This window comes from Podarcis cretensis (assembly GCF_951804945.1).
Source record: "Podarcis cretensis genome assembly, chromosome: 17".
In the NCBI taxonomy this organism is placed as follows: domain Eukaryota; kingdom Metazoa; phylum Chordata; class Lepidosauria; order Squamata; family Lacertidae; genus Podarcis; species Podarcis cretensis.
In genome coordinates, this window is record NC_137187.1 from 440,861 (window position 1) to 677,325 (window position 236,465).

Below are 236,465 nucleotides of genomic sequence, written 5' to 3' on the forward strand. Positions count from 1 at the left end.
TTTTTGGCCTACAACTCCCATCATCCCTAGCTAGCAAGACCAGTGGTCAGGGATGATGGGAATTGTAGTTCAAAAACAGCTGGAGGCCCAAGGTTGGGAAACGCTGATCTAGTCCAATCCCCTGTAGTGCAGGAATATTCAGCTGTCCAATATGGGGATCGAACCTGCAACCTTGGCATTATAAGCACTACACACTAACCAGATGAGCTTTCCTTTTTCTCATCCAGTCTTCTTACTGCTCAAGATGGTTAGCATCAGCAAGAGTTCCTCCACCTTTAGAACATCGCAGCCAGGCACAGAACAGCAGGTGGAAAAAGTGTGTAAGGTTTGTGTGGTTTTGTCCCCAAGAACAGCCTTTCAGCTGCCCCTGGGGAAAAGGGGGAGGTAATGCCAAGACCCTTGCCAATCAGAAGGTCGGCGTTCGAATCCCCGCGACGGGGTGAGCTCCCGTTGCTCAGTCCCTGCTCCTGCCCACCTATCAGTTTGAAAGCACATCAAAGTGCAAGTAGATAAATAGGTACCGCTCCGGCAGGAAGGTAAACGGCGTTTCCGTGTGCTGCTCTGGTTCACCAGAAGTGGCTTAGTCATGCTGGTCACATGACCCAGAAGCTGTCTGCGGACAAACGCCGGCTCCCTCAGCCTATAGAGCGGGATGAGCACTGCAACCCTAGAGTCGTCTGCAACTGGACCCTAACAGTCAGGGGTACCTTTACCTTTAATGCCAGGACCAGCCCAAGACATTCTGGCACGTGAGGCAAATTACAAAATGGCACCAGCCCCAGCCAGAGAAGGAAGGGCTGAGTGGAGACTTCCATTGGGAACAAGCAGGAATGGGGGGAAACGAATCAACTTTACCTGATGGTTCAAGTGGGAATCAAAGGTTGTTGTGGGCAGGGTGGGGAACAGCCCTGCTCTGAACCTTATCAGGTGGGGGCAGAGCTCAGGAGACCCCCGAGGGCAGCCCCCGCCATTTCATCCCTAGAGATGGGAGGCAACTAGCGGTGACTTCTGTTTGCCAAGAGGCCGCTGCAGAGGTGGCATGGAAGCAGCAGATCTGGCCTCAGGTATGCCGCAGCAGCTGTTGCCACCACAGCAACAGCCTCTTGGAGGCCGGAACTGCTGCCCCTGCAGATCCTGCCGCCTGAGGCAGTTGCCTCACCTCGCCTCATGGGTGGGCCGGCCCTGGCCAGCGAAGGTAGCAGCACGCTGCTGTCTCTCACCCTTACTACCTCATCAGCAGGAGGTGGGCTTCTCCACTCTACATCACACCGCTTTCCATGTCTCGGCGCACATTGGGCCCCTTGACAGGTGCTCTAGGTGAATTCTTCCTACACAGACCTCCTTTGAGGTAAGGAGGGGTGAGCTCAGGCAGGCCCTGCTATTAGCAAAGTGCTAATTCAAGGTTAAGTGCAAACAAACCCTCCTGTCCTTTTGGACTTTATAGTTGCCCGCTTACAGTAGGCCGATCTCTCCCCCCCCCCCCTTGGAATCTGACCCCTTCTGTTGCCTCCATTAGCTATCTTGAATTACTAAGCAATTTAGGGCTGGATTTCCAAAGCTGCCTTGAGTTCTCTTCCAACTTCCTTTTGCAGATTTAAAAAAGGTTATGTTTTATGCCTGTTTTTATATGAAATCGTGCTTTTAAAATTGTTTATTGCCTTGAATAGCATGAGTCAGAAACCTCTAAATAAATAGTGAGGTGTGTTTTTTCTTTTTCTTTTGCAAGCACCAATACCTTTCAATAGCTGTATTTGCTTGCTAACTGGTTAGAGAGTTATGACTGATCGGGAGGGGGGGAGTGGTGTGGGCGTCATTTTGCCTCCATGTGTATGGCATTTACATACATACAGCATCTACAGATCTATGGGAGAAGCTGTAACTTAGAAGAAACCTAGGGATGACTGTCAAAAGAAAATTTTCAAATAGCATTCCCAATATCTCCCCAAAAGGCTATAAGTTAAGATGTGGGGAAAAGTGAGGAAAAGCTCAAAGGAATCACAGAATCACGAGAAGACACTTTCTGTATACAGTGGTGCCTCTGTTCTCAAACGAAATCCGTTCTGGAAGCCTGTTTGGCTTCCGAAACTTTCGAAAACCGAGGCACGGCTTCCCATTGGTTGCAAGAGCTGCTTGCACCCAGTAGAAGCTGCATTGCACATTGGGGTTCCGAAAAACATTTGAACACGGAAGCATTTACTTCCGGGTCTTTGGCCTTTGAGAACTGAAACGTACGACAACGGAGGCGTTCCGGAACCAAGGTTCCACTGTATCTTCACTGGGAATCGGCCCACGCATCTCTGAGACCCAGAGCATTTTGGAATCCTTCCGTCTTTTTGCCTGGTGCTGAGCCTTGAATAATTGCAGAGCAGGAAGCCAAGGCCAGCTGATCTCTGCTGGGTCAGACTCTCGCCCACGAGCTCATAGGCAGCCCTTTGTTCCTGCTAGGTGGACAAAGGCCTCTGTTCTTTTCCTTACCTCCGTCAAGCTGTTCATTGACATGCCGCAAGAGTACATTTTAGAAGAATAAATCAATTATGGATCAGATGACTTGGCCTCCTGCTCCGCGCCACCTCCTTCCTGCGTGAAGCATGCTCTCCCCCGCCCAGCCCCAGCCTGGCCCTGGCTGTGCACTGAGCTGGCAAGTAACAGATATCAGGACTGACCTCCTCAGAGGAACACAAAGCCAAGGCCTATCTGGGCTTGTTATCATCCAGCAGGCTGCTGCCGCCTGCTCAGAGCTGCAACCGGAGGCAGGTGACAAGCGCGGAGCTGATACCAGATTCAAGGTATCACGGTACCTTCCAGGGGATCGTGTGCCGAACTCCGAGCACATGAAATGTGAATCCGAGCAAAGGAAACTCTGCTTAACTTCGGTATTGAGTTTCTTCCCAATCTCAGCAGACAAAGAGGGAACCGAGTGTACACTGCCAGGGCAATCCACGTCTCTTTGCTTTATATAAGGCGGCTGCAGGCTGACATTAATGTGGAGCTATCCCTGAGTCCCAGTGATTTCAACTCAGCACCAGCGCGAGATTTCAGATTTGTTCGCACCGTAGATTCATGTGAACGCATTATGAGACCCACAGTTTTATTTTCCCTTCCTAAGAGGGAATTCAACTTCTACCGTAGCTGCAAATGTTTTTTGGAAGCCGAAAGTCCAACGCAGCCAATTGGAAGCTGTGCTTTGGTTTTCGAACGGTTCTGGGAGTCAAACAGACTCCCAGAACGGATTAAATTCAAGAACCAAGGTACCACTGTGTGTGTGTGTCCTGATGTGCATCACTTTATACTTGTTTATGCTGAATTGCATTCATTCATTCATTCCTTATATGTTTACAAAGGTGCGTCTATACCGCTAAATCGCAAAACATCGAAGTGATTTACAACATTGAATAAATAACTTCGGTATTGAGTTTCTTCCCAATCTCAGCAGACAAAGAGGGAACCGAGTATACACTGCCAGGGCAATCCACGTCTCTTTGCTTTATATAAGGCGGCTGCAGGCTGACATTAATGTGGAGCTATCCCTGAGTCCCAGTGATTTCAACTCAGCACCAGCGCAAGATTTCAGATTTGTTCGCACCGTAGATTCATGTGAACGCATTATGAGACCCACAGTTTTATTTTCCCTTCCTAAGAGGGAATTCAACTTCTACCGTAGCTGCAAATGTTTTTGGGAAGCCGAAAGTCCAACGCAGCCAATTGGAAGCTGTGCTTTGGTTTTCGAACGGTTCTGGGAGTCAAACAGACTCCCAGAACGGATTAAATTCAAGAACCAAGGTACCACTGTGTGTGTGTGTCCTGATGTGCATCACTTTATACTTGTTTACGCTGAATTGCATTCATTCATTCATTCCTTATATGTTTACAAAGGTGCGTCTATACCGCTAAATCGCAAAACATCGAAGTGATTTACAACATTGAATAAATGAAACCATACAAAGAGAGCATAAAAAAATAAAAACAATTTAAAAACAAGCATCACTAAACCGCTGTGGGAGATATGCTCTTAATTCCCTGCAAAGGCCTGGTAGAATCAAAAAGTTTTCAGCAGGCCTTTAAAAGTTAGCGCAGAAGGCACTAAGTCTGGACCTCTGTTAGCAGAGCATTTCACAGGAATGGGTTGATGACACTAAAGCAGAATTTCCCAAACTTGGGTCTCCTGTTTTTGGACTACAATTCCCATCATCCCTGACCACTGGTCCTGCTAGCTAGGGGTGATGGGAGTTGTAGTCCGAAAACAGCTGGAGACACAAGTTTGGGAAACGCTGCATTAAAGGCTCAGTTTCTCTCTTTTACAGAAGACGGTGAGGGTCCTCAAACCAGATGGCTTTAAAAGAGCATCAGAAAACTTCCTGGAGGAAAGGGCCATTGATGTCTCCCAGCCGTGATGGCTCTGCTTTGCCTTCCCGGTCAGAGGCAGTAATGCTTCTGAACACCAGTTGCTGGAAATCCCAAGAGGGGAGGACGCTCTTGTGCTCTGATCCTGCTTCTGGGATTCCCACAAACATCTGGTTGGCTGCTGTGAAAGCAGGATGCTGGATTAGACGGCCATTGACCTGAGCCAGCAGGCACTTCTTAGGTAATAATAATAATAATAATAATAATAATAATAATAATAATAATATATTATTTATACCCCGCCCATTGGGCTGGGCTTCCCCAGCCATTCTGGGCGGCTTCCAACAAAATATTAAAATACAATAACCTATTAAACATTAAAAGCTTCCCTAAACAAGGCTGCCTTCAGATGTCTTCTAAAAGTCTGGTAGTTGTTGTTCTCTGATGGGAGGGCGTTCCACAGGGCGGGTGCCACCACCAAGAAGGCCCTCTGCCTGGTTCCCTGTAACCTCACTTCTTGCAGCGAGGGAACCGCCAGAAGGCCCTCAGCGCTGGACCTCAGTGTCTGGGCAGAATGATGGGGGTGGAGAGGCTCCTTCAGGTATACTGGACCGAGGTCATTTAGGGCTTTAAAGGTCAGCACCAACACTTTGAATTGGTTCTGATGTGATGATGCCTCTTGCTTAACTGAATGGAAGATACGTGGGGTGTGGGGAGGTGCAGACTCCTCTGACTTTTGCATGCCGAGAATGTAGCCAACTGTACAAAGATATCTTGCTCCCTCCCTCCATCGGTATGACCCCCTGTAAGATTTCCCATGAAGGAATGTGGTCTCTGGAAAAAAAATGTTCCTCACCGTGGTCTAATCACTTACAACATAATTCAAGTGAGCAGATAATTATAAACTCAATCCCAGGATCCTGTCCTTAATTGACTTTAGAAGTGTATTTCTAATCCTTCTGAAATCAGTGGTGGAGATCTCACTGAATTCAGTAGGCTCATGATCCCCACCCCAGCCCAGCAAAAAGGGCTTCCCAAAGCCCGGACACTGAGGTCCAGTGCCAAGGGCCTTCTGACGGTTCCCTCGATGTGAGAAACGAGGTTACAGGGAACCAGGCAGAGGGCCTTCTCGGTGGTGGCACCTGCCCTGTGGAACGCCCTCCTTGTTGTTGTTGTTGTTTAGTCGTTTAGTCGTGTCCGACTCTTCGTGACCCCATGGACCAGAGAACGCCAGGCACTCCTGTCCTCCACTGCCCCCCGCAGCTTGGTCAGACTCATGCTGGTAACCTCGAAAACACTATCCAACCATCTCGTCCTCTGTCGCCCCCTTCTCCTTGTGCCCTCCATCTTTCCCAACATCAGGGTCTTCTCCAGGGAGTCTTCTCTTCTCATGAGGTGGCCAAAGTACTGGAGCCTCAGCTTCACAATCTGTCCTTCCAGTGAGCACTCAGGGCTGATTTCCTTCAGAATGGAGAGGTTTGATCTTCTTGCAGTCCATGGGACTCTCAAGAGTCTCCTCCAGCACCATAATTCAAAAGCATCAATTCTTCGGCGATCAGCCTTCTTTATGGTCCAGCTCTCACTTCCATACATCACTACTGGGAAAACCATAGCTTTAACTATACGGACCTTTGTTGGCAAGGTGGAACGCCTTCCTACCAGATGTCAAAGAGAAAAATATCTACCAAACTTTTAGAAGACATCTAAAGGCAGCCCTGTTTAGGGAGGCTTTTAATGTTTAATACGTTACTGTGTTTTAGTTTTTGCTGGAAGCCGCCCAGAGTGGCTGGGGAAACCCAGCCAGATTGGGGGGGGGGTGTATAAATAATAAATTCTTATTCTTATTCTTATTCTTATTATTCCTGAACACCATAGATGACCTGTACAGATCTTCTCCAGACTGCCCTCTTCTCCTTGCTTCCTTGCAAGGCAGACACTTCCCAACCTGCTGGGCAGAGAAAGTACCCATAACCAAGCAGAGATGAGATGGAAGGGGAGGTGACAGTACAGGTCAGCCTTGGAAATCCAAAGGCTTCCTCATAAACATCCAGTAATATACCTGTTGATAAGTAAATTGCTCTATACCCAGAATCACATCCCCTTGGCTTCCCCAGTCGGTTGCCCTTTATGAGAGTCTAATCTGGTTACTCAGTCAGGCAGAAGGAGTGGCAAAAGTACAAAGAGTCCCAGAGCAAAGAAATGCTGAGCAGAGGTGGAAAAAAGGAAGGTTCTCACGTCCTCCTGGACATATTTTCCCCAGTGCTACCCGATGACCAAATACGAAGGAGATAATGAGTAACTGAGCTTCCCTGTCAATGATTGCAGCTGGAATACTTCCTTCAGAGGGGCTCTGGAGGACCGCAAGCACAAGCCTTTGGTGACGCAGAGCAATCTGGAGAAAAGAGGCACCCTTGCTTTCATTGATGAACTCTGCATGCTTTGCTCCAGTGACTTGGGTGCTCAGTCTGAAACTGGGGGTGGGGTGGGGGGCGCAGGAAACCAAGGTCTGATGACCTTCAGGGTGCAGTGACTGGTGGATATTGGCCTTGGACCAAAGGCGCTCAGGTTCAAATCACTACTGAGCTATGAAGCCTCTTCCTACAAGGGAAGATGGAAATGTTTGGGGCTTTTTGGTTTAGGAAAAAGGAGGGGGGGATATAAAGGTTTAGAAAATAAATAATGATGTAAAGAAAGTGAATGGAGGTACCTTTTATCTCTCTCAAAACACCAGACGTCTGAGTCAGTACAAACAATAGGAAACACTTCTACACAAAGCATATAGTTAAACTTCTAGATGTGATCAACATATTGTTCATAGATTAAGCTACCAGTGGCTACTAGGGCTCATCCGCACTGGAATTTAATGTGGATTTGAAGCGGTTTGTGTCTTTGTTTTCCCCTCAGTGCTGATATAACACCCTTCTCATCCAAGTGGCAGCCCACATTTCCCCCTGCTAAATTATGATTTCCTCAAACCATAGATAATCCGATAAAGGGAAGAATATCCAGTGTAAAACAACATATTACCAACTGTAGCACATTGTGTGAGTCAGCTTTTTTCACATTCATGGTAGCATTTGACTGGGCGCCATCTATTGCCACACCCCCTGCTTCCATTTTGTCTTTGTTAAGGAAAATTCCGGGTTGAGAGACTTCTCAACAGCCCAGCTCCTCAGGGTGCAAGTTCCCAGCAGTCCATACAGTCAGTAAAAGAAGGCGATTCCAGCCAAGCAATTTGGAGCAAAACAGTAGACTGAGAACCTTTCTTGTTGCGCAACAGGTTCAACAGCAGCAAGTGAGCCCAGAGCAGGGAGAGACATTGGCTTTTAAAACTTTCCCACCATATCCCAGAATACAGTTTGCACAGCATCATCAATACATCATTGCTACATCACTAACATGTCACAAGAGGGGAGGGTCACACACTATTAGCATAGACAGATGTGTCAGGGCAACACCCAAGTATAAGATTAGCATAGTACCCACCACCCAAAGTACAACAGAACTTCCTTTGCATGTCTGGAGCAATTGTCACTTCTGGGCATTTCCTGGGGTAGGAGGTTTGAATACATGTCTTCAAGCTTGGGGCGGTGGCAGGGGAAAGAGTCTTTTTTCCAAGGGCAAAATGGCTTTGGAATGGGGGAACTTGGCAAAGAGGTTGATTTTATATGATTCATAAAGCTAGGTATTAGGACGACGGTTCATAAAAAACTTTTTTTTAAAAAAATGCCTGCTCCAAAGGTCTTATTTTACTACACTAGGGATTATATAGCTATATCTGAAATTTCATGCATATCAGTTAATATCTTGAATTGAAATTTCAGCCTTCATGACATAGGAAAACGGCCAAGTAAACAGCTATTTTCGTGGAGGAGGGTCAAAACAAATATCTATGCACATACCCGCAAAATACCTTGGGTTCCCCTAAATTATGGTGGGTGGGGAGGTATTCCTTGAGGGGAGGGGACAACAGGACACAACCTGAATACATCCCCAAGCACCACACACACTGAGATAGATTTCAGTGGTATAAAATCGAAAGCACTCAGGTTTGTCAATGCGCACACAGGAGCACATTGACACAGCCCCAGGAAGGAATAAACCCAGACTCTGTTGAAGTGAGGGACGTGGGTGGCGCTGTGGTCTAAACCACTGAGCCTCTTGGACTTGCCAATCAGAAGGTCGGCGGTTCAAATCCCCGCGACGGGGTGAGCTCCCGTTGCTCTGTCCCAACTCCTGCCAACCTAGCAGTTCAAAAGCATGTCAAAGTGCAAGTAGATAAATAGGTACCACTCTGGCAGGAAGGTAAAGGGCATTTCCGTGCGCTGCTCTGGTTCGCCAGAAGCGGCTTACTCATGCTGGCCACATGAGCCGGAAGCTGTATGCCGGCTCCCTCGGCCAATAAAGCGAGATGAGCACCACAACCCCAGAGTTGTTTGCAACTGGACTTACTGTCCGGGGTCCTTTACCTTTTTACCTGCCAAAGGGCTACTTCTTGTTTTCAGTTGTGCTACTCAGTTCTGGCCATTACGATGAAACTTCGTTTGTTCACCAGGAGCAAAGACAGCTTGCCAAAGAGGACTCTGTGAAGGCATGACAATTTTGTTGCTAAAAAAGCTCCAAATCCTGAAACAGGCCCCTGTCACGCCAGCAACCCAACCTGTGAGTGACCTCTCTGTCAGCCAAAGCCCACTTTCATTCCAGCCGCCCTCCCCCAGCTGGTCACCGTTCCCATTTCTTTTGTTTTCATGTGTGTGATAAAGTCTGCGCAATCTCTGTCGCCCTAGAAGGAATGCATGGCCGCAGCCTCCACCTCCTGGGCGATGACAGGCTATTTCTTCCTCAGCCGCGTCATGGAATTTGGAGGCACTTGCAAATGCTGAAATGTTCCACAGATATCAGGGCAACAGAAGCACCAGGAATTCGGCTCCTCACACATTGAAGCAACTCGACTGCTGCAAACTCTGTCTTTTTTTTTATGTACAGCATAGTTGCTCTTCCATCTTTCATTTTAAAACTGTCTCCCTTGTTTTGGCATTCCTCTTCCCCTCCTCAAAATCACATTCAAACTGCTTTCCTTAAACCTTCAGCCTCATTCCAGTCAGTGTCTCAACATGCCACAATCACAGGGCTCATGAGTTACAGATATTCCAGCACCCAAAGGCAACTTCTTTATCCATTTCCAAATCCACTCTATTTTATTGATTTATTGCTTTTATTGATGACACCAAAGCCTGTGAGAAGCTTTGTCTTTCTGCAGGCTAAGGCCTGGTCAGTGTTCCAAGAGACCAACAGCATCAAAGCAGGCAAAGCAAACCCCTCTGGTTTGGGTTTTCTCAGAATCATTGCATTGTTGAGTTGGAAGGGACCCAAAGGGTCATCTAGTCCAAACCCCTTGCTTCAGTATGCCTCTTCATGCAAACATGCTCAGGCCCTTCAACGCTCCCTGTTTTCCACTATTTCTGATTTGATCCTGGAATGTCCCGCTTTCCCTTAGGCCAGGGCATCCCTATTTTCATCAGAGAAATGTTGGAGAGTATAGAGTTCTCTGACCCCTGAGCCATCTGAAAGCAGCCCTGTCTAGGGAAATTTTAATGTTTTATATATGTTAGAAGTCACCCAGAGTGGTTGAGACAACACAGTCAGATGGGTGGGGTATAAATAGTTTATTATTATTATTATTATTATTATTATTATTATTATTATTACACACACACCCCAATCTGGCTGGGTCTCACCAGCCACTCTGGGCAGCTCCCAGCAGAATATTAAAACATGATAAAACATCAAACATTGAAAACTTCCCTAAACAGGGTTGCCTTCAGATGTCTTCTAAAAGTCAGATAGTTGTTTATTTCCTTGACATCTGGTGGGAGGGCATTCCACAGGGCGGGCATCACTACCGAGAAGACCCTCTGCCTGGCTCCTTGTAACCTCACTTCTCACAGGGAGGGAACCACCAGAAGGCCCTCGGAGCTGGACCTCAATGTCCGCGCAGAATGATGGGGGTGGAGATGCTCCTTCAGGTATACAGGACAGAGGCTAATAAGGCTTTAAAGGTCAGCACAAACACTTTGAATTGTGCTTGGAAACATACTTATTATTATTTAACACAAAGTCCCAATTTTCACTGAAGAAATGTTGGAGGGCATGCATTCTGCATGTTTCACAGCCTGTCGTTTGCAGCTTTTCACTACCAGTCCTTAAAAGGCTTAAACAGAGTTGGTACAGATGCAGTGGCTACACCCTTCCTTGAAATCTTGAAGTCTTGTAGAGTGTTCTCTGCACACAGATTCTTCTGAAGCTAGGAATAGCTGCTAATGTGGAATGCAGCACTTTCTGTTCCTTCACAGTGTACTTTGGCCTTGTGAGCGGCAGGTTTGACTTCTCACCCAAGAAGGAAGGCAGGCGTTACGAGCCAGCTGGTGGGATCCTAGGGCCATGCAGACAATAGTCTACAGGGCTATTTTTACTTTTCCGCGAGAAAGGGGAAAGTTCATTTCAAACAGGGAGGTTACACACCTCTCTGAACTTTTTGTTCTTCGTGTCACATCATCAGGTGGGTAAATGTTTAACTGCTGCAGGAACATTACCTTTCGGAGGCTGAGGCTGCCAGGTTAATCAGTTTCCAGAAGTCATAAAAAAAAGTCACAGGTGCCAGGAAGTGCCATAAAGCTGTGAACCTTTGGAGGCGTCCAGAGCCTCTCTTAGCTTTGGAAAGGGGCAATGGCTCCTCAGCTGATTCGTTAGGAGAAGTTACTTGATTACCATTTACTTGATTACGATTTATCTGTTTCAAGTCATTATTTCCATACTGGAAAGAAGGAGCTCGGCTGGCTGGCTGTTGTACATAACCGTAGTACTGCGCTTAAATCAGGGGTCAGCAACCTTTTTCAGCCTTGGGCCAGTCCACTGTCCCTCAGGCCTTGTAGCGGGCAGGACTATATTTTGAAAAAAAATATCAATGAATTCCTATGCCCCACAAATAACCCAGAGATAAATAAAAGGACACATTCTACTCATGTAAAAACACGCTGATTCCTGGACTGTCTACGGGCTGGATTTAGAAGGCGATTGGGCCGGATCCAGCCCTCGGGCCTTAGTTTGCCTACCCCTGGCTTAAATTCTTCAGTGTTCAGTAGGATCTTTTGAAAGCATCTTCAATTATATCCTGCAGACAAGCCTTTTCATAGAATCATAGAATCCTAGAGTTGGAAGAGACCACAAGGGCCATCGAGTCCAACCCCCTGCCAAACAGGAAACACCATCAGAGCACTCCTGACATATGGTTGTCAAGCCTCTGCTTAAAGACCTCCAAAGAAGGAGACTCCACCACACTCCTTGGCAGCAAATTCCACTGTCAAACAGCTCTTACTGTCAGGAAGTTCTTCCTAATGTTTAGGTGGAATCTTCTTTCTTGTAGTTTGGAACCATTGCTCCGTGTCCGCTTCTCTGGAGCAGCAGAAAACAACCTTTCTCCCTCCTCTATGTGACATCCTTTTATATATTTGAACATGGCTATCATATCACCCCTTAACCTCCTCTTCTCCAGGCTAAACATGCCCAGCTCCCTTAGCCGTTCCTCATAAGGCATCGTTTCCAGGCCTTTGACCATTTTGGTTGCCCTCCTCTGGACACGATCCAGTTTGTCAGTGTCCTTCTTGAACTGTGGTGCCCAGAACTGGACACAGTACTCCAGGTGAGGTCTGACCAGAGCAGAATACAGTGGCACTATTACCTCCCTTGATCTAGATGCTATACTCCTATTGATGCAGCCCAGAATTGCATTGGCTTTTTTAGCTGCCACATCTCACTTTTGCTTGTTTTAAAGTTGCGCTCGCATACCCTCCAACATTTCTCCAGTGAAAATATGGGTGTCCTAAGGGGATCATTCCAGGATCAAATCAGAAACTGGGACTGCTTCTGTATATCTGGGACTGTCCCTGGAAAATAGGGACACTTGGAGGGTCTGCACTTGGAGGCATATTGACGCCTGAGGCGAACCCCAAAATGTAGCTCCCCACACCAGGGAAGAAACGCTGAGTGAAAATCTACATCAGGAATAAGCAGGGAATAAAGGTTGACATCTGCTACCAATGTAGATCCTGCCACCTGAGGTGGTCTCCTCGTCTTGCTTCACGCGTGACCTGCTCAGAGGTGTAACTGAGGATGGAGATTGGCTAGCTGATCAAATAATAAATGAAGAGAGCCTTTCCCTTCAAAAACATGCACAGACAGTGATGTGACAAGTTTGATGCCTTTTGAAAGGGGGGGGGGAGAGCTGAAAAATATTTCACATCTGTCAACCAATGGCCCTTTTTGGTTTCAGACAGCACATGGGTAGACGAGTCTCAAAAGCCCAGGGCACAAATATTCATGTCCCTCTGGCGGCTATGGTGCCTTGTTTACCAGAAGTAATGTATTTAGTGTTAACTCCGGAAGCGGATACTCGATTCGGACCAAATGAAACTATCTGATGTGTCCTAGGAGGCTGAGTTTGGTCAGAACCAAGTGTGCAAGGGCCAATCACTACAGGGCCTTTAGCTTAAGGATGTGAGATAGGTCCTATCCACACCGCACATTTAAAGCACATTTCAAACGCATGGCTCCCGCTGTGAATTATCCTGGGAACTGTAGTTTGTTAACAATGCTGGGAACGGCTGCTCTGGGAGGAGTAAGCTACAGTTCCCAGGATTCTTGGGGAAAGCCATGTGCTTTAAATCTGCGTTAAAAGTGCTTTCAGCATGTGGTGTAGATGTGACGCTAGTATAAAGGCCCAGCACATGTGGTCCACATTCTGTGGTGTGTCTCCATAAAGGAGATGCAGGAAAACAGACGCATCCTGCATGACTGGGCAGGGACATGACAGGGCTGGCAGGAGGAGGGCATTCCACAGAGTGCCTACCTGTGGGATATAGTCTCTCTTGCACAGGTGAATCAGCTCTTAGTGCAGTGTTCCCTTCTGCTTTTTAAAGGCATCAGAACTGCCATGCTTATATTATCACAGTATTTCTAGGGTTTTAAGGAAATCAGCCCTGAGTACTCACTGGAAGGACAGATCCTGAAGCTGAGACTCCAAGACTTTGGCCTCCTCATGAGAAGAGAAGACTCCCTGGAAAAGACCCTGATGTCTGGAAAGATGGAGGGCACAAGGAGAAGGGGACGACAGAGGACGAGATGGTGGGACAGTGTTCTTGAAGCTACCAGCATGAGTTTGACCAAACTGGGGGAGGCAGTGGAAGACAGAAGTGCCTGGCGTGTTCTGGTCCAGGGGGTCACGAAGAGGCGAACACGACTAAACGACTAAACAACAACATTTCTAGGGTTAGGATGTATGGGGTGATTGGGGAGGGGTAGACCTCTGATGGAAGACACGTCACGCTCCATCTGGGGTAGGCTGTCCACCTTTGGTCCCCACCTTGCACTCAGCTCCCCCCTGTGGCTCCTAGAAGCTGCCAGCATGTGACAGAGGCGACACCCTGGGAAACAGCTTTGACTGACCTGCTAAGCCAGATGAGGGAGTCAGGGACTTCCCCTGCATGTGAAAACAGACTCCAGTGGATCGAGCCGACGAGAACAAATGTGGGTCCAATGGTCTAGAAAGTGGCTTCTGCTGGGGCTCATCAACCTGGGAAGGGAGCCTATCTAGGAGAAGGAAGACTCTGATCCTAAGCCTCTGCTGCTTTGAGGGACATCTTTGGGAAAAAGGCTAAGGAGTAAATCCTACACAAATCTGGAGTCCCTTAGACTGTTGGATGGTGCCTTGTAGGCTTCCATCTGGCAACTCCTGCAGCCAAGCTGGTGCCAAATGTATTGCTCTGCTTTCCTTTGGTTCGTATCAGAGGCTGAGGGGGGAGGGTCTTGTCGTTTGGGCAGTCCAGCACCTCCCTACACACCGCCCAGCCTTGCCCCCCAGAGTAGTCACTTCAGTACTGCTAATGCAGCGGTTTGACTTCATCCCTGGAGGTGCACTTCATTTTCTCTTGAGACAGATGGACGCCAGCAACAATATGGGCAGGATTATGGGCAGGGACGCGGGTGGCGCTGTGGGTTAAACCACTGAGCCTAGGACTTGCCGATCAGAAGGTCGGCGGTTCGAATCCCCATGACGGGGTGAGCTCCCGTTGCTCGGTCCCTGCTCCTGCCAACCTAGCAGTTCGAAAGCACGTCAAAGTGCAAGTAGATAGGTATCGCTCCGGCGGGAAGGTAAACGGCGTTTCCATGTGCTGCTCTGGTTCACCAGAAGCGGCTTAGTCCTGCTGGCCACATGACCCAGAAGCTGTACGTGGCTCCCTCGGCCAATAAAGCGAGATGAGCGCCGCAACCCCAGAGTCGGTCACAACTGGACCTATGGTCAGGGGTCCCTTTACCTTTACCTTTATGCATATGAATTTTGGGGAGGGGGGCTGATGCAAGCAGCAGGCTGCCTTGGGACAGAAGAAGGAACTGCTAGGGAAACTTCTGGTGTCTTCTGGCCTTGGTTCAAACCCTATTAGACCTCACCTTGAGCCTTACATCCTCCCTCACCCGTCTAATGCAAGTCTAAGCCGCAGATGATGAACTTCAAGGAGATTGAACCTTGTTGGCAAATACACAATGGCAGCAACAACTAGGGAAGCGGGGGAGAGAGAGGCAGCCACTCTTTTTGTGCAGACTGCGGCTCAGAGCAAAGGGCACGTGACTCCAGCCCGGCTCCGGCTCAGCTGCTAATCTGGGAGGACAGAGGCGGCATTGTTGCTCTTCAAAGACTCCGACGCGATCAGGCTGGTTGATGTCTGACTGCAGCAAAGGAACTGGAGGGCTCCTGCCCAATTTGGGACGGAAACATCACAAAGGCGAGGAGTCCGGCTGCAGGGACCCTGGATATTGAAGTCCTATGGTTCATAGCATCGTCCAGAGGAGTGGCCGTGTATTGCTGAAGAACATCAAAGAGTCCTGGGGCACATTAGAGACTGAACAGATTTATTGTGGCATAACCTCCGTGACCCAGAGCCCACTTCATCAAATGCATGCAGTGTTATCCATAGCTGGCAGATATATATGAACTAGAATGGATCATTAAGATAAATTCCAATCATTTAGGCCTCGAGGCAATTAATAATAATAATAATAATATGTGTGCCCTGCTACCCATCTGACTGGCAGCTTCCAACATATATAAAAACATAATAAAACATAACACACCAAAAGGCTTCCTATACAGGGTGCCTTCAGATGTCTTCTAAAGATTGCATAGTTACTTATCTCCTTGACATCTGACGGGAAGGTGTTCCACAGGGTGGGCGCCACTACCAAGAAGGCCATCTGCCTGGTTCCTTGTAGCTTCACTCCTCCCATTGAGGGAACCACCAGAAGGCCCTCGGAGCTGGACCTCAGCGTCCGGGCAGAACGATGGGGGTGCCATTACATGTGCTAGGTAAAAAGGTAAAGGTAAGGGACCCCTGGATGGTTAAGTCCAGTCAAAGGCGACTATGGGGTGCTGTGCCCATCTCACTTTCAGGCCAAGGGAGCCAGCATTTGTCCACAGACAGTTTTCCAGGTCATGTGGCCAGCATGAGTAAACCGGTGCAACAGAACACTCTGACGGAAACCAGAGCGCACAGAAACACCGTTTACCTTCCCACTGCAGCAGTACCTATTTATCTACTTGCACTGGTGTGCTTTTGAACTGCAAGGTTGGCAGGAGCTGGGACCAAGCAACGGGAGCTCACCCCGTCGTGAGGATTCGAACCGCCAACCTTCTGATCGGCAAGCCCAAGAAGCTCAGTGGTTTAGACCAGAGCACCACCTGCATAAAGACAGACTGTTTCATCATATTGTGCATGGCATCTATACTTACAAGTATACCTTACAGTATCCCTTAACACAGAGTGTTATAGGCTGAGCATCCAATGAAGCCAAATGTTGTTAAGTTTCAGGAAAGAGAAAATAAAGTCCTTCTTCCTGCAGCACATTGTTGAACTATGGAACTCGCTTCCACGAGGGGCAGGGATGGTCACCAACCTAAAGATGGCTTTAAAAGAGGATTAGGCAACTTCATGGAAGAAACTTCATGGCTACTAGCCATGTTGACTATGATCTGCCTTCATGGGTAGAGGCTGCCATGTGTCTGGATACTAGTTGCTGGACCCTGGGGGGTGGGGGTGGGGGGTATTGGGTTCAAATCCTGCTTGCTGGTTTCCCAGAGACATCTGGTTGGCCGCTGGGAGAAAAGGGTGCTGGACTAGATGGACCACTGGCCTGATCCTGCAGGTCCTGCTTCTGTTATTAAGATGGGATGCAGCAAAGTGGACCAAGGAAGCCTCATCTACAAAGAGAGGAAGGTTAATGAGAGGCTATTTATAGAGGCCGACCCTCTCATCCCAGCTCAGACCGGCCTCTTAGGGACAATTATTATTATTAAAAGGAAAAAAGGCAGGCAAGTACGAGGACAAACAATTCGCTGCTGGAGGTAATATGTCTGTGGAGCCAGGACTAACCGGAGTCAGCAGTAACCGCATTATAGAAGAGATTGAAAGGTTAATAAGCAACCAGCTGACACTGAAAGAGAACAATTAGAAAGGTTAAGGGGCTTAATATTAGATTAATGGCTGCCTGGAGCAGAAAAGCAAATTCCGGGAAAAATCAGCACCGCACAGAATCTCTGCCCTCAGGTCTCACAACCCTCTCTCTCTCACACACACACAGAAAGACAACTCTGCCCTGAAGGTTTCCGTGGTTCTGTCAAATGGTTCTGTTCATGACCCGGATTACGGCCACAGTTGTATCTGATCACCCAGTGATCTGCTGAGTTTAGAGCTTTCCTGTGCACATGTTGACTGGGATGTCGCCCAGAGAGGAGAGATCTCCCACTCCTTGGCCACACATACGTACTCTGACCTGGGAATTTGAGGCCTGTGGGACTTCCCCATGCCTGAAACCTTTCCGTGTTAGGTGGGGCACTGAGCAGGATTTTGCGGAGCCCTTGAAGCCAAGTGTCCGGCCAAGGCCAGCCCAAGGCACCCAAGTTCCCCACAGCTCTGCAAAGGAAGCTGAAATACCCTCCTCCCACCCCACTTGTAGTCTGCAAAGAGAAACCCCCTCAGCAATACTTGGGGGGGGGGGGTTAGGAACAACATGTTTGCCCCTCTTAGGTCACATCCGCACACTGCATTTCAAGTGCACAGCTTCCCCCCGAATCATCCTGGGAATGGCGTTTTGTCAAGGGTGCTGGGAATTCTAGCTCTGTGAGTTACTGTTCCCAGGATTCTTTGGAGGAAGCCATGACTTGTTAATGTGGTTGGTATAAATGTGCTTCAAATGCATGGTGTGGGCAGAGGTGCACCATCCTAGGGAGTGGTGGAAAAATCCTCCAGGAACATTCCTCAGTTACTTATCAGATTTCTTCCTGGTAGGGGGAGCCGATACAGCTCCTTGCCATGGGCACAAAGGACCCTAATTATGCCTCTCAGCACAGGCATGGCCATATTCTGTGGCTGCTTGCCTCCATTTTTCCTCTTCAATTGCACCACACTAGAGTGACGGCCTGTTGCCTTTGTTGTCTTTGTCCATGGAGTTTTCTTGGCAGGGATACTGGAGTGGCTTGCCGGTTCCTGCTCCAGGTGGGTCATGTTTGGCCAAAACTCTCCACTATGACCTGTCCATCTTGGGTGCCCTGCATGGCATACTTCATAGCTTTTCTGAGTTATTCAAGCCCCTTCGCCACGCCAAGGCAGTGATCTATAAAGGTTGATCGCCAAAGAATGGATACTTTTGAATTATGGTGCTGGAGGAGACTCTTGAGAGTCCCATGGATTGCAAGAAGATCAAACCTCTCCATTCTGAAGGAAATCAGCCCTGAGTGCTCACTGGAAGGACAAATCCTGAAGCTGAGGCTCCAATACTTTGGCCACCTCATGAGAAGAGAGGACTCCCTGGAAAAGACCCTGATGTTGGGAAAGATGGAGGGCACAAGGAGAAGGGGACGACAGAGGACAAGATGGTGGGACAGTGTTCTTGAAGCTACTAACATGAGTTTGACCAAACTGGGGGAAGCAGTGGAAGACAGGAGGGCCTGGCGTGCTCTGGTCCAGGGGGTCACTGAAATATACTCAGAGTCGCAAAGTGATTTCATGCTCTTTATTCAGCTCATAGTGGTGAGGAGGAATGAATGAAAGTCCCCTCAAGGTATCTGCTTTATATACATTATTTACACAATGGGCTGCACATGATTGGCTAATTCCGGAATTCTACTGTAAGCCAATCAGGTTGTGGATTCACTTCTATCTGGAGCATGATTGGGTAGTTCCTGCCAACCAATCATACTGCTGCATTGTTCTAGGACCAATCAGACTGCTGCATTCTGAATCCTATTGTTCTAGGACCAATCAGGCTGCTGCCTTTTGGATCCTATTGTTCTAGGGCCAATCAGACTGCTGCAGTTTGGATCCTATTCAACCCAGTACATAACACCCCTCCCCTCTAAGTTCCAGTCCTGCCCGGGAGGTCGCATTCATAGTCCTCAAGGTACGCCGGCGGCCTACGTGTGCGTTGCGGCCTGGGGTGTTCCCTGGTCCGGGGTTCAGGTTCTGGCTCGTGTTCCAAGGATGCTGGCTGTGATGGGGCTGTTTGGTCTGGCGCAACCGGCTCACTCAGTCGTGGTTCTGGTTCCGGTGTCCTTTCGGCCTCGCGGGTCCTCTCTGTATTTACTGATTCTGCCTCTCCTGCTGGCCCCTCGTGCTCTATGGGCCTCACTGCCCCTCTGTTCCCTTGGGACTCCTCTGCCCTTTCCTCCTCCTGGTTTTCTCCTGGGAATCATCGCCGTATCTGGTCGCAGTGGCGGCGCCAGCATTGCCCCCCATCCGTTAGCACCTCATACGACACGGGGCCAGTGACCCTGGTGACTGTGGCGGGTACCCATGCTGGGCCTGCCCCAAAATTCTTTGCGTACACTGGGTCCTGAGCCTCGAAGGTCCGGGGGTTCTTGCCTTCCCCCACCACTGCCTCATCCTGAGCTCTATCGGGGTGAAGGCGGTCCAATCTGATTGCAAGGCGCCGACCCATTAGTAGTTCAGCGGGGCTCCGGCCAGTCGTTGAGCTGGGGGTGCTGTGCTGTGCTAGAAGGAATGTGGCAAGGCGGTACTCCCAATCCCCTTGTGTCATACGGCGAAGGGTGTCCTTGGTGGTCCGCACCATGCGTTCTGCTTGGCCATTGGTGGCAGGGTGGAATGGCGCCGAACGGATGTGGCGGATGGCGTTCTGCGTTGTGAAGGTTTGGAATTCTCCTGACGTAAATGCAGTCCCGTTGTCTGAGACGAGAGTGTCAGGGAGCCCGTGGGTTGCAAACAGCCTGCGTAGTACCCGGATGGCTGCGGACGTAGAAGTGGACGGTACCAGTGCGACTTCCAGCCATTTGGTGTAGGAGTCCACCACTATGAAGAATGTTTTCCCCTGAAAGGGGCCAGCGAAGTCCACATGCAGGCGTGACCATGGTGCTCGGGCGGACTCCCAGGACTGGACTGGGGCCCTTGGGGGATCTGGGCGGGATTCTTGGCAGGCCTGGCAGTGTTTGACCCAGGCCTCTATCTCTCCGTCGATCCCTGGCCACCACACATAACTCCTGGCAAGGGCCTTCATTCTTACTACCCCTGGGTGTGTCTCGTGTAGGGCTGTGAGGACCCTTTTGCGGAGGGGCTGGGGAACAACGACCCTGCTTCCCCATAACAGGCACCCCTTGTGGGCCGACAGTTCATGTTTGCGGGTTGTGTAACCGGCGAATTCTGGCCCGGGGCTGCTGCTGGGCCATCCCCTCCACACCCAGTCCAGGACCCGGGAGATGACCCTATCTTTCTTGGAATGGTGTGCAACTTCTTGTGCCTGAATGGGGCGGTCAGGAAGCAGCTCCAGGCTCATAACCTCTTGTGCAGGTGCTGGGTCGGGGCCTGTTTCCGGTAGTGGTAGCCTGCTGAGGGCGTCCGCATGGCCCATCGCCTTCCCTGGACGGTGAATCAGTGCATACTGGTAGCTGGCAAGGAAAATTGACCACCTGAGGACGCGAGGAGACAGCACTTGGGGGGTCTGCTTTTCAGGGGCAAACAAGCCAAGCAACGGCTTGTGGTCAGTCACCACGGTGAAGGGCCGCCCGTACAAGAAATCATGGAATTTTTTTACTCCCTTCACGATTGCCAGACCCTCCTTGTCGATTTGCGAGTAGTTCCGCTCGGTTGCGTTGAGTGTCTGGGAAAAGTATGCCACTGGTACCTCTCTTCCATCCGGGAGTTGGTGTCCCAGGACAGCGCCAATTCCATAGGGCGAGGCGTCGCATGCTAGCACCACCGGCAGCCTCTCGTCGAAGTGTGCCAAGACCGAGTTTGAGACAAGCAAGTCCTTGACTGCCTGGAATGCGGCCTCCTGGCGCTGGCCCCACACCCAAGGGGCCCGCTTGTCCAGGAGTCTGTGTAGGGGCTCCGCTACCGCCGCCTTGTGGGGAAGGAAGGAATGGTAAAAGTTCAATAGTCCCAAGAAGGCCTGAAGTTCAGTCTTGTTCTTGGGCGCTGGGGCATCACAAATGGCCCGTACCTTGTCCCCAGTCGGGTGGACCCCTTCTGCGTCCACCATAAATCCCAGAAAGTCCACCTGAGGCACTCCTAGTAGACATTTTTCCCGCTTCACCTTGAGACCCGCCGTCTGGAAACGGTGCAGAACGGTGCGGAGGCGGTCCTCAAACTCCTCTGGTGTGGGCCCGGCAATCAACACATCATCGAAGAAGGGGGTGACGCCAGGAATCCCTTTAAGTAGAGAGTCCATTAGATTCTGGAATATGCCTGGTGCCACGCTGATACCGAATTGCAGCCGCTTTACCCTGAATGCTCCTCTGTGCGTCACAATCGTCTGTGCCTCTGCTGTGGCCTCATCTACTGGCAGCTGTTGATATGCTTGGGCCAAGTCCAGCTTGCCAAAAATTTTCGACCCAGCCAGGGTGGCAAGAACATGGCTGACCACTGGCACTGGGTATGCATGGGCCGTAAGGGCCTTGTTTATGGTACATTTGTAGTCTGCGCAGATGCGGACCGAACCATTAGGCTTGACGGGTGTGACAATTGGGGTTTCCCAGGGGGCATTAGGCACCGGCTCCAGCACTCCTTGCTCCACAAGCCGGTCCAATTCCTCGTCTATACGGGGTTTCAGGGCGAACGGGACCCGGCGGGCCTTGAGCCTGACCGGTCGTACTGCGGGGTCAAGCTGTAGAGCAATTGGGGGGCCCGTATACTGTCCCAATTTCCCATCAAAAACCCCCGGAAATTCCTTGCATATGGCGTCCACGTCCACTTGTAAGCTAGTGTGGTTCACCCCGGTGACGGCTAGCCCCAGTGGTCCAAACCATGCCAATCCCAGTAAGCTAATGTAGGGGCCCTTGACCACCAGCAATTCCAGTTGCCGCGTCCGCCCTCGGTATTGCACCCTGAAGGTCCCCACCCCCATTGTGGGGACCTTACGTTTCTGGAAGTCCCGGAGGGTGAATGGGGCCGGCCTGAGTTTGGGACCCCCAGTAGGACACAGTTTCCTTAAGGTCCTTGCCGAGATTATGGATAGAGTTGAACCCGTGTCAAGCTCCATGCGGCATGGGGCCCCCTCTATCTGTACGTCAACATAAATTTTCTCTACGTTGGGGTGGGGCAACTGGTATACCTGGAAGTCCGTGAGCTCAGTCGAGTTGCCTTGGTGCGTTGGGCCCCGGGACCTGGGGCTCTTGGATTGGTCATCTGATGCCTGGCGTCGGGTGGGCCGAGCCCGACACACCCGGGCGATGTGTCCCGATTTTCTGCACTGCCTGCACTCTGCGTTGCGGAAACGGCAGGTCCTCCTCTCGTGACTTTCTCCACAGCTTGCGCAGTTCCCTCCTTCTCGTCGAGGCAGCTGTGGTATGTGGGCTGCTTGAGTGCGCTGCTGTACTCGGTGCACCTCCTCCCTGTTGGATCCTGAGTCGTCGGTGAGGTCTTCATGGTGGACCCTCGGTTGGGATGGCTGGCTCGGCCGTGCCTCTTGCGTCGACCTCTCGGCAGCTTCCGTTGCCAGGGCCTCCTCCAGAGCGACCTGGAACGTTAGGTCCTTCTTAGCGTAGAGGCGTCGTTGCAGCTTCTCATCCCTCAGGCCACCGACGAGGCGGTCACGAAGCATGTTCTCCAGCTCTGAGAAGTTGCAGAACCGGGCGGCTTGGCGGAGAGAGGTCACAAACCCAGTTATGGTTTCCCCAGGGGCTTGCCGCTTTGCGTAGAAGGCATTTCGACGAGCCACCACTGAGGGCTGCGGCGAAAAGTGCCCCTTCAGCTGTTCCATTATTGTTTTGTATGGAACAGTAGCTACGTCTTCAGGTGCAAGGAGAGCCCGGGCGATTTCAAACGTCTCCTCTCCGCAGACGCTGAAGAATATTGCCCTCTTCTTGGCGTCTTCTTCATCGGTGACCCCTTTGGCTTCTAGGAGGAAGGTGAAACGGGAGGCGTATGCTTCCCAGTCTCCAGATGCTGGGTTGAACGGCGAAAAGCTGCTGTTGGTTGCCATTCTGAGTTCCTTGTGTCCCGGAGCTGAAGCCTGGATACACGGTGCGAGGCAGCGATGCGGCAGGTGGCGGTGCTGCGGTGCTGTGTGTGGCAGTCAGCTCAGCGGGATCCCACCTTCGTCGCCAGTGAAATATACTCAGAGTCGCAAAGTGATTTCATGCTCTTTATTCAGCTCATAGTGGTGAGGAGGAATGAATGAAAGTCCCCTCAAGGTATCTGCTTTATATACATTATTTACACAATGGGCTGCACATGATTGGCTAATTCCGGAATTCTACTGTAAGCCAATCAGGTTGTGGATTCACTTCTATCTGGAGCATGATTGGGTAGTTCCTGCCAACCAATCATACTGCTGCATTGTTCTAGGACCAATCAGACTGCTGCATTCTGAATCCTATTGTTCTAGGACCAATCAGGCTGCTGCCTTTTGGATCCTATTGTTCTAGGGCCAATCAGACTGCTGCAGTTTGGATCCTATTCAACCCAGTACATAACAGTCACAAAGAGGCGGACACGACTAAACGACTAAACAACAACAAGAGTGACGGCAGGAAGCATTCCCCTTGCTCTCAGCTGGCTCCGCAAGGATGCCACAAGAGCAGAGGGGCCGAATGCAAAAGAGAACAGGGCTGCTCCTGTCCCTTTAAGGTTTGTGTAGCAGAGGAAATTGTGCAGCTTGCTTGCCTGCTCCTACGATTTGGAGTAGTTATTTGTGTCTTGTGCTTCTAACCCCTCCTTCTGTGGCTACCTCCTCCTGCCGTCTGGTTTTAAGAATGCAGGTTCCTTGAAACAGAGGCCTATCGTTGTGTTTGCTTTACGCTGCAAACATTGTGGCATCGTATCAACAGCAAATACTAACATCCTGTGTTGGTATATTTGAGGGCTGGTGCAATGTTAGGCTTGGAGCAGAGGCACCGGCAAGACAATCTTGTATTCGTTGCAAGAAGCACTGTTTCCATTCTGCTACAATTTGACTTCTACTGAAACCTACATTATTCACCTCATTATTCATCTGCTAATATACTTATTCTCTTCTCTTCAAGACCCACACCCCATACATTATGAAAACCCAGATTCCAGTACATACCCCAAAAAACCCTGCTCAGCCATGAACTCCCTCGGGTGATCTTTTCCCCGCAACGTGGGCCTTGAACCCGCACAACCCTGAGTCCAATGCTCAACTGTCTGAGCTCATAACTTATTTTAGACCTAACTAGCCTTCATCAAACAGCACCAGCAAACCAAAGGAGATTTGCCCTTAGCTTACAAGCTGCTTAGAATTGCTCCCCATGAGCAGGAAGCCTTTTTTGGCGGGATTCTGGCTCATGATGATTCCAGGTGTGTTAGACTCTCCAACATACAGTTGCCAGGTATTGGGGTGGGCAGGGCCAGATTTCGATGAAGAGCGGCCCTCGGCTCCTCCACTTGTGAGGTTCCTCCCCATCTCCCACCCTCACAAGCAGAAGGAAGTGGAAAAGTGTTATAAATAAAATTGAGTGAAGCCAAGGATGATGACAGGTAATTAAAATTCTACAATTCACAATTTCTCTTCTAAAGGACATAAGATATTATTGTTAAATACCATGGTGATTTTTAAAAAATGAATAAAACTAACACTGAAAAACTTTTGCAATAACTGAACTTGGTAAACCTTTTGTGGCCGGGGCAGGCCTGGAACTAGTTCCCATGTCTTGTTCCTCTCTAAGGAATCAAGTTCAGCCTTCATGGAATTGAACCATGGCTCAGCATCCTCTGAGGTTAAACTGTGGACCTCTTGGAAGCTTGAAGGTTCCCAAACCTTCTCTGAGTTACGAAGAACAGCTGTGTTATGTCTTGAAGTGCTCACCCTGCCCACCAGGGGTATGGTGTACAATGGTACCTCGGGTTACATACACTTCAGGTTACATACGCTTCAGGTTACAGACTCCGCTAACCCAGAAATAGTACTTCGGGTTAAGAACTTTGCTTCAGGAGGAGAACAGAAATCGTGCTCCGGCGGCGTGGCGGCATCAGGAGGCCCCATTAGCTAAAGTGGTGCTTCAGGTTAAGAACAGTTTCAGGTTAAGAACGGACCTCCGGGATGAATTAAGTTCTTAACCCGAGGTACCACTGTATATGGTTTTCACTCAGGTCCACCTCAATTACTTTAGGTGGGAAACCCTGGGGTGTTGTTGTTACAGTGTTGACAGGCAGCTGCCTATAAAAGCCGGCCGGCTGAGTTGTTCAGTTCAGTTCCAGCTTACTATAAAGAGCCACTTGGAGAAATCTCTGTGTCATCTGCTTTGTCAACCCACTACTTGATAAGCTGTAGGTGCTTTTACTGTTTTAGCAAACTCTTTAGCATACCTTTTGGCTGGTTTACCCTTTGTGGCCCTTTCAGATCTGCGTACAGCCCACGTTTAGCCAAGAGGCTTTTAAGCAGATTCTCAAATAAGGCACTTGTGAGTGTTGCAATTGAGGGGATGGATGGCTGAGGGCAGTTGAGCCCTGGAATGCCAACAATGTCAGTTTACCGATGAAAGATAGAGGGAGATAGAAAGGGAATTAGTGTGCTTGATCCCCCAACAGCTTGGAGGCAAGTATCCTGCAGGTGGGTTCAGGGGGATGCATGCCACAAGATTAAGAATCTCTCCAGCTATGTAGTAATAAAGTGTGAATATTCAGCCCCAAACCCAAGCCCTTTAGCACTGTGGGACAGTGAGAAAGGGGGAGAAATTGTCTTATGCAAGCACCAAACGCTACAAAACTCACAATTCAGGTTGGCCCAAGTCCTGAAATGACCACGTAAATACTGCATTATTTTGTTCTGAGTTCCCAGTTTCTCCTTCTAATAGAACCTCATCAGTTCCAAAGTTCAACAGAACCACCAAAAGCACATTGTGATTTCTACATTCTCAAGGGAATACCTATGTAAATAGAAATATATTCGTAACAAAGAGAAATGTAAGGTTTTTGAAAACTACCTGTGTGGGTTTTTATGATATAGAGAACATTGAGAGCAGCTGAGCAGATAGAATAAATGAAAGTTTATTTATTAAGGAAAAAATAAAATTATTTAAGGCAAACAGCAAGAAGGCTTCTCTCATGATAAGTGCCAGATCTCCATTGCTTCTAAAAAGGACACCTGTTGATTTAATAACTTGGCATACATGAGCTACCTGATAAGGTCTATAAATATGCCTGCAGCACAATAAAAATTGCCACATATATGCCCTTCTACTCCCTTTTGTTAATTTGCGTATTTCTTTCCAATTTTGGTGGAAACTATTGATGTACTTCATTCTGGCTTGGCAAAGAAGGCATGGTACCCTCAGCTTGGTGAAATTTCGTGCAGCGCTTTCAAAGTTCTTCAGGTTTCTCAGCCCCATTGAAGCTGGCAGAGTTCTAGGGTGTGTGCTCACAATGACTCTGATCTGAGAATGGTGCCAGTGCTGCAATTCTTTGCAGAGGGAGCCACCTGGTGAATGCTATGTGCCATGCCTGCTCCCTTGGAGACCTTTCCCTCCATGAGTTCTGGACCTACAGAAGGTTGAGGGCAGTTGAGCATTGTCTAAAAAGTGGGGCGTGGGGCCTTCCACCGGTGGCTGCTCCCAGACTTCAGAACTTATTCCCTAGAGAAGCTAGACTAGCTTCCTCCTTGCTGGGCAGGCAAAGACCTTCTTGTTCCAAAAGGCTTTTGGGAACTGATTACTTTTCATTCTTCTTCTTTGGCAATCCCACTTAGCAGTGTAAGATCATCCTCCATAAACATGGTTTTAAAAGTGACTGTGTGATTGTGGAGGCCAATTCTGGATCCACACGTCCTTCCGCAGTGGAGACGTAGGTTTCTGGGTGGGAGTTGATCATGGTGAGGGTTTGCCTAGCGTACCTTCCTCTTAGCACGTTTCTCCCTTCTGTCCTGAGTTCGAGTGTCTTCAAAGCCCATGACACCTTTGCTAATGGCTGTTCTCGCAGGCCAGTGTTTCCCAGTTGTCGGTGTTTATACTACTTTTTTTTAGATTTGCCTTGAGAGGACATAATAAAAGGGCTATCGCTGTGCTGTTTTTGGTGTGATTGTCTGTATAATATTATTATCAATAATAATAATTTGTTTTTAATATATCATAGATGCAGTTTTAATTCTATGAATGCTTTTAAACGATTCTGTTTATCCTGCTGTTGTTATTTATATGTTGCCCATCTGACTGGCTTGCCCCAGCCACTCTGGGCGACTTCCAACAAATTATGAAACCAGTGTTTTATTTTTACCTGTAAGCTGCTTTGAGTCCCCGTCAGGGAAAGAGGCAGTGGTATAAATAAATATGGAATAATTACTATAATAGTGCCAAAGGACATTTGTTTTTGTGTCAGGCTGACAAATATTTGTCCAGTTCCATTAGACATATCATAGCCTAGTGTCACTATTCTACTGTGTGTCCTTAGTACTGTAATGGAAAAATGAGGGAACAGTGACACCAGTTGACCAAGCTAGGCCTTGTTGGGTTTAAAGTTTTGGGTCTGTTGTGCCACTCCTTGTATCATGCTATATACTAGATGGACTCCTAGTGAGCTGTTAAATAATTATAGACATCATTCAAAATCAAGATTTCACATCTGGTATAACCAAGTGAGGATTTTGCTCAACCTCCTCAGGCGTCTTTCTGGCTCCTGCCTGCCAGCAGTGTAGCGTGGGTTGTCAGCACCCGGGGCAAGGCAAGTAATTTGCGCCCCTAACCCCTAACCTGCCGCCGCTGCCAGCTTCTTCTTGCTGCTGCCTGGGCTGGGGTATTTACAGTAAGTGTCAGGTGATCTGAGGCGAGTTGCCGCTGGCACTGCCGCCCAAACGACGCTGCTTGCCCAGAGGAGGAGGGCAGAGAGGCGAGGAAAATGCAACATGGCCCAGCAGTTGCAGCAGCAGCGGCGGGACTGTGAGGAGGGGCTGCCTGGCGCGCCCTCCGCGGCCAGCGCTGAGAGCCGCTGCCTGCCGGATGCCTTCAGCCCAGATGCGCGCACAGCTCGTCGGTTCCACGAGACATGGGGCTCTGCTACAGCCTGCGCCCGAGGCTCTTCGGCGACTCCGGAGGCGGCGAGCGCCCCCCCCAGATGTTGCGCCCAGTGCGGCCGGCCCCCCCTGCACCCCCCACGCTATGCCACTGCTGCCTGTCATGTAAACGCAAAACGAAACGAGATAACGGTAGTTTTCTTCCCCCACTAAGGGTTGCCTCAGAGTTCCTACACTTTTTAATAAGCAGCAGCCTGCAAGCTCCTGGTCTCCACAGCACTGGGAAACAGTGCAGAGACATCAGACGACATCTATCCTGCATTTCTCTTGCCATGTCCTATGATAGGGCTGCCATACATCCAGAATTTCCCGAACATAGCCAGGATTTGGCCACTGGAAACAGAGGCTGGGTGTAAATCGCTTAACTGTTCATTTGTTTTTGCTGTTTTATGAAATGCTGTATTTTGATGCACACCCCCCCAACAGCTTCACTCTGAATTGAGTAAAGGAACAAGCAGAGCTATTTTTTCTAGAAAAAGAGGTGCTGGAAACAAGTTCCGGCCGGAAAAAAACAAGTCCTGGGAATAACCGAGCTGAGTTTTAAGCCTGTAATTACGATGCCCAAGTCATGGAACACTGAAAGTTTTGCTTTTAAAAGAGGAGACTGAACAGGGGGAGGAAATGACTTCGTGAGCCCTCGATATAATAGCTTATTGTCTCGTGGAGCATTGGGGGGGTGGCATCTTGTGCTGTGGGATTAAAAATCCCGCCATGTCATGCATGTCCTTTTCCCTTTCTCAAAAGAAAAACTTCATTTCCGCCACAGGAGCATTCGCGTTCGGGGCTGCAGATATGCTGCAACATTTGTTTTGGGTCCCTCTTGCGCATATTCCGTTCTTAAATGTTTTTTCTTAAATGAAGAGCACATGCTCCCTCTTGTCAAGCTTTAAGACTCAAGAGCAGTTTAACCCTCTTGTTGGCCTGACACATTCTTAGCGTGATCTCTTGCCCTGCCAGCAGTCCTGGGGTTTCGGAGTCTTGCTCTTTGGTTCCATTTCCCAGAATAAAGCGTTGTTGCCACAAGAACAAGTGTGAGTAAGAGAACTACTTTGAAAATGACTGTAGGAGTTTATTTTAGCGTTTGGTACAAAACAGCTTTGATTAAAATTTAAGAAGATGAAAACAAACACACACCCCCGCAAACTTAGTACAGTAATACCTTGGTTCTCGAACAGCTTAGATGCCAAACAAATTGGCTCCCAAACGCCACAAACCTAGAAGTAAGTGTTCAAGTTTGCAAACGTTTTTTGGAAGCTAAATGTCTGACGGCTTCTGCTGGAGTGCAAGAAGCTCCTGCAGCCACTCGGAAGCTGCGCCTTGATTTTCGAACCAAGGTTTCAGGAGTCAAACGGACTCCCGGAATGGATTAAGTTTGAGAACCAAGGTATTACTGTACAGTCATACCTCGGGTTTGTTACGGCAAAATCTGGGTGCGAGGCTGCTCTGCCACCCAGCTCATCGGACTAAGTCCGTGGGTCCCTGCGGAGGAAAATGAGCTCAGCCGGAGACAGGAGCAAACAGCAGAAGATCCAAGTTTATTGCGCAACAGGTTCAAGGCGAGATTGAACCCCGAGAATGGGGCGACATAAACTTTTAAAAGTTCCCTCCAAGTTCCAGAATACAGTGCAGAAAACGTCACGAATACATCACAAGAGGTGGGATTACACAGATCAGCACTTCAGGAAAGTGGGTGGGGGTTTACACAGATCATCACTTCAGTAAGGTAGGGGTCGCGCAGATCAGCACTTCAGTAAGGTAGGGGTTGCATAGATCATCACTTCAGTAAGGTAGGGGTTGCATAGATCAGCACTTCAGTAAGGTAGGGGTAGCACAGAGTAAAGAGATATGCATAAACGTTTCCTGAGTACAGGTGATGGCAAGACAATGGCACAGATATGCATCGCCCGTTACCTAGCATTGCCCGGAGGAAGGGCTTGACTGGACCATCTGACAGGATTAAGGTTTTCCTGTGTACATGACCTGTCGGTTCGAGGATTATGGCACTGAGGGTAGCATCATGGAGTCCGGAGGGAATCGAGTAGAATGACGTTAAAATGGAGAAGATCGGAGCTTTGGCTGATTTTATATTATTTTCTGAAGTTTTCGGCCTCTTGCCGGTCAAGTGTATATTGTATATTAAAAGCGGAAACAAATGGATACAATGTAACAAGACTTTGACAGTTTTACGAGGTCGCTAGTTTTGGTTCCATTGTTCTCGCAGCGGGGAGCCGTCAACAGCTTGTCAGGAGGTTAAATGAGCCGTGCAAGAACTCTCTGAGCTAGCTCCTGCAAGGGAATGCATGCTCTTGATTGGCTGAGGCGCAACCATTTTAGTTAATGGAGAAAACAGTACGAAACGGTCTACTCATATTAGAAATAGGGCGAGAGTTAGGCTTAAGAAGAAAGGGCTTATTTCGCCCGTGTATAGGAGGGAAGAATATAATTTTATAAAGTTAAGGGGTATAGTGTGGTGCTTGTGCAGCAGTGTGAGGTTTCAGAAGCTGGGCGCCGTTGAGGTCATCACCTCGGGCCCCCTTTCAAAGAGGAGGAGGTGAGGAAAGGTGCCCCCCCCTTTCCTTCCGTATCAGGTTGAATGTGCTTTGGGATGAGTGTGTTCGAGTTGCGCTCCGCGGCAACCCGGAAGTAATGGAGCGCGTTACTTCCGGGTTTCGCCGCTTGCGCATGTGCATATGCTCAAAATGACGTAACGCGCATGCGCAGAAGCGGTGAAAAGCGACGCACGTGTGCGCAGACGTGCCACCGCTAGTTACGTTTGCTTCTAGATGCGAACAGGGCTCCGGAACAGATCCCGTTCACATCTAGAGGTACCACTGTAGATTTTAGTTGCACCTTTTGAGTGTTCAAAGCATTTACATACATTGTGTTGTTACATACCTTAAAAATATAAGGCATTTTATTTTTCAGACTTCTATCTTGCCCTTCATCTCCTGAGCAGGTGACAAGAAGTATAAATACAAATTAAATCAGCTTTTCAAAACTTAAACACATCTCAGGAGTCAGGTGCCTGCAGTGGAGCAGGAATAGGGCTAAAACAGAGAGAAAGGCCTTATTCCAAGCCACCCGGAGAAAGAGATGTTTTGAATAGATCTAAGCCACACCAGCACTCCAGCTTTAGTTAAAAACGTTAAGAACTGGTATATCTAAGAAACATAAACATTTTATCTCTTTGACCAGGAGGCTTACGTAAGAAATTCTGTACATTTCCTGGATACATAGATAGAATCATGAACACCAAGTTGGAAGGGACCCTGAGGATCATCTAGTCCAACCCCTGCAAGGCAGGAACCTCGACTAAAGCATCCATGGATAATAATCCCCAGGAAGTTTGGGAGGGCTGTTGAGTACGTATCTCGGCATTCTGGACACTCTTCAGCCAATATGCATAATCACCTATCTCAGCTCTTGCACGGGGCATTCAGCACATTCTCTGGTTGGTATGCATTGAAAACGTGCCCTTCTTTTCAATTTCTAGTTCAGAACTGGGAGGTCTATGACCTCCTGTCCACTTCTGGCTCACTGCCTAATCTCATGTGGCAAAAGAATATCCCTCCCCCCTCCCCCCCCGCAGTCTGTTCTCCTTTTCCCCACTCAGCTGAGCAGCAGGGAGGTGATCGCAGGCAAAAGACTTTTAAACCTTCCACGATCCTGGTGAAAATTGTCCCCTAAAGTAGATTTTTTTCCACATGAGATAGAAGTGTAGGAAGGCTAAAGCGTACTGGCAAACGGCAATAACGATTGTTGAGGAAATGCTATTTGAAAATCAGAATATATCAAATGCAAATATTGTATATATTAATTACAGCAAATCTTTGAACAGTTAGCTTCTAAGAGAGCAAGAATTAAGAAAGAGAACAGCTGAAAGTTGTAACATTATCTTGGGACGATACACCCATATAAAAAGATTAGGGAGGAAATGAATCAATAGAATCCAGCAGTCTTATATATGGGTTTTTAATAATAATTTTTAAAAACTTAGGTACTGTATAACAGCGTAAATGGCAGAAGACTGCTTGCTGCTATAAAGGAAACAAATTTATACATTTTCATAAGCAAAAGGTCTTATTTGGAATTGAGATCTCAGAGAGAATTCCGATATTTAAGAAAAACAGACTGATATTTAACATAAGTTTTTCAAAAGATGATGACATACAACCGATGAAATGCAACTGTGGTGTGAAAGGTCTGGTGTTAAAGATATTGTAGGAATATCTAATAATACAATGATATTTTTACTAATACTTGTATTATATTTTAGAGTTTGCATGGCACGCGGTAATGCCTGTAAGTCATTAAATAAAGCATATAAATTTAAAAATGTAAATAAATAAAAATATTTGCACCTGCACCAAGAAAACAAATCTTTATCTGGAGCTCCAGCCTTTCTTCCAGTGCTCATCGGCTGTGATCGATGCAGAATTAGGCAGTGAAAAGCAGCCTGAGGGACGGCTGCCTGCACTTCTGAATTAAGAGATTTTTTAAAAAAAACCCAAGCAAGCAGAATGTATGAAAGTCACCTGAGCTATTCCCCAAGACCTGCTGGATATTATGGGTATCGGCTGGGAAATGTGCACATTACCCCTAACATATATATCTCTATCTCTAAATAACATTATGCACATCTGACAAAGCGGTCTACAGTCCACCAAAGGCGACGCCACAATAAATGCCCTTTAAGGTGCTGCAAGACTCTCTTTTGGGTGCAAACAGTTCTATTCCAATGTGCTTTGACAAATCTTGAAGAAATCTCATCACCTAAGACACTGGAGAGGGATGCAACCAAGTCATGCAGGAGAGGATAAAATATACGCCATTAAGAAGGCATATTTTGTACGTATTTATGGAAATTAAGGAAAATCAGGAGCACGCACCGGCGCACGTCTAATTCTCCTTAAACAACAGCCAATTGTAATTGTAAGAATCTCAATAGCTCTAACTTGCTCCATTCCTGCTTACCAATTTCCTGCAACTTCGTTAAAAGTAAATATTGGCAATAAAATAAAATAAAAACCCAGCTCACGGCATCAAATATGAACAGCCACTTGACAAAATGTCTTCTCGCCTTTGAAATTTCAGTGCAAAAGAATGAACACCTTGGAAGAGGTGAAAGTGGATCCCGCTGGATCAAGAATATATAATAAACAAAATCCATACAATGGATTCATGAAATAATTATTCCAGATGTGAGTCAAAAGCAGAGGAGCCAAAGAAATCAGCTGTGCTGTCAAATTCCTTCTTCTACACACTGGTTCTCCCCCTTTGCTCCAATGAGGGTTGTTTTCATCTTTCCGCTGCAAGAGCTGCTGAAACAGAGAGCAACAAGAATTCACTTTTATGAAACTGTGCTTAAGGCCAGGCTGGTATTACAGAACAGATTAATGAAAAGCAATCTCAAGAGACTGCAAATTTGATTGGAGCAGCAGCAGAGGATCCTTTCCCTTTCGGGGCATTTCCCCCACTCAAAATCGCCCACCACCACCACTGCCTGACATATATTTCCTGCTGGGGGGGGGGACATTTGGGAGGGAGGGTTCCAGAAAGAGAGGTGTACAATTGCACAGTTAGGCATGTGCAACTGCCTTTTTTCTGGGCCACTAAGACATGAAGAAGTGGCTCGAAGTGCAATTTTTAAAGCAGAAGCCCAGGCACAGCAGCTGAATCCTCCCTGAGGTTCCACACATCTTCCAGCTTGCCAACGTTCTCAGGAGAGGTCTGTTTGGAGCATTAAAAATACCCCACAGCAAGAACAAAAGGCTCATAAAGAGGTGGGTAAGATGATAGTAAGGATGTTGGAAGAAAGACAGGTTACTAAAACACATATTAAAATCATTTGTAATTAAAGTAGTGTTGAAGACTGAATCCTCTTTTAGGCTTTGCTGTAATAATTATTTTAAAAGGCAGTAGGGCATTTGTATAACTGCATACACTCAACCTCAGTTCCCGAACGCCTCCGCTTTGGAATGTTTTGGCTCCCAAATGCCAAAAACCCAGAAGCAACTGCTCCGGTTTTCGAACGATTTTTGGAAACTGAACATCCTATGCAGCTTCCGTTTTGAGTTTCCCTATTGTAATGAGGTTTCCGCTTTCAGTTTTCGGTTGTCAAACATTTCGGAAGTCAAATGGTCTTCCGGAACGGATTACGTTCGACAACCAAGATTGACTGTATAGTCCTATAGACTATAGATCTATAGTCCGCCTTTCCTCAACAAGCTCATGGCATAAGACCTTTTCAAATAAAAACGATAATGGGGTTTTGGGCTCTCTGGTGCAGCTGGCAAGGTGGTGGTCCGTGTCGTTTTGGCCCCTTGGGCCACATTTTATCTGCAGTTATTGTGCTGTATGTCTCAGTTGCAAAAACTGAAACAGCTTTGGACACGTTTTGATTTAAGGCTGTTTTGCCCTGTTCATATGAACTACTACGTCCCTGTTCAAACCAGCTTTTTATGCCCTTTGCAAACAAATGTGTTGAGATGTGTCTGTCCGTACACAAATGTGTGGGGTGTGTCTGTGCCAAACTGGGACTTTGGGTGAAATAAAGCCTAGTTTCAAGCATTCTTTTATTTTTAACCTTCTGTGAACATTTCAGTCTCCTGCTTTAAAACAGAGGTGAAGAAACTGTGGCACTCCGGATAATGTTTGATTTCAACTCCTTTTATTCCCTGGGCGGATCTACATTCATGGTTTATAATGTTAGGAAAGGGTTAAGAAAATGTTTCAAAATGTAAGGGTCATATTAAATTTAGCTTAGAACATTAATCATGCGTTATTAAAATGTGACACAAGAGGGCACTGCAGAGCAACTAGTTATTATAAACCAGATAGAAGTTGTGGAAAGGAAACTAAGTGAAACCAAATGGGACTGATGTTTGATGATGTTTAAAAGGCGAGTATAGATCCAGCCCCTGACTGCTCTCCATGTTGACTGGGGCTGATGGGAGTTGACATCAACATCTGCAGGATCATGGATTCACAACCCAAGTTTTACAAACAAAAACCAGGCTCAAAGCGGCCAAGCTCAGAAGCGCTGCATGCTGCAACATTAGATTGCAGGGCCCCATCTGGTTTATTTTTGTTCTGAGATAGATAGATAGATAGATAGATAGATAGATAGATAGACAGATAGATAGATAGATAGATAGATAGATGATAGATAGATAGATAGATAGATGATAGATAGATATAATATTATATTCTCTTTTAATTGTCACCCATCCTGAGTCTTCATGCTGTGGAAGGCAATGACTAAATGGATACAGTGGTACCTTGGTTCTCAAAGTTCTCAAATGCCTTGGTACTCAAACAACTTGGAACCCAAACACTGCAAACCCGGAAGTACGTGTTCCGGTTTGCGAACTTTTTCCGTTAGTTGAACATGCTCCATTTTGAGTATTACGCTTCCGATTTGAGTGCCACACTTCCGTTTTGAGTGTTACACTGAAGTCTGTCTGGTTTTGCTATTTATTTTGCATTTTTGTTTTTGGGGCTCTTTTGTTTTTGTGACTGTGTGGAACCCAGTTCAGCTACTGAATGATTGATTGTGTGACTGGAGTACATTGTTTATTGCTTTCGTTTTATGGATCAATGGTCTCGTTAGATAGTAAAATTCATGTTAAATTGCTGTTTGAGGAGTTGTTTTTAAAAGACTATAACGGATTAATCCATTTTGCATTACTTTCTATGGGAAAGCGTGCCTTGGTTTTGGAATGCTTTGGTTTTGGAACAGACTTCTGGAACAGATTAAGTTTGAGAACCAAGGTCAAGGTAAAGGGACCCCTGACCATTAGGTCCAGTCGTGGCCGACTCTGGGGTTGCGGCGCTCATCTCGCTTTACTGGCCGAGGGAGCCGGCGTACAGCTTCCGGGTCATGTGGCCAGCAGGACTAAGCCGCTTCTGGCGAACCAGAGCAGCGCACTGAAATGCCGTTTACCTTCCCGCCGGAGCGGTACCTATTTATCTACTTGCACTTTGACGTGTTTTCGAACTGCTAGGTTGGCAGGAGCAGGGACCGAGCAACGGGAGCTCACCTTGTCGCAGGGATTCGAATTGCGACCTTCTGACTGGCAAGTCCTAGGCTCTGTGGTTTAACCCACAGCGCCACCCGCGTCCCTTTGGTTTTGGAACGGACTTCCGGAACAGATTAAATTTGAGAACCAAGGTACCACGGTATATTAACAGGCAACTACAAACTATTTTGCCTCGCCAGGGAAAGCAGAATCTGTCACCTTTTAAAATCAAGGCAACAGAAAATAAAAACGAAGCAGGGGATAAAATGGCTGCTGACAAAAAGGACTATAAAGAGTACATTCAACTCGCAACTTGCGTGTGTTTAACCTTTGCAATTTCAACTTTCTGCTGTTGATGGCCAGCAGGCTGAACTCACACAAATTAAATGCATGGAAGCCGGACAGCTTAAAAGTGCTTTTTTGTGTGCAGGGTCTTCCCAACGGAAAAAGAGCTTTTAAGCTCTTGGTCTTGCTTGAGGTGGTGGGTAAGGCCAGTTCAGTGCGCTGGCTCCAGAAGGTCAGATTGCTCCCGTAGGGGCATTCCAAGGGGTTGTTTTGACTAGAAGTGATTTGGGCTTTATGCACTATCCCTGGAACGTAACCCCCATGTAAGACGGGGTATCTAGTTGGCCACTGGGAGAACAGGATGCTGGACTAGATGGGCCAATGGCCTGATCCTGCAGGGCTCCTCTTATGTTCCTATATACACCAAAGAAGGGAAATTACGTGCAAATCAAAAGCTCTCTGCCAGGATGCTTCACACTGGCCATGCTAATAAATATATTGCCCCGTATATATTTTGTAGGTGTTTCGTTTAATGGGCTTCAAACAGAACTTTTTAAAAGGAGTGTTATATAGCATGTCGAAGTTAGTCCATAAAGAATAGACGTACATTTTCTATACAGGAGGAACCAGCTTACTACTACCATCATGATGACACATATTATGAACAGCACTCGGGTGATGCGTCTATTTCTTCCGTTAGCAGTAATTCCTTAGGAAGAAAATTTGAAAACAACAGGTTAAAAAAGAGCCATCTCCAATCAATACTTTTGGATTGATTTCATGGATCAGGTCAATGTTTTTGGATGCAGAGGAGAACAAACCCCAAACACTCAACACCTTCAATGCAAAAATGTTCAGCTGAACTTTCTTGCCGAACAATGGTATAAAGGTAGAAGACCAAGAACCCACCTTTAATCCCTACATGCAAAAGGCAATTTAGTTTTAATTTTTTTTACTGCATTTGTACTTCTTTCTCAATGTGTCTCATGCACACTCTGTTTTGCTCCTTTTCCCTCTCTCTTGGGATATATCTTCTTCCCAACGAACCCCTGGGAAGGTTGATGGTTGAGGGATGGGTAGCAGTCTCTAACAGAATTATTAATGCAGATACCAAAATATAATTCCTAGGAATTTGAGGGAGAAACCATGACATTTATGGACTTTCCCCTCAACTTTCTTACTTAAAAATAAAAAAAAATGTTGCCCTACTGGTGTAACCCATCTTGGGTTAGGCTGCAGTCTGGGGGTTCTGACCCACCAGCGCAGACTATTGTTGGATATTTTTTAGTGTTTGATTTTATATTGTTATTTAAGGCCATTCCTATACACACACACACAACCTGAAGCAGTATGTGAAAAAGACATTACAAATATACAATAAACTATTGAAAACTGCAGTAAACACGCAATAAAGTATTGTAAAATACAAAAAGACAGGGTCCATCTTAATGAGCAGGGAAAGCCTAGGTGAAGAGATGTCTGAAGCAGGTAACTGATGGTGCTTCCCTGTGGTGGTGGTGGAGGTATCTTTACATATCTTGCTGAATAACAACCTGTATTCACTAAGTAATGAAGGGAAGTTTACAAGTTCCATAAAGAGTCAGTGTTGTGCAGCAGTGTCAGACTAGGACCTGGGAGACCCAGGTTCAAATTCCCACCCAGCCCTGACCTTGGACCAGTCACGGCCTCTCAGCCCATTCTACCTCGCAGGTTTGTTGTGGGAATTAGATGTGGAGGGCCAGAATCATGGGCACCACCAGGCCAGAGCAGTGGAGGCAGCCAGGGGGGCCAACTGGCATGGGCCTACGATTTTGAGGGTGGCCAACTCCAAGTCCCCATGGCAGTGGCAAAGGGGGACCCTTTGGTAAAGATGAATGACATGGGCCCTACATTGTATATCTAGCCTGGGCCTCTTATACCAGCTTGACACAGCCTGGTGTGCCACCTTATGCACCCTGAAGGAAAATGGTGGGAAACAAGCAAACAATGATAAAGGCCAACGGGATAAACACTTACCTGACAGGTAACACTTTTGCACACTGATGGATGTGCTGGCATTTGAATTGGTGGTGGTTATGGTACATGTGATTTGCTCAGAAGGGTTTAGGCTTCCCTTAATGCTGACCACAGGCTGGTCAGAAAGAAATGTATTTTTTAATTCCCAGTGGTAGGTCACAGGTGGATGCTGGAAGCCTGGCATGCAGAACACCTGGATGCTGTTATTGTCAACACGGCAGATTAAAAGAGGTGACCGTAGCTCTCCTGCAGAGAGGAAGTAAACGGATGAGACTCCGCTCTATTTCTCCTTGACATCTGCAGGCGAGGCAGTGGAAGTGCTGGACCGGTGCCTTGCCTCCGTAATGGACTGGATGAGAGCCAACAGACTGAAGCTCAATCCAGATAAGAGAAGGCCTCTTCTCGTGTTGCCACTCTCTAGACCTCTCGAGGAGGAGGAGGAGGCACACAAAGAAGGGCCTTCGAAGATGCTCTCAGGGTCTGGGTAGGTTCATACGGAAAGAGGCGGTCCTTGAGGTACTGCGGACTGCACTGGGCCCGGAAACTAATTGGTAGCCAGTGCAGTCGGACCAGGACTGGTGTAATATGCTCAAACCGATCCGGGGAGCAACCTGGCCCAGTGCAGTCGGACCAAGATTGGTGTAATATGCTCAAACCGTCTTGCTCTGGTGAGCCACCTGGCCGCTGAATTCTGCACTAGCCGAAGTTTCCCCACTGTCTTCAGAGGCAGCCCTTCCTAGAAGGCATTGCAGTAATCCAACCAGAGCATAAGGTAGGGACCCATGTGGCACTGTAGTCTAAACCACTGACCCTCTTGAGACACAGCTGTCAACCTTCCCTTTTTTTGCAGGAAATTCCCTTATTCCAGCGCTGTTTCCCGCTGCTATCCTGGATTGTTAGATATCCCATAGACTGTCCCCGGGACAGGTGAGGCTGCTGATCCCTTATTTTCAAATCTGAAAGTTGACAGCTATGTCTCGTGCTTGCCAGTCACAAGATTGGCAGTTCGAATCCCTGCAATGGGACAGGGTGAGCTCCCCTTGCTCAGTCCCTGCTCCTGCCAACAGAGCAGTTTGAGAGCATGCCCAAAAGTGCAAGTAGATCAATAGGTACCACTCCAGCGGGAAGGTAAACGGTCTTTCTGTGCGCTGCTCTGGTTCGCCAGAAGCGGCTTAGTCCTGCTGGCCACAGGACCTGGGAAAACTGTCTGCGGACGAAGGCCGGCTCCCCTGGCCAGTAAAGTGAGATGAGCGTGCAACCCCCGAGTCGTCCACAACTGGACTTCCCAGTCAGGCTCCTTTCCCTGTTTTGAGCCAGAGCACAGACCCGAGTAGTTTGCTTCTCCCTGTGGGGATCGGGGCGCAGCTGGGGGCCCCGAGGCAGCCAAGGATCCCGGAGGACCCAGCTGGGAAGAGCTGCTCCTTCCGAGGAAGCCCAGCCCCAGCAGCAGCCCGCCTCCCCGTCCCCGCCCGGCCGGGCCGCCGCCGTCCAGGAGCCGCTGGCTTGCTTACCCGACGGGGCGGCGGCGCCGAGGAGGCCTCTGGCCCGAAGCAGCAGCAGCGCCGCCAGAAGCAGCAGCCGCGCCAGCGGCCTCCGGCCCCGGGGACCCGCCATGGCCGCGCCCAGGGGAGCCGCGGCCGGGGAAGCAGAGCCAGGCCCAACCGCCCTCGCCAGCCGAAGGCTCGGCGCCCGCGGAGGAGGCGGCGGCGGCGGCAGGCCTCGCGCCGCCACGGGGCGGCCTGCGGAACTCGCCGCCTCGGGAGCCAAGGCCCAGCGGGGGGGGGGCGGCTTGGACCCCAAGCGAAACAGGGGCATCGCCACTCAGATGGGGGGGGGGGGGGGAGCCACGCCTGGCCAGCAGTTTTGTGGAGCGGGGCTCACCCGCCCCCGACCTTTTATTCCATTGGGGCCCCCCCGCCTCCTCCCTTCTCCCACCCAGTTGGATTTCAGAGAGAGAGAGAGGGGACCCTCCTTGCCATTGGGATCTTGCAGGTTGAATCATTGGAAATCCCCCCCGCCCCCCCGCCCCCCTTTCTGGCACTCACTTCCTCACATTCGCAAAGAAAATGGTGTTTGACGCAACTTCAGCAGTTCTGCCCCAGAAAGCTGTTTTAAAAGAGATTCCATGCTTTTTGTGAATGCTGCCTCTTTCCCTTGGAGTGAATGGGAGCAGGGGGTGGGTGGGTGGGGGGGTGGGTGTGTGTGGTGCTAGGTGGCACCTGGGAAACATCACCACACGCCTGCAAAGAAACGGAAGCACAATGGGTGGGCCTCTGTCAAGGTGGGATTTTAGATTGGATTTACAGTACTTCCCTTAGCGGATGCTCCCCATACTGGGAAACCCCCTCATTTAATGGCGGTGATGGGAGTGCTGGCAAACTAAGGGAGGAGAAAGATTTCATGGGTATCTGTCAAGGCCAGGACTCGACAGGATGAGGCAAAGAAAACTGAAGCACAGGAAGCATTGCCATGCTCTAATCCACCCCAGGGAAATCTGGCGGGTCCAGGATTCCTCTTTGCAGGGATGAGCCCTAGGCCCATGCGCCAGCATGCTCATGGCGTCCCTCCAAACAGCCACCAGACATGCTGTCGGCAGGGGGCGGTTGTTAAGCATGTGCATGCTGGGCCTAGACTCATAGAAGAGTGGAGCTGGAAGGACCGGTGTCCCCTGGCAGCATGGGGGCTTCACTCTTTCTCCAGTTATCAATGCTTCTTGCAACTCCCTCCCCCTGCTGGGTTTTCCCACCTCCCCTGCCAGCCTGCTCTGAGACCAGCGCACCCGAAGACTGGCATGGAGAGAATGAGAGAGAGCAGAGCAGTACAGGGAGTCAGCAGCTAGCCAAGTTGATTTGTTAGAAACCTTTGGTCATCACAAAAACACTAAAAATGCATCTTGACATAAGGCGGTCCCCGATCCACAGAACCCCTTGTTGTGCAATGAAATTTTGAGCTGCTAAGGCAAACAAAAACTCCTTATACCTAGCAGGGGTGCCAACTGGAATAAATTATTGTGGGGGTCCCCACATAACTGATCACATGGCGCAGTACACACACACACACCATTTGAATGGGAATGCACATCATCTTTGTGGGGGCCCAGCCCCCTCAAATATTTCATTTCAGGGGCCAAAGCCCCCATGGCCCCTCGGAGTTGGCTCCTATGATACCTAGTTTTATTTATCCCCACCCACCAATAAATAACACAGGCAGACACGAGGGGACAGACAAGATAGCTATCAAAGGTTCAAAAAATTAATATTTCCTCAGGTGCAGTCCTTCACACATTCCAGGCAATCCTAACTGCCTGACACAATCCTAGCAGGGCAAATTCTGGTGGTGTACCTTCAGGGCAATCAATCCTTTGCCTAAATTGGGCATTTGTTACATTCACATGTAAGACAGAGCAGCAGCTTGAGAAATTCATTCATTGGGTACAAAGTGCCCTTGGAGATAGACTTTCTCCAGTCTTTGCAGCGTCGTCTTCTGCGCAGCCTCTTGCCATTGATCTGAGGCCGCCAATCAACAGCTTCATTCCATCCCTATCTTTTGAAACAGAGTTAGTAAACAGTGCTTTGACTATTTGCCAGATGGTTGTGTGGCTTTGATTCACCAGTGTTTGTCCAGCGGTCTGAACAGAGGGGTCATTGAAATGCATAGAAAACAGCACTTGGAACTCCTCCTACTGAGCTGACGCCTGGATTCAACTGATTGTTGCAAAGGGGAAAGGAGCGGCTCATGTCCCAAGCCTCAGTGCTTGTTGACCATTGACCAAGACCCCAGACTGATCCACCGGGCTTTAGTTCACACACCCGTTCATCTACTACAACCAGGAAGGACCCAACAGGGAAGATGGTTACTGACCTAAGGAGATGTCCTCTCTTAACGATCATGGTACGACTGCTTTTCATCTTTCTTGGTGCAGGTAAGGAAGATACTGGCAGGAGTTTGAATGGCAGAAGTGGAGAGAGCCAGGGTGCCTCTCACCATGGTGCATTTTGACAGTGAGCTCAACAAACAGTAATGCAAACGAAGGCAGCATGCAGAACCTGCAGGTGGGTTGAGATAAAGGTGCACAGCTGATCATCTCTCAAGCTGAGCTCTCAACCATATGCTCAGTGCACCTCTTTTTTTGCGGGCCCAAGTAGTGCAGCTTAAAGGAGACGGGCTGCAGGAAAGCAAAGGGAGGCAACCTGCCCCCCTCAGGATTTGTTCTGCTGCCTGGCCAGAAACATTTTGTGCAGTGGGGAAATACGTGCACTGGGAACTAAGCTTTGTACAGTTGGGCAAACAGAGTTTGAAAAGGAGATGGATTATTTACTTGAGAAGAAATGGGTGGGGGAAAGGTAAAAATACAGAGAAAATGAAGATTAATATTATTTCTTTTGTCAGATTCTGTTACCTTATACTAACAGTAGATCATCATCATCATCTAAAACCAAACCTGGGTGGCCCTTGCACCTCTCAGTTTGAAAGCAAAAAAATAAGATTGATTAAAAATAAGATTTATTCAAAACACCCCACCAGGGTCTTGCATGCAGTAGCTTTTCGTACCTGTGCGGAGGGAAGCTGAGCCATGGAATGTTGAGGTTGTGATTTTGGGGTGGGGTGGCCTGTTTGATCCCCTGACATATTATTGTATCCTTGAGGAGAGAGTTGCATTGGAGGGGCATAAGTCTGAAGGTTTCACAGCATAAATTTTCTATAGGAGTCCTCCCGCCACCCCAGTGTTGGCCAAATAAGATCAGAATCTAGGCTGAAAGCTTCACTTTCCCAGAAGAGTCCAGACAAAAACGATTTCTCCAAAGTTGTCTCTAAGACTTTCAACAACTTTTCTTGTGCATAGTTAAAGAGATGGGATGTGGGAAGCTTCAGAGAAGCTATGCAAACTGTGGAAACGGATCCTTGGTGTTTGAAGCACCATTTAATAATCCCAAACAAGTTTTATTTAGTGCTTTTGTTACATAACAGCTGGCTGTGCGTACTTTGCTTAAATCTCATTTCAGGGTCTGAAAATATTACAAGAAGCCAAGCATGCACCGATTTCCAGTCCGCAAGCTTATTGCACGGCAGCAGTCTCAAAGTTCAGTTTCTCCTGTTCTCCTCTTCCAACCCCAGCTGTGGACAGCTGCTCTCCACACGTGAGGACTTGCAGAACTCCCGTTTCAATGCCACCTTGGGAACCAAAGTAATAATCCATGGTTTCAGGTACAAACATAAAAAAAAAAAAATGGATGGTCAAGCTAAAATTAGATTAAGTGGCAGCCATTTTCCTTGTTTACAGCTTTTCCATTTGTGTGGGGACTTTCGATGGCCCAAGGTGAAGCACAAGACCAGCCGTCGAAAACCTAGCAGTCGGGGTTTTCAGATGAACCCCCTTGCGTGTCACAAGCATGGGGCTGCCTTCTGGCCAATGTGCTCACTCATTGTATTCTGCTGGCTGCATGTTCAAGAAGCATGTGCAGCAACTAGGGATGCCGGAAGAGTTTGGTTCGGTTCACATTTTAATAGCATGCGAAACTCCCTAATTTGTACTTCCTCAAACAACATGCAAAACGAAACCCAGTTATCTGCTGGAATTCACGCTTCTCCAAATTTAGGGGGTGCAGTGCTCTAGCCCGCCCCCCCCCCCAGTGCAAAAGTCAGCATTGCATGAGCTCCTGCCTTCTTCCCTTGCTTCTGTCTTCTCAGGGTCTTGGGTACGAAGCCCTCCTGGATAGATGGGCTGATCAAGGCCTTGCTGCAGGCAGCCCAAGCCAACGTGATTGCTGTCGACTGGGTCCATGGCAGCACAGCAGCCTATTATGCCGCAGTGGAAAATGTGATGAAGTTGGCACTAGAAATAGCCAGTTTTATTCGCAAGTTGCTGGTAGGTGGAAATGGATTTTTGAGTTTGGGTGTTTCACGGAAATGGGCCAACCAGCTACAAAATGGGGGTGGAGAGGAGCATAATCAACTGGCAATTACGGACATAATTTTGTCTATATATCTAATCCCTCCCTGGAAGTTGCTAAACTCTTTGCCACCTCAGGTTGTTCCACACTTCAGTATTCCCCAAGCTAGGTAAAGACATTGTCTCAGACTCCCTTTATAGAAAGTATCTGCAGGTCCAGAGGCATTAAGTTGTGAAAAGATTTTATTTTATATTTTCCCTCCCCCTCCATGCTTCTCAAAAAACCCCACAAACTTTTTACTCATCTCCTGTCATTTCTTCTCCTCTAATACTAAATTTGTGTCCTATTCCCACCTGCAAACTGCCAGTTTCCATCTCTGCTCCATACTCCTTTCATATTCATTTCTTCCTCCTGTAACAGCTTCCCCACTTAGAATCCTAGAGTTGGAAGAGACCACAAGGGCCATTGAGTCCAACCCCCTGCCAAGCAGGAAACACCATCAGAGCACTCCTGACATATGGTTGTCAAGCCTCTGCTTAAAGACCTCCAAAGAAGGAGACTCCACCACACTCCTTGGCAGCAAATTCCACTGTCAAACAGCTCTTACTGTCAGGAAGTTCTTCCTAATGTTTAGGTGGAATCTTCTTTCTTGTAGTTTGGAGCCATTGCTCCGTGTCCGCTTCTCTGGAGCAGCAGAAAACAACCTTTCTCCCTCCTCTATGTGACATCCTTTTATATATTGGAACATGGCTATCATATCACCCCTTAACCTCCTCTTATCCCCGTCCTATCTGTCACTAGTTAATTGCTATGACTTTTAAAAATATTGGCCCTTTTATTCTCTCTTTCTAACTTTCTTTAAAGCCCAAAACTGATCCTTTTCCCACAGAGGAGGGAGGAGAGACTTCTGGGTTCAGCTGGAGACTTGATAGGAAGGAAAGGGGAGGAGTGTGGTGTGTGTGTGTGTGTGTGTGTGTGTGTGTGTGTGTGTCTGTCTGTCTGTCTGTGTGTGTGTGTGTGTGTGTGCATGAGTGTGAAGCAGAGGGGCTAGAAAGCTCAACAGAAGCCCTAGGGGACTTCTCTTTTTCCTCTCTCTCAGTGTGTCCATTTCTTCTCTTCCTTCCTCTTCCTTTCTTCCTCTTCAGCTTTTCATTCTATAGCCTCCAGTGGCATAGCATGGTGGGGCAAGGGCGGCCGTGGCCCCGGGGACAGAATTCTGACAGGGCACAACCCAGCTCCCCCACGACAGGCTCCCTCGTGTGGTTGCTGCCTTCCAGAGCTGCGGGGAGGCAAGTCACACGCGGGCTGGATCTTTAGGGCTGCAACGGTGCCTCCTTCTCCTCATGGCCAGTGAAGGAACGCCTGCCCCGGGCAGAACTGTTGCTGGCCAGAAAAGCATGTACCCCATGGTGGGAGCATGGAAAGGAGAGCTGCCCACTCAGCTGGGATCGGCTGGCACCTGTCCTTGTGCTGTGCGGTCAAGGAGAGATGGCCAGGGAAGGCTGTGCTTGGTGCCTTGGCCAGCTCTCCACCACCACCCTCCTCTTAGGCCTGCTGCAGCTGCGGCTCTGGTGCAGCTGGGACGCCACCACGCCTGCCCAAGAACACCAGCTGATGCTCCCAGCAGGAGCTCGCTGAGTGGGTAAACGCAGCAACTGGCAAGCGGCCTCCATGAGGAGCGGCCACCGCAGGGCCACAGCGAAGTTCCCTTATTGCCTCCTGCACAACGCCTGCCAGGAGGTTAGGGGGAGCAATCCTTGCCTTGCCCGGGGTGCTAGCAACGCATGCTATGGCACTGATAGATTTGCTTTCTAACCAGCCCATGTTCTGATGCTTTCCTATGTGCTGTACATGTGGGGAGCTGTTGCGAGTGACCATCCAACCAAAAGACTTGCAAGACAAAGGGAAAGGCAGCAGTGATGAGATCTACCAGAACCTCTGGAGGGCTTTACGGAAGAAAAATGATGAAATTGCGTCAATTAATCCTGTTCACCCTAACTTTTCAGGACTTGGGAGTGCCTGAGAAATCCATCCACCTTATTGGGGTGAGCCTTGGAGCCCATGCCGGGGGTTTGGTAGGCCATTTCTTTGAAGGCAGACTGGGGAGGATTACTGGTAAGGAGAATAAAAAGGAAAAACATCTATATTAGCCCATGGGGAAAAAAATCTGAAATGATGGATTCTTGGCCACTTTGCCAGGCCATTACACCTGTCAAGGTGATTTCTAGCAATGCTACTGGTTTGACTAGTCTGACATATCCACAATCAAAAATCAAGGGCTGGATAACCTCTTAAACCTTTTTTGAGATTATTTATGTATGTTCCCACTGTAGCCCATGTTTGGTTAGCCCAAAAACAGAAATGAGTGAGGTCCCAACTAAGGAAGAATGACAATTTAAGTTGACAGATTATGCACAACTCACAGACTTAACATATAGAATAAGAAAAGAAGAAGAGCGTGTTGAAAGAAGATTGGAAAACGTTTATTGAATATATGGGAAATATATTGAATATATGGGAAATAATTGTATACAGCTGAAAACGCTGGCAGAATTAAGATAAATTCAACAGTTTTGATGGATGTAATAATGGAATACTGAATGGTATAGTTTTTGTAAAATATGCAAAGACTTATGATCTGTAAAATGAACCATGGAAAGAGAAGAAGGGAAGTCATTGATATCTTAAGGATGTAAATCAAGTATTTTAAATTGTAAAACAGAAAAATTAATAAAAATTACACACACACACACACACACACACACACACTAAATCAAGGGCTGGAAGGGATATCGATGCCTCTTTAGTTCAGTATTTAGAGAATTAATTGGAATAGCTAAAACTATTTGGCACAATGTATTAAGAAAAAAAGTTGATGGTGAGAAAAATGTAGGATGCCCACAGATGTTTAATAGCCACTACAAAATGTTGAGGATTATAGCACAAGCCAAAAAATCCAAGATCCATAAGAGAGTCTGGATCTTGGGCTAAACTGCTGCAAGGGCCCTTTGGCTGAGCTAGAGACCTGCTGAGCTGGGGCTCAGTCCATAGAACTTAAAGCCGCAATATGCATGCCCATTTAAGTCCCCCCAAAGGGGTGAGATGAGGCAAAGAGAGGTTTACACCCACCCCAAACCTTTACATATTTGGAAGGAGCGTCAGTGTTCCTCTCCTGAGACCTTTTCTCGTCTGCTTTTGTCTTTCTTGCAGTAGATCTTCCTGCAGAGGAAGGAACTGCAATTACACACTTTGCACAACATCAGCACCTTTTCCTCCTTTGAACGCCAAAGTTGCTGAACCCAGAGTGCTAGCGGAAATCTGACTCTGGGCATATTTCACCCAGGGCTCTCTAGTCACTATATTTATAATTTCTCTCACCAGTGCCACGTCTGGAGGGGGACGTAAAAGGGGCACACTCCTCAGGGGGCATTTTAGGAGGGCAGAAGGTGGCCCAGCAGGAGGCAAGCAAAATGGGGGTTGGGCTGAGGGGGCGCCATTGCTCCTGTTCCTCTCGCAGCCTATTATTCAGGTTTGGCCAACATGGGGGCATCTTTTGGCTCTTCTGACCCAACCACTGAAACCTCAGAGCTCCAGGGTTGCTCTCTGCTCTCATCTAGTGATCACCCCTGAGCCTAGAGAGAGGCCTCTTACATGGGGTGGGAAACTACTGAGGGCGTCCAGGCTACTCCAGCAACGAGGGGTGGTAGCAGACAGGGCCAGTGTTGTGTACTGAGTTGAATAGGATCCAAAATGCAGCAGTCTGATTGGTCCTAGAACAATAGGATTCAGAATGCAGCAGTCTGATTGGTCCTAGAACAATAGGATCCCGAATGCAGCAGTCTGATTGGTCCTAGAACAATAGGATCCCGAATGCAGCAGTCTGATTGGTCCTAGAACAATAGGACCCAGAATGCAGCAGTCTGATTGGTCCTAGAACAATAGGATCCAGAATGCAGCAGTCTGATTGGTCCTAGAAGAATAGGATCCAGAATGCAGCAGTCTGATTGGTCCTAGAAGAATAGGATCCAGAATGCAGCAGTCTGATTGGTCCTAGAACAATAGGATCCAAAATGCAACAGTCTGATTGGTCCTAGAACAATGCAGCAGTATGATTGGTCTGCAGGAGCCACCCAATCCAGCTCCAGCTGGAAGTGAATCCACAACCTGATTGGCCTACAGGAGAATTCCAGAATTAGCCAATCACGTGCAGCCCATTGTGTAAATGATGTATATAAAGCAGATACTTTGGGGAAACTTTCATTCCTCCTCAACACTATCAGCTGAATAAAGAGCATGAAATCCACTCTTGACTCTGAGTATATTTCAGCCAGAAAGTTTCCAAAGGTGGGGGACTTTGTAGCAAAGACCTCTGAGAGCTTGCAGAATCTCTCCCCCCGCCCACCCCTGCATCACGGAGTCATCACAATCTGTACCCCCACCCCCATAAGGTGGAGCTAGACTGGCGGAAAGCAGGGTAGAGAGTGGGCAGGCAGATCTGGAAGGGGGGGTCAGGAGGAAGTGCAGAGATCGTGGCTGGGAGAGCGGGCGGTTGGGGAGATGATTGCCAACTTCAGCAAAATTTTGCCAATCCAGCAGTGGCTATCACAGTCTTCTTTGCCTTCAGTGGTGCTATGAATACAATTTTTTATTTAAAAAAATAGTCCCTTGATATTCCTGAACATTTTGGTGTCAGAAATGCTGTTGCTGCAATTTGGTTTGAGGCTAAGCTGTTCCCGGAGCCAGATTGTCTCATCTACCAGGGCTGCAGCCCAAGCAAAAGAACAATACAGTGGTACCTCGGGTTACATACGCTTCAGGTTACAGACGCTTCAGGTTACAGACTCCACTAACCCAGAAATAGTACCTCGGGTAAAGAACTTTGCTTCAGGATGGGAACAGAAATCATGCTCCGGCGGCATGGCAGCAGTGGGAGGCCCCATTAGCTAAAGTGGTGCTTCAGTTAAGAACAGCTTCAGGTTAAGAACGGACCTCCAGAACGAATTAAGTTCTTAACCCGAGGTGCCACTGTAGTTGAGAGATCAAGGACTAGATTGGTTGAGAGATCAAGGACTAGATTGGTAAAGAAAAAGTGTTTTATATGCGTTGTATGTGCAATATAGGACACGGGTGGAGCTGTGGGTTAAACCACAGAGCCTAGGACTTGCTGATCAGAAGGTTGGCAGTTCGAATCCCCGCAACCTAGCAGTTCAAAAGCACATCAAAGTGCAAGTAGATAAATAGGTACTGCTCCAGCGGGAAGGTAAACGGCGTTTCCGTGCGCAGCTCTGGTTCGCCAGAAGCGGCTTAGTCATGCTGGCCACATGATCCGGAAGCTGTATGCCAGCTCCCTCGGCCAGTAAAGCAAGATGAGCGCCGCAACCCCAGAGTCAGCCACGACTGGACCTAATGGTCAGGGGCCCCTTTACCTTTACCTTTATGTGCAATATAACACTGCGACACTAGTTGGTGCTGTGGAGTCCCATCTTTCCCTACCGGATTTCCCTGTATGAGTTTACCACACGTTGAACTGAATCGCCTCTTTGATGCGTCTTGAATCCAGCCCTAGCCACAGACTTCCCAGACCATAGTAGTACTCTGTTTTTCATCCATATTCCAGGTCTGGATCCTGCAGGGCCCAAGTATACCAAGGCCAGCCGCGAAGAGCGCCTAGATCCTGGAGATGCTGTCTTTGTGGAAGCCATTCACACGGATGCAGACAGTACGTTGGTTGCACTGGCCAGTCCCATGATGCTTCCCAACCCTTTCTTTGCCCCTCCTTCTGCATTGTGGAGAGCTGGAGCCGAGTTCTATGACGATACCAACCAAAACACCCTGCTTCTTGCGGTGGTGAATGTGCAGGAGGTCCAAGCTCTCTAATCAAGGTGGCCACTTTGTGAATGTTGTCCCTACCACTCTCTATTCCTGGCCAGGAGAAGATAGAAGATAATTTGTCTGCTCACGTTTTTTGACTGCCATCAGTACAGTCGTACCTTGGCTCCCAAATGCACTGCAAGTTTAACGTTTTGACTCCCGAACACCGCAAACCTGGAAGTGAGTGTTTCGGTTTGCAAATGTTCTTTGGAACTTGAGCGTCTGATGCAGCTTCTGATTGGCTGCAGGAAGCTCCAATCAGAAGCTGCACCTTGGTTTCCGAACATTTGGGAAGTCGAACGGACTTCCAGAACAGATTCCGTTCGACTTCCAAGGTACGACTGTATATGTTGTGCCTTACAGAGTTCCACAGGCAAAATGTAGGCAAACCCCTGTTCTTAAGGAGCTTATAATATAAAATAAGCAAAGGGGAGAGATGGAGATCTCTCTAGGTCCCTCCAAAGCCTATGATTTTATATCTGTAAGATGGTAGTCTGTAGTAGAAGGAACTGCTGAAGTGGTCGAAGCAGTTAATGTCCCCAGCTGAGTCCTTTTTACATGTCTAAAATGTTGGTCAAGTACAAGGGTCTTGCCGTAGAAGCTAGTGATGCTTTGAGAAGGAGAGGGGAGGTCTCTCCTCCACCTGCTTGCCTGTCTGGAGAACATGTCCTCTTATAGGTAGGAGACCAAGGCTGGCCTTTATCTAGTCTCAACTGGAGCTGGGGAGCCACAGAGACTAGATTTTGTTCTCTGTGCTGAGTACAAAGAAAGCTAACTGGGAAATCAGATTGGCTGGAGTGTTAATGCTGTGAAACCCTCCAGCTTATATGTGTGTGCAAGTGAAGCCATATATCATAAAGAAACCAGTGACCTGCATCCCAGAGAAATCAAACCCACGATATGCTCTCACACCCCTGAAGTCTCTCACCACTCAGAGATTGCGGTACATATAACAGTGCCTTTTTCCCTATACGAGTAGTCTTTCGCCCATTCTGGCTGGCACACAACAGTGAATTGCACTACTGTATTTAAGCTTTATTATTATTATTATTATTATTTCACAAGATAAACATACAATGTGGGTGCAATAAAACCTCAGAGCACTTTGCAAAATGGTTAAAACAATAAAATGATCAGTTAAGAATATTTATAAACAATTGCTGGTTCACTGTTAGTGTGTGCTTTGTTAGTGTATGTTATTAATTTCTGAGTGCTAATACTTCCCCTTTGTTATATTTAGCATTTATATTAACATTACTAAAGTCTACAAATTGTAATAAAAAAGTCTATTTTATAGATCCACACCACATTGTTTTGTTGTTGTTTAATCGTTTAGTCGTGTCCGACTCTTCGTGACCCCCTGGACCAGAGCACGCCAGGTTTTCTTATAATAAGATCTCTCCCTCTCCCATATGTGTGTGCGTGTGTGTGTGCGTGTGTGTGTGTGTGTGCGCGCACACACACACACACACACACACACAAAGGTTTTGAGAATTAGGTTAATGGATTTTCCATTTGTGGTCAACCCTTCTACCTGGGACTTTGTCCTGAATATCCAGATGGAATATTTTGAATGCAAGATAGAAGTGCAATCCTAACTCAGGTCTTCTTTCAGATTTTGGCATCCGCATACCTGTTGGCCACATTGATTACTATGTCAACGGCGGCAGAGATCAGCCTGGATGTCCCCGTTTTATATCATCTGGTAAGCTTACTAATAGAAGCTGCTTTTCATTGCCATTCATCACTCCTAACCACTTATCATTGCAAGTTTTCAATGAAACGGAGGTAGGCTGTGTCAGGAGGTCCCTCTATTCAAGCCCTGCTTTTGCCCCTCTCTCTCATTCCAGTGAGTGCTGTCAAAGTAGTAGCAGGTTTGCCAGCTGGGCCGGCCAACCCACAAGGCAAGGTGAGGTGGCTGCCTCAGGCAGCAGGATCCACAAGGGCAGAAATCTTTGCACTGATGTCCATATTCACTTAGCCATGAATACAACCCATGGCAGCAAGTTCCTCAATTTATTATTTCGTTTTTATTAAATTTGTCGGTCACTTTATCTTGTTGCCCAGGGCAAACAAATAGATAATAAACCACACATTGAAACAGTGAAACTAAGCAAAAAGAGAAATACCCATACATCTTAAATCTCTAAAAAGCCAAAGGTAGTTAAAGTTAATTGTTGTAGAGACTTTCCACGACACGCGGGGTTGAGTTTCATAGCTTAACTGGTGTGTTATATGTGCACTAGTTTTATTGAATTTTCTCTGATACTTATTTAGAGAAACATAACTAAGTGGTACTGCAGGGACGCAGCTGGCACTGTGGGTAAAACCTCAGTGCCTAGGACTTGCTGATCGTAAGGTCGGCGGTTCGAATCCCCACGGCGGGGTGAGCTCCCGTCGTTCGGTCCCAGCTCCTGCCAACCTAGCAGTTTGAAAGCACCCTTAAGTGCAAGTAGATAAATAGGGACCGCTTTATAGCGGGAAGGTAAACGGCGTTACCGTGTGCTGCGCTGGTGCTGGCTCGCCAGTTGCAGCTTCATCACGCTGGCCACGTGACCCGGAAGTGTCTTCGGACGGCGCCGGCTCCCGGCCTCTTGAGCAAGATGAGTGTGCAACCCTAGAGTCGGTCACGACTGGCCCGTACGGGCAGGGGTACCTTTACCGTTACCTTTTAACTAAGTGGTAAAATAATATGGGCTGATATAGCCTTAAAATATCTTTTACCCCATCTGGTGCTCCATGTATTTATGGTGATGTTTACATTGAGATCAGATTCCTATAAATATTTTTGACACTTTCTGTTGTAACAACACCAACAACAACAACAATTCTACTCTGGGTGGATTCCCAGCCCCCCAAAATCTGAAAAAACCCCAGACATTTCTTTTAAAATGTAAAAATCCACCCTGATGGGCGTGTTGGCCCCCGAAAAGAGGACATGTCCGGGTTTTCCCAGACGTATGGCAACCCAGTCCTTCTGGATGCATAATCTTTGCCAAAGGTGAGAAATGCTATTCCACCCGCTGAGTTGATAATCAGGAGTGCTTGCCTCATTTTATGTGCTGTTTTTCTCTTCTTCAGGCTATAACTACCTGATCTGCGACCATATGAGATCGGTGCATTTCTACATCAGCGCCTTGACTGACCCCTGTCCCATGATGGCTTTCCCTTGCACGAGTTACAAGGATTTCTTAACTGGCCACTGCTTGGACTGTTTGAACCCTTTCCCCCTCTCCTGTCCAACAATAGGTATGTTGCTCAGCTTGCCTCTTGGATGAATTAGAAGCAGCCTCAGGCATGCAGAGCGATCCAGAAATCCAGAATTTGGCTGGAAATTTTGAGTGCAGGAGAGGTGTCAGGGATCCAGTCTTGACTGTCAGGAGTGGAGCTGAAGTCTTACTGTCCTTAACAATCATGTTGTAATTTCTACACAGGTAGGAAATAGACGGAATTGCAGACATAAACTCTGAATGGCAGGATGTAAGATTAAATAGCCCGAATCGATGCAAGCACCCCTGCCAATGGTTTCGTGAGTTGCTTTGCCTTCAGACTGTGGCTTGGCACTGTATGAACCAGGCTCACACCCTCCTGCATCCTGTGTGGCCAGGAGAAAAAGGTCTGCTGAGAATCCGTTCAGTGTTAAATATTCTCCCCAATGCGTGCAAATCAGAAATTCTGGTTTAAATGGTTAGTTGCTAAACAAGCCAGTCTCAAAGCATGGGTTATGAAGCGGGCTTATTTGACACCATGCAGAGTGAGAAAAGCCCTTGGCCCCCTTGGTGGCCATCCTCTCAGGCGGCAACATGAGACAGGTAATCCAGTCAGGTGATCTCCCCCGCCTGAGCTGCGACACAGGTGTTTGGTACCCATGAACTGCCTGCCTGTGCACATGGCATAATTTGAGGTGACCGATAATCAGATCTAGAACTGCAGTCCAGTTTGGGATCCACATTTAGTGGTCTGGAGATCCAATTTGTGTGCCTTCATCTGTACCCGTAGGCATTCATGTATAAAAGTTACTGATAATGAAGTACAGTCGTACCTCGGCTCCCAAACACCTTGGGAGTTCCTGCTCCCGAATGATCAGAAACCAGAAGTGAGTGTTCCAGTTTTCAAACGTTCTTTTGGAAGCCAAACGTCTGACGGGACCTTCCTGCAGCCAATCGGAAGCTGCACTTTGGTTTCTGAATGTTTTGGAAGTCGAACGGATTTCTGGAACGGATTCCGTTTGACTTCCGAGCTACAGCTGTCTTTGTCTTCCTGATACACCCTCAAGTAAAAAGCCACTTGTCTTGCATTGTACTGTATACTGAGCTCAAGCCAGAGTTTCTCTGGTTTTTACTACCACTTGGCTTTCCCACACTCTGGTCGCCACAGAGATATCACAGGGATGGGTTATTTCCTACCATTTCCTACTACATCCCTTCTGACTAAGGCTGGGCAGGTGTTGGAATGGAAAATACCTGATCCCTTCTCTGGTTAAAGGCTTGGAGAGAACCAGACTCCCCACCCCAGCTGTTCTTAGGTCTGTAAGGAGAGGGGGAAACGCAGGTACAGGTGCTGTAATAATAATAATAATAATAATAATAATAATAATAATAATAATAATTTATTATTTATACCCCGCCCATCTGGCTGGGCTTCCCCAGCCACTCTGGGCGGCTTCCAAAAAATTTAAAATACTGTAATACATCAAACATTAAAGGCTTCTCTAAACAGGGCTGCCTTCAGATGTCTTCTAAAAGTCTGGTAGTTGTTGTTCTCTTTGACATCTGATGGGAGGGCGTTCCACAGGGCAGGTGCCACTACCGAGAAGGCCCTCTGCCTGGTTCCCTGTAACTTGGCTTCTCGCAGGGAGGTGAACTGCCAGAAGGCCCTCGATGCTAGACCTCAGTGTCTGGGGGTGGAGACGCTCCTTCAGATGTTCTGCTCTTGGGGTGTTTTTGTTTTTCTTCGCAGAGCTACCAGAAGGTCTCTCTGTGTGAGAGAGATTGGTTGCTTCACATTGCGGAAAAGTAGTTCGGAGGAAAGAGTTTACCACTTCCTCATCTTCAAAGAAGCAGCCAGGCCTTAGGCTCTGTGCTGGTTTTTGCTTTACTAATCACAGACCTTTCCTGGTTTAGACCAGGAGGCAACCCTTGGCAAGGGGCCGGGTGTCAATTCAAGCCAACAGTCTCTTACTTGTGGTGACAGCTAACACCAAAGAAGAGGAGTAGCAAAACACCTCCCCTGCTCCCAATTGGTATTTTTACTTTCCAAATTATGAAGCTTTTACATATACTTCCTCCGTGAGCCAGTCTTGTGCTACGCTGAGGAGACCTGGCCACAATTCCCATCGTATCCACGAAGCTCAGTGGTCCCGTTTGGTCCGTCTCCTTACTTCAGAGGGTTGTTGTGAGGATAAAATGAGAGGAAATTCATGTGTGCTGCCCTGAGCTGCAAATGTGACCTTAACACTCCCTTAGTAACAAAACTGCTTTGTTCTCATTCCCTCTCTTTGCTCAGACAGTAGAAAATAAAATCACCAAAGAAGGGATGTATGAGAAACGAGCCTAGAGGTGGTCTTGTTTTGTGATCTAGATTCTGATCTTGCTTATGCTTAACACAGAGTTACCGAAATATCTTCAGTGGTGATGGTGATGATATTTATTTATTTATACGCCACCCATCGTGACGCATACAGAGATAACAGCGTACATGTCTCCAAAGGCTCTTCTTCTTTCCTCATACCAAGTTCTTCTAAGAGATGCGTTTGACAATTTGTATACCCATGCACAATAAGCAAAACAAGAGAGATGTATTTTCTCATTTCACATATATTCTACATCTGCTAGCTATGCTGAGGACTGAAAATCTCCCCCTTGACTGCTGGGTATCTTATTCAGCCTTCCTCTCACATAGTTCACTGACATAAGGACTAGAAACTTCATTTATTCTTGTTTTAGGACTGCTAGACAATGGAGGAGTCCACGTGGGGAAGCTATCGACAGAGGTAAAGGTTTACCTGACCACAGCTGCATCAGCACCATTCTGTGGTGAGTGCATCCAGAGGGCTGAGATTTTCTTGATATTTCACGGCGACAGTAGAGAATATAAAAATCCCACAGAGAGCCCCTTATAGATGTAGGGTAGGGAATGGGCTCTCATGCACTGTTCTCACACATCTGACTTGTGCACGTTTGTTTGAAGGCCTGCATGGAGCCTGCAGATGCGCATCTCTCTCCATATGATTGGGAACTGTGTTTTTCACAGTCACATGGGAGACCTCTAGACACACAGAGCACCTATCTAGGCTTTGTGCAGACTATCAAATAAACTTGTAGGGCATGGGTGGAGCACAGTGCCATGATCTACTACCAATCTTTGGGGGGGCCAGAGCGAGGACCTTTGGAATTTTGAGGAAAGCGCATTGGGTGTTAGTCGGACAAAATGGCTGCCACAGAGCCATGGCCTAACACAAAATGGCAGGAGAGAGGGTATAGCATAAAAGAAAATGGCTTCCACATCTTAAAAGAAAAGAAAAATAGATGGGGCCACAAAACGTGGGGACATCGCCTTCCCATTGGTCCCCAAAGGGAAAAAACCTATGCCAGCCATTGCCATACTTACAGATAGATGCTATTTGCACCTCTTTTCTGTTCAGAATGGAAATTAAAACAGGTGTCCTGTCCTAGAATCCAATGAACTGTGGGTAGGTTTAAGGGGGCATGTTCACTGTAGGAGAGCCTGAGCCAATGCAAACAGGAATTTAGCAGGAGGAGCAAACAGTCTAATGCATTATGGATTTTGAGGGTATTTTTACTGGGACAATTCGCAGGCCCCATAAGAGGTACACTCAGTCATGCTGATTCCATGCTGGCAATCCCTGATCCATGCAGATCTTTAGATAAATGTGTAGGTCAGGAGTGGAACAGCTGCTATGATCCTGCTCCCCCCCTGCACATGTAGCATGTACAATTTAAAGATCTGAAAGGGGCTCGTGGGGGCTACTGCTTCACTAATGCTGGCTGCGTGAATTGATTTCTCTTCACTTGATGGCTGGAATCGAATGTGTGAATTGGCTCCAGTAAAAAGTGTTCATGGTCAGAGATAGAAAAGTTCAGTCTGTAGTGTTAAGGTCTCTGATGCTGAGGAACCAGCTCTGAAAAATCTGTAAAACACATCCAGAGCTGTGGATTATGTCAGTTCCTAACCCTGACTCTAACCTTTAACAAAGGAGCAGTTAAATGGTTTGAAGAGGGGTAAATTATGGATGGCTTTGCAGAAGATATAGCAGCCATCTTCTGTTCAAGCCAGAGTCTAAAGATATTCAGTGCTTTTTGCCCAAAATGTGATCTCTGTTGCCTAGTGTATCATAGCCTGGTAGAATTTCGCCTGCAGACAAGGAGGACTTCGGACACCAACATTGAGATAGCCTTTCTCAGCAGCAACTCCTCATTCAGCACCAGCATCATCATGTAAGTAACAATGGACAATTTTGATGTGCTTCTCACGATTCTCTCTGTCGCCTTTTCCTTTCAAGATTTGCTTAGCTGACCATGCAATCCTATGCATGGTTCTTCAAAAGTAAGGCCCATTAAGTCCAATGTGACTTACTCCAAGGTGAGTGTGTACAGAATTGCAGCCTAAGTATCTTCATGAGACTCTCTGCAACAGGCACATTTGTGGAATATAACAGCAGCACAAGGGACGCGGGTGGCGCTATGGGTAAAACTTCAGCGCCTAGGACTTGCCGATCGCATGGTCGGCAGTTCGAATCCCCGCGGCGGGGTGTGCTCCCGTCGTTCGGTCCCAGCGCCTGCCAACCTAGCAGTTCGAAAGCACCCCCGGGTGCAAGTAGATAAATAGGGACCGCTTACCAGCGGGAAGGTAAACAGCGTTCCGTGTGCTGCGCTGGCTCGCCAGATGCAGCTTGTCACGCTGGCCACGTGACCCGGAAGTGTCTGCGGACAGCGCTGGCTCCCGGCCTATAGAGTGAGATGAGCGCACAACCCTAGAGTCTGGCAAGACTGGCCCGTACGGGCAGGGGTACCTTTACCTTTACCTTTACCTTTAACAGCAGCACAAACTTCCACCCAAGAGTAGACACTTTACCCTTCCCCTTCCCCTAAATAACAGAGGATCATTACTTTGAACCTTCATCAATTTCCTGGGGAAGATCCACCCACTGAGATCATTCACCTAGAAGCACATTATTGTATTATGAACCACTTCCCTTATCAGCCCACTCCTCCCATATTTCCACCAAACTCAGCCAAGGAACACACAGTTGTTGACCAAAGACACGTCCTTATTATTCATTAGTTGGCAGGTGAAAGCAAGCAGCAACTCATGCGATTCCTTCCCAGGGACTGCAACCATCGTACTTGAAAGTGTTCCTTGCAAGCTAGTAGCATCCTCCAGAAGAATGCCTGATTGGCAAGGATAAGGGGCCACATGGGGACACTGAGCACCACAGAGCCAGAGAAGAGGGGGTCAGCCTCCAGCTTTTCAGCAAAAGGGGTGGCCCAGTCTGAAGATGATGGTTCTTTCTCAAAACACTGGCATGCACATCCCTGAAACAGCCCATGGCATCCACATCTGCTTGCAGAACCATGTTGTTGCAGAACTAGGGCCTCCTTCAGAGCCAAAATTTCAACGTGGGATGAATCCAAGGTGACCTAGCTCATGGAAGCCTTTGAAGGCTTCACACAGGTGTAGTCTCCGGCTGTGGGTGTGCAGCTCATCAGGGGACGGTACATAAACTGATAGAGGGGAGTGGTCCCCTGTTGCTGCAACTACTCCAAAGGGTGTGGACCGGGAAACAGCTGCCTAGACACTAGACTGGTGTGTGTGGGTATTCGGAGCTGTAGAAACGACTGTGTCAGCTTTGACAATAAAGCTTTAACTATCCTTTGGATGGAGAGGGCCCTTGACAGTCAGGGCCAAGGCACCTCACTCATAAGTTCTCTGAGATGCATTTTCAATTTATGTTAATAGCAAATGCGTGAGCCAGGAGATTGCATTTTCTTTGAAATAAAGAAAAACCCTCCCATTGGCATGCAGCAGGAGAGAAACCGCCTTGTCCCCAGGACACCTTAGACTATGAGCAGCACTGGGTTAGGGTAGTTGCAATATTGCTTAAGTACAAATTGAACAGTAGGGGGCACCAACAGGTTAAAAAAAAGGTGAAAGTAAAGGAGCCCCTGGACGGTTAAGTCCAGTCAAAGGTGACTCTGGGGTTGTGGCGCTCATCTTGTTTTCAGGCCAAGGGAGCCAGTGTTTGTCCACAGACAGCTTTCCCAGTCATGTGGCCAGCAGGACTAAACCGCTTCTGGCGCAACAGAACACCGTGACAGAAACCAGACTGCATAGAAACGCCATTTACCTTCCTGCCACAGTGGTACCTATTTTTCGAATCGCTAGGTTGGCAGGAGCTGGAACAGAGCAACAGGAGCTCACTCCTTTGCAGGGATTCGAACCGCCAGCCTTCCCGTCGGCAAGCCCAAGAGGCTCAGTGGTTTAGACCACAGCGCCACCCGCGTCCCAACAAACCACCTAGTTGTCCACCCCTAGAGGTGGGCATACTGTCGAATAGTTTTGCAGTGCCCTATCAGAACATTTCACTGTTTGTCATTGCTGAGAATAGGGAGATTAGTTTACATTTTGCTGGGTCAGTCTTTTGTCTTTCTTGATTATTGGGGCCACCATTCTTTCATTCCACCCCTTGGATAATTGGCCTCTCTTGTTTAGAGCTGTAAACATGGGACTGTAAATTGTTGTTGTTGTTAATGTGTGTAATATATATATATATATATAAAATTGTTGAGGGAAGGCAAGCAACATCCCTCGTTCCTGCAGGAGGCTTGTCATCTGACTCCTTTGTTCTTTCTGCCACAAGAGAGAAGAGCTCTTCAGCTGCCAGCCTTGCAGGCTTGTTTACTATGCTAAACCTGACAGAGCAAAAAGATTGTGGAGCAACTTCTCTCATTTTACCGAAAGGGAAGGTGATGGGACTTCCCAAACATAATCTTGGGCAATTTCACCCTCTTTTTGCACTCAGGAGGAAACCTTGCTACTCCCCCACCTCCCTTTTTTTTTACTCTTCCCTTTTGTAAAGCTTAGGAAACTCTAAACAGTCAAAGAAAGAGGAAGGGACACGCAAATACATACAAAGAAATAAACCAACAAATGGGTTCATGGTGAAGGTGCAGCCAGGAAGGACGTGAAGAGGTGCAGGGATTAACCTCCCATAATCTCATTGCAGGTGCAAAAGACGACACACCATCAAAGGACTGGAAAGTAGAAATATAGGGCATACACACTGGTAGAGTTTATGCTACTATTTCCTAGTGGGCTCAGGGTGGAGGTAAATCAGGCATGTCCACAGCCCGTTTTGGGGGCCTAATCCAGCCCACCAGCAGGTTCAATCCGGCCCCTATGGTCGGCCCTCACACATGTTCACTGCATCAGATCTGGCCCTCTTTGTAAAAGGTTTGGGCACCCCTGGGGTAAATGGAATAGGGGGGGAAACAGGGAATAACAGTTGGGGAAACATGAGCTGTTTACAGAAGGCTGGTAATATTGTGTGGACACTGAGGTCCAGCTCCGAGGGCCTTCTGGCGGTTCCCTCAGTCAGTGCAAGAAGTGAAGCTACAGGGAACCAGGCAGAGGGCCTTCTCGGTAGTGGCCCCCGCCCTGTGGAACGCTCTCCCACCAGATGTTAAAGAAATAAACAACCATCTGATGTTTAGAAGACACCTGAAGGCAACCCTGCTTAGGGAAGTTTTTAAAGTTTGATCTTTTGTCGTGTTTTTAATATTCTGTTGGGAGCAGCCCAGAGTGGCTGGGGAAACCCAGCCTGATGGGAGGGTATAAATAATAAATTATTATTATTATTCCCAAAATATGTGAATGGGGCATATAAAGGATTGTCTGTAAACACCTTAAAGTTTGGGTGAGCAAACAAAACTCACACATTTATCCTGCATGCACAAAAAGTCCCTGTTGCTCACTCACACCCCCTTGTTGTGTTTCGCAGACCCAAGCAGCAGACCGTAGGCAAATGCCTCCTGCCCCACTCTGCCCCACTGTGCCAGATGAAAAGCGTCATGCTGCAGTACCGTCACAAGACCTGGAGGAGGAATAAAGAGGAGACTCCTGTTTTGGGCCAGTTCTGTACTGCTCCCCTGCCTGTCGACACCAGGTAACCAAGATGCATGATTGCTAAGGACAACCGGCAAGGGAATTTTACCGAGTGAGGAATGGAAAGCCTCTTTGTCTTTATGTTATGGTGTTTGGGGTCCATGCAGATAATCAAGAGGTTAACATGAGGGATTTCTTCCCTTTTCATCAGGGGTTGCTCTCAAAGCCCAGACAATGCCCACTTGTGTGGGAGAAACTGGTAATATAAAACAAGCCATTGCCTCCCAAAGCGGGACCTGTCGCTACAGCTGCCTTGTATGTCCCACCCTTTTACATGGTTTTGGATGTTTTGTGGTATTTTATGCATTGTGACCTTCCATTATTTTTATTGATTATAGTTTAGTAATTCTTTATTGTAATCGTTAAGTGTAAACAGTTCATTATTGGCTGACATATAATTCTACTGTTTACTATTATATTCCAGTTGAATATTGCTTTATTTGATACAAGTTGTATATTTTAAAGTTATGTTTGTATTATATTATGACTTTTTGGTATTGGATCAGATTATTAGAAGGTGCGTGATCTTTGCTGTCTGTTTTGTTGTTTCTTCAGCTTGCAAATCGCCTTTTCTATAGTAATATAGAAAAGAGGTATACAAATTAAAAGTGAAATGAAATGAAAATGAAGGCTGGCAGGCTGACAAAACAGCCTGAACAATCCTGAGGTGGCCGCTTCCCCTTGCCTCATGGGTGGGCCGGCCCGAGGCCTGAGGCCCTGTGGCTCTGGCCTTGCGCAGGACACATGTGCAGTGGGTAACCAGCTTGATGTGCTGCAGATGTTGGACTCCAATTCTCAAAAGGGCCAATAAAAGTTGTACTATGAGAGCTGTTGTCTAATCTTCTAGTCACCATGTTGGCTGATTTAATATACCTTTACCAAAAAACCTCCCCACCTCCCAACCCTATCACTGGATTTGTTAGCATCCTTTAACTTCAGTCTTTTTCTTTTACAGTAAGGAGATATTCTGTCTCCCTCAGCTGCTGACTCTGACACGAAACAACCCACTTTTACGTGGCCTCACCGTTGCCTGTGATTAGCACAATTGAGCTAAGAGATAGCAAGAAGAGTCCATAAGGGTGGAGGCATATATTCTAAAATAAAAAATGTGATAGAAGCCCGGTTGCCGGGGAACTAAGTGGATGCAGATACAGAAATTCTCTCAGTTCCCGTGTTCTCTGAGTGTTTAGGAATGGGATTCTTTGAAGCAAATGTAAGCTGCATTTGTTCACATAATTAATGTTGTGTTCTTTACATGTCGCTTTGCTTGATGTTTCGTAATGCTGTTATCCTGAAACTCCCTGCGAGAGGAAGATTTTATTATTCCCTCCCTCTTCTACATCACCTCAATATACTAGCTGACATCATGCTGGGAGTCAGCAGACTATGAGAGACTGGGAACACTTCCATTCCCAAGTCAATCCAGGAAGAGTTTGCCCATTTCTAGTGATGAGTGTTACCTGTAGAGGTCGTATTGTTTCCGATAACAGCTGCTAAAACTCAGCCATTTGTAAAACAAGTGCAGTCAACACTGAGGAGTGTCTGATATCATGATTTTGGCTCAGGTATTCACTGATGCTAATAGTCTCCTTTGATATTCTGTTTGTAGGTTCTGCTGCAGCTGTTATGCTTTCCTAACATGTCAAAGCAAGTAGCATGTAAACTATGTATTATGACATCAGATTGTTCAAAGTGGTGAGAAGGAAAAAGGATTGCACGCTTGAGTACCCCCAAGGGGGGGGGGGGAGCACTGGATACAACTATGTGATTTACTGAGTCAATAATAAAACATAACAAGAGGAAGAGGATTATGTGGTTTATATATTATAGGTTCTGTACTGTGGCATACCATCAGGGGGAGAAGCACTGCATTTAGGGTGCCTGAGTTGGCAAGGAAAGAAGTATTGGGTTGTGATAGTCAACAAAAATGTTGTGTCATTGAGTGGTAGCTGTGAAACAAGGTGAAATAAAACTGGCAATATCATAATGCCATTATAAAAATCTATGGTGCAATCGCACCTGGAATACTGTGTCTAGTTCTGGTTGTCTTGCCTGAAAAAGGATATAGAACTGGAAAAGGTTCAAACAAGGGCAAGCAAAATGATTGAGGGGCTGGAGCAACTTACGAGGAAATATTGCAATTTGGGGGCCTTTCTAATTTAGAGAAAATGTAAAGCGGGACATGATGCAAGGTAAGGTAAAAGGTAAAGGACCCCTGGAAAGTTAAGTCCAGTCAAAGGCGACTACGAGATTGCGGTATTCATCTTGCTTTCAGGCTGAGGGAGCCGGCGTTTGTCCACAGACAGCTTTCTGGGTCATGTGGCTTGCATGACTGAACCACTTCTGGCACAACGGGACACTGTGACAGAAGCCAGAGCGCACAGAAATGTTGTTTACCTTCCCACCACAGTGGTACCTATTTATCTACTTGCACTGGGCTGCTTTTGAACTGCTAGGTTGGCAGGAGCTGGGACAGAGCAACGGGAGCTCACCCTGTCATGGGGATTTGAACCGCTGACCTTCTGATCGGCAGGCCCAAGATGCTCGGTGGTTTAGACCACAGCGCCACCTGCACATGGTGTGGGAAAGTGGATAGAGAGAGGTTCTCTCTTTCTCATAACATTAGGACTTGGCCCCGTCCAATGAAGCTGGATGTTGGACAAAAGAAAATCCTTATTTACGCAGTGAATAGTAAATTTGCTCCCACAAGATGCAATAATGGCTTCCACAGTGGATGGCTTTAAACGTTGTTGTTGTTGTTTAGTCATTTAGTCGTGTCCTCCTCTTTGTGACCCCTGGACCAGAGCACGCCAGGCACTCCTGTCTTCCACTGCCTCCCTCATGTTAGTAGCTTCGAGAACACTGTCCCACCATCTCGTCCTCTGTCGTCCCCTTCTCCTTGTGCCCTCCATCTTTCCCAACATCAGGGTCTTTTCCAAGGAGTCTTCTCTTCTCATGAGGAGGCCAAAGTCTTGGAGCCTCAGCTTCAGGATCTGTCCTTCCAGTGAGCACTCAGGGCTGATTTCCTTCAGAATGGATACGTTTGATCTTCTTGCAGTCCATGGGATTCTCCAGAGTCTCCTCCAGCACCAGAATTCTTTAAAAGAGGAGTAGGCAAATCCATGCAGGATGGAGCTATCCGTGGCTGCCAGGCATGATGACTATGTTCTGCTTCCAGAGTTGGAGCCAGCAGGCTCCTGAATATCATTTTGGGAATCCCAAGTGTGGATTGTGAGCTTCCTATCTCATAGAAGCATCTGATTGGCCACCATGAGAAGAGGATGTTGGACTAAATGTGCCTTTGGCCTGATCCAGTTGAGCAGTTCTTCTGTTTCCAACTGCCAACATCCCAGGCCTTTGGCCATCTCAGATCTTGTTTCCGGATGCAGCATCTAGAGAGCAGCTGAACTCTCCGATTCAAACTTTATCCTAACAGTTTCCCTCAATGTTCTTGAGTTGCCCTGGAGCAGTGGCGTAGCGTGGGGGGTGCAGGGGGGGCCGGCCGCACCGGGTGCAACATCTGGGGGGGCGCTCGCCGCCTCCGGAGTCGCCGAAGAGCCTCGGGCGCAGGCTGTAGCAGAGCCCCATGGCAGCAGCCCAGGCAGCAGCAAGAAGAAGCTGGCAGCGACGGCAGGTTAGGGGTTAGGGGGCGCAAATTACTTGCCTTGCCCCGGGTGCTGACAACCCACACTACGCCGCTGCCCTGGAGTCGCCCTTTGGCTCACATGTACATTCTGTTCCCCTGCACCCTCTTTACAGAGCCATCAGTTCCCAAACTACCAGTTTGTACCCACTGGGGGAGGAAGGGGTGGGTGGTGTGTGCGGCCCAGCCTGGGTGTCATCCCTGACCGGGGGGTGACACTGCTGCCCCCCAGGGACACTCGCCGTGGGCGGCACCCCCCTGGGACACTCACTGCTCCCCATGAGTAGCTGACCCTGCCCCCCCCCGAGTGCACAGCATGGGTGCTGGAGCAGCTAGCTCCGCCTCTGTTTGTACCCCCAGTTGAGGTAAAAGTCACTCTTCTGCAAGAAAGGTCAGTCATATACGTAGGTTATGACTTCCTCCTTCCAACCATCCCCTCTTAAATTTCAGTTCCAGCTAGGCGGCGTTTATCCTTCGTCAGCCAGATCGGAAGACATGAAGAAGAGAATACAGTGGTACCTTGGGTCACAGACGCTTCAGGTTACAGACACTTCAGGCTACAGACTCCGCTAACCCAGAAATATTACCTCAGGTTAAGAACTTTGCTTCAGGATGAGAACAGAAATCGCAGTGGCAGCGGGAGGCCCCATTAGCTAAAGTGATGCTTCAGGTTAAGAACAGTTTCAGGTTTTTAATGTAAGATGTTAGCTTAAAGACATGCCCATACTGTACTCCTGCTGCCAGCAGACTACAGACTGCGTGTGATTTGAGATCGCAAGTCTTTAGGGCACCTTCATAACCAAGGTAATACAGTTGGGGGGTGACAGACCAATAGAGGTGGCTTTTTCTGCAGTGTTGGATGGCAGGTTGAGACGAGTTCCCTACCAGGACACACTTTGCTCGTGTGCTCAAGACATCGATTCCATAAAACATATTTTGTTGCACTGTGCAAAATATGAGCAAGCCAGGGCTGAACTGATATTACCCTTGCTGGTACCTTTCCCGGGAAAATCAGAGGCTCACTATGTCAGGTTCCTATTGGAAGACCAGACAAACACGAGAACATTAGCAGTGGCAAAGTTTCTATTGGTGGTTGCAAGAACCAATGATCCCTATATTCTGAAAAAGATGCTTGTTTAACCTGGAGGTAGGCTGTATGAATTGTGTATTGCTTTGTAATGATTTGTTGGGTCTCTGGACCATAATAAAGATTGATTGAGTTTCAGGTTAAAAACGGACCTCAAGAACGAATTAAGTTCTTAACCCAAGGTGCCACTGTAATTCCCTCCTAATATGTTTTGCAATAGAAGACTACTCAACAGCCCCTCAACAGAGAGCAAATTCCATTCATTAGCTATAGATACCATTTCCCAGACGTTTAATTCACCTCACAGCAGAACCGTACGGCAAGTGCTCAAGAATACAGACAATCAGAAAGAGCCCGGTGCCACTGCAGCTCAACAATCTGTGGGAAGTGTTCCAACATCACACTTCAGTCTCATGCATGCACTTTCAAGTGCGCCATGCTGGTGCTGGTGCAATCCACGTGTCGACACACAAGTAATGAGCACCATTAGAGTGACCATATGGTGACGTCTTTGAGAGTCCAAACTCTTTCTCTAGAGTTCTGGGGTCTGCGTAGGAGCCAGAGGGGCTCGTCTTTCTGTAGAGGCCTGGCGATTACTCCTCAGGAGGCTTCCAGAAGCTGCAGGACAAAAAGCATATTGTCATTCTCGTTAGAACTTTTTATCCACATTGTTATGCGTTTGTGGGTTCCAGAGTTTATGGGTGCAATACACCCATAATTTGTGGATCTAGTAAATGTTGGCGTTTAATCAGTGCTTGGAGTATTGAAATTGGCCAGATGCTGGATTGAGCCAAACCTGTGCTCAGGAAATTGCCTGGGAGAACCATCAAGGAGATACAGTGGTACCTCGGTTTTCGAACGTCTCCGTTGACAAACATTTTGGTTTATGAATGCTGTAAACACAGAAGTAAATTCTTCAGTTTTAGAACAAGCTCAGAAGTCGAACATGCCACGTGGCTTCCACTATGTGCAAGATCCGGAGGCCTAGCTGTCAGCTGTTGAGTCTTCGGTTTTCAAACGTTTCAAAACTAGGACCCTCGTACCTACGGGACCGCCTCTCCTGGTCTGCCCTGCGGAGGACCTTAAGGTCCATAAATAACAACACTTTGTCAGGTCCTAATTTGCAACTTCTTGAACTGGCTTTGAAAGCTTATGCTGAACCTACATATCTAGCAGGTATAACATCCAGGCAGGCCTGAGGCTCAAACCTCACATTTGAAGCTGCTTGGATCGGGGCTACTTGCCAGGGACAGTGCTGAGGAGGGCTGCACTGAGAAGAAATGGTGGGAGCCTCCCCCTCCCCCTGTATCTTCCCAAGAGCAGGAGGACAGTATAGATTTGGAATAGTGGTTTGCAGAGGGGCATAGTTCAGAAGGCAGAAGCTGAGAAATACTGGATGGGGAACAGCTAGCAGAAGAAACATTAGAAGAGAGAGAGTTAACAGATTCACAGTTTCTGGACAGCATTCACCCCCCTTCTCCAAGGACATGGAGAGCTCAGAAAGTGTTAGAACTGAAAACGCAGAAGTGACAAGCTCAGGTTACAAGACGTAGGAGTGGCGTAGATTAATAGGGACGAAGGGGGAGGAGTGACCCTTAATTGGGAGCACCGCCATTTCTAGGAGACGCGCTCTTTGTTCTCGCACTGTGATTATTAAAGATTCTAACTGGTAAGACGCTCCTTTCGTTTGATCTTTTGTTACTGCCATGGGGGAGGAAGCCAATTCCCCAAAGCCTGACACTACTTCATGCTGTAAGGAGGACTCAGACTAGCCTTTGGGAGTCTAGATGTGCGTCCTTCACATCCTGCAAGGAAAACCAGCACAATGGTGTGCACAGCATGCTGGACACATCAAACACCACCTCCCAGCACACACAGTTGTGTTTCTTCCTAACGTCACAAAGAGTACTTACTTACACAGGGTGATGTGTGCCCATGTTAGAAGTGCCCTCACTTCATATATTCCCCTTCGCTCAAATAGTCCATAAAGGACCCTGTCAACTCAGCAAAATCTTCCAATACAAGACTGGTAGAATCCTCACCAGACAGGTCACTGTCAGGCCGAGGTCTCCTGAGATGGGCAGGAGGGGCAGGAGGAGACACAGTGCAAGGGGCCGCAGGAGCTGTCTGGACAAAGGTGGGCGAAAGGCCCGAGGGTGCTGCTGGACCTTCGCTTTCCTCTGGTTCTTTCTCCAGCTCCACGTCAGAAGAGGCAGGTCCCAGGACGTGGTAGAGGCTGGGAAGGCGGATGTCAAACCGCAAGCCGAATTTAGCAAAAAGCTTCTCATTCAGGGCATACAGTTTCTCTGAGATGTCAAAGCCAAGGAGGACTGAGAAGAGGCGGGCAATATAGCGCTCTTTGGCCAGGAGCAAGTAGAGATCCTTCCTTTGCCAAGTGATGAAGCTACAGTCAGTCTCTGCTGTCAGCGTTACCTGCAGAGGGAAGGAGAGAGGAGAGGTGGCTACATCAGACCTTTTTATCGAGTGTAAAAAAAAGTCACCACGCTGTCCAAACTTCTGCTGCAATACTGTCCCTGTTAAGTTGTGGGCGAACATATCAGACGACACAGCGATTCTTCAAACAGCTCTTGTTTATTCACAGGCCAGAACAGAACTGAACTGAAGGGTTCGGCCAGCCTGCTTATATAGAGCTCCACTACAACGTAACTGTAACCACTTTCTGTAACTATCCAATCACTGAATGCCACTTTCGATCCCTTATTTGCATATGTGGACCTGAGTGAAAACTATCTACAGTACCTCCCTGCTGGCCCAGGGTGAGAACTTCAGTACATAACACCCCCCAGTGCAAAAAATGTATGAGGGCTCCAGATTAATGAGAGGGTGTTTATGTTGCTTTTGAATTCAGATGTTTTTGGAAAGGAGATTTTACAATAAATATGCCTGGAAAAGTTTGTACTGTACTGTAGGAGTGTTTTTTTTACTATAAAACGCCTTAGTACTGAAAGATAACCTCTTCTCAGATGTATCTACCTGTGCCCCATGATTATCAGCCGAGGCTGTCCTTCAAGTATCCTCACAATCAGATATATGGGAGATGTTGACACAGAAGAGGACCTTTTTAACAGTGACACACAAATGCACACTACTGTGGAATATTCTTCTCGAAGAAGCATACCTGCAATCAACCATAATGTATTTTTGGTGCCAGGTGAAGATCTTTTTATTTTCAGAGTCTTTAAAAATTACTTAAAATTAGGAAGTAGTGAACATTAACATTTTAATCTCTGAATCTCACCATGATTTTAGGTGTTTTTACATCACAAAGATGCTCTCTGCCGCTCTGCAAATAGCTACACAACAAATCCTAAAATCCATAACAAACTATGTTCTAGCAGAGTTCATACATACAAGTTTCAACCACAGCTTAATAATATGTGGCTGAACTGCATGTACAAACTCTGCTCAGACATAAGTTCTTACAGTTTTTAGGATTTTTGCGTTTTCTTAGATTCGCAATTATAGGCTGTTAAATTTGTTTATTGCCAAGAGAAGTTTGGTGATGGGGCCTCCGATAAATGTAATGAATAACATTTGCCTCCACTGTGTGCGTTATGCTTGCACAGGTGTAAATAAAGCAAATATCGCAAACCACTGTATGGTGCCGATTCTCTCTGACACCCAACAACACTGATCTGAAATCATTTAAATGAGAGCTGCTTCTTTTGTTTTTACCGGTTTGGGGAAATGTAAAACTCTGGCAAGAGAGAAAAGATGTGTGTTTCCCCAGACTTGTGAAATGTACACAGGATTTCATTCACTGGAGTGGGTAAATGAGACGCTGGCATGTGCAAGATGGCAAGATCTCAGCCACGTTATCCTGGAGGCCTCCCTGGGTCCAGGAATCTCCTTGGCCAAGACCCAAGGAATGGTGGCTTGGGAAGTAGAATACGGACAGGCGACACGCCATGTCCTTGAGTCTGATATTTAATGCTGCTGCCAAGCAAGCAGTTGCTCAGGTCTCTTCACTGAGGGGAGCCAGAATAGGATTGCTTTCCTAAGGGACAACTGAAAGACTTCAGGGGATGAGAAACCCATTTTCCAAGCAGCATTTTCCAGCAATTAGAAAACTTGGTCAGCTTATAGTGAAGTCCTATAATGTTATTCCAATGCAATAAAAATCAGTTTTTGCTGTTTTTTACAAGAAACGCAGTCAAACCTAATAGGGAAAAAGGATTGGCTTCTAAGGGAAGCAAGAGGAATGCTACTGTGCTTGTTCAGGCTTTAAAAATAATCTGATGCTTCAAGGAAATTTCAGCCAGTTTTACGAGCTTGAGGGCAAAATTAGAGATGTGACAAGCTGCCAAACTGTCTCCCTGTTGTTGTTTTTAAAAAAGCACACACACAGAAAATGTTGATTATGAGCAGAAAAATATCCAGAAGGGAATGGGTTAAAGTGTGTGTGTGTGTGTGTGTGTGTGTGAGAGAGAGAGAGAGAGAGAGAGAGAGAGAGAGAGTGAGAGAGAGAGAGAGAGAGAGAGAGAGTGTTCACACACACACACACACACACACACACACACACACACACACGTGTTCTTCAGAGCCTCCCATGGCTGTTTTTTGGTTTAAAAAAGCAAAAGAAAATTGAGGAAATATAATGTATGTCATATTTTTAGTTTAGGCAGCAACAAAACAGTACAGAACGTACAAAAGAAGTACGGTATGATGTCTGTGATGTTGAGCTCATGAATTTGGAAAACGGCAAGCATCAAAGACCATTGCAGCCTATGCATTCACAGACAGCTAAGACTTGAAGCATCCTGGAAAGGGCCCAAATTTGCCACCTCCTTTCTTCCGAAAACTGTGTCCCATATCTTATCTACATCCCCCCTTAACTTTTGTAGCACAGCTATTCCATGAAGACGTTCGCCTCAGAGGCAGCTGCTGGGCGCTCCATACAGGAATGGATATTTGAGATTTTTCCACAGCTTGTCACCGTGCTGTTAGGGGCTCAGGAGCAGAGGCACAGGGAAGAGAGGAGATGGAGAGCGAAGGGGAAGAATCCGAGGGGAGCGTAGGAGAAGAGGACAGTGGACCGAGGGATTCCATGAGCCTCTCCAGCGAATCGGAAGATTCACAGAAGGGGGCGCCAGTGGCCAGGGGTAGGGGGTTCCCAAGGGGAACGTCCCAGGAGCAAGGGGGCAGCAGGGACTCCCAGAGCAGTAGTTGGAAATCAGGACCAGCTTCCCCACCAGAGCAGAGTGGGGGGGAAGAGTCCCAAGGATCGGGGCCAGTGCATTCCCCACCAGGGAGAGAAGATAAGGCAGGGCTGACCACGCCTCCATCAGAAAGTCGGACAACGGAGGAGAGGTCAGATCCGGCCAGTGTCCCGGAAGAGGGAAGCAGTGACCGAAGTAGTGTAACGGTTAGGAGAAAGGTCACTGGGCTGGCGCGAGAGGCAAGTTCAAATGTACAGGAGCGCGGGACAGCAGAGAATGAGGATTGGGAACCGGGTCCTAAAGCCCGCAGGAGGCAGGGGGAGGAGCTAAGCGACTCAGCGTCGGAAGAGTCCAGAAAGGGCAATGCCCCAGCGGGCAGGAGGACCCAGAGGAGGAGAGAGCAGCGTAAAAGGTGGAGCCGGGCTAGGATCTTAAACTGGTGTCAGAGGGGAGGAGACTCAGACGGTACTGCGCCGGTCTAGGCTTTAAGACGTAGAGCTGCGCACTGCGGCTTTGAAATGGAAACTAAACCTCAATAAAGACTTTTGTACATAACGACAGCCTGGCGTTGGTCCTCTGTGAGCTGGGACCTAGAGGCAGCTCTGACACGTGCGTTCTATTTTAAAGTTTCCTGCAGGCCATCACTGTCCCATTGAGTATAGTGAACAATCCATTTATCAGCCGACAAAGCTCTTACTGTGTCACAGATCCTGACTCTGAATTCTTAAAAGGACCTCAGACACAGTGCGGCACCATTCATTCCAAACATTTATGCAGGAATTGTACTTGGGCAATTTGGGGAGGGCTTACTGTATGTTTTAAAAGAATTTTTTGATAGAGCAATCTTATGGCGTGTGGAGTTGTCCAGTGTTAAAAATACTGTGACGTGGATGTCCCATAATAATGAAGACGTTAGCCCCAAAGTCAGCTTTCCTCTGGAATGTCATGGCCATTTCAAACGTATACAGCTGGTCTCAAGAGAATTTAAAGGCAAGCTGAACCCAGGACACCTCAGCTTTGAATCCCAACCCTTGGGCTTCGGGGATCCAGTTGCTTTGGAGATCCAAACAGTTATTTTAAGCATCCCCGATTTGGATTTTCACCTTTCTTTTGTTTAATGGCAGATCTCCATAGATCACCACAGACACTGCTTTTGAAAGTCTCCTCGCTTTCAAAGTACAGTCGTACCTCAGCTCCTGAGTGCATTGGGAGGCGAACGTTCCTGCTCCCGAAAGATCGAAAACCAGAAGTGAATATTCTGGTTGGTTTTCGAATGTTCTTTTGGAAGCCGGACATCTGACGGGGCTTCTGCAGGAGCCTCCTGCAGCCGATCAGAAGCCGCGCTTTGGTTTCCAAACATTTCAGAAGTCGAACGGACTTCCGGAATGGATTCTGTTTGACTTCCGAGGTACAATTTGTATGCAGCTTGCTATGTGACACCAGTGGGGTAGAGGCTGGATTACTAAGAAACATAAGCCCAAAGATTTATTGAGTGCATGGAATGACTAGAGAAGTTCTTTGCCTCTATTACACCCTCCCATCAGAGGTCAAGGAAATAAACAACTACAGTCAAGCCTTGGCTCCCGAACAGCTCCGTTTTTGAACGATTCAGCTCCCGAATGCCAAAAACCTGGAAGTAAATGCTCCGGTTTTCAAACATTTCTTGGAAGCCGAATACCCAATGTGGCTTCTGCTGAGTGCAGGAAGATCTTGCAACCGATCAGAAGCTGTAATTCAGTTGTCAGAATGTTTTGGAAGCCTGGAATGGGCTTCCAGGACGGATTACGTTTGACAACTGAGGTTTGACTGTATCTGACTTTTAGAAGACATCTGAAAGCAGCCCGGTATAGGGAAGTTTTTAATGTTTGATGTCTCATTGTGTTGTAATTTGTTGGAAGTTGCCCAGAGTGGCTGGGGGAAGCCAGTCAGATGGGTGGCATATAAATAAGTTGTTGTTCTTGTTGTTATATGATTCTGACCCAGAAAGTAAACAAAGAAACAAAAAACACCACACACGCAACACACAATCTCAAAAAAAACCCAAGATGCAATTGTGTTCTGTGAGGTTACCTGAAATGTTCCCTCTTCCGAAGGGGGCAGTGATTCCCACTCCGGGGAATCCAGGAATTGATATGGGAAGACATAATGTAGAAATTGTCCGTCCTGGCTTACTCTAACCCTAATTGGGGCAGGGGGAAGGAAAAAGACATATTTTAAAGCAGATTCATTTTTTAAAAATTCTTCCCAAAGTTTATACAGTGCATTATAATACCTGCCCCCACCCCAAGGTGGATCTCAACAGAAATTACTCTTGTGCCACTGGCCTCGCATCTGACGGTAGGGGCACGTGGAAAATGATCTGGCAGGTATCTGTGAGAGCAGGTAAGTGGTCCAAATGCAGTTGGGCAAACATTTAAAAAAAATATGTATTAATTTGTTGGATTCACATCCCACCTTTGCATTAAGGCAGTCAAGGCAGTTTATAATATAAAATATTAACCTATCCTAACAAATGCATACCCTCCAACATTTCTCCGATGGAAATTTGGACGTCCTGGTACAAAATTTGGACGTCCTTGGAAATAGTACAAGAATACTTGGCTAGTCTAGATGTGTTCAAGTCTCCAGCGCCAGATGAACTGCATCCAAGAGTATTAAAAGAACTGGCAGATGTGATCTCAGAACCACTGGCAGTCATCTTTGAGAATTCCTGGAGAACAGGTGAAGTCCCGGCAGACTGGAGGAGGGCAAATGTTGTCCCTATTTTCAAAAAGGGGAAAAGAGAGGACCCAAATAATTACCGCCCAGTCAGTCTGACATCAATACCAGGGAAGATTCTGGATCATTAAGCAAACAGTCTGTGAGCACCAATAGTCAGCATGGATTTCTGAAAAATAAGTCATGTCAGACTAACCTGATCTCGGTTTTTGACAGAATTACAAGCCTGGTAGATGAAAGGAACACAGTGGATGTAGCCTACCTTGATTTCAGCAAGGCAGTTGACAAGGTGCCCCATGATATTCTTGTAAAGAAGCTGGTAAAATGCGGTCCTGACTATGCTACCACTCAGTGGATTTGTAACTGGCTGACTGACCGAACCCAAAGGGTGCTCATCAATGGTTCCTCTTCATCCTGGAGAAGAGTGACTAGTGGGGTGCCACAGGGTTCTGTCTTGGGCCCGGTCTTATTCAACATCTTTATCAACGACTTGGATGATGGACTCAAGGGCATCCTGATCAAATTTGCAGATGACACCAAACTGGGAGGGGTGGCTAACACCCCAGAGGACAGGATCACACTTCAAAACGACCTTGACAGATTAGAGAACTGGGCCAAAAGAAACAAGATGAATTTTAACAGGGAGAAATGTAAAGTATTGCACTTGGGCAAAAAAATTGAGAGGCACAAATACAAGATGGGTGACACCTGGCTTGAGAGCAGTACATGTGAAAAGGATCTAGGAGTCTTGGTTGACCACAAACTTGACATGAGCCAACAGTGTGACGCAGCAGCTAAAAAAGCCAATGCAATTCTGGGCTGCATCAATAGGAGTATAGCATCTAGATCAAGGGAAGTAATAGTGCCACTGTATTCTGCTCTGGTCAGACCTCACCTGGAGTACTGTGTCCAGTTCTGGGCACCACAGTTCAAGAAGGACACTGACAAACTGGAACGTGTCCAGAGGAGGGCAACCAAAATGGTCAAAGGCCTGGAAACGATGCCTTATGAGGAACGGCTAAGGGAGCTGGGCATGTTTAGCCTGGAGAAGAGGAGGTTAAGGGGTGATATGATAGCCATGTTCAAATATATAAAAGGATGTCACATAGAGGAGGGAGAAAGGTTGTTTTCTGCTGCTCCAGAGAAGCGGACACGGAGCAATGGATCCAAACTACAAGAAAGAAGATTCCACCTAAACATTAGGAAGAACTTCCTGACAGTAAGAGCTGTTTGACAGTGGAATTTGCTGCCAAGGAGTGTGGTGGAGTCTCCTTCTTTGGAGGTCTTTAAGCAGAGGCTTGACAACCATATGTCAGGAGTGCTCTGATGGTGTTTCCAGCTTGGCAGGGGGTTCGACTCGATGGCCCTTGTGGGCTCTTCCAACTCTATGATTCTATGATTCTATGAAAATATTATCAGGCCAACTTCAGGAGCTGATAGGCATTTGGTTCCAGGCCTGAGTTTCTCTTAGACCTTCCCAGAGAGCACACACGTCTTAAATAGCTCCGGAGTGAGTGGGTGGGTGGGGTGAGGGCCCCCCGACACGTCTCTCAGGGTTGTAAAAACAGAAAGAGATGGCAAGGAGCTTCAAAAGAACCACTCCAAATGGAGTGAATTGTTTTCGACATGAGTTGCGCAGCAAAATATCACTTGATAAAGATAGGAATCGAAATTTCTGCATAAAACTCAAAAAGAAAAGGCCAAAACAACCCCTAGAAGGCAGGATACGTGCTTATTATAAGCAGCACGTGTACAGCACAGGATAGACAGCGATCCAGTTGTGGATAATTTGCACCAGCAAACAGGCAGAGTAGCTCAAGTTCCGCTTAGGCAATTACATTATCATCATTATTTAATACAGTATCATCTATGCATATGACATTTTACAAGATTAAAGGCTGCATTGAGAACTGTGTGATAATGGCAGTTATTATTCTATATTACAGTGGTACCTCAGGTTAAGAACTTAATTCGTTCTGGAGGTCCGTTCTTAACCTGAAACTGTTCTTAACCTGAAGCACCACTTTAGCTAATGGGGCCTCCCGCTGCCGCCACACCACCGGAGCACGACTTCTGTTCTCATCCTGAAGTAAAGTTCTTAACCCGAGGTTCTATTTCTGGGTTAGTGGAGTCTTTAACCTGAAGTGTCTGTAACCTGAGGTACCACTGTATTCTATATTTATACACCGCCTTTTCCCCCTGATGGGACAGTATGGTCTTTGGTGCAAAAACTGGCCATGGACTCCTTTCCCTTACGTTTTATGTGCCCCAACCCTAATTCCTCCAGGTTGTGACAACTGCAAAACAGTCTCCAAATTCTGCATCACAGCATAAACTAAAACAAGCCAACGAATCAAGCAAACTAGGTAAAACCTGGCCCACGGTAGAAATATTTTTCTTTTTTAATGTAAAATTCCGGATCCCTTGAGTGTGGAACACTTCAGACTTAACCAACATATGACAGAAAAGAATGGAATAGATACAACCCAATTACGGTAACTGTTCCCCACCATACAAACAAACCCGGAGCCAACCTTCAGCTGCCACATGTAAAGCTTGTGGTTTTTTTTAACCCTTTGAGAAGCTGAAGCATCATTGTTGTTTGCCAGCTGCTTTATCTGCTTTGTCAGGTAACCTTACCTGAAAACAAGGATTCACTTGCAAGGAGCCATGACCTTAATTTTACAGTACACCTGTCTCCCTAAATGCTGAGGGCCAGATTACATGACTGCAGGGCCATGTGCAACTTTAGCTCAACAGTCCTGCAAAGCATCCTCAGGAGGAGACCATTTGCAACAGAAAAGCATTATGGATGGGGTCCTTAAGCCCCCCCCCCTCCTTCCCCTTTTCCCATGGATAGCCATGTTTAGAAGGTGAAAAAAAAGCCTAAATCTGTAAGAAGGTAAAACTGGGCTGCACAACTTCAGCATACAAGCTGGGACTTCAGAACCTCCAAGTGTTCCTATTTTCCAGGGACAGTCCTGGATTTACAGAAGACATCCCGGTTTCTGATTTGATCCCAGAATGTCCTGGTTTTCCTTAGAACGTCCCTATTTCCATCGGAGAAATGTTGGAAAGTATAGAGTTATGTGACCCCCGAGCCAAGGAGATAAGTAACTATACAACCTTTAGAAGACATCTGAAGGCATAGGGAAGTTTTTTAATGTTTACTTTGTTATTATGTTTTTATATATGTTGGAAGCTGCCCAGAGTGGCTGGGGCAAGCCAGTCAGATGGGCAGGGTATCAATAATAATATTATTATTATTTTGGAATAGGACGTCCCTATTTTCATTGGATAAATGTTGGAGGGTATGGGATGGAATGCTTCTTCATACATACACACATAAGGAGCCCTCCATTAAGAAAACTAGATCAGAGAGGAAGTTCTAACCTAGTCTTCTCTGTGGCATACAAGGTCTTTTTGGAAAAAATGACAAGAAGGGGGGTATTCCATCACATGAGTTGAGTCCCCAAATGCAGAGTACAGTGATACAGCGAAGACACAGGTTTTACCACCTATGTGAGAACTCAGAGAATGCATGGGTTTGTTTGTTTTTCATGCCACTCCATCTATTTTTCAAAAGCACCAGTTGGGTCAGTTTTCTAATGCCAAGAAAAAATATTGCCAGGGGAAGGTGAGGCCTACCTGCCAGACAACAAGAATGACAGACGATCAATTGAGGTCTTGCCCTCCACAGCATAGTTCTGGTCTTTGGCCAGGGGCAAAACCTGTTCCTCACAACATTTGACGATTTCTTTGTAGACCTGAGGTGGCACTTGCAGAGGCTGGCACAGTTGCTTGTAGAGCATGTCGAATTCTTCAGGGAAGGCGTGTTGACGGAGTTGGTAAACTAGGTGAGCCAACTGAAGCAGACAGATCAGAACTAAGAGCATGTTCCAGATGAAGATGTCCAGTCCACAAGCATCTAGCCAGCCCCAGAGCGCAGCGCAGAAGAAACCAGCCGTCAAGAGCCCAAAGATGAAGATGGAGCCAACCGTTCCACTTCCTCCCATGAATCCCAGGAGGAGGAAGAAGCCAGCAAGGTGATAGATCGCTCCTTCCATATACTGCTTCCATCCCTCACATAAAATTGGGTAGAAAACAATCCGATCCAAGAGGGTGCTGTTTGTACTCATTTTCCTTGTCTCCTAACCTCTGCACCACCAATATGTCTTGAAAAATTATATTGGAGAACTTGTAAACCCAGTTCCTAGAACTGGAGCTGAACAGTAGCTATGTCTTTCTCAACCTGTGGGTCCCCAGAACATTTTCAAAATTATTAATGCGTTTGCACCAAACACCCCCAGCAACCCCTTCCCACAAAGTGGAAGACCAAACGTGGTTTGCAGGAGTCCAGTATCATACCAATCAGCTGCACCAACTTGCAAAAGCACCAGAAATTCAATCTGGAAGGAAGCGGCGCCTTTCAGTTTGATAACTCCCTGAAAGAAGAGCTGGGAAGAGTTGCCTGTGGCTTGCACCCTTGCCGGCCGAGTGAGAAAATGAAAATAGACTCAGGGAAAGAGCAGCAGCCAGGGCAGAAGGGGCGGGGAAGGGAGCAGTAGAGGGTACTTGTGTTTAATTTGGAATGTGTAGCACCCGGCCACGGAAAGCAGAGCGACCCCAAATAGATAACCATGTTTGGAATTGAAATCCAAGAAGCAGAGGCTGAGAGGCGAAGAGAGGCCAGCCAGGCGATTGCCACTTAACATAACCCAGAGAACTAGATTACACATAGTATTGTCTGTGTAGATGCTTTCAGTCTGTTCCCAGAGCTTGCTTGGCAGAACAAATTGCCTCTCATATCACAAGGCGGGGGGAGGAATTCCCTCTATCATGAACTGCAAGCCACAGAAAACAAGATAAGGTAGGATTTTAGGGGGGGGGGGGTGTTGGCTGTAGACCACAGTATCCAAAGCAAGTGGCGACAGCTGGGATTTTAAAAATTAGACAGAAGCTGTGGACCAGAGTCTGGTCAAACAAGCTGCAATATTTGGAGGCTGCAAATTTTATAAATGATTCAAACAGAAGACTGGAGTGGTCAACGAAGGAAGGTTGCTTGACCTTTAACAGTGATAAATCAGAAGAACAGCTGCTTTGCGCTCCCATTTCTTGCTTGGTGTTCCCCAAAACTACTTCCTTCCAGTGGTGGAACACTTTGATTCCTATTTTTCAGCCACTAGAATGACACAACAGATGCGGTGGAGTGGACTTTCCACTTTTAAAATTATGTTACCAATCTTAAAGCCATCCTTGTGCTGGATCTGACTGCAGAGAAAGAGAGTACGGCAGAGCTTTCCAAATTTGCGTCGTGACATTTTAGTGTGTCGGCTTTAGTGTGCAGGTGTGTCGCGTGAATGCTCCCGGCGCTCCTCCCGGGGCTGGAAATGGATTATTTTAACCTTCCTTTTGCTAGTAAAACTGAATTACTGTGTCGCGAACTGAAGCACGTCTAAAAAGTGTATCACCGACGTGAAAAGTTTTGAAAGCTCTGGAGTACGGGGGTCTGAGGGGGACAAGTATTCCTGTCTTTCTCAGCGAGATAAGAAGACAGCTGAGCTGCTGTCACAAAGCAATGTCAGACAAGCCTTACCTTACATTATCAATATACTGGTAGTTTTTCTGAGCAGGAATGTGAGCAGGTTTATGTGTAAATCCTGCATTGGGCAGGGAGGGGGGAAATGGAAAGAGATGAAAATTATTCCCTTAAAAATGGAGTAAAATATAGTCTTTTCCCTTTCTTTCAAAATAGAGTGATCCCCAAGAAAACAGAAGCTGGCCATCCTGCTATAAGGCATTTTCATTTATGATTTTATGTGAAGTGGAAAGAACTATCAGGCAACAAGGAACCCAGGATTAAGATGGTATTCAGACTTCAAATCACCCTATAAAACCCGCAGTTAAACTGATCTCACACTTCTGAGCACGTAACAGTGTGGTATACATTACATTTTTCTTGGCTTCCTTGAAAAAAAGTGGCAGTGTGCAAGGATTGGAGATTTAAGAGTTTGAAATGCAAAACAATGTCCTAAAAAAATTATGGTTGGTGCACACCTTAAAGATAATCGTTTTGTGTCACCGAATACAAAATATCAGGTTGACCCTTTCATCAAGAGGGACAAAAGACACCTCTCACACACTGCAAGATAACATGTCCTTGCAGATTTAAGTTATCCAAAGTAAGTTTTGGGTGCAAAGATTTCAATATTCTCAGAACATCTGAAGTGTGTTTAATCTTGCCTGGCCTCCTTGGGAACAGGTACGCAGGGCCCAATTCAAAGGGCTGGTGCTGACCAATGAAGCCTTCCATGACTCAAGACAAGACCTGAAGGACAAACCTCTTCCCACATGAACCGACCCAGACCCTGCACTTGTCACCCAAGTCCCTTCTCTGTGTCCCCCCTCCCTGAGAGATTTGGAGGGTGACAGGAAAACAGGCCTTTTCTGTGGTGGCTCTTTCTCGAGGCTCGCCTGGCGCCATCATTAAATGTCTTTAGGCTCCAGGCAAACATTTGTCCTTATCCAAGCCTTCAGCCATTAAATATTCTTGTTTAGTCGTTTAGTCGTGTCCAACTCTTTGTGACCCCCTGGACCAGAGCTCGCCAGGCCCTCCTGTCTTCCACTGCCTCCCGCAGTTTGGTCAAACTCATGCTGGTAGCTTCGAGAACACTATCCAACCATCTCGTCCTCTGTCATCCCCTTCTCCTTGCACCCTCCATCTTCCCCAACATCAGGGTCTTTTCCAGGGAGTCTTCTCTTCTCATGAGGTGGCCAAAGTATTGGAGCCTCAGCTTCAGGATCTGTCCTTCCAGGGAGCACTCAGGGCTGATTTCCTTCAGAATGGAGAGGTTGGATCTTCTTGCAGTCCATGGGACTCTCCAGAGTCTCCTCCAGCACCAAAATAAATATAAGATTGTCCTAATAATTTATTCTAATTTCAGAATTTAGGATTTCCATACATAAGGCCTTTGTGTGAGAGTTAGAAATTATAAACTATTATCAGCCTTCAAGGAAAAATACTAGTGGAGAATACAGAAAACATATCGGAATGCAGAAGTCAACAGTTGTATCCAGTGCTTTTTTTCTGGGGGGACACAGGGCTATGCATACCCCTAAACATTTTGTGAATCTTTGTACTTTTGTCCATTTACTGTATTTATTGTTCCCAATTTGAACTATAAAATGGTGATTTTCTTGAGTCAAAATGAGAGTACCCCTAAACATTTTTTAGAAAAAAAACAACACTGGTTGTATCCATGGTGGCTTTGTCTGAGCAAAAAGTAGTTTTCCTCTTGCAAGTTGGGTACCAGATTTTTAGTGAACCCCCCCTACTGATTTGTACTGCCCATGCACCACCCCAAAAGCTGTTCCTGAGGGACCCTCTAGATCAGTGTTTCCCAACCTTTGGTCTCTAGCTGTTTTTGGACTACACTTCCCATCATCCCTGACCACTGGTCTTGCTCGCTAAGTATGATGGGAGTTGTAGTCCAAAAACAGCTGGAGACCCAAGGTTGGGAAACACTGCTCTAGATATAATAGGATATGACAAGGACACTGCAAAGGGGAGGGGAGGTGGCGAGAGACCAATAAAAATCTGGCGCCTCAACTTCTAGGAGCACATTTTGCTAAAGCAACACTGCCAGTGGATACGATTCCACAGAAAATGGAACTCCATCATGCAGCTGCTCTCAGTTAAGGAGCTCAATTACACTGAGCTAATTCTGATTCAGTAACATTGAGCAGACTAGTATTCTCTGAAATTTACAAGAACTGAAATGTCTCCAAGCGTCCTTTTTTCTGTTTTACACGCATCAGAGCCTGAAGGTGTCAGAGGCAGCTTTCATTTTATTTATTTATTGACAAAATAATTCCATCTACAAACTTTACACAGGCCAGGACCTGTCCTGCACTTCAATATAAGGTCACTTGGAAAGCTTTGCATCTTACTCTGAAATCCCTGACAGAAAGATTAAATACAAATCTAACAAGTAAAAGAACCAACCAACCCAGCGTCACCACCCAACTACGCAGTTGACATTTGTGCAGCTTTGCTATGGATTTACTACAGCAGCCCCTGCTCAAGAGAGGTAAATTACACAATGCTGGAACCCATGAATTATATTTTTCACACACAAAATATTATGATGTCTATCTACCAAGCTGGGTAGCCGTGCAGCCTCCATACAGCAAATCTGCAAATTGATTTTGACCTCTGCTGAAAAAGGAGCTTGGCAGATTGCAGTGGAAACTTGAGTACGTGCACACATATTTGCCCAATCCCACAGCATCTCTGAATTCAGCCAACTTTGTTTTTATTGATTTAGCATATTTAATTCCAGTGAATACATGGGAGGGTGGTGACATAGTCTCCCAGATACAACTGCATCATACAGGAACCAGTTTTGTTGTGCTCAAATGAGAATGCTAAAACGTTTATTCAGGAGAATCTCTCATATTATCACTTAGGCAGGATCCAGCCGTGGAAGAAGACTGTAACACAACACACTCCTCTGATTTTAGAATCCATCGTATTTTCCCCCAATAAATTCATCTTCTGATAAATAAACACCCGTGCTCAAGCAGCCATGAAGAGTAAAGTCCCCAAACTAATATTTCAACAGCAAATCACCTAGAGGGAAAAGGGAGAAAAGGTACAATAAGAAGCAGATATATCTCATCTATTAGCAATGATGTTCCTCTAAAACTTATGTTGGGAAGTTAATGAAAGCAATACCTGCAAGTAAAACATACCAAGGATTAATTTATGCCTTATTTGTAATTATTTTACGTCTGCCATCCTCACCACTACCTGTCACCACAGAACTGGCGGTTTTACTTAACCACAGTGACTTTGAAGACTTACTGGACTTGGAAGGTTAACACAATGGACCATATACTTCAAACTTTCGACAGAATGTTTGTACCCAAAGAATCCCTAGCAGATGCCTATCCAAGGAAGGAGAGTCTGCAACTTGTTCCAGTGCTAAATTTTTCTTACATTTAACAAAATCTACCTCCTGGCTTGTTACAAATCTAAAAGCATCAGTCACCCAATGCTTGCTTTTGTCAGGCATACAAAGTAGACACATTGACATTTTTGCCCAACGATTTTTAAGGTGTGTGGTAAAGTATATTCAGAGTACTTATGAAAGGCTCTCTCATCATGTTTTGATGTTCAAACAATACACTATAAAAGGAAGTTTATTTACTCCAAACTTCCTGTTTTAAATTCTTTACAAGCCTAAATCTGCAGGGGCATGTTTACTATGTTAAAAGGTATTATCATGGTAATAACCCCTTGTTTGTTTTATTATTACATTCATATACCACATTCAAGTGGGACGCAGGTGGTGCTGTGGGTTAAAATACAGAGCCTCTTGGGCTTGCCGATCAGGTCAACGGTTCGAATCCCCACGACAGGGTGAGCTCCCGTTGCTCAGTCCCTGCTCCTACCAACCTAGCAGTTCGAAAGCACCTCAAAGTGCAAGTAGATAAATAGGTACCGCTCCGGCGGGAAGGTAAACGGCGTTTCCGTGTGCTGCTCTGGTTTGTCAGAAGCGGCTTAGTCATGCTGGCCACATGACCCGGAAGCTGTACACCAGCTCCCTCGGCCAATAAAGCGAGATGAGCACCGCAACCCCAGAGTCGGTCCCAACTGGACCTAATGGTCGGGGGTCCCTTTACCTTTACCTTACCACATTCAAAGAGCTCAAAAGTGGCACAGACACTTCTCCCCTCTCCATTTTATCCTCACAACAGCCTTGTGAGGTAGGCTGGGCAGAGAAAAAGTGAATAGCCCAAAGTCACCCAGCGGGCTTCATGGTTGAGCATGGATTTGAACCCTCGTCTTCTAGGTCCAACACCCTAGCCACAACTCCACCCTGGCTTCTCATCATTATGATCATTCTCCGGAGAAACCTCATGGTTTCAGTGTAGTGCTCAAACACTGCATTTAGTTTAATGCCATTACATTATTATTATTATTATTATTATTATTATTATTATTATTACCCCACCCATCTGGCTGGGTTTCCCCAGCCACTCTGGGCAGCTCACAACAGAAATAAATAATAATAATAAGGGGGGGGGGGGAAACCCAGACATTAAAAACTTCCCTAAACAGGGCTGCCTTCAGCTGTCTTCTAAAAGTCAGATAGTTGTTTATTTCCTTGATATCTGGTGGGAGGGCGTTCCACAGGGAGGGTGCTACTGCCAAGAAGGCCCTCTGCCCAGTTCCCTGTAACCTCACTTCTTGCAATGAGGGAACCGCCAGAAGGCCCTCGGAGCTGGACCTCACAGTCTGGGCTGAACGATGGGGGTGGAGACGCTCCTTCAGGTCTACTGGACCCTGTGTCATTGCCAGTAGTCAGAGCAACTTGTTCTAGGTTCATTTAATTGTATATATTATCATAATCCATTCCTGAATGCAGTATATATTATCTTTTCCTGAACCCTGAATAGCACGGCAGACAAAACAGTATTTATATGGCATTTCTACATCAACAATATTACACTTTGTTACAGAGTTGCTCCAGAGAAGTGGGAAGTTATATTCATGACCTTTTTAATGTTTTTACACAATGGAAATATGGCACTGTTAGAAAATGTGGAGAACAGCAATGAAAATAGTAGCTGTGCACTCCTGCTGCAGTGGCAGAACGAAGTTCTGAGACTCTATAAAAACTTTAAAAAAAAAGCAGTGCCACAGTATATTACAAAATTTAAAGGGGGAGTAGACCTACAGAAGTGTTGTAGATATCACAAGCTCTAACCAACTGATGTCTTTGACATCACACAACCATCTCCATGTTCCACACAACAGTCACAAATGCAATTCCCCCCACAGGGGTTAAACTGCTGTAGCAATGTTACCTTGACAGCTAAGGTAAAGGACCCCTGACCATTAGGTCCAGTTGTGACCGACTCTGGGGTTGCGCGCTCATCTCGCTCTATAGGCTGAGGGAGCCGGCGTTTGTCCGCAGACAGCTTCTGGGTCATGTGGCCAGCATGACTAAGCTGCTTCTGGCGAACCAGAGCAGCGCACAAAAACGCCATTTACCTTCCCACCGGAGCGATATCTGTTTATCTACTTGCACTTTGACGTGCTTTCAAACTGCTTGGTTGGCAGGAGCAGGGACTGAGCAACAGGAGCTCACCCCGTCATGGGGATTCGAACTGCAACCTTCTGATTGGCAAGTCCTAGGCTCTCTGGTTTAACCCACAGCGCCACCTGCGTCCCTCACCTTGACAGCTCCCAGCATGCATTTCCCCTGGAAAATGGCTCCGTTGCAAGAGGACATCCATTTACCTTCCAAACATTCAGATGTGTGCTTCATCTTGCTCATATCTTAAAACCCAAGGCTCTCATGCACTCCTTGTGGGCCTCAATAAGAGCACCACAGTGTTCTTCTCCTTTTTCGATGATGCTGCAAGACAAAATTTCCCAATTAAGCAATTTCACAAATTAGGTAGTTGACTCGATCAGTGCTGAGGAAGACTAGCCTGGAATTGACTGCACTCTTTGGTACAAATGTCCAATTGTACCTGCATTTTCAGATTATGCTTTCTTCCTCCAAAGGAATGAATGGTTGCAGTTTGCGTCCCATTCAGATCACCTTTCTGCTAAGGTTACAGGAAAGCTGCATGTTGTTGGTTAAAAAGGATCACGTAAACTGTCTTTTATGTTTTACAAAATGCAGTGGCTGATGTTTTGATGTGAAGAGAGGAGAAGAGGGTTCCAAGAGGCTTCCTAGCCCTTTTCCCCAGAGGTGTTTTCCCATTGAAGCGTTATCACTAGCTTCTCAGAAAGCATGGAAATATAAGGGATGGGAAATCCCTGTATGGGACAGCTACATATTCCGGCACTGCAGGGGGTTGGAGGGGATCAGAGCTTTCCAAACTGTGTGTGGCGACACATTCGTACATCAACTGCAGCCTGTAGGTGCATCAAGTGAACACTCCACCAGGAGCTGGAAAGAGGTTAGTTTTGTCAGTTTGCATTTCTTAGCGCAGAAAGTATTGATCTGATGTGCAGAGATCTTTCCTATTCTACTTAATTCAAGAGGGTTCTGGAAGCTTCTGTGTGTGAAAGAAACAAGCAGAAGGTTCATGACTGGATTATTCCTTCTGCTGAGTACAGCTGGCTTAAAGTGGTTTTGTTCTCTCTTCTGTCAGGGCCATGCTGACTATAAAAGTAGGGCCAGAAGGAGCCTGGGTTTCATTTTCTCTATGTTTTCCTTCTGGTGTGGTGTTCCGTACGTAGTACAGTGGTAAAGGTAAAGGTAAAGGTACCCCTGCCCGTACGGGCCAGTCTTGACAGACTCTGGGGTTGTGCGCCCATCTCACTTAAGAGGCCAGGGGCCAGCGCTGTCCGGAGACACTTCCGGGTCACGTGGCCAGCGTGACATCGCTGCTCTGGCGAGCCAGAGCCACACACGGAAACGCCGTTTACCTTCCCGCTGGTAAGCGGTCCCTATTTATCTACTTGCACCCGGAGGTGCTTTCGAACTGCTAGGTTGGCAGGCGCTGGGACCGAGCAGCGGGAGCGCACCCCACCGCGGGGATTCGAACCGCCGACCTTTTGATCGGCAAGTCCTAGGCGCTGAGGCTTTAACCCACAGCGCCACCTGCGTCCCTCAGTACAGTGGTTGTTGTTGTTGTTTAGTCGTTTAGTCGTGTCCGTCTCTTCGTGACCCCATGGACCAGAGAACGCCAGGCCCTCCTGTCTTCCACTGCCTCCCGCAGTTTGGTCAAACTCATGCTGGTAGCTTCGAGAACACTATCCAACCATCTCGTCCTCTGTCATCCCCTTCTCCTTGCGCCCTCCATCTTCCCCAACATCAGGGTCTTCTCCAGGGAGTCTTCTCTTCTCATGAGGTGGCCAAAGTACTGGAGCCTCAGCTTCACAATCTGTCCTTCCAGTGAGCACTCAGGGCTGATTTCCTTCAGAATGGAGAGGTTTGTTCTTCTTGCAGTCCATGGGACTCTCAAGAGTCTCCTCCAGCACCAGAATTCAAAAGCATCAATTCTTCGGCGATCAGCCTTCTTGATGGTCCAGCTCTCACTTCCATACATCACTACTGGGAAAACCATAGCTTTAACTATACGGACCTTTGTTGGCAAGGTACCTCGGGTTAAGTACTTAATTCGTTCCGGAGGTCCGTTCTTAACCTGAAACTGTTCTTAACCTGAAGCACCACTTTAGCTAATGGGGCCTCCTGCTGCTGCGCGATTTCTGCTCTCACCCTGAAGCAAAGTTCTTAACCCGAGGTGCTATTTCTGGGTTAGCGGAGTCTGTAACCTGAAGCGTCTGTAACCCGAGGTACCACTGTATGTTTAGTGTTAAGGTTTAGACTTGTTACAAGTTATTTGTAAGTTACTTGTAGGTGAAGTCTGTTGCAACTGGATTTCTTATGAACAGGGCCAATCCTGAATGTACTGGATTTGTGGACATTATGCTCATGAAACATTAATTACCTCGTCTATTTTGGGGGGATCCTTCAAGGTGTTTTAAGTTTTGACTCTGCTAACTATACATGGGAATCTGTTCTGGAGAATTTCAAGGACAAGCTTGACCTCTGGTTTGCCAGTCAAACCGAATTCCCGTGTCGTGAAAAGACGCGTGTCTCGAGAAGGGTCTCGCCCACATGCAAAGAGTCCCTTCCGACTCTTCTCCGATTCTCCCCCCAAGGCGAGAGGAAAGGAGGGAGGCCGCCATTTCCAGCAGGGGCTCCGCCTTTGGGGAGCAGGAGGAGGAGGAGGAGAGGTCCCGATCCGCCCCCCGTGCCGTGCCCGGTCCCCTGTGGCCCCCGAGGCTCCCGGAGCCCAGCCGGAGTCTTCCAAGGGCCACCCGGAAGCCCCCGCTCCGGGCCCCGTTACCCACCAGGCGTCGCGCGCCCGCTTGGTCTCCGGGCAGGCGCAGCAGGGCTTGAGGGAGGCCGGAGGCTTCTGCTCGCCCGCCGCCGCCGCCGCCGCCGCGGGGGACGGGAGACCCGGGGAGTCGCGGGGGGCCACGCTCGACATGGCTGCCCAGGCGCAGAGAGACGGCGCCGGATGCCCGCCTCCCCGCCCCACTCACTTCCGCCGCCTCTTCCGCCACACTTGCCTCGCCATTGGACGCCGAGCGAGGAGGGGCGGGGGCTGTGGGGTCGGTGGGAGTGCGCCTGCGCGCGCGCCGCAGAGCGGACAAAGACCCGAAATTCTAGAGGTGGGAGGACGCGGCTTCAAGAACTGCGCGAGGGTTGATTGCAGCAAAATAAAATAAAATAAAAACGCACGACAGCACAATCGCCTTGGTTGGCGTTTTGGCCAAAGGGGGGATGGAGAGGAGACAGAACTAGGCTGAGCCAGCCTGCAGCCTCCAACCTTTTCAGGATCAGATCCCGCAGCTGTAAGAAGGGTTTTGTTTCTTATCCCCCCACCCCGTTTATGCCCCCTTTTCTTTTTTAAAAGGAGGGGCCGTGTCACGCTGGAATGAAAAGGTACCAGGCTCCAAGAAAGAATAAAAGATAAGGATAAACGAAGGCAGACGAAGGGGCAACAACTTCAGCGAGAAGCGGAGTCTGTTGGTTTGTTTTGAATGGAATAATAAAGCACAATATTTAGCAAACCCCCAAAAAAGAAAGAAAAAAAGAAAAGTATTACCCTCCAAAATGCTTTCTGATACAGTTCCTGCATTTGGGACTGCAAGCTCTTCAGAACAAGCAGCCTGCCCTCTTGTCTTCATAGGGGCAACGAGGGTCATCTAGTCCAACCCCCTGCAAGGCAGGATTCCTCTGTGAAGTCCTACGCACACTGACGATGCTACGCGAACAAATGCAAGCTTAAAAGCTAAGGGAATTCTGGACTCCTTTCCCAAGAAAAGGGAAAAACCCAAAGAGAAATTAGCAGCAGTGTCTCTGATATGATCAAGACCTGACCCACTATTGGAAGACAAATGCACTAAGCAACACATGGATACAAGCATTACAGTGGTACCTCGGGTTACAGGCGCTTCAGGTTGCAGGCGCTTCAGGTTACAGACTCCACTAACCCAGAAATAGCACCTCGGGTTCAGAACTTTGCCTCAGGATGAGAACAGAAATCGTGCTCCGGCGGCAGCAGGAGGCCCCATTAGCTAAAGTGGTGCTTCAGGTGAAGAACAGTTTCAGGCTAAGAACAGACCTCCAGAACGAATTAAGTTCTTAACCCGGGGTACCACTGTATATGCGATGTCCTAAACGTTGCTTTGCCTGCCTTGTAAAAAAGAGGGGGGGAACTGTCAGGCAACCCAGGTCCCCCTAGGAATGAAGTTCCACAGGTTTAGAGTTGCAAAGGAGGCCCCAATCCCACAGCTGAGCAGAAAAAAAACCCACAAACCCATGATACAAAATTGGCATTGGGTGGCAACAAAGGCCCGTCTGGTCAGTCTGCCTGCTGCCACAACTCCCCAGCAAAGCATCGCAAAGCATCCCAAGTTATTGAGAAGAGGGGCAGGCGGTGCACACACATCCTTCCTAGAAGAGCATCCTTTCTCAAACTTTGGGAGTCCCAGTATGTTGTTGGACTACATCTCCCATCATCCCTAGCAGGAAGGGCCGGCTGTCAGGGATGATGGGGGTTGTAGTCCAACAGCGACTTGGGCACTAAGGTCAAGATAGGCTGCTCCACACTTCAGAAGAATCTTTATTTGCATCAGCCACTAGCCATAGCAATAAAACAAAATAAAATGTACTGAAGACAGAGGTAAAAACTTAACTATAGAAAATACATTTTGCAGGTTTACATATATAATCAAATAATTGCCCTCCCCAAAAAATCTTGCAGTTTTTGCTATCACCAGATCATCTTGATCTGCTAAAAAAAAGGACACAGCAGCGATGGTTGAGTGACCCGGCAGGGACAAAAATGTGTTGTTGTTGTTGAGTCGTTTAGTCCTGTCTGCCTCTTGGTGACCCCCTGGACCAGAGCACACCAGGCCCTCCTGTCTTCCACTGCCTCCCTCATGCTGGTCCCTTCGAGAACACTGTCCCACCATCTTGTCCTCTGTCGTCCCCTTCTCCTTGCGCCCTCCATCTTTCCCAACATCCTTTTCCAGGGAGTCCTCTCTTCTCATGAGGTGGCCAAAGTATTGGAGCCTCAGCTTCAGGATCTGTCCTTTCAGAGAGCACTCAGGGCTGATTTCCTTCAGAATGGAGAGGTTTGATCTTCTTGCAGTCCATGGGACTCTCAAGAGTCTCCTCCAGCACCAGAATTCAAAAGCATCCATTCTTCGGCGATCAGCCTTCTTTATGGTCCAGCTCTCACTTCCATACATCACTACTGGGAAAACCAGAGCTTTAACTATACGGACCTTTGTTGGCAAGGTGATGTCTCTACTTTTGAAGATGCTGTCTAGGTTTGTCCTTGCTTTTCTCCCAAGGAGCAGGCGTCTTTTAATTTTGTGACTGCTCTCCCCATCTGCAGTGAAGGGGTAAGCACCTTCCTCCTCAACTCTTGCAAAGGAGTGCAAGGTCCGCGACCAGAAAGAGGAGGAGGAACACCAAGAAGACTGGAAGAAATTTAAAGACTATTTGAATAAATATTGTAATATTAAAGATATGTAATCACTTGAAAGAATCAATTAGGCCTAGGATTAAATAAATAAATAAGAAAATGTACGATAAGAAAAGTTAGGAAATATGATTATGACTGTGATATGGTTTTATGAAATAATGATATTGGAAACTGCTATATATACCGTAGTTACTAAGAAACTCCGATGGAAGAGATTTGAGGAAGTCAAAGAATACGTTTATGAAGATGGATTTTAATTGAGTTTTAGTTTATGTGGTGATTTGTTTTTTATGTTTTATATATATATATTTATTTTTTTCCGTTTCATTCTTTTTCCTTTATGATTGTTAACTTTTTCTTCTGTTTATGTATGGAAAATAATAAATCTGATTGTGAAGCAGAAGAAAAGAGCGCCGGCTCCTCTGTCCTTTTCCTATCTCTGTGGCTCCAGGTGGGCGAGGAGGAGGCCGCGCCCCCTCCCTCCCCGCCGGGCCGGCGTTGCTATGGAGACGGCTTGGGCCTAGCAGCCGCGGCGAGGCGCCGAGATGAGCCGCTCGGTGACGGTGGGGCGGGCGGCGGCGGCGGCCCCCGGGGCTCGCTACCGCCGGGCCGTGGCGCCCAGCCGGGCCTTCGACTTCCTCTACGGTGATTGGCGGGCGCTGCGCGGGGAAGGGGCGCCGAGCCGGGCGGGAATCCGGGCCGCGTTCCGCCTCCTCCCGCGCGGGGACTCCGGGCGGAGGAACAGCTGGAAACAGCTGGGGCGCCATCGCCTCCAACACACAATTCAACCCGGAGACACCTTGAAAACACAGATCCTTGCTATCAAGAGAGCGCAGGAAGCGGCATTCTTCTTCTTCTTCTTCTTAAGAAGAATTCTATTTTTTTGATACCCTGCTTTTCCCCCAGACCCAGGGACTCACAAGCAGTTTAGAGATAACAATGAGAAGAATGGGGAGGAGGGAGGGGGGAAATCATTTAAGAAACCCCAACCACAATTAATCATGGAAATGCATTCAAAACACAGGTATTTACAAGAAAGACAGCGCAGGAAGTGGCATTCTTGTTATTATTTTTATACCCTGCTTTTTCCCCTGAAAGGGACTCCCAAGAGCTCCCAAGCAGTTTACCGTACAGATAAAAATAAGAACAGCTAAAAACGAGGGGGAGGGGAATAATCATTTGAAAATACAATTAAACATGAATAGAATTCAGACTAAAGCGCACCCATCCAGATATTCAAAGTGGTGCTTGATGGGAGCAGCGCCCACAAGAGGCACACAGAACCACAACATGCCCTAATAAAGGTGGATTATACCCTCCCTTCCAGTGAGTGCAGAAGACAGGAGATCATATTCATTTCCTGCTTAAAAAAAGAGTTGTCACCAATGATGTTTCAATCAATAGTTGCAACTCATGTTAGATCACATTGTCTTTATCGCTACCACCTGTTGCCCTAGGTGAGTGTTGCAAAGTGGAATTTGTGTTTTTTTTCTTGCTACCTTTACACCTCTGCTCTAATGTGTTGGCTGCAAACATCAATTTACACAGGTAACTACGGTATGTACCTGTTTTACTATGTTTAGGCATTTCGCTCCCCATCCCAATGTGATTCCTGGAAATGCAAGTTGGCATGAGATTTTATTTTCCCTATATTTATCCTGTTATTCCCCCCCCCCCGCCCCCGTAAAGTCATTTGGGAAGCTATTATTTCCACCAGTTTGACACATTTTGACATTTAGCTCTCACCATTCGCTCACCGATCTAGGTGATGCAAGCAGTAATCAATATTATTTACCTGTTTTCTGTTTTTTGTATCACAGCCTTTTAACAGCGCTCCTCATCCAAATCAGCTGGAAAATTATGATATTTCCTTTCAACCTTTTTTTTATTGTGGTAGCACATCTGATTTGATTGATTGATTTAATTTCTATACTGCTTAATATATTAAAATTTTCTCTAATTGGTGTACAAAAAACTGAAGCAACAGAAAACTTAAGCAAACTATTACATTTTTAAATGTTACATTAATACCAAGTTACACACACACACACACACACACACACATATATATATATATATATGAATTTATTTTCCTTCTGAAACATCTCTCAACCTCTGGGTTCTCACCCAGGGTCCAAACAAACTCTCAGCTCACCCTTGAAAGTCTCTCAACAAGAAGAGTTTGTGGAAATGGCAGACATCACCCTAGTCTCTCACTCTAGACTTCCTTTATGTGGGCAAGCCCAAGGTGGATGTTACTTCCGCAGGCTGCCCACAGCTGTGCCCCATTCAGCTGCACACTCGACAACCAGCTCCAGGTATAGCAGGTTTGTTTATTTTTCTAAGGGGCCCAAAGAATGGGAAAAGGTGCTCCCCACACTCACAGCTGTTTCTTCAGCTGGACACACACGCACCCAACTTGAGTGCTGCAAACAGCCTCACCACCTTTTTATTGTGGCATCCCCGTCTGATCCTCTCCCCCTGCCCATGTGGTTGCTGGAAAAAGGAACTTAAACCAACTATATTCCCCAATCTTACTTTATGTTGTTTAGATGTGTAGCTCCCCCCCTTCCCGGCCCTTAAACACCATAGTGCTTACACAGCAAGTGACACACTAAGTGCATCTCTCTAAAAACAAGAAAACAATGGGAAGTGAAACAAACATTTGACCAGGAGTGTCACATAAAACAAACCCAGTGCTTAACCCGGTTCAACTATTATAAACAACGTTCCCCCCACCAGCCAGATGTGCCACAAGGAAACTAGGAGGGGCTAAAAGGTGCACGCCTCTTCATGTTCCATGGCAGACGTGACACGGAAAGGGTGAAGAAAAGAGGCTGCCCTGAAGTGCAGGGCAAATCACGGGTCAGCACTTTGCTCTCCAGACTCCAGGTGAGCCCTACCATTGCCAAGGCCAGCCTGAGTCAGTCTTGGTGTCTGCGCTGAGGCACTGTAAGCCCTCGTTGGTAGCAATGTTTCATCTGAGCCACCAGTTTCAAAGTGAAAGAGTAGCCAGGAGGAAGGGGAAAGGGCCTATACGGTATCACTCAGCCTAATATTCCTTCATACCTTCAATGAAAATGTTTCTATTGACTGTATTTATATGTGTTTTAGATCCATTATATACACTTTCAAGTGAGAGAGACCATGCACAAGCAACAGTTCAGTCTCATCTGCTTCACGATGAAATGGTAGGTGGTTGCAGTCTTTAAACAGTTCTTGCAGAACTGTACTCTCATATTTCTATACAAAATACATTTGCTGAATGGCTTTTCAAGTTAATGGACTATGCAGAGATGGCGAAGCTGGCACAAAAATAAGAGGTCAAAAAGATGAGATCTCTGTTGAAGAGTAGAGGTACTTTTCGGACTGTTAGAGGAAAAAACTACAGCCAAATGAAATTGTGAGCAGGATTTGAATAATAGGCAAGGGAAGTAGAATAAATCAGTGATAAATATAAGTTATAATATGGTAGAATATAAATGGCAGTTATGGCAGCAGATAAAGAAGCACAACAGGAATAGAGATGTAAGGATGGGAAGTCAAAATGCAAGAAATTATTATATTGAAAGTGAATTGAATATTGTAAAATTTTGTGTAAAAAAACTAGTAAAATTATTTTTAAAAAAATAAAAAATACATTTGCTGAGAGCTGAAATTGGAAATATACTTCATAAGCAGAGAAACAGCTTTAAAGACAGGGCATTATCTATACATGACACCAGTACTGATGTGTATCATTTTGCCCACCCACAGATTTTGGATCAGTGCTGGCAGGAGATAATTGCACCAGCAAAGGCTGCCAATCTGCTAACACTGAGGGACACTGGAACTATATGACTCTTTATATATAAAATTGTTACAGAAAGATTTTGGAATAATTACATGGACTTTAAATAAAGGCAGTAACTGCCCATGGCTACTGTGAAACATTTCTTTTCAGATTCCCTTGTAATTTATAGTGTAAACCTAAAAGTGGCAGTTGATTCTCTGTGGATACACATTGGTAAGGTTTGGCAGTGAATGTGTTTATTTGTCTACTATACATTACCAGGGAGAGAATTTCCAGAAACAGTTGTTTGTATCCTGGAAAGTCCTCTCTCATCAGTGCAGCCTTGTGTCTGTTTGAATTATCTAAGAAGTTAGGCATAGGAAAGCTATGACTAAAAGGAAGAAGAAAAAGGCACTAATTTAAAAAGCACCAACTTCTTGATTCAAAAGGTTTTGCAGCTCTGACCAGGCCAGGGATGCAAAGGAGCATTTTCCCTTTGCAGCCACTGCTTGATTTGAAGCCCATTTGCAAAGGGACTTTTTTTGTTCAAGGCAAAGGAGGAACTGGAAGCACAGTTAGAGGGCTTTCAAATCTGTCCATTAAAGCTGGCATCCAGTGGTTGACAAGGAGACAGCCCTGCCCATCTGTCAAGGGGTCAGCGGAAGCAGATGAGCTCAAGATCCTGGTCATTTCCCAATATTTATGTTTCCACACAAATACTAGCTCTTGTGATGTTATTCTCCATATATTTACCTACAATATTTGCCTTTTCTATCTTTTTTCCATATAAAAAAGAGGAAAGTGCCAGCATTTAAAACCATGTTCAGTAACCTGATTCACTATCCACCATACTCTATGCAATTAGAAGAAATAAACCCTGTTCCCCCATTCATTGACCGAAGATGGAGAGGAAGGGCAGAACGGCGCATTGAGGCTCTTCAGAAGCTTGCTAGGTAAGGGCCCTCCGGAGTTGTAAATGTTTTTTTGAAACGACTGTTTAGCCTTAGTTACATTTCCCCACAAAGTAGGTCAGCCCTTGGCATTAATGTAGCTTAGCCCTAATTCCATCTAAAATATGGCTGCAGAAACAAAGAACCATTTCTTACTTTAATTTAATTTATTGGTGTGGCTCATTCACTTCAGTGCTGATGATGGCCAGACTACCCATCTCTTTGCCATGATCGCAAACTTCACGTACAGCAAAACTTTTCAGATGGTGGCTCTAGGAAATGGCCAAATGGAGGTATAACCAAATGGCATAATTTCAAAGTTGAGGTCATAAAAGGTACTGCTTGTTCCTGCTTCTATAATTAGTGCCAATTCAAGGGCCCACCCCTAAACTTTTAGGGCAGGTGTGGGGAAACTATGGAACCGGCAGATGCTGTTGGGCTCCAAGTCCCATCAGCTCCAGCCACTGGTCAGGGATGATAGGAATTGTAGTCCAACATTGGGTAAACCACAGGTTTTCCATCCCTATTAACAGGGAGTCAAACCCCATAACATGCTGCACACCTAATTTCAAGACTGAAGGACACTAAATACCAGCACTTCATTCTTGCCTGGATTGATTTCCATTTCAGCCACAAGTGACAGAGTTTAGTGTTTCTGCTGCCTCTCTGAATATGATGTAAGTGTGAGAGGGCACTAGGTGTCACTAGCATAATGTTGGTTCCGTAGCTTCAATCTCTGTGCATCTTTACCCAAGGATTTCAGCTAGAATAGATGGTGAAAAGCATGAGGGAAGAGACAGAATTCTGTGGGTCCCAATAGGGGCTGTACATTAATCTCCCAGCGCTGCTTTCTGAGGTCTACCCTCTGGAAGGAAGGTTTTTTTAAAAAAAGAAAGGTAAAGGACCCCTGACAGTTAAGTCCAGTCACGAATTACTCTGGGGTTGCGGCGCTCATCTCACTTTACTGGCCGAGGGCAGCCGATGTTTGTCCGCAGACAGTTTTTCCCGGTCATGTGGCCAGTATGACTAAGCCGCTTCTGGTGAACCAGAGCAGCGCACGGAAACGCCGTTTACCTTCCCGCCGGAGCGGTCCCTATTTATCTACTTGCACTTTTTGGTGAGCTTTTGAACTGCTAGGTTGGCAGGAGCAGGGACTGAGCAACGGGAGCTCACCCCGTCACAGGGATTCGAACCGCCGACCTTCTGATCGGCAAGCCCTAGGCTCTGTGGTTTAGACCACAGCGCCACCCGCGTCCCTCTAGAAAGAAGTAGTGCCTTTTAAAAAGTGTTTCGCACACCCAGAGAAGTCCAGGACAATCAAGAGGGTCATACTTCCTCTATGCATCTTGTGACACATCTCTGACCATCTCTGGGTGACCAGGGCAGGTTCCATCCCAACTTTGGGCCAAAAGTCCCTTTGAAAATGATCTACATACTAACCAAGGGAGTCTGGAACATCTCTGCCTCCAGGAGATTCTTAGGCAGGTGCCCAATTTATACATTGTATTCTAGCAGGAGATATCAGTTTCTTACCACACCTTCTTTTTTAAAAATTAGATCTCAACCCTCACTTCAGATTCCAAGAATTGAATATGAAGATCCTGATGTTGGTGGAAGGAATCGCTGGAAGTATTTTGAACGGTGGGCACTGAACAGAGCAAATCATACTCGATTGCAATACGTGTTTTTATCATGACCAAATAAATGAGTATTCCAGTTTCCCAAGGCATGGGAGTGTCTTGATCATATCGTTTGATTTCATGTGTGTGTGAAGGCTGTCAATCACAAGAAGCACCTCTTGTAATCTATATCATGTTAGACACCCGCATGTCTCCATCCAGGCAAGGAAGAGGCATCACCCGAGTTTGAGGACCTGTTGCAGCCAGGAGGGCACAGAGCAGGACTTGCTAAGGGTGTAGACTGAGCGGGGGCACGGCTGGGAGAGTCTCAGGGGCCAGATAGAAAGGCCGGAAGGACCACAAATTGGCCCTCAAAGGCATCTTAAGCAATATCCTACCTCTAAATATGAGAATAGTGACTGAAAAGTGTCCATTACAACTGTGAGGTAGCTAAATAATAAGCTTGTTAATGGACCAGACAGCCTAGGAGAGCTGTGCTAACTGAGGAAATGTTCTGCTTGTTTCCTTCCCTGAGTTTGCCTAAACTCACTTTTCTCTCTTTTCAGACCTTTCATCCCATTTCATAAGCCGATGCCACTAAATGTTGTCTATGCAATGTCCAAGTAAGTAATGATATGCTGGCCTAGGTTTGTTCTCACATGGTGATCCCGTTGTTTTTCAAGAAGCTGATGTTTCTAGTATTGAAAAGTCCCCAAAAAAAAGAAAGGAAGAAACTTTCCCCCGTAGGAGAGGGTTGGCTGTTCTTAGTTATCTGATCATTGGTTGGTTGACTGACTAAATGATTGGCAAAGATAAGGAGGGAAACATAGACTTCCCAATCCCTATAATGACCCTGTGAAATGCATGCAGATGCCACCCCAGTTCACAGGTCCAGTTATACCTTGACAAATTAGAAAGCAAATTTCTGTGGGGTGGGGACTTCAGGTAATTGGGGTGGGAGGGAGTTGTGCTTACTTCATTAACTGCTGAAGGGGTGTTTTTGCTATTATAGTTTCAGGTAGCACTTCCTGGAAAAGCCACAGTGGCACATCCAGAGAGTTTCATACTATATTATGACTGTAAAAGTTGTATAGCAAACAAAAAGAACCTTAGGTCTCAACAGATTGTCAGTGCGGTGCAATGCTGAGAGTGTGGGACTGTGACCATAGAAACCTGGGTTCAAATCTCTGCTTAGCTGCACTTGGGTACTCTCATGCCAGCTTTCCCCAACCTGATACTCACCAGATGTTTGGGACTACAATGCCCATCTTCTCCAGCCATTGGCCCTGCTGGCTGGGGCTGAAGGAGAGTTGTAGCCCCCCCAAAAGCATCTGGAGGGTAAGAGGTTGTGGAAAACTGTCTCACTCAGAGAAACTACCTCACAAGATTGTTTTGAGGACATTGTACAGTCGTACCTTGGTTTTCCAAAGTAATCCATTCCAGAAGACGGTTCGAGTTCCGAAACATACAAAAACCAAAACTTCAGTACAGAAAACTCAATACGGAAGCTGTGTGGCATGTTTGACTTCTGAGGCATATTCAAAACCAAAGAATTTACTTCTGGGTTTACAACGTTTGAAAACCAAAATGTTCATCAGTGGAGACGTTCGAAAACTGAGATACCGCTGTACATTGGTAATATAAACATGCGATAAACAAGGCAATCAAAAAATAGTTTGTTTCATAAAATTTATATACCGCTTGGTTGTAAAAACAACAAAAAATTCAATAACTATGGTGTAATTTAATAATAATAAAAAAAGTTTTTTAAAAACAACAACAATGACCTTAATTTCCTTTTAAGTGGGTGAAAACATTTTGAAATGTATTGTTTTGCTCTCCTTTGCTTTTTAGGCCAGAGGCATACATTGACAAGGTGAAATCCAGGGACAAGCCAGCTTATCTCATTTCACGAAGTGTGGGTACACAGACGGATTATCGGGATGGTGAAGCTCAGACAGATCCCTACAGCCCTGAATATGTGGTGCCTCCAGGTTCCATCCCTGAGCTCCTGACCCTGGTCACGCTGACCTGGGGTGAGTTGAGCAAAGGACTGAGGGCTCTTTCCGACTTGCATGAAGCAAAGACACAATTTTCTGAATGTTAGAAAATGGGTTTGCTCCCACATTCCACAGACAAAATGGACCCAGTTCCCTGATCTATTACCAGAGCAGATAGGTAGCCGTGTTGGTCTGCCATAGTCAAAACAAAATAAAAAAAATTCCTTCCAGTAGCACCTTAAAGACCAACTAAGTTAGTTCTTGGTATGAGCTTTCGTGTGCATGCACACTTCTTCAGATACACTGAAACAGAAGTCACCAGACCCTTCTATATAGTGAGAAGGTGGGGAGGGGTATTACTCAGAAGGGTGGTGGGATTGGGTGATTGGCAGATAGCTGTGATGAGCCTGTTGACGACTCTTAACGACTGCAATAGGTCTTACAGGAAAAAGCAAGGGGTGGGAAGGTGAAAAATGGCTTTGTCATGTATAATGAGATAAGAATCCAATGTCTTTGTTTAGACCAGGTCTCCATGGTTTTAAGTTTGGTAATAAGTTGCAATTCAGCAGCTTCTCTTTCCAGTCTATTTCTGAAATTCCTTTGTAATAGAACAGCTATTACAAATTCCTTTGTAATAGCTGTTCTATTACAAAGGAATTTCAGAAATAGACTGGAAAGCGAAGCTGCTGAACAGCTATTACAAATTCCTTTGTAATAGAACAGCTAAGTGTATAAGGTGCCATCCAGGGCTTTTTTCCTAAAAAAAAAAAAAGTTTAGAGGTACTCTCATTTTGATTCAAGAAAACCACCATTTTATAGTTCAAATTGGGAAAAATAAATTCAGTAAATGGACAAAAGTACAAAGGATATGCATTACCTCATATTACACAGCTGACAGCTCATAGTAACTTCCATTACTTCCAAATCTCCCATTAGATTCACACAATGTTAAGCGTACCCCTGTGTCCCCCCAGAAAAAAAGGACTGGAACTGTCTTACGGACTCTGCTCTGGATTTGTGGAGGGTTTACTCCTCAGCCTTTTCTTCTGAAGGTATCCTGCAAGTCAGTGGGCATTTAGGATCAGAGATTTCCTTCTTCTAGATCAGCTGTTTGTCCCAGGCTGACAAGCTCCATCTGTCCAGTAGCACATTTATACTGTATTTATATTTATAATATTTATATTTATATTTATATTTATATTTCCAGGGCAGCTTACAACAAAACACTATTAAAAATACAGTGTATAATAATTAATAACAATAAAAGACAGCTATGGAACTACAACGTTCTTTATATCAGAGCTAGCATTAAACAATTTACAACCCAGAGTTAATGCCTAATTAAAAAGCCTGACTGATTAAAATGTTTTCATCTGGTGCCAGATTCAAAGTCTATCAGAGCAGCAGCAGTACAGAAGGGCAGCAGAAAGTGCAAATTGCATTTGTCTTAATTAACATTACACCAGCAGAAAATATGCTCACATCTTCTGTTATCCCAACTACGTACAAGCGATGACCAAGCAGCCTCTCTATTTTATTGGCCAAGTTCTGCAAGAGAAACCTGACTCTTTTCATGATTACTGTAATGAGAGCACCTGCAGTTTAGTCACTTTTAAAAAACACCGGCTTTTGGCCACCTCAGAAGTGTATGTGTTTTTCATACTTCCGTTTAGGCAGCTTTTTGCATTGTGGTTTATAAATTATATCACATTGGTAAAAAATAAGCTATACGCTCGTATTGTTTCCTGCCCTTTGAAGGACGGGGCCTTCCAGCAACCCAGGCAGAAGTGGAAGTGATTGAACGAGCCCGAGAAAAACGTGCCTGGGAGGCAACGCTCCCCCCGCTCAGTGATGCTACACAGATTGCAAAGAGGCGGAGGATGATGGAGGAAATGGAGAGGAAAGAGTGGGCCTTCCGGGAAGTAGAAATAGAGGAGTAAGTCTTTCATTTTTACCTTCCTGTTTTCGTAGCTCATGGTCCCAAGGAATCTCTGCTCAAGTTCAAAACAAGCAACCAAAACAGGTTCTGAACAGAAACAGTAACTTCAGGAGACCATCGCTTTAACCACAATTCAAAGTGTTGGTGCTGACTTTTAAAGCCCTAATTGGCCTCGGTCCTGTATACCTGAAGGAGTGTCTCCACCTCCATCGTTCAGCCCAGACTGTGAGGTCCAGATCCGAGGGCCTTCTGGCGGTTCCCTCTCTGCGAGAAGTGAGGTTACAAGGAGCCAGGCAGAGGGCCTTCTCTGTAGTGGCGCCCACCCTGTGGAACGCCCTCCCATCAGATGTCGAGGAAATAAACAACTATCTGACTTTTACAAGACATCTGAGGGAAACCCAGTTTAGGGAAGTTTTTAATGTTTGATGTTTTATCATGTTTTTAATATTCTGTTGGGAGCTGCGCAGAGTGGCTGGGAAAACCCAGCCAGATGGGCGGGGTATAAATAATAAATTATTAGTAGTATCATCATCATTGTTATCATCATCGTATCCATGATGGATAAGTTAATGGTCCTCCATGTGCAGGTGTCCCTAGAGATTAGTTTCCAAACTGGGCCATAGTTAGTGGTATACAGTACAGTTGATTTAGATTCTTTGTCACCATGAACCCTAGATACCTAAGTTTGGTATGGCGTACCAGGATTTGAAAACCCTCATTATCCTAGACTGTTCCCCCAGTGGGATGTTAAAAAACATCATATCTGATTTGCCAAAATGAAATTTCAGGCCTGCCACCTCTTGAAAAGACCTCATAGGCTCTTGACAACCAGGTACTTCTTTTTAATTAGCGGGAAATGTTTGTGGGCATGGCCACCATACATAGCTGGCAGGCTGCGTTTATTTTATTGGGTCATTGGTTCTGCAAGCCATTATAAAAGGTGCATGATAAAAATGTGCACTGGATATTTGGAACAAAAAAAGAGAAACATTTGTTATAGGTAAATCACCTAAATCAGGCTTCCTCAACCTCGGCCCTCCAGATGTTTTGGCCTACAACCCCCATGATCCCTAGCTAGCAGGATCAGTGGTCAGGGGTGACACCTGGCTTGAGAGCAGTACATATGAAAAGGATCTAGGAGTCTTGGTTGACCACAAACTTGACATGAGCCAACAGTGTGACACGGCAGCTAAAAAAGCCAATGCAATTCTGGGCTGCATCAATAGGAGTATAGCATCTAGATCAAGGGAAGTAATAGTGCCACTGTATTCTGCTCTGGTCAGACCTCACCTGGAGTACTGTGTCCAGTTCTGGGCACCACAGTTCAAGAAGGACACTGACAAACTGGAGCGTGTCCAGAGGAGGGCAACCAAAATGGTCCAAGGCCTGGAAACGATGCCTTATGAGGAACGGCTAAGGGAGCTGGGCATGTTTAGCCTGGAGAAGAGGAGGTTAAGGGGTGATATGATAGCCATGTTCAAATATATAAAAGGATGTCACATAGAGGAGGGAGAAAGGTTGTTTTCTGCTGCTCCAGAGAAGCGGACACGGAGCAATGGTTCCAAACTACAAGAAAAAAGATTCCACCTAAACATTAGGAAGAACTCCCTGACAGTAAGAGCTGTTCGACAGTGGAATTTGCTGCCCAGGAGTGTGGTGGAGTCTCCTTCTTTGGAGATCTTTAAGCAGAGGCTTGACAACCATATGTCAGGAGTGCTCTGATGGTGTTTCCTGCTTGGCAGGGGGTTGGACTCGATGGCCCTTGTGGTCTCTTCCAACTCTATGATTCTATGATTCTATGATTCTATGATGGGAATTGTAGTCTCAAAACATCTGGAGGGCCGAGGTTGAGGAAGCCTGATCTCTATAAGGATGGCAGTAGTGTTTGAGATCTGTTGAACCCTCTTCTTTTCCTCTTCTTTTTTTGAAGATTGCAAGAAGTTAGACTAGAACTCTTAAAGGCTCTGCTGAGGAAAAGGGAAGAGAACCGCAATGAACTGATGGTCAGTCGCTTGGATGCTCACTGGTTTAACCTCATGCAAGAAAAAGAAGAAAAAATAAAAAAAATTCAGCATGAACATATAAAAGGTAAAGGAAATGGTAATGGAGTAGAAAGTCTATACCACTGTCTGCTTTCCCAAGCTATAGAAAGCTGATACATATTTTCATTTAGATGTGTATCTTGTCTGAAATTCCTTCTCAGCAATCCGAAGACTGATAGCCAAGGGGAAAAATGTGGAAGGAAAACTGGATAAAAGAAATGTCATCAGGGACTACACTGAATTTGATTCACAGCCTTATGCTCCTCTATCAAGAATTGGCTACTTTCCAGACAATAGAGCCGACCGTTTCATAGTGAAGAACCCCTTTCTCAACACCTATCAAGGTCAGTCATGCTAAGGAAATCTTCTAGTCCATTTTCCCTTTTCCTGGACACATGTAAGCTACAAAGGACATGCAGACTTCATCTCCTTTCTGTTCAGGGGAAGGTCAGTTTCAGGTGCTCTGTTGTAATCTCTGTGCCTGATAAGGCCACATTGGATCAAAGTGAGTCATTCTCTTTCATCACAATTCCAATTTCTCTGTTCTTCCTCCACTTCCGCTTCCACCCCACCCCAATGCTTGCATTCTCTCTTTCCTAGGATTACTTGAGCTGGAGGCATCTCTTCCTGACTCCGTCACTCAGCCCCGAACTGAAGCTCCCAAAAGGAACACCACCACTAAGGATGGGTTTATTAAACGGTCGGCTAGACTAGAATTGGAACTGGCACAGGTTTACCAGGTACAGTGCTTTATGTGAGGCCATTGCAACTCTTCCTACCTGAAATCTGTCTCTTACTTTGCTTCCTGAATACCAGCTTTAGGCCAGTCTAGGCAAGAAAACTGTGTGCTGAGGCAGAGGCGCCATCTTGGGTGTCAAGGCTGTGGGAATGTTGTGGAAAGTAGGAGAGGATATATTGATTAAATATTATCCCTCCTCACTCAAGCTAGTGAGCAAGGAGCAGAGCACATTTCCTTGTACATTTCAGGAAGCTAGTTGATGGATTCGTGAGAATCATTTAAGTTAACCAAACCAGTCTGGCTTGTCCAGTCTGGATTGTTCCTGGTAAATTTCCCCTTTATTTCCCTCTTAAAATTAATAACATGACAGTCTTCTTTAAAAGTAATGGTAAAGTTTACTTACATTCAGTTCATAGTAGTATCCTGAAGGCAGGCTTTATCTTGTAGTTACAATTACATTTATAGAGAAAAGAAGTCTGAGCTAGGCCTGTAAGGATGAGCCATGTGGAAGGATAAGCCATGTGCGTCCGAAAGAAAAAAATGGAAAAAGGCAAAAAGAGGATGATGGCTGTGTCACTAGCCCTTTTGTAGGGTCTGCTGGAGTCTCACCCATCTACCTGGTCACACACGGGGAGGAGGCTCCAGAGCAAGTATGACAAGAATGCCTTCCTGTCTGGAGCAACATTCCCGTGTGTGTCTGCTCTAGGTAACAGGAATTACAGTGGTGCCTCGCAAGACGAAATTAATTCGTTCCGCAAGTTGCTTCGTCTTGCGATTTTTTCATCTTGCGGAGCGCGGATTCCCCGGGTATTAACGGCTTTAAGAAAAAGGAAGCAAATTCGCAAGCCCATAGGGAAATTTGTCTTGCGAAGCACCTCGAAAAACGGAAAACCCTTTCATCTAGTGAGTTTTTCGTCTTGCGAGGCATTCGTCTTGCGGGGCACCACTGTATATTTGACTGCTTCAGTGATGATACATCCCACAAATGGAACCCACAAAATTTTTACTGTGAGTGCCTGGCTGGGCAACCGAACGTGTTGTGTGCTGCGACAGGGCGCTCCATCTGCCCTTCCACTGCGGCAGCGACATGTGACGTCATGCAGGTACATGACATCACATACACACACACACACTGGGCCCCCACAATGCTGGGTGGAAGCTGGCGTGCCTGTGCTGAGGAGAAACCGTGCCATCTATTTTTAGAGGTTGCAGGCTGCTATTCAACTTCTCTTGTTCCTTTTACCTTCAAACCATCCTTCTTCATTCTCTTCTCCTTCCCAGCCTCCCCTCATTATCCCATTACTTTCTAGCAGATTGGGAAAATATGTGAAATGAATAGTGCCAATGTAAAACATGGACCAGGTGTTATAAATGTTTTGTACTACTGCAACAGTTTTTTGGGTGAATTAAGAAAATAAAAATAGTGAAGAGATTCTCTTCAGGTCACTTAGGCCTAGTTCCTCCGATGCTACTAACTTCTTTTCCAGATATTGCAAGACAGAAAGAAAAAGGTTAAGGAGCCGCGTAAACCACTTCGTTTCCTTGAGAAGGTATCAAAGATCCCCGCTCGTCCTCCCACTCCAACACTGGAAGTGCCTTCACTGGTAGGTGGAATATTTCTGACACTCTGAGGGGCCTTGGCCTATCTCCAAGGCGGGCTGCAGTTTTGGTGTGGGTGGAGGAAGATCAGAAAGGCAACAGGTAGAAATAATGACAGGCAAACAAGGGTCAGAGACAAGGGCGGAATCAGACCAGGCAGAAGATCAAGTTCCAAGGCACAATAGAGGGTTGGAGAGCTCAGAATCAAGTGGTAGGTCTAAGGCAGGCAAGGCCACAACCTGAGAAGGTGACGGTGGTCCGGGAAAGAAGGAGAGAAAGTGACTTGCACAAGAGTGCAGGCCACTGCAAGTGCTCCCTCACCGTCCTCCCTGAGCTGGGCAGCAGCACTGGAGTGGGAAAATGGGACATTCTGGGATCAAATCAGAAGCTGGGGTGGCTTCTGTAAGTCCGGGATGTCCCAGGAAAGTTGAGACACTTCAAGGATATGCTAGAGTCTTCCTGATCTCCTGATCCTCTAAGGATCCTAAGCATCCTTAGAGTAGATTTGTGTTTTGAAAATCTGAATGCCCCAATCTTTCCATTGCTATGCTTCCCTTCTGCCCCCCCCCATCTGTAAACAAACTAGGCTGGTATACAGGGATTAAAGTCAATAAATGTAAGCCGCATTCTCAGAAAACTAGGTAATATTGTACAGATCATTCAGCGATGTCCTTTCCTGAGTGTCTTCCTGCAACAAAGCAGTTGGCAATGGCAAACTCTTCTTGTCTTTTGCAGATTGAAGAAGAGAGAGAACTAGCTGTGATTACACTGCAGAGCTTAATCCGAGGCAGAGCTATCCAGAATATGGTATTCTCTTGGTTTTTCTTTTCTTTTCTTAAGCATCTAGTGGCAGATTAAAAACAAAATAATGAGAGAAAGGTGCTGATAGGCCAGCACAAGAATCTTGGGAGAAAGGAGAAATTGGGGTGTGTGGGATAGGTGGCTGCACTTGAGTTTGGGTGGATCTTTAATAAATATGTAAATTGGGATGCGGGTGGCACTGTGGGTTAAACCACAGAGCCTAGGACTTGCCAATCAGAAGGTCGGCGGTTCGAATCCCCACGACGGGGTGAGCTCCCGTTGCTCGGTCCCTGCTCCTGCCAACCTAGCAGTTCGAAAGCACGTCAAAGTGCAAGTAGATAAATAGGTACCACTCCAGCGGGAAAGTAAACGGCGTTTCCATGCGTTGCTCTGGTTTGCCAGAAGCGGCTTAGTCATGCTGGCCACATGATCCGGAAGCTGTACGCCGGCTCCCTCGGCCAATAAAGTGAGATGAGCGCCGCAACCCCAGAGTCGGCCACGACTGGACCTAATGGTCAGGAGTCCCTTTACCCTTTACCTTTAAGTAAGCCTGCAGTCCAGGGAGAAGGAGAAATAAGAAGACAGCTCAACCATCGTCCTTTATTTTGTTTTGGAATGATGATATTTCTTCCCCCAAGCAAGATGTACCTTCTTTGGGCTAGATTCAAGTGGGTTTTTAAGTTATTCAGCTGCCTTGCTGGGCTTTAGAGAAAATGAATCCCTTGACCTCACATATCTATTTAGGACACACTTGAGTCCGTTACTAGGGAGAAATGAGAAGCCTGTAAGCGGGAGCTGAGGGCAAGGGCTCTCTTCCTGCTTGCGCTCTGGGAATATTCCACATAGCTGTATTGATAAAGACCACCAATGTGCTTTTGCCTAGTGTCAGACCTGGTCACCCCTTGTCTGAACACCAGGATCTCCTTTCCTGGTTTATTTCTCACGGTCAAGTTCAGGTTCCCACCCTACTTCTCTGGAGTGGATAATCAAAGTGTGGAAATTAATGGTTCTGCAAAAATTACAGTGGTGCCCCACAAGATGAACGCCTCGCAAGATGGAAAACTCGCTAGACGAAAGGGTTTTCCATTTTGGAGGCGCTTCGCAAAACGAATTTCCCTATGGGCTTGCTTCGCAAGACGAAAATGTCTTGCGAGTTCCTGCGGGTTTTCCCCCCTTCCCCCCCTTTTCCTAAGCCGCTAAGCCGCTTATCAGCTGATCCGCTGATAAGCCGCTTAACAGCTGATCGCTAAAAGCCGCTAAACCGCTAATAGCGCTAATCCGCTAAGCCATCAATGGGCTTGCTTCGCAAGACGAAAAAACCGCTATACGAAGAGCCTCATGGAACGGATTAATTTCGTCTTGCGAGGCACCACTGTAACTTGTCAAATACATGAAAAGCAAGTGTGATTCCTTTCCCGATATATTGTTTCCTTTCTTTAAAGACATTGTGACTCTGAAGGGGAAACAGAACACTCCCCATAAATTCAGATTTGTTTCCCTGTGTTGTCAAGCATAGCCTGGTTCTTTAACATAGGTTGTTTCTCTACCTGGAGAAATGATTCTCTTATGAGGGAGTAGGTGGCTATATTTATGTTTTATTTGTATTTTACTTGTTCTGTTTGTTTATAAAACCATATAAAAACTAGGGCAATTTATATATTTAAAAAATGAGATGACAACAATAAAGTTTGGTGGAAGAGAACATTCAGCGAAGCTGCATCTTTGTTCTTCCTTCCCTGTGACTTCCTGACAGATGTTTGAAGGGAAGGAAAAGCGACTGGAACTGATCCGCGAGTTGCGCACCACTCATGCGCTTCAGGAGGATGGGCAGCTGTTGAAGAAGGCGGAGAAGCAAGTGATGTTGGCCTTGCAGAGGCAGCGGGATCTGCATGAGCACAAGGTTTGGCCATAAACAGAGAGGCAGCGGACCAGTGTCTTGTTTAAAGTCTTTCCCTTCTGTCTCCTACAACAATGTCTGCAACAGAAGCTTATGATGGAAGGTGGCATTTGGTCATCTGAGGGAGGAATATAATCTCATAGTGAGTGCTTTGTTCAAGATAGGGCTTACTAGGAGTTTTGTATGCTGGGGTTACACAGAGGAACAAGATGGCTGGGTTAGCCAGTCGTTGGAGTCATTACTTTAGGCAACTTGCGCCGACTGAGGAGGTAGCTGTTAGGTGGCTTTGCAGCTAGTTGCCTGACCAAACCCAGAGAGTGCTCATTAAAGGTTCCTCATCATCCTGGATAAAAGTGACAAGTGGTTCGCCGCAGGGTTCTCTCCTGGGCCCATTGTTGTTCAACATCTTTCTAAACGACTTGGATGAAGGAATTGAGGGGTCGCTCATCAAATTTGCAGTTGACACCAAACGGGGAGGGGTAGCTGATGCTGTAGAAGGCAGAACCGGGTTTCAAAATGACCTCAACAGATTGGAGAACTGAGCTCAAGCTAACAAAATGAATGTCACTAGGGACAAATGTCTAGGTTCTGCACTTAGGCAGAAACAACTAGCTGCACAAATATAAGATGGGGGACACCTGGCTTGCCAGTAGTACCTGTGAAATGGATCCCTTCTTCCTTTGGGGGCTCTCCAGCGGTTTGCTCCCACCATTCCTGTGTCCAACCAGTCCATGACACCGGCCCTGCAGGTGTAGTTGGACTCCCAACCCCCATCAGCTACAAACCACCAACTAGTGTGGGAATTGCAGCCCTGCAACATCTGGAGGGCACCACGTTGCCTATCTCAGTGTAGCAGCAGCAGCACACTATTCCAGATTACTTTCACGTCTCCGGAAATAGCATGCATAATCTTTTCAAGGCTGGGTTCTTTAAAAAAAAAAAAAAATTATTAACTGGCCAATCACATCAAATTAAATCACATCATATAAATTCCGAATTACAAAGCCAAATTTTTAAATTTTGTTGGGGGAACCCGTACTTCAAGATCCAAAGGGGAATTCAGATCATCTTCTTATTACTGTGTTAATGTCCAAATCAGTCCCAATCAGTCCGAACAAAGTTCATAATTCTATCCAGTCTTATCTTGGTGTTGCCACATCATATCTTGTTCGTATATGCCCATCGGCGCCCCCTTCTGTGAATCTTCCGATTCGCTGGAGAGGCTCACGGAATCTATCGGGCTGCTGTCATCCTCTCCTACGCTGCCCTCGGATTGCTCCCCCTCGCTCTCCATCTCCTCTCCTCCCTGTGCTTCCGCTGAGTCCCTGACAGTATAATTTCTCTTTTTCCTTTACGATCTCTTCTGTTAGTCTCCTTAAGCCGATAGCAAGTGTAATAATCCTGTGTGGATTTCCCGTTCCTCCACTAAGTCCAGATGGTTTCCATATATCTCCTTCGTAGATAACATCACTTTTTCCATCGTAAATTTTGGCATTTGTCGCTCTTAAGTCCCACCGAGGAGTTGATTCACGATATGTAAACGACTCTATTTCTCTCTTTCTCCTCCCAGACCCAAGAGCTCCCACAATGCCTCACAAAATGGCGAACGGCATTTTTTCCTGACTGCGTCACTCCAAAACTCTTAGCTTTCCAGCTTCATCTTGAAACATTGCTTTGGATCGAAAGTTTATCTCCACACAGCCTTAAATCCACAGCTTAAGTCCTTAATTTCTGACTCATTAGGGGAGGGGGATTCTTGTTAAGTCACATAAAAAGGTAGAGGCAGGTTTTCCCCCCCCTCCCCCCTCAGTCATTACCGTATCTTGACGTTCTTCTCGTATTTTATTGTTGTCTTGTTATCAGAGATCTCTTCTGTCAGCAGTATTTACTCCCCTTTTTCCTTGATGTATGTGCAATTAATCATGTCCAAATTATTTCTTTTAAAGATCATTGCAACCAGCGGTGCGAATCAGGGACGGCGTCAAGGAGTGCCGAAAATCCCACAGGAGGGCTTTGTGCCTAGTGCCCCCACCCCCACAAATTCGGGGGTGGTATAGGGCACAGCAGGCAAGGGCCGTCCCCCCCATAATCCTGGGGGGGTTAAGGAGGCTAATTACCCCCATCATAGCCTCCAAATTACCTCGTGTGGGTCGGAGAGATGTTATTGTCAGCCATCTTCCGATGCGCCACCTAGTGGCCCCCCTCAAGGCTGGGTTCTGATGCTCAGGCCTGGAGCTCATTTCCTGTGGAAAAAGTAACTCGTTTTATAGAACGGAGAATAATCCTTCCGTGTTGCATTTAGATGTCTCTCATGGAAAAGCACTTGGCTCGGGTGGAAGGAAGAGCCCTCTCCAACATGCTAGACTTCCTCTCCAAAGAGCTGATTCGGCTCCAAGACGAACGGAGGATCCACGCTTTTGCTATGCTTGCTGAAAGGCAACGCCGAATTCGGGAAGCCGAGGAGAGCGGCCGCCGGCAAGTGGAGGAGCGGCGCAGGCGTGAGGAAGATGAGATCTTTAGACAGGTATGTGGGGGGACTGCAGTCCCAGTCATGGGGCTTTAGGTTTGTCCTGATACCTGCACAGTAAACTGAGTCAAGTGTGCTATCCCTGTGGGAATTATTTGCAGAGGACTGTTTCTGCAGGGTAAGAGGGAGCTAGACTGCTGTGGGGATGTGCAGGGCTCTCACAGTCAAGGGAGCATAGAGAGCATACTTTTTATCATCGTGTTTCATCCCAGTATTCGACATGTACCCTGAGATCACCTTCTGAGGCCCTTCTTCTTGTACTCCTCCTCGAGAGGCCCAGAGGGTGGCAACACGAGAACGGGGCCTTCTCTGCAGTGGCTCCCTCTCTGTGGAATGCTCTCCCCGGGGAAGTTCACCTGGCGCCTTCATTATACTCCTTGAAGCACCAGGCAAAAACGTTCCTTTTTAACCAGGCCTTTGGTTGACCTGATTGACATCCTTTTAAAATGTGGCTCTTTTTTGAGGGGGAGGGTGTTATTGTTTTTATTTTATATACAGTGGTTGCGAACGGGATCTGTTCCGGAGGCCCGTTCACAACCCTGAAAAGAACGCAACCCGCGTTTGCGCATGCATGGGTCGCAATTTGCGGCTTCTGCGCATGCGCGAGTGGCAAAACCCGGAAGTAACCCATTCGGGTACTTCCGGGTCACCACAGGACACAACCTGAAAATGCTCGACCTGAAGCAAACGTAACATAAGGTATGGCTGTATTGTGATCTTTTCTGTGAACCGCCCTAAGACATCCGTGTATAGGGTGGTATATAAATAAATGATCATAATAATAATGTCTAGATTCTGTCACAGAGTACACATTCCATACTTTGAAGTAAACTCTGACCATTCTGCATACCTGACAGCTGATCCTTGGGCTGAACGTCCATGCGCGAAACTAAATCTGCAGATAGATAACTTAGTCACATAAACGCAAAAGTGAGCTTTGTGTTATTTATTCTTATATCTCACCCTTCCTCCCAGCTTGGGTTGGCTGGCAATGATCATTAGGCCAAGTGAGGCAAAGTCTTCAGGTGGCAGATGCTCTGGGAGGGGAGCAGCAGCGGAAGCTCCCAGCTAACTCCTCCTGAGCCTCTCCCCCCCAACATCTTCCTCTCTTGGAGGACAGAGCTGGGTAAGCCATACAGCCTCTCCGAAGGCCCCTAAACTAGTCTGCCACCTCACGTGCAGAGGAGGAGCCTATCCCATTGTGTATATTGAAGTGAGCTTGTGAATGTTGGAAATGAAGAACCACCACCATCTTGGCCTCAGGTAGCAAATGTATTGGACTGGCTATAGGAAAACAATAGTTGGAATCGCATCAGTCCCTTCCACAATAGAGCCCTTTAGGGCTGGAGAAGCGATGCTTTTCCACAATAAATTGGAATTGCGATTAAAACTGTGATTCTACACAGCATTTAATCTAGTGCTATTTTAACTAGAAATGCCTCCCCCCTCCCCCCGCCGGGGAAGAGCTTCTGAAATGCCTACTCAGAAGTAAGTTCCATTCAGCAGAGGTTATTGGCAACTTAAAAGTATATTGCTTGCCAGTCAGCTCTTCTTGTTGCTTCCAGTTGATCCTGGGGCTGGCAGATTTTTGAGAAATGTATCATTGAACAGCTCATTAATTGACACATGTCAGTGTCTTTGGGGTGCGGCACCAACTAAAAAGGGGAAGAGATCCGTAGCTAAAGAATCTCTCCCCTACCCCTCCAAGAAATAAGCTGAAATGAAGCAGTTAAGAAAAAGGCTATTTAATGGGAAATTACACACTAGTCCATCAGCCAGAATCAATAAAACAGGTACAGCCAGCAAAGCGAATGTGTTTCATTTAAAGGTACAAGATGTGAAAAGCCTTCATAGCCCCCCTCTCCCTTTGGACAGGCACCTGACACAATAGCATTGTAGGATTTAAAAGTCAATACAAATCTTTTTTTAGGGGGGTTGCAAGATAGGGGGCATGAAATGCAGAAAATACTGGAAGTCTACAATTTGGAAACATCATTTGAACACACTGTAAAATGGTATACAAAGGTCCTAGTGTGGAAGCACCCGACCTATAAATGACTTGTGCTCACTCATCATAGGAGATGGTGCTAAGAAGGAAATTCTGCTTGGGGCTGTTTCCAGGTTGTTAAGGTGCACCAGAGTACAGTTGACTCCTACCTGGAAGATGTCATCCTGGAGAGCATGGAGACTACGGCTGACGAACAAGCTAGAGAAGAGATTCAAAGAGTGGCTGTGGAAATCAACGACATCGCTTATGAAATGGAAACACGGTATATTCTCAAGGGAACAGCAGCATATATTGCAATATAAAGTATTGTGGCACCTTAAAGTCTTAACCATTTTTGTGCAGGTTCATATCCCGCCGGCTACATGCAAAGTGTAATATTTTGGTTCCCTGCGGATTGCTCAGTGGGTAGATTTTATTGTGGCATAAAGGTTTGTGGACTAGAGCCCCTTTTGCCCATAACGTGCACTTCATAAAAGTGTACATGTCACAGTAAATCTGTTGTTCTTTGAGGTGCCACAAGACACTCTCCTGATGTTGCAACAGACTAATTCAGCTATCTGTGTGAGATGCTGTGACCCTTAAAGCCTAGCAGATGCTAAAAAAAAAGATTTGAAATGGCCATCTAACCGAGGAAGAAGCTTGATTCAAAAAGTATTTCACTGTGAGTGTGTTGTGAACAGCAGTTCTCTGTGCCCACCTGTGGTTTTTGTACCATATTGCAAACTTTTAAAGTTTGTGTATATTCCTTTGTACAGAGTTGTTCCAACTTGAGCATGCAGCTCGTATATATTTTATTATATATTTTTCACACCAGCGAGATGCCTCTCCTTCCTCCATTTGCCCTGGATCCTGCATTGCTCCTCTTTCCTGAAAGACAGATAGCAAATGCAGGTCCTCCCTCCCCTTCCCCTGGAGTAGCGCCCATCCTGATCATGGTGTGGAAGTGAGGTACTACCCGGCTCCTGTCCGATATGGTCTTACGCCCCCTTCCCATCATGTAGGAAGTGTCCTCACTGACAGAACGTGCACAAATATTACTGTTTCTCTTTTTTAATAACAAAACAAAACAATCCTCCTGATGTGAAACAAAAAAGAGCGGAGGAATTGGGATGAGAGAGGAAATGAGGATAATGACAAAAATATAACCTTTTGTACAAATGATCTCCTCTTTAGTCGAACACGTCTTCAGTCTGAAGAAATTGTGGCCGAGCTGCTTTATAGTTTCCTGATCCCGGAAGTGAGGAAAATGGCCATCAAGGAGAAAGGTAGAAGTGTGAGCAGCTTGGCAGCTTGTTTATCTCCCGAGATTACTTATGTCTTAAAAGGGGATGCGGGTGGCGCTGTGGTCTAAACCACCAAGTCTCTTGGGCTTATCGATCAGAAGGTTGGCGGTTCAAATCCCCGCAACAGTGAGTTCCCGTTGCTCTGTAACAGCTGCTGCCAACCTAGCAGTTTGAAAGCACGCCAGTGCAAGTAGATAAATAGGTACCACTGGGGCGGGAAGGTAAACGGTGTTTCCGTGCACTCTGGTTTCCGTCACGGTGTCCCATTGTGCCAGAAGCGGTTTAGTCATGCTGGCCAAATGACCCGGAAAGCTGTCTGTGGACCAACGCCGGCTCCCTTGGCCTGAAAGCAAGATGAGCACCACAACCCCCGAGTTGCCTTTGACTGGACTTAACCGTCCAGGGGGCCTTTACCTTTGTGTCTTACCATAAATTTTGGATATGTTTTTTTTCCTTTTAAAAGAAGAGGCTCCTGCTGCAGTGTGAGCCTTTCCATGCCTGCTCCCTTCCTCCACTACCGTCCTAGAAGGCAGTGGGGGATTCCTGTATATGAGTGTCCTCTGCCTTTGCCATTTTTAATTATTTTGCTCTAATTCCTTTGAGATCTCCTTTGCATAGCTCTCTGCCACCTTTAGAAGGCCCTCCCTGGAGGCCTCTGTTTCTTCAAATGTAATCCAGGGTGCATTTTCCCATCCTTGTTCTGAAATGAGTGTGGGAGCCAGCTCTGGCAGAATTTTATTTCTGTGTCACAGGAGTCTCTCAAAGGGTGGACTTGGCAAGCCACCTGAGTCTCTGCTGGTGATGTTAGCAGCTCTTGCTTTCCAGGGTTTCCCTTTGTTTTGGAAGACCGTGGCTGACTTAGCTGAGCGGAGGCTGACCCCTTGGTCAGGAAGTTTCTCTTACACACCTGTCTCCTGCTGACTTAAGAGAATGATGTGGGAGGTGAGGGAGCCCGATTCACCATTCTCACGGTTGGCCTCCTTGGATCTACCACTTTCTCCTGCCCAGTGAGACAGTCCCAGAGAAAGCACATTCACGCAGCTCATCAGATCATTCATGGGACTACAGAGACGACCGTGGGACAGCTCTTTGAGCTCCAACTGGCCACTGGTGTCGAACTTTCTCAGCTAGCAATCCCAAGTGCAGATCTGCCTCCTGCAGCAGCTGAAGAACAAGGCGCTCCTGAGCCACATGAGCTGCATGAACCCCACAAGCTGCATGAATCCCATGAGCCGCATGAGCCACTGATTCCAGACAGTCAAACAGAGCCTGAAATGCCACCTGAAGGTGATGGTACAGACCCCTCAGGCAGTGAAGAAACGGAAAAGAAATAAGGTATGCTTAGAATTGTGTTCCTTCCCAGTCCTGCTCATGAGGCATCATGGTCCCACCTATGCACAACAAGGCCCATCCTGGGGCTTTTTTTGGGGGGGGCGGGGGAGGTTGGTTTCAGGGAAGCTTTGGCCTTTCTTTGTAGCCGTCACTTGAATTGTTTGCTTTTCTCTGTTCCATCAGTTAGCAAGCAGAGTGGATGTACCTGCAGCAAAGTTGGGGGCTGGGGTGGGCTTTTGTTGGGGGTTGCCGATACTTGCCTGGGAATTTTTTTCTTGCCCGTTTTCAGAGTGATGCTTCCATATGTCTCTCTGCCTCCCCCCCCCTCCCAATTTGGTCAAAGAACTTTTTCGTTTCTTACCCAGGGGCAAGAAAGCTTGCCCTGGACTCCAGTGAAGTCTCAGAAATTATGAAATAGTGTGGAAAACAGTTGCCCTTGAATGGATACATAGCCTATTTCTATGCGTGTTGGCTCAGTCCTACTGTGGTCAATGGCGCTTACTTGCAGGAAAGAATGCAAAGGGTTAGTTGTCATTACATAGCTAATATGAAGCTTACCCTTGGGTTGGATTTTTAACAGATTTTGTGAGAACTATTTGATCAGGGTTACAGATACGTTTCCAAGTGAATTCAGCTGTTGTAAGATGAGTATTTTTTATTAAGTTCGAGTTTGTATGCCTCTTGTGTGAACCGATAGTGTCTAATTGGGCCATAAATCTGATGTTTATAGTATTACAGTGGACACTCTGGATACAAACTTAATTTGTTCCAGGGGTCTGTTCGCATTCCAAAAATTTCATAGAGGCGCACTTCTGCACATGCACGCGGCATGATTGAGCGCTTCTGCGCAAGCGGCGAAACCTGGAAGTATACACTTCTGGGTTTGCCATGGCCGGCTTAACCCGAAGATTCTGTATCCAGAGGGATACGTAAGTAGAGGTACAACTGTATAGGGATTCTTTAGGAGAAATCAGATGAAGTTTCATTAATGAGGTGTTTTCGTGTTTAAGACCCATTATGCAAACTCTTGCACATTGTTTCATAATGATGTGTATTTTTTACAATGAGTTTTACAATTCTCATTATTCATTGCTGATGGTTTGTATATCTTGCTTTTCTAGTTGCCCCTGAGGAACCACCAAAAGGCTTGAAGTACCTTGGACTAATATTCACCTCTGAGGTCTTCCCCCCATTTTTTGCATTGTGCCCTCCTTTCTTTCTAAAACATCTTTGTGTTTACCATATCAAACAAACCGAGAGCAACAGCAGAATAATTTTTTTAATATTTTCATAGACTGCAGCGTTAAAATCTTGAAATCCAATTGGCAGCAAGAAAAATAAGAGTTTTGCAAGAAAAGCAGAACAATTAGAGAGATACTTCAAAAAACATACATTTCCCACCCTGAAGCTTAGGGTTAGGGCTGGGGTTTTTTGCAGCTGCGGGGAAAAGACAGCACACAGGAGAGTTTGGAAGTCTTGTATCTTCTCATCATAGAATAAATCACGCCCAACTACCAAAACTCTGGGCCTAGAGGGAAGGTCTTGCAGAGAAGCCCTACAACCTCTCTTTGTCTCCTCTTCAAGCTCCAGCAGCCTTGGAAAGACTTGGGCAAAGGAAAGCAGAGAGAGAGAGAGAGAGAGAGAGAGAGAGAGAGAGAGAGAGAAACAAGTAAGGAATCTGCAGAAGGAGGGATGTTCTTGTGAAAGACAGAACAAGAATAGGGCACACAAGAAGAGACGGAGTAAAAGAAGTCAGGGCTGGAACACATTGCTGCCCCGTGATCTTCCAGCTTTGGTCTAAGGAATGACTGGGTTGGCACTGGGACAAGTTGCTCCTAGGACAGGGGCCATTTCCTGAAGATAGGGCATAGGAAGAAGGCAAGACTAGTCAAAGGTCCTAGGCATGGCCAGCTCAGGGTAGCAGGGCGCAAGGCGCAGCAAAAAGGAGCTTGTGGAAAGCTCACAATGGGCATCGCTTGCCATGGCACACTCAGGGACAACTGCTGAAACTTCAAGGCTTTCTGAAGGTAGGCTGGCTGGCACTTTAACCTCCCCACCTTGGGTTTTCTGTTCTTTTCAAGGACCATCACCTTGTTCTAGAACCACGGACTGCTGTGCATTGAGGGATGAAATGGTTGAGTGTCCTTTGGAGGAGTCCACACCTTTTGGCCTAGATGGTCTACGACGAAGGAGTAACACCTCCTCCTAATGCATCTGTTCTCCAAATCTGCCTGTGAGCCAGATGGAGGATATGGGCAGAGAACGCAACAGTTGTGGGAGAGCCAGGGCAAACAGAAGCGGAGTAGGGGAGGGAAGGTGAAGCAATAGGGAGAAAATCAGAAGCAATGTAGGGGTGGCTGCCACCTCCCTCCCCCAAGATGGACTCTTCTTATTAGCTATCTAAGAACTGAAAACGAGAAGTGCCAGCCTCCCAGGATGACTTCAAGCGTCTTCCCACAACTTCTGCTCTGCCCCAACCTGGCTGTCGCGTGTATGATTAATAAAAATGAAGAGGAGTCTTTTTTGCAATATATTTTTTTAATTTATTGAAGCAGTAGTCACATGACCTTGCATCTAGCCTTTTAGTATAGTAACAGAATAGATCTGACCAGTCATTCGGCTTGAAAAAGAAATTTTCTTTTGCGCAAACAGACATCACATTGAATACATACATTATCCAGGACTGAAACCCAGCTCAGAGATAGCAACGTGCCGATTTGTTGGAGGAACAGCCCCACAAGACATGGTTATTATAAACTCTTCACACCATCACCAGATTTACTCAGGGGCTCAAAGAAAGGAAGTGCATTATAATATGTCTCAGCACATCTTGCAGATAAAGTAGGGTCATCGAGGATGATAACTGTCAAAGGGTTCCTCTTCCTTTCCATCAAATCAAATGGTTTGGTGGAAGACAGAAGCTGTTATCTCTTGCAAAAGTATCACAGATTAATACAGACCATTTAAGAAAACATGCTAGCTCCCTGTGTTTATTATATAAAGAGTCAAACCCCCTTGTTGGGCGGGGTGAGGAACAGTTCTGGAAAAAGGTGAATAGGAGCAGAAGAAGAGACTTTTAATGGAGGTGGGATACAGAAAAGTTCCAAGAGTTTTGAAATAAAGACCACACACTTTGTATTTTTAAATTTCATGTCCAGGCTAACCTACTTTTTATTTAATGCAAATTACAGTACCAGTTAACTATTTCCGAACCAAGTCACACAGAACAAAATGTATTTACAAAGGAGCAGAAGGGAGGAGGCAAAATAATAAAACATTAAGCATACTCTCCACAAAAAAGTTTATATTTAAAATGAAAAAATTAATCAGTCACAGAGGCATTCAAGTAGTAATAATGTTATACATGTTTTGCTTCTTCTTTGAATCAAGACAGCTTTGTACGTGTATGCAATAGTTTGTATACAACCCACAGTCCATTATATATAGATTTTAGATTTTCTGCTTTTAAGATGGAAGTGATCACGGTAATTGTGTGCACAAGCCCAAGTGATCTATCAGCAACATAGTAACAAACGCAAATTTTACAGGCAAGCATATTATTTATATATATAAACGTTCATTTATATATATAAATTGTTTTTTTCCAAAAAAAACCAAGAACAAACAACACAAGGAAGGAAAATATGTATCTCAAGCTAACCCTTTAGGTACAAGTCTTTATTACGCCTTTTCATTTTGCTTTTATTGCCTTGTCACAAATGAAGCAAGTAATTAGCCGCTATAGAAATATTGGGAATTCAAAGGCTTTCTGATGTATACACCTGGCAAATGTAGGTCCTGGGTTACATACTAAACTGTGCTTTTCATTACTGGCTTTGACCTCTAGTGGCTGGGATTTATAATGGATAATAGTTTATTGGTAGCATTTCTTAAGAAGCATTACTAATCTGGGAACATTTCAAATTAACACTAATTATGGACATTCACCATCACTTGGCTTATTTATAAAAAGAAGTATATGCTCAAGTATCAGTTAGATGACTTCAGAGTAATCTTTGTTGATTCCACACACCCCTTTGTTTAAAGGAAGGTACTTCAAAATTAAGATAAGTGTCTTGATTGACTTTCAGCTGGGGGGACAAAATATTGTTGATGCCATCTCAGGGACATGCACAGTTGCAATGCAGACAAAGGATAGATCAAGAGACCATTAAGGTACTTCATTTAAAAACAAGCCACAAAAACAGACTTCGGAGTGGACTGTCAGAAACAAAATGCTATCACTGACCTTTGTGTCACCAGAAAAAGTGCAGCCTCCGCCTTACTGGAATGAACACAAGATGATTACAAAAAGACAAAAAGCCAAAAACAAAACAGCAACCTTTGGTTTGATAAAAAGTTCAGCATTTTGCCACCGAAGAAGAGAATCTCACGTGGAATACTAACAAGGTCAAACACACAAGTGAGCAGAGTTTTCAAAGCAAGGCCTTTGTGCTGGGCACAGAAATTAAGGTCAACTTCAAAATGACTTTCATAAGAAAATAAAACTTCGGGGTGAGAGGGAGGGAAAGTGATAATCTACAACTACAGACTCTCAATACCACAGATTAATCTCTGGCCAAAAAAAGCAGAAAGGATGTGTGAGTGAGTGAGACCCCAATTCTTCCACCCCCCTGCTGCCCCCACCCCCATTCCATGACAGCTTCTTTGCAAAGCCCTATTTTGCCTCTACAGAAACAAAGACTAAACTAAAGCTCCTAGCCAGAAGCTGTTGTCTACAAGTAACTCTGGACAAACGTACTGGGAAAAGACGAGCAAAATGTAAACTTGCCACTTAGATGCCAAGATAGCAAACGTAAAATGAAACCGGTCACTGCTATTGTGGGTAAGGAGAGAAACTTTTAAACACCTACGAACAAAGCCATGGTTTGAAGTAAAAATAAAAATAAAAATTGAATGAATTTTCTTTTTAATTATACTACTGACATGAAATAACTCAAAGAAGGGAAACAAAGATTTCCATGTGTGAGACATCTGGTACAAAAAAAAGGAATAAAATAAAATAATAAAAAAATTATGGAAGCAAAGGCACTCCAAACTATATAGATATACTATACATCGCTAGAGTTATTGTTACAATAATACAGGCCGGTTATCTACTGTACAGAGTTAAAACTATATGGCTTTAAAAAGCTCGTCTACATTTTGTCTGATTATTAAAACAGATTTAACTGCCCTGAATGGTAACGTTTTGCTCATTAACAGCAGTTCCTGGGTCCACATATTTACATACAAAGCAATACAACTCAAAATTTTAAGAACAACTAATGTACAAACTTGAATTTGGTGAGGAGCTTTTGTCTTGTTTATTTACAAAAATGGTATTGAAACACCTGGATCTAGATTTGTATAAAATTTTGTCTGCAGTCCCGCCATGATCCACGAGAAAATAAAACCATCAGGATCTCAGTTTACACATACACACACACATACACACACAAAACAATTTTTTAAAAAAAATAATTAACGCTTTTCATTCTTCTTCCCTGCTAGCATCAAACTAACAGTAATGCGAATCCTAAGACACCATCTCTCTCCTGAGCCTAGACTGTCCTGCTCTCATGACTGCAAACTGAGTTTTCTCTAGGTCATCCTCCTGCTTGTTCAAGTGTCTCAAGAGCTCTGATCACGAGGGCTATAAATCAACATGGAAGACACCTATAGGCTCCTTTCCTACAAGCAAGATCCCCTTCCAGGCCTCTCATTCGCCATGGGCCCATTTATAGAAAACTGGAGTGTTTAAACCAATATGGGTTCCATACCCATTCCCCTTGAGGCTATTTTAATAACCATGTATCTGAACTTTCTGTTCATCCTTTTTTGAGACAGCCCAACAGCTCCCTCCTTGACAAGCACCTTTAATCAGATGAGACTCTCAGACCCAGCTTCATAAACGTGAGAAGAAAGAGGAGGCCTTGTTGCCTTCCAGTGGCTGCATCTGCATAATGCTGAGTTCCCCCCGGGCCAAATCAGCAAATCATGTTTCAAAAGATTCAACAATGAAATAAACTCTCACAAGCACCAAGATGACTGAGATTCATTTGAATGAGTGTAAGGCTAGGTGAGCACATCTCTCCATCAAAGTAGAAAGCTAGACGTAGAGAGCCTGTCTCGGTTGCTCCGGCAGCAATGGCATTCCTTCTTGCAACTTCCCTAACGCCTTTCAAGAAGTATTGCTTTCGCTTCAAAAACAGAGAGACTTGACTTTTTGCCACTACAAAATAACCCAGAACACAGACACTAGAAACAGGCATTTCTGCTTCAGTCAGACCAATTATAGATTAAAAAATAAAAAGCAGCACTGTATCTATGTATATATTTATAATATATATATATATGTATATGTATATGTGCATATATACACACACACTTAGCTTTCTATAAGTCAGCAAGAGCAAGTAAACTGATTTGTCTACTCATTAATATACTACCATTGTGAAAGCACCACAACAGCAACCGTGGAAGATCAATAAATAAAGATTAGAAAGAAGGAAGCTTTAAAAAAAAAGGTGACATTAAATACAAAATTCCAGATTTGGATTTTAGAATCACCTAAAAATAATGTGTCGATTTGAGAGCTCTAATTGCAATGGAAGTTTACGTCCATTCACGTTATAAACCCTGGCATTGTTTTCCTGTTTGCTTCTTTGAGAAAGAAGCCAGTTTAGAGTTTAAAAAAGAAGGGGGGCAAGGTGTAGAAGTACCTCTCCACTGGTTTCCTGTCTGTTTTCTGCACCTGGAGGGAGGGTACACTTGCTCCCACCTGTTGAAGAATGCAAGTGACTGATTATGGTCTCTTTTGTGCTTTACAGAACCTTTAATGTTCAGGGATCTTTAAGGTAGGTGAATGAGCATTTTTCATTCAAGCCGATAGTCTGTGTGTGTATATGTAACATACATATCTGCAGAATTCTCCAATGCTAGAACGGAATTTAAGATCAAGATTTGCCCTTAAGCTTTATTCATACAGCAGTTGCCCCCCCCCCCTCCCCTGGCTTTGGCAATTCAGTGTATCTTAGACCTCACATTTTCCTTCCTCCTCATCCCAAATCAAAGATAGTTAAGGTCTCCTGTGTATGTTATTCACGGTGAGCAACTCCTGCTAAGCTCCCAACCAAATTCAAGTTGTGCACTACACCAAAAGTTGAAACTTCACTTAAAAATACAAGGCTTAACAAAAGGAGCTTCAGCAGAATGAGGGTTCTCCTTTCGGTTGTGGGGGGGCATGAGAGAAGATTCCTGATTCTAAAGTACACAACAGCAATTGTTTGAAATTAGAAGATTGTCCTGGGAAGAGACGTTGGTGTGTTCTTTTGCTCCACTTCCCCTCTTCCCACCCCTGCCCCAAAGGGCCCGCAGCAGAGTGAGCACACAATGAAACTGGTTTGAATTTCTATTTTACAAGGTTAAATAAGAACAACAATAAAAAAAAAAATCGAACACTATAATGAACAGGGTTTTTTTCCTCTTTTTAAATTTTCTTTCCAAATGTGACCAGCGTTGCTGAGCAAGACTCAAAATTACTGGCGATTGTTCCTGTACAGGTTGCTGCTTGTGACCAGTTCAGGTGGAGTTGGAGGCTGATGCTGAAGCTACATTATTGGTCTGAACTCGATCTCCTGCATTGGCATCTGCAAACACCGCAAAAGAAAGCAAAGACACCGGTTAAATATTGGAAACTTGCTGCTTGCGGGCAGGCCTCTTAAGCCAGCTGTGGCAAGGGGAGACACCTGAATGTCAGCGAGAAATTGGGCACTTTTTAAAAGGGCCTGTTTGGTACCTGGAAAACAAGAGAGTCCTCTTCTGGCAGGAGAGTTACAAGCGTGTAGAAGAGCAGACATAAGCCTCACCTCAACCCCCAATGTTTGCTGGCTCCTTTTCGATATGAAGTCCCTGAACAAGGCTTCCGCTTCCACATAATCAGGAATCCTGGTAAGGTAGGGGTCCTGATCCTGTGGAGACTTCTAATTTATTTGGTAGAACATGCACAACAGCTCAGCATGCAAAGGTCTCAGAGGAGCTGGTGTGCTGGGGGATATTGGGAGGGTGGTTTGCACTTTTAATCCTTGTGAGTTCCAGCAAACATGCAAAGATGGCTAAGGCCTAGATCAGACTATTTGGTTCAACTACAGCTGGACATGCCCCAAAGTCATGGCTCTGGAAAAGCAGTGGCAGGGCCTGATGCCAAGATCAGGTTTCACGTGCCACACACTGAAGGCTTGGGAAAGCAGGGGAAAAACATCTCTGCCCCTTTTCTCATGAACACAGCCAGCAGATTGTGAGGTACAGTGGTGCCTTGCAAGACGAAAAGAATCCGTTCCGCGAGTCTCTTCGTCTTGCGGTTTTTTCGTCTTGCGAAGCAAGCCTATTAGCGGCTTAGCGGATTAGCGGCTATAAGCGGCAAAGCGGCTATTAGCGGCTTAGAAAAAGGGGGGGGAGCGAAAAAAATCACAAGACTCGCAAGACGTTTTCGTCTTGCGAAGCAAGCCCATAGGGAAATTCGTCTTGCGAAGCGCCTCGAAAAACGGAAAACCCTTTCGTCTAGCGGGTTTTTCGTCTTGCGAGGCGTTCGTCTTGCGGGGCACCACTGTACTGATAAATCAAGAGGAACCAAGCAATATCAGAAGGCAAAGGTGGCATCGTGTTACAGTGATGCCTGGCTATATCTGGGGCAGTTCCTCGCATAAAACCCATCTGACTAATAAACCTTGGCCAATCATGGTTCTTTACCAAATAGCTGAGGTTTAGGCTTCACATACGCAACATCTTTTGAACATAATTTACTGATGAACAGGTATTAAAACACTTGATTGATAAACAGACACAAATAAACAGGATGCTAAGAGGTGACACTATTTGATTCTACAGAGTTAGAAAAGTATTGGGAGCCCACTATGCTCCTTTTCCCTAACTCCTCTCCTGAATTCAGTAGACAATAAAAACAGGGTTCGGAACAGCGGTGTGATTTACTGAGTCCATAATAAAACACAGCAAGAGGGAAAGGATAATTAAGAAGGGTTTCATGGTGCAAATCAAAGCAATTACAAAATTTTATATAAAAAAAGAAAAGAAAAATGTTGGACTGCAATAAATTGAGACACTCGCATAGACCTGTAGTATCTGATGTTCGTGAGTTGCTCTATTTGGTGAGCCATCTTTACAGAAGACAATAGCTGTGTAAGTACCCGAATTCTCATTCTCAGGTTGGTGCTGCTAAAAAGAAAGAAGGTTGACCTGATCTCCCCTCTGCCAGAAGAGTGGGGAATCTACTTTCTGCTGGATGGTGTAGTTCTCCTAAAGTCTACTACAATGGGAAAGCTTTATTTTGCTTGAAACATACGCATTATGTGCTGGTGGAGCTCTGCTTTTGTTCTGCTAAACTGCAGTTGCAGAGGGCTGCCCCCCCCCACTATTTAGCAAAGAAAAACCAAGCACTTCTGTACTTTGCAAGTTCTGCTTGGCATTCACAAAACCTGCTGTCATTGCAGGAGCCTTTGGGAGAACTGCATCACCAGCAGACATCACCTTCTTTTCCTCTTCTAGCAACAAGGACAGCTGTGGCTGCCACTGGAGGGGGGCAGTTGGTAAAAGGGTTGAAGCACATGAATTCATATTTTGCTCAAGAATGAATTAGTTTTGCCCACTGATTTCTGGATAAAGTATTTCTGAGACAATCTGATGTAAGTGAGAGCCATCTCTACCAAAAGGCTATCCATTAGATCAAACTAGAAAAATAATGGGGGGGGGGGAGACACACTTAACTTTGTGTAATATAATTAAGTAGCTCTTTAACATTTTTTAACAGTCATATAAATACCCAAGCAGGAAAAAAGGATGAGTCAATAAATGCAGAACATACTCATTAAACCAGACTCCACAGCCAGCTATAGATCACCAATACATTTTTCAGTCTCTGATGAATCTGTAATTGTCCCAACATACAATGGTTTAGGCAAAGGTTGGTTGTGCCATGCAGGGCTGGACTGTGCTATAGGGTTCCCAATAGGCAGTGACAGACCCCCCGGGTATACGGTGGTATAATAATAATAATAATAATCATCATCATCATCATCATCATCATCATCATCATCGTCATCATCATCATCATCATCAAATGAATGGTTGGGAGAGCACTTTAAGGTTCCCAGATATTCGCTGGCAGCTGGGTGTGGTTTTGGGGAAACAGCCTTAGGTAACTAAGTATTTAAGTTTACAGAAGACACCAAAGCACTGAGGGTGATAAAATTCCAAGCAACCAGAATGCGCCAAAATGGCACCGCTACGCTGAACAAATAGTGAACAAAGTGGCAAGAAGTGTAAAATGGTGAACCACTGAAGCAAACAAATGCTTATTTCATATACATTTTGAACTAGCGTCTATTATCCAGGAAAGAGATGTTGGGACCATAGCAGCTAGTGCTATTAAAACTTGACTTGTTATGCATCAGCAGTGAAAAGGACAAACTGTTTGTTAGGGTTTATTAAGAGAGAGATTGAAAATATAGCATTGTAATGCCCTTTTATGCATCAAATCAGTGACATAGCAAGATTGGGAATCCTGTATGTAGTTCTGGTTACCCACTCATTTTTATTTCTAACTTGGGTTTTGAGTTGGCTGGTATCAATTTTATTTTTCCTCTCTTATTCATCGGATCCAGGTATAACCATAAACACCCTGAACAAACACCTGGAGCCAATAAGTCGTCTGCATGAGTGCTAACAAACAGAGGTTCAGGTACTGCTGTAGAAAACTGAGATTGGTCAACACAATCTAGGGATGTGGTATTCATCGCATTGCCCCTGAAGAACCTGTTCTGCAGTTTGTTGGTGCTGCTTAATCTAGCTCTGCTGCTGGACACTGAAGTAGCATCCAGGAGCTTGCAGTATTTTTACCAATTGTGTTCCTTCTTCAAGAGAGATGACCCGGCACATCTCAGTCCAAGCAGGGTCATACAGTGGTGCCCCGCAAGACGAATGCCTCGCAAGACGAAAAACTCGCTAGACGAAAGAGTTTTCCGTCTTTTGAGGTGCTTCGCAAGACGAATTTCCCTATGGGCTTGCTTCGCAAGACGAAACGTCTTGCGAGTTTTTTCCCTTTCCCCCCCCTTTTTCTAAGCCGCTAAGCCGCTAACAGCCGCTAAGCCGCTAATAGTGCTAATCCGCTAATAGCCATGCTTCGCAAGACGAAAAAACCGCAAGACAAAGAGACTCGCGGAACGGATTAATTTCGTCTTGCGAGGCACCACTGTACAAGAGATGAGGTCCTTCAGATACCCTGGACTCAAGTTATATAGGGCTTTATAGATCATAACCGGTAATGGACTGGTACCCTGTGGTGCTGCTGTGACGGTGTTTCTATTCTCCCTGTGATTAGCTCCAGGGAGCAAATTGGCTGCAGCATCTTGGACCAGCTGAAGTTTCCAAACACTTTTCAAAGGCCTCCACACACAGGTCATTGCAGGAATCTAAACAGGATGTAACTAAGGCATCATGGCCAGAGCAGACATCTCCAGGAACAGGAACAGTGCACTAGTTTTAAATGTGCAAATGTGCTCCTGGCCACTGCCTAAATCTGGCCATTAAGGGTTCAATCTGTGAATACTCCCAAGCTGCGAACCTGAGTTTTTCAGGGAGTGTAACCCCCTCCAGCACATAATGAATCCCTAGTCCCTCATCTGCCTTTCAACTGACCATGACCTTCAGTTTTTTCACCCTCCTCCAGTCCGTTACTAACACCAAACCAGCTTCGTCATATTTAGATGGAGAGATGGAATGGTGGCAGCAACCCCCAAAACTCTGGACAACCTCTCCTAGAGGCATCCTGCAAATGTTAAATAGCATTGGGGCAGGACAGACCCCGAGGGACACCTCAGGTTAAGAGCAGCAAACAGAAGACCCACAGCAACACCTCCCCTAGGACTAAGCGGCTCAGGAGCACCATCCCTCAAGGACTGCCTCTCTTCTTATGACCCCACCAGGCCCTTCTTTGTGCCCCTCCTCAAGCAGTCCAGAGGGTGGCAATATGAGAGCAGGCCTTTTCCGCAATGGCTCCCTCTTTGTGGAATTCTCTCCCCAGGGAGGTTTGGCTGGCACCTTCTTTATACACCTTTAGGCGCCGGGTGACAATGTTCCTCTTTAACCAGGCCTTTGGCTGAGTGACATCTGATACCCTTCAAAATGTGTTGCGGAAGGGGGGATTATCAGGTTGTCTTTGCTCTTATTTTTGTTATGTATTTTGTGTTTATTACATTGTAATTTTATGTTGTGAACAACCCTGAGATCTACAGATATAGGGAGGTATGCATATACAAGACATAAATAATCACAATAAGATTATACAAGCACCATAAAACAGTGCCTCCACATCCCATCCCAGGGAGGTGTCCCACGGAGAAACCAGGGCCAATGGTATCGGAGGTCCAGGAGAACCAACTCCTCTTGTCTGGTTCCTGGTGTAGGTCATCCACTAACACAACCAATGCTTTTTCTGTCCCATAATCATGGCTGGAGCCAGTATTAAATGGATATGGATGATCTGTCTCATTCAGAAAAGCTTGGAGCGGAGAAGCGGCCACACACTCCAGCACCGTGCCTAAGAATGGAATATTGGGGACTGGCCAGTCATTATACAAAACTGTGGGCTTTTCCAGCAAAGGTCTTATCACTGCCTCTTTACGGCAGGTTGCAACCCTGCTTTGCTGAACGTGTTCAATCGCCACCCTTACCCACTTGGTTAGTCTTCCTCGGCTGCTTTCATGAGCCAGGAAGGGCAAGGATCCTGCACACACGTGGTGGCCCTCACCTCTCTAAGAAACCTGTCCCCATCCTCAGGCTGCACTATCCCAGTAAGTACAGGTGTTGCAGAATGCTGATGAAATTGGAAATCTGGAGTGGAAATTGCTGGTGTTCCCTTATTCACCCCATGTCTGAAATGGAAATCAATCTAGCAAACACAATTGGTATTGGCTGCTATTTTTTCCTTTTCAGTTCGCAAACAAGATATGATCAGTAACTGAGGACACACCGTGTCAGGGAAGACAGTTTGGTACGGGGGGTGGAATAGTTTCGCAAGCAGAAACGTGGCAGGCATGAAGAAAGTCTCACCTGAGGCTGCTGGAACATTTGTCGGGGTTGAAGCAGCTGCCTGATTCCGAGCATGAGCAGGTATGAGGGTCGAAGCCAGAGACGGATTACTTGACAGTTCTAGAAGGAAGTTGAAGAAGAGAGTATTCACAGCCAGCCCACAGGGAGCCTCTGCCAGTCGCTTCACAGTGTCTCCTATCCCACATCAGCCACATGGCCATGTGTTGCTAAGAATCTATGATTCTAACAGGCTTTCCCAGAGCTGGAAACGGCTCAGACAAGGGAAGCGAGTATGAACTATGAGACTGAAGCAGCTGGTATTATATTGCAGTCACTCTACCTTCCAAATCCGTAAAAGAAACTGTCGTTATTAGTACTATTTCAGCTAGAGTACAAAAATGAACTGCTACAGACATGCCCTTGGAATGTGAGTTTCAAAAGAGTATTCTAATTGCTTAATGACTTCTTGTGACTGCATTCTTAACATCCTCCGCTGTGGCTGGGACTGCCTACTGCCAGCTCTGTCTGGTACCCCAACTATAGCAATATCTAGACCAGGATCACTTGGCCACTGTAGTCCATGCATCCTTAACCTTGAGACTGGATTATTGCAATGTGCTGTATCTGGGGCTGCCCTTGGGCCTGGTCCAGAAGCAGTATCTGCTGCAGAATGCAGCAGCTGGACTACTGGTGGGGGGCAGACATACAGCAGTGTGTGACACCTATACTGAACTAAAACATCTGCACTGGCTGCTCACATGGTACTGGGCCAGAGTCAAGGTTCTCATTGCTCCTGTGCCCAGGATACCTTAAGGGCAATTATATCACAGTTTGACCAAGGGAGGGAAGATGAGGTATACCTTAATTTGGTTCTGGACTATGTTCCTGAAACAGTATACAGAGTTGCCAGGCATTATAGTCGGGCCAAGCAGACACTCCCGATGATATTTGTGAAGCTAGGTAAAATGAAACGATAACCTAGATGGTTGGTTGCTTGGTTGTTAGATCAGACATAGGGCAGCAACCAGGTTTAGATGTTCGCTGCTAATGCCCTTTGTTTCTTTCTAATGGCGGCCTCTTGCACATTGTGCAGTGTTGCTCTGGAGAGCTCCTTGGCAATGGAGACGCTTGGTTGGGGAGCCTGCTGCTACTGCAAAGGGGACGCTCAGGTGTACCATACGACTGCCCTCTTCTTGAAAGGAAGTGCAGGCTTGTCTGAGTGAGGGTTGATTTAGACACGCTCTTGTATCTACATGAGATTTCATAGCATGCCTTTTTCAAGGGGTATTGCACATGGTGAGGGAAGTGTACAGATGATACGCCTATGTTTTTATTTATGCAGACGGTTGGGCTAGATGACCCTCGTGGTCCCTTCCAACTCTACAATTCTATGAGATCACCCAGAAGAGTGCTGCTAATTGTCCCCTGTGTTCCAGAGGCCTGGCTGGCTTCAACTAAAAGTCAGTGCTTCACATCACCAGTCCCATGCTGTGGAACATTGCTCCAACAGAAATTTGGCAGCTGCCCTCACTTTTGACTTTCAGGTGTCTCTTGAATGTCTTTATAGGGACAGGCCTTTACAAAAAGTGAAATTATAGAAGAAATGTAATTTAAAACTTTGTAATTTGCATCTTCATATCAATATATTTTTCCAAGAATTTATAAAATATTAAAAATGAACTCATACATAAAATTATCATGATCAAATGCTGCAGCTTATTACTATGCTTCATGATTTAGCTCTATGTCACCTACATTTGTTCTCATTTTGTTTTGTAATACATACATTTTCTCTTAATAAAGTATTTTTCAAAAATTATTCAAAGTATCCCCCAAAAAGGGCAATAAATCAGGACCGTAAATCAGAATGTTATGTCTATTTATACTGGTCAAAATGTAACAGACTGAATTGTGGAATACTTACGTGTTGCTGTTTATTTGATACTGTGCTGCCCTAGATGGAGGTGGAGGGTGAATTACCTGGCTGTAAATTATGTTTAATGCTGCCAGTGATTTTTTTTGTAGAGCCAATGTTCATTTGGTGAAAAATGGTTGGCTGGGGCTTAGCTGTGTTATGGATATGGTTGGTGGGAATGCTTGATAGTGAGGTTTATAGGTGGACGTTTGTCAAGGTCGGATTTGCTAGATGTTACAGGCCGTGGTGGTGGCTTCTATTTCAGTTATGTTGTTTAGTTTCTAATGATGCTTTATACCAGGAATTTTATTGTATTTGATTTTTATTTGTAAAGAATCCATGGGCCGCACACTGAATTAAATCTCCATTTTAAAAAGATTAAAGTTTATTTAATATTAGTTAATATACACAATTAATATATTTAATTAAATATATGTAATTAAATACACACTAGATTTAATAGATTTAACTATTAAACAATTCCATTACACAGACAGAAGTATGTGCTTCCATTAACAGTTTGTGACACATGCAATTTTTAAAAAAGGCTTTATGGTGTGTTTTTTTCTGGAATGTTGCCAAGGGCCACCCCAAACGGCCCTGGGGGCTGCAGGGACCGCCCTGGCCTGAAGAATGCCCTGGGAGAGACCAAACGATAAGAAGGAGGAAGAGGAGAAGCCAGGAGGTTCCCTCCCTCCATCCTTTTGTCCTTGGGCAATAAGGACACAAGGGCTACAGATCCCCGGGGGGGTGGGGGGGGGAGTGATTTCTGGATTACTTACTTTTGAAGTCAATCACAATCTGTCTGCTGGTAGCCAGCCAGATCAAAACAGTTCTGACCTTCTAAATGGCTAACTGAACTCTCCTCTGTCTCTAACAACCCATAGAGACTAGATGCCCCAATATTCATGGGCAAATGACCTATGCCCAAACTATCCCTATTTTCCCTGATACATGACTGCTTCTATCCCCCTCCCTGGGGGCTTCCAATTTGTCTTTCAGGGATGACTTTTTAAAATAGGCCTTTTTTTATGCCTACATGTGCCCTACTAAAGGTAAAGGGTAAAGGGACCCCTGATCATTAGGTCAAGTTGTGACCGACTCTGGGGTTGCGGCACTCATCTCGCTTTATTGGCCAAGGGAGCCAGCATACAGCTTCCGGGTCATGTGGCCAGCATGACTAAGCCGCTTCTGGCGAACCAGAGCAGCGCACGGAAATGCCATTTACCTTCCCGCCGGAGTGGTACCTATTTATCTACTTGCACTTTGAGGTGCTTTCGAACTGCTAGGTTGGCAGGAGCAGGGACCGAGCAACGGGAGCTCACCCCGTCGCGGGGATTGGAACCGCCGACCTTCTGATCGGCAAGTCCTAGGCTCTGTGGTTTAGACCACAGCACACGCTGCCCTTATGTTTCCCCCACCTGCCCCAAGTTGCATTTCCCAACAGTGATTGCTGCAGAATGTGTTTTGAATTGCAGCTATTCTATTAGTACAGATCTCATGTGAGATTAAACTTTCTGTCAAACATTTTTGAGGGATGGAAAGTAGAGTGAAAATTTACATATAAAATAGGTAACAAAACAAAAAGGAAAAACAGATACTGTACTGTCAGTTTACTAGCACATTTGCTTCAGGAAACCAACATAAGACAACCTACTGCACAGTAAAATTCTACATGCTTGGGGCCAGCGGAAGGGCATTCTGTTTTTCACAAGTGTGTAATACTGGCGAGAATGCTCTTATCGTAATAATAATAATTTATTACTTATACCCCACCCATCCGGCCGGGCCTCCCCAGCCACTCTGTCACCATCGACTTAAGCAGCAGTCAGAGTGGCAATGGCAATTTTTTTTTGAGCTGAATATGTTCTTGCTAAAGCACCTCCAGATAAACCTGAGCCACAACAAAAGGTCCTCCTGCCTGCTTGCCTGGGCCGTAGCCAACTAACGCAAGGGTGTCCATTTGCACAACAGGTCTCTTTAGCCCCTCTACCCAAATCTCTGTAAAGCTGGGGAACCCCAATAATAGATTTAAGGGGCACATGGGTGGGGGGAAGAGGCAAGGGAGTCCCTTTGCATAAGTGGAAATACTTCCTCCAATGTAAAGGTAAAAGGTAAAGGGACCCCTGACCATTAGGTCCAGTCGTGGCCGACTCTGGGGTTGCAGCGCTCATCTCGCTTTATTGGTGGACCGGTCATGTACAGCTTCTGGGTCATGTGGCCAGCAGGACTAAGCCGCTTCTGGCAAACCAGAGCAGTGCACGGAAACGCCATTTACCTTCCCGCCAGAGCGGTACCTATTTATCTACTTGCACTTTGAGGTGCTTTCGAACTGCTAGGTTGGCAGGAGCAGGGACTGAGCAACGGGAGCTGACCCCGTCATGGGGATTCGAACCGCCGACCTTCTGATCGGCAAGTCCTAGGCTCTGCACCAGGCTTACACATGTTGAATACAACCATTAATTTCCCCTCCAGCCTGCCATTTACAGAACAGCAGAAATAATCCAAGACATACCAGTGATTTTAACAATATTAGTTTGAACTGCCTCAAGTAATTCAGTCCTGAGATAAGGCAAATTAAACATCCTGTTCAGAGCAGTGTTGTGGTTACTTTCATATATGCAGAAATGGAAGTTGGCATGGTGGGTCTCGGGTCAAGAGGAACTGGCAGCATTTACTGTTACCAATGCAACCAGGAAAGGAAGCGCCATAACCCAGAAAAGGTGCACCCCAAGAGCAGCAGCATTTGTGCGCTGGGAAAACACTATCCCAGCACTCTCAGCACCCTTTCGAAACCTGACAAGTGGCCATGGCCCTTTCACTGACCTTAACATAGAAAAGAGTATCTTCAATTAGGGCTGCAATATTATTAACTGGCTAGATTAAAAAAAAAGAAGCTTTAAATTAATTAATTAACATTAATAAAAATAAATATAAAAGGTACCGCTGATTAAGCAGGTAACATTTTATTTTAAAAAATTAATTACAATATAAAGACAGCAGATGGCAAATATTATCTTCTCTCACATGCAAGCATAAATACCTCTTCCAATGCCTGCTTTGACACATAGCATCCTATAAAAGAAAATATGCTTCTTGCTTCAGATCTTTTTTAACCATGTGCAAATTAAATTGATATGTTAACTATAGTTGCCATAAATTGTTGAGCTTCTTCTTCTTTTTGGCAAAGCTGTTTTGCAAAATTGCAAGAAGAAAAATGCTGTTTTTGAGCTATTTTTGGGGGGAAACAGCCCTGCCGACATGGGCAAATCTAGACGTATGGCAACCCTATGTTAACTGAAATGCATATGAGTAATTGTAATTGGGTTGCACCCATCTTTCCAAAGAACCTGAACAATACAGGCCACAAATTCTGCTTCTGTTTTACAACCCCTAACAACTGTACAGTTCTTGAAAACATGTGCAAGGCAACTGCGAAAACATACTTCCTTAGCCTGCATTTCAGCTGATCCCCTAAATCTGGACTCCTGGATGTCCTAAGTTACATACTCAATTAGCTTATTAAATACGATTCCTGGTAAAAATGTGAACATGAGCAGTAGTCTCTATTCTTCCAAGAATATCTAACAAGCAATTTCATCTATGACTAACTAGGAATTGAATGTCCCAGTAATAATGGCAATCATGACACAGAAGCATCAGCCTATTGAGATTATGGATGCGTATCTATGTCAAACAGCCTTTCTTCGATCAAGCCCGACTGAGTGAGGGGTAAAGAAGTCTCTCTCTCAGACTTTATTTTTAACCCTTTCTCTACACCTTCTCAACACAGTTCACTCTTTGAAATATTTCCACTCTTTCCAGCTGCCCAACCTTTCTATCCATCCCTTCTGACCACTATTTGAGATGATGCCATCTTTGTGCCATAAGAAACTGCGGACACACAATCTTCCTTCATGCTCCCAGACTACCTTGAGTGGTGAAGTTAAAGAGTGCAGGTTTCTCTCGCCCACTCGGTAATTTGATGTTTGGGTCCCGTAATTCATCAAAGAAAGAGTGTGCGCATGCTTCCAGCGGAGTCAGGCGTGCCGTGGGGGTATATTCCAGCAGACGGCTACATAGCGCTATTGCTTCTGGTGGAGTGCGGGGCCGGAAGACCTACGGCAGAACAAGAGGGACAGTCCGTCAATACTCTTCTTTGCTCTTGTCGTTGAAGGACGGAGAATCTGAGGAACTAAACCGCTCAGAGTAGGAATGAGACATTAGCTTATAGAGTACTGAAGCTTAATCAAGCTTCTAGGGTTGAATGGTTAAGTGCAAGGAAGGTTGTTGTACTAAGGTGAAGTTACAAGGTCACAGGGTGGGGGGAACACAAGACACAGCTGAGAAGAACTTTTAGGAAGAGAGAAATAATCCATTCCAAACATAACAGGAATGCAGTCAGCCATGCATATGGGTTGGAGGAGAGAGAAAAGCAAATGAGCAGGATTTTCTGAAGACCACGGTCTGAAGCATTTACGGAAAGCAAAACTTTTAAAGATTTCCACCTTTTAAGCAACCAACTGATTTTGTACTGGGTGTGGATTTATGCTGACTGGTAGGAACACTGATCAGGTCTCATAGTTTTGGTTTATCCTTTAATAATCCACAGCAAGTAATTAATTAGGATAACTTCCAAATTTTAGGCGTTTGGGAGTATTGCCGAAGGGTACTCAGCCAGCTAGTTTTTCTCTCAGACATTTGCCTTTGGAGGTCAGGTCAAACAGCATATATTTCCACTATTCACAATCAGTCTTTTGTCACCAATGTTGCACTCCATCTACCTTCTCCTCTCTCACACACATAAAAATTAAATAACCACACATTCACAGGTTCCTTAAGCATTTTCTTTCACCTACGCTACAGGTGCAATACACATGTCATGAGCCAACAGTATATGTAAAATCTTGAGACAACGGTGGGACAAAAACTGGCAAATCCAACTCACAAAACACAAAGGATGAGATTCAGTTGTGGCAGCTCACTTGCAGAGTGGAAACCTGCTTTTGCCATGAGACTTTTGCTTCCCCTTCTTCCCCATCCCTGCACACACCCAAAATCTGCCCAGGAAGGACACTCAATCCTCTGGAGCAGATTTCTGGGTGCATGGAAGGCTGCTAGCAGGAAGAGAGGAAGGAGAAACCCCACCGAGGGAACAGATTCCCACGCATGTAAAGCTGGACCAAACCCCAAAGCAATAGCATATACCACATGCAAAATCAACTGCAAATCTGCTCAAACAGATTTTGAATAGAAGATATTTAAATTCAGCAGAACATAAACTGCGTCAAGAATCTCCTCATCAGTAATAATGGTATAGGCTATTGGTGGGATTTATCAAGAGTTCTGAGTTCGTACAGAAAGCTAGTTTACATATGTGAGGGAAAGTAAAAAAGCTGAAGAATTAAAAGACAAGAATTAAGTTAAGGTAGGCAAACGATCACATAAGCAAAACTCTTCTGCAGTGCCCAGATGTTGCAAGAACTATTAGACTGAACCAGGCTGCGGCTTACTTTCATGCCTGGGACAACTGTGGGAATAAGTAGTAATACCATAGTCTGAAAGGAATCCTGTGGACCTCTAAAACAGACCATGATATTAGCCCCTCTCCTGCTCTAGCCTGCTCAGGCCAAGAGAGAAGCCAAAGCAAGTTCTCTCTCCCCACATGTATTGAATGCAGGGGTGCTCTTTTCAACCCAGGAAGACATTACCATGTTTCACAGCCATAGTTTTTCTTTACTCTTAAAAATCAAAACTACACACACGTCAATGTAGTATCAATGTAGAGGAGGGAAAACTGGTCTGGGAGAATCAACAGGGGAAGGAATGTTTAACTATTCCCTCTTGCAAATGTCATGAACACAAGCTCACCTGTCTCCCCCACCCTAAACTGAATTTGTGCTTAGTTCTAGTTTCAGAACCCAGCTGCAGAGGGAGACAAGGAAAGGGCTAAGCAACCTCACAAAACACCTCTGAAAACTCAGCACTTCTCCTCCTCTTGCTGGGTTAGGAGAGGTCATGAGAAGCTACTGCATCTGGCTTTCCTGGTACTACTCTGGCAGCAACTCCTGAATAAGAGACAGTGGCATCTGTGCCCTGACGTACTTCTTGGAGCTACTTTTAAGTGCAACCTATGACGTGGGTTTATCTTTTACATTTTTACCAGGTGTCCCCTTCACTTGCAACAGGGATGGGGAATTTGTGGCCCAGGTGATGTGGGACTACAGCTCACACTATCCCTGCTCACTGGCTGTTCTGGTTGGAACTGATGGCGGATGGAGTCCAACAACAAAATATCTGGAGGACCTCAGGTTACCCATCCTAGAAACAATTTAAAAAACCACGTTTCATCTCATAAATTTTGGGGAAATCATCTCCATTAAAGAAATTCAAATTCTTTTTTCCAGATACATAATCCATCAAGTTACTGAAAATCCCACATTCAAATCTGAATATACATTAAACCAAAACTTTCCCCAAATTTTATGAACCCCAAATATTGTCCTAGAGCTTGTCAAATAAAACTGTACCCCACCACCATATGAAATCAGGTGGAAATTCAATCTAAGGTTGAAATGCTTTAGGTATACTTGCCTCCTTTAAAATAAAATGATGCTTTGTATTTTTCTTCATTACTATCTTTAGATGAACTGCTAACTGTGGAACATTCCTTTCTTTCTTTCTTTCTTTTTTTACTTGTCTAGCAGAACTCAGGCTGACTCTATCTTTCACTCCTTCCACGAGTAAGCAAAAGCTATTCACACTTAATAAGTCCTATAATGTACTGTAGCATGTATTCTAGCTTCCACTATAACTGCAGGCCCTCATGAAGATCAGGTTGCCCTTTCTCTGCTGGGACTTGGAAAAAGTAATTTGATACAGAATGTACTACAGTAACAATGCCAGAAAATTGAAAGCCCAACCGCCACAAGAAACTAGCAGCTAAAAACTGAACAACGTTGAGAGAGAGAGAGAACATTTGGCTCAGTGACCTCAATGGCTGCTTGGTGTCAACTCTTCCATCCTCATTTTTGCCTCTCCTCCTCCAACAATAAACCTGATGATATGAAAAAATATTTATGTACATACCCGTACTCCTGAGGTGAAATGTCCTGTTCCTGACGAGTCCTAAAGATGATAATGCAGTGAAATAATCCAAACAGGGGGAGTCAATCCAAAAGAATAGTCCAGCAAGGAAAAATATATCCAATATTATCAGAAATCCATGGTGATGGGGAAATATTAAATGTTTAATACAATTAGAACCTTTAAACATCAGTCTCCATAGCAGCAAGTCCAACTTTTAAAAAAATGGTTTTGCAAGGGTGAGGCATAGTATAGAAACATTTTATTTTAAATGCATGTTCCAATGCCAGTGACTTTAGTAAAAAGTAACAAAAAGATGAAATCAAATGTCTATGTAGAAGTAAAATTATACTGAATTTTCAATATTAAACTGCAGTCTTCTTCCCAGTCTTGGAGACAGATTTCCACAGACATGGGGGAAAACATGAGACATGCTCTCATGTACAAACTACTCTTTTTTTTTTCTCCTCCCCTTGTCCCAAAAGCACAAGATGAGAAGTGTTTTTGAAACCGCACATGTAATAGATAAAGATCTTTAAGATTCAGTACTAAAAATAACTATTTTAAATTTCTATAAGCTATGTGTGTATCAGGCCGCCGCGGATTATTCTTCATTTTGGATTGACTTCCCCGCCAATGGATTGTTAGTGTTTAGCTTTTTTGGCAGATATCTCTTTAGGATGCTTCAGGAACTGGACATGACATTTCAGAAGTGCTGGTAAGATCTTAACTCTCCCCTGCCCCTTGATTGTGGCTTCCTTCCTTATGCCCTCATGGCCATTTAAAAGGCGGGAGGATTTGTTTGGTTTTTTCTTTTACAAGCGCACACTGATAATGAAAGAAACACACTGCCGTTGTTTAACTCTTCTTACTTACTGCAACCTCTTCTACTGCCTTATTCACCCACCAAGAACTACATAGAAGCATACAAACAACAAACATTAAAAGCAAGGGACTGTCACAGTTACAGGTTAAGTGGTCGATAATACAGGTTGCCAACACTTAAGCACAATGGGCCGCATTGCAAGCTGGGGGTGGTTTCAGCGTTCTATTGTGCCTAGGTGCAAAAGGGCAGGTGGCAAAGTACGCTGTTAGCTGTGAACCGTCCTCACTATTATGTTTTAAGCATCACGGTTACTGTGTTTAATGTAGTTTTCAGTGAGGGAATTTCTGGGGCAAATAATCCGCGGATTATATTTTAGTCTGCGGACTAAAATTTAGCACTCAGTCTGAAAACCGGCCCGTCACAGTGAAATCTATTGCAATCTAAAATAAGTCTTGGTGAAGGAAAGGAAAAGCTAAGAGCACAAAAGAGAATGCAATTGGGCAGACTAACCTTTAGTATGCAGACTAAATACGGCCAGATAAAATGCACAGGAAAGCCACACGCAGAAAACAAAAACTAAAATAAAACATGTGAACACTGATAGGAACTTTTCAAGTAACTTTTAAATATTTTCTCACTTGTTCATTAACATATGTTATCATGGTCACAGCTATTTTAGGTAGACTTGCTTGATTAGTTAAATAATTTTCACAGAGGAAACCACACTGAAAAATGCATATCTACATGTGGGCCCTGCAACAAAATGTTCCTTTGTGGAGCAGCCCTGTTCAGCGCTCAAACCAACCATAGTCTCAATTCCATGATATTCCACTTCCATTTTCCTTCCCCTCCATTACTGGAATGAAAAGTTAAGAATGAAGAGATGCTATTATCACCATGTAAGTTGCTTTGGACTATTTTGTAAATTAACAAATATAATTCAAGTAATCTTAAATGAATTGGTTGGGCAGAAAGTAGAGATGACAAGTTTCTAAATTCTGTTTTGAAACAGTGGATCACAATAATTTAGAAAGAAGTACTTTCTAAATTATTGTGATCTACTGATTCAAAGCAGAACTTATGCTTGAAAAGCAGGGCAACAACTCAAAACATTCATTATTGAAAAAAGGTGATATTTTCCCTTTCCCTATTATTTGTACAAGAGCTCTACTTCTCAATACAGTGGTGCCCCGCAAGACGAACGCCTCGCAAGACGGAAAACCCGCTAGACGAAAGGGTTTTCCGTTTTGGAGGCACTTCGCAAAACGAATTTCCCTATGGGCTTGCTTCGCAAGACGAAAATGTCTTGCGAGTTCCTGCGGGTTTTTTTTCCTTCCCCCCCTTTTTCTAAGCCTCTAAGCCGCTTATCAGCTGATCCGCTAAGCCGATAAGAGCCGCTAAAAGCCGCTAATAGCGCTAATCCGCTAAGCCGTCAATGGGCTTGCTTCGCAAGACGAAAAAACCGCTAGACGAAGAGACTCGCGGAACGGATTAATTTCGTCTTGCGAGGCACCACTGTATATCATCAGGGCTGAATCAGTGCCATGATGGGTCCTGAGATGTAGCAGACTCTTCCAACTCCAAACTCATGTACCTGACAGTTGTGCACACATATGAGCATGCACACACACACACACACACACGAAGAGCAGAAGAGAGCTACATCATGCACAACAAAATGCAGGAGAGACGAAACTGCTACACCTTTCCCATGCTTCCTGAAAGCAAAAAAATTCCACCCCCTCCCCACCGACATGAATACATTTTGCAAAGGGTCTCCCTGAGTAAAGGGAAATGGGGCTGCTGGTCCTGTTTCAGACTTCATGCAACTTCTGTGGCCCAACCGATTCTGAGGATGGACATAAGGGGCACTCTTGAAGCTCTCCACTACCCTCAGAAGCTCAGAGAGTTGACACCCAGAGGAGGGCATTTTCATATAAGCAGTCATACCTCGGGTTGCGAAAGTGATCCATGTGGGAGGCTCGTTCGTAACCTGCAGCGTTCACAACCCACAGTGCCGCGTCTGCACATGCTTGTGATGCGATTCGGTGCTTCTGCACATGTGCAAAGTGCAATTTAGCGCTTCTGAGCATGCGCTGAAACCCAGAAGTAACCCGTTCCAGTACTTCCGGGTTTGGCGCGGTCTGCAACCCACAGTGTTCGCAACCCGAGGTATGACTGTAAACCAAAGTCTGTTTTTATTTAAAAGGAACTGACTATTCAAAACAGTATGGAATGCTACTCAGCCTATCTTGGGGCAGTAGGCTGTAAGTAGAAAGCATAAGGGCTGTCCTCCAGGAGCCTGTGGAGAAAGTGTGGATAACTCCCCCCTTCCTCCTTCTCCCCGCCTCCCTCTCTCTCATACACACCCACCAGTAAATCTGGAGAAGTGGGAGCATGTAATAAGACATGGCTGAAACAAAACACCGTGCTGTGGAATCAATGTATGCAGGGCTGGCCCAAGACATTCTGCTAAGGTGGACCACCAACCAAGTTATTTTGGCACCTGAGACAGAAAATCCCTCTCATTCCCAGAAGCAAAAACAATAATAGAACTAACAATCTGCTGCCCTTTCATCACCCCTCCCCCCCCAAAAAAAAATCAGCTGCCAGAGGCGGCCTTCTCCTAGTGGCAAGACTGGCCCTTTACGAGAGGAAAATGAAGTTCTAAGGACACATCTGTGTGACACCCAAAATGAAACTTTTGCATCTCTCCTGTTCTGCAGGTGGCAGAAAACATAGGAAAAAAGAAGATGCTTTCTGCTCTACATGGTTCCGGCCATCAAATACAGCCTTTGGGACTGCATGAATGGGGCAAATGAATTTTGACCCGATGCAATGAAGGTTTGTCACTTGCTTTGAGGAAGGCAAGGTCTCCACAAATGCATATGATGGGAAGTAGCAACTGTCTGTTTTCAGAGGAATCCCAAGCAGCGAAGAATGAAGCAGCAGGTGAATGCAGATTGTTGAAACATTTCAGGGAGAGACATCATGATGTAAAGCAGTGGGTCCTGAAGAGGAATGCAAGGGTGCGAAGGCACCTCATTTGCTTTCTCTCTCAGGTAGTGGGGCAACCTAAAGGAAGTGCCTGTTATATGACTAGACAATAACAGCTATTAAGAAGAGGGAGGAAGGCACCCTGCAGCTAAAAATCCATAGTGGCAGTAGTCTTGCACACTTTGTTTTCTAAAGAACACAAAGGTTACCCAACCTACAAAACGAGAGGCTGATGTGTAGCCTATTTATTTATTTAGTTAAAACATTTCTACCCCATCTTTTGAGTAAGATACCCAAAGTTGTGAACAATAACTAAAGTCAACAAAACAGTCATTGCAACAATAAGATCAAGGAACACAACAGCAAATAAAATAAGTAGCTGAAAGGCCAAACATTCTGGTGAAAATAAAACATGCCAGGAAAAATGTAAATAATAACCTTCCATGCACCACACTAAATACTCCAAGAGGAGCTAAAACACTTTCTAGGGGTGGCCAATAATGACTTACCTGGAACCTAAACCCTGTGGACTGGGATAATTTTTGTTGTTTTTACTAGGAGTCTTAATTAATACAAGCCCTAGGAACAATACAAGCCCTAGGAACACACGGTTATCCGAGGGCCACAGGACCTCAACTTCCCTAACCTAAAACTAGGGGTGGGGAGGAGGAAGCAGTGGTAACCCTGCAACTGGTCAGAGACCTTTCTAATGAGAACTCTGGACTCATGGTCATCTGAGGGAATACTTTGGTTCTGACCCGACCAGTTCAACCAGCGCTCAGACTTTCTTGGATGAACTCCAATTTCCGCCAAGCAAGGCATGCTTCTTATCGGTCGAGCAGGTGGCTTGTTCCAATGGTGCCTCCCTTTGCTACTGTCTCCCCCAACTTTATGCCCTGCTGGTGTAAGCCCTCCTGGATTGTGGATTTATCAGTTCATTTACTTCATTGGCTCCCTCTGTGACCCAGTAAGATTCCTATGTGTAGAATGTCTTTCGAGTTACACTTCCATATGCTCATTCTACAGTAACTTTATGGGGTAATTTGGATGTGAAAATGAAGAGGAAGTCCTTAGTGAAAGAATTGCGTTGACAGCCAGATACCAGTTAACAGCATCAGATTGAGAACATTTGCCATTTTCAATTTTGCGATCTAGCTGCCACTTACCACTAGAGCTGAATCACCGTATCTTCAACTACAGCTCCTTTTAGTGTCTATTTAGGAAATGTCAGATTTGAGTGCCTTAATGTCTCCTATTTTTGCTGGAAGAAATAACTGGATCTTCACGGTAAACTAATAGAGTGTTCTATTCATTCTATTAATGAAACACTGCTTTATCATCTATTTGGCTGTTTCTTTAATTTTTAGCCAAAACTGAGTCAACAGAACATGATGTTTCTGGTATGCTGGACTCCAGCGTGCCTTTGTAGGAAGAAATGATGTAACACTGAAAATGTTTTGAGGCATACAATGTGATCATGGTCCTATGGTGTCTTCTTTCTGGCCAGAAACTATTGTTCATATTAATGTTGTCTGGGATATTTGCAGATGATCACACACTCTTAAATTATATCCTTGAGGTATGGTGACTAACAGATGGACAACAAAAGTGAATTCTGTGAGCCTTTTGGTGGCCAAAAGATTAAATTGCAAGGTTAGAAGTCTAAACATCCACTATGTACCACTCAGTGGTCTGAAGATCTCTGCCCTTTATCTGAGCACATGGTTTATAACTATTTGGACATAGGAACTGCTTATATTAATCTATACATTTAAATTAGGATTGATGTAATATTTGTATTATCAATGTCAACTGCCTTTGTTTGTTTTTTCTCCTTTCCCTCTATTATATTTTCAAGTTTGTTTTTAAAATTGCCCCGTGCAACAAAAATTACCGGAAATCTACAAAGAAGGCTTCTCAATTGTTATGGCAGCAATTATAGCTATGAACTCTCAGTGCTCTAGCCACAGTAACAGAGGAAACATGGAGTAAGACTCCCATCTACTGACCTGAAGATAAAATTAACCGGGCCATTAAGGGCTTTAAAAGTAAAATTGTAGTGCCTTGAACTGAACCTGCTACATGTTTCCTATACCCATGTTGAGCCTCACAAGCTATCTACAAAGGATGGCTTCACAGACAATGTGTTGGATAATTGTCATGAAATCATTTTTTAGTGAGGACAGGGTGCAACCAGCTCACACTTAAGGAGCTCTTTCACGGAGAAAATAATCCCACTGAAAGCACAGAACCTGTTTGTCCCCAAATGAGCTGACCTCTTAAGCATCAACATTTCTACCTTGCCTGAATTCTTAAGTCAATTTAATTGCCCCCATCCAGCCAATAAAAGGCATTCAAGAAACCCTCACTATCTGGATTAGATGAAAATGAAAAACAGAGTTGGGCGTCATCAGCATACTCATAATGTCACACCCCAAAAGTGCTTGTCTCTTCCAGCAGCCACAAATTTCAAAATAATTAAATACTATTGGGTAGAACAACAGTCACTCAATATTACCCTCAATTTTGCTCAGACAGGAGTGGAACTATCAGATTGTGAAGCCTGAATACTGACAGCTTCTAGCAACCATATAGCGTACAATCCCTAGAACCTTTGTTGCAGATGGTAAACCACCACAACAAAAGTGATTTCTATTCTGTATTCTGCCCTAATTCTGGATTGATATGGATCATGGAGATAAATATAATCCAAGGGTCACTGGAATTGCAACCCTGCTGCCTACCCATCATCTCTCCCTCCAATTTTGTACTCAAAATTGATTTCAGCAAGACCCTCTCAGTTAAGAGGACATGTCTAAGCTTAAGTTGTCCGAGGACTAAATATATGGAGGAAAACACACTCTGTCCCATTCACAGCTGCAATCCTTCCCTCCAGAAGAATAATGTGGCAGGGGGGAGAAAAGCTTGCCCTGGCATCTACAGCAGAGATGAGGCAACTGCAGAGCTTTCTTCTCCCCACCCGGATCTAAGTGAGCTGAAGGGAAGCTCACATTGGTTTCTGGCACTTTACAGAGAATCAAGTACTAAGAGGTGTGTGGATGTATGTTTTTTGCTTGTTTACAATTGTACTGCGATACTTCCCAGGAAATGATTCTATTTTAATTCTATCGCTCACCTAAAGAAAGAGAATCATATAGGTTCACAATACATCAGGCCCTGCTTGTCTCCTTATTGGTGTGGACAACAGCTATAAACATGAACGATAAGGATCTCTATTCATTTTTATTTTTGATTAATAGCCAGAACATTCATGACAAATGTGATATAATAACATCGCCAAATTTTGTATAGTGAAGTGCTACTGTGGAGGAATCCAGTCAATACTTCTTTCCTTTCTCTCCCTACACACCTCACTTTTCTTTCACCCCCTCCAAAAACACTCAGCTTTCCATAGCCACAATGAGCATTCTTAACCCTCAATGGGCTTTAATTCCTAAATTTGTTTCATATGTCTACAAGCCTTGGGGCTAACCTGAGCATACTGCAGCCTCCCTCTTGTTCCTCGGTTACTTTGTTTCAGCTAAAATCCTATCAATATTCACCAGCTGAATCTCCTGTTAAACAGGGTGAAGCTAATCAAGTAATAAGGCACCCCGAAACTTCCATATTTACACAAGACTTCACACACACACACACACACACACACACACACACACACACACACGAGAGTTGGCTATGGAGAATAAAGGGTTGGATTCCCAGTACATACGTAGGAGGGGGTGGGATGTAAAGGAAGGTGCAGTTGAAAAGAGAAATATGTGTTTCACCCCACCTGACTGGAAGTGTCTTCCAGTTACAGTAACAAAAATACTATTGTGAACATGGTTAAAATACTTGCATTAACATTTATAGGACCACTGAGTAATAGTGCCTTGGTTTGCCCATTAACTTGTAAAGATTAATGTATGGACCTCAGCGTATCCTCTCCAGGCACCCACTACTAGTTCAAACAGGCTCTCACCTTAGTCCATGGATGTGCCTTAATCTGGGGAAATTTAAATTCAGTGTAGTTTGGATTCATTTCTCTAATCTGTTCTCTTGTAGGAGTTCCAAGGACCTAGAAAATAGAAAACGTGGTCTATTAGCACCTTGAGACAATATAGCTATTGCAGCCAACATCTGCAGCACGCAGCACTTATAGTAAATGGAATGGATGCAAACAGGAACTGCCCATCAAGTGATCTCTCCAACTGCGGCCAAGTTTACATTTTAATCACTGGCTGTATCTCTTACTATTCCCTGGAGTACTGATCACATAATTAATTCAAATGTATGTAGGACTATGCAACATAATTAACATTATGCAGACCATCTCTGAAGCACTTAGATAATTTTGTACAAAATGCACTTTAGATAAGCCAAGTGCTACCTTAAACATACTTTATTTTACTACCAACAAAAACAAGAACCTTCATATAAGTACGTTCTATATAAGAAATGCCCTTTTTTTCTCCTCATGGTGTGTGAGTGACGGATGATTTGTGTCCAGCTCCGTTAAAAAACATTGCCTTTGAGGGGATGCAGCCCTATCTGCAGCATCTGATCACAGCAACTCAATCGCAGAATGTATATTCTACGAGACCTATTCAGACCTGCATTTGCAAGCACTAAAGTTGTATAAGGAGCCAAAGCACACAGCATGTTCTACAATGTGGACATGTTAAGACTTAAAATTTTGCTGTCAAGGGAAGATGAACACTGAAGGACAACAGCTGTAGCAGAAACTCCTACAGAATGAATTTCATTGGCTATACACCAAGAGATCTAAATGAAGAACTAAACTGAATACGATGAACTGAACAAAATCTATTATTTTTGTCTGCATGAGAACGATATATCTGTGTGCATTTATATAAGTTTGACCACTGAATTTTGTGGAGAATGATTTTGTTCTGCCAATTACAGATTGAAAACCACCTCTTGACGCTGATATAAGCCGACCTAGTTTCACAACTTATCCTCTACGTTCCTCAATTCCAGGCATGCAATTCCTTTTGACAACTTCTCTGGCCCTGATATCTATCACATGTAAGTTACAGGGCTCTGTTTTTTGTTTTTTGAAGTTGGACTGTGGGGATACACAACCAACTTAGAATTGGGGCAAAATACATTGAAGGAAACTTCTGAGTCGCAGCAAATACACCTGCTTCACAAATAAGCAGAAGATTTCACTCCTTTCCATAGCTAGGGAAGACTACTTGCTACTGGATCATGTCACAATTAAGGAGCAATGAACATTGTGAGGGGTGTGGGGAGCAGGAATCATTATGTCTGGCAATTTGGTAGTGATTCCAACATGTATTTTTGCACTTTTAGATATGTTTTCTGTTTTATATTTATTACTTATTTAGGTTATTCATATCCTGCTTTTCATGGTAGAAAGATTCACAAAATGGGTTTCTTGCATTTCTAATGTAGTGAAGCGACTCTGAGTGTCCTATGTGCAGAAGGGGTAAAAATGACTTATTTACTTACCTGGAAAATAAAAGCCAGTATCACATTTACTTTTAAATATAAGGAGGGTTTTATATAAACCAAAGTTACATTAAAATTACTATTATTTCATTTCCAATTTAAAATGATGCCCAAATAATAATAAAAACCCCTCATACCTTGATTATTTCCACCAACTGATCTACACCACTGTCGCCTGGAAAAATTGGTTGTCCTAGCAACAGCTCTGCCAATACACAGCCTGCAGACCAAACATCTGGGGGAGGGGGGAAGAAACACAGGAAGATATTGTGGGTTACATATATCCATTTTCTCTCTCTCTCTATATATATATATATGCACGTGCACACACATATATATATACACGCACAGTATAAATAGAAATAGAAACAGAACAGTAAGGCTTACTTTACCAGGTAAGCATTTAGGCAGCTGCAGAGAAGCACCGACAACGTTCATACAAATGGTACCTTATATGAATCTGTACCAGGTCAAAACTTGCAAAGCAAAATTATATACAAAAGTAACTCAGTAAGACGGTGCCGGTGTTCTTTTCAGATTTTGCCAGTTTCCACAAACCCCTCCTCTAATATCAAATTCATTCTATTCCATAGATATTTCCATTTGCATCTCTAGGCCTGCCGCTCGCATTCCCACTCACTCTCATTTCAGACCTTGATGCCTTGGCTCACCACCTTCCTCTCTAACAACATCCCAGTGCTCTTCCCTGGTAACTTCAACATGTGTGGTTCTTTTAAAAATGTGTTATTAGTAACAAAATATTACTCAATATCACAGAGCCGTTATTGGTTAGAGTGTTGGACTAGGATCTGGAAAACCACAGTTCAAATGCCCACACCATCAGGAAGCTCACTGGGTTACCTTGGGACAGGTACACACTCTCAGCCTAACCTACCTCACAGGGTTTTTGTGAGAATAAAATCAGGGAGGAGAACTATGTATGTCACTTTGAGCTCCTTGGAGGAAAAGTGGAATATAAATGTAAAATAAATAAATAAATAAATAAATAAATAAATAAATAAAATGTTTATATATACAATGTAAAATTTAAATCTCAAAAGAGGAGGAAGGAACTGTGCATTCTGGCTCCTAGTTTACAAGGAAGGACAAAGCAGCACAGCTCAAAGAAGACAACTGCACACTATTGTCTACAATACGGTATTGTGGCAAAGAAAGCCAAAGTCACTTTTTAGGCTTCAAGAAAAGAAGCCTATTTTCCAATATTTTAGAAAGGACAGTGCTGCTCTACCAATACTGACAAGATCGCATGTAGAGCACTCTGCTTCAGTCCCAGGTATAGGTTAGAAAAGCCATCCCCAATCTGGTGCCTTCCAGAGGTTTTGGACTACAACTCCCATCAGCCTCAGTTAGCAGTATGCATTAGAAGAATTATCCTGCTATTCTGGAAAGGGTTCAGGGAATGCTTGATATGGCATGCTGAAAATGATTCAGGAAACAGCAATGGTAAGGCAATGGACTCATTAACTGGAACTATGCATTTTCAGGTGACCACATAAGCTGACCGTATCAGCTAGAAAACTGAAGATTTCACTTATGTAATAAATAATGGGTGGATCATGGCTGACATTCCGCTTCTTATATTTCTGCTTGTTCTAGAGCTGTGGTAGAAATGTCTCATTTTAAATGCAACATGGTAGCAAACTGGATTTATACTGAGAGACCCAGATTCAAATCCTCAAGCATCCATGAAGGTCACTGGATAAGTATGGACCAGCATCGCTATTTCTCAGTCTAATTACCTAACAGTGTTGTTGCAAGGATAAGAACTGAGTGAGAAAGGCCACGCACATTGCCCTCAGCTCACTGGAGGACTGGCAGGATTTGTAAAATATGCAATTAATCAATCCAATAATCTCTATGCCAGTCCAGGGTCTGATGCTATAAACTTCCCTGCAACAGACTTTGGGTAACCTTTATGCCTTTTATATCTCACTACAAAGCATAGCTTGCATCCTGCAGAAATAAACAAAGGTGGCATTGTTGATATGGCAAAAAAAAAGGATCAGAAAATGCCACGATGTCACACAGAAATAGAGGTGGAAGGTCCTGAATACTAGAATTTGCCTCAGCACCATTTAACAGGATGCTGAAAATATAGCAGATGAGAATCTTTTATCTTGATTTTCAGGTTGGTTTTATAATGGAACAGCATGGGTCACCTACAATTCATTGCAAATAATGGCTATGCATGTGAACTATAGCTTTGGGGGGGATGGAAGTGCAGTGTTCCATAATAGCTCCTCAACAGGAAGATTTTAAGCGGTTTGGTTGTTGTTGTATTTCAGGATAGTTGCAACTGTGTAGTCTACCATTCTGATCACATAAAACAAATATTTTAAAAATAAATACAGACATACCTATACTGGAGGTATAATCTGTAGCTCCAAAGATCAACTCTGGTGCCCTATAGTACCGAGAGCAGATATAAGAGACATTAGGCTCTCCACGAACAAGCTGCTTTGCACTAGACATGAGGAAAGAAAAAGGAAGACGTTATTTTTTAAAACAAAAACATGCAGTGCAATTAAACATACAAATGTTATTTTGCTTTAAGATGAACCTTCATTTGCAGCTCTTCACTACGTAGACCTCTTGTTGCATAATACCTTTTCACCTTCCCAAAGTCTGGGAGAAGGCACAGATGTTTAGGATCAGGGGCAACAGAACCACAGATCCGAACTACAGAAAAGGCCCAACATCTTTAACAACAGCATGACAGCTGTGTTATCAAAATATTCTGTCTCATTATGAATCTAATTCAGAAAAGGATACCACTGCTATCACATTCAACAGACAGAGGGAGTTAAGACATCATGAAACACATTAACTGTGTTTTAGCTTCCTGGTCTTTGCAATACAATGTACCACAAGGTACAATCTTGTCCCCAATTCTGTTTAAAGCTATATAAGGTCTATGGCTGAAGTCCTTAGGAACTGGGGGCAAAGTGTCATCACTGCTCTACTTCGCCATAACACCTGAGTCACAAGGGGTTTTGCATGATCTGGGCCATTCTCTGGGTGCACTGCTGGACTGGATGAGGGCCAATAAACTGAGCTTAAACCTTGGAAACAAAGAGACACTCTGGGTTGGTAGTTCCCATGCCCACAAGACACATCACAGCTAGGCTACTGATGGGGACAGACCATCGCCAGAGCATAACTGCAGCGCTCAAAAGTCTGGAGCGCTCAAATGTCTGCAGCGCTCAAATGTACTGGCTGCCCGTACATTACCAGGCCAGGTTCAAGGTTTTTGTATTAATTAAAAAAACCCTTAAAATGTTTAGAGACTATTGCAGTTAAGTGGTATAGAAATTGTTCAAATAAAATAAAATAAAATAATGAATTCCCCAGACACTTTAATTCTTCTATTGTCCTGCATTGGATTAGAAATGTCCTTATGCTGTCAAGTCTTACAAATTTCAACTACTCCATTAGGCACTAAAGTCCATCTAATGACCTGCTGGGGTCAAGAGGAGGGGTAGTCAAATGTTGCACTCCCAGCCCTGCAGAACTGCTCTTCCATCCTCTCCTGCAGCCTGATGAATGGCTGCTGCCAAGCGACAGCCGCTGGAGAGAGACGACTGGCATCTGAGCAAAGCAGATATTGGCCCTGCATCCCTTCACTTCTATGCTGTAACAATAATGCCGCTGTGTAGTTTGCCTGTCTTTAAAATATTTACTTTCATACAGATTTTCTTTGGCCATATTTGCCACAAGACTAATGTATTTATTGCGACGAAACTTAATGTGTGGTACAAAATGGCCTAGCTGTTGCTTCACCATAAACTTCAATATACATACCTATCCGACATGACCCAGCCATGGAAAATTCAACGCAGAGGCAATCACACACACTTTGCTCATTTCCAAAATTAAGTGTAATACTGTTATAAATGGCAGTGGCCTTGTCATGCAAGCCAGAATAACCACAACTACTGAAATGGAGCTCAGGATAAACACCACTGTCCCTCCACTATGTTCAACTGGACTAATTTTTGCCAGAGACACTTACCTTCCAAAATCACAAAGTTTTAGGACAGCTGTGTCGGGGTCCAGCAAAAGATTTTGTGGTTTTATATCCCGATGGCATATTCCAAAGGAATGGATATAGGCTAAACTTCGGAATAGTTGATACATGTATAACTGGAATATAAATAAGAGATTTTAAAATAAATATTATCTCCCATACTAAAACATGGCAGGAGGTTTAACGTACTAACTTTTCTATAATGCTTGACAACTAAAAATATGGTTGAAATGAACACTTTGATGTAATGTCCAAACACTGTCCTTTTTTTCATAATAAATGTATTCTGTGTTTTATTTTTTTCTTTCACACTTGTCTTCCACTTCAGAATTCAAAGCAGCTTATAATAGAAATCAAAACAGTAGCAGAATAAGGAATAGAAGTATAAAATTATTGGAAAGATTAGACAATAGCAAATTCTAGTTCATCAGTTATTTTATCAATTAAACTAATTAACACTACTCTGCATCAAATCCAAAGAGGTTTAACACTTCCTCCTCATTTATAAAAATAGAGAAAAGCTGAATACTATTTTAAATTTTATGGAAACAAGTACTGTGGAAAGCTGAGAAAATATTTACATGCAAGAAAAAAGAATGAAAATCAAAGGGAACAGGAAATACAAAAATATTTTTTAAGAAAGGCCCAGCTGACAATGGGGACAATTATAGAACAATTAGCTTAGTATCTATTATGAACAAGTTACGGTATATTTCAGATTCTATGGCAGCGTTTGATCTGCTCCCCCAGAGACAAGCTATGACTGAAACTGAGTAATGTCATTGTTGATAAAAGACTGCTCCATCTTAGTCTCTGAAAAGAAGTCTACACAAAAGTGTCAGTTATTGGATGGTCAAACTCCAGAACAGGTAAAGAGTATTAAATACCTATACAGTATTTCTTGGACCACATATAGACTCTATGATGTCCAGAAAGTGAATACAAGTGAGAGAGGCATTACGAAGGGTGAGCTCTCTCACACAATTAAGTTACAGAGCTCAGCTCTTTTATGGAGTTCTACTGTGGGGATGGTCATCTGAGAACTGGGTCAAAATACATTAAAAAAAACTTATTGGAGTCCCTATAAATACCCTGCCTCATTAAAAGGAGGGGTCTTTCACTCTCTCTCTTCCAGAGCTATGGGACAATATTTCTTACCAATTAGACTTACAGTGGTGCCTCGCAAGACGAAATTAATCCGTTTCGCGATTCTCTTCATCTAGCGGTTTTCTCGTCTTGTGAAGCAAGCCCACTGACGGCTTAGCGGATTAGCGCTATTAGCGGTTTAGCGGCTTTTAGCAGCTTTTAGCGGCTTATCGGCTTAGCGGCATAGAAAAGGGGGGGAAGGGGGGAAACCGCAGGAACTCGCAAGACATTTTCGTCTTGCGAAGCAAGCCCATAGGAAATTCGTTTTGCGAAGCACCTCCAAAACGGAAAACTCTTTCGTCTAGCGAGTTTTCCGTCTTGCGAGGCATTCGTCTTGTGGGGCACCACTGTATTAGTTGTTTGTTACCTGTGGAAACCAGGGAAGAAAAGCCGTTTGGCTCAAGCCACACCGAGAGAATCCAAAGATCTCCAAGGAGAGTTGCATACTCTGTTTTTGCAGTCAGCAAATGGGAAGCAGACTAGTGACTAAACCAGGGACCTAACATGATCTAAATCCATCCCCTTTTCAAATTCCTAACTAATTATCTGATTTTTATTTTATCTGTCCTAAATGTGAAACAGGGGTGCAAGATCTACTACCATTAAAATATAAGAGAGAAATGAAAGAGGTAGATATACAATAAGCTTGTTTAAGTTTTTCTCAAATCCATAATTGCAACTTCTGAACTCTAAGGAACCATTCCATCCTGATATTTAAATTTATCTTTTATTTGTATTTATATTATATTTATATTCTATTTAAATCCTGATATTTGAATTTAAATTTCACCTACTAATGGGTGGCTTCAATTATTCTCACACAGAGAATAATTCCAGGCATGACGAAGAGGTAAAATGTCTAAATATCCTTAAAAACTGTGCCATAGATTAGCTGGTCATGGAACCAACCAGAGGGAAGTCAGCCCTGAATTTAATTTTAAGTGGCACGCAGACACACAGAAGTTAGTGCAAGCTGTGCTTTTGAACCGGCTGGGAAAAGTGACCACAGTACAAACAAATTCAACATGTATGTAAGTGGACAACTGCCAAGAAAATCAAACACAGTCACGTTTAACTCCAGAAATGGAAACTTCCTCTTTTAGCAAAAGAAATTTAAGCAGACAACAAAGGATACATAAATAAAATAAGACTGAGCAGTACGTTGCTAAAAATAGAATAAACAATGACAAAAATCTTTAAATACATGAGTAGCAGGAGACTGGCCAGGGAGCCGGTTGGATCATAGGATGAAAAGAGATAAAGTTGTGCAAAAGGAGGAGAAACAGACTGAGAAAGAAACTGAATGACTTATCTGCATCTATCTTTACAATGGAAGATAAAGGGAGACTCCATACACCTGAACTTTTGAAGAAACTGAGGAACTGAGGCCAATTGTAGAGACAAAGGACCAAGTTCTTGTACTCCTGGCCAATGAGCCAAAGCATTTCCTCCAAACCATGCATACCTGTTAAACAGCTGATGCCACTGGGTGATGGGCAGGGTTCAATTCTGCTGAGTACTGCTTTGCCAGCATGTTCCCTGTGGGCAATATGTTGGCAAAGAAGAGCCTTTCCCCCAAACCCGCGAGTCAACCTGACTGACAGGTGGGTGGTACCAAACATCTGTCAAAGTTAGCGGGGGGGAGGGGAGATACCTATCTGGCCTGCTGAGCCAAAAGGGTTCCCCATCCCTGTTATAGGCCTTACCAACAAAGTATAAACCATCATAACATATTGTCTTGTCAAATCTTGTGCTGAAGTCTTGCCGGTGGGTTTCCCACAGGCCTCTGGTTGGCCACTATGAGAACAGGATACTGGACTAGGTGAGCCGTTGGCCTGATCCTGCAGGCTCTTCTTACATCACCAAGTTCAGATGGCATCTACCTGAGAGCATTTAAGAACTCAAATGTGGAATCGCTTATCTGACATTATCTGACATTTAGAAGACATCTGAAGGCAGCCCTGTTCAGGGAAGTTCCTAATGTGTGACATTTTAATGTATTTTTTATCTTTTATCATCATCATCATCTTGCTTTACCTTTTTTAAATTAACATAAAATAAAAATGCAAACAAACAAGAGGTGGGTCCTTCTGCATTATCATTACATTACACCACATTTCTAATATAACAGCTTTGTTTTATTACTGGAATGGCTCATAAGAAGGGGACAATAAAACAGAGTATGTTACAATAAAAAGATCTATGGATTTTGCTGGTTTTTAATCTAGCTCTTTCTGTTCTACTATCTATACATAATCCACACCCTTTAAACACACTGAGGATCAGGGGAGGGGGGGTGGCAGCAGTGTCTTTCTCCAGTTTGTTCACCTCTGTTAGACTACTTACTAAATCTGAAGAAATTTTATTACATCTGGGTCATTGGGGCAGAGGACTGGAATCTGCTCTTTATAAGGAACTGCCCAGGGAAAAGGTGAAGGCTATGAAGCCTCAGTCATAGCAGACAGGAAGGCCAAGTGAGGAGTAGGTTGCATTAATCCAGCTTCTGAACTAAGAACAGTGTTATTGTAAGAGTTACAGGCAACAGTAACGCTAATGGTGTGCTATTACAAACGCAAGTGCTAAAGATATTTCTTAATAATAATAATAATAATAATAATAATAATAATAATAATTTATTATTTGTACTCCACCCATCTGGCTGGGCTTCCCCAGCCACTTTGGGCGGCTTCCAAAAAAAAATATTAAAATACTCTAATACATCAAACATTAAAAGCTTCCCTGAACAGGGCTGCCTTCAGATGTCTTCTAAAAGTCTGGTAGTTGTTGTTCTCTTTGACATCTGGTGGGAGGGCGTTCCACAGGGCGGGTGCCACCACCAAGAAGGTGCTCTGCCTGGTTCCCTGTAACTTGGCTTCTCGCAATGAGGGAACCGCCAGAAGGCCCTTGGAGCTGGACCTCAGTGTCCGGGTAGAACGATGGGGGTGGAGACGCTAATTTCAATTAATTTATTGTCCAAACACATGCCAGGACATGTCAAGCAGAAGCTATTCATCAGAAGAGAATCAACAAAGCTATTCCTGCTCAATATCTAAAATAGTCCTTGTCGTTTTTGGTTTTTTTATCAGTACTTCCAAGATATTGCAAGAATCAGCCTTTCTAGTTTTTTGGCACTTTGCTATATAAGCTGGAAACCCATTGGAAATGGCAAATGGAAGCCATTTTGGCATATGGGTTGTATAACTATATAGGTAATAAAATTGTAAGGATGTCATCATGCTGCAGTTCATGGGGCCACCACTGGGTAATGCTGCAACTACAGCATGAGGACCAACTAGACCAGTGGTGTCAAAGCTTTTTTCAAAGAGGGCCAGATTTGATGAAGTGAAGGGCCGTGAAGGCTGACCAAAGGGCCAACCAAAGTTGTTAACTTTTTTTATTAATTTACCCCAGGAAAAACTGCCACAGGGGCCGGATTGAACCGACCGACCGGACGGATTAGGCCCCCGAAACGGACCTTGGACATGCCTGAACTAGACTCTCAAAGCTACTGGGCCATCACAGCAGCTCAGAGGCAGAGGAGGAGGAGGAAGACAGAGGCAGGACATCCCTGGCCCAGGCCAATGAGGGTATCGGCGTGCCAGAGAAGTAGACTGGCTAAGCCAGCCTTCAGCTTCACAACTGCAGCAGACTGAGATGGAAAAGGGAAAGCAGCCTGCACCGCTCACTCCTTTTGGATTGGAGTTTGAAAGAATCAGTGTTGGGCTTAATTGTCCAACCTTCCCAAACACCCTTTGTTGCTGCCACTGCTTGCAAAATTAAGGGGAACAAAGGAGATAAAGTCTCCTCTTCCCTCCGCAACATGGCTGCCGCCGCCACAGCTGTTGCTGTGATAAAGAGAAGTTTGTATTTTAAAATGCAGCAAGGGGGGGGGGGGACTACATAAAAGTTTGGTAAGGTGTATAGGGAGGGGTAAAGGGGTTGGCAGGTGGGAGATGGGCTGGAAAGCAGGGGTAGTAACCCCTAGCAACCTAACAGAATCATAGAATTGTAGAGTTGGAAGGGACCACGAGGGTCATCTAGCCCAACCGTCTGCATAAATAAAAACATACGCGTATCATCTGTACACTTCCCTCACCATGTGCAATACCCCTTGAAAAAGGTATGCTATGAAATCTCATGTAGATACAAGAGCGTGTCGAAATCAACCCTCACTCAGACAAGCCTGCACTTCCTTTCAAGAAGAGGGCAGTCGTATGGTACACCTGAGCGTCCCCTTTGCAGTAGCAGCAGGCTCCCCAACCAAGCGTCTCCATTGCCAAGGAGCTCTCCAGAGCAACACTGCACAATGTGCAAGAGGCCGCCATTAGAAAGAAACAAAGGGCATTAGCAGCAAACATCTAAACCTGGTTGCTGCCCTATGTCTGATCTAACAACCAAGCAACCAACCATCTAGGTTATCGTTTCATTTTACCTACCTTCACAAATATCATCGGGAGTGTCTGCTTGGCCCGACTATAATGCCTGGCAACTCTGTATACTGTTTCAGGAACATAGTCCAGAACCAAATTAAGGTATACCTCATCTTTCTGGAAATGGGAAAAAGGAAAAAGAAAGGGATGAAAGAAGAAAGATTATATGAAACCAGAAGTATGGTATTTTTTATGGCGCTTTTTACAGGAGGGAAACCATATATTTTTTTAACACAATCTTGTTTACATCCATAGACTATATACCAGTAAATGCATTAACTTTTGTAGCACAAGACAACCATGTCTGTAAATGCCATATCATGCTGATTACATTTTTTCAGTGCAAATGAGGCCAGGCAAGTAGTAGGATTACTTTGACCCATATTTCAACCCCTTGAAAAAGGTATTCATCTCTTTAAAAGGAACTGTATTTAAAACATACGCAAGTATATGGTGACATGGTATCTTCAAGTACTAGTAACAGACTGAAGGGCAGGCTTTCTGGACGATGTGTTTATGAGAACTAGGTACCATGAAGCATGGCATGGGAAGACTGGAAAGAAGAAACCAATAAATTTAGAAACTGCAAAATGTGTCCTAAATGAGGCACGTGGTTGTAACAGTGCCTTCCCAATGAGTGCCATTTGCAATTATATTTTGCACATTTGAGATTTTACAGGGTACAGTTAAAATACTGCCTCTGTAGGCATATGCGTTCCAAATGATCAGCATGTAGTAGCAGAAGGCAGGGTGGGGCACTGGTGCTCTAGCCTCCGATGTCACTGTTGCCTACTGGGAGGGTGAGAGGGGACATGCAGCGGCAAAGATGGCATGGAGCAAAAGCACTGGCAGAAGTGGTGGGTTGCCTTTGCTGGGCATGTCTTACTCCCCCCCCCGCCCCCCCCCCTGCGTCCCAGTATGCAGCAATGATGTGGGCAACCAAAGATCAGATGAGCACTACTGCCCCACCCTGCCACATGCTACAGCTCCTGACCAGAGTCTCTCTAACCAATTATTCATCTGATTTAGCTTCTCTGTATCTTTCTCTTACTCTCTTTATAAAAGATTCTATTAATGTGGTCTCCCTGTCCAGAAGAGGGTGCTGAAGATGCCAGCTCAAGTTCTCATTAAATTACTCCTCCTTGCCAGTTGGTTCACTCCTCCACCTTCTGACTTTGAGGGCTACTTTTGTAGGATGGTGACAAGAATGAGGAGGAGGATGAGGGTGCACAACTGCCTGAAGTTTGCCAGCAACTGCTGATTCCACTACTCAGCTGCTACCATCTCACAAACCCAAATGATTTGCTTCCTGCATGCCTCTCAAAACGTACCTTCTCTCCACTGGAGTAAAAGAAATAGCGCAATCTGACAATGTTACAATGATCGAGCTTTCTCATGATTTGAAGCTCTCGGTTCTGAAAAAGAGAATAATATTTGGCAGATATTACAAAGGCACACAATATTTGCATTAATTTATTTATATACTGCTCACTTGTCAAAATGGCTTCTAAATGGTTTGCAAGTATACAGCCAAGTATAAAAATATATTATTATTAACAGTAATATAATTTTATCGAAACATTTAGAATGATACATTTTAAGACAATTAAAATAGAGTAACAGTTAAAACAGAAATTACAACAAATAGATCAAGCCAGGAATTGAGGGTAATGCTTCTCTAAAGAGGTGGGTCTTCACAAGTCAGCAGTATGCCAGTGAAGCTCCTCATATTTCAGCAGGGAGATTAATTTCATACGTAAGAGTTTAAACTCATTTGTTTTGTTATAAATTATCTCTCATTAAAACACAATCGTTTATTTACAATATTTATATACTTCCCAATAACCAGGTTTTTCTGGACAGCTAACTGTAAAAACCGAAAACTTCAAGAAGTAAAATATAAACATGAAAAATGAGACAGAACCAAACAGAATATTACATTAGTGCAAAGAATTTTAAACACAGTAAAATAATGAAGACTAAATGGTCTGGGGAACTAAAATGGTCTTTCTCTGGCACTGAAGAGACCCCCCAAGTAAGTGTCAAGTGATGGCATCTGATGAAGGCATTCCACAACTGGGGTGTGACTACTAAAAAGGAATTCTTTCTAGTAAGGGCCCACTGCGCTCCATTTGTCAAACTACGTTAGTATGTGGAAGGCATGAGGAAAGGATTCAAGAACATTTCAGCATGGCTAACCTATATTTTGCTTTTCAGAAAAGCTTATGAATCTTAGACAGTGTCACACACCATTGTGCATAATTCATCTAATTTTGCACTTCAATTCACTACAGAAGTAAGGCTACACCTGAAACTAGCATTGACTCTGGGACAGTAAAACTCAGTCTACAATCTCTGTCATTCTCTAGTTCAGGGCTCTACCACTGTGGGGGCCTGAGGGTACATTTGAAAATCTAAGGAAAGTTCACAACAGTGAAGCACCAATTTTACAGAAAAGACTGGTGTACTCAGGGACCCCCATCACCATCACAGAAAAAAATACAACAGGCCAAATCCATGGAACAAGCAAACAACCCCAACCAAAACACACAAATAAAATTTAAAAACTGAAGGGGCACAAGGCTTTGGTGGGCACCATGATACCTTTGAGTATCTATCTAGGGGCCCCAGCTTTAGTTTGGGGGCAGAGAGGCAAGTTAAAGCTATTCCTAAAGCCTTAACGCCCAGCATTAGAGGACTCTTTCCTGCTCCAAAGCAATATCCTTCCTTCCAAATTCAAAAGCAAAAAGGTGTCTCTTGACATAAAAAGATTGCCTGTTACTTATTTTTCAGGCTGTTTCTCTGCACCAGCTCATCCTTCCATTTCAGAGACCTATCACTCTCTCTTAGCCCATTTAAACTAGTTATAGCTAATTAACATTTCAGACGGTTAAAAAAGAAGTCTCTTCACAAAGCCCACTTCCAGGAACAACCTGGACCTGAGCAAAAGTATCAGTCAGAAGAACATTCCACACTACCTCCATTTATAAAAAATATTCACATGTGTTTGGTAGACAATCAAATGGACACAACTAGGTCAATTCCAATTAGAGCAAGCTGGTTCCTCAATGTCTTCTGGGTTCTCCATGCAACAACACATTTACTTGAGTCTGCATGTACGCTGGTCATCAGATGAAACTTTCGGAACCCATATTAGAGAGCCAGAATAGTAAAATAGCTATTAGACTCTTCATTTGGGCCTCAGGAGAACCTAGGTTTAAATCCCTGCTTAACTATGAAGGTAGCTCAGTAGCTTTGAACAAGTCATTATCATGCAGATTAGCCTACTTCATATGGCTGTACAAGGATAAAATGAGAATAATTCCATGTATCCCACTTCCCTGATCTCTTTCAACAAATAATTTTCAAATCCACCTCAGGGCCAAATTACATGTAACATTAAACACATCTTTCTATCTAGCCTACAGGATTGGTTTTTTAAACGCAAACTTCAAAGCCAAGGAAGGCTGATAATTAACAGGATCAGAGCAGAAACCAAGAAGGGATTTCCTCCTCTGTTGCAGTTCCAAAGAAAACATCTCTCCTGAACCTGCTACCGTATTTTTCACTCCATAAGACACACCTGACCATAAGATGCACCTGGTTTTTAGAGGAGGAAAACAAGAAAAAAAAATATTCTGAGTTAACAGTGGATGTGTGATTTTTGTGGTTCATGCTGTAGCCACAGCATATCATGTGATCTGATGGTGAATTTGGGGTGACCCAATGCAAAATCCTGAGAATCCATCTGGATCCGTGCTTTGTAACCACATTTTTGCACCACTGTGACCCAATGCAAAAATCCCGAGGATCCACGAGCTTTTACCTCCCCTGCTCCCAGGCAGCCTCCTTTATTGCTAACATCCCTTATCTCCCTTCTGATCGCTTGCCGATCAGCTGCTCAGTGGCTTCGTTTCAACACCCCCTTCCCTCTTGTTTGCTTTAGCATCTCTTCCTTAGCTGGAGCAGTTTTTTGCTCCTCCTTTTCTTCTAATTTCTCTCCTCATTGCTTGTTTTAGTATTCCTGTCTCCTCTCCTTGCAAGTTTGCGGTCTTTACGCCTCCTCCCCCCCCCCCCCGGCAACCTCCTTTACCCGCAGCCTTATCTCCCTCCTGATCGCTTGCCGATCAGCTGCTCAGCAGCTTCCTTTCAACACCCCCTTCCCTCTTTAAAAAAAGAAAGAAAGCAAGATCTGCTTTTCGCCCCTGGGCAATGCGGCTCCAGGGACCACACATTCGCTCCTTAAGACGCACAGGCATTTCCCCTTACTTTTTTAGGAGGGGAAAAGTGTGTCTTATAGAGCGAAAAATATGGTATTTGCTTTGGAGGTTGTTGGGTCAAGCAAGGAGAGGAGGCAGACCTCAAAACCCTCCACAATAAAACCCTACACCACCCCACAATAAAATACAAAACAGTCTATTCTTGCTTGGAGTTAATTTTAATTTTGATTGCTCATATTACATCGCAGAGCCTGATTCCCCCCCCCCCACTGAATCTTTTTGTCCCTCCTTTACTTCAGGCAGTGACCAAGACTCTTCCAGACCCCGCACACCAATGAAGCTTATTTTCTAATAAGTGAAGGGTTAAGGACATAGTGAATCCCAAACTTTGGTCTTCTGTTTGTAGGTGTATGAGTTGTCCAGGTCCTTACTTCTGTCACTCAGGATGCCTGGGCAAAGCACTGAGTTGTAAGCTAAAGCCCAGATTCCCTTTGTCCCTTCACACTCTTTTGGCCAGTTAATAGCTGGTTCCGATCCCTTTCTAAGGACCAGGTGAGCTATAAGGGGTCAGGAACTTTGACTGAAACCACCATCTTTTTCTTGCCCCTTCCCTGTGCAGCAGTATCACCAGAAATTTAAATGCCTCCGTGTTGCTTCACTCTGCCTCATGGGGTTCATCCCTGTTATTGACTTGGATGGAGGCTGATCTGCTCAGCAGAGGTGTACTGCACCAGCTGTGTGGTTCCTAAGCAGTTGAGTGACTCAGCTGCTTCTATGTAAAGCCAGATTCTCATCTATCCCTGGGAAGCAGTGACAGGGGTAAATCTCCCACTGGCTCAATGTATTATTACTTGGTAGTTGGTCTGAAGGCTGGCATAGTGAGGGAGCTGTTGAGTCCTTTAGCCACTGCTGATCAGAGATGCTGGAGCAATCTCCAATTTCTCGATGGGAGAAGTGTCTGGTGGCAACAGATAAAAAGACTGGGCACAATAGAATCACATTCTGCTGGTTCATCCAGACACCCTCCCAGCAAGAAATAGACTGCCCCAGGGGAAATCTCCAATTACCCAGGGGTGAGCATGCCTAAAGGAAGCAGTACAACCTTAATATATTGGAAAAACTTGAAGTTTTAAAAATGAAATGACTAAGAAAGTAGTTTTCTTTCCACCTGATTGTTGAGATGCCATCACATCACTACAAGGTCAAAAGAAATGCATTACAGTTCAAAGGCAGAATTTCCAGCTTCCTTCCTATATATCCTGCACAAAAACACAATCATAAGACTACAGTGTCAATGCTCACAATATACTCCCTAGGGAAACATCATTCATCAAGGACTGACTCATAAGAACAGAATAAATAGTAGCATGAATGTTCTTAACTTTTCTTACTTCTTACCTTAAACCTCTTGTCTTGCAGAACTTTCTTAATGGCAACCAGTTCTCCTGAATCACAGAGTTTGGCTTGATATACAACACCAAAAGATCCATTTCCAATCACTTTGGTGTCTGTGTAACTAACTTCTTGAGGCCTGTCTGGACCCTGTCCAGGAGTTGCTACCACTGTGGTCACTTTGCTGCCATCTTTGTCTCCTGGAATATACAAAAAGTGAGACAGTTAATATGGAAAAATCTATTACAAAAGAAAATATCACACAAGTCCATATAGAAAACTGTGTTATGAGAGATAGCTTTTTTCCTTATAAAAAAGAGTATTCCAACTACTTATTTGTTCCACAATATATATATTTTATTTTTGCAGTTTTGCAGTTTTCTATTTTCATAAGATGGAGAAATATAAGCTGACATATTTATTATTGCTTATACTGTTCCAATGAATATTGATCTACTGACTTTACTGAAACTACTGCAATAAATCTTGAGTATCTGGCTAAAACCTGTAAAGTGCTATTCAGGTGAGATCCTGATAAAAAAAGGACACTGCTGTGCAAAGTCAGAGATCTGGGACACATGATCCCCACTGTAACACATTTCTACTTTTCTGCAGATAAAAGCATTCCTATCCAGTTCTCCTTTTAGCTTCTTCTCTCTGAAGACTTTGAAGATTTGGCATTCAGGTTATCAGTAGCAGCAGGGTTAAGAACACAAAAAGATAAAAGTTCTTACATTATATTTGGCAGAATATCAGTAAGATTTGGGCTCCCTTATTGTTTTTCAGTGTTAGTTACAACAGAGTATATTGGCCAACTATGAAAATAACCTGAACTCAACTGGGTTGCTTCTTTGAGAAACATATTCTTTTAAATATGCAGAGCACTGAAAAATACTATAATAAAATCAATACTGAAAGGGTAACATTGCAGAAGCACTCAAACAGAAACTCAGTGCTGGAAAGAACTCATCCTTTTTTTGTTTTCAGTTTTACAATCACACCATTTTCCATTCTTATACAGTAGTTCTTTTCGACTTCCCACTCAGCATTCCATGACAGTTCTTTTTAATTCTTGCTCAGCTGCATATGCATCAATTCTTTCATCTTATTTTCCACACTTTAGTATCTTTTATATTGTCTACTGTTGGTCACAAAGTATCCCCTACCTGGAATTTATATTTGAGGACATTTTTTTGTAAACATTCCCCTAGATATTCTCACTCACTCATCATCTTTTTGTCATCTTGATTTCTTATTTTGGATGTCATACTGGCAATCTCTGCATATTCAGTTAATTTATTTAGCCATTGTTCTTTCCCTGGGGTCTCTCTTTGTTTCCAGTATCTTGCCTATACTATCCTCACAGCTGTTGCTGCATATAGAAATAGGCTGTGAGCCTTCTTTGGTAACTCATTCCCAAGTATGCCTAGAAGGAGTGCTTCCGGTTTCTTGGGAAATGTGAATTTAAATATATATTTTTTTACTTGTTGTACACCATCTCCCAAAATTCCTTTGCTCATTTACATTTCCACCATAAATGAATAAATGTACCCTCTACTTCTAGACATTTACAGCATAGTTTTGAGCTTCTTTTATACACTATAGTCAGTTTGATTGGTGTCAAATACCATCTATATTGTATTTTTTGGCATATTTTCTTTTATATGATCATGCAGAGTTCATTATTGAATTCCATATTTTTTCCCACTCAGCAATTTCAATAATATGCCTAATATCAATAGCCCATTTTGTTATTGCCTCCTTTATAAGTTCATCTTTAGTTTCCCTTTCTAGCAATAGTTTATATATTTTAGACATTATTATTTTTTGTTAGACCCTAAAATCACTTTTTCACATTCTGATTCTTCTTGTACAAATCATTTTCATCTTTTTTAAAAATCTGCTTTGTTTGGAAGTATTGAAACCAGTCAAGTATCCAATTTTGACACCTCCTCCCTATCTCTTAGTTTTATGTTGCCATTTTATATTCAAGGAGGTCTTTGTCCATTTCCCAGATCATATCCATATTTATCCTTTTTACTGCAACTGCTTTCACCAACCAGGAGTGTTACTTTCTAAAATATATTTATGCCTCATCCAGACCTTAGACAGACACATGATTTAAAAATCCCTTGTGAACCCTAGTTTTCTTATACCAGAGATAGGGGCATGGGTGTCGCTGTGGGTTAAGCCACAGAGCCTAGGGCTTGCCGATCAGAAGGTCGGCGGTTCAAATCCCCGCGACGGGGTGAGCTCCCGTTGCTCAGCCCCTGCTCCTGCCAACCTAGCAGTTCGAAAGCACATCAAAGTACAAGTAGATAAATAGGTACCGCTCCGGCGGGAAGGTAAACAGCGTTTCAATGCGCTGCTCTGGTTCAGAAGCAGCTTAGTCATGCTGGCCACATGACCCGGAAGCTGTACATGACCGGTCTGCCAATAAAGTGAGATGAGCGCCGCAACCCCAGAGTCAGTCATGACTGCACCTAATGGTCAGGGGTCCTTTACCTTTATACACGTGCCACCCATAGAGCAGATCAGCACCAGTATATTTACACCCTTCAATTTGATCCACTCTTTCATCCATCTTAAACAGGTTGCTTCATAATGTAATTTCAAATCTGGGAAAGCAAACCCCCCTCATGTTTTTCATCTGTTAGTATTTTATATTTAATCTTTGTTTTTTTTTTCTTTTGCCATAGAAACTTTAGTATGTCTTTTTTCCATTGTGTAAAGCAATTGGAGTTGGATATTACCGGTAATGATTGAAATAAAAATATCATTTTGGGGAGAACATTCATTTTAATTACAGATATTCTACCCAAAAATGACAGATTCGTTTGCTCCCATTTTTTAAAGTCTTTTTTAATTTCGGTCCACACACTTTTATAGTTATCTTGAAATAAGTTCAGATTTTTAGATACAATCCAAACTCCGAAGTATTTCATTTTCTTTTCCACTTTATTTCCTAGGTCATTTCCCAATTTTATTAATAAATCTACATTTTAAAAAACAGACAAAGATGGTGGACATGTTGCCACCTAATCAAGCATAAAATCAACAATATGCATACAGTATAGGTACAAAATATCCATTCCTCATACATTCAAATAAAAATGTTTATAATTCACTAATCACTCATCTCCGGCCCTGCTCCGTCCAGACCCGCTGGTCCTGGAAACAAGGAGAAACTGTATTATGTAAGAGTCCTGAGTATCTGTTTCTTAAAAGACACTTAATGCAACATCCAGATCAAGTTTTCACTGAGGAAGGGGCATATTATTGTTTGGTGTGGTGTGAAAATAGCAAAAAACTAATCTTGAGTTTCCTTGCTCCCAGCTACTCGTAACTGATGTGTTAGTTTGTCCACAATGGCTACATCCCATACATTGTGATACAACAGTGACAAGTCCAGGCATTCCACATTCTTCTGTTTTTGAACTATCGGTAGGATGCTATTAGAAATATTAGTAACTCTTTTAATGTCTGAATTACTATGCTCATATATACTTAATATACATAACTGAGGGGTAAGCTCAATGTTTTATTTCAATATCTGAACTATTTTCTGAGAAACCTCTAACAGAAAGCATGCCACTAACAAGCATTCCTAATCCTACCAGAGTAGGCACCTTTATGACTATGTACAATTTCTCCAACTTTTTGAGTTACACCTACTAAAACCACTGGGGCAAGCAAAGTTGCAGCTGTGTCAAAAGGGATTTGCAGAGAACTTTGAAGCCTCAACTATCAGCTGATTGTCAGTGCTTCAAAGACTCTCTGCAGGCACCAATGATCAGCTGATAGTAGGAGCCTGAAAAGAACCTTGCACAGCTGAAATCCCAACCATCATCTGAGATCAGCTGCACAGAAAGCAGTTTGTATTCAAAGTGCTTCCTCCAATGCTTTGAATGCAAACAGCTTCCCCTGGAAAGAAAGAAAAAAATGAGGGTTTTCTTTTCTTTCCAGAGGAAGCTATATGAAGTTTTTTCCACAAAGGCAAAAATGCTCCATTTTAGGAACATTCTTCCCCCCCCCCCCTGCAGATACTTTAAGGCGCCTCCTGTCCTGGCTCCACTCATCAAATTCAGAACTTGAGCTTTCACCACAACCAGGTTTTATTCAGGAATTCAGCACAGTGCCCAAACATAGGTCTACAGGTGACAAAATAAGACACAACAGAGCTTTAAGTTATATGACCAGGCATTGCTAAGCTGCTGATTCAACAAGCAACCTACACTCCACACTGTGCCGGCTAGGCACTCCTCTGAGTTGGCCAAACATGCAGTGTCAGCACTGTGTCCTTTGAGATTGAGATGCCAAAAGTAGCTTAACTACCTCGGTACCTCTCCCAGGGGGAAGGCTTGTCCCTGAAAGGGAAGGGCTCTCTAGCCAGTTCTCTCGCAGGTACAGAAGCACCCAGAAGACCCACAGAGAATTCATTCCAGCCCTCCTGGAGATCCAAATCTCCCCCCATCCAATGCCACTAGGACCTTCCCCTACATCATCCATGTCTTGGCGGCCATAACCATAAACCCCTACCCACTAGAGCTCTCGCCAGATCAGACTCCCCCAAAACCACCCCATTCCTCCTCTGCATCAGACCACCATCTCCAGGAAGTGTCCTAGGGACTCATTACATCTCTCTGTAACCAAGGATGAGCTAACTGGCGTTTCCAGGGACCCTCTTTGAAAGTGCGCTCCCGGCTGGGCGGTATCTAGTTTTCAACATTGTGATATACCATCAGTTAAACATCGTGATATACCAACATATCATGATGTCCAAAATAAGGATGTAGAGGCATTGGCTGACTTCAAGGTTTCTCCTGCATTGTGATTTTTGCCAGCACTTGTTCTTGTGATTCACTGCCCCCTGCATGAGGCAGGGGAGAGCTGAGTCGGCAGAGTTAACAGGGGCTGCAGGAATCAAGCGAAGCTTTGGCTGGCTTCATCATTTTTCCCACTGTATTTTTTGCATGGCACACAGACACATACCATGATTCGCGATATATTGCCAGGTCAAAAATTATTATACAGATATCACGAAATGGACTTCAAACCGGTTTTGGACAATATATCGATATTTCGCCCAGGCCTACAGATGACTGGTGCTGAAAGCACAGCTTCAAAGGGGGTTGCTATAACCACCAAACAACAGATTGACAATTGTACAAAACTCCTTTGAACTTTTAACAGATTATGCAATGATGTCAAGTGATTTACAGGTGGCCTGCATGTGAAAGGAGAGGTAAGCATCTCACTCACTGGCCAGATCATGTTTCCTAACCTTGCTCTAAAACAAAATTTTGTTTTTCCTCTTTCACGCACATTGACTCCACAGTATCATTGAGATTCTTCGGCTTCCCACGTATTGCACAGCACACACACCAGAAAAAAGCATCCTGGCAATATATTAAAAAGTATTTGTACATAGGTTATCAGCAACCAAGGGTTTTTCAGACTTTTTAGGTATTCTTGGCAGATCCCAAAGCAATTATTTTCAGTTCACAAAAAAGTATTATCAAGATACTTAGCATGTGGACATGCAGGTTTCTGTTTATGCAGCACTGTCCAGTAATATGGACAGGCATTCTGCCTAATTAGTAACACAACCACTTTTCAGTAGCTAGGATTATCTACACACATGCCTTCTCATTCCATTTAAGAAAGACAGTTCTAATAGAACTGGCTACAGACTTGGGACATTATCAAGCTAAAGTTAAGCATGTTTAAGACCTGTTGATTTCAGTGCCAGAGATATATGAGCAGGTGCTTAACCCAACATGGTTAATTGGGCACATACTCAGCTCCATGCAGAATTAAGCATCTACATTTTTTTAAAATTAGGAAAAGCAGAGGGCCTTGGTGCCAAGGGAGATGTTTATGATAGTGCAGTTTCTGCTGCCATTGTGGTGGGGACTCCAGGTCTAGTGCATGCTGGTTGCTGGGACACTTACAAAACAACGCATAAGCACCACATGCCTTCCTTCTTGCAGTTGTTATTGTCATATGCTGACAGTGAACTACTTTTCCTTTGCTTCAAAAGTTGGGAGGCAGAATACTACAGGGCTCAACAAACCTCCCCCACATTTCCATTTTGGAGTTGGAAGGAAGAAGAGGCTCATGATGAACAGAATGTGTTTCTAGCCCTAAGATTACTTCAAAAATTACTTTTCCTTACTGAATATGCCTACCAATGGCTTTTGATAGCAATAATAGCCCCAAATGGAACCTCAATAACAGACACCAGACATAAACAGTAGGGGATTGCTATTAACATTAAATCCTGTTTGTGAATTTCTCAAAAGCACCTAACTGGCCACTGTGGGAGAAAAGATGGACTAGATTGGCTTTGGTCTGAATGAATATTCAGTATCAATTTATGTTTTAACTGTGAAGAAATCTTTAAAAATTTTGCTTTGTAAATTTAAATACATGCCTTTCAATGGATCATGGGAATTCCAGAAAGGGAGAAAAAGCAGACTCTAAAATTGTAGGGTCAGCCTATTCCTGCCATTCAGGCCACATTCAAGCAATTTCACTATTCAAAATTAACCACTTTAGTGAAGGCAGTTGGTTTTACACTTCCTCAGATTTAAAGCTATATAGATCAGTTATTCTCAGATCATACTTTATGAGACATTCTGACATCTTTTACAGGCTAAATACAGAACAAAATCCCTAAACAAAACTCACTTCTTTATGTGAAGTAAACCGTTGCAAACAGCAAAAAATGACTATGGCTTCATTGAGACAACCATATCTTAATAATCCACAAGATGAACAAGGCTTTTGCTCTTCAGGCAAACTATGATTAAACCAGGGATATTCTAATTATTAATAATTCTATGCTTGTCTAACTATGGGGAAATGTGGCTACAGCAGTGTTAGGAATTAGCCAGGCGCCAGGCGGAGGATGTGCATCCACTGGCAGAGGAATAGGAGTGCAGGGGGAGCACACCGCCCCCGGCAGCGCGATCCCAGTGGGGTGCCATTGAGGCTGACCCGCCCCACGCACTGGGTGCCATGCCCCGGCAGGCGACGTGCCACGCCACGCCCCCACCTACACTCTGCCCCCCCCCCCACTGTGTGCATCTGGCTATCAACCACTTGCGACCAAGTGAAGAAGCCTGGTCACCAGGATGGCCCCTGACATCTCCACCATCGGGAGAATTCTATCAGTTATATTTTATCTGCACAATCAGAATGAATTTTAGAAACCAAAAAGTCATACTGAAATTGTCTTGCCCAAAAATGGCAACTAGGCATTCCATTTTTGCAACTGTTACCCTTGCTTAAGGAATCATTTGGCACCTAGCATATATATTTGAGTTTCTAAGTTTGGGCTACAATTGAGGAACAAGCCCAAATCTTAAAACAAATTTCAAACCACAGTTTGCTTATAGTCCACTTGATGGGGGGGGGCAGGATCTTTGCTTGTCTTGAAGCTGGCAATCATAGTTTTCCAGTTCAAAAAAGTGGAAAACTATGACTAGGCACTACTGCATAGCATTCCAGTATACCACAAAGGGATGGATGAAGAGGCTTGCTGTGTATTCATTTTGTATTTTATGTCATGAACCACTTTGTGATCTTCAGATGAAACAGGGTATTCAAATTTTAATAATAATGATGATGATGATGTCAGATCTATAAGGTCCTGTTGACTGTGGAATGTGGAGTTAACTTTTGGTATAAAGGTTAACATCAGTCCATTATACCAGTGTTTTTCAACCACTGTTCCACGGCACACTAGTGTGCCGCGAGATGTTGCCGGGTGTGCCGTGGGAAAAATTGAAAAATTCTAAAGATTTTTTTAAAAAATGTCAAGTTTTCACCCACTAGGCGGGCGCCGGACTGTGTCCTGGGTATGGGGGGGGCTAGGGTTTTTTTACTCCACCCTCGGCCAGCAGGGGCGCTGATTGGCGCTCCTCAGGGGGACACCCTCCACTTTTCTGATGTCCGGGCTGTGATTGGTCCAGACTCCAGCCTGGACCTATCACAGTAGGACATCATCTTCCGACTTCCTTCCCGCCCGAGCACAGTGTGCGCAGCAGCGGAGAGAAGAAGACGTCGTGACTCGAGTCACCAGGAGGACCGGAGCAGGAGGAGACGGATGGAGACCAGGACTTGGCGGGAGTCGGCATTGCAGAGAGACCGCATCCACATCCAGATCCAGACCAGGCCGCAGGTGCAGCGTGAGGTGAGGAGGTCATCTGGAACCAGTCGGTCACGGTCGGATCTGGATTTGGAGGAAACATGAGCAGAAGAGCCCTGACTGATGGATCTGGATGGAGACATGCGCAGAAGAGTGCTGAGTGTGACGGACAGCGGCTATCTGGAGGAGACAAGCGCAGTAAGTACTGAGTGACAGTGAGACAGTGATGGACAAGTTTTTGAAAAGGAAAGAACTGGACTCTGAACAAAATTTGGAGCCAGATGAGAGCCCAAGTATGAGTGGGGATCAAAAGAAAGCAAAGATGGTTAGCTCAAGCAAATTCTCTGGCACAAGGCAATATAGCGAAAGCTATATTTCATTTGGATTTACTTTCACCGGAGATGCAAACAAACCAACTCCACTGTGCATGGTGTGTGGTGAAAAGCTAGCTAACAGTGCTATGGTCCCAAGCAAACTTGAACGCCATCTCCAAACGAAACACCCTTCGCTTCAAAACAAGAATGCGGACTATTTTGTTCGCCTGCGTGAAAACACGGAGAAACAGGCAACTTTCATGAGAAAAACCACAAAGGTAAATGAAAGAGCTCTTAAAGCTAGCTATCAAGTTGCTGAACTTATAACCAAGTCAAAAAAGTCACACACTGTGGCAGAGACATTAATACTTCCCGCCTGCAAAGCCATTGTAGAGGAGATGCTTGGACCTGAAGCAGCTAAGGAAATAGCCAAAGTCCCTCTCTCAGACAACACAATTTCCAGACATATTAATGACATGTCTGCAGACATCGAAAGTGTGGTTTTGGAAAAGATCTGTATCAGTGAGAAATTTGCATTGCAACTTGACGAGTCTACTGATATCAGTGGACATGCTCAACTCTTGGCCAATGTGCGTTTTGTTGATGGTGATGCAATTAGAGAAAACTTCTTTTTTTGCAAGGCATTGCCAGAAAAAAACAACAGGAGAAGAAATTTTTCGGGTCACATCAGAATACCTTGAACAAGGAGGACTTAAGTGGGGAAACTGCACAAGTGTCTGCACCGATGGAGCTGCAGCCATGGCCGGGCACACCAAAGGCTTTGTAAGCAGAGTGAAGGAAAGAAATCCAGATGTGATTGTTACGCATTGTTTTTTACACCGTGAGGCCCTCATAGCCAAGACTTTACCAGCAGACCTAGTTCATGTGTTGGATGATGTTGTGTGCATGGTAAACTTTGTAAAGTCACGACCTGTGAAAAGTCGCATATTTGCAGCTTTGTGTGAGGAGATGGGAGCGAAGCATAAAACCTTGCTGTTTCATACGGAGGTCCGGTGGTTGTCGCGTGGCAAGGTCTTGGTTCGTGTGTATGAGCTGCGGGAGGAACTTAAAGTGTTTCTGACAAATGAGAGGTCAGATTACGCAAAGCTGCTTGCAAGTGATGAGTGGTGTGCAAGGCTGGCATACCTGGCAGATATATTTCATCATCTGAATGAACTGAACACACGAATGCAAGGCCGAAATGAAAACCTGCTTACAAGTACAGATAAAATAAGTGGATTCCGTTCAAAGGTGCAACTCTGCCATCAACAGGTGGAAAGTGGCAATCTTGAAATGTTCACACTCACCAAGCAATGGCAAGGTGTTCACACTGCTGCACTGTGTGAGATAATAGTTAAACATTTAAAAACTCTCGAGGAGAAGTTGTCATTTTATTTCTCTTCAGTCTCCACTGAATGCCTTGACTGGGTTAGGGACCCTTATAGCTCAGCATCAGTTGGTGGAAAGGACATGACTTTACAGGAGCAGGAGGAACTAACTGAACTGAGACAAAATCGTGGTTTCAAGCTAAGATTTGCTGATCTACCTTTGAACAGTTTTTGGTTGGATACTGCCAAGGAGTTCCCCCTTCTGGCAAACAAAGCTATTTTGACATTGCTCCCATTTTCCACTACAGATCTGTGTGAGATGAGCTTTTCAAGCATGATTGCTATAAAAACCAAATACAGAGAGAGACTGAGAGCTGTTGACAAAGAGCTACGTGTGTGTCTTTCTTCGATTCCAGCCAGAATATCAGCTTTTCTTTAGCAAACTTGCAAGTAAGGGGGTCAGATGAAAGGCATCCATCCCTTCCACCAAGTGGGATGGGAATCTGATGAAGCATCTTCTGAGTTGGTGGTCTGAGTCAGATGTGAATGGTTTCACTTCATTTTGTGCCACATTTTCTTGTATATCTGTCTACAGAGGTGCTACAGCCCAGGCATTAGCAGTGGTCTGCTCAGCCAGTCCACCTGAATGTTCTCTGTCCCCTTGACGTGGCTCATTGTCAGGGAGGAAAGATAGCAAGCCTCCTTTTATTGACAGTGACCTGAGTAGGATGACATCCAGTTAGAAGTACAGATGAATCCCTTCCTTACATATTGTATCATGAGTGACCATGACTGTCATGAATATTCTTGATGCTGATGTCAGGCCAAACAGTAAAACACATGTGATCACTGCCACACAAGTACTTTATAGTTTCTTGATCTTTCATTATAATCAACACGACTGGACTGAACTGAACTGCTTTATCAACCCACTCATATATTTGTAGAATGCCAGCACATTGGGGGGGAAACTGAAAAGGATGAGCCAATATGATACAAAAAAGGGTCCAAATTTGCAGACCACTGGATGGATGCTATGGTAGTTTCAAATGCTTCTTCTTGATGCTACCATTGACATAACTGGCAGACATATACCGTAGAAGTCCCTTCCCTGCGTTTTGAAATTAGAAGTCTTCTCCACATTTTCTCTGCCTAAGCCCTCTTAGTGATGAGTTCCCTTGATCCAACACATACTGTAGCATTTTTATAAAGAAACTTTTGCAACGATATCCCCAGAAGGAAGGGCAATCCTGTTCCTTTCCAGTACTGAACACAAGGTTCCTACCTCAGGTGGTCAAGATAGTGGCAGTCACCAGATATTCATCTCCACACATTATCAGATTTTTTTTAGTCAAAACTGTCACTTTCTCCTTCTTTTCCCATCAGCAAACATCTCACTGCTCCAAAGGTCGATACCAAATGCTCTCCATCGTTGGAAACAGACAATATCATAATGCTTGAAATACTATATACTATATACTGCCTCAGCTCAAAAAAGGCTATTGCGAAGTTGGGAAAGTTCAGCAAAAGGCAACTGAAATGATCAAGGAGCTGGGAAAACATTCCTGTGAGGTAACATCACATTTGGAGGGGTTCTAGTTTGGGGGGGGTGTGAGTAAATGGGGAGGGGGCATAATAAAAGATGCATAAAACTCTGCAAGGTGTGGAGAAAGGGAAGAGTGAAGCATGTTCTCAATAATACTAGAACTAAGGGTCATTCAATGAAGCTAAATGTGGGAGGATTGAGGGCAGAAAAAAAGAAATATTTCTTCACACAGAGCATAATTCACTAGCACAACATGCAATGACAGCCACCAAATTAGACAGCTTTAAAACAAGTTTAGACAAATCCATGGAGAATAAAGCTATCATCAGCAACTACCTGTATCTGAAGAAGTGTGCATGCACACGAAAGCTCATACCAAGAACTAACTTACTTGGTCTTTAAGGTGCTACTGGAAGGAATTTTTTTATTTTGTTTTGACTATGGCAGACCAACACGGCTACCTATCTGTATCAGCAACTACCGTTATGGGAGACTATATGGCTCTGTATACCAATGGCTGGAGTGGAGATTAGGAGTAGAAGAATGCTTGTGCACTCATGTCTTGCCTCCAGGCTTTCCACACACATCTGGTTGGCCACTGCAGGAACAAAACGTTGGACTAAATGGACCTTTGTTCATATGTTCCTTTTTAGACCCCATGGCTCCAGGCATAAGTGAGTTAACATTCAACTTCCTCCTCCAGGCACACCTCCCATAGGAAATGGGAAAGTGCTCTAGTGACCCTTGCAATCTCCCATTTCATGATTATTGGGGGGGGGGTTGCCTGGCTACAGTGTTGTTGTTTAGTCGTGTCCGACTCTTCGTGACCCCATGAACCAGAGCACGCCAGGCACTTCTGTCTTCCACTGCCTCTCGCAGTAGCCTGGCTACAGTAGCTCACCTCAAAAAAGCATCATCAACGGAGGACTGGGAGCATCAATTTTTTAAACAATTGGGTCAAGAACTTTCATTCATCATTTTGATTCATCAATTAAAGCTGCAGCCCTAATTTTAAAATAAAGGGTGGCATTCAGCATAACACTAAATGCATGCACATAATGAGGTCCACTCGTGCAACAAGACTCCCCCCCCATAAGGCTGAATGTCACCTAAACCTTTTCTGTGGGTTCCCCCAGCCTTCCAGAGCAAATGGGGGGCACAGGGGGCAGATAGAGGGACGAGAGGAAAGAAGTCCCAGGTGTGCAAGCAAACATCATTCCATGCATGTAACAACTTAGTTGAATATCACCTTTCATTTCCACCAATGAATAACCTTCTTCTCCCCCCCCCCAGGTTTGCGCAGCCATCCCCAAGCTAGAAGAGGGAGATGGAGCGCTCCGCCTCCCTCTTCTGCCTTCAGGGACAGCCTCTCTAGCCTCCGTGGGGCAGCGGCTTGCCCCGCTGTTCCCCGAGCTTGTGGGGCTGGCGATGGGGAGAAGCAAGGTTGCTTCTCCCCCCCGCCAGCCTCCAGACCAGGCCCGGGAATAGCGGGGTGGTAGCGCTCCGCCTCCCCGCTATCCCCCGAGCTTGTGGGGCTGGCGATGGGGAGAAGCAAGCTTGCTTCTTCCCCCCCCCCCCCGCCAGCCTCCAGATCAGGTCCGGGAATAGCAGGGTGGCGGCGCTCCGCCTGCCCGCTAACCCCTGAGCTTGTGGGGCTGGCGATGGGGAGAAGCAAGCTTCCAGATCAGGTCGGGGAATAGCGGGGTGGCGGCGCTGCACCTCCCCGCTGTCCCCCGAGCTTGTTGGCTGCAGGCTGCTGCGCGCAAGCCTTGCGAGCCCGCAGGACCTCCCGCCGGGCTTGCAAGGCTTGCGGATAGCTTCCTGAAGCCTGGAGAGCGAGAGGGGTCGGTGCGCACCAATCCCTCTCGCTCTCCAGGCTTCAGCGAAAGCCTGCATTCGCCCCATAGGACGCACACACATTTCCCCTTCATTTTTGGAGGGGGAAAAGTGCGTCCTATAGAGCGAAAAATACAGTAAGCATGTTTATATTGAAAGTATTAATAATTATGTAGCAACCCTGCATAGAGTAATATAAGCAAACAGTAACCTCTTCCAAGCTCAGGAAAATACAATCCAAAATGTTAATAATGAAGGCAAAAATTGTAACAAGTAATGAATATAAACAAAAACTGTCCTAAGTCTGTGTAAACAGTTGGTAGCTGGATGATGTGACAGCCTGTAGTGATGAAATGGCACTCCATGCAAACTAAATACAAATACATTATTTCAAAACACAAATTTCATCATAATTTGGGAATACATTGTCTCCCTGGAGACAAATCCCATTTGATAGCTTCTGTTGTAACCATATTAATTTAATAATCCAAACAGCTATCACATTATTTCTCACTTTCTCTCTCTCCTACCCTATATACGAAGCTGCCTTTTTTCAAGTCAGACCAGCAACCCATCTGCCCAATACTGCCTACTCCAGTTATGTCCACAACATCTGGAGGTATCATGTTGGCTTACAACCATTATCCACGATCACTGGCCATGGTGGGTGGAGCCAATGAGTTGTAATCCAAAACACCTGGAGGCTGCCATGTTGGATTTCCCTTGTCTACTTTGTCTGGCAGTGGTTTTTAATGGCCACAGGCAGAAATCTTTCCCATCACCTGCTGTTTAATCTTTTTAACCAAAGACGCCAAGGACCGAAACTGAGAAGCATGCAGAGTGTGCACTCTGAGCCTCCCATTCTTCCTACCCTTACTGTATTGATTTAAAAAATTGTTCTTAACATGATCTTATGCATGTTTGCTCCAAAGTAATTCTTACAGACTTCAGTGGTACTTATGCCCAAGGAAGTGGAGAGATTGGAATAGCAAAATTGACTCAACTGCAACTTCCAAGTGCTGTCCACCCACATGCGCAATGAAGAAGCAAGAGTGAGGTCAGTACTATGCATTGAACAGCATGTTTTAAAACACAGCTAGACAACAAAAAGAGGGTACTCTGCTGGAAACAGTCTACTTTTTCATACCCCAAATACAAAATTAGAGTAAGCAGAGAGATGTCACCATAACATCAGAACTTTTGCAGTCAACTGTTCCAAGGGAAAACCAAGTACGTAATCAACAGATAAGTCAGCATCCTCAGGGGCATTTCACCTGCTTTTGTGTTTTCTTTCTGTCAATCTGGCCTTGAGGTAAGAGAGAAATTGAGACTGCCTGGCCAAGGGGTCTCGGGGAAGACAGCAAGAGTAAAAGCGAGCCACCCCTTCCAGAAACAATAATCCCAGAATCTGTTTCTCTCCTGTGACTCAACTGATTTAGAATGAAATAATTCACATCCCTGCCACCACCATCTAAGACAAAAGGAAACTTTCAGGTAGTTGCAGGTGGCAGAAATGAAGGAGCAACTGTCACAAGGAGGTAACAGGAAATATGAGCAGAATTATGGTTGCATGGGCAAATAAAAAGATTTTAAAAGTACAGACAAGTGTGCTGGGTAGCAGGACAAGATGGTAGCCAGTGTATACATTTTAGAAAGTTTCTGTGAGAGATATGACTGATTTTGGAAGCAGAAAGTGAGAAGACCTAGCTGTATCAATGAACGGCCCAAGAGAATATAGGCCGCCTTCTTATGCAACTTTAGGTGAGAGTTTAGCCCCCAAAACATGGTAGGACTTTCTTCTAAGTAAACATTCATAAGTTGGCACTGAAAACAAGAGACCAACAGGTTGCTTTCTTTGCGTGCAGAAATACAGATCACTCACAGATAGGAGAAACCACTTTTAAGACCTCAAGATGATAAGCACACTTTCAGGTACTGCCTCATTGGTCATCAAGACCATGAACAGACCCTACATGGCTATTTATCTTAATGACTTGAAGGATTTAAGAGTCATGAGACAATCAAGAGGAGGCAACCAAGCTACTGAAGACCAGCAGAGATGTGTGCCACTCCTTGCAATGTCTCCTAATGTGAGAATAATCTAAAGTGACCTGTTTTAAAGTGGCAACAGTAATGTCTATCCCAAGTAAGACACAGGAGGAAAGCCTATTTTCATTCAGTCACATTCAGTGTGAAAAAGAGTGCAAAGAAATTTTGAATTATTATTATTATTTATTGAATTTATATACTGCCCTATACCCGGAGGTCTCAGGGCAGAAAATATCAACCTAAAAATGAATGATAGTATTATAATATATAAAACAGGTATGAGTAAGAAAATAATTTAATGTGGAGTGTATGAAGACTCAGAGATTCAATTGGATCATTCAAATTATATTACTGAAGAGACATTATGACTTTATGCACTGAAAACTACTCATCCCTACCAATTACATGAATGTGTTGAATAGTGACATTTCACGTGGTTTTCATTCCTCTTTTTGTAACAATGAGTGTAGTGGCAGCATTTACACTTAGGAAGGCCACAATGCTTATTACATTTTCCTAGCTGTAACCTCCACTGAACACAATGGCCAGAATTGGATTATTTATATCCTGTATTGCTGAAATACGAATGAGACTTCTGGACACACATACAACCACTTTGTGCAAGACAGCAAACAAATTAGGAAGTTTTCAGTTAACCACGGTTTCCTATTTTGCCAAAGTAGGAGTTGCCTTTGAAGACTGTTCAGAAACTGCAATGGGCGCAGAATCTGGCAACCAAATTGCTGACCAGACAGTCTGAATATGTAACACCAGTTCTAGCACAACTGCACAGGCTTCTAATTAGTTTCCAGGATCAATTCAAGATGCTAGTTTTGACCTGTCAACCCTTATGCAGCACAGGACCCCAATACCTCAGGGGGCACCTCTCTTCACATGAAGTAACACAGATTCTATGCTCATAATCCAAGGCCCTTCTCTATGTGTCTTGTCCGAGGGAAGTGAAGAGGGTAGCAACATGGGAACTGGGCTTCTTAACAGTTGCTTCCCATTTACAGAACACTCTCCCCAGGGAAGCACACCTGGTGCCATCATTAGCCATTTTTAGGCATCATGCAAAAAACTCTTTTCCATTGGGCTTTTGACTTTTAATTATCTGTGCCCCCCTTCAGTGGATTGGATGTCTTACTCCCTAGCTTTTACTCCATTTCAGTTGTACGTTGCTTTTAATGTATGCTTTAAGTGACTTTTTGGGTTTTTTAAAAAGTGACCTATAAGTTCAAATCAGAATAAGATGCTTTCTAACAAGGGGGGTGCATGCACAACCGTAAGGCTCCTTCATATGCATTCATAAGCAGAGATGTAAGACTATACAATCATAGCCAGTGGATCTTGCTTTCAATAAAACATGCACAGGATTGCTCTGCATTGACTTTGTGGTAAGCAACACTCCTACATTTATGAAAAGCTTTTGTTACAGAAAAGAACATTATCCACAATATAAAGTAATATACTATCAGTATATACAGTATTTTTAAGACAATCCATTTTATACCAAATCAATAGTAGAAATTGCAGAAACAGCTAATTAAATGCATATTGCACATAGGAGAAATAGATCTATTCCCTTGGTTTATTAACAGACAAAAGGGCGCTTTTAATTTATTTACAGAATATATGCTGATTTGTTTCTGCAAACCTAATTTTAAAACATTTAAGCCTTTCTGTTACCAAATATATATCTTAAAAAAATTAGTGGCACCAAATCAGATTTAGACTGGCCTGAGTTCTTTTGAGATTGCTTCCTTTGTTTGACTCCTTGTTTGTAAAATTTTAAAACTGCAAGCAATTTAAATTTTTCAGTTTTTTTTCATGTAGATTGGCTTCTACTTTATAATGTGGGGACTCGTATAGACTGCTCAGGATTCACTTAAAACTTTATGCCAGACAAAGAATCTTAGCCACAGAATTTGGATATTTGATTCTGGATATGTGAATTATGTGAACTTTCAGATCTGTCATTTGGTAGGAATTATCAGTAGTTTTGTATGTATTTTGGGACTTGGTATTACTATTATTCTTAATGATCCTGGGTATTAGGGCCATGCGAATTATCAGAACAATCTTAAATACATAATTGCATTGTTTGGTCTGACATTTATTTGAGGTTCAAATCAACACACACAACTGCCATTCACCTTAGAAAACATGCCTCCAACTAAAACCTAAGTGATCTGGTTGAAGACTCAAAAAGGAAACCTATTCTGATTCAGTCATAGAGTGACTACAAAGAAATCTTGAATGGTAATCCACATTTTATGTATTGTATTGCTGCCGTAGTCGAAACAAAATGAAAAAAATCCTTCGGGTAGCACCTTAAGAGGCCAACTAAGTTTGTTATTGGTATGAGCTTTTGTGTGCATGCACGCTTCTTCAGATACCATATCTTGCTGACTGACTGTATAAAGCGTAAGAGGTAATGAGAATTTTACAGAGAAGATCCATGGTACATGGAAAGCCCTTACCTTCTATATAAATCTCATCAAGGAAAACGGAGAACAACTAACTGACGAAGTGGTAAAGAAAAATAGGTAGGAGCCAGATATATCAAAAATAAGGACCAAGGCAGATCTGCCATAGGATGGCTAGGGAAGGATTGCCCATGCATTGACACCAGTAAAATCCTGCAACGAAAATGCTGCAGTGTTGAGTGCTTCTGTTCAGCCATTCCATTCTGCCACTCCATCATGTCCCACAGTCAGTTCACATTCTGCACCAAGTATGCTTAGACTTCAATGGTTTGAGGGCTTTCCCCAACTTCATGGGAGGGGTTGGAGGGGACTAGACACACAGATGTCAGATCCCAACTAAAATAAAAGCTTGGATTTCTACATTGATTTCTATGTGCAGTTCTCCCATAGACATTTAAAAATAGCTTCTTATTGTGAACCAGGAAATGACCTCCCCAAACAATGAGACTGTTTTCTATAACCTTTATTTATTTAGAACCATCGAGCTAGAAAAGACCTCAAAGGTCATCTGGTCCAAATCCCTGCTGGTGCAGGAAAACCCATTGCTACAGCATACATCTTTGTGTTTCTTCCTTGACCCTCCTTTTCCAGTCATTCCATTTCCCTTCCCACCCATTTTTTCCTTCTCTATGGTCAATCAGCATTCCATGGGTACTGAGCAAACACAAGACTCATTGGGCTGTTTTTTGGAGGGGGATACACAAGTACTCAATCTCAGCTAATGTATTGGATTTCTTTATCTCATCTCTCTGAGCAGCTCTCAAACCCAGTTTTCAAATTTCCCTCACTCCTCAAGTCAGTCAGCATTCCATAGACATTGAGCATCTTCGGTCTTCATTAGATTGTTTTGGGAGGTGGAGAAGGGATGAGGGTTTTTTCTAAAGATTTGTTTATGCTTCTGCAAACCTTCGTTTCCCCAAATCTGTTCATACCTCCCTCTCCTGTGTTGTCATTTTGGCTATGTAAGCAACAGCAGTCAAAGAACAGAATTGTAACTAAAATATAGGATTATGGCACAAATGAAAGTTATTTTCCTCATTCTTAAACAAGAACTGAAATAGAAAGGCACAGGTCAAACCATGCTATGCTTTGATCAGCCTAGTAGGTGACGGAGCAAGTGGGATGTTCCTCTCTTTAGAACTAAAGGCAAATACTGTATCAAAAGGTGGAGTAGTCCAATTTCACCTGAAGACAGAGCTAGATATATCCCAAGGCCCTCATATTATCTGGTGTCAAAAGTGATATAAAGTGTTACTCTTTTCTACCTCAAAAACCACTGATTTCTGCATGGGGTGAAATCAATTAGTAACAGCCAGATCCACAAAATCTGTTAGCCAATAGGTTTTAACAGATTTAGACCCTCCAATGTAGCCTCAATTTGACAGTGCTTCCAAGTTCTTCTAGATAAAAGGCACTAAAAGAATAAAGAAATAACCTTAAACTCAGAGAGAGTCAAGTGCAGACTCACTAGGATGCTCAACAATATACAAATCCCATTCTGCTTTAAATTAAAATACCACTAAGATTTGTGGTGCCCACTAATAACTGAATAACTTGATTAAACATTACAGTCCAGGTTATCACTTAGGTTAATCTTTTAAAAAATATATATATTTGAAGAATGTCACAAATTAATTACATAGCAAATTTTAAAAAAATATATATTAAAGCAAGTGTTAAAAAAAATTGCATGTGGCAATTTAAAGAGGCATCCATCACAACCTGGGCTGCTCAAACAGTTAAAAAATCTTTCTTACTAATAGAACTATTAGTTTGTTGATATGCTAAGTATCATCAATGGGGGGGGGGCATCAATGGATGGCATCTCTCTGCCACAAGGATGGGGAACCACTCCAGACTGGTGAACCAGATTTTTATTATCCCCGCCCCGCCCCCTCTGCACAGGCCAAGTTTGACAGGTAGCCCACCTGTCAATAACACGAGGTGACCTTTTTTTGCCTGCTATTTTGCACAGCACTTTGAGCAAAATTCTGAAAATATGACAATTGGCTGATTGTTGGATCTTCCAAAACCCATTTCAAAGCAGCACAGAAAATAGCACTTTAGAATTCTTCAGAAGCCACACTGAGACTGCTAGCTTGCCCTGCACTGTGAAAGAGCCTTGGCAAGCACTGCCAATGAGCTAATCAGTAATGCCTGCAAACACCCCTTCTGCCAAGCCCCGCCCTTACCTGCCCCAGACCTGACATCATACATGACATCAGGTTAGGGCAGGTGGACGTGACTTAGTTGAAATAGCCTGATGGGCAAAATGTGAAAGGCCTGCCAGGCATAATTAGACCCACAGGCCAAAGGTTTCCCAGTACTGCTCTATCACAGAAATGCAGAACAAACAACCAGGACAAGAATTATGGCAAGGAAGGTTAGACACCCCTGATCCTGATTTTTCACTAGGAATGACTTATGTACAAACCCCAGCCTGCATTACTGTGATGAGATATACAGGGAACCTCACGTTTGCCTTATGTATAGTTTTACCCAGAGAATTTTAATACAGCACTGTGAAATTTGAAACAATCTTGAAAATCAATATGTAACTTACGATGCAATCTAGGAGTTGGAAACCTGTGACCTTCCAGATGTTGTTGGATTTTGTAAATCACTTAGAGGTTTTATTTATAACCAAGCAGTATATAAATTCTGTTAAGTACATTCCGATTCAAATCAGCCCCAGCCAGCATGGCTGTTGTCGGGGATGATGGGAGGTGTGGCTCAGTAACATTATGCAGGGTCACAAGTTCTCCATCTCTCTTAGATGTGTCAAATAGGGTTTACTTCTGACTAGACACATACAGTACAGGACTGACTGTTACTGTCATGTTGTTCTAGGATTCCAAATAAATAATATAGCAACTCTAAAAAACCAACATTACATCTCTGCAAACTGATTAATAATAGTTAAAAAAAATATGTGTAATTCTAAAATTTGTGGTCAACTAACATTTCTTCCAAGAATACCTCAAAACTGATCAAAGAATCACCCACAGAATTATAAATGAACACTTCCAAGTCTTAATATGCTGTGTTGTCACACAGTTAAAAGTTATGTGGTCAACAAAGCTTTGATGAATGGGCTGCAACCTCTCAATTCTTTTTACATGAGAATAAGTAAAACACAGGCAATGTGTCTAGTATTTCTGGAATAAGTAAGTTCTGTAACACCAAAAGTATATTATCTAAAGCACCCAACATGTGCCAATTATATTCTACATTTTTACAAGTACTACTGACACTCAAGGCATTAAATTAAGACTGTTTACAACTTGAACCCGTGGCCCAGGTCTCCGTAACTCATAACCAATCAAACAAAAAAACCAGGAGCCTGATAAACATGTTGTGCTTGTTGCATGGTCCTTCAAGAACTGCAGGGCTGTCAGGCACCTGGCAGTCTGGTGAGCTTTTTTTGGCTTGGTTCTGAAGGCCGCCTCCTCCTCCTCTCCAACATTCTTAAACATTTAATTGCTGTGACAAACATTTCAGAAATTAATGAATAAATATTCCATAAAATTTCTGCCAAACAATAATCCTTAATACAAGGCCATATTATTGCATGGTCAGATAAAATCCCAAGCCAGTGTTTTTAGGACTGCAGCCTTGGGGTTGGGAAGGGACTTTTTCAGGTCCATAAAAAGGTAGCCAGATTAGAGCCTTATTATAAAATCCATGTCCTACAATGGAGCTAACCACAAAGTCCTTTTAGATACAAGCTATATCCATAACTACGAGTTCTTTGAAAGCAGCTGGATTAAAACAAATTTGAAGTTCTATTTGTAGTAAGTTTTACAATACCACACACATTTTGATTTAAACGATTCGAGAACTGATAGTTCACCAGGAAGTTCCATTAGCTATAGGCATAAAGAAATCAATCATTGTTCAGGTGTATGAAACAGTGGTGTATAAGATCAAATGGAACCACGGCCCTCGCCATTAGAAGGCACCCCTCAAAATAAAGGCAAAAAATATAAGAAAACCTGAAATAATATGAAGAGAGTCGATCCACATCTAATCCCTTCTTAAAGGTTGTGTGAACAAAGTAAATCCATCCTTGACAAAAGCCACTATGCAGATCCGAAGTATCACTACACAGAGGGATCTAGCAGAAGCACCAAGCAATTGTACTTTAGGTTGGGAGGAAATGCAGAGAATCCCAGGCTGGCTTTTTATTCTAAATGGAGGGCGGAGGGTGGGCCTAGGCGGGGTGGGGGTGGGGAGAGGAGGGCGCCCGGAGGAAAGAAAGGAAGGAAGGAAGGAAGGAAGGAAGGAAGGAAGGAAGGAAGGAAGGAAGGAAAAAAAGAAAGAGCTGCCTCGTCAAGAGCCGCCACCAGGCCTCCTCCGGCTCGGACACTAAGGGACCAAGAGGAATCCGAGGCATCCGCTGAGAGATGCGACGTTTGGGGGAGAGACAGACCCGCGGATATTTGTGCAAATCAATACTCACGGCTAACTTTCATGCTGCCAAAGGCCGAGGGCTGCTGCACCGGCTTGCAGCTTTCCGCAAAGGAGGTGGTTCTCGGCCGCCCGGACATGGTGCCTCGCCTGGCCGCCGCCCCCCCCCCCCGCGCTCGCCGGATCAACTCCCCGCCGCTCCCGGGCGCTCCGTCTCCTCCTCCTCCTCCTCAGGGGCCGAAAGGGAAGGGGCAAGGCGGCGGCGGCGGCGGGCGGGCGCGCAGAGCCAGGCTCTCCCGCTCCCGCCCCCCTTCAAAGTACCAATAGGGGGGGCTCCCCCTCAAAAAGACCGTCTCTCCCCCCCCCCCTTATCGCCAGGGGGCCGCCATCCTCGGCCTTCTTCCTTCCTTCCTTCCTTCCTTCCTTCCCGGCGGCGGCGGCGGCGGCCCAACCCTGCCCGCTCCAGTCGTCGCCGCCCCCCGAGGGCCAGAGAGAAGAGGAGCCGGCCTTGCTCGGGGGCGCCGCTCCTCCCGTCCTTCCTCGGCGGAAAGTCAGTCACATGAGGCGGCGGCGGCGGCGGGAAAAAAGAGGCGCCCCCCCCTCCTTCTTCTTCTCCCCGGGAGACGCGGGGAAAAGGGCGGACTCTTGCTGGCCCCTCCGCCTGGCGGAGGAATACGAGGCGGCGGCGGGGAAGGAGGAGAAGATGCGGAGCGCGGGCCCCGAAGGCGGCGGGGTCGTGTGAGGAGCTGCTCCGGGCTGCCTTTCTCCTCCCTCAGCGCGGACACGGGCCGGGCCTGGCGCTGCTTCTCCTCATAGCGCCCGCCAGGCGGGCGAGCGGAGGCCGGAGGGGAGGCGGAGGAGGAGGAGGGCGCTGCAGTGCGGCGGGCGGGCGGCGGCGGCGGCGGCGGGGCGGGCCATGGCGCTGCTGCTGCTGCTCCTCCCGGCCCGGCCGGCTGAGGCGGAGGGTCGCGCTCGGCGCCGCCTTTCGGCCGGAGCTCCTTTGTCCGCTGCGCGCTGTGGGGCCGTGGCGGTTCCTCCTTCGCTATTTGCTTCCGTACTCTCTGGGCTGCTAGGGCTGGCCGCGCTTACGCAGCCTTCCTAAGTGCCCTTCGAGAATGCCGAAACGAGCGTCCCGTTCCGAAAGGCGCCGCTGCGCTTTCTTCCATACTACACCAAAAAAGGGGGAGGAGGGAGGGGAAGCAGCCTGCTCACGCTTACGCAACCCGCCTAAGTGTGCTCCGTGAATGCCAAACCGAATGGCCGAAGCTGGCGAGACCCGAAAGGATTCGGGCCGCCAATCCTCGAGAGCTGCCGCGGAATGCCCGCCCTCCTGGCACTACCTCGCCACAAATGAGCGACGGCGAAAGGAAACTTCCCCCGCTCCGCCAGTGCGGCCAATCACATATCAGGTACGAAAACAACCCAAGGGTGTACCCGTCCCTTCCCTTTCGGGATCCAATAGGAAGCCGGTGTCCCTAAATTGTCGCTGCGGCAGAGCCAATGAGACGACAGGATGTTTCCCACGACAGTGGGACGGGCCCGGAGACCGTCTGATGCAAAATGGGTGGGGCCTCAGGCCAGCGCGGCTCCACCCTGCGCAGCTGCTTCAGCGCAGAAGAAGGGAAAAGAAAAAGCCTCACCCGGCTTGGGCGGAGACTTGGCTTGGGCTGGATTCAGATTGGCTCTTCGCGCCTGAAGTGCTCTTTTGTGATTGGGCAGCCGCGCTGAGGCGGTCTGGGAACACCAACCAGCTTCCTTTCCGGCCGGCTGTGCGCCTCTGACGCGCGCTCCGAATGGGCGCGGCCTGGCCTTTCTCTCTGGCCTGGCTCCCCTCTGAGGCGCCGCGGCTTCTTTCTTCGGCGAGGCGGGTCGGCGGCGCCGCCCTGGAAATGGGCCGCAAGTGACCGCGGCCTCCCGGGCAGGAGCCGAGGGGCGGCGGGGAGCTTCCTTCGCCCTCGGCTCCTCCGCATCCGGAGATCTCAGGGCGGCTGACGGCAAAATAAAAACACAAAATACATAAGAAGAACAAAAAGCAAACCCAGAACCACCTTTCCCACACAAGCACACTTCAAAGGACATACAGTGGTACCTCAGGTTACAGACGCTCCAGGTTACAGACTCCGCCCACCCAGAAATAGTACCTCGGGTTCAGAACTTTGCTTCAGGATAAGAACAGAAATCGCACGGCGGCGGCAGGAGGCCCCATGAGCTAAAGTGGTGCTTCAGGTTAAGAACAGTTTCAGGTTAAGAACAGACCTCCGGAACGAATTAAGTTCTTAACCCGAGGTGCCACTGTATTATGTTAATCCGGGCCGGCCCTCCCATGAGGCGGAGTGAGGCACTTGCTCTGACAGATGCTGAGGTCGTGGGAGAGACCTGCCCTGTACCCCCGGTGCTAGTCGGCTGCCCTCACCTGTGGAAAATGCTGTCCTTTCACCAGGCTGCTGCTCTATGTGCCTGGACGGTTCAGTCCAGGCAAAGGCAACGGGTTGTGGCGCTCATCGCGCTTTCAGGTCGAGGAAGCCGGCATTGGTCCACAGACAGCTTTCCGGGTCATGTGGCCAGCATAACTAAACTGCTTCTGGCACAATGGGACCAAAGTACATGGAAACCAGAGTACATGGAAACGCCGTTTACCTTCCCACCACTGCAGTACCTATTTATCTACTTGCACTAGCATACTTTGGAACTACTAGGTTGGCAGGAGCTGGGACAGCAACAGGAGCTCACTCCACACGGATTCGAACCGCTGACCTTCAGATCGGCAAGTCCAAGAGGCTCAGTGGTTTAGAGAACACACCACTACCTATATACCATATACAGTAATGTGGAATCTGATCTAATGCAAGCTTGCTCTAAAGCAAATCCCACTGAACTTACTCCCAAGTAATGTGGCTAAGATTGCAGTCTTATTCCTCCATGATGTAGTGTTTACATTCTTTGCTTATGCCATTCACCTGGGTTACAAGTTTGGAACTACCCTTGCACTCTTTACTGTGAAAAAGCTGGAGGGATCACTCATTGTTTTTATAATATCCCTGATGGAGCTCTTGCAAACTAGCCATTCACTCTATGGATAACTGGGGGCTGTACAGTCTCTAAACTTCAGAGGTTTAAACAGAGGCGAAACTAGGCTTTATTTCACCTGGGTCACATTTGCATAATCACAAGCTGGGAGCCTCAATGGCACCCCTCTGGAGGTTTCACCCAGGGTAATAAACCTGGCTAGATACCCCCTCCCAGTAGCTACAGCTCTGGGTTTAAACAATCAATAGGAGTATAGCATCTAGATCAAGGGAAGTAATAGTGCCATTGTATTCTGCTCTGGTCAGACCTCACCTGGAGTACTGTGTCCAGTTCTGGGCACCACAGTTCAAGAAGGACACGGACAAACTGGAACGTGTCCAGAGGAGGGCAACCAAAATGGTCAAAGGCCTGGAAACGATGCCTTATGAAGAACGGCTAAGGGAGCTGGGCATGTTTAGACTGGAGAAGAGGAGGTTAAGGGGTGATATGATAGCCATGTTCAAATATATAAAAGGATGTCACATAGAGGAGGGAGAAAGGTTGTTTTCTGCTGCTCCAGAGAAGCGGACACGGAGCAATGGATCCAAACTACAAAAAAGAAGATTCCACCTAAACATTAGGAAGAACTTCCTGACAGTAAGAGCTGTTTGACAGTGGAATTTGCTGCCAAGGAGTGTGGTGGAGTCTCCTTCTTTGGAGATCTTTAAGCAGAGGCTTGACAACCATATGTCAGGAGTGCTCTGATGGTGTTTCCTGCTTGGCAGGGGGTTGGACTCCATGGCCCTTGTGGTCTCTTCCAACTCTATGATTCTATGATTCTATGAATCTCACTGAAAAAAGTAGAATTACAAGCATGCAGCTAAAAGAAATATTAGGCTTCCTTGGGGAGCATGAAATACTGCTAAAATATTCTCACATTCATACAGTTAAATATTGGGGCCAGATTCAGCTAATGAGTCCTTCTAGCACAAGAATTTCTGCTAAGGCAGCAGGTCTTCCCTGCCCCCCCACCCCCCATGCTGGGGTTGTCGTATTTCAAAAAGTGAAAATCCGGACACAAAAGTTGTTGAGCTATTTTTTAGGAAACTTGCCCAAAAATCAACACTATGGGCATATGGGCTACCGTATGCCTGGATTTTCCTGGACATTTTAACCAAATTCTGAAAATTCCCCCCAGACACTATTTTTGGTGAACAAATCCCGGATATGTCTGGGAAATTCTGGATGTATGGCAGCCCTACCCCATGTGCCCCAGAACATATGGGACGAGGAATGGGGAGACCACAGTGCTACATTGAATTCCTCCTTTGATGTTTTGCTCACCCATTTGCAGCACCCCATTCTTTTACTGCTAGGGTGGGGCTATAGCATGCTGTGAAGGCTTCCTCTCCCATATTTATACCTCTTGACACTGACACTCAGGGCAGACATGAAAATTGGCTATGGTTGAGCTTGTGCCAAGACCCAACCCCTGTGAGGGTTTCACTGCAATTTGCAAATAATTAGAATTAACCAAAGCCCTCCTAAAACTAAAAGCTTACTAAATTCCCAGTCTTATAGCCATTTAACTTAAAGACTAAAGAAGGAGGGAAGGGATTATAGCTACCAATCCAAGCAGGGATCCAAGGAACTGGTTTCTGTGGACTGATGAGGAAAGCTGAGGAAGATGTATCTAGAACCCAATATATAGGACCCAGAATGGTCCAAATAGGAAATAAGTTTGGGGGAAATAGAGGGAAACATTTTAAATGGGAGCCTCACAAGTTTTAGAAGGTAAAAATCAAACTATAAAGGATATTAGATATAGTGGTACCTTGGTTCTCAAACGAAATCCGTCCCGGAAGCCCGTTCAGCTCCCGAAACGTTTGAAAACCGAGGCGTGACTTCCCATTAGTTGCAAGAGCTTCTCACACTCAGCGAAAGCCGTGTCACATATTCAGGTTCCAAAAAACATTCAAAAACGGAAGCATTTACTTCTGGGTTTTTGGCATTCGGGAGCCAAAACGTTCGAGAATGGAGCCGTTCAAGTTCCGAGGTACCACTGTAAAACAAAACTCTATAAGAACTAAATCCATTCAGAACTGTTCATAAGCCCAACATTCAGATGCAAAAAGGTTGGAAGCCACCCAGAGAGGCTGGGGCAACTCACCTTCATCATGCATGCAGATTCACCCCAAAATGCCCTGAGGCACAGGCAAAAAAGAAGTGATGAGATACTATAAGTGGACATACACCCAAAGCCAAAAGAGCAGCCATCCCCACTCTCCATGCTTTGCTTGCTATGCTCTACCCGGATTGTTTTTCTAATAGAATGGGATGCATTTAAATAATCAGAGGCAAATGTATCTGTATAACACTGAGCATGAAAAAACAAGAAAGAAAACAACAGATCGCAAAGGATCAGTAAAACTGAAAATTTGGAAGAGAAGTATAGCCATACAAACAGTATGGTTTTAAAAGTATTATAGAAAATAATAGTATCTCCAAAGTCCTTTTTCTAAAGCAAGATTACCATGAAAAAGGAACAAGGGCAGATAGGCTCTTTGCTTAAGGGCTCTCCAAAAGACTAATACAATAATTGTCTCTACAGTTAAATCCTCTACCATTGATAGCTATTTAACACTCTAGAAATAGCTAGTACATTTGCTGTTTACAAAGTATGTCACTGTGCTTCTGGAAAAGCCAAGGGAAGAAGGTATTGCAGCATTTCTGCAATTTACTTTACCCAAACCATTAACAGCTCACAGAGAGTTCTTAGAAAGGGCAACACTGCCAGTGAGAGTCCATTATAAAAGTATTGAAGAGTGATAAAATCTTGGGTCGAGATGGCTTTCCTGCATTTTTTAAAAAAATCATAAATATTTTGGGCCCATTCACAGGATCCTGGTTGGTCCTTATCATCCGCCTGAATCAAGATGTTTACATCCCTTTTAGCTCATTGGCTCAATGTTATTACTAGCTTTTATATAAACCATTTAAACATGATTTTATCTAACACAGACAAAATAGCAGGCACTGTCAGTAGAACTATAGATGAAATACTCTGGTGTCCATCTGCCAGTGGAACAGATTCCATTGGCAGAACAGGAGCAGGGTTGCCATATTTCAAAATGTGAAAATCCGGAAAAATTCCACCCAAACACCTTTTCCACGGGCAAATTCCAGCCATGTCTGGGAAATTCTGGACGTATGGCAGCCTTAAATAGGAGAGACCCTCTGGAGCAAAATTGGAATATGGAGAAAAAGAGTGGCAGATGGAGGGAAAGGAAGTCCCTTTGAGCCATTGGAGATCCACTCACATGATGTTGGATCTCACTCTTAGAATACAACCAATTATTGTGAATAAAATACCATGTCATGCTATTCCAGGCTTCCTCAACCTCGGCCCTCCAGATGTTTTTGGCCTACAACTCCCATGATCCCTAGCTAGCAGGACCAGTGGTCAGGGATGATGGGAATTGTAGTCTCAGAACATCTGGAGGGCTGAGGATGAGGAAGCCTGTGCTACTGTCACTTGATGTAGAGAGGGCATATGAGTACATGGAAGACGCCTGCCTTTTAAAACTAGACAAACTATAAAATTTACCTGTGACTTCTTCCAGTGTGCTTCACCAACTGCTCAAGTTGGAAAGGAAACTGCCAGGGATTTTCTTTTTCTCCCCTTTTATCCACACTGTTTATTAATTCTGTTTGCAGAAACAAGGCCACAAAGTTTAAAGGCAGGGCTGGCCTGAGACATTTTGGCCCCTGAGATGGACCACAAAATGGCTTCCCCCCTCCCTGCCAGGGAAGAAGGGGTGAGTGACAGTCTACATTGGGAACAGGCAAGTAATAAAGACCTACATTGGGATCTGCTGCTCTGGGGATCCTGCCACCTGAGGCAGTTGCCTCACCTTGTCTCATGGGTGGGTCGGCCGTGGCTTGGTTAAAGGCCTTGATTAATCACTTATTTTATAAGCCACTTATAAAAGGGACTTCTAGTTTTTCTGATTTTCATTCTTCAATACTCTTCCTACAAGAGCTAATAGGTAGCTCTGGCAAAAGGTCAGGTTTCTATGTAAACCATTAAAAGATCCAAAATCTTGTCAATTAACATTTCTGATCATGCTAAGACATTCATCCAATCTCCTTTCCAGTACAAAGGAGCACTTGGGAGCAAATATGACAACCAAATTTAAGTTTCTTCCCATAAATAATTATGATAAACTCCATGTTTGAGGCTTTCAGGAATGGTTTAAGCTGAAGCTGTTGTTACTAATTAAATTTAATGCTGTAAAACCCACTCACCCTGAATTCCCCACAAATGGAAGAACTTTTTAGGTGCAATTTTAACTCCACTTCTCTGAGAGTAAGCACCATTGAATCCAATAGGATTTACTTCTAAGTAGTTATGGTTAGGATTGTGCTGTTGGATCTGTTTATACTGAATGATAAGAAGGAAATCAGCCCTGACTGCTCACTGGAAGGACAGATCCTGAAGCTGAGGCTCCAAGACTTTGGCCACCTCATGAGAAGAGAAGACTCCCTGGAAAAGACCCTGATGTTGGGAAAGATGGAGAGCACAAGGAGAAGGGGACGACAGAGGACGAGATGGTTGGACAGTGTTCTTGAAGCTACCAGCATGAGTTTGACCAAACTGCGGGAGGCAGTGGAGGACAGGAGTGCCTGGTGTGCTCTGGTCCAGGGGGTCACGAAGAGGCGGACACAACTAAACAACTAAACAACAACAACATAGAGCACATGGAGTCAACTTGTGAAGACAATTGGCAAAGTATCCATTCTTATTGACCGTTCTTAAGCATATGGGATAGCTGACACCTGATAGTTCACCTGTGTTCTACATTTCTAGGCTGAACCTTTTTCCTCCTGGACAAGGGGCTGGATCCTTTCAAACCTGAAAAGAGGAGAGTGTCAAGAGATGGAATGATATAACAAGTGATTGCCAGACAACGCTTCCAGACTGATTGTGATAATGGATAAATTCCATGGAACCAGACCCTGCAATTGCAACACCTTATCCAATTACATGCAAGCAGCATGCCCAATTTCTGAAACAGGACATGAATTGGAACACAGACATCCTTCAACATTTGTACTTCTCTGAATTTTGCAATGTTCTCCAGCCAAGGAATGTGTACAAAGATGCACATGGTAAAGTAAAGTGTGCATATAAAGGCACACTAGTGGAAATGAGATGCAAAAATGCATTATATTGTGTAAGTTTTCTGGGCAAAAATGAATATACTTTGGAAAAGGTGCACACACAAAATGAAATTGGGATAAAATCATACTAAAATGCTGATGAATTTCATGAAGCCTTTTTTTGTGGGGGTGGAAATCACAAAGTGATGTGGAAAACCAAACTTTTGAAGTATTATAGAACTTTATAATGTTAACTGTACAATAGAGCAGTCAAAATGTAGGCATATAGATACAGGAGCTTATATTACAGTTCTCAATGGAGAAACCAACAGTATAAAGCAGGCCTGGATCCATTGGCCAAGGCCACAGTGACACACAAAGCTTATACTGGGGGAAATAACCCAATAATAGGATCTGTAAGTGTCTCTTTTACATCTAAAGGACAACTGAAAACTGTAAAGGTCTTAGTAGTACAAGGAAAAAAACCCACCTCGTTTGGCTGAATATTGCTGAAAGCACACAGACTACATTAGAATGAAATACATATAAATTAGTTGTACAGACATTTTCAGCCCTATGAGAAATCCTCAGTCTTAGATACGCTGAGGGGGGCAAAGGCTGGGATTCATATCCAGGGATGCAGCCAGTCAAAGTAGTTTAAATCCAGGATCGTTCCATATGCCTTCTGAGGGATAATCGAACATGATCAGAAGAGACTGGAATAAGAAGGCGTAATCTTCCCTGGAGTTTTCCGAATGGGCAACACCTATACAACCCCCAGCTCAACTTGATGGAACTGTGAGGACTACAATTGCTCAGCTGCCCCATTCCATGAACGGAAGGTAACTGGCGTTTCCATGCGCTCTGGTTTCCACCACGGTGTCCCATTGCGCCAGAAGTGGTTTAGTCATGCTGGCCACATGACCTGGAAAGTTGTCTGTGGACAAATGCCGGCTCTCTTGGCCTGAAAGCAAGATGAGCGCCGCAACCCCAGAGTCGCCTTGGACTGGACTTAACCGTCCAGGGGTCCTTTACCTTTAGCTCGCTAGTAATGTTGAGAGGATGCCAACAATTTAGCAAACTGGACGTTTCCTAGGTATTGAATAGTTGCCGTTTTTCACAAAACCTGTCAGAACCTTGGGTACATCTAGGGATATTGAATCAGCAGCATTGGTTCCTTCCAAAGTTTTCAGCACTCTTGGAATCTTTGTAACACCTGCTAAGAAAATGAGTTTTGTGGCACCTGGGAGACAGGCAAGAAGAAGTCTTCCAGGGCTTCATCCTATGGAAGACTGCCTGTCACATAACATGAATTCCAAGGAGGATTTGCAATGCACTAAATAAACCAGAAATAGGGACACGGGTGGCACTCTGGGTTAAACCACAGAGCCTAGGACTTGCCAATCAGAAGGTCAGTGGTTCGAATCCCTGTGACGGGGTGAACTCCCATTGCTCAGTCCCTGCTCCTGCCCACCTAGCAGTTCAAAAGCATGTCAAGGAGCAAGTAGATCAATAGGTACCGCTCTGGCAGGAAGGTAAACAGCGTTTCCGTGTGCTGCTCTGGTTTGCCAGAAGCGGCTTAGTCCTGCTGGCCACATGACCCGGAAGCTGTACGCTGGCTCCCTCGGCCAATAAAGCGAGATGAGCGCCGCAACCCCAGAGTCGGTCATGACTGAACCTAATGGTCAGAGGTCCCTTTACCTTTAAATAAACCAGAACAGGGCTATTAGATGGGAAAAGAGAGTCTAGATACTGAAATGTCACCAGTATCTATGGAAAACATTTCACCATTGTAACAGAACCTTTAGTTGGACTATTATTTTAAGGGAACAAATGCACTGAAAATCATAATAGCAACTCAGCTACAGCATTTGGCTTTAGCAGCTTACAAGATCATTTACCAACTGGGCAGTCAGCATGGGAATGCTGAATGATCTACCAGTCTCAGACTTCGCCCCTAGATTGGAACGTCTGGAACATACCCCAGTAAATGCTTCCAAAATAAGATGTGCAGAGCAGGAATTTCTCCTGTCTAGGGTAATGCATTGCTTCTTAGGAGATCTTGGGCTTTTTTAGACCAGACATATCAAATTAAGGATAGAGGATAGCTGTATTTTGTGAGGCATGTAACTGGTTGTCTCTCCTCAGAAATTTCTGATGGAATTACATGACACACAACCTAGGATTACCCAGAAGAAAACTTTATGCAATTCAATAGTTAAGTAAGGTGGCCGTATCTGGAAGATCTGAAAAAGGTGCTCAAGCACTGCCCCTAACGTATATCAGCAGTTTCCAGCAGATCACACACACTCTTGAATCAGGACAGCTTCAGTCTTTTCCAGCCCCTATTTGGGAAAAGAGGTTTGTTCCTGATAGATGCTCATTCAAAAGTATACAGACCTACAAAAAGTGAGTTGATACTGTCAAGTGAGGAACTTAACAGCTGGTGTGTAGAAAACCCAAAGATCTATGGCAGTGGTGTGCAATTGCCTACGCACTGATGGCCTGTCAGGACTCAGAGGCTGGCCTACTGACCTATTTTTGACAAGCCACACCCACAGTTTCTACACCCCGTGTCCTATATATTGGAGCAGGTGCAAAAAAAGTTCAAGCCACGGCTGCAAAGGAAGAATCAGGAGCACTGATTTGCTTTTTTTGGTCTCCAAAACTAGAATTTAATATAGGTTTCTGGTTTGCGGTAGCCCCTCAAAGACCTCCCTGCTAGGGTAGAGCTAAAAAAAATGGTTCTGCAGGCTTCTCACCCCTAGAATTTAGCTCATGTGTTATAAGTTTGCAGGATTTAGTTCCTAACACACAGTGCCCTTACTTTAGTTTAATGTTATGCATTGAATGAATGAATGAATGAATGAATGAATGAATGGTGTTTACCTTCTAGTCACTCAGATGCCTGCTACCTTGGCTCGCTGCTTCAACACGAGGACTGAGATGCTTCAATAGCTGGGGCTCCACTTATGGAATGAGCCTCTTCACTAGATTGTTCCAAATTTATAGACCTGGCTAGCTTCCCCCAAGTTGCTGCAGACAATTAGATCAGGAGGTTCTCATTTGGAAAAAAATATCGTCATGTACTAATGAAAGGAATGAGAAGCCAAGCTATTTTTGTTGGTAAACATGGAGAACTCAACCTGTTGCCTCATGACTCATTTTTTTAATTGCAAGGTCAAAGCCAAGGCACGCAAAACAGGTCAGTCACTAGAGACAGAATACGTTCTTTACTCTCAGTGATGTGTAGGTCAAGCAATATCTATACCAGCAATGGCCATTTGGAAACCTGTCTGAAGGCTACCACTTAGTCGACCCTTACGGGGCTCCTGGGGCTTCCAGAGTGCTTTGTAGACAAACATAACAGCTGCTGCCACATAGCAGCCAACTTCTAGGGGCTGAGGCCCTTTGGCACCCCCAATAAAATATTTAAGGGGGCTGCCCCTCCCCCAAGTTGATGGACATTGCCATTCAAATGGTGTGTGTGTGCTTTGCACCATGTGATGTGTGTGTGATGTACCCAGCCTCCCCAAATATTTTATTCAAGGTTGGCACCCCTGTGCAGCCCACCATTGCCATGTGGCTGATTGGGAAAGTTGTGTTGCTTCAGCTGTGAAAGGCACAGGGGATCTACAAAAATGAAAAGTTGGTAGCCCCATCCTTCCATGTTGCTGTCAGAGCTTGCTTCGCAAACGATGCTATCCAATAAACACTGCAGTTAGGATCACAGCTACATTATGTCAGTGTTAGTTCCTCCACATTAGCCAATGACATAGCAGGGCCGTAGGATCTACCTATCCAGCAAGTTTTCTTATGTAACATGGTTAATAAAATGCCACACAGAAAACTGTACAGTGGTACCTCGGGTTAAGTACTTAATTCGTTCCGGAGGTCCGTTCTTAACCTGAAACTGTTCTTAACCTGAAGCACCACTTTAGCTAATGGAGCCTCCTGCTGCTGCTGCGCCGCCGGAGCACAATTTCTGTTCTCATCCTGAAGCAAAGTTCTTAACCCGAGGTAATATTTCTGGGTTAGCGGAGTCTGTAACCTGAAGCGTATGTAACCTGAAGCGTTTGTAACCCGAGGTACCACTGTATTTGGATAGGCATGGATTCAAGTTCAGTAAGCCCACAATTATGCCCACAATTGTCTTCCATTTTCATACAAAGCTGTTTCTCTTGATTTATTGCCACTAGATGGCAACACAGACAACCATTTTTAAAGTCTTTTTTTAAAAAAAGGACAACTCCACTTCTCTCTGGGGTGCAAGTCTGGGCAGTGTGTATGGAGCTTCTGGGCTGCCCAGATGACAAGAGCACGCACACACCTTGGTCTCGCTGATGTGGTCCAAAGGAAAACAGAGCAATACATTTGGCACCAGCTTGGCTGCAGAAGTCTCTGTCCTCGATGAGAGAGCTTGTTGGGAGGCAGCTTCTTAAATCCCTTCAAAAAAAGGCACCTGGGACCACACCATCCCCCCCCCCGGAGGCCACTGCCCTCCCTGCCAGACCTCCACGGCTGACCTGGTCTCAAGGTTTGTCTGCCCCCCTCAAGGTAGCAGAGGGAGGCCTGCACACCAGGATACGACCAGGGGCCACCCCTAGGTCTCAGGTTTCCACCCTGAAATATCAGGGTCGGGGGGGCGCTCTTGACTTGACAACCCCTACACATAGGTGGGCTCCAAATCCTCAATGAAGTTCACAACTGGTTGACGCTTGCCATAAAGCTTTGCACAGTAGTCCAGGGCCACACCAAACTCGGGGTCCGTATCAGTGATGCAGCTATCACTAGAGGAAGACAGGCAGTCGTGGCAAACTTCACAGCGCTGCCTGGGGTCGCAATGGGTCAGCCTCCCAGAGGAACTGCTGCCAGAATCAGAATCAGGATAAAAGTGCTGAGAAGGGACAGCACCGAGCACTGTGTGTGTCAGGAAATTCTGATGATGACGGAGATTCCTGGATCTGCTAAGATAAAGAGTGGACACGCCATTCTTCCCTTGGCACTTGTCCAACAGCCAGCCACACCCATCGTTGCTGGAATGCTTGGACCAGTTTTCAGCCTGGTAGTTCAGCGTTTTCTTAACTGCCGGTGATGACAAAGAGGGTGGCTGATGCAGAGAACATCTGTCCTCAGTGTCTCCTGCTGCAGCCTGATGAAATTCTGCTAATCCACTGAAACGTCTTTGCCTTCTGCTGGTTGCCTTGTCCACAGTATGCCAAGTATCAGGAGCCGTGGAGCTGGGGTTTTTCCTCCCCTGTCTTGACTTACAAGGACTAAGCTTCATAGACTCTCCTGTCTGGATCTCCTCTGGCTCCCATAGTGTGCACATGTTGCAATCGACACTTGGCTCGGGTCCCCTGGGAGATATCTGGGCAATACAAACGTGGTTCATACTTAGCTCTTGCAATATTTCCTGAAGCTTTTCACTGCTCACATAGCTGGTCCCTGGAAGCTGCCTCTGAGGCATACATGGTGGCTTTGCTTCCTCCCTCGGTGTGGAAAAACTCTGCCCGAGTGGGTCCTGCGGGGTGACCATACTAAGTGTGGTGGCATATTGGGTGAACCATTGATCTTGGTCACTTGAATGACCAGCAACATTCTTGCATCCATTCAGAGGTCTGTACCCAACAGCAATTTCTGGCAGTATTTTCTGCTGGTGTTGATATGTGAGTTCCAGATCCTCAGTGGAATCTTTTTTACTAAGCAATCCTGGTTTGCACTGTGAATGTGAGAGCCTAGGATGCTGCCTTGAGTTTAGCCCCTGGCCAGGTGAAAAAGGAGAACTCATTGGGTTTCCAACTGCTGCAGAAGAACAATTGGCTGCAGAGTAGGAAGAAGAAAGAAATGGAGAGTCAATCGCATTGTATTTTTCCTCTGCAGTCACAAGTCTCATCAGCTTCTTCTTAGCATTATTCACTTGCTCTTGAAGAGTTGCAATTGCTGTATCTTTCTATATTGAATAAACCAAGGCAAAATTTGTCAGCAAAGCGAGGGTGTGCAGGGAAAAAAACGAAGTTAGGCCTAATTACCCATACAGAAGAATTGAGGTAGAATAATTCAGAAAGAATGAATAGATATGCAGTTATTTAACATATACTTCCAAAGTAAATTACCTATGCCGTTTACAAGTACAGTCGTACCTTGGCTGTCAAACAGAATCCATTCCGGAAGTCCGTTCGACTTCCAAAAACGTTTGACAACCAAGGCATGGACTCCAATTGGCTGCAGTAGTTTCCTGCACTCAATTGGAAGCTGCAGAAGTCGCGTTGGACGTTTGGCTTCCAAAGAACGTTTGCAAACCAGAACACTCACTTCTGAGTTTGCGGCATTCGGGAGCCAAAACAGACGAGTACCAAGGTGTTCGGGATCCAAGGTACTACTGTACAAGTTACAAGCACATAGACATAAAAAATAAGCAACATAAAACCAGAATATCCAACTCAATACTGAAATCTCATTAGATCTTAAAAGCCTGGAAATTGTTGTCTAGCAATAAAAAAATTATTTACCGTATTTTTCGCCCTATAGGACGCACACTTCCCCTCCAAAAAAGGAAGGGGAAATCTGTGTGCGTCCTATGGGGCGAATACAGGCTTTCGCTGAAGCTTGGAGAGTGAGAGGGGTCGTTGCACACTGACCCCTCTCACTCTCCAGGCTTCAGGAAGCTATGAGCAAGCCTGGGGAGCCCGCGGGAGTTCCCACAGGGCTCCCTAGGCTGCGGATAGCAGCCTGCCGCCCGGCGCATGGGCACCCTGAAGCAGAGCGCCCCGCCCACCGGGCAGAAATTGGCCAGCCCCACAAGCTCGGGGGACAGCGGGGAGGTGCCATCCCACTGTTCCCCAACCTAGTTTTGGGGGGGGAATAAAGGGAAATTTTTTTCCCTTTATTTCCCCCCCAAAAAACTAGGTGCGTCCTATGGGATGGAGCGTCCTATGGGACGAAAAATACGGTATGTATTTATTAAATCCAGTTCACGGCATAAGAATACAAGATAAAAACACAATACATAATTTTTAAAAAATAAGAAGGAAAACAAAACAATGACTCTCCCACTCACAACCTAACAAGAAATAAACAACAATGGTTCTATAGATGGGGTGCAACCATGGAGGAGAACTTGCGGCCAAAGAACATTAAGGACCCTCTGATTGCTTATGCTCCACCTGGATAACCAAGGTCCTCTGGTGGGACACTCGTGGTGTTTCCCCCAGTATGAGGTTCACAAGGGAGCAAGCCTTGACTGTACTGCAGCAGCTCTGCCTTGTGAAACTCCCTCCCAGCAGAGCTTCTCGAGGAATCATCCCTCCCTTTCTTCATTCTAACCAATCAGTACTTACTGATGGTTTTATGTTGTTGCTTTTTGCTGATTTTATTCTGATGAGTTGTATACCATCTTCATATATATTTTTATAGAAGTGTGGATTATAAATATGTAATTAAATAAATAAGCTTTGCATTTTGCCACCCACCTTACTTCATTTGGTGAACAAACTTCTTGGGGCATAAAGTTAAGGGTAAGCACATATTCAGAACGGTTGCACATTCGAAACCTCTTGGTAGTGCTGGACATGCATGTGGGTTCAGACACACACAGCATCTGCGATATTCGCTTATGGTTTCTTCTCAAAGATAGGATAGTTTTTTGACAGAATGTTGTGAGCATCTCTTCATTTAAGCAAAATGACATTCTCTCATAGAAACTGCTCCACTGAATCAAACTACCCGCGTGTCAAATCCAACATTCAGTGAACTGAACACCCCTGGAAAGCTCACAAACAGGGCAGGTTCTTTGTTCTTGTGACATTACGTCACCATAGGTCCTAAGAACCATTTTCGTTCCTCACAATATCTAGACAGTTAGATGCACCAGACCATAAGACACACCTAGTTTTTGAAGGAGGAAAACAAGAAAAAAAATATTCTGAATCTCAGAAGCCAGAACAGCAAGAGGGATCGCTGCGCAGTGAAAGCAGCAATCCCTCTTGCTGTTTTGGCTTCTGGGATAGCTGCGCAGCCTGCATTCGCTCCATAAGACGCACACACATTTCCCCTTACTTTTTAGGAGGGAAAAGGTGAGTCTTATAGAGCAAAAAATACAGTATCTCCTTAACTGTGCTGTGTTCTGATCCATGTATATGATGCACTTTTCTTATGCCAATAAATGAGATTGATTGATTGAGTGAGTGATATTTTCGTACCAAAAAACCTTGAACTTAGCTTGGTAGCAGACTGGCAGCCAGTAAAAGTCCCCTAAACAAGGTGTTGTTATCTGCTAGCAACTGTTTGCCGCCACAACTGAGCGAAAGTTTCTCACCTCTACCAGCTGCTGCATCATGGAATTCTTTTCCCCCAGCAGCTGGTAGATCTCTTCATCACTGTACATAGTAGAGTGGAAGTTCTTGCTTGAGCTGGTAAAATACTTGGCCATATTGTTGACGTCATCTTTCTGTTTCTCAAAAGCCTTCCATTTTCTGACCTGCTGAGCATCAAAGCATATTATAGACCTATAAATTAGTTGTATTAGAGGAAAACTGAAAGATGATGAAGATGGAAAGAGGAAAAAATAAGTGAGAATTAAGAAAACAAAAACATTTATCCCTGAAGTTGCATTATAGGCTTAGGCCTCTGTCTGTAAACACAACACATACCTGAAGCTAATGCCATATTTGAACCTTTTTCTCATTTTTTTCCTAATATGAAAAGGCATTGCTCAAGCAGATAAGTTTCTTATCCTATACAGTGGTACCTTGGTTCTCAAATGGCTTAGAAGTTGAACAACTTGGAGCCCAAACACTGCAAACTCGGAAATAAGTGTTCTGGTTTGCGAACTTTTTTCAGAAGCTGAACGTGCTCCGTTTTTAGTGCCACCCTTCCATTTTGAGTGTTATGCTGAGGTCTACCTGTTTTTGCTATTTATTTTGCTTTTGTGCGGTTTTTTTGGGTTTTTTTTGTGACTGTGTGGAACCTAGTTCAGCTATTATGTAACTGATTGATTGTATGATTGCAGTACATTGTTTATTGCTTTCATTTTATGGATCAATGGTCTCGTTAGATAGTAAAATTCATGTTAAATTGCTGTTTTAGGGGTTGTTTTTAAAAGCCTGGAACAGATTAATGTATGGGAAAGCACGCCTTGATTTTGGAACGCTTTGGTTTTGGAACGGATTTCCAGTACAGTGGTACCTCGGTTTCCGAACGTAATCCATTCTGGAAGACTGTTCGAGTTCTGAAACGTTCAAAAACCAAAAACTCAGTAGCTGACAGCTAGGCCTCAGGATCATGCACTCAGCGGAAGCTGCGTGGCATGTTTGACTTCTGAGGCGTGTTCAAAAACCAAAGCATTTACTTCCGGGCTTATGACATTCGAAAACCGAAATGTTTGTCAACAGAGATGTTCAAGGACTGAGGTACCACTGTATATATTTAACTTCTACCCTGCCTATATCAATCCAGAAGGTTCCCTAAAGTTGGCTACATACAATACAATACAATACAATACAATACAATACAATACAATACAATACAATACAGTACAGTACAGTACAGTACAGTACAGGCTGCTTCTATCCACTGGTTGATTAACAAACAGATAAGTGCTATCTTATACATAAAGGTAAAGGTAAAGGTACCCCTGCCCGTACGGGCCAGTCTTGACAGACTCTGGGGTTGTGCGCCCATCTCACTCAAGAGGCTGGGGGCCAGCTCTGTCCGGAGACACTTCCGGGTCACGTGGCCAGCGTGACATCGCTGCTCTGGCGAGCCAGAGCCGCACACGGAAACGCCGTTTACCTTCCCGCTAGTAAGCGGTCCCTATTTATCTACTTGCACTTTTTGGTGAGCTTTCGAACTGCTAGGTTGGCAGGCGCTGGGACCGAGCAGCAGGAGCGCACTCCGCTGCGGGGATTCGAACCGCCGACCTTTCGATCGGCAAGCCCTAGGCACTGAGGCTTTTACCCACAGCGCCACCCGCGTCCTTATCTTATACATAAAAAGGTAAAGGTAAAGGTACCCCTGCCCGTACGGGCCAGTCTTGACAGACTCTGGGGTTGTGCGCCCATCTCACTTAAGAGGCCGGGGGCCAGCGCTGTCCGGAGACACTTCCGGGTCACGTGGCCAGCGTGACATCGCTGCTCTGGCGAGCCAGAGCCGCACACGGAAACGCCGTTTACCTTCCCGCTGGTAAGCGGTCCCTATTTATCTACTTGCACCTGGAGGTGCTTTCGAACTGCTAGGTTGGCAGGCGCTGGGACCGAGCAACGGGAGCGCACCCCGCCGCAGGGATTCGAACCGCCGACCTTTCGATCGGCAAGCCCTAGGCGCTGAGGCTTTAACCCACAGCGCCACCATATTTGAGGCTAAATTATCTCAGTAACTCATTCCCAGCTCACTGCCAGCACCTCAGCTATCCTTTACAAATCTCATTTTTGGGAAAACGTATTGAGCTTTTCTGGGAGGCAGGGGGCAGTTAGCAATGTTTTGGGTGACTTCTTCCTCCCCTCCAGTTTCTTACCTGTGGAATAAAGATTAAACAATTGATTGTAGATGTGCAGACAAAGATTCCTCCTGAGGTAAATCCAAAGACCAGGTTGTGCCACAAGTGGAAAAAACGATTCACCACAAGAATAGCACCCGTTGAGAGGAAAATAATGGCTATTCCAATGATGAGGGTCAGGGACTGATTGACAGGTGAACAGCTGAGATCATCTGTCAGGCCAGCAAGGTAGGCCCCATAGATCAAGAGAATGCCCTGCGGTGAAACAAAACAACAACACATAGTTATAGAAGCGTTAATTGAGGAGAAGGACTTCTAGCATTTTGCAGAATGTGGGTACTTTAGTAAGGTGTCGTCTTCCAATTAACCACCCCCTTATTATTATTTTCATTACAGTGTTTATTAAATTAATATACCACCCCAGTGGCGTAGCGTGGGGGGTGCAGGAGGGGCTGGCTGCACCGGGCACAACATCTGGGGTTAGGGCAAATCCACGGGTTAGGGGGCGCAAATCCATGGGTTAGGGGGCGCAAATTACTTGCCTTGCCCCGGGTGCTGACAACCCACGCTACGCCACTGTACCACCCTTCCTCTGAGGATCACAGGGTGCTCTACAATATAAAAACACAAAAATAATGTTTCTGGGCCCAATTCAAGGTGCTGGTTTTGATCTATAAAGCCTTCAAGGGCTCAGAAGAACTGCCTCTCCCCATACGAACCAGTCTGGACCTTGGGATCATCATGTGAGGCTGTTCTTCTTGTGCCCCCAAGAGGGATGGAGGGGGGCAACTCAAGAACATTTTCTCCAATGGCTCTGTGCTTGTGGAAGACTTTCCTGCTTTACTTCTATTTAAGACACCAGGCAAAAACATTCCTCCGTTGGCTAATTAAACAATCTACAGCCTTTTGAACTACTTGTGTGAGGTGGGGGTATTGTTTAAGGCTTTATAGGTCAAAACCAGCACTTTGAATTGGGCCCAGAAACTAATTGGCAGCAAGTGCAGTTGGACCAGGATTGGCGTGATGTGCTCAAACCATCTTGCCCCGGTGAGCAAACTAGCGGCCAAATTCTGCACCAGCTGAAGTTTCCAAACCGTCTTCAGAGGCAGCCCCATGTATAACATGCTGCAGAAACCTAATCAGATTCAAACACATATTTGTTGCAGGGTCAGCACCTTTACTGTTGATTTAAACTAAAATTTGTTCGGCCAATATGATCCAGCAATTGCCTTCAATAATCTGTTCCTCCCTTGCAGATTTAAAGGGAAAGCTGAAAGCAACAATGTGTTGGGAAAGGAGAGAGTCTGAATTAGGCCACCCACCAAGAACCCTCCAACCATGCAGTCTTACCAGATAATTATAAAGGTAAAGGTAAAGGGACCCCTGACCATTAGGTCCAGTCGTGGCCGACTCTGGGGTTGCGGCGCTCATCTCGCTTTATTGGCCGAGGGAGCCGGCATACAGCTTCGGGGTCATGTGGCCAGCATGACTAAGCCACTTCTGGCGAACTAGAGCAGCGCACGGAAACACTGTTTACCTTCCCGCCAGAGCGGTACCTATTTATCTACTTGCACTTTGATGTGCTTTTGAACTGCTAGGTTGGCAGGAGCAGGGACCGAGCAACGGGAGCTCACCCCGTCACGGGGATTCGAACCGCCGACCTTCTGATCGGCAAGTCCTAGGCTCTGTGGTTTAACCTACAGCACCACCCAAGTCCCTTACCAGATAATTAGCAAGCATTAAATACAGAAGGGGCAAGGAAGCGCCTATACAATAAGAGAAGCAAGGCAGGTATGGGAAACCTGAGGTTCTCTAGATGTTGCAAGACTACAACTTCCATTTGTCTTGACCATTGGCCATGGTGGCTGGAAACAGTGGGAGTGGGAAGTCTCTGGAAAGGCAGTAGGGTTCACCAGCCCTGCTATAAGATAATAGGTTTAAAAAAAGGTAAAGGACCCCTTGACGGTTTAGTCCAGTCAAAGACGACTCTGGGGTTGCGGCGCTCATCTTGCTTTCAGGCCGAGAGAGCCAGCGTTGGTCCACAGACAGCTTTCCAGGTCATGTGGTCAGCATGACTAGACCGCTTCTGGCGCAACGGGACACCATGACGGAAGTCAGAGCGCACAGAAAAGCCGTTTACCTTCCCGCCGGAGTGGTACCTATTTATCTACTTGCACTTTGACGTGCTTTCAAACTGCTAGGTTGGCAGGGGCAGGGACCAAGCAATGGGAGCTCACCCCATCACAGGGATTCAAACCGCCGACCTTCTGATCGGCAAGTCTTAGGCTCTGTGGTTTAACCCACAGCGCCACCCGCGTCCCTTTTTATAATACAACTTAGAGAAGAGCTTTTACAATGTGTGCCAGCAGAGGGGTCAATGTTCAGGAAGAGCCCTGGGTATGACAATGAGTTACAAGTGTTATAAAAGTTTGTCTGCGAAATGTGGAGGTATGAGGGCCAAATGAGATATGGCGTTTGTCACACACTTTGCCCTTGCCTGGTTGATTTTCTAAAAATAAATAGCCATGATCAACGAGAAACTGGAACCAATTTCATACCTTAAATCCCAGAAAGAGAAGAAGCCAAAGATCAGAGTACGCGGATGTGCAGAAGTACCCTTGGCTCACTGTGCAAGTCAAACCTCTCTCTGTCACCTAGCAGAGAATTGAAACACAAAACGAAAGGTTTCTTCCCATTTGCAAAATGCCCAGGATGCAAGAATTGAAATGTCTGCTTCTGATTGCACTTCAGTACTGAAATCAGACTTGGAACAAATAATGGATTCACATGGATATGCTGGAATTGTTTGTTTGCTTGCTTGCTTGCTGCAATCACTGGCAACATCTATAAAGGTAAAGTGACCCCTGACCATTAGGTCCAGTCGTGACCGACTCTGGGGTTGCGGCGCTCATCTCGCTTTACTGGCCAAGGGAGCCAGCGTACAGCTTCCGGGTCATGTGGCCAGCAGGACTAAGCCGCTTCGGGCGAACCAGAGCAGCGCACGGAAACGCCGTTTACCTTCCCGCCGGAGCGGTACCTATTTATCTACTTGCACTTTGACGTGCTTTCGAACTGCTAGGTTGGTAGGAGCAGGGACCGAGCAACGGGAGCTCACCCCGTCGTGGGGATTCGAACCGCCGACCTTCTGATTGGCAAGCCCTAGGCTCTGTGGTTTAACCCACAGTGCCACCTGCGTCCCACTGGCAACATCTACATTGTCACTATTTTCAGGTGGGATTCAATCCTATCCTGGCAAATTCAGGCTGCACTATTAAAGCATATTTGGAGCTTTTACACAACAAACCTGCTTCCCCAAAATATAATGCATTTTGCGATAAGAAAAGTGACGGGAAAATGCACTGTCAAGCCGGATAACACCTGCTTTGATGCACATTATCTAAACTCTCCACAAGCTGATCAAGCTGAGTGCGTACTGAACAGCTAGTTTGAAAGCAACCACAATCACACCCACTTCAGCCACTGCTTTCTTTAGCCTCCTTGTTTCCCATTTGTAAAACAGAATGGTCGTCATTAGGCTCCTTCTGTGTGATGAATCTACTAATTAGCCGGCATTTTTAATCTTTCATCCTCTATATTCCCGAACTGTAAAATGGGAACAGTGCTGTACAAAAGCCTGTTGAAGTTTGCGTGTAATAATTCTCTGGCATGGATTTACTAAGCAGCTTGGCTAGTAGTCCCTTCTCTCTGATAGTCACTGTTCTGTAACAACAACAACAAAAAAGTGTGTCCTAAAATACCTAATTATACAAGCTAAATTCCACAGCAATGGGTTACATATGTGTTTTGTAACTCAATAATCTGAGGTTTGCCTAGGGAATTATCTGCTCAAGGTCTGCCTTAAATTCTCATTTATAGCACATTTACAGCAGTGATTGCATTGGCTCTATCTTCAAACTCAACGCTCCCCCAACCCCATATCATTAAGCTCCAACTTGACCTCACCCAAGTACTGTATGTGGGGCAGAGTTTTCCTTGTTTTCATATTTTGAAAGTTGGAGGGTGCACAGCTTTCTCTTAGTGATGCACCCATGTTCACAATGTATGTCCAGACATCCAACCTGCACTCCCTCCTCATCTTACCTTCAGATCTGCATTGAGACTTTGGAGACACTGGACTGGATCCACGAACATCCATATCAAGAGCAGGATAATGTCCGCCAACACTAACACAGACACCATCACCAGCAGCTGGAAATCTTTGATAATCTGTAAAAGAGACGCCCAACTTGCTCACTTTGTCATCTGCTGTGTCAATATCGCAGTTCATCTTTTGTGCACACAGAGGAGTTTCCCCCAAAACCATATACAGTGGTACCTCGGGTTAAGAACTTAATTCGTTCCGGAGGTCCGTTCTTAACCTGAAACTGTTCTTAACCTGAAGCACCACTTTAGCTAATGGGGCCTCCTGCTGCCGCCACATGATTTCTGCTCTCATCCTGAAGCAAAGTTCTTAACCTGAGGTAATATTTCTGGGTTAGTGGAGTCTGTAACCTGAAGCGTATGTAACCCGAGGCACCACTGTACAGTACTGAGATAAACAAGACTAGAGAACATAGCCAGAAATCAGGACCAGCTAATCTTTCCTTTGTTATCAAATACCAAAAAGAGTGAGATGACAAAATAACACCACAGAAAACAAATTCTTTATAGTGCCTGGACTCCCCTTCTAATTTCTGAGTGCCAGATGCTGAATTTAGCATGTTAAAATATAAGCCATGTTAAAATATAAGCCAGACTGGCTTCCTGATGAAGTAATTGCCTGGCAAGATGGACCATTAAAAGAGCACAAAGGGAGGGTGATCGCCCATTAAGGGAGTCGTCAGCAAAGCTAAAACTGCACCAGTAGGAAAATGGGTGAAGCCCTTCCCTGACCTCAGAGTTAGGTAGAAGATCAAGATCAGTGGTAGTGTTTTTGGGATTGCAGATTTGCCTGATGTCAAAACAAAATAAAAAAATTCCTTCCAGTAGCACCTTAAAGACCAACTAAGTTAGTTCTTGGTATGAGCTTTCGTGTGCATGCACACTTCTTCAGATACACTGAAACAGAAGTCACCAGACCCTTCTATATAGTGAGAAGGTGGGGAGGGGTATTAGAAGGGTGGTGGGATTGGGTGATTGGCAGATAGCTGTGATGAGCCTGTTGACGACTCTTAACGACTGCAATAGGTCTTACAAGAAAAAGCAAGGGGTGAGAAGGTGAAAAATGGCTTTGTAATGTATAATGAGATAAGAATCCAATGTCTTTGTTCAGACCAGGTCTCTCCATGGTTTTAAGTTTGGTAATGTTGCAATTCAGCAGCTTCTCTTTCCAGTCTATTTCTGAAATTCCTTTGTAATAGAACAGCTACTTTGAGATCTTGTATAGAATGTCCTGGGAGATTGAAGTGTTCTCCTACTGTTCTCCTGGGAGATTGAAGTGTTCTCCTACTGTTCTCCTGGGAGATTGAAGTGTTCTCCTACACAGCTACCTATCTGTAACTGGAGTTTTGCCTGATGTAAGCAAAGGAAAAGATAGTTGCAGTTTGCAAGCTGGAAAAAGGTGGGGCCCGGTCAGAGTAATGTGGGCTGCCAGTTTGAATCCAAGTCAGCAGAAGCCATGGGAGGGACAGAATCCTGGGCACCCCTCCATCAGGCTCAGGCTTTATATGTGCAAATAAATCATATATCCTAAAGACACCACAGCGCAAGTAGATAAATAGGTACTGCTGCGGCAGGAAGGTAAATGGCATTTCGGTGCGCTCTGGCACTCATCACAGTGTTCTGCTGTGCCAGAAGCTATTTAGTCCTTCTGGCCACATGACCCGGAAAGCTGTCTGTGGACAAACACTGGGTTCCTCGGCCTGAAAGCGAGATAAGTGCCACAACACCATAGTTGCCTTTGACTGGACGTATCTGTCCAAGGGTCCTTTACCTTTACTTATCTACTTTGAGTGGTCAGTACAGCTTCCCGGCACGAGGCTGAAAGCTGTGTGGGAATTCAAGGAACGGCCAACTAATCTGAAAATACTGCCAGCCTCTACAACCACCTGCCATGTTCTGAGCCCAGCACTGCTGAAGGAAAGTTCCACTGACAGGAGTGAGGGGGCATCCCTAGGTGAGGTCTGCTTCCTCCAGGTAGCAGGTCTCCCTGGGGCCACTGAATCTGGCCCCAGACATGGGGATTACTTCCAACATGTATCTTTCAGTCCCAATAACTGTGGCCCCGTCTTATTTGTTTCTGACAGCTGAATGTACATTGTAAGAACTCACCACTCTCTTGTCTGGAACTTGCCGACTGAACACTTTATACAACCGCCAACTTTTCCCTAGAATGGGGCCAAAAGCCAGAGAGGCCCCAATACACAACAAGCTGATTCTCACCTGTAGGGGTGTGCGTTGGGTTGTGGAGGAGAAGGAGAGAGAGAGAAATAAAAACACAGAGGTCCATAAAGCTAAGTTTCAAGATAAACATGGGATATTTGTACTCAAGATCCCCTGTAGCTTTTAAAAATAATGGCAGCCACTCTGCCACAAGGACAGAAGAAGTGTGATCCCACTAATTCTCTTCACTGCCACTAACAAGGTTATCCCGTTCCTGGTCCTGTTCACATCTTGGGAGCCAATGCCAGGAGCCTGGTAATGGGGAACGGCTGCTGAGCTCAATCCCACACCCAAGGAATACAAAGAGGTAAATCACAAACTAAACAACTCTGTATGCTGATTTACAGAAATTCATTAATAGTGTATGACATTTCAACAACTTCTAGTCCAGGAAATCTTAAATAATATACACAATGCCAAAATAACAACAAGATACCCGGATTTCAGTGTGTGTTTCGTAACTCTTCTTCTGGTTGGACCGAAAAGGAACAATACAATGGCAATCAATGCTCCACCAAACAGGTCAGCTCCAGCCTTAGAACGGCAGTTTGCTCTTTTCAAAAACAGAGATTGAAATCTGGGTATCTTGTTGTTCCATTGGGATCCCACTAGCACAAGTATATACATAGAGAGTTGTTTTCATGGACTTATTTTAGGAATATTCAGACTGTTTGGTTTTGAGATACTGAGTTGCGCATGTCATTATTATTTTTGGCATAGTAGATATTATTCAAGATTTCATGCAATGGAAGGTGTTGAAATGTGGGTTTCATGGCTGAATGAGGATTATAACCCCAGTTTCAGTCCAACGCTCTATTCCCTACATTGGACTGGCTCTCAAAAACTATTTATTACATCTCTCAGATATTTATCTGAGAGCCAGTGTGGTGTAGTGATTAAGAACGGTAGACTTGTAATCTGGTGAACCGGGTTCGCGTCTCCGCTCCTCCACCTGCAGCTGCTGGGTGACCTTGGGCCAGTCACACTTCTCTGAAATCTCTCAGCCCCACTCACCTCAAAGAGTGTTGGTTGTGGGGGAGGAGGGGAAAGGAGAATGTGAGCCGCTTTGAGACTCCTTAAAGGGAGTGAAAGGCGGGATATCAAGTCCAAACTCTTCTTCTCTCAACATAGGCTACATAGGATTCCCAGGCAGTTCCCCCCCCCCCCCCCCCCAGATGCCAATAGAACCAAGCCTGCTTAGTTTCTGCAAGGTTATTGCATCACATTCCTTCAGACCATGCCTTGGAATGTTACACTTTAGGAGTTGAAAGAACAGTTGGACATTCTGGAAGAGTTCTTTCTGAAGGGGAACTATGGGGCAGGATTGATCTGTGTGCGCATGCATCATTTGTCCACGTACCGCTTTGAATTCTGCCTAATTTGCAATATAAAACTGTCCCCACAAGAACAATGCCCCGTGAGCCACGCCTCTGGCTTTCACCCACCTGAACCAGCATCTCCAGGGATGACCTGGTCAATGAAATATGTCTTTCAACTCCAAAGAGGTAAGCGCTACTGTAGGTCAAGCCACTGCCCAGCAGGGTCACTAGGTTCAGGTTAGGACTGGACATTTTCACGATCCTCCAGCAGACAAAGGAGATAAGAAAACATGGAGGCAAGGGTTATGAAAGAGGAACCATAGAACTGTAGAGTTGGAAGGGCCCCTGAGGATCATTTAGTGCAACGCAGGAATATGCAGCTGTCTCGTACAGGGATCGAACCTGCAACCTTGGAGTTATCAGCACCATGTTCTAACCAAGGGAGCTATCCAAGCTTCCCTTGGATAGAGAAGTTAGGCTTGCCCCAGTCTTACAACCCATGTAATGCAATAATTTCCCCCTCTTGCTATGCTTTATCTGATAAGTCCTTTTTCAATGCTCCCCACTGCTTTTTGCCACTGAAGACAACTGGGCCTCCAGAGCTAGAGGCTGGGTCTAATAGCACCTCAGACCGCAGACCTGATCCCTAAGGAAGTTGGCAACGTCATCCAAAGGAGGCCCAATACTATCTCTGAAAGCAAAACATCTCCATCTTACAAGGATTGAGCTTTAGTTGGTTGGCCCTCAACCACCCCTTTACTGGTCCAAGGCGCTGGTTCATCTCTTCCACAGCATCATTGATGAAAAGAAGATGTACCTTTGGGTGTTGTCACCACACTGATACAGCAAAATGGTAACACTGCACTTGAATATCGCAAATGACATGACTTAGTAGCAAGGCTGGATTAAAGTGGTTGGGGGCTCAGGTGCAGTTTCCAAAATAGGGGGTCTCTCCCCACCAAAAAGGAACACATAAAATCACCACAAACCCTTCCAGGCCCTCCAGGTGTCCCTATTTTCCAAGGACAGACCTGGATTTACAGAAGCCATCCCGGTTTCTGATTTGATCCCAGAATGTCCCCCTTTTTCGTAGGAAGTCCCTAGGATGAGGATTCTTAGTAAGTTTATGTTGATCTTTTCTGTGAACCGCCCTGAGACCTCTGGGTTTAGGGCAGTATATAAATTCAGTAGAGAAGAAGAAGAAGTTCCTGAACTTCAGCTCCTGCACAGCAGAAGACACACTTAAACCTCTTTGCAAAGTTTTCACATTTTGCATCTGAAGTTGTCCTTTTGGAGACACGTAAACACCTTTTCATTCCTCCCAGACCTCCAGCCATCAATGGAAGCATTTTCTAATGTTTGTTCTGAATTTGTTCTAAACCGTTTTATATTCATTGTTTTACTTGCTGACTTAAAAACAATTTTATTAACCTGTGGCAACCTTGGGAATATTTGTTGTTAAATATCTGCAGTGTAAATGTAGACAAGCATGCAGTTTGCACAACATGATATATTCTGCTCTTTTTAAAGCTAATTTTCAAATGTTCAGAGGAAAAAATGCCTTTCTATACTGTATATGATAGCAAAAGAGCAGTTTGACCAGCTACTGAAAACATGACCACAATATATTTCTGGCCTTACCTGTTCTTTCTGAAGTGAATTGTGAAGATGAGAAAGAAGAAACTGAGCAGGACTCCACTGGTAGGGAAGACCCATGCAATGCCCAGGATGGCAGCTGAAAAGGGGGAGAAGTTCTTACAGCTGCTGTCAGAGGATGTCTGAGGAAAGACAGATGGGAGATAGTAAGCAGTGGCGTAGCGTGGGGGGTGCAGGGGGGGCCGCCCGCACCGGGCGCAACTTCTGGGGGTTAGGGAAATCCACGGGTTAGGGGGCGGAAATCCATGGGTTAGGGGGCGCAAATTACTTGCCTTGCCCCGGGTGCTGATAACCCACGCTACGCCACTGATAGTAAGGACCCCTTTGTCCCAAAGACAGATGAGGTGGGGGGGGGGAACCTACTTAACTCGAAGCAGCATAATTTAAGAGCTATATTAGCCATCTCAGGAAAACCAGAAATAATTAATATCCACAAACAGAATGCACACCCTCAAGTGTCCCTATTTTCCAGGGACAATCCTGGATTTACAGAAGCCATCTTGGTTTCTCATTTGATCCCAGAATGTCCCGCTTTTCCTTAGGAAATCCCTATTTTCATCGGAGAAATGTTGGAGGGTATGGAGTTATCCAACCCCTGAGCCATCTGAGGGCAGCCTTGTCTAGGGAAGCTTTTAAATGTTTAATAATGTTTTGATATATGTTGGAAGTCCCCCACTTTGGGGATAAAGTTGCTTGACTCTGGTTCAGCTCAAAATGCTCTTCCATCCTAACATTATAAGAATCCAACCCCCCCACACACACATTTTAAACTGGCATATATTTACTTCAAATAACATTAAAAGTTGTAACTCTTTCCTTATACATTTACCCACAATTGTTATAGTACAGAGGTCCTGCACAGTCTTCTGCTGCTGCTGTTCCTGGGTGTTATCGCACTGGTTAGAGTAATTGAATCCCGTTTCCACGGCGCATTGAAAGCCTTCGTTCAACCACATTGTCTGGGCAGTGCAATTTACCGTGTCGCAGTCCCAATAAACTCAAGATTAGGTATATCCAGTGGCAGCAAGCAAGATGTGCAACAAATTCCTCCCCTCTAGGGCGTCCTGAAAAGGGGGAGGGAGGGTTGATCATAAGCAAAACAGTGACAGAAACATGGCAGCAAATAAGTTAACAATCAAAGTCAACTTGCTCATGGGAGCCAACTTGAAACTTGGTTTGGAACTCTTTGCTACGTCTCACCCAACTCTGATGATATACCATAATTATTGTGTGAATCAGGGTGGTGGTAGCATTTGTGGTTTCTCCTAGTTACGTGTGTCCAGGCAGGCGGTCGTTGTATAGAATGTGGCTCACTCAAGAACTGGTGGGGTGGCCTGGCTGAGGTATGAATGAGGAGGTCTCTGACTTGCCCACCTGGTAGCTCAGTCAGCGGAGCACGAGACTCTTGATCTCAGGGTCATGGATTTGAGCCCCACATCGGGCAAAACGTTCCTGCATCGCAGGGCGTTGGACCAGATGATCCTCGTGGTCCCTTTCAACTCTACAATTCTGTGTTTCTGGGATCTCTGCCATGCAGAGGTGTGCGGTGAAATTTTTCATAGGGGGACAGTTAGGGCCAGAGGTGTCAGCTTGTGAGTCTGTGGGGGACAGGGACGCCATGCACGTGATGTCCTGATGTATAAGCATCAAACCTCCCACTCCAAGCTGGGCAGAAGCTTTCCAGGCTTTGGGAAGGTAGCAGGAAGGCTCTTGGACCCATCGGAGCATTGCATCTCCCTCCCTAAGCCATGCCCAAGCTTCCTGGGCTTTGGGAAGGTGGCCCCAGGGGAACATTTAGACAACTTGCCCAGTCCCCCTAGTCCAATGACCACCTGCCACTGCTGCCCTGCACTCATTCAATGGCCTTAGGTCAGCCTCTCTCAGCTTCAGTCCCAGGGAGGAGTACACCAGGGATAGAACCTGGACCTTTCTGTATGCTAAGCATGTTCTCTGCCACTGAGCTACAGCCTCTGTTCCACACAAACACACGCCATGTCTTTATGCTTCTTTTCAAAAAGTCTTGGTCCAGGGAAGAATGGGTTAGGAGTGGTCTTTCATGTTTGCCTCTTTCAAAGCGCTCTCTCTCTCTCTCTCTCTCTCTCTGTGTGTGTGTGTGTGTGTGTGTGCAAAGCATTAACTGGCCTTGCGTAATAAGCCAAAATGGACAATGGTCAAGCACAGAGGCAACAGGCAACAGTGCTCCTCCCAGCACACTGTCAAGATCTCAGTCTACAATAACCGAAGTTACAGGTAGGTAGCCGTGTTGGTCTGCCATAGTCGAAACAAAATAAATAAATTCCTCCCAGTCGCGCCCTAGAGACCAACTAAGTTTGTTATTGGTATGAGCTTTTGTGTGTATCTGAAGAAGTGTGCATGCACACGAAAGCTCATACCAATAACAAACCTAGTTGGTCTCTAAGGTGCTACTGGAAGGAATTTTTTTTAATATTGTTACAATAACCGAAATTCATCAAGACACAAGCAACTAGCTGACCCTGAAAGAAAATTATGGCTGGACAAATGGAGTGTCCAAGTCAAAGCAGATTCAAGTGCTGTACATCAAAAAGCCACCAAAGGTTTAAATTACCATTTGAGGGGTGAGATGGAGAAGATTTGGAACAGTTCCATTGGACAGCTTTGGCCAGGTAACATGCCTCACACCTGGACTTCCATTATTGGAAAAGAAAGAAGGGGAGAAAGTTGTGCCCTCTTCCGTTGTCGTGGTACATAAGGGGGGCGGGAGAGCGCAGAATATAATGTCCCCACTTCACAGCAGCCTTGTGAGGTAAGCAGCAAGGCACCAGCCATCCACCTTGAGAGAAACTGATGCTTATAAAGTGAGCAAAATGAAGTCCAGACAACCAGTCTGGCGTAGTGGTCAGAGGACCTGACTTGGAGGGGAGAGACCTGGGTTCAAACTTCTGGATGACCTTGGATGGGTAGCTCTCTCTCAGTCTAACCCACATCACAGGGTTGTGGTGCATCTAAATTTGGAAGAGGGGATGGAGCAGGTATGCCCCCCCCCCCCGTCCCTTCCTAAAAGGTCCATCATGCCACACATACATTAACCCTTACTCAACTAGGCAGGCCAGCTATTGATCCAGGTGAGAAAAGCTTTCCCCACTACTGATGAGGTCATTGGAGCCAGTTAGGTGGGGAGTAGTGTCCTTGTTTCACGGCCAAACGGGAGAAGGTGAATGAAAGTCATGCTGCAAGGAGTTCTGCAGATCCTCCTGGAGCCCCACCAGCCGCGAAGGGTAAGGATGCACACCAAGGTGAGCATGGTCACAGAATTGAAGAGTTGTAAGGGACCCACGGGTCATCTAGTCCAACCCCGGCAATGCAGGAATCTCATCTAAAGCATCCAGGACAGAGGGCCACCCAACCTCTGCTTAAAAACCACCAAGGAAGAAGAGTCCACCACCTTTTACTGTCAGAAAGTTCTTCCTGGTGTTGAGTCGGAAACTCCTGAAGCCATTGGTTTGAGTCCTACGCTCTGGAGCAGGAGAAAACAAGCTTGCAGTGCGCCCCTTTAAATATTGGAAGATGGCTATCATATCTCCTCTTTTATCCAGGCTAAAGATGGTCATTCCTCCTCCACCCTCCACCCTCGACCAGGCAGCGCAAGAAAAGTCCATCCTTCTTACCTGGTTGGGGGGCGAAATGCAGGAAGGGTGCGCAAGTTTCCCCAAGCAGCCCGGCGGCCGCGCGCTTCGAGGGCGCGCCAGAGCTGGACCCCTCCGGCCCGGGAGCGGGGCGCAGGAGGAAGAATGGGTGGGAAGGAGGACGGTCGCTTCTTCCAAGCATGGGAGGGGCTGGGGGGGTGGCAACCTCGGCTGCACTGCAGAAGACGAGCCTGAAGCGGGTTCCTGGTCGCCCCACCAGCTCCAGATCCTCAGAGCAGAAGGGAAGGGCGGGCGCCTCCCGCGCACCCAGATCCAAACTTGGGCTGCTGCTGCTGCTGCTGCTGCTGCTGCCCAGAGATCAAGAGCCGGAAAGGGGACCCCGTTGGGGAATCAAAGCCCCCGAGTCCAGTTTGGCAGACTCCGCAAAACAAAGCAAAATACCTCCTGGGTACCACCCCCTCTCCAATCCATCGCCTTCATTTCAGCCGCATGGGGGCTGCAGAGACGTTTTGCTGCTGCTGCTGCTGCTGCTGCTGCGAGTTAGAGAAATCCTTTGCTAGTCTAGTCCCTTATGAGATCTCTCCACCAGAAGATTCCAGGGAACTTTCTTTCTCCCCATCTCCCGCGAGATGATCCAGCCAGTGCCATTATCTGCCTCTCCAGCAGGTTTCTTCGGACAGCACCCCAACTAGGCTTGAGAGGAGTCAGAAAGGGGCTAGCATAGCCTCGGACACTTCTATGACCCATGTATTTAAGCAGGGATTTGCTGGGCTCCGGGGTTGCCTCACATTATTGCGTTTTATTATTTATTTGTGCTTAACTGAATATTTTAGGGACGCGGGTGGTGCTGTGGGTTAAACTACAGAGCCTAGGACTTGCCAATCAGAAGGTTGGCAGATTGAATCCCCGCGGCTGGGTGAGCTCCAATTGTTCGGTCCCTGCTCCTGCCAACCTAGCAGTTCGAAAGCATGTCAAAGTGCAAGTAGATAAATAGGTACCACTCTGGTGGGAAGGTAAATGGTGTTTCCGTGCGCTGCTCTGGTTCGCCAGAAGCGGCTTAGTCCTGCTGGCCACATGACCCCGAAGCTGTACGCTGGCTCCCTCGGCCAATAAAGCGAGATGAGCGCCACAACCCCAGAGTCGGTCATGACTGGACCTAATGGTCAGGGGTCCCTTTACCCTTTACCTTTTTTAACTGAATATTTTATTGATGGCTTCTCTGTTTCTAATGATGTATTTATTTGTACAGTATTTGTTGCATGCTGCATATTAAGTGGTATATCACTGTTATCAATGATGATTGTTTTCTGAGATGGGGGGGGGGATTTCCTCCTAAGGCCTTGGGTCATGGGCAGATGACCTGGGCTGTCAATACAGAGTGGCTGGGGAAACCCAGCCAGATGGGTGAGGTATAAAAATATTTATTATTATTATTATTATTATTATTATTATTATTATTATTATTATTATTATATCACGGCCAAACACCCCTGACCGACCTGTCAGCTCCTTGGTATTCTGAAGAACCATGTAAGGGTAGACCAGTGACTAGAGAGTAAATGGTAAAAGACTCATGACAAATATGACCAAGCACACATGGGAATCTAACTGCAGCAGCCAGTAAACTCTCCACTTTTATTTCTACCCAAAAACCCCATCTCCAAGGTTTACACCGGTAAACGTGTAAGGTTGTGTAATACTAAAGCAGGACATGTACAGGCTTAGGAGAGGTAAAAGGGAAAGGACCCCTGGATGGTTAAGTCAAGTCAAAGGTAACTATGGGGTGCGGCACTCATCTCGCTTTTCAGACCAAGGGAACTGGTGTTTGTCCACAGACAGCTTTCCGGGTCATGTGGCCAGCAGGACTAAACCGCTTCTGGTGAAATGGAACACTGTGACATAAGCCAGAGCGCAAAGAAACGCTGTTTACCTTCCCGCCGGGGTGGTACCTATTTATCTACTTGCACCGGTGTGCATTCAAGCTGCTAGGTTGGCAGGAGCTGGGACAGAGCAAAAGGAGCTCACCCTGTCGCGGGGATTTGAACCACTGACCTTCTGATTGGCAAGCCCAAGAGGCTCAGCGGTTTAGAGCACAGCGCCACCCGCGTCCCCTTAGGAAGGGGATGACAGCTCTGTATCGACTGATGTTCTCAAATTCCACCAGGCAACTTCCCACTGCACACGGTCTACTATCGATTACAGCTCTCACCTGTCCTATGCTCATTGTTTTGTGGTATCGTGTTGCCTTTTAAAGTCCACTTCTTTTGTTCCAGCAGCTGAGGGAAAGGCTCTGTTTGCTGTTGGGTGCACAATGGGCCCTCTTGGTACCTTGATAAAACTATTAACTTTGCAGCTGTGACTGGTTTTGTTTGTTTGGAAGGAAGGAAGGGGAAAAGAGGGCGGAGCAGCTTTGCTGCAAGAGAGGCAGGAGTTTCCCCATCAAATTGCACTTCTATAGCTGGCAATTCCAACTGAAGCTGGCTTGGTAATTGTTATTCTCAATCCAGCACCTCAATTGCTGCTGAGACTGCTACATGCACAAGTGACTTAGTCACGGACTCCTATGTGACAATGCTTATATTATACACCAGTGACTGACATAATCAGCAATGATCATTTATGGGCACGATCCCATCAGTTAAACAAAGTCTCATCTCATGGTCTTGAGAACTTAAAAGATCAGCAAAATAGCACCTCTGTTAGAACCAACCAACATTCCCAAAACAACTGCCCCTCAGCTCCCAAGAAGTCCACATCACACTGTATTTGAAGTTTAAACAATATTTGCTTTTTCAAAAGTAAACACTTCGTGTTCATAATTCAGCTTTGGGAACTTAAAAAGCAAATGCAATTGCCCTCTTGTAATCTTCCTTCACCACAGCTCTATTAACAGAAGTTTTTTACATAAAACAAAGCAAGTTGTGTTGTGTATATTGCACGTTATTCGAGAGCTGAATTACCTCCAGCCCTCGATGGCATGACAGAGCTGAAAAATTATCCCCATCTATCTTTAATCATCCCTTTTTCAAATTACACAGGCCTCATCTTAACAGGCCCAACTATAAATTACTGTGTGCCAAAGGAGGAGATATCCTATCAGCTTGATCATTAATAGAAGTTATGAAGATGTATCACTACACATTAAAGCTTTAAAGATGTACCACTGCGCATTGAAATTACCTACACTCACACTGCTCCTCCTCTCACAGCAATCTGTCATGCATATATATATATGTAAAGGTAAAGGGACCCCTGACCATTAGGTCCGGTCGTGACCGACTCTGGGATTGTGGCGCTCATCTCGCTTTATTGACCGAGGGAGCCGGCGTACAGCTTCCGGGTCATGTGGCCAGCATGACTAAGCCGCTTCTGACGAACCAGAGCAGAGCACGGAAACGCCGTTTACTTTCCCGCCGGAGTGGTGCCTATTTATCTATTTGCACTTTGACGTGCTTTTGAACTGCTAGGTTGGCAGGAGCTGGGACAGAGTAATGGGAACTCACCCCGTCGCGGGGATTCGAACTGTCAACCTTCCGCTCGGCAAGCCCTAGGCTCTGAGGTTTAGACCACAGTGCCACCTGCGTCCTGCGTGTATATATCCCTTTCCAGTATTTTTGCTGTTACTTAGTGTCCCATTATATCCCCTTCTATGTTAATGTATTATTTTGGTCCTTCGATATAAATAAGAGCACTAACACTGGTCCCTCGTCCCATGTCTAACTAGTGCTTCTCACGTTTCGGGTGCAGTCACTTGTTTCCCTAGCATCATCTTCTCATTAGACTAAGCCATTCTTTTCATTACATTGTTTTGTTGTATTACTAATTGCAGAGAAAAACGTTTTCAGAAATAACTTTAACTGTTCCTCGTAATCTAACCTACTTACCGTGGCTACTCCTCTGCTCAAAAGCACACATGGAAGGACTTCGTTGACTTATCTACTAGGGATCTTAAGATGCCTCTGACAAACTGCAGATCATCCACTCGGTAAGTCACTTTATTATTAGGAAATGTGATCTATTCCTGTCTGGTCCCCTGAGCTTCCCAGTCTACTGAAATATTTAATGTCCATTTTTGCTGAATAGAAGCAGGTGTTCGGCTCCACGGTTACCTCCTCTGAATCATTCGGAGATCTGTTCACAGTGCTGAAGAGAAAAATCTACTCTGCTGGTTTCTTGTTCTGCAGCACATGGAACACCACACTCAGCAAAGCAGGGATACGTATCTCTCTTTTGATTCACCGGGAAAAAACCTCAACACTGGAATTAATGTTAGCAAGACAGTATTACAAATGTATCGCTTCTATCTGACATGGTAATATGGCAACTATAAATTTAAGGATTTTTTTTTTTAACCCACAACTGATCAAATCCTATAGGTTGGCAATAATTAAAAGAGGTAAGAGGTATAGTTAGAGCATGGTGCTGATAACGCCATGGTTGAAGGCTGGATCCCCGTGTGGGACAGCTGCAGATTCCTGCCTTGCAGGGGTTGGACTAGATGATCCGCAGGGTCCCTTCTAACTCTACAGTTCTACGATTCCCTCCCAGTCACTGTTTCTTTAAAAGTTAAAGTCAATCCAGGTGGCTGCACTTTTGAACAGAGGAATGGGGAGGTAGGTATATTCAATAGGGTACATCCATATTATGTTCCATGCAAGATGTTGTTGTATGTAGCCATCTGTTCCCATTAGGTAACAACCATTTCTGATTTTTTTTACTCAACCTGTTGACCTAGATGGGTCCTCAAAACATCTTACAAAAAATAAGATTGAAATGCAACTTGCCTAAAGGTTGCTTCCAAGTCTTCTGATCTGTAGCAATGCTTTGGGGTAGTTCGACTGACCCACCCACACAAATTTCAGGCCTTATGAGGACATTGTGGTCATTTTCATTGCTATTCACCCCAGTGCAGGCACGGTTCTGTAATCTATATTTCCTTTTGCTTATGACTGCAAAGTGCTTTCATGGTCCAGGGGGAGAGTAGAGGTGGGGGGGGGGGAGAGGTGTAGCCGCTGACTTTTTAAAAAAACAAGGACAAAATCTTCTTTATTTTTGAAAATGCAAAATAAATGGTAAGTTGGTAATATGGCAAGCAAACAAGCATGCTGCTAAAACCTGTAGAACTGAAATAATGTAAGAAGAGAAAGCCTAGCCTAATCACAGAATTGCTGAAGGATAGACAGACGTATAATTATTTACAGATAGGTAGCCGTGTTGGTTGAACTAACTTAGTTGGTCTTTAAGGTGCTACTGGAAGGAATTTTTTTATTTTGTTTTGGTATAATTATTTGTTCTCTTCGCTGTGGAAGGTGCAGATCAGCTTCCATACCTGCATTGGGATTTGTTTTCCGGAAGCTTGTCTGAAGAAGTAAGCCAAACAGAACTGACAAAAGATTAGGTTGTTGAACTTAGCAATAAACCAAAAATCAATTGATTTACTTCAGCCTACCTGCCTTGTGGCTGAACTTTCACAGCTACTTAATTTGTCTTGCTGCTTTTCATTTCCTTGACACTGGCTGCATCTATGAAGGCTCCTCCACAAGCCAGCCAGCCCTACACATGTCGGCTAGCAATTTTTTGTAGATCTAATTATATTGCAAGGGCCTAGTTGAAAAAAGAGTAGTAATTTTACCAGTTGCAGCCTTAACTACACTTAACTGGGAGTAACACCCAGAGCTCTTAGTAGTTCTTATTTCTGAAGGAACATAAGACTGCACTGCAAGTTAGTTTGGTCCCTCTTGGAATGTATGCACCCATTTTACGCCTAGCTAAATTTATACTTTATTTTTAGGTAAAGGTAAAGGGACCCCGACCATTAGGTCCAGTCGTGACCGACTCTGGGGTTGCGGTGCTCATCTCGCTTTATTGGCCGAGGGAGCCAGCGTCCAGCTTCTGGGTCATGTGGCCAGCAGGACTAAGCCGCTTCTGGCAAACCAGAGCAGTGCACGGAAACACCGTTTACCTTCCCGCCAGAGTGGTACCTATTTATCTACTTGCACTTTGACGTGCTTTCGAACTGCTAGGTTGGCAGGAGCAGGGACTGAGCAATGGGAGCTCACCCTGTCGCGGGGATTCGAACCGCCAACCTTCTGATCGGCAAGTCCTAGTCTCTGTGGTTTAACCCACAGCGCCACCCGCGTCCCTACTTTATTTTTAGACTGAACTAAAAAGTGAATTCAGTAAAGAAACTTTTATAGAGATTGTATACAATTAGCAAACATTTTTTTTTCGAATGGCAATCTTTATGTAGCCAAAACACTTCTATCCACATACAAGAGAAAAGTGTCATTGAGCTTTGGGAACCCTAAACTTTGCATAAACAAGAGAATAATTCAAGAACATGGGGGGGGGGACAGATCAGCGAGGGCTGAGCATGCTCAGTTGCCATGCAATGCTGGCTGACTACTGGAAGGGTTGGGGAGGGGGGCAGAAATAAGAAAAAAACAGGGTTCATAAGGAACATATGTTCTACCATGGGGCATGGCTGGCTTGCTAGGACACCAAAGAAGAGAACTCTACACATCAAAGTTGTGTTGCAAGCCCACATGTATTGAAACAATGCTTTTAAAAATCCTGTACAGCCGTACCTTGATTTTCAAACAGCTACTCAAACGTTTTGGCTCCCAAACGCCACAAACCCAGAAGTTACTGTTCTGGTTTGTGAACTATTTTTGGAAGCCGAACGTCCAATGGGGCTTCTGTTGCTTCCGATTGGCTGCAGGAGCTTCCTGCAGCCAATCGGAAGCCGCACTTTGGTTTCCGAACGTTTTGGAAGTCGGACTTCCAGAATGGATTCCGTTCGACTTCCAAGGTACGACTGTATAGAAGATAACCAGATGAAGAGGCAATGGGATTATTAGATAAAGGTGTTAAAGAGTATTAGAAGGAATACAGGGAAGATAAACCAATAATCTTCACTGTAAAGGCTGAAGAAATCTACACACAAACCATTGTTTTGGGGCATGGCATGGGCAGAGCAACCAACAACAGACAGCGGCTGCAGCAGCAAGTAGTCTCTGAAGCTGCATGCACAGTAAGTGCTTAGGAGAGAGTAAGAGTTACCCAGATATTGCAGCCGTTATCCAGGTAAGGAACATGTTAAGGAGTTCTAGGGGAAATGTTTGCAATGGGCACAAGTTCCCATGTGAGCTCAGGAGCCAAACATTTGGCAAAGTGGTCCCTTGTGCTAAAGTGTGCTTTCTCCATAACTTCCCATCACCAGAGTTTGCCTTTGCAAACTCAAGGATACACGACACATGGCTAGAGAGAAATTGCCCCATTACGGCATTTTCCAAGTCTATAGCCTGCTGGAGGTGTGTGTTGTGATTGGAGGTTGTGTTACACTATTCCAACACAGTGTGGCAAATTTATTTCATTTGTTCCCTTCCGCCCATCTTCAATGGGAGGAAAAATACTTGCATCACACACACACTTAGAGTAGTCAAAATGTCACTGTGGGTGTACTTCTGAAAATTATGCCGTGGAAAATTATGCCCTGCGCTTTTATACTAATTTGTCAGCCACCTTGACGGTGTTCAGGTCAAAAGGCAGGTTAAAAATCCCATAAACAGAGGTGATAAAAAATATCATTTTAACAGAATACAGAAAAGAACCCATTTTTTCTGGTGGTGGGGGGACAGGGAGAAGGGGGGGACGACGACTATCCTTTCAGTACAAGAAATCATTGTGTGAGCTTCCACTAGCAAGAGTCATTTGCTGAATCCATCCCAAACACTGGAACACCAGCCAGGCTATTTGACACTTCTCCCCACAAACAAAAAGAAAATATTTTAAAATTATATACAGTACAGATTACACACTGGGGGAGGTGGGAGTTTTGCAGGACACATATCCAGGTACAATTACTTCACATAAGGGCAAAACAGACACTTAAGAGTCAGGTGCAAGTTTTAAATAATTATTTGATTTAGTGTTCAAAAGCTCCTTAACAATTCATAATGACATACTTTTAGAAATACAGAACTTTGCATATCTAGCAAAGTGAAGTTATACAAACACAAGGCACCTTTAAAACTTGGTAAAGCAAATATAAGGCACATGATTACATTTAACGAGAGAATTAGGTGAAAACTCTGGATCAGAGTTCACTGTGCAATCAAGCATGCTAGATAAACAAGCAACGTAGTTTGACTGGAAAGTTTTTTGAAGATGGGAATTATTTTTAAACCACACCACGCTCCAGCTCATCTGTTTGAAGTGTCCAAGGAGCTTTTTCAAGCAGTGAAAAACATCTTACTGGTGCAGTTTAAGATGATTAAAATGACTCTTTGAAGTCAGTAACAAAGCAGCACTGTAAGGATTAAGTTTCATTACTTCCCATCGGTTAAATCCCTCCCATTCATTGCCACTAACTAAAGAGGACCAAGATCTCCCCCTTGCCAAGCGATCCAAATAAGCTTTCAATAAAAAGAGAAAAAGATCAGGAAGGCCATTCAGAGCCCCATGAGAAAGTGCATGAGTACCTTTGAAGGGATACTGAAAGATTCTACAAATCCTGCAAATCCTAACCAGAGAGAAGCAGGAAGACTGGAAACTGTATAAATTTCTTCCAGTCAAGTAGCTATTTTGTCCTCAAAGCCTTCCCTACTGATCTTAAAACATTACACTTGCATTTACAAACAGCCCATCTGTTGTTGTTTTTTGGCTAAAGAGATGGCAGGAGGAAGAAACAGCAGGAAAAAAATGGAATTATTTATTCACTTTCAGGGTTAGCTGAAATGAGAATAGTAGCTAAAGCAATAAGAATGGTTTAATGAAGGCTAAAAATGCCTGTTTGGTAGTGAAGATTCATAAAGACAGCAGCTTTAGCTAGTATTCTGAACACCAAATCAGAATAATCTCACATATTAAGGGTTGGAAAGGAGTATATACTCTATACTTATTTTCAAAGATGCTATAAAATTCATCAAGATAGACTGGAGGTAAGAAGTGCACCTGGGTGGGGCTAACAGTATGTATGAAACATTTTTTTTTACTTCATTTATTCACAGATTCAATCCTACATAAGAACCACTAATAAGGAAACACGCTGACAATTCATGGCTCAAGCGACAAGATTTAATTTGGTATCGCTGCTATGAAGCTGTGGGGGTTTTTCACTGTATGTTATTGAACTAGAAGTGGGGTGATTTGATTTATTTTTTAATACGTATATCCTGCCTTTCTTCCATGGAATCGAAGGCTAAATGAAGCAGGGAAGAGATGGGTAGAAACAGAACCGCATGCAGATCCAAGCTTTATCGCAAGCAACTAGACTCTTCCTAATAGCCCTGTCTACAGGAGCAGTAGTAGGATTCCCTTCTCACCCAACTGCTCTGTGCTAGGGGCTTTTCTAGATGTGATTTCTTCCCCAAGCCCTGGTACCCAAGCCAAATGCAATTCCTCAAAACAGTGTTTCCATTGAAAATAACTTTTCTCAGCATTAGCCCACAATACTAAATTCATTGTTCAAAAAATGAACTCTCTGCGCAGCGAAAGCAGAAAATCTTGAGAAAAGTCACTGTGGATCTTCAATAAAAACAAGTGACAGAGGTAAAAGGTGTGTGAAAACACCCGTCACTTGAGAGGAGCAGCACACCCTTTGAATTTACAGATCTATTGAAACGGAGTGCTGTGTGACGTTGGCAACTGTTAGTGCTAGTGATATCTCTAGTCATTAATGAAAATTCCTGTCTGTCTGTTATTCTGCAGATTTTTTAAAAAAATACTTTAAAAAAATATTCTACAGAGGCTAGACATTTGCCTACTGTACATGATAGAATCTCCAACAGTGACAGATAAGCACAGAAGTGGGCAAAATCCACAGGAAGCCAAAACTAATATGAGAAAGGCAAACTGAGTTGCAAGAAGGAGAAAAGGGCCAAGTGTATGACGTAAAAAAACCTTTGCCTTGAAGGGAACAGGGAACATTGTAGTATTGGTAGAAACAACTGACTCTTCAGAGTTATATAGCTACAAGGCATCATATTATTGTAACCACCGAAGTTTACGACGTAGCTATGCTCTTTGAGCAGATATTGTCGAAAGCATAAAATTCTTAAAGAATGGCACCTGTGTGTATAAGAACCAAGTTGGAAGCAAAGGATTAGTTTGCAATTTACTAGTTAGTTACACTTTTGCTTCAGATGGACTTAGACCAGGGCAAGTAATTCTTGGACCACAAATTATCACAGATAGTGATGTAGCAACTGTAACAAAAAGGAGAAAGTCCAAAGAAGGTACGAATGCTGTAGTGCAAAGCAATGTAATGTAAAGAAAAGCATAGTTCTGTTAATAGAGCAGAACACCTGGTTATAGGCAGTGAACCCAGCCAAAGTAGTATCAAAATTAAGGTATTTCTGTACTTTGGAGGAATGTTGTTAAAAATAAAGACCAAGCTCCTCCATTGAGAGAGAGAGAAATGTTCAAGTATGGCAGATGCAGCTGCTAGCACTCTTTCCACCCTGCACTATCATATCGTTATTTGTTTTATCACAGTGACAAAGATCCGTCTACTTCATCCTTAGTCTCAGCACTGAAGCACTCAAAGCAACCTTTTAACTGGTCCCCAGTGCCAAAAAGTCCTGAAATGTCTAACCCTAGAATTATTTCCCCAATAGCATTACCTTCAAAGGTCCCTGTGTCAATTTCCACCCAAATGCACAAAGTAACTTTAGCCTCTCAGGACACACTGCCCAAACTTTTCTGTTTGGCCACCCACATTTCTATGAGCCGCAAAGTAGAGACAGGTCAAGGCAGGGTTCCTAGGATGTCTCTTGCGCAGCACCAGACACCGTAGTTCCACAACTGCTTTTCTTAACACGATTCGCATCTAGTCTTTTCCTTCCTTCTCCTAGCCAAGAAGAACTTTCTGCATCCTGCGCGCTGCAACAATGGCTTCGTCTTCTGAATCGGACTCACTCTGGGAAGTGGAACTCTGAGAGGCAGAACTGCAGGGGGAGGAGCACTCGGGGGAACACAGGTAGTGCATCAGAGGAAGGCGGTACTTCCCACAGAAGTCCACAAATTTGATTTGTCGGACACAGCTGTCAAAATAGACTCCTATGGGCAAAAGAAACGTAGTTTAAGACAACAAACGCTTTCGTATTTATAGTTAAAGTGTGCATGTGTCTTATTTGTATAATTCCTATGCAATATTCAACTGTGTCCAGTCAGCCCAAGGAAGTCCATTAGCACAATGGGACTTCCCCCCTCTTCTTCCCTTGCATCCACCCCAAATCTGTTCCTAAGGGGTACGGGGAACCCCCTTAACAGAATGAAGGGGAGCCCAGGGGAAGGGGGGGGAGTCCTATTGCGCAAGCAAAATCTTTGTGCTGATTACACATTACTGTCCTCAGTGCTATTTTAGATGAAACCCTAATTATCTGTCTGCAAAAGGCACTAACAAACAGGAAAACCCGGTTGCTGATTTAGGCTGTCTCTGGTTTTAAACTGATGGGCCAGAAAGCAGAAGTGGGTTATGACCCATCCTAACTAGGTTGAATTAGTGGCACCGTTCTCTTTTCCCCTCTGGCGGATGGGAAGGTATTTTGAAGAAATAGGTGAAGGGGTACTACTGAATGCCAACTGCTGCACTAGGTGGACGAATGACAAAAACAAATCCTACTAGGAAGTAGGAGAAAAACAAATGGGGAAGAGACAGAGATGGAGAAAGGTAGATGTAAACAGTAAAATAAATAAAAGTCCCATGGTGCATGTTGCAGTTAACCACTGTTGACACAATTCTATTCAAGTCTACTCTTCACTTCATTGGGGCTTATTCACAGGTAAATGTGTATAGGACTGCAGCCTAAGTCTCTGTTCTGAAAAGGTTGATGACTCCTTTCCTAAATGAACTGAAGTTCTCACAGTTCTGATTTAACACCTATTTCTCCAAATTATCTTCCAGAAAAGTGTTTTTTTTTTTTCTGGGCAAGAAAAATGCAAGGTTGCCTTACTGAAAGCTGAGGGCTAGTTTGTTAAGTTCAGTGGGCCCTCCAGATACAAACTTAATTCGTTCCGGGGGTCTGGGCATACCCTGAAAAGTCCACAAGATGAGGAGCTGCTTCTGCACATGCATGCGGCACGAAGAGCGCACGGCGAAACCCGGAAGCGCGTTCGCAACCCGAAAGTTATGTTACCCGACGGTAATGTAACCCAAGGGTCCACTATGCAGACAGGGATATATTTTGTACTAGTCTTTAAATTGCTATGCCCTAATATTAAATAAAATTGACTGAGTAACCTCACATGTGAAAAGCAAGTTAGTTCCTCATGTGTCAGCTTCAGAAATAAACCTGAGCAATTTGGGCACTAAGGCAAGTCAAGGCTGGGCTTTGCATGTCATCCAAGCCAAAATTTATGATTAGCACAAGCTGTAGCCAAGGTTTGCTCTTGAATGTTGCTCATGGTCACTAAGGAAAGTGTGTAACTATGACAACATGTTTGATCAAACCTTAGGTTGGCTTATCATGGCAGTAAAAAGGAACGGGGAGGAACAAAGTGGCTGTGAGTCCTCTCCTGGTGCCTGTATACTTGTGTAGGAAGGTAGGAGGAATGTCCCACAAGAACAGGGAAGAGGGCATACCTCCACATTTAGGGTTGGGGCAGTTGCTGGCTAGGCTCAAATAGCGGAGGAGATTCCCAGGGAGGTCACTAGGAACATAGGGAACATTGCGGGTTTTAATGGTGCGTCCAGCCAGTTCTTGGAGACTTGGAGGATTGTAGGTCAAGTCACGGACAAATCGTACAACCAATGGGTTCCCACGCAAACTCAATTCTTCAAGATGAACCAAATTGAGGATTTCCCGAGGAAGGTATGTCAGCAGGTTATTGTGGAGGCTAAGGGAGCGCAAGGAATGCAACCTGGAAACCAAACATCAGAAAACCTGGGGTAAGGCAATACCATAATTCCAGTCCTCCGGTCCCTCTTTCCCTTACACTTTCCACAGGAGAGCCCAAGTCTCCTGGATTAGACCCTGAAAATTCCTTTCAAGAACCCAAGCATATGCAGTATGTTTAAAGCGCTTTGTATGTTCAAAGGGCATTGGATTGCTGCTTTGATCCAATGGCTTACATCCTGGTTTTTGCTGCTGTGATAACCTCACTTCAAACTTCAGATCATACATAACGCCTTTCCCTTCACAGGTCTGCATGAGATTATTTCCAAACCATTCAAAGATGTCAAAATAACATGACTGATACAGAATGCAAAACTGCATAGACAAAACAGTCCTAAACAGACTAATGAGAAATCCAAAGGAGACAACTGGATGCAAGATCCAGTATTGCCATTTTTGCGTAAATTTAACAGTACACATCAATGAGATTAAGCTGCATGATTTCATTTAGAGACTTTTCCTATAGCACACAAATTGCATGCAGATTATCATATGACACAATTGCACAATATGTTTTGCGACATAAGCGTGCTGTGAAGCCACAGCTAATCACAACTGGCTTGCACATACAACAAAACACCTTGCATGCTTCTTCCTACACACAAATACCTGCTGAAGCAGGAGTTACCAGGTTCTGAAGAGCTAGATATATTCAAAACAGTTAAATTGCTCAAAATACTCACTGAGCCAACTGAGGGGGAATACTCTGTATCTTGTTATCACACAGGACTAGGTAATTGAGTAAAGGCAGATTAGCCAACTCTGGTGGAATCGAAGTAATGAAGTTTCCTCCAAGGTATAAAAACTCCAAACTGTAAGACAAAGAGAAAAGCGACACAAAAAGTTTATAGTAATGATTTCTCTCAGCTCAGAATTTCAATTCACAACACAAGAATACGGTGCAAAGGACCTGTGCGGTCCAATGAGATTTTACATAAGAGCGGCCGAAAGCAGAGCCATGAGAAAGGTGAAGCGCCCGCCTCAGGCGGCCGAAGTGCAAGAGGCAGCACTGTCTGCTCCACCACAGAGCCGGCCCACCCATGAGACAAGATGAAGCGCCTGCCTTGGGGGGCTAAAGCACAAGACATGGCCCTCCGTCTGCCCCACCACGAGGGAGGCATTGTGCCGTGTGGGGACCCTGAGCGGCGGCATAAGTGTGTGGGGATGGGGTAGCAATTCCCATATCACCTCGGGGGGCCGGATGGGATGGGCAGCCCCTGGCTGACAAGAGATGCAGTTGAACTCAGGTGTAGGGTGGCCACGATTATTATTACAGTCAAACCTTGGTTCCCGAATGGCTTAGTTGCCAGACAAATCAACTCCCAAACGACGCAAACCTATAAGTAAGTGTTCCAGATTACAAACGTTTTTCAGAAGCCGAACGTCCAACGCGGCTTCCACCTGAGTGCAGGAAGCTCCTGCAGCCAATCAGAAGCCATGCCTTGGTTTTTGAACGGTTTCGGGAGTCAAACAGACTCCCGCAATGGATTAAGTTCGAGAACCGAGTTACCACTATATTATTATTATTAACTGAATTTTTATACCGCCCTATACCTGGGGGGGGGGGGTGTCTCAGGGCAGATCACAGAATAAAATCAAGACATAAAACCACAAAATACCTAATAAAAATAAAAATAAAAACAACAACCCAATAAACCAGCCCATGCTTTGCGTGGGGAGATGCTGCACTTGGGGGGGTGTCCTTTATTTATTTACTTATTGAATTTGCATTTTATTTATTTGTTAACATTCTTATATTACATTGGTAAACGTTGTCGTATTACATTACAGGACTTACTGTAATATAATTTTATACATGCATGCATGCATGCATACAAAAATTATATACAAATATAGAAAGAAAATGAAACAAAAAAGATAGAAAAAAACAATTCCCCCCCCCCAAAAAATCATATACATACCAACACACTAGACTTCCTGTCTTTCCCGTTGTATATTCCTTTTTTTACAAATGAATGTACTCTTATTATTGTGTATTTCTTGACATATTACCTAATCCATTTCTCTATCAATATGTGCTCTTCGAGGAGTACGACAAGGCTGTATACTGTCTCCCTGCTTATTTAACTTATATGCATAATTCATCATGTGAAAGGCTGGGCTGGATGAATCCCTAGCCGGAATTAAGATCGCCGGAAGAAATATCAACAACCTCAGATATGCAGATGACACAACCTTGATGGCAGAAAGTGAGGAGGAATTAAAGAACCTTTTAATGAGGGTGAAAGAGGAGAGCGCAAAATATGGGCTGAAGCTCAACATCAAAAAAACGAAGATCATGACCACTGGCAAACAGAAGGGGAAGAAATGGAGGCAGTGAGAAATTTTACTTTCTTGGCCTCCATGATCACTGCAGATGGTGACAGCAGTCACAATATTAAAGGATGCCTGCTCCTTGGGAGAAAGGCGATGGCAAACCTAGACAGCATCTTAAAAAGTATGGACATCACCTTACCAACAAAGGTTTGTATAGTTAAAGCTCTGGTTTTCCCAGTAGTGATGTATGGAAGTGAGAGCTGGACCATAAAGAAGGCTGATCGCCGAAGAATTGATGCTTTTGAATTATGGTGCTGGAGGAGACTCTTGAGAGTCCCATGGACTGCAAGAAGATCAAACCTCTCCATTCTGAAGGAAATCAGCCCTGAGTGCTCACTGGAAGGACAGATCGTGAAGCTGAGGCTCCAGTACTTTGGCCACCTCATGAGAAGAGAAGACTCCCTGGAGAAGACCCTGATGTTGGGAAAGATGGAGGGCACAAGGAGAAGGGGGCGACAGAGGATGAGATGGTTGGACAGTGTTCTTGAAGCTACCAGCATGAGTTTGACCAAACTGCGGGAGGCAGTGGAAGACGTGCTCTGGCGTGCCTGGCGTGCTCTGGTCCAGGGGGTCACGAAGAGTCGGACACGACTAAACAACAACAATAATTCATAATAATATAGATGTAATGGGTGTAGGGACACGGGTGGTGCTGTGGTCTAAACCACAGAGCCTAGGACTTGCTGATCAGAAGGTCAGCGGTTTGAATCCCCGCGACGGGGTGAGCTCCCGTTGCTTGGTCCCTGCTCCTGCCAACCTAGCAGTTCAAAAGCACGTGCAAGTAGATAAATAGGTACCGCTCTGGTGGGAAGGTAAATGGCGTTTCTGTGCGCTGCTGTGGTTTGCCAGAAAGTGGCTTAGTCCTGCTGGCCACATGACCCAGAAGCTGTGCGCCGGCTCCCTTGGCCAATAAAGCGAGATGAGCGCCGCAACCCCAGAGTCAGCCACGACTGGACCTAATGGTCAGGGGTCCCTTTACCTTTACCCACCACCTAAAAGTACAATAGAAGTTCCTTTGCATGTCTGGAGCCGGAGTCAAGTCAGGTGATGAGATTTGGCTTCCCTTGGCTAAGGATGAGCCCAGGAATCGTCACCTCTGGGAACTTCCTGGAGTCCTTCTTTAAGGGGAAAAAAGCTTTGGAATGGAGGAAACTGGGAAAGGAAATGATTTTATATTATTTTTTTTAAGCTAGGTAACTTCCCTGAGCTGTCAAGTTGAAAGGATACATTCAGGCATAATATTTGTAATATTTAACTTTAAAGATGTGCCCCCCCCCCGTAATTTCTGTAAGAGTGGGACAGCTACCAGCATGAGTTTGACCCAACTGCGGCAGGCAGTGGAAGACAGGAGTGCCTGGCGTGCTCTGGTCCAGGGGGTCACAAAGAGTCAGACACGACTGAACGACTCAACAACAAATGTTTTAAACGTACCTGCGATCTCTTGATGAAGGGCGGTACAGTGGTGCCTCGCAAGATGAAAAGAATCCGTTCCGCGAGTCTCTTCGTCTAGCGGTTTTTTCGTCTTGCGAAGCAAGCCCATTGACGGCTTAGCGGACTAGCGCTATTAGCGGCTTTTAGCGGCTTCGCGGATAAGCAAAGCGGCTTAGAAAAGGGGGGGGGAAGGGGAAAAACCCCCGCAGGAACTGGCAAGACATTTTCGTCTTGCGAAGCAAGCCCATAGGGAAATTCGTTTTGTGAAGCGCCTCCAAAACGGAAAACCCTTTCGTCTAGCGGGTTTTCCGTCTTGCAAGGCGTTCGTCTTGCGGGGCACCACTGTATATCAATTTAATAAATATTAACAACAACCACCCGTGGTTAGTCCCCTGAATTTGCAGTTAAGTGTATTGGGGGGGGGGGCTCATTTAATTTCACTGCACCCAGGTGGTGTCGTGATAATGCAGGTTTCTTCTTCTTCTTCTGGCTGTTCTGGCAGCTCCCCGCAGGAGGGAGGCCGTGGGCGGCGGGAGGGCCTGGCCAGCTCTGGCCTAGGGGGTCCCCCGCCCCAGCCCCGACCCCCGCCATGTCTCCTTCTTCCTCCTCCCTCCCCGCCTGGCCTGGCCCGGCCCGGCCTCACCTGCTGAGCTGCTGGATGGCGGGCGGGATGCCCTGGAGGCGGTTGCTGCCCAGGCTGAGGCTGCGGAGGCGGCGCAGGCCCAGCAGCGCGCCGGGCACTCGCGTGAAGCGGTTGCCGCTGAGGTTGAGGACGCGCAGGCTGCGGGCCAGGGGGGCCCCGGCCAGGCCCTTGGGGAGCGAGCCCTCGGCGCCCAGCCGGTTGTTCTTGGCCAGCAGCGTGTGGAGCCGAGGCAGCTCCAGCAGCTCCGCGCCCAGCGCCGACAGGCCCGTCCCGCTCACGTCCAGCACCTCCAGGCCCGACGGGAAGCGCCGGCCCAGGCCCGGCGGGAGGCCGCCCTCCGCCGCCCGCGCCAGCCGAAGGGTCGGCGACGCGGCGGCAGGAGCAGCAGCCAAGGCCTCCGCCTCCCCGGCCTCCGCCTCCTCGGCCTCCTCCTCGGCCCGGCCCGGCTCCGCCGCCATCGCGCTCCGTCTGAGGCGGAGGAGGAGGAGGAGGCCCCGGAACCTGCGCGCCCAGCCGGCCAAGGCCGCCCAGCCCGCCTCCGTCCTCGGGGCTGCGCGCCTCCCCCAGGTTCCCGGGCGGCCTGAATGTAAAGCAGAATAAGAAGGGGCCTTCGCCTTCATAAAAAGCAGAATAAAAAGTCTGGTTAGCCGCCCTGAGCCCGCTTTGGCTGCGGAGGGCGGGATATAAATACAATTCTTCATTATTATTATTATTATTATTATTATGCCTCAAAAGTGCTGTTCAAAAAGATGAAACGGTGAAATCGAGGGAAATCAGCAATGCTTTAAAAGCAGCAGAAGTTAAAATACTGAAACAGATGATGATTTTATTACTACTACTACTAATTATTATTATTATTATTTCTACAAACCTGCCTATCTACTTATTTTCTGTCTACCTACCTGTTTCTCTCATTTATCTATTTATTTCATAAAATTTACACACCATTGTAAAACAACAACACCTTCAAAGCAGTTTACAAAAAGACAAAACAGTGAAAGTGAGGGAAATCCACAACGTTGCTTTAAAAACGGAGCAGAAGTTAAAATACTGAAACAGATGGTGATTTTATTATTACTATTATTACTACTAATTATTATTATCATTATTATCATTATCATCATCATTTCTACAAACCTGCCTACCTATTTATTTTCTGTCTACCTACCTGTTTCTCTCATTTATCTATCTATTTAATAAAATTTATACGCCATTGTAAAACAACACCACCTTCAAAGCAGTTTACAAAAAGACAAAACAGTGAAAGTGAGGGAAATCCACAACGTTGCTTTAAAAACGGAGCAGAAGTTAAAACGCAGAAACTATTATTTTATCTACCTGGTTATCTATTTATGGTCTACCTTCCTACCTATGTGTTTCTCTCGTTTATCTTTTTCTCCTGTAAAATTTGTACGCTGTAAAACAACACTGCCAAAGCGGTTTACAAAAAGATAAAATGGTGAATCATGGAACTATAGATTTGTAGAATTGGAAGGGGCCGTGAGCGTCATCCAGGGTAGTTCAACCCCCTGCATAAAGGAAAACAGGAGTGTCTCTGCACACTTCCCTGGCCATCTGCAACCTTGAACTTGGCCCTTGCAGCAAATCAGCAAACAGTAGAGCTATCTGAGCCCAGGTGTTTTATGCTGACAAGATCTCACTCTGGTCAGCAGTTGTGCTGTAGCATTCTGCACTAACTGCAGCTTCTGGATCAAATATAAATTATTAGATACTTATTTATACCCTCCCCCCCCGAAAGAGACTCAAGGTGGCTTACAGATAAAAATTTAAAACATGCAGATTAAAAACATGGGGGGATCATTCAAAAACAAACATAGAATTAAAACTAGGTGTACACACACACACACACACACACCCCGCACTTAGAACCATGCAAATAATTACAAAAAAAGCACAGCACCAGCCATTCCATTAAAAGATGTCAGATTCTTGTTTCCATAAGAAAGTCAATGCATTCCTGACATGGAGGTGGTGACGGGGTGGTGCTTAGTGATGGGAAGGCCTGGGAAAAACCCAGAAAAATTAGGGGGGGGGATGTTCCCCCCATTCTTTCCAAATGGAAACAAACGGCTTGGGGGTACAGGAAAAAAAATGGTTTTTTCCCAATTTTCCTGGGTTTTTTCCCCCAGACCTTCCCATCTCTAGTGGTGACTGGGCACATCAGACAGGAGGGGCCTGGCCTAGAGTATTCCCTGGCCTGCTCATTTTCCAGACATGGGGCTTGCTTTTTTGTCTGTTGGGTTTTGGTAGGAAGGAGCTAGATTCCATCACACCAGATGCCCACCCCCCCCCCCCCCGCAATCTGAAGTGTTAAAGGCCCAAACACAGCTCCTGCCCCACCAATCCTTAGTCAGCTCCCACCTGCCTGCCTTGCTTACCACCAGTCCAGGTGGGTGGTACTACCTGCCAGGTTGCCCCTTTTCCGCATTGCCTTTGCAGAACTTGCCTGGGAGCAGGATGGGGGACACAGCTAGAATTGGCTCAGCCTGTTATTGGCTCTGGTTCCACCTACTGTTGGGCTCCCTGCTTTCCACCCTAACAGGTAAAGGTAAAAGGACCCCTGACCGTTAGGTCCAGTCGTGGCCGACTCTGGGGTTGCGGCGCTCATCTCGCTTTATTGGCCGAGGGAGCCGGCGTACAGCTTCCGGGTCATGTGGCCAGCATGATTAAGCCGCTTTCTGGCGAACCACAGCAGCGCACGGAAACGCCGTTTACCTTCCCGACGGAGCGGTACCTATTTATCTACTTGCACTTGGACGTGCTTTCAAACTGCCAGGTTGGCAGGAGCAGGGACCGAGCAACGGGAGCTCACCCCGTCACAGGGATTTGAACCGCTGACCTTCTGATCGGCAAGCCCTAGGCTCAGTGGTTTAACCCACAGCACCACCCACGTTCCACCCTAACAAGCCCAGCGGAAACCAGGCGGCCCTGCACTCAGGATGTTGTCATCTAGCAAGTCAGTGAGATTAGGCTGAAGGTTGTGGGGACCCGAGTGGATAAGAGTGATGCTGTGTTCTGACATGTGCAGTGGTGGAATGGTGAAAAGGGGTTGTCTCCCAAACATGCCTTCATCATTTTACCGTGAGAAGTTCAATCAGATTATTTTCAAGGCAGCTTACAAGCAATAGGTTCTAGTAGTGCAAAACAACAGTTCACACCCACCAGCCTTGTGACTCACGGTTGGGGCAGACCAAGCTGCCCTTCAGCTCTGAACTTTCAGGACAACTGGCAATCAAACCTGATTGTCCTCTTCAGTGTTGCAATTCCAAAGTAGACAATTCTGAGAGAAATGAAGCCTTGGCCTGACTCAGGATAAGGAGGGTGGGGCACAGGAGTGGTCGAGTCCCTGCTTTGCATGCAGAAGGCGGCAGGTTCAATCTGCAACATCTCTAGTTAAACGGATCAGATGGGAGGAAGATGGCAAATACCCTCACCTGAAGCCCAGGAGCTCGCTGGACCAATGGTCTGATTGACCCATCCTGTGTTGGGTGGATTCTAGCTTTATAGAAATACCCCTTTCTTTATTTTGCAGTTCGCTATTGGGTCACTCATGGATCTTGTTAAGTTTCTTCTTTTTTCGTAGCATGGCAGTTTGGGAAAGATCCATACTGTGAACTGTGCTTGTGTCTTCTGCATACCAGGCATGTGCCCCACCAACAAGCTATGGCTATGCATGTAGTACATTGGTGCTCCAGCTCTTGCACTAGCTCTCTCCATGCTCTTCTAGGTGTGGCTGAAGATGTTGGCATTGACCTATAAAGCTTGAAGTGACATACTTAAGATTTGTCCCCAGTTTCTCTTTTCCTAATCTATGGGATTTACCAAAACTTCTATCTTCTATCT

The 236,465-nt window shown here is 45.3% G+C and overlaps 8 protein-coding genes across 16 annotated transcripts; 2 read left to right on the forward strand and 6 right to left on the reverse strand.

Annotated features, from left to right (window-relative positions):
- Nucleotides 1–31,874: 31,874 nt before the first annotated feature.
- On the reverse strand, nt 31,875–39,889 carry LOC307206894 (uncharacterized protein). Of its 2 annotated transcripts, none has more exons than XM_079960372.1 (4): nt 39,752–39,889; nt 38,241–38,486; nt 36,832–36,933; nt 31,875–33,236 (listed from the first exon to the last, which is right to left on the reverse strand). In XM_079960372.1, exons 1-4 carry the CDS (start codon nt 39,852–39,854, stop codon nt 33,217–33,219), a joined length of 471 nt encoding a protein of 156 aa, XP_079816498.1. In that variant the 5' UTR covers nt 39,855–39,889; the 3' UTR covers nt 31,875–33,216. The 2 variants fall into 2 exon arrangements, with proteins under 2 accessions (XP_079816498.1, XP_079816497.1); XM_079960371.1 differs by having other exon boundaries at nt 31,875–33,239.
- A 610-nt stretch (nt 39,890–40,499) lies between these two features.
- PLA1A (phospholipase A1 member A) lies at nt 40,500–62,908 on the forward strand. 3 transcript variants are annotated; one of them, XM_079960301.1, is made up of 11 exons: nt 40,515–42,131; nt 43,244–43,445; nt 43,929–44,106; nt 46,138–46,246; nt 49,749–49,850; nt 51,618–51,707; nt 53,084–53,251; nt 55,948–56,037; nt 57,351–57,459; nt 61,023–61,187; nt 62,142–62,908. In XM_079960301.1, the coding sequence occupies exons 1-11, from the start codon at nt 42,110–42,112 to the stop codon at nt 62,224–62,226; spliced, it is 1,320 nt and encodes a 439-aa protein (XP_079816427.1). In that variant the 5' UTR covers nt 40,515–42,109; the 3' UTR covers nt 62,227–62,908. The 3 variants fall into 3 exon arrangements, with proteins under 3 accessions (XP_079816428.1, XP_079816427.1, XP_079816426.1); XM_079960300.1 differs by having other exon boundaries at nt 40,518–42,162; XM_079960302.1 differs by lacking the exons at nt 61,023–61,187; nt 62,142–62,908 and adding an exon at nt 59,843–60,967 and having other exon boundaries at nt 40,500–42,162.
- Nucleotides 62,909–66,190: 3,282 nt separating this feature from the next.
- Nucleotides 66,191–78,303, reverse strand: POPDC2 (popeye domain cAMP effector 2). The gene is made up of 4 exons (XM_079960386.1): nt 77,463–78,303; nt 73,167–73,275; nt 67,830–68,349; nt 66,191–66,534 (listed from the first exon to the last, which is right to left on the reverse strand). The coding sequence occupies exons 1-3, from the start codon at nt 77,951–77,953 to the stop codon at nt 67,867–67,869; spliced, it is 1,083 nt and encodes a 360-aa protein (XP_079816512.1). The 5' UTR covers nt 77,954–78,303; the 3' UTR covers nt 66,191–66,534; nt 67,830–67,866.
- Nucleotides 78,304–82,108: 3,805 nt separating this feature from the next.
- Nucleotides 82,109–87,856, reverse strand: COX17 (cytochrome c oxidase copper chaperone COX17). The gene is made up of 3 exons (XM_079958938.1): nt 87,700–87,856; nt 85,126–85,243; nt 82,109–82,446 (listed from the first exon to the last, which is right to left on the reverse strand). The coding sequence occupies exons 1-2, from the start codon at nt 87,837–87,839 to the stop codon at nt 85,159–85,161; spliced, it is 225 nt and encodes a 74-aa protein (XP_079815064.1). The 5' UTR covers nt 87,840–87,856; the 3' UTR covers nt 82,109–82,446; nt 85,126–85,158.
- A 3,022-nt stretch (nt 87,857–90,878) lies between these two features.
- Nucleotides 90,879–117,379, forward strand: CFAP91 (cilia and flagella associated protein 91). 2 transcript variants are annotated; one of them, XM_079960250.1, is made up of 19 exons: nt 90,879–90,995; nt 93,465–93,541; nt 94,918–95,075; nt 96,630–96,713; nt 97,258–97,314; nt 98,546–98,727; nt 100,450–100,627; nt 102,561–102,718; nt 102,834–103,016; nt 103,273–103,412; nt 104,899–105,015; nt 105,746–105,817; nt 107,565–107,711; nt 110,011–110,232; nt 112,357–112,505; nt 113,417–113,508; nt 114,535–114,709; nt 114,755–114,861; nt 115,980–117,379. In XM_079960250.1, the coding sequence occupies exons 1-18, from the start codon at nt 90,896–90,898 to the stop codon at nt 114,858–114,860; spliced, it is 2,397 nt and encodes a 798-aa protein (XP_079816376.1). In that variant the 5' UTR covers nt 90,879–90,895; the 3' UTR covers nt 114,861; nt 115,980–117,379. The 2 variants fall into 2 exon arrangements, with proteins under 2 accessions (XP_079816376.1, XP_079816375.1); XM_079960249.1 differs by having other exon boundaries at nt 114,535–114,861.
- GSK3B (glycogen synthase kinase 3 beta) lies at nt 117,378–183,845 on the reverse strand. 2 transcript variants are annotated; one of them, XM_079960308.1, is made up of 12 exons: nt 183,698–183,845; nt 161,525–161,718; nt 157,238–157,321; nt 155,913–156,023; nt 150,316–150,446; nt 148,661–148,767; nt 146,420–146,517; nt 144,769–144,864; nt 136,967–137,005; nt 133,810–133,996; nt 127,984–128,082; nt 117,378–122,510 (listed from the first exon to the last, which is right to left on the reverse strand). In XM_079960308.1, exons 1-12 carry the CDS (start codon nt 183,783–183,785, stop codon nt 122,443–122,445), a joined length of 1,302 nt encoding a protein of 433 aa, XP_079816434.1. In that variant the 5' UTR covers nt 183,786–183,845; the 3' UTR covers nt 117,378–122,442. The 2 variants fall into 2 exon arrangements, with proteins under 2 accessions (XP_079816434.1, XP_079816435.1); XM_079960309.1 differs by lacking the exon at nt 136,967–137,005 and having other exon boundaries at nt 183,698–183,844.
- Nucleotides 183,846–195,913: 12,068 nt separating this feature from the next.
- On the reverse strand, nt 195,914–214,941 carry GPR156 (G protein-coupled receptor 156). 4 transcript variants are annotated; one of them, XM_079960253.1, is made up of 9 exons: nt 212,499–214,941; nt 211,651–211,787; nt 210,136–210,271; nt 208,580–208,690; nt 206,411–206,536; nt 204,868–204,963; nt 202,328–202,564; nt 200,132–200,293; nt 195,914–197,767 (listed from the first exon to the last, which is right to left on the reverse strand). In XM_079960253.1, the coding sequence occupies exons 1-9, from the start codon at nt 212,619–212,621 to the stop codon at nt 196,481–196,483; spliced, it is 2,415 nt and encodes an 804-aa protein (XP_079816379.1). In that variant the 5' UTR covers nt 212,622–214,941; the 3' UTR covers nt 195,914–196,480. The 4 variants fall into 4 exon arrangements, with proteins under 4 accessions (XP_079816379.1, XP_079816378.1, XP_079816380.1 ...); XM_079960252.1 differs by having other exon boundaries at nt 200,132–200,296; XM_079960254.1 differs by lacking the exons at nt 208,580–208,690; nt 210,136–210,271 and having other exon boundaries at nt 200,132–200,296.
- An 8,254-nt stretch (nt 214,942–223,195) lies between these two features.
- LRRC58 (leucine rich repeat containing 58) lies at nt 223,196–233,074 on the reverse strand. Its single transcript, XM_079960328.1, has 4 exons — nt 232,602–233,074; nt 228,874–229,002; nt 227,878–228,155; nt 223,196–226,352 (listed from the first exon to the last, which is right to left on the reverse strand). The coding sequence occupies exons 1-4, from the start codon at nt 233,057–233,059 to the stop codon at nt 226,144–226,146; spliced, it is 1,074 nt and encodes a 357-aa protein (XP_079816454.1). The 5' UTR covers nt 233,060–233,074; the 3' UTR covers nt 223,196–226,143.
- Nucleotides 233,075–236,465: the final 3,391 nt, after the last annotated feature.

Coding starts and splice junctions, on each gene's coding strand:
- LRRC58 (XM_079960328.1), bottom strand. CDS start 233,059: ATGGCGGCGGAGCCGGGCCGGGCCGAGGAGGAGGCCGAGGAGGCGGAG. Junction 229,003..232,601: donor GCCATCCAGCAGCTCAGCAG/GTGAGGCCGGGC, acceptor TTTGTCTTACAG/TTTGGAGTTTTTATACCTTG. Junction 228,156..228,873: donor ATTCCCCCTCAGTTGGCTCA/GTGAGTATTTTG, acceptor TTTGGTTTCCAG/GTTGCATTCCTTGCGCTCCC.
- POPDC2 (XM_079960386.1), bottom strand. CDS start 77,953: ATGAGTACAAACAGCACCCTCTTGGATCGGATTGTTTTCTACCCAATT. Junction 73,276..77,462: donor TCATTCTTGTTGTCTGGCAG/GTAGGCCTCACC, acceptor TGCCCCAATTAG/GGTTAGAGTAAGCCAGGACG. Junction 68,350..73,166: donor CGGAAGAGGGAACATTTCAG/GTAACCTCACAG, acceptor TTCCCTCTGCAG/GTAACGCTGACAGCAGAGAC.
- GPR156 (XM_079960252.1), bottom strand. CDS start 212,621: ATGTGGTTGAACGAAGGCTTTCAATGCGCCGTGGAAACGGGATTCAAT. Junction 208,691..210,135: donor CCCTGGAGATGCTGGTTCAG/GTGGGTGAAAGC, acceptor ACACCCCTACAG/GTGAGAATCAGCTTGTTGTG. Junction 206,537..208,579: donor AAGTTCCAGACAAGAGAGTG/GTGAGTTCTTAC, acceptor TCTCTTTTACAG/ATTATCAAAGATTTCCAGCT.
- LOC307206894 (XM_079960371.1), bottom strand. CDS start 39,854: ATGGCGGGTCCCCGGGGCCGGAGGCCGCTGGCGCGGCTGCTGCTTCTG. Junction 38,487..39,751: donor CGGCGCCGCCGCCCCGTCGG/GTAAGCAAGCCA, acceptor TCCTCTCTGCAG/GAGAGCTACGGTCACCTCTT. Junction 33,240..36,831: donor GTTCCTCCTGTATAGAAAAT/GTACGTCTATTC, acceptor TCTCTGTTTCAG/CAGCTCTTGCAGCGGAAAGA.
- GSK3B (XM_079960308.1), bottom strand. CDS start 183,785: ATGTCCGGGCGGCCGAGAACCACCTCCTTTGCGGAAAGCTGCAAGCCG. Junction 156,024..157,237: donor TTTACTCCAGTGGAGAGAAG/GTACGTTTTGAG, acceptor TCCCATTTCCAG/AAAGATGAGGTATACCTTAA. Junction 146,518..148,660: donor AGATTATACCTCCAGTATAG/GTATGTCTGTAT, acceptor CCCCTCCCCCAG/ATGTTTGGTCTGCAGGCTGT.
- CFAP91 (XM_079960249.1), top strand. CDS start 90,896: ATGAGCCGCTCGGTGACGGTGGGGCGGGCGGCGGCGGCGGCCCCCGGG. Junction 93,542..94,917: donor ATCTGCTTCACGATGAAATG/GTAGGTGGTTGC, acceptor CATATAAAAAAG/AGGAAAGTGCCAGCATTTAA. Junction 100,628..102,560: donor CGGGAAGTAGAAATAGAGGA/GTAAGTCTTTCA, acceptor CTTTTTTTGAAG/ATTGCAAGAAGTTAGACTAG.
- COX17 (XM_079958938.1), bottom strand. CDS start 87,839: ATGTCGAGCGTGGCCCCCCGCGACTCCCCGGGTCTCCCGTCCCCCGCG. Junction 85,244..87,699: donor AAGCGGGCGCGCGACGCCTG/GTGGGTAACGGG, acceptor TTTGTCTTGCAG/CATCATCGAAAAAGGAGAAG.
- PLA1A (XM_079960300.1), top strand. CDS start 42,090: ATGGTTACTGACCTAAGGAGATGTCCTCTCTTAACGATCATGGTACGA. Junction 43,446..43,928: donor GTAATAATCCATGGTTTCAG/GTACAAACATAA, acceptor CTGTCTTCTCAG/GGTCTTGGGTACGAAGCCCT. Junction 53,252..55,947: donor CCTCTCCTGTCCAACAATAG/GTATGTTGCTCA, acceptor TTCTTGTTTTAG/GACTGCTAGACAATGGAGGA.